The sequence below is a fragment of the Ambystoma mexicanum genome, chromosome 4q, assembly GCF_040938575.1.
Source record: "Ambystoma mexicanum isolate Mex_15411 chromosome 4q, UKY_AmexF1_1, whole genome shotgun sequence".
NCBI classification, from domain to species: domain Eukaryota; kingdom Metazoa; phylum Chordata; class Amphibia; order Caudata; family Ambystomatidae; genus Ambystoma; species Ambystoma mexicanum.
Window position 1 is genome coordinate 1,151,039,829 of NC_090928.1, and position 288,358 is coordinate 1,151,328,186.

Below are 288,358 nucleotides of genomic sequence, written 5' to 3' on the forward strand. Positions count from 1 at the left end.
CTTCTCCTTGAGCTAAGGTCAATATGTCACAGGATGTATAAGATACCTGACATTGTAGAATGTGACAAATGATTGCGAATGTGTGGCCACAAGGGCAAGTGTTAGAGCAGCCACCAATCATCAATACAAGTTATGTCCGGCCTTCAGCTCCACCTCGAAGAGCCCAGCTGACCCGTCAACCCCGCGTGGCACCGCATGGATGTCCACCAATCCTGGAACAGCAAAAGTATACATTGTATACCGCCTAGCCTTCACCACCCAATCCCAAAGGCTGTGTGGCCCCTATGGCTTTCCTCATGAATGACCTGTATTTGTAATATAACTGACTGCCATCTCTATTGTCCGAAAGAGCGCTCTCGAAGTTTGCAGAGTCCTTTGCATGCCCTATATTGATTATATAAAACCCTTTTGATCTCACCCGCACTTGATCCTGGTCTCATCCCCTCCTGGGGTGTGTCCTTTATTGCCTCTCACTAAGGGGGGTGTGTTTCTGGGGGACGCTCACATTCAGTGGTGACCACATAGACGTGATATATTTTAATAATTGTCCCCTTGTCCCGAGACGGCCCCGGTCGCGGTGGAGACACACGGCGCGCTCGCTCAACAGAGCCGCCCACCTACGGCAACTGGTACGCAGAGACATGCGCACGCAGTTAGTGCGAGAGTGTATGGGTCCCGTTTGAAAAAAACCCTTAGTACCGCTCAGGGCCATTGAGTGCGAGGCCGTGCCGCTTGGACGGACCAAGTCCGGAGAGTCTCGGATCAAGACGGGCACGTGAATATTAAGTGCGAGCGATACTAAAAGGAAAAAAATAAATAAATACAATTTTAAAAAATTGAGAGGACAAGGGGAAATAAGTCGGGGACATAGAGGGGACTTTTAACTTCTAATACTTTCTCTTTCTTTGCACATGGCCTTTAGGATACAAAAGTGAAAAAGGGAGAAGAGGATGGGACCCTAACTCTGCAAGGGGGTAGAAGGCGGCGCCGCGGCATAGTGCTATCTCGACTAGTGCTGGGAATAAGTAAAAACAGTGAAAAAATAAATTGAGGGTGTCTGAGCGAAGAGACACGGAAAATACGTTATATATTTATATATAAACAAAATAAGCTGAGTGAGGGTTAGAGGGGGTCACCGTAGAAGGCGAAGGGCCAGGCACGGAGGGTAAATGCTATGTGTGTATGCTGAGGTATGATGAATGTCTGTTGTGTGTTGTGCACATCGTGTGTTAATGGTTTTTTCTAATCAATTGTCTCTATATAATAATACTGATTTAAGTGATTTCCAGGTGGTAGGGTCAATGTAAGTGTGACCTGGTAAGATTTGACAAAGCAATGTCTTTTGTTGAGTAAAGGAATAAGTTGATTATTAGAACCTAATAGTGATTAGAGCCCCACGCACACAGTTACACACGCATAGTGATAGAAGAGATTGACTCAAGAGAATAGAGTAACACAGGTCTAAACATGGGGGCAGAGACACCCTTGGCACACATTTGTAAAAGTTTACCGGGACATGCAGAAAGAATAACTAAGTACCATGACCAGTGGGTCACGGAACTGAAGGGGGAGGGTCTCCCCCAGGTTTGGCCACAAGGAGGGTCCTTTGATAAAAGCGTTCTGGACATGGTAGCCACCTGCATATTCCTGAAATACAAAGGAAAACATTTTCATAACAGGAGAGAGATACTCAATCTGTGGCAATTATTCGAGGAAATACCTCCACCAAACAAAATAGACACCACACTCGATCAACCTGCCCTCACGGCTACCCCATCAGCAAGAGCAGAAGGTGCTAAGGAGGACGGGGGAAAGAGGGAGTGGTAGTGGTGACTCGATTGTACCCACTCCTGAATAAGCCCCCACCGGCTGAATGATATAGTGATCCCACATACATGCCCACCAGTACCCCTGCCCCCACCGCACGACCAACAGCACCACCACCATATGATTGCCCCAAACAAGTGGGGAAGTGAGTACGCCATCAGTAAATATATGTAAACTAACAGAAGACTTAGACACACAACTCACAATAGCTAGAGAAGAGCTATCCAGGATACAAAGCATATGTGAACAAAGTGAGCCAGGCACGACAAAATCAGAGCGATTGTCCCGATCACACGCCCTAGTCTAATGAGGAGGGGTGGAAAAAGGGGGAAATACTATTCAGGATACAGGAGGAGCCCACAAGGATAGCAGAATTGGGAGCACACAACCTTGGAGGGATTGCAGGGGAGGAAGGAGTGGCAGAGGAAGAGAGAGAAGAGTTATGGTGTGATATAGAAGAGGAAGAGCAAGAAGCTGGGAGGTTGGGGATGGCCACAGGAGGTGATTCAGTAGAGTTTGGGGAGACACCATTAGGAAGAACAATGGAACAAGAATGGACAGGGAGATTAAGGAACAGGATGGGAAGGATGGCCCTGGTGGGAACGAAAGGGGTGAAGGTGAGTAGTGGGAAAGGAAGCAGAGGACGCCTACAACTCCCACTGATACACCGGGGGCGGGAAGACCAAATTACATACCCTGGGCACAAATGGATACGACTAATTTACTAAAATTATTGGCCCCGTTATCTGGAGGAGCCAGTAAGTGGATATATGCCTTCGAGAAGCAAACCGCGGGAGTACCCCTGGCCATAGGAGATGTCAAGAGTTTACTTGTGTCAGCAGTAGGTGACCAATCAGACCGGGTATGGGCAAAAGCAGGCTTCCCGGGAATAACATTCGAGAGTGACAGACAGGATGTCAATGCTTTCAATGCAGTGCGAGCGCGAGTTTGGGATGCGTTGAGGGAAACATTCCGGACACGCCAGATTTACAGTTAGTGATGCAATGCACCATGAATGATGGCCAAGAGGCTATGGATTACATTTTCAGAGTGCAGGAGATGTGGAGAGCTGAAACGGGCATGCCATATGACCAATCAACATCCTTATTTTACTTCATAATAAAAAGGGGGCTCCCGAAAGAAGTTTAAAAAGCGCTTCATAAAATAGCGGGAATAGAGGCGAAGGGATGGCCAGAAATACAGAGCATAATAGTCCACCATTGCAAAAGAATCAAAGAAAGGGAGAAGGAGGTGATACAAAAAAGGCTGGCAGATGAAGCTAAACTAATACAAATGAAAATAGTGAAGGTCGCTGCAGCTGTAGCAGCACTCCCCACGATAGGGACGCAGAGAAGGAGGAGGGACTGGTAGTGATACAGGGGAGGATGGCTGCAAATTGGACAGACAACGGGCAAAGGCAGTGGAATTGACAGGAGGAATACGGAGGGCAGCAGTGGCAAGCGTGGCCCCCCAGCAACAGGAGAGGTGGGTAAAAGGGGCATTGGGGAGGTGGACAGGGATACAGAGGTAATGGCGGAAATGGGGGACCAGATCCCAGAGGAGGCCATGGAAACTGTTGGAATGTGGGAGGTGTGGACATTTCTCACGTGAGTGTAGAAGCAGAACTAACACAGCTTACCAAGATGATCAGTATTGCATGCACCCCCATCCAGGGAGCCCCTACGTACTGCCCCGGGATTGATGAAGAGAACAGCCTGAACACAGAGGGCAAGAGCAAAATAGGGAACGACCACATAATGTTCAACAATACCCACAAAGTAGCGAACACCTCCCATACACACAGAATAACCCCTTCACCACAACACCAAATGGCGCACATGGCCCAAATGGGAGAGTAGCAGTAGTGTCAGGTAATGTTTTCAGTCAAGGGGGAACAACGAGACACCCAGCATAGGACAGCCCACAGGGAGCACTTGCGTGTCCAATCCTATCGACAACCTTCAATGCAAATGAGGAACCATTGATAGGGGCAGAGATAGGGAATAAGCAGTTCATCTTTATGGTAGATTCCGGAACCGAGAAATCATGTATACGTGAAGGTCGGTTTCCGCTATCTAATCGTAAATTAGAGACGCAAGGGTTCTCTGGGGCGGTGGTCGAAGTTCCTTACACAGAATATTTGAATGTGACAGTGGGGGGAAAAAGAGTAAGAGCACCCCTATTGTATTATGAGCAATCCCCTGTCAACCTGCTCGGGAAGGATCTCCTCAGCAAGCTCAACATGACTATTTCTTTTTCTAGGAGAGGAGGGATTGTTTGCTCAACCCCAGGGATGTGCTCTATGTGTGGGATTCTAGTGATATATACGTGAGCAACATGCCCAGAGTTGCGCGGCATTCCAGTGGACCCAGATATGTTCATCAATGGGTTAAAAACATTGGCACGGGTGGTCCCAGATTTGAAAAAACTGGAGTGGAGGGTACCAGCAGAATTTGTTTTTCGTCCAATAGCCCGCCCCGAAATAATGCCAGGGACAGTCATGTCGCTAGACATACATGCAGTACAAATCTCAGCCAAAAGAATAGCTGTAATTGCAATGGACATACACGGTTGTGAGTGGTGTACAGTGTTATGCATAAATGCCGACATTTCACTACAAGATTTGTCAGATGAGGAACTTTTTTCAGATTCAGAGAGTGATGGAGAAATCATAATGGAGATAGCAATCCCTTGTGAAATAATGATACAACAAAGACAAGTGCCAGTACAGCTCATGGCGGTAGTGAGAGCCCCACCGTCATGATGACGGCATGCAATCAGTACCCTGGCAGTTATGGATATCAGGACCCCATGGCGTTGGGCCACTGCACGGGGTCACGCCAGTGAAAATTAACCTCAAGCCTGGAGCCATATTGCCCAGAGTAAAACAATACCCTCTATCCCGGGAAGCGGAAGAAGGGATAAAAGAAACGATCAACGCACTATTGGCACAGGGGATAATAGTACCTTCAAACTCCCCATCTAACACATGCATTTGCCCCATCAAAAAAGCAAAAGGAGGGGCATGGAGGATGATCCAAGATCTATGCCCCCTTAATGACGTTTTTCAGAAAGAGTTCCCTTTGGTCTCAAATCCTGCATCTATTTTATGCAGTATCCCAAAAGATGCATCTTACTTCACCGTGGTGGAATTGAAGAATGCCTTCTTTTCCATACCACTCGAAGAAGAGTGTAGATACCTGACAGCATTCACCCTAGGGGCAGGGGGTACGAACACTGCAGATTGCCCCAGGGTTATTGTGAGAGCCCCAGCATATTCAACAGAATATTTCATGAAGACCTCGGAAACATGACAGCAGACAGCACGATAATTCAGTACGTGGATGATCTACTGATCTGCAGTAAAAACAAAGTCGACTGTAGAAAAGACTCCATTGCCCTCTTGACATTGCTGGCTCAAAAGGGGTACAGAGAAAAATTGCAATATTGTCAACGTGAAGTACTGTACCTTGGGCAACTGATTTCGAAAGACGGCAAGAAAATAATACCAGACAGGGTGGCAGCCATTTCAGTTGTAGGAAGACCAAAAACAGTGAAGGATATGCAAAAATTCCTAGGCATGTGCAACTACTGTCGTGCATGGATATTAGACTATGCTGCATACACACGCCCATTGCTCCAGGCACTCAATGAAGCCCAGAAGGAAAATACAGAGATACAGTGGGACTCAGAATTGTGTGATGCATTCACCTCACTCAAAGAACTCATTTCAAGCGCACCAGTGCTCGCGAACCCAGATTATGAACGCAAGTTCTACCTGTTCTCGCACTGCAAGGGAACGCTCATGACAGCATTCCTAACACAAAAAACATCACTAGGTCACAAGCCTCTGGCATACTACAGCAGGACACTAGATGCAGTAATGCAGGGACACTTCGCGTGCAAACAGGCCCTCGCAGCCGCCACGTTCGCCATTGAGATAATGGCCACCATAGTAATGGGATGTTCAGTGACGCTACACGTGGAACATTCTTTGTTCGCCATACTAGAGCGATCAAAAAGCACACTGACCACACAGAGAGCCACTGCATACGAGGTAATTCTATCAAGCGCCAACATACATGTGGTAAGGTGTAAGGTAGTAAACACTGCAAGATTCATTTCAGAACCATGCACTTTGGAGGATGTACAATCACATGACTGTGCAACATATCAAGGAGAGGAACAGGGAGCAACAATAGTGAGTGAAAACATGCTAGCTGAAGGTGAAATATTTTTCATAGACGGATCAGCTTCCATAAACTCAGATCAGCTTCTATAAACTCAGAAACAGGATAAAAACATGTAGGGGTGGCTGTCGTGCGATTGGAGGAAGGTGAGTATGAATTGCTAATACAGCAGCGCCTGCCCTCCCATTTCTCAGCACAAGCGGCAGAGCTCATAGCATTGATTGAAGCACTGCATGCTGCAAGGGGGTGTGCAGTCACAATCTACTTGGACTCAGCATACATGACCACCACAGTACATGGTGGACTTGCAAGGTGGGGGAGAAGGGGATTTAACAGGGCTCATGGGTCCCCGGTGCAACATGCAGAACTCTTGAAGGAGCTCATAGAAGCCTTGAAAGACCCCACTGCATTAGCAATAGTCAAATGCCAGGTCCACACTACCAACACCGATTTCGTCTCTTTGGGAAAGAAGCATCCTATTTTGTAAAAGAAAGGACAGGTGAGTACTTAGTGAGGAAGGAAACAGTAGAGGACCTCCCAGACGGTTACAACACTATGCCCATATCACAAATATTAGAGCTACAAGACGGAGCAACAGAAGAGGAAAAAGAATTGTGGGAAAGGAGGGGATGCAGCCAGTCAGCAACAGATTTATTGTGGCGACAAAACAACACAGGGAAGGTGGTCATGACCACTAAATTGTTAGAAGTGGCCTTCCAACAATTGCATTTTCCCGCACAATGCAAAGCAACACATTGCTGCAGAAATACAAGAACACTGGTTCGTCCCTGGGGTGCAAGAACAACTTTCAAAATTGGAAATGGAATGTACAACGTGCCAGATATACAATTCAGGGAGGGCTCTAAGAACATTAAGAGGGACTATACCCAAGCCAATAGGCCCATTCAGAGAGTTGCATATTGACTATGCAGACATGGGGGAGAGGTGCAATGAAGCTAGGTACATGATAGTGGTAGTGTGCCCATTCTCAAGGTGGGTGGCGGCAGGACCATGTGCACGCCCTGATGCGAAGTGCGCTGCAAAGATTCTAGTGAGGAAGGAATTTGCGACGTAATTCGTTCAGACAACGGCACCCACTTTGTTAATGACCTCTTTAAAGAAGTGACATCTATGTTGGGCATTAAGCACAAACTGTGCTCAATTTATCACCCACAAAGCAACGGTAGGGTAGAAAAAATAAACGGCCTGTTCAAAGAAAGACTCTCCAAGCTTTGTTTCACCCTTAAAATAAACTGGGTGCACTGTCTCCCCTTGGCCCTATATGAGCTGAGAATCCAGCCCAGCAAGGACCACCATCTGTCACCCCATGAGATTGTAACAGGAAGACGAATGCACACAGCAAAATCACCCCTTTGCAGACACTCCGACGCCCACAGGAACGCAACGGTGCTGGGTGAGGAATTCAATGAGTATCTGACAAAACTCACTAAAGCATCCCGTATGATAGCAAGGCAGCTCGCACCACCATTCACAGGCGAAGGAGAAGCAGACATATCAAATACAGAAAAAGAAACCCCAGCAGCTAGAGCCCCGAGAAATGGTGTATGTCAGAAGCTTTGTACGTAGGTGGAATGCTCCAAGATTTCATGGTCCATATGAGGTAATTCATTGTACGCCGACGGCGGTAAAAGTGAAGGGCCTGAGATATTGGATACATTTAACAGACATAAGGAAAGCTTCTGACAGTGTGAACACGACTAACAGCACTGAAACAGATCAGGTTCAGGACACACAAGAATAGAAAGGCAAAGAGACAGCTGCACGAAAATTCACATACGAAAAGTACCAGTAAAAAAAATAAAAAAAACAATTGTTGAAAAGAAAATCATAAATAAATATAATATATACAGTTATTGCATGTGTGCCAGTCGTTAAGAAAAAGTGTAAATAAGTGAAATAATGTTCTCTCTCTCTCCCCCCTTACCTCACCTCTCACTCTCTCCCTCTATCTCTCTCTCTCTAGAAATGCAAGTTTTTTATGACAAAATGCTTAATACCCCTTTATGTTTCAATATGTAGGAGAATTCATGGCAATGAACAGGCAGCCTGCAACGACTAGAGATAGGGAGCTTAGGAATGGACATGTACAATTTAATCTGCGTAATTATTCACATGAATGTGGCTTGACTGTTTGTGCAATTATATTTTTCACACTAATGTTCAGACTTGTCATTTACTGGGCCGTTGCATTTATCTCCATTGAGATAAATGAGGGGGGAGGTAATGGAACCATTATGGAGAATGCAACAAAGCCGTTTAAGGAGGGTAATTATTTGATATGGGATGGTTTCCAGCTGGTATGGGGGTACGGCCCTCACCCCGACCAGGCTAAAAAGCTAAATGTTACCAGTAACAGCCCAACTATGCTCCCAAAACCCCAACTCAATGCAATTTTTTTTAGTGTATACGATTTAAATGATCGCAATCCCTCTGCTACATCATGGCTATATGACACCACTGCTAACTACCCTGCCCACTCCAGCAGCTAATCAACCAACAGAAAAGGTTTACGTCACAGATAGAACAAAAGAAAATGCAGAAATAACAAATACCTTCATAACCATGTACGATGAGTGGGAAAGGGGGGTGGGGAAAGGGATACACTACTACGAGCAGCCAGAAATGCAAAAAAATTACTTAAAAGCAATAGAAAGAGGAGAGAAGCAGGGAGGAAAAGGTATGATGAATACTCGGCCTGTGGCTAGATACAATAGAGGACCCCAGACACCCACACCAGTATAACAAATGGTATGCAGACATGAGCTCCACAGCAAAGCGAACAACAAATGAGAGTTGCTATGTGTGCTCATTGATCCCCCATGCCTCAGGTACACCTAAAGTCTAAAAGAATTGCCTCTCACAGATGCCCAATGTCTCCTTCATCTTAACCTGTGCATAATTAAGAACACTTTCCAAGCACACTCGGTATCTTTTGAAATGGTGCAAAATGAGAAAACATGCTACTCCAGAGCGAAAGGAGTAGTGTGCATGAAAGATCCTTTTTTTGTCATACAAGGAACATTGTTTTCTGAAAACGAATGGAAAGATGACGTGATACATGCAAGGCAGAAGCGCTGCGAGGATTGCCAGCAGAAAAATGACAGTGGATCGAGAGAACATGCACCACAGTCTGGGCCGAACATATCTCTAAGCTAACATGGGTGAGCGCAATCGAAAAACCATTCAAACTGCAAAAAGAATTAGACTACGAACTGTGCTTCCAGGGGGAAGGAAAAATGGACATGGGAAGAAACAAAAACTGCAGTTAAATGCTCACGATTCCTGATATGAGGAAGGGAACAGCAGCACTCATGGACACTTACTGGGTGTGCGGCAAACAAACATACCTGCACCTCCCGCCATCTTGGAGGGGCACATGCTCTCTTGCGATGATGCACTCTGCTCTAATGGTAATACCAGAGAGTCACATCGGAGAAGGGCGAACACCAGCAGCTCGAGACACGGAGAGTGTACGACCAACTGAAGAGCCACCACTGTATGCCCTGTCGAAGGACAATATCCAAGGGGTCATATCCAGGAAACGAAGGTTGTCTAACTACATATCCAAGGCTTCATCCGAGCTACTGGCACAGATCCCAGACCCGTACAGACTGTTCAGCTCTGCTGAAACTTTCTTTGCATCCATTGTCCCAAACATCCAGGCACGAGCAAATGCAAAGTGGCTCCAAATCACATGTTGGGAGCTGATCCAACTAGCCAAAGACACTGAAGAGGGTTCAATGTGATCAAGGTGGAATTAAGGGCTCTGAGGCTAATGACGATGCAGAACAGGTATGTCCTAGACCTGTTGACGGCGATGGATGGAGGTGTTTGCCGAAAAATCGGGAGCGCTAATGCACATTTGTGCCTTCTGAAGACGCAGATAATGGGACACTATTGCAGGTTATCACCGCAGTGCACAATTTAGATGAACGCATGAAGAAGGAAGGAGGCGCGGAGGCAAGCACCTGGTTCGACAACATCTTTTCATGGGTGCCTTCCTGGATGGGACTCGCCGTCGAAATGCTGATGCCCCATATCGTGTTTTTCCTCTTGATTTTTTGTGTGTGTGTGACTGCTGGGTATGCGCTGCTGCACAGGCGCAGTCCCCAATGGAACAATGATGATGGTGACAGTGGGCAATGCTAGAGGAGTGACACGACCACAACATGAGGCACACGTGCAGACTGGCGAGGACTCTGAGCCAAAGTATAGAATGGTCCCAATGTACTATGATGGGGATATAGTGGATAGGTTATATCACACTACGATAAAGGAGCCTTTGGAACTAGAATGGTACACAGAGGTATGGGTAGACCTCGAGGGAACGGGGGACTGTATATATATGATCTGCACACCAGATGAATACGCTAGAAGGGGGAAAAGCCTCCGGGGAGTATGCAGAGCCTGGATGCCTATAAAAGGAACACCAGCATGGGAGGAGGCAGTGTTAGAAGAGAAGGAACGTGAACAGTTGGGGGAGCTGCATTATTCGTTACTTAAGTAACGAAAGGGGGAGATGTAGGGGAGGATAGGTCATTAGGACCTCCCCTCACATACATCTCTGACCCAGGTGGAGACTCATGACTCGTCGTCGGCCCCCTCGCCCTAAGGGCCCAGGAGGCGGGGGCTGCGGATCGACACATGAGGCTGCTCGGCTACAGGATAAGACATAACATAGACTCCATTTTGTATTAAGACAACTCCATTTTGTGTAAAAAGGCGCTAAAATCTAGTCCTTGCAAAGTTGCTCACACACTCGCACACACAGAAAGATGCAGCCTGACCCCTGCTTGACTGCGCTCACAGGAGCATACGCTTCCCCCCAGCCTCCACCTCATGGTAGATCCGCTGAAGGCCTGTTCTCACGAGCGACCAGACACGAACAAACAACAAAATGAACACGGTATCATTTGGCCTTCCGCAGTACATCATTTGCCCCAGCCGTGACCAGGCTCGTTAGAAGGTAACTGAAACCAGCCCAATCCTGTATGCCCTGACCCTGTACCAAGCCCTCTAAGTTGGACAGTTGGACTGTGTGGCGCCCTCACCCCCACCAACCCCCGAGATATCTTGCATAACGGAATAAGCATTTGTGTAATACATGCCGGTCAAGTGGCACAGCGAGTAGAGCGCCCGCTTTGACACCCGTGCAGAGCCTGTTAACGCAGGTTCGAATCCCGGCGGGGCCAAACTCAGCCTTTCATCCTTCCGAGGTCGATAAATGAGCACCACACACCGTGGGTAATAATAAGCAGCGCTCAGATACCTGAGGGTTTGTAGCGCTATATAAAAGCCTAATTATTATTATTATTATTATGTTGTGTTGACTAACGTTTGCTGCTATTCTGGGGACATGTGATTTAAGAGTAAAATGTGATCACTCCTGTACACGATGTAACAAAGTGCATTTGTAATGCACGATGATCAGCCGAGGCAGTAGAGCCAGACTGTACTTTGATGTAAATATGCAGTGCTCTTTCATACACACAACCCAACCTAATGCTACCTCATGTTCGTATGTCAACTACTGATGCGAAATACTGTGCTAAATGGCAAAACCTTCTCCGGCCTGTGCTCAGATATTAATGTAAACATATGTTTATGTTTACATTAAAAGCTCCAAGTGTTGTCACCCACCCTTGCCATTAGTGCGGGAAGCTGCCCTGTGCAGGGAAACAGGCCCAGAGAAGCAAGGTTGTCTCCCCCACTTTCCCCTCCCAGGTCCGCCAGGGATAGCTGGTGTTCGAACAGCACAGCATTGCCTCCACTCCCAATCTTGCTGGACCCGCTTCCATCATTCACCTCCCCCATGCCAAAAGGCCGCCACAGCCTGCCTCTATGAATTACGAGCTACCTGGTCCTAAATCCCACCATCTCCCGGGCACCGGTTACATGCCCCCCCACGGCCCATTGGTATCCCCGTTCACCCCAAGTTAATGGCCCTCGAAGGGGGGCACCCACCTTGTACTAACAGATCATAATACCATCCTTCATTATAACCACCAGGACAGGGCGATCGAATAACCCTTCCCCTCTGTACCCCCGACCCTGCACATGGACTCTTGGGACTACCATACCTGAACCCAAATGTCACTATATCAGATGGATAGGGATACCCCCTATCACATATCCATGTCCCTGTCTTCTCGTTGAGCTAAGGTCAATGTGTCACAGGATGTATCAGATACCTGACATTGTAGAATGTGACAAATGATTGCGAATGTGTGGCCACAAGGGCAAGTGTTAGAGCAGCCACCAATCATCAATACAAGTTATGTCCGGCCGGCAGCTCCACCCCAAAGAGCCCAGCTGACCCATCAACCCCACGTGGCACCGCACGGACGTCCACCAATCCTGGAACAGCAAAAGTATACATTGTATACCGCCTAGCCTTCACCACCCAATCCCAAAGACTGTGTGGCCCCTATAGCTTACCTCATGAATGACGTGTATTTGTAATATAACTGACTGTCTTTGCTATTGTCAGACAGAGCACTCTCTGAGTTTGCAGAGTCCTTTGCATGCCCTATATTGATTATATAAAACCATTTTGATCTCACCGGCACTTGGTCCTGCTCTCATTCCCCTCCTGGGGTGTGTCCTTTTGTGCTTCTCACTAAGGGGGGTGCGTTTCTGGGGGACGCTCACATTCAAGTTCCATATTCTTGGATCCAGATTGAGAATATGTTTGTGTCCCCTTGTTTCAAACTTGGCTCTTGGATAGTATATCTCCAGATCTCATGCCCCCAATGAGTTGTAAGGATTACATTTCGTGTGCCCAGTAGCCTGATGTGCTGTGCAGACATATATTAAGATGATTACCTTAAGCTGTATGTGAGATGCAAAAGGCAGCAATATCAAGGGATGCTAAGATTAGCTGAACTAAATTAACTGTGGCCTGAGTAAACGTAAAAAAAGGGTAACAGCGCTTATTGTCCAGCACATAGGTTACTCTGTTACTCTGTTATTATTGTAATTCAATCAGTTTCAATGAACTATTCTATTTCTTTAAGTGTGAAAAACCCCACTCAATGGGCATTAACACACTCTGCAAGATAGACAAATAAAACCAAAATTACAATAGAAAAGTTAAGCAGAGGAAATATGGCAAATTGCGGTACCGTTATTAGCACCAAAGTCCCTTTGCGGGTCCTGTCCTTAACGCCTGGTAAAATAGGGTGGTAAGGGATTACCGGTACCAGTGCTCTTACCGGTACCGGTAATCCCTTACCGCCCGGGTCGTAATGAGGCCCAATGCCTTTGTGCTTCAGGAGTCGGGGAGCAACCACCCTTGCTCAGTTTTCAGTTTTTCCTTTCTAACTCAAATCTCTTTTTTCCATATGCATTTATTCCCACGCTTTTTTCAAAAATGAAATTTGTAAACTATTGCTAATGTGCCGATGCAAAGACCATCTTTGGTCTTGCACTGATGAAAAGCTATGTCACCACTGGCTGAGCGATAGCAGACAGCTATTTTCCCCCCACAATTTGGAACAAGTTCATTATCTCCATTGGTGATGTGAAGCAGAATGAAAAGGTGTGGGTTGGGTAAAGCTTGAGGCTTTGAGAGATTGTAGAATTCGATTCAATTTGGTCGTGAGCTAAACATGCCAGAAAACCCTCCTAGTAGGCAGGTAGTTCGGTGGCATAGTTGTTGTTAATTCGAAAAAATAAAAGTCATCCGTAGCATTTAGTCAAGAAACAGATTGGCTTTTAAGATGGGCAAAAGGACCACCCTTTGTTTTAAGTGATGAGTTTCCGTCAATAACTAGTTCTCAGAATTTAGCACTTGTCACCCAAGAAAAATTGCCTTCCCCGAGCCTCTGAGAAGGCGTAAAGGACAGATGTCGAGGGCTCCAGGCCATATTGTGCAGCCAGCACACAACACTAACTCTTGGTTCATGGTTCACCTCTAATGGAAAAGCATTGTGAGAGTGCCAGGTGCAGCTTGGGAGAAAGAGTGAACACATCTATTGGGTATAGTACCGACTCCTTCTTTTCTACTGAACTGGCAGCTGTATCAGTTTTAGATAGAGTTGTGCTCTCAATTTCAAAATGAGTTATGCCTCTCCTACTGCACCAGGAAAGTGAGATCAAAGTGTTATTGATAATAAATAGCTTTGCAGGAATCAGGACTGTTATAATGCATTTGTTACCTGACACAACTACAGGGCCAGGGGATGGGAATGAGCAGTGTCAAAGTAAGAAAGAAGGAGTTCTGCAGCGCTCTGCACAAAGTCAACAGTTCCAGCAGCTTGAAGAGTTATGAGAAGCAAAGCATGTTACTTGCGGCCCATAAATGGAAGCTTAACGCCTCCTTATTGAATTCCAGGTTTGAACAAACATTGTTAAATCGTTCATTGCTTCATTTAGTGGAAAATAGTATAAGAGCAACAAGTACTTTGGTGAATGCATGCCAGACGTTTTTCAAGCCGGTATGTTAATTAAAATGTATTTGCCTTACTGGGATACCAGGTAATTGCAGAGAGGCACATGATTTTTCCCAAGCAAAACACAAATTGCAGAGAGTGACTTTGGAACACAAATAATAAAATCAGAAGTTGCGTCCAGAAAGTGGTGTTCAAAGTATCTCGAGCAAACCAAAAGGTCTGCAGGGCGGGCAGCTATTTAATCCTTTTGATCTTTTTGTTGAGGTATGAACATTGGAGATTCCAGCCAGTTTGATTCTGCGCCTATGAAAGGCTACGGTTCAAGACCTGTGTAGGGAGTGTTTAGACAGGCAGGAGGTTGTGCTTGGTATTCAGGGATGTGGATTACTTTAGTAACGCAATTCAAAACTTACAAAATCACTTGTTGTCACGCGTGTTTTTTGTCCAGCCTGATCAGAAATGTGTACTCACTGATAGTTTTAGTGAAGGGCCATAAAGTTGTAGAGTTTACTAAATGAGAATTCTGATATAACGCCACAAATAGACTCAAGCAGTGGAATAAGTAGATACTATTTTTATATACTGCCTCTTTTGAGCGGAAAGTGGAGTGTTAAGTGTTCTGTGGTATCTGTGCTGCAGTGTTTCTACTGTTTCTACCAGTGGACGTGTGTCTTCTGATCCTGAACTGCCTGCTATCCCTGTTAAAACCTCCACTCTGCACGGAATGCGGAGCGGAAAGTGGAGTGTTCAGTGTTCTGCAGTGTTCTCGGGGGCTTGAGAGGGGCCGGAGCCATCTGCCAAAATCCCCTTCACAACTGTTTTGCAGACCATTTTGTCCTACGTAGTGGGACGTGGAAGGATCGTAATGCCTCTCGAAGTACTCCCTGAAGCACCAGTGAGTGATGACTCCGAAGGCCGCCAGCTGCATTGCCATTGGGCGCCCTCTAACACCACCTCCCTGGTGTGAGCACCCAAGCGGCCAACTGTAACCTCCAAAACAATTGGTGGGCCTGTGACACCCGGATGAATCCAACCAGAGGTGAACCAGAGTCTGGTAAGTGGTGTGGGATGTTTTGACCCACTTTTGCTCTGCCATGTGGCATCACTGTGTTCTGATGGTGCCAAAAATAGTAAAATGGCTGCAAAACCCTTGTGTGCGCCAAAACCTATGAGAATCGCGCTTTGCAAAGCACAAAAAGATGGCTGCCCAATCTGACATGCATGTTGTCAGTGGTGGAACAGAGATCTCACTCCTAAAACATGTCACTGGGCTCCACAACTTGTGAAAACGGAGTACAGATGGAAAAAAGCAGTGCTTTGCTAAAGCAAACCCCAAAATCTTACTTTAAATTATTTTTCTTTGTTGCTGAAACTGCAGAATGCGGTACGAAACACCCTCAAACATCCAAAATTCTTGCTGGGTGCTACAATTCACTTAGTGTAAGAAATCATTGTGAATTTACAATGTCCTGAAAAGCTGAAAGCATCAAGGTATTTCCACAGCAAAAGTGGCCTGTCTATGAATTTGTCAAAATCTGGTTGCAGTACCCTGGGTCACCTGAATGACAGCTGTCAGTAGCCTGCCTGATTAAACTTTAAACATGTATAAACTGAAATCAAATGTTTGCAATCTAAGAGGCCTGTTGTTGAGAGTAACCCATCTTGTAATTGTTTTGATTCCATGGTTTAAAATCTTGAATAAGTATTTAGCTGTGATCTGATCCCACAAGTTTGTTTTATGCTAAGGGAAAATTCAACAGAAGTAACAATTGAAGTAAGCTGGCTAAAGATACCAAACTGGAATAACAGCTTTCCTCACAGAGGCAAGGCCTCTCCTTCCACCAGGAAATCACACCAAAGCCATAATTATAAGGTTTGGGAAGAACCTGGTCTGCAGGAGGGAAGGAAACAATGGCAAACTCAAAGCAGGAAATGCTAGGTGTGAGGACAGTTGTAAAATGGCCTCTGCCAAGAGAACAGGGAGGAGACTGCTTCTGAACTAAAGGGAGACAAAAAGAGGCGGACCCGAACAGCCATCTGTGGCTGAACATTCACAAAGAACATTTTGTTTAAAGACTTCTAACTTACCACTTAAAATTGTCAAACATACAAAAGTAACAGAATTATAAATCTAAATTTTGGTTGCACATTTCAAGAGGCAGAATAGATCATGTGATAAGTTCTGGAAAGAAACGGCAGAAAATGTGATTTTACACCAAATGTATTTCTGGTAGAAGTATGAAACTTTATACACATATGGCCATGTTATACGCTCACACTTATAGAAATTTGATGATAAATTGGACATTGTGTTCCTGATGAAAAGGGTGAAATTCAGTGAAAAGCAGACACAAGATCCCACAGCGACAGGGTTTTGAGGAGTAGCTGCTGCACAAAATATGTAATCTGTATATGTGATTGTTATAGAGGTTACTCACGTGTAAATATGTCTTGTGTCAAAAGTAGATTTTGTGTTCAAGAGGCTAGGGTTGGCCTGTAAGCCTCATAAACCCACACCATAAAGGTGACACACTGTTTAACTCCTTCTATCAAGACAGAGAGGAGACTCTGACCAATCGCCTGTCAAAGGGTCGAGTTTAGGCTAAACCAGCACACACACACCCTTTATCAAAACATAAGTAGAGACAGCAGAGGGCAGATAAAGACAGATTCACTCACTATCCCAATGCTGGCGGAGAACCTTGCTGCAGGACTTTACATCTTCTTTGCTCCAGACTCCAGAAACTTGGCAAAACTGAAAGACCCATTGCATAGCTGAACCACTTTCAGCTAGGCCTCAAACTCCAGAACCAAAATCCCACAATTCTAAGGGGAGCCAAAAGACAGCCGGGCTGAGTTGTACTGCCTACCTGTTGAAAATAAATTCCATCATAATCAAGAAGGGCAGATCCAATCCAATCCTGTGCCGTGCAGTAACCAGAGCGCCTTGACGCTGCCCAATCCAATGTGCCCAGCAGTCTGTCCTAAAACAAGATCCAGTGCCCTGACCAGAATCCTGACGGTTCCGTTGAAAAACATATCTAGTGAGTATCTATAGAAAGAACTCTGTCACTAGCATATGTACTGTGCATAGTCAATCCCTACCTTAAACCCATCTTATCTTGTATTCCAAACATGTGTTGTTAGGAGTATTTTTGAATTGTCCGAACTCTCCATCCAAACCATCCTATCTTCCTCCTGTACTAGTATTGTTAAAACTATCTTTGTGCTGATATTTTTCATCTGAAGAAGGCGAGCTCCTCTGCAGACAGTCACCCTCTTCAAGTGGCTGTGTTCCTGTGTGGTATTCGTTTATTCATAGTCATCCTGTAGTGTAAGAAATCATTTTTGTCATTTTTAAAAGTGCATTCCTGTTTTCCATTCTTGCGCCTATATCAAAAAAACAACCTCCACTAAAACATCCACAACTTCCTCAGTTTTCGTGCTAGAAACAACATTCTAGCTCTTCTGCTTGGAGCTAACATCCACAGCTTTAAATCGCATCTAAAACCATATCCCAAATCCATACGGTTCTCCCGTTATTGGGATTATCGCACACTGAAAAGTTTGCCGCAAATTTTCATTTAGGGAAATTCTGACACATGTAAAACAGCTTTTGAGTGCTTCCAAATTCAATTTTCAGATTTTAAATTGTTTCTTGGTATTTAATCATTGCTAGTGTTTAGGTGCAACTATCCAAAGCGGCTCCCATAAGAATTATAACAATTTCAGCAATTTTGACCATATTTAGTGTTTTACCCAATCAATTCTCAAGATAACTTTAAAAGCCATTCAGACAGCTTGACAATCCATTCTGTTTTCTCTTGTGTTTGAAAGGGGGAAAGTGATATTGATATGTTGTGTGAATTCTGCCATTCCTGAATACCTGTTCTCTCCTCCTATCTCTTTACATTGCCTATTGGGGGTTGAGGGGTGGGCAGAGGGAACCTTTAACCACAGTGCTATCTGATCTGCACACACACACACACAAAAGTATTATTTCTGTGCTGAATTGTTTTGCTCACTATTACTCCTGGTGTATTAAAGCAATTATTCAATGTTACATCACCCAATTGGTGATTATTGTGTACCCATTAAAACATAGTGTTATTAAATTGTAAATGCATAAATACATATTTTAACTAGCCTGATTCCTGGTTCAGTATGACCGGGTGAGACAGGCACCCCCCAACCTCCCACCAGCCGCTTTACCTAACCCCGGTTGGAATTACAAAAAAAAATCCTTGCAACTCCTCTGCACAGCAATAAAACATACTTCGAACACCGCGCACTCCCAATGCGAAAGGAGCTGATGCATAGCTGTGTGAGTCTGGGCTGTCCAACACAGGATGACGAGCATATCCTACGCAAAGCATGCTCTGGCGACGCAACGTGTGAACGCGACGGTGGTTTCTTATACTGACAAGGGACCTGTCCAGGCCATCAATGAATGCCGTCCAAAGAAGGTCCTGGCTCAACCAAAGAAACGAAAGGGAGTGCTACAGCGGTTCTTCTGCCGCCCATCAAGAACATCTTGCTGTTGCAATGACCAATCAACCTCACCGACAGATTCCCCAACACTCTAGTCAGATGATCCAAGCTGTCATCCACCAGGCACCTGAGTTTTTGGACCCTAGTGATAACATGACATCACCAACCCAGGGCAATAGGACATCCGACTGTTGATACAAGGGTTTTCCAGAGAAGGATCCTGGTAATTTCGAGGAGCGTGATCCCTCGCCAAAACCGTGCAAAAGGGAGGCAAAGTCTGTGGTAGGGACGAGCAGCGGGAACTCAACCCAGTCATCAAAATGTCAACGCACAAAAAGGCAGCGAACAAAGGCCCTTGCCATTAGAAAGGCAAAAGAGGCAAAAGTAAAAGGACTGTGCCTGCTTCCAAGTAGCAAACAAGGAGCCCGCAAAGAACCGGAGGGGGACCTGACAGTAGCAGCCAAGAAAATCCTGCTGCCAAAGAAACTGGGGGCCTCCCGTTTGAAGGCTATGCCTATTCCGATGTTGTCGAATGCACTAAAGGATTTCTTTTTAAAACATGGCAAGAGAAAACTTGATTTATTTATCGAACTGTCCGATGCCGAAATTTTGGAGGCAGTGCAAATCTCACCGTCCAATAAAGCACGTAAGTTAGAGAAGCAGGAGAGGGACAAGGTTCTAGTTCAACTGCCTCAACAACCCATACTTCCTCATCCGACGACTTTGGAAGTATCCACCTGACCAATCACCATCTCCTGAACCCTAAGAGAAGAACTCGATGGACAAGACTCTGGTCAGTATGAAGAACGCACCTTGATAAGTCCCCGTCAAGGTGTTTCAGTCCCAGACTTCTCCTGCCCCGCGATCCCCCCCTCTAGGGACAAGGGACACATTGGAGAATGATCTGAAATCTGAAGATGCCAAAAGACAGGAAATTATCTAGCTATCTCCAAAATAATTGCACAATGCTATACTCCAGCCAACAGCGCCCCCACAAATTCAAACTTCTCCACCCGATGGTGAAGTACCAGTGAAAAATAGTCTGGTGAACCTTGGTGTTCAACAGCCACACTGTGCACCAAGAGAAAAAGATCCTTCACAACCGATGCCTATAGGTGGCAGACAAAAATACCGAGAGCCATCAACCTGAAGCCTCAGCCATACTCATCGTCGAATTTCGAACAACAGCCCAATGAGCAAATGGAGACTGAGTGATATTCCTGGACCTTTCTCGGTAGACACTCCAACAAAGAAGCTAGACCTTTTGACAATTATGTCAACGGTGACTATCGCTCTGGCTCCCTTCAGTAAACTATACGAGGCAGTGAATGATTCATTGAAAAATGAAATGACCATCATAGCGATGATGCACTCGAAAATCATCTTTCTCGAGTGTTACATTACGGCCATGGAGCAAAGAGTGTCCGACCATAAGGTACAGCTAGAGAAAAAGCTCCAATCTTTGCAACAAGACCTGAACTGTAAAAACTCAATCCAATACAACAAACCTAAGAGGGCTGACTGCGAAACACAGACCTTGGCAGTGCAGTTGGAGTTTAGGCCATCTCCACCTCAGCAGGGTTCGCCTATCAGTCCATCTCAATCCAGCTCGAGCTCAGGCGTGCAATTAGCTAACATGCCCCCAACAACCTCACCCCCTAAAGCTCAAAGGGTGCAGAGTACACAGCCAGTTATCAAGAAGCAGGTCACAATCTCGGCAAGCTCTATACAAACACGTGAAGACATCCTACCTCCGGACCCAAAGACTGGACCTAAAGCTATTGTGGATTTGACCTTAGGTTTTCCGATTTTTGAAAACCCGAAAACAAAGGCAAAAATGGTCAGAGCCGTCAAGAGACAAGTACTGCTATCTTTCGCTAAAGAAAGACCATCAGAGGCAGATGGAGCGAAACAAATTAAATGAAACACTAGACCTGATATTGAGATCTTGTGCAACCACACAGAACATGGGGCTATAATCCAACAAAGAAGGAAAAGTGGTGGACTTGGTGAAGTCTACGACTACTGTTAAGGACTTTTTAGCTGACCAAGCACTCATGGATCTATCAATACACATGGACCACGACTAAGACCCTCACGTACCGCCTGTGTTTCCCCAGACGGCGAGCGGTACAAACGCCGAGGCTGGGGCAGTAACAGTCTTTACCTCCAAACTGAACTGCTGGAAAAGATCAAACTATGAGTCCAGTCAGTCCTCTCCAACAGGGAAGCGTGACATTTAAACCAGCCATTCGAAACAGACACCAACCTCTGACACGAGACGACCCAGAAAGGATCAGAGACCTGCACACGCAAACAAGAAGACGATTGTAACTGTAAGAAAGTCCTATATCTTGAGAAATGTGATGGTTCTAAACTTAATCAAGAAATGAAAGTCAACTACAGGCCCTCTATTACAACATGAACTTTCAAAATAGAACAAACACTGACCTCGAAAGAGGATTTTGTTCTGTACCTCCTTTCGACTGTAAACAAATTGAAAGCTCTAAAAACCACAACTTCATATTGATTGGACCCTGTCACAGAGAACCGATGGCCAAGGCCTACCTGCACATCCGGGCAAGTGCGGTTCAGACCCTCTCGTCAGAAGTCTACAAAGATCTTTTGAAAAAGGGTTTCAGGCTCACTGAAATCGAACCATCCGACCAAATTCAATCTACTTTCCAGACTACAGGGAAGACCGAGCATAGACCCGGCATTACATCTCAAGAGCGGAAGAACTGTACAAAAATCTGAGAGGGGGTCCATTTTTGGACCAGGCGTCCGGCTCCTCTTATGGCAAGTCACAAGAGCGGGCCCATCGCTACCATTCAGACGTCTACGCAAGGAGGTCTAGTCTAAGGCGCCATCGCACTGGCCCCGTAATCAGAATTGGGAGTGAGTTGGATCGCATCGTCGAGGCTAAAATGATCCGAAGCTCGGTCCATGGACTCTAAAACACGCGCAAATGGCACTATCACCCAGGGGATTGACCTTACGAACATAGGAAAATCCACGAACGAGCGTAAGGGCCTCTGTGCTTGGCTGCCAAAGATCTTGCATCCAAAGACGGAGAAAGAGCAACCACAGATCAAAACACCTAAAATCACCATCCAGAATAGCCACTCCTCCGTGACAATGGGATCTTGGAACACCAGAGGCCACTTCCACCTTACTCAACTAGGTGGTGCAAACCTTGGAGACTTTGACATTCTCTGCCTTCAAGAGACGTGGCTGCAAGACCTACCGGCACTTGATGGCTACACAGTGATCATCTCTCGAGCAACTAAAGGCCTGTTTGACTGACCCTCATTAGGTCTTCTTCTGGCGGTTCGTGCCGACTCTGGCGTTAACCTAACCTAAAAAAAATAATATAAGAAGGTTACAGCCATCTGGTCGTCTCCTCACCTGGGAATACTGTAAATCCCCGAACTTGAAGCCAGAAAGGACTCAATTAGCTATCATGATGCTATAATGGAACCCTCAGAGAAACACGAATGATAGCTTCTGTACCTCTGTGGCAGAAGCTATCGATGAACTCCTTGTGGATTATCAGCTAGTGAATATAATTATCTTTGGGGACCTGAACGCCAAATTACCAACCCATATTACGTCTGCTGACCCAACCACCAAAAGATCTGCTGCCAAAGAGTGTGGAGTTGCATGGTTAGATATGATGGACTCGCAAAACCTGCACAATACTGCCACCACTTCTGAAAACGGATACCTCATTCCTACCTGGGAAAGAGATATTTCATTTGTGAAGTTGGACTACATATTTGTCTCCCACGCCATGCTACCCTTAATCTCGGATTTTTCTGTCCAAAGAACTGAAGCCAGCGATCACAACTTGCTATCGATGACTTGGAGTGCTTCCCGTACTCACAATCCATCTTGGACACTGAAAGTTGAGTCGAATCAACAACAAACCCAACTAAGACTCTCAGCTTTGAACATATTTGCTATATCCAGAGAGTATAGTCAGCAAGCATCTCCAACTGATCAACCTGGGCTCCTAGCCAGGCTCAACTACAAACCACTTCTGATCAAATACAGAGTAGTCCCGAGATCCAGACTTAAAGCAGACCTTTCAACTAAACATGGTTACAACAAAGTGCTAGTGGATAAAAGACGACAACTAGAGCCTTAACGAAACTAAACACAACGGAATGAAGATCAGCCCTAACGGCAGAGACCAGAATCTACAAATCATGGCTTAGAGGATACTGTGCGATGCTCTACCAGCTGGATACAGAAGCTATGCTCAAAACCTTGAGCAGTAAGAAAACGGGAGAGTTTTGGTCTCTTATTCGATCGCTTGCCATCCAGACGAATGAGGCACTTATAAACTCTGTAAGTGAAACTAAATGGGTAACCTACTTCTCGATGCTCTTTAAACTCCTGGGTGTTTCCGAGCAAAATGTGAATAAATTCAACACCATCGAGTGGGAAGACCTGACTGGCAGATAAGATATTTTAAGGACCATCAAGAAACTGAAGTCGTCCAAAGCACCTGGTCCGGACGGCCTGACAAACTTACCCGATGCAAAGATACAACATCAATTCCAACATCTTGGATACAGCAGTGGTTGTACCTATTTTCAAGAAGGGCGTCAGAGAACATCCGACTAACTATCGCCCAATAGCCCTCCTGGATATCATCGGAAAGACCTTTGCCTCCCTGTTCCTTGAAAGATTCCAAGCCTGGGCTAAGTGGTCGCCCTGATCAGATCCTCCTCAAACAGGGTTCCTGAAAAATGTCAACACCTCTATCAACATAATGCTTTTGAACATCATTAAGAGCAAGATAAAGGAGGATGCCCCAAAAGTATTCCTAGCCTTTATCGATCTCACCCAGGCTTTCGATTGAGTTGATCAGGAGAAATTGTGGAGGAAACTTTCAGAGTGGAAGTGTCCTGCATCCATCTTGGGTCCTCTCATCGCACTCCATTCAGACACTAAAATGAGAGTGAGAATCAGCCGGCAAGGCATCCTCTCAACAGAAATTCCATCATATCGAGGAGTCAAGCAGGGTTGCCCACTGGCTTCCGCCCTGTTTATTGCTTTTCTAGGTGATTATCAAGAATCAGTAACAACGGTCTGGGCTTGCACCCCCAAAATCGGGAATTCAGGAGTTCCTGGCTACTCTACGCCGACAGACTTTTTTTGGTGGACCAAACCCCAGTTGGATTGCAAAGACAATTGAACAAATTGGTCCACTACATCGAGCAAAACAACTTAGAAATAAACAAGAGTAAGAAAGAATTCTGGTCCTGGAGAAAGCACCAAAGACAGGCTCGAAGCCCATCTGGTTTGTAGATGGAACCAAAGTCGAACAAGTGGCCTTTTTCAAATACCTTGGTGTAACAATAGACTGCTCAACAGTTGAAGCCGCAATGCAAAATGTCCTTTGGAGTAAAATCCGTAATCTTGCGGCTCAAACGCGAGCAATTGACAGCAAGTACGGTCGGTTCTCATTGCTCCCTGCTCTCCAATTTTACAAATCCAAAGTGATTCCTGCTATCAACTACGGGATGGACCCTAGTCCGGCAATTCCTTCCGCACTATGGCCTAAATTAGAATGCTTCCTTTGGCACTCTCTCCTGAACTGGCCGAAGTCCACCCCTATTGCAGTAATTCAAAAAGAACTAGGTCTGCTGTCACTCTCGGCAACGATACACCATTTCAGCATGCAGCTGTATAGGAAGATCCTAATGCCAGACAGCCCTCCAGTCTATAGATTGCCGACAAAATCGCTAAAAATCGTACGTTAAACATCGGGGTGAAAAAGAAAAAATCCTTACTTGACTTGATAGCATGTACAGAGGAAATCTTGATCTCTAATCCACTGAGAGTAAAGCAGAAAATGGAAGATTTTGATTGGACAATTACCCAAGAACAAACAGCAACCAGTAAGTCTTTGTCTCACCTCCCATCGATGGCGCGTAAGCGTATAGACCTGTTGGAGTACATCATAAAATTTCCTGACAAAACGTTAAGAGGAACCTTTAAGAGAGCACAGCTTAATCTTCTCCCGACACGTGAAATCTTGGAGAGAAGATCTCAGTCCAACTCAAATGAATGAAGACACTGCGCAGAGAACCACCAACTTGAATCCATCAGACATTTGATGCTGTTCTGCCCAGCAACCATAGAAGCAAGGACAGCTTACCTCTGTCCTTTGATGAAAAACCAAATAGCGAATGAACGAGCAAGATTTGTTGAACAATAATTTTCATCCTTGAAAAAGCCGAAATGCGGCTAAACACAAGTAAAAAAATAAAAAAAAAAAAAAAATAAAATACTGCCTCTTTTTACCATTACCACCAAACTCATAATGAGGTCTTTTCTTTTAGAATAATGACTTTCCATGAATATATAAAAGTAACATTGCTCACGCATGTAGTGTGGGGGCCTGTGGATTTGCCAAAAAGGACACACGTGAAATAAAGCATGATTTGGACCTTACTATAGAAACACATTCATCTGTGTTTCATTTTTCTTTAACCTTTTATCGACATTGTTCTCAAATACCCTTAATGTTGTCTGACAGGTCACTACCTTCCTCACGATCACATCTCCTCCTTTTGATCACAGTCGCATCATTGCTCTGTAATGGTTCAGTTATGTTTCTGTCACTAGTCGATGAGATGTGAGCATCAACGCTCGTCTGATAAGCACCTCTCTGCTCATAAAATGCCTTTCCAGCAGTAACACTAGTCTGGCATTTTAGGGAATAGACTGCATGCTAGCCTAACCACGGATTAAGTTGGATTATTGTCCAGAAATTGTTTGCAGTGAGGAGCTGTGTTTTCTAAAATGTCCAACATCATTTCATTGCATTGACCTTGTTTGTTTCTGGATAAAGTACAGTGCTGTTGCTATTCAGAAAAGTAATGCACTTCTCAAAAACCTTTTTGGATTTATTGAAACAATCTGCAGAAAAGCAAAATGAGTGCAATTCAAAAGTGTATGATACTTTCTTATTATGGTATATGGTTTGAGCAATGCAACACAATATGAACGCATCTGTTGTGTAGTGAGTGAAGTGCTGCAGAAATAAGGTAAACGTTACTTTTGACATCATACATATGAGCAGTACTGATTTCTCCCTACAGCACTGTTTGAACAGCATTGTGGGTGAAACTAGCACATGACCGCCGGTATTCCCCCACTGTAATCTCAGCCTTGTGTGCGGTAACTTTGCAAACCCATTTGGAGTGGGAGCTGTAGTAACGCTCAAATCGCACTGAACCCATGGAATTCTGAATTTAGTGACAGCTGTGTAGGGCAGGTGTGGGGCCAGGACATTTCAGAGAGGGTCTTTGCCTCTTGGGCCCCGCTTCAGTGCCAAGGTGTTACCCCATGGCTCCCATTTAGCTGATTACAATATATTTAACTGACCAAGTTGATCAACCAGCAACTGGCATGCCCCTGAATGTTCAAGTGTTTCCAGGGTGAACTGGCACTTGGCGAATTCGTTCCCACCAGCAGCAGAGGGCCTGTGGCTGTGGTGCATGTTAGGGAGAAAGTCTAGTTGCCACACCTTAGCTGCACCACCGAAATCAATTTATCTCCAAATACGAAAAAATATAAATTTCCTTAATCCATGTTGTGGTTTTCAAGTGATACGTATTGCTTGATTATGCCCATAGATTGTTTACACGTGTTTCGGCCTCTCCAGGGCCTTTTTCAAAAAAGAGAATTTGGGCAAGTTTGTTCATATCCATATTCTTGTAAAAGATATACACACACGTCAGTCTAGGATATTACATAAATAAGAATAAATAATAATGAATAATACAATTTCTAATCGATTGTACAGAGTGGAGAGGAAAAAAAATAAGGTTAACAGGCACCATTAATTATTGGATCATATATCACACACATGACAATACAGAAGACAAAATAGGACAAGACAAATGAAGACATAAAAAGAAAACAAATAAATATATATGTACATATATATATACATATTATTTTGCATCCAAATTAAATCACAATTCCTTATGTTGATTTATATTTCACATTGTTTAGATCTATTCTACTAAAATGAGAGTCTGACATCTTACTCTCATCTGATACTTTGTGCCCCATATTTTAGCCCTTATAGGTTAGGAATGAACCTTGTTCCGTGTAGGTGACCCCTCAGCACACTGCAAATGGTACAAGTTAAATTATAGTATGCACTTTTTCTTTTTCATTTTAAGATTGATGTAAAAAAAGGAGCCTGCTTACCATTTTGAATTTAAGTCGGTCACGGGATAATCCCAGTAAAGGTAAACATATGGGTTCTTACATCTAAAATGCATTTCCCTCAAAGTATTCATGTCCAATTTACTATGTATAGCGTACATATCAAAATATTTATGAGTGAGCTTGTTAGCAGGGATGAACCGCTTGGTCGAGCATGTCCGTACAGATCGAATTTCTGTTACAGAGATGCGGCATTAGTCCTGTAATTGCTCAAATGGTGCATAACGTATAATCCATTATCAGTCTGTCTCACGCGTGTCCGTGCAGATGTTGACTCTGTTACGGAGACGCAGAGACAAAGCCCTTAGCATATGCTACTAGCGCATGTTGAATAATACGGGTTGCGAACAAAAATATACGTCACTCAGCCCCTTCTTACCTGTCTCGTGTACGGGCAAGTTTCCTACGCGTCGGCCTGCTACTGCTGAAGGCGCTGGCTGACGAGCTCCTCAATGTATAGTTGTTGCCTGGCTACAAACGTAGTCCCTCTTTAGTGTCTATCTTGTATTTACTTGGTCGCCATGTTAGAAGGGGTAAATATGGTAAATATACCATATAGTAAACAACTTCAACGCCCCCGAACGGCTGAATAATATAGTTTCTGTACAGTCAGTTGTTCACAACTACGGCTACTCAAATAAAGTATGCTAATATTCCTGTGGACCCACGAAATTCACAGTCGGTCGGGTTCCACAATTTCTTTAGTTCACTTTATCACCATTAATTAGATTTGAAAATAAGCACTCTGAGCTCCTCCTGATAGGAGAAATTCAATATTGATGTATAATCCTCTAATCGTAAGCATTTCTCATTTTTCTGATTATTGTATAGTGACAATATTTTATATTTGCGTACCACCAGTATGTAGGCTCGCGATGTGGAGTCACTTTAGCTATGATATCTCAAACATGAAGGCAATAGTCCCCTCTTCCCATTTTTTCACCCATAGTGAGAAAAATATATATATATGAGAAGGGTAAAAGTCGGAAATAAACAGTGGATGGGAAATAGGACAGATAAAGAGGATAACTGTAAATCACATTACCAGTTAATGTATTGTGATCCTGTAGTGTATCTGGATGGTCCCACTTGTTGGTTTTACCTATACATTCACACTTAATACATACACATAAGGATAGTATACATACTGTATTACAAAGAAAGAATTATTTTTTGATAGTGACGTCAGTTAACTAATATCAAGTACATAGACCACACATTAATAGATTGTTGGGTACTAGTCCTAATATATCAGCATCTTTTATATTCCACTTATATATCACAAAAAATGTATCATCTCATTATCTTGATTCAGACCAAAATCAATTGATCTTAATTTACATATAATTCTTGCTTCCATTAGGTTTCCTCCTCTTCTGCCTAGTTTGACTTTTTGTAGACCAATGAACTTTAAGTTCTTTTTATCATCCATCTGATGTTTAAGTTGCCAGTGCTGAGCCAGAGGCAGAGTTGGGTCCTGGCTGCCTACTGTTGCGAAATGTTCACGGATGCAGATTCTCACTTCTCTTATTGTGCTTCCAATATATATGTGTTTGCATACACATATGATAGCATAGACTATATATTTGTAAAGACAATTTATGTTTTATTTGATCTCCATGCGAGTTCCCCTTTCATCCATGAAACTCTTCATTGGTTCGTGGGCATAGAGACACATAGTACATGTCCCACATTTTCGAAAACCCTTTGCCTTCATTCCTAGCCAAGTACTATTACATCCTAGCCAGTCTACTTCAGTCTCCTGAAGCTGAAAACTAACAATTCCTTACTGTGCTCAACGAAGTTGCAGCTATTATACAGACTGAAACAATGTACATAATTACACATATTCTGTTTCCAAGGCATCACACAAAATACCACTGGCTAACCCTTATACAAAGACATCCACCCCCTCTACATTTTCTAACACCATTGGACACGTGAATGGTTTCTTTGTAATCAGTCATGACATCCTAAACATAATCACCTTATTATCTAACAACAATTCATCAGTTATCTTGGCCCATTCATCAGATAAACTTTAACGCAGTATGTGATGTGCAAGGCTTTTCATAAACACTGCAAACAAGTGGAGGGAGAAAAACAAACATCATTTCTATGAACCAGCAGTAAAATTCTTATCACACCAGATGCGCTGGCGTCTCATATTATTTATTCCTACATTCGTTCACGTTACATTATTGGCAACTACCATCACAAATCATACAGCCTTCAGCACACATTGTGTTTATCTCCCTGTGAGCCTATAAAACATTTGCCAAACTTTGCCCCCAAGGACCCCTCACATGTGTTTTATTAACTAACCTCCAATTCAACCCACCATGTAACCAGACTTCTCTGTTCGAACAACAACCCTACATGCTCTCAGGAAGATTGCCACTTGTATCTATAAACCCAATCTGGCCATAAAACCCAACCAAATGGACTTTCATTCCGTTCTCGCCTTTAGCCCTTTGTGATGATATCATCAGCCACCCAAATGTGATTTACTTCCTACCCCTTTGCATGACCTTAGTCATCCAACTCACCAAGCCAGACAAAAAACATTCCTGCAAACCAAACTCTGCAGCACACGCATACCCCAACTAAGTAAAAACCATACTCTGCAATGTCTCCATCCACCCACAATGAACCCCATGTTTCCCAATGTCCTAAAAGGTGCCCGCAATTTAAACCATTGTCATATTCCCACATGTACACTGTTCAATATTGCCACATCACCTCACACTGATTTCCCCTCAGTGAGCTTCATTCTCTTGTATGTGCAAAGCTCCCCTCCAAAGTCTTGGGAGGCTAGCTCAGGGGCAACATGCTCGCTTTGGAAGCAAGACGACTCGGAGTAACACTAATTCAATCCACGGTTAAAAGTGACTTGCCACTGCTGAAAAGTGACTTTGCACTGCCAACACAAACCATGATTCATGGAACTGTGCAGAGTCATTTTTGCAGTACAAAATGACTTTGCACTGATTTGGCGCTGTAAAAGAACAATTTGCCCAGCAGACAGAGGCTATAGTGAGCCCTTCGCTCTCGCTCACTGTCAGACTATTAATGCATGCAAAGGCACTGTCAGCAGAAGTTTCCAGAGAGATACATGCCATGGTTCCTGTTCTATACCTTCCCAGAGAGATAAAACACGTTTCAAAAAGGTCCAGCTGTGCACATATCACAGAAACATTGTTTCTAGACGTTCTTCTGCGTCCTCAGCATCTGACACCTCCAGCAGATTAAGGATTGCAATGTTTATTTTAGTGGGGTATGTGTTTAATTCCTGTTTACCTTTAATAGGGGTCCATTATGAGTTGGACAGTATGCAGGAATGGAATTACCTCCACTTTTACCACACAGCTGAATTAGGGGAACCTAGAACTGGGAAATGGGTGCTGATCTGCCAGCAGAATTACCGCCGGCATATGGTGGAATTAGCTCCGTCACTAACGCTGCTGCTGGAATTACCATCAAGATACCAAATGGTATTTCTTCCATATTACATGTAGAAATACCGCTGAATACCACTGGAAATGGGAGGTAAATCCACCAAAATCACAGTGTAGTAATAGGGGGAGGTAAATGCATACAGGGGATGAAAATCAAGTCACAGGTGCACACAATCCACTCAGAAAGGGTACATTAGGCCCACACAGACTACTCAAACAGACTTTCCAACCCAATGCTGCCACTAGCAGTTGCAAACTGGGATATGCAGCACCACCTGCTCTATAGAGGGGCAGAGGCAGGAACAACACCAAAGAGCACTTGGAGCAGAGAAAAGGAGGTGAGCGCCCGTTCCCCAGGTGGCAGGCCCTCATGCTGGGTATTAACTGATGTGCAGCTTATAATCCTGTACCGGCTGATCAGGGAGACCATTGCAGAGTTATTATCCCTGATCCATAATGACATCCATAGCAAGATGAACATCAGAACTGCCTTACCCCTGCTGCTGAAGATTGTGTTGATGTTTCATTTCCTAGCAAATGACAGATACCAGCACATTGTGGGCTTGCTGCATGGCAAGCCTCAGTCCACATTTTCAGTTTGTCCTTGGGCAGGTGCTGGAAGCACTCCTTCGCCATGCACCCCAGCACAACTCACTGCACATCACCCTGGCACAGATAAATGCCCCTAAGGCATGTATTTACACTGCAGCCCACCTGCCCGACCTAATTACTACTCTAGACTGCACCCATATAGCGCTGGTTGCCCCCTAGACAGCAGAAGAGGAATACCACAATAGGAAGCAGTATCAGTCTATGTATGCACAGCTGACCTGTGGTGCTGACCTCACGATCAAACACTGCTGCACCTGCTTTCCTGGTTCCTCCCACAATGCAGTATTCCTGCAGAACAGCAGACTGCCTGCAAACATGGAAATCCATAGAGGCCAACGGACATGGATACTTCGTACGTTTAAGGGCCATCACACATAATAATCTTGCAAAACAAGTGAAATGATAAGTAACCAATGCATGCCCTTTCAAGGCACTTAACATGCAGGACCTGCCCTTTTACTCCACACATGTGATCCACCAACCCACAATGCCAGAAACACATATTGCTCGTACAGGTAAAATATCCACATTCATGGGACTACAGGAACCACAGTGCATAGGGAGCACATACCTACACAGCCAATAGCACAATGAACACTGATAATCCAACACTAGCAGACAGTAATGGCATGCAAGCTACAAACCATGCATGTGAATTAATTACAGCAGGAACACAGAGACCTGAAACCTGCACAGCAACAAGCAAACACCCTCAGGGCACAGGAATGACAGTACTGCACAGGGCCAGCGCGGACAACATGGATATCACAAATCCTAGCAGAGGCCATGTGTGTAACAACTGGTGGGTGTGACCTGTGTGCACTGGGTTTCTCAAAGTGAAAATGCATATGTACCACCATATGATATAAAACTTACTTTAATTACTGGAAAAGAAAGGTGTGTTGCACAAAAATGCGCCATAACTTCGTCAAGAGAGTGTCCTTCAAAATGCCGTTAAAGATGCCATAATCCTCAATACACTGTGAGGTACACCTGTGACCTTTGCCCTTGCCGGTGACTCTGGATACCCCCAGCTCCCATGGCTGATGACACGTGTGTGCAATCCATGTATGCCGCAAGAGGTGGCCTGCAATGAGGCACATGTCAGGACTAGTGTCTTCGTCAAGCGGACCTTTGACCTACTGAGGGGACGTTTCCGGTGTCCCCACCAGACCAGAGGGGCCCTGATGTACAGGCCAGAAAGAGGTGTGCACATCGTTGTTGCCTGTGCCATTCTGCACAACATTTCCTCAGGCAACATGTCCCCCTGGCCCCTGATGACGACATGCCTCCCACATGGGACACCGATTCAATGTCTGCAGGTAAAGTACTGCCACGCAGTGAGCATGAATAAAGGAAAGACGGCTATCTTGTGCAGCAAGAACTAATAAAAAGAACCCATTTTCTAGACATCGTTTTTGTTCACCTGCTGCACACTTTTGCTCATTGCCACATATTCAATATTTAATGTTCACAGAAAATCATTTTCCTTGCATTTCTTCAAGTGTTTATTGACTACTGTGCCAAACACCCATTCACAGCCATCTCCTTCCATCCCAACACTCATTCCTACCCACCTCCCTTGTACCCGGTGAAATACTGTCAAGAATAATCAAGGTAATTTGCGTGGCCTCTTGCACTTGCCAGGCTGGTCCAGCTGTGGACAGGCCACATTTTGCATTGAGCAGTGCATTGGGATCCTAGCAAATGACCCTTCCATGGGGATGACTGAGGTGGATGGGTCAAACTCCTGAGCCCATATGTTCTGGAGGGTCAGGGATATGCTGGCATGCATTTATTCAGCAAATGCTGAGATGCCCTCTGTGAGCTACCTCACCCTCTGGCTCATAATAGTAAGGGCAGCAGTTGCTACAGACGATTGCCAATGCTCCCAGTCTAAGGACCTTGCAGTTCTTCGTGATGAGCCCTACACTAAGTAATGGATGGCCTTCAGATGCTGCACCTGTGTCTCCACAATGTTCTCAATATGGATTTGTCACTCCACTATTGCATCCAGCCACCTCCAGATTGCATCAATGGAATGCTGAGGCATCAAGTATGGGCTATGAAGAGGACTGGGGGCTTCAGTGTCACTCCCTGTATCCAGGTCAGGCTGCAGATGCGCTTGGTTGTCTGCCTCAGGTGACGAGAGGGCATCATGGGGCAGATGGGTTGGGGTGGGTATTGAGCCATGTGGCTGTGCAGTGGTGGTTGCAGCCGCTGATAGTTCTGAACCTGCATATGCATGTGGTGTGCTGCTATGACGTGCTCTACCAGCAGTGACATGTGCAATGCTGATGGATGGACCGCTTGGCACACTTGTGGGGTCTATGGCAGTGTCTCCACTTGACACAGCTGCTATGGTGCTGCGGGGCCCTGGCCCTGGTGTGCCGCACCTGCTCTTCTGCCTGTTTTTCTCTTGGCTGAGCAGTGCAGGGCTGGATGTTGATGTGGTTGCACTGGTGGACATGGATGCTTCCCATGGTTGCATGGGCTTACATGCACATTTCACCTATAGTGCATGTGTATGTGCACAGTTTCCCACCTTCCCGTGTCATGCATGTAGTAGCAGTGCCTTTGTACACATTTCCATGTGGTTGCCCATTTGCCTGTCCATTGGGCCCATCTATGCTGGGGTACACATGCATGGGATTAGCATTTGCCCAGTGCATTCTCATGGGAGAGTGAACATTCATACTCACCAGCATAACCTTGGCTGCTGGCTCTGACTTCTGCAGTCCCAACACCCTGAATCCCTTCCATATTGCTGGATGCTGCTGGCTTTCTTCTGACATGGGCTCTAATGTGCCGCCTCCTGTGGTAGATGTCTCACTCCAGTGTTTTGCCAGAAGCTGCAGATCCTGGCCTTCAGGTTGTTCCAGCGATTGCACTAGTCCTCACTGTTCTGTGGGACCTTGCCAACTGGAACAACTTGGTCCCTTTTGCGGGCCCAGATGGCAGCCTTCCTATGCCCAGATGCCCTCCTCTGCCTTGACCCATGTAGCTCATCGGCATGAGCCATGACTTTTTTTGGGAGGAGTTGCAGCTCAGCCTCACTGAACATCTGCTTTTGCAGCCTCATGTCCGGCACCTTGGCTTTGCCTTTCACCTATGACATCTTCTCAGGTATTCCTGTGTTCAGATGGTAACAGGAAGTGGGAGATTTAGGGCGGTTTGGATTTTTAAAGATTGCCACCACCTGATTTCTCATTTAGTCATGATGCTATTTCCGCCTGGCGCAAATTCTGCCGCCGGAATTAGCATTGAGCTAAACAGTGGCAAGGGTAATTCTGTCGATCCCGTGCAGAATTACAGCCCGGAGTTGAATTTCTGCTGTAATTCTGCCAGATGGAATTACTGTTACAGCCGATGGTCTGTGCATGCTCCCAAAACCAGCAGAATTACCACCAGACTCAACACTAAACTTGTAATGAGGGCCCATATTTCCTTGCAATACAGACATATATTACACATAAAGTGATCAGAAGGTTATCATTCCACAAAACTGCAGCAAACAGCCCTCAATCAATCCTGGTGAGCTCTTCCCAGGTCTTTACCTTTTTAAGTGCCATTTTGGTGGAATAAACTAGCACTGGCATTCAAGTTGAAGGTGGTCATTTTATTTATGGCGTCTGCTATGTGCTATATAAATGTTTTTATCACAGTTGTATATAGTGCCTCTTGCCAGATTCCTCACACTTCTCAGCACTGTAATGGTATATAGACCTCAGAACAATCAAGGATTGAGTAATTGCTGATGGGATTCCTACCTGTCCGTTTAACTTTCTATACAGTTCTTTTTTTTGCTTCTTTCCGGAGTGCAGTTGTTGGGCAAATGGGTGTAGGCAGAGTTTATTTTTTGACAGAGGTTCTGAGAAGAAAATAATGAGTCATACATTAAGTTAAGTAATATATAATGAAACATACATTGGTGATTATAATGGCCCATGAATTCTAATATCACTAATGAAATGGCAACTTTTACAAAATACAATTGTTTTCACATTCTGTTCTTACTAGATGTTTAGAGAAGGCCACGAGGGATGTTCGCTGCCAAATTTGGCCTAGGAGGGTACCAACCTCTGTAGCGTCGGATCACTTGGCCAAGCCCCATCGCCATATCTTCTGCTCCAGTCCCTGTTAGGGAGAATTCTCCAGAATGGCTAATTTCCCTTACCTGTTGAGTCCCTCAGCAGCTTTGTTGGATTTCTAGGATTTTATTTTTCACCTGGTAAGAGTGTGAGCCTTTTTTCCCACTCTTACATGTGTTTTTGCTTTGTGTTGTACATTTTGTGCTCATGGACTATGGAATCTCACCTACTCCATAGGCATCATATTTTTTACTGTGTGTCACACAGCACCTTTAGTGCAGTGACACAGGGTTGTCTTTTTAGACTTCCCACTCTAAACTCCATATTCTGGGACTGACTACTGTCTCCCAGAACATGTAAAGTTGCCTTTGACTTTACTAGTCTTTTTAAATTTACAGACCCAGTACAAACTATCTTCCATAGAGTACTGGAAGGTTTAATAGTTATTACGGTTTCTCATGGAACATTATTTTGTTTCCCCTTTCTCTAAGATTTGGCTGGTGGCAGTGGTATCTACCATTTTTATTCTATCGCGAGCTATGAAAATAGCATCGGTACTGTTAGAGGCTATGTTGGTAGCTTCAAACTCTAACCCGCTGGACCCCATTGAATTTTATTTGATTCGGTCGGGTTTATTCACCATTTCTTTTTGTAAAGGTCTTTCTCGTGTTTTACTCTGCGTGCCAAACCAGGTTTGGTTCCTTTGTTCGCCTTCCTTTGGCGGGCTTCTGCACAGAAGCCCCCTTTAGGCGCCTGAGTGTCTGGGTGGACAGGATGTGAGGGAGGGGATTAGGCCCCCTGCACAGGGTCTCCTTGGAGACCCAAGTTGCACTCTAGCTTGATTGGCTAGGTGACCTTACTGCCAGGACAGCCACCCTGCTGTGTGATTGACAGCCAGGCTGTGTGGAAGGGGTGAAAACTGCTTAAAAACAGGTCTCTGGGACTTGGAAGGCAGTGTCACCACTCGAACGAGAGAACCAATGATGAGCTGAAGGAATACAACTGCTGTTCTTACTGGATATCCTGATGAAGCCCTGCTGCAGGTCCGAATCACCCAAAACTCCGACAACAACGAAGGTCTGCAAGGAATCTTCTTTGCTTGACCTTGGTGGGACCATCCAGCTTGCCAAACACCAAATGCCGACCTTCCTCTCCTGGTCGAATTTGCTGTGCATTGAACCGGATAGCCAGGAGGAACGGAACCTGTTTGGGTTTCAAGGAACGCACCTTTTATTTGAAGCTTTGCTCTGCTGCTGGCTTCTTCATTGGGCAGTGCAGGACCCTCCAGTCTTCCTCCTTCTTGTCACCACGACAGTTGCTTCAGGAACCGTGAGCCTGCAGGAACTGCCAGGAACAACCGCCTCAGCTACAGCATTCTTCTTCATTTAAGGTACTGTTCCAATCCGGTCGCTCATTCCGTCTGACCGCGGTGAAAGTGTTTGACATCTTTCACCTCTCTGAAGGTTTGTCCTTCTCTTCTCTTTTGAATAACTGTTCCTCCGACCAACTTCATTTTGAACTTTTGGCAAAGACTTAACCGCGACCTACTCTGAACTGTGTGATCCTCTGCAAAGATTCTGAACTATTAACATTGGCCCAGGCCTTTTGATTTGAATCCTAGTTGTAGTAAGCATTTTCTAGATTGCCCTGCGTATCACTTGTTGGTGTTGTTGATTTTTGATAACCTTTCCTTTCCCTCCCTTTTAAATTGCGGGAGTGCAATTTTGCTCACACTTCATTTTTAGCTAAACTTGTCCAGAAGTGATTGGGTGTTGTGTAGTGTATTAAGATTGTGATTTTCTGTTGCTTTACATTAGTGAACTGTTTTATAACTGATGGTGTAAATAAATGTATATTCTTTTACTCAGAAACCTTGAATCAGTGTTTTTTGAACCATAGTAATTACTGTCCTTTGTGTTACTTCTGATACTGCTCACTTTACTCTTGAGATAAGTCTGACTGCTCAGCCATCGCTACCACTTTACTGTGTAGTACAGGCTTGTACCAAAGGTGAATTTGTACTTGCACTTGTCTTAATTGTGTGTGGTGTTCCCAAAGGGTACTGCACATGATTCTGCCTAACAGCCCCCGCCAAGGCCAAAGCCTACGATAGGACAAGTCCCACGGGGTGTTTAGCTCCCGCATTTGGCTCAGGAGGGCTACCATGCTCTGTAGCGCCAGAGTACTTGGCCACGCCCCATCACCATATCTTCTGCTCCAGGACCCATCAGGGCCGAAGCCCATGAGGGAACAAGGGTGTGGGGTGTTTCACGCCTGCATTTGGCCCAAGTCTCTGCCAGGGCCAAAGCCCACAAGGGAACAGGGGCATGGGATGTTTCCCTCTCGCAATTGACCCAGGAGGGCCACCATCCTCTGTAGCGCCGGAGTGCTTGGCCACACCCCTTCACCATATCTTCTGCTCCAATCTCTGCCAGGGTCAAAGCCCAGAAGGGAACATGAGCACGGGGTGTTTTGCTCCTGCAGGGGTATTCCATGACAGAGGGGTGCACAGTGAAGAGACTTCTATGAGCCCAAGTACTAGATTGCTTCTGAGGACTGCCGCAAGTAGTGCAAAATGAGGTGAGAGTGGAATGGATTGGGCTGTAGCCTGTAGTGGGTGAGTGTTTACTCCCCAATTCCTGTGTGTGGACAATACCCAAAATCTATTATGGTGATGCTGCAGTTTCCCCCACCCACATCTTCCGTATTCTCACTGTGCACAGCTGGCTGCTGAGCCAATCATGGAAAATAGTGCCGAGCCCATGTCCATGAGCAAGGTATTAGCCGTAAAATGAAGCTGGGAAAACTGTGAATTCACCCACCCCAACATGGAGGGGAGTCTGATATTTACAACAACTCTGACACCAACACTGATCCTGCCAAAAAAGGATGCAACCCTATGCAGAGGCCTACTTCCTGATAAGAGAAATTAAACCGTTTCTGGTTTCTAATCAGGGTGCATTGATGGGGGTGGGACTTAAAATCTAGGAGCTCATTTTCTAGGTGAGATAAAGGGCAGCCTGGGGGCTCCGACTGGTGAACTTCCTGAAGAAAACCCTATTCCCAATAATCAAGTTGAACTGGTCATAAAGGAGGGTCTGTTTATTTCCCTAGGATACACTGCTTGTTTTCTTAGCAATACGGACAAAGCTAAAGTTACTGGCAGCAGCCTGGCTAGTTATGGGATGGTGCTACAGTCAGGACCAGTGGTGGAAGATGTCAGATCTATCCCTGGCTTGACAACTGAACTTTTGCCCACATCCGTGTTTGGTCCAACGCAGGTGGTTCACTCTCAGCCATAGTTACAGAATTATCTGTCCCTGGGTTCTGCTGGCCAGAACGAAATTGGAGACTGATATTGCACCCAAAGAAAAGCTCTCCTTAACCTCTCCAACGAGTAGTGCCTCAAGAGTGAATACGTGCTCAGGGAATAGCTCCTTCCTCTGTCTAACTCCACTCAGAGGGCCTCATTACACGGTAGGCGGTGAACCATCGCGCCATTAGCGCCATGGTTCATGCCGGTAAAATACTGGCACCGCCTTGGTGGAAAGGGGAATTACCACCCCATTCCAAGGTTGACAGGGCGGTAATTCCCCCTTCCACCATTGCCCTTCCCCATTCCCATTTTTGCCCCATAGGGCTCTATGGGAATGGGCAAGGCGCTAATTACGGTACCGCAAATTGCGGTACCGTAATTAGCTCCACTGGTCCCTTTGCGGGTTGGTTTTTAACGCCTGTAAAAAGCAGGCGTTAAATTCCCCAACCCGCAAAGGGACCTCGTAGTAAGGCGGTAAGGATTTACCGGTACTGGTAAAATACCGGTACCGGTAAACCCTTACCGCCTACCATGTAATGAGGCCCAGAGTCTCCAAGAAAACAGGCGAATCTACTTGACTCAATTGCCCAGGGATGTAGCTGCAAATTAGTTCTTTCAGAACTTGTGGACTGCAAAAACTGCTATTTGCTTTGCTAGAAGCATATGGGAGGGGATGATGGGAGCCCCACACTGACTAACTGGACGCTAAGGGGTTTTATAATTCTTACACGAAATGCCTTAAAAAGCTAGTCAAACCGGGTGCATTTTCCACTGAAGAGATGCCCATTTCCCACAAAGCTGACACCATGAGCCAATCCCTGGTCACCACCCTTTGTGAGCCCAGAGTGTGTATCCAAATGCTGAATCCCCATGCTGAGCAAACCATCCAGCAATCCACTCAGCAGAACACATCCGTGGAAGCCATTCAGTCTCCTGCTGCACGGGAGGACAGGGATCCAAGCATGGTGGGAAATCAAGGCTGCACCACGGCGGAAAATAGAATATGTAGACCCTGCTCTAGAGCAGGCACAACCAATTGCCCAGTTAATGGTGGGTCACAAAGGGGCATAGCATTTCTTCGTGGGGTCCCCAAACTCTCTAACAACCAGCAAGAACCAAGGGATGCACTTACTAATAAGTACCTGCACTGGCTCCCCACTGTAAGGGGCTGCGTGTTCATGACCAGGGAAGTCATAGAAAGCTGCCACAGAGTGATCAACGAGGGAGACAACCCCAATGATTCTGTAAAGATGGCATTTTGGGACCACAGTGTGGCCAGAGGTATTTTGGACAGAGTCAGGAGTCCTAGCCAATCCCTAAATAGCCGGATCACAATCAGCCCCTATCCTTGCCCCGTAACTATTGACTCACCTGGAAATATTCCACTAAACTCATTTCTATCTGGGACAAATCTTACGCCATTAGGGAAAAGGGTAACCGGTAATCATGATGATTGCGGAACCATTTGTTTCGTTTTAATGAAAAAGGGGAATCTTTCAACTTTCTAACCACTGTGCCCCAGTGGCCTAGCAAGTCCTGTGGGCCATAATTTAATGTCACATTGATTCACTTTTTTCTTCACCTTTATTGTTCTTTTCTGGACAATATATTGCCAAATGTGAGTAATTGCTTTCTGTGGCAGGATGCACTTTGATGGCCTGAAGGCCGAATAAAGTTATTTGATGATGATGTTGATGATGATGAAGGTTTGTAATTGGAAATGTTAGATATCAGGATTTACCCGGAACTCTATGTTCTTCTGTTACTAGGCAAAAACAGGGCTTTAAATACACCTATTTGTAAAGAAAGAAGAACATCTTTGGATTCGCTATGGACAATCTGGCAGCATACATTGGCTTTGTGTTCCTAAGCTAGTTTAATTAACATTGGCGTACATGTCAACACGCCCCACACAATAGTCCAGTCATTTTGCCAACGCATTGTGGAATTTATAAGGGGAAATACATGATTATAAGACGCAGAAAGTAAAATAAAAATAGGACTGGATTAACATCTCCCTGATGGAATGGGCCTCATTACAAGTTTGGTGGTAGACTTGCAGGACAAAGGCCCTCATTACATCATTACAACTCAGGCGTTAAGGGTTTAACGGCGCCGTCGGCGCCGTTAACCCTTAACGCCTGATTACAAGTGTCCCTTTGCGGGTTGGTGTTTAACGCCTACTTTTAGCAGGCGTTAAAAATCCAACCAGCAAAGGGACTTTGGAGCTAATTACGGCACCGTGATTTACGGTGCCGTAATTAGCGCCTTCCCCATTCCCATTATGCCCTATGGGGGCAAAAATGGGAATGGGGAAGGGCAAATGGTGAATGGGGAATTACCGCCCCACTCACCTTGGAATGGGGCGGTAATTCCGCCATCCACCATGGCGGAATCGTAACCTTAGTGGCATGAACCATGGTGCTAATAGCACCATGGCCCTCCGCCAAGGTTGTAATGAGGGCCAAAGACTTTTAAAAATATTTTCTGGCGCCCGCGAATGGGCAATTACCGGGGCATTCCGGCTCCTCCCGACTCGATAATTGCCCATTCGCGGGTGCCGGAAAAAAGATGCTCCCCATTCCCATTCGGGCCCGTAGGGCTGAATGAGAATGGGTAGGTTGGATGCACAGGCACCGTTTATAATGGTGCCTGTGCATCAGACATGCTGTGCTCGCGGACCTGGCGGGCAGAAAGGCACCCGTGAGCACAACACGTAGTTTGCCGGTCCGGGAACTACGGTACCGGCAAGCTTACCGGTACCTTAGTTCACTGACCGGCAAACTCATAATGAGGCCCATTGTGTTACATGTTCATTGAGCAGTTGCATTTTCAGACACCTAAAACTTTCTTTCCTTAAACAATCTCACAATATGTTACACTATATGTATATGAATAATATGTACAGAAGAGATACATTTGGGGCTACCAGTCTAGTGGAAGTCCCTGTATCCTTTCCCTAGTCATTGAACTCTGTGCTGGCTCCCTACTCTCTATAAGCCTTATCACAGTGCATGTTCTCTATAGCTAGGTGGCCCCTACTGTCTAGTCTGTCCCTGTTCTAGGGGGACACTAAAGGCTGTGAACGTTTTTCTCCAACTCCCTTAGGCACTTCTTAAGAGACCTAAGTGAGGTAATTCTATCACCCAGGCATGCCTTACATTTAGATGACTGTCATCCAACTTCTAACCTTACTCTCCTCTCTCTACTCCTGTCTCCACACTATTAATCTTCCTCTTCATCCACCTTTCAACACTCCATTTCTTGACCTTATCCTGTCCCTCCCTTTTCCTATCTCTCCTCGGCACATTCTTCCTTATCCTATCCTCCTATCACTATTATTGTCTCTACTCCCCCCAACATCCTGTAGGGAAATGGTGCATAAGCTCCAGGGATGCAGTGCCCTGCTCACTGTACTCACCATGGGCATATAGTGTCCTGTTCACTAAAGTGACCCAACAATATAGTGCCCTATTCACTAAACTGGCCCCATTGATATCCTGCTGTGCTCACTAAACCACAGCCAGGTTTGCAGTGCCTTGCTCACTAAACCCTTTTCTCCCTCTATTCCTCCTTTCCACCTCTACTGCCCCTATCTCAGGTCTTACTTATCTCTCTCTCACACACCCACCTACACATAAGCATCCACAATTTATACCATCCTAACACTCACAATACCTTGCATTTACAGTGCCTAAACATGCCAAAATATGTCCTCTGAGTTCCCCTCCGCTAGATACACACTCCTCTTTTGTCTTCCTCCAAACCCACCAAAACATCTTGCTGAATCTGCTGCCTTTTTTAAGCCAAATCCTTCCTGCCTTGAAAGCTCCTTCTGCTCCCATTGGCTACCCAAGACAGCTGCTTCCCTTGGCCAGTGTCTAGCTAAATTACTTGTATCTCCTCCAATCACACCCCCTTGTCAACTGGAATTCGCCCAGGAAGTTTTCATAATGGTTTATAGCCCCACCCCTTACAATACTTCATTTCCTTCCAGCTTGTCATTATTATTATTATTATTATTATTATTATTATTATTATTATTATTATTATTATTATTATTATTATTATTATTATTATTATTATTATTATCATCATTAGGGTATTTATTAAGCATGGGCGTTGCTTTGGGAAACAACAGAACACTTTAAAATCATAGGGAGAAGGACAAAGTTATGGAAGCAGAAAAAAAGGAGCAGGGAGCTAACAGTGAAGGGTGGGCATATGGCAGCATTTGGGGGAAGACAATGGAGAGCAAATCACAGAGTCCCAGGTAGGGTGTGGAGTGAAGGGTGGGTGGACCTAGGTGTTAAGGAGGAGTAAATATTTGAAGAGTAAGATCTTGAGCTCTTTCCTGACCTATCGAAGTGATGGGGCAAGTCTGAGGTTGACGGGGAGGAGGTTACAGAGTCTTGGAGCATAGACAGAGATGACCTTTCTTCTGGTGCTTTCCTTCCTGCACTGTTGTAATTCAAGTCTGCACATTTCCTCCATTCTGATGAATCACAGGACTATGGAGATGCTGAGTGTCTCAGTGAGGTAGCTTGGGGACTTTGGGATGACAGCCTTGCAGATGATGCAACAGGATTTGAAGATGATACAGGATTGAAGTGGGAGCCAATGCAGTTCTTTGAGGGTCGGGGTGATGTGGTTGAATTTGCACAGTCCTTTAATGAGTCTTGCTGGAGCATTCAGGACACATTTCAGGGGTGCCAGGGTAGTAGACAGAAGACTTATCAAAAGGTCATTGCCATCCAGGTGGGAGAGGAACAAGGCTTGGACAGTGGATCTGAAGTTGTTTTCTGGGATGAAGGGCTTGATTTTCCTCAGGAGGGAAAGTTGTTACCAGGCCGTTTGTGTCTTCCTTGCTATGTGCTGTTTGAACGTGAAGTGGCTGTCAATGTTGAACCCAAGGGACTTGGAACAAGGGGACAACTGGGGTGTGAATCCCTCGAAGTTCATAGCAGAGAGACAGGTTTGGATATCAGGGTGTTCAGGGTTGTTGGTCAGAAGTAGGAATTCAGTCTTGGAGGGGTTGAACTTCAGGTAAGTACCAGACATTCCAGGACTGGATAAATGTGAGGCAGGCCTTGAGCCTGTGGATGTCTTCGAAGGAGGATGGCTTGAGGTAGATGTGTGTATCATCTACGTGCTGGTGAATCTGGATGTTGTGTGGAGGAAGGAGGTTTCTAAGAACTTCCATGTAAAGATTGAAGGCAGGATGGATCCTATGGGACTCCACAGGTGATGGGCACAGTTTTCATTTTTACAAATTGGTGTCAGTTCGCAAAGTAGGATTTGAACAAGCTGAGGACTGTCTTGCTGATCCCCATGCAGTGATGTAGATTGACAGTGGTCTACTGTCTCAAATGCTGAGAGTTCAAGGAGAACTAGGATTTTAAGGGCATCGTCGATCACCTTGATGGTAGCCATTTCATTTTCTGCATATGGGTTTAACGCCAGATTGGCAGTACTGAAGGAGGTTATTAGCTTCGATGTGTGGGAAGAGTTGTGTGGCTACTGCTTTCTCAAGTATTCTGTCATCTGCATTGTTTGTTCTCTCATCCCCTCATGGATCAAGTAAGTCAGTATCCAAATGGGTTTTTGATAGTGTTCCCTTGCCTTCCCTACTACTGTACATTTACCCGCTGGTTCGAGTTCTGCTGTCACTTCTCCACTCATCCCATTGAGTGATTCTGGGGACCCTGTGGTGGGGTTCTCTTTAGGATCCTAAATGGGGAAGAATAGCCATTTCGATCTGAGAAACCAGTCTAGCCCCCCCTGGCAGGTCTTTTTCACAGGGCATGTGGTATTTGTAGTCCAGGCTCTTGACATTGTAATGTTTCCCAGGAGCCATTCCAGGTTTCTAAGGAGTTCCAGTGCATGATGGTTGCTGTAGTCTGTGGGTTTGTTTTGTGTTGGAACATCAAGCTGCCCTGAACTCCATGACTAAAGTAAAAGACTTGAAAGATCAAATAAAAGATCTGGTCAGGACAGAGGTTGGTAGGCACTGGGTTACAGACAAAGCCATCAATGGACATATACAGCATCACAAATAATGTGGTGATGGGGATACAGATCCCCCATACCACTTCTTCCTTCCTTGACCTGTCTTGATAGGGTCCGGCGCACGACCCTGTCACATACACCAAACCTTTATTTTTGGTCCATGTCTTCCTTGTCTAACTTCCCCTATTGGCCATTTAGGACAGGTTCACCGCACCCTCTATGCTCTGGAAATGATTCTGTAATTGTTTGTATGACTGCCTTCTCTTGCCCCCTAGGTCATGTTGTTTATTGGGTATCGCTTTGCCTGCTGGTGTCAGGCTGTTGTCGGTTGACAGCTGGGTTTTCTTCAGGCTACCTGATATATTTTTATTTTCTTTGAATATTGTTCAGCTCTGGCCCTACTTAAACAGTCAAGGAGCCTTTGCATGGTTCAAATTTGGAAAAGGTGGGAATTGAAAAACAAAGTTACAAAATGTTTTCAGGAAAGGATAGGAAGATTTGGATATACAAGTGATTTCAGTGTAGGAGGGCAGGGTTATAGATAGGGAAACAGGTATGGCTCTTCTGGAGGTGGTGATGGAGAGTGCCGTGCATATGTGAATAGGTAGGGGGTTTCATGTCCTGAGTGCCTAGTGGGTTAATGATTGTATTTTGTGTGCATGTGAGTTTGTTGAGTGGAATGTGTATAAGGTGTTAACTGGCTTGTCAGGTGTTTGTGTGGGTGATGGATTTGAGTTTGTCATTAAGGTAATATGGAGTTTTGAGGTGTATATATTTGAATACAGTGCAGAGTCTTTGGAAGACGGGGTGATGTTTGAATGTTTGGATAGGTGGAGAATGAGTCTGTCTGCTGCATTTTGTATGGTTTGCAGGGGGCAAGGGTGTTGTTGCGGAGTCCAATGAAGAGAGCATTGCCATAGCCCAGCTTAGAGAGGACCAGTGCTTGTACCACAGTGTGGAAGTCATCAGGAGGAATTATATGTCTGATTATGTATTGGAGCTGTAGTTGTAGAGTGTATGCTTTGGTGACAGAGACTATTTGGTGTGTGAAGGAAAGGTGGTGGTTGATGGTTGTGCCTGGGAGGGTGCAGATGAAGAGGTAGTCTGATATGGAAGGGTTGAGTGGTGGTAGAGAGACAGGTTATGAGGGTGAGAAGTTGTACAGTGGGTGACATTTGGGAGTATATTTGTGTGTCATCTATGTATGGGTGGAATTTGATGCTGTGCTGGCTAAGGGGATTCATCATTTAGGTTGAAGAGGAGTGGTGATGAGAGGGGTGCGGTCTGCTCGATAAGCAGTCATGGAGACACGTTTTTCTGTCAGTGAGAAAGGAGATAAACCTGTCATGTCCTGAGCTAGAGAGATTTCCCCCGTGGATTAGGCTGTTAAGTAGGATGCTGTGGTTGAAGGTGTTGAAGGCTGAAGAGAGCTTGAGGAGTACGAGTAGGTTTGCGTGCCCTTCGTCTGTGCAGCTGTGTAGGTCTTCAAGGATCTGAAGAGTAGTGGGCGTACTGTTGTGTCCAGGTCAGAAGCCAGATTGGAAGGGAGTTAAGTAGGTTGTTTTTGGTGATGTGTTGTTGCAGTTGGACAGTGACAAAGTGTTCCATTATTCTGGCGATTTATGGTAGATTAGTAATGGGGCAGTAGATTTCAGGGAGCGTTGGGTTGAGATAAGGTTTTTTGAAGAGGGGTATGATTTGTCCAGTTTTAAGTGCAGTAGGGATAGTACCATGTGAGAGGCAGGAGCCAATGATAATGAGCCAGTGGTGAGCTAGGGTGGTGGTGCAATTGGATGCAGCTTGGGGTGGGTAAGCATCATCTAGGAAGTGTGCAAGTTTTGTTTTGGCAGTGAGAGCGATGAGGGTGTCAGTGTTGATGGGGTGAAATGCGTTCCATGTTTTGCAATGTTTGTGAGTGGGAGAGCTAAGGGGACGGCTACCCTGATGTGTATTTTGGAGTTGAAGTAGTCCATTTGGGAGTTGGATACTGTTGGACACTGCAGTGGGCGGGTTGTTGAATGTGTAAATAGTGGTCTATGACTTGATGATTTTTGGTATAGTTTTTGGGCATGATTGGTGGTGGATTGGAATTCTTGCTTCTTGTAGGTGGCCTCATGCAGATGGAATGTGTGCCCCTATGGTGTTATGATGATCTCGGTTTTGCTCTCAGACCCATTGAAGCTCTTTTTTTGAGGTGGGAATATCTTTCAAAAATGGCAGTTCAGGGTCAGAGGTCACATGAGCAGCCCTTAAATCGACCCTGAATGCTTCTTGTAGGCCACCTGACCTCTGCTAGGAGCCTCAGGCAGATAGAATGAGTACATGTGGTGTTGTTGTAAGGAGCTTCTTGTTGCTCCTAGCCCGTTGAAGTGTCTTTTGGACCACCTCCTCTTTGGTGGTATGGACAACTGCTCATTCTTTGATCAGGCTTACAACTTCCTGTTGAGGTTGGAATGTAGCTACCTTTCCAGGAAGGGATCCCACCATTCCATCATTCCTCCAGTCAGGGCCCGAGCTTCCTGGAGACTGGCTCCTCCGCTTCCTGATTGACCAGTTTGCCATGTTTTTTTTTAGTTATTATTTTGGTTCTGTTGCTTACCCATGCTTTAGCTTTCTCTCTGGATAGTCCTTGACCTAGTGTCATTTCAGGGCATTTATGAATTTTCCCATCTGCATCCTCAAATCCTGAGCTTCTGTATTTTTCTGGTGGGATTATTCCAGATAATGCATATTTTGGCTTCTCTTCAGTTCTTTCCTACACCTGCATATTGTTTGTCGCCTTTTGGTAGTACACTTATTTATGCATGTGGTCGGGTTAGGGTGAATGAGTTAGCATGTTCCATAATTGAATGTGGTGTTCAGTTTTTCCAGAGCCTTCCTTCAGTAACTGCCTGTCTCTGAATGAGCTTGGTAAGAAGACGCCCCAAGTTAACTTGTTATTTGTTTTTCATTGGGTTCAGGTTTGCTATCTTCTCAATCTTCTGTGGTGATTTCTCTCTTGTCTTGCAGCTCAAAGAATTTGATAGCCAAATATTTTTCCAGGAAATGCTCAAAAGATATCAGCAAAATTAACACTCATTCATTAAGTAAGTGTTCAGTGAGAACAATACATAAACAACCAAAAAGGTCCTGGAAACAAACAAATGTTGTTACAACAGAGTCTATTTGAGGCAGGCAGTACAAAACAAAATGAAAGTGTGCAGAATATCCAAACATTGTTTAGGAATGTTAGGAATGCACATTTCGCATATTATTGACACGCATAGTCAGTGTCTAGAGTAAATAGAATGATAGCACCAATTACACCACTGCAAATATTAATGCCATTGTGACCCTAAACAATTTGGTATACTCAGACATATCCAAAATATAGTGGGTGCCAGATAAAACATTTCACCTTTCCAAATGCCCACAGAGTTCCCTGTCAGATACATAGGAATATATAGAGCTTCAGGTGAGAGGCGGGGGATTGGCCCACTGAGTATGTCAGGAGTGGAATGATACTCCCAAACAGTGAATCTGAGGAGAAATATATAAACATGAGTTACGAGAACAATAATCACAATGTATGAATCACATTTAGCCCATCTGGATGACATTGATAAAGAAGAGAAGCAACCCAGAGACAGCACTCTAAAAATCAGTTTCTACACCAGGTACTCTGAGACAAACACTTATTTTGAGAAATGACAAGAATAAACACCACATTTTCCAATCCGTCAAAAAGGACGTGAGACCCACAACCCACAAAAGCAATGGAGAGAAGAGAAATGATAGGAGCTTGTGTACTATACACATAGGAAACTTCCTACAGTCATTATGGCACAGAGAGTAAGTATGTAGGCAAGGAAGCGTTTCAAGCAGTGGATCTGATGAGGGAATTTGGATTCAAGTAAGGAAAATCACAATCATATTTACGAAACACCCAAAGAGATGTATGCCATTACAAGCTTTATGACCATGGTCATAAAAATATAAAATATTCTGTTTGGATGGATTTGCAATTTTACCAGCAAATTATGGCAATGTTTCGATTGAAAATGATAAAAAAATATTGAATAGATAACATTCAATATTTCTCCAGAGTTTCTACTTTCTTTACTGGACTGGAAGACACAAATAATTACATGACCATTTTGCTAGGCAATAGTTTGTTGGGTGTTCTGACCCACGTTTGGACTATTATGCTACAACATTTGGTGCTGTGGGCTTAGGAAATCCAAGATGGCCGAAAAAGCCCACATGTGCGCCAGAATCTATGAAAACCGAGCAGTTTGTGCGCACACCAAAATGGTCGCCTGACTTGCCACCCCCCGGTGCGGGTGTGCTGGGTCAGAAGAGCCATGAGTGAAATGGGGTGCCAAAGAGAAAAACAGCAGTGCCTGTTCGCTAGAAAGCACTTTAAAAATCACCCTTTGTTTCTCTGAAGGCAAGCTCAGAATGCCCATTTCAAACATTGCAGAATATCCAACAATCTCACTGAACACCAGCAGACATTTGACAGAATAAAGTCTTGTGGGCATACAAAATCTGGAAAGAGGATGAGCCTAAAATAATGTTCATAGCAAAACTGGCTGAGCTGTGGATTTCAGCAGTTTAAGTAAATTTGGACTGAAAGACACTAAAAATCTAAATGTTTAAAAGAAATGAGTGACCTACTTTTGAGTGTCACATAGGTTTCAATTGTTTAAATGTCATAGTTTTAAACTTAGAATCAGCATTCTAGCTGCATGTGTAAAAATTGTTAGTGTATTTGAATGCAGAAAACTGGGTAACTAGAAGTGACATTAGCTGGGGCCTGGCTTAAGGAACTGAATTCTGCCTGACATCTACCCCCGACAGGAGTTGAGACTTGCACAACAGCTGTGTTCCCAGGCCTAGCTGCCTTTTGCTGTTCCCACCAAAAGGGATATGACACTTCTCTGATTGAATTACCTGGGCTCTGCAGGAAATTGAACAAAGCCCTGTCCTGACTCAGGAAAATGTTTTATTGGGGGGGGATCGTAAAAGTGGCTTCCTCCTGGAAGGAAAGGGGAGGAGCACTGCCTGTGAGAGCAAGCTGGCTTGGCAGAACTGGAAAAACCAGAAATTCAACCTTGTGCTGGGGGAAACCACACCCCTTTGGGACCAGTACATAAATCTAAAAAGATGGATCATTCATAGAGCGGACTTGTGAAAATTTTATAAGTGATATCATTATTCTTGTGATTTTTCTGTGCACATTTGAAGACGTGTTAGGACCCGGTGGTATGTTCAGGGGGGTTTTTAGCGGAAAAGAGGATATTACTCTAAATGTATGTATGTTAAAAATCTGACACTCCACCACCTAATGCCCACACACCATGGGCACATTTGTGTAAATGCGGGGACAAATCCAATATTGGTAACCCGACCAAAAAGTGAAATATGTTGCCATTTTTGAACCCAAGCTCCTAGAAACGACAGAATTGGAACAGGGGCTACCATCAGTAAATGCATGATGTGTGTATGCAATGCCAAACACCTGTCTATCGGGGAAGTATGTATTAGGATCAGATATAGATTGTGTGTAAAGTTGACAGGGGTGGGTCCTCTGTATCATAAACAGACCTCATCATGATGACACTTCATTTCATTCCCCCAATCAAGGGGAAGAGGAGGAAGTGGCCAATGACAAGTGGAGAGGGGTAGGGCCTAGAAAGCTAGCCTCTCCACCCACTTTCAAAACACCTAAAAGCAGACAGTCAGGACAGATAGGGACATTCTATTCCATCTGCTGCGGGACGCTCTGCCGGGAAAATCCATCCTCCATCAACCTCCAGAGAGCCAACACAGAGACTCCAATCTATCCACCTTCAGAGACCAAGACTTTACTTCAGAATTGGTAGCAGAGAGGTCAACTACAAGCTAAATCCCTCTTTTGCAGGCCTCAAATCATTGTAAACTATTCACAGCCAGGCGAGCTGTTTGAATTCTTTGCAAGAACTCTTGCCATTTGCCAGAAAGCAGTGTTGTATCCAGAGAAAGCTGTGCAGAAAGATCCAGAAGCAGTGCTGTACCCAGAGAAAGCAGAGCAGTATCCAGAACCAGAGGCTAGACCAGCAGAGCAGAGCTGACCCAGACCGCTGTTAGCAGAACCAGAGAGCTGACCCAGATCACTGTGAAGTGCCAAGACCAGACCGGAGTCCAGTCCAAAACCTGACCAGATCCGTGGCGAGGCCTATTTCTAAGTTATATTGTGAGTACCTAGCAGAACTGTGCAGAACCAATCTCTTAGTTAAAATAATATAATTCAATCTATTTTAATCTAACCAGAACTGCCTCCTAACTGTCACCTGTCATTTGCAAAGCTGTCACTTGTCATTTTCTAGCTGCAAGCTGTAACCTGTCGCTTTGAACTTTTAAAATTTCAAATCCGAAAAACTACCTTCATTTAATCGTCCGTATCTCTGGAACCGTTTGGGCTAGGAACTTGGTTTAACTTTCCTCTGAAAGCTTTGAATCTCAGCTTTTCATACTTCGCCGTAATCACGTTTCTCGCACTCGCAAATTTTACCGCGATTTGCGATTTGGTTAAAAATCCAGCCACGTGTGAAAACAGCAGCTTTCTTGCTTTCCTTGCTAAAAATTCGTTTGCCTCTTAAGAACCATTCCTGAATCATTGCTAGAGTGAGCCTGGACTAATATTAACTAGATACCACTCACCCTGAACCTCTAGAGGGAATTAAAAACATTTTAGCATATTTTTCACTTCATTCCCAGCACATATAAAAGCATGTTGGGCCTGTGTTTCAAACTTCTGTAGTCTAAGCTTGCTGGGGTGAACTGAATTACATTTGATTGCATTTCTGAGAACTGTGTGCTTTCCTTCCATTTCCTTGCATTGCATAACGGGGAGAGTGGATTGCCAGAGAAAAGTGATTACATTGTTTTGTTGAAATCATATTGAGTATTTCTGTACTGCAATTTTCATTCCACCTTGCATCCATTTGAAACCATAAAGGTATTGTTGCTATCTTATCCATCCTATAACCACTCATCATTGATTATAAAGAAGTGTGCTAGTGCCAGACTATCCATTATTGATTACTGCTCAGATTAAGTGTGATATTCAATTATTAATTTATTATAAAGTGTGATATATATATATTGTTTAAATTATCAAATAAACCGTTTAAACTTGCAAAACAGAACTACTTCTTGGCTCAGTGGGGTCAGGGGGATTCCAAGAGAGGGGTGTTATATAGGGGTAGTCATCCAGAACTCTTGAACTGGACGTAAAGATATATCAATAAGGGTTTCCATTCAGTATCCCAGACTAGGCATTGACTTAGCTGTAGTGTTGAATTGAATCCTCTTACAAATTGGGGGCTCGAGCCGGACGTTTGGGTTAGATCTATCACTTGTGCAGATTAATACAGTGTGCCAGCTGACCAGATACACATATCCGGTCGGATCACCACGCTGTGTTACGCTGTAAAGCACTCCTCAAAGGAACGCTCTAAGGAAAAGGTCTGTTTTGCAAAAATAAAATACAAACTTCTGTAAGTCAGGACAGAGACCAATCTCTAGAATGACGACCTTGGTAGATATGAAAATAGCCAGAGAACACTTCTTACATAAGCTATTTGTGAGAGGTGAGTGGACTCATCAGGACCAAACGGTCTGGTTGCAGGCAATCGCGCAACAGGTCACTGAAACAGGGTCAGATAAATGGGGAGATCAGGGTCCCCTACATGTGGCCCTGTGTGAACTATACATGGCCCCGAAGGCCAAGGATGAGCACCACAAGATTGCCAGGGTAGCGGCATATTTATATTTACATATGGGAGCCATGCACGACAAATGTGCTGAAGGCCAAGATCTGGCGAGTAGGCAACTGCTGGCATTACAGAAGGCCCAATCTGATCTGGACTCTTCTGAGCAGAGGCTGCTCAGGAGCCAGGAGTCAGAAAATGACAGCAGACGGTACATCACTAAAATAAAGGAGGATATGGATGTGCTGCAACAGGAAAAGGCGGACCTGGATACCAGATTTCTGGCCTTGCAGAAGGAGTACCAAGAAGGTTTGGACTCCCTACTGCAGAGCCAGAAAAAGCTGGAGCAACAGTTAGACTTCAATAGGGCATGTGCTGAGCAGGTAGTCACCCTGCAAAGCCACCTAGATAGGGAGAAGGCAGAGAGCAATAAACTGATTTTGAAAGACCTGGATACCCAGGCAGAGTTTGACCAGGAGCGCCAGAAAACTGGTGCCTTCCAAAGGCAAAGGGACAACCTGGCGGCACAGATGCAGGCTCTTAGTCAGGAAAGGGATACCTTAGGCCAGGAAGTCTGCCACTTAAAAAGGAAAATGGAAGAAAATAATCTGGCCCTCCAGGGACTGGGTGACCTCCAAAAAGAACACCAGAACTTGTTAGAGCACACCAGGAAGGTGGAGGATGCTCTGGCAAGAAAGGAGCAGGCCAATAGGGACACAGCTCAGGAGGTAACCCTCCTGCAGCAAAGACTGGCCCAGTGCTCCAGGACCAATCGGAAACGCAGAGAGAGAATGAGGCTCTCTGCCAGCACAATGATAGGCTCCAACAACAGGTAGCGATGCAGGAGAGACTGATAGAGTCTAGTAAGGCCTTAACTCAGGAACTGAAGGCGCAGGCTCTTGCATTGCAACAGGGAGCAGGGGCGGATAGAGACCAGGTTCGCTGGGAAAGGGAAACTCCTGAGCATAACCTCAGGAGCCCTAGTACCAGAGGCATTTATCTGTCTCAGTCCCTGGACTCTGCCACCCCCCTGTCCCCTGGCGCACATGAGCACCGGGCCACAGGGATGGCAGATTACTATCCAGCCAGAAGCATGGGGCTCATAGGCCAGTACCTCCCAGGAATGGATGGGCGGGCATCCGGGTATGGGCACCCAAGCACAGTGCAATTTAGTGGGGAACCCCAGGAGAATAGGCCCATTAAGGGCATCCTGAAAACTTCTGCCCAGTTAGGTCAGTGGGGGGGGGTACCCATCAAATCCTGGTAGCAAGGAGGAATCTGAAGACTCCTCTGAACGGCGAAGGACACAGGAGACCCGGTCCCCACATTCTGCCAGCCACTCCCAGGCTCGCAGAATCCGGGAAAACCTGGAAGAGCAGACAGGAACCTCTGGGAGCAGTGCCTCTGAGTCAGAGGATGAATGGACCAGGGTTACCCGAACCAAAAAGGCCAATAAGGCAAAAAGGGCCTTGCTTAAGGACCCATTGAAACAGATTAAGGCAATCAGGAGTGTCATCACGCCTTATCATAAGAACGCCAAGTACTCTGTTTGGGAACACTTGGAGCTCTATGAGCAAATGATGGAGACATTTCATTTGAAGGACAGCCAAAGCTGTATCCAATATGTAAAGTGGACCTTCTCACCAGAATACTCCAGTTTCTTTGTGGGGCTGGAGGACCAAAATCCTTTAAGATGGTCCACCTATAAGGCGGCCATCTTGAAACATTTTTCTGTTCACAGAAATCCTCAAGAGGCTCGCAAGGCAGCCTACAATTTGCAATGTGGGGAGGATCAGGCCCCACAAGAATTTGTGCAAGAACTGAAACGTGCCTTTGCGCAGACCACCAGAAGGGTGCGCACAGACAGCAGAGAATTTGTCAATACATTTTTCCATGCCTTGCCCAAATATATAATGACCCAGCTCGTGAGAGATTTTCATGAGGGCCTAAAAACCTACCTGCACCTAATAATTCACAGCCCAGAAGGCCCTCGGGCCAGTCACAGACAGGGAGCCAAGGAGGCAGCTCCACAAATGGGGTCCTTCGCTCTCCTGATTATGTAAGTCCCCGCTACAAGGGAAACCGACCAATCCTGGGTTATGTGTGGACTCCTCCAGCCCAAGGGGGGGGGTCCAGCCAAGCACCTGACCCGGGGAACTTCCCTCCTAACTCCCCCCAGGAGGGCAGAAAGTCTCCAAATCCTGGTAGGACTTTTTCCCCAGGTATCCGCCCAATTTCCAGCCCCAAAATCCTCCACCCTCCTTTCCCCAATTCCCTGAGCCCAGACAACCTAATCCGGGAGAGGGGAGGCCAAGGGTGGAGGGGTACCAAAATCTTCCCAACCAGGGGTACTACCAGAGAAGGGATAGCTACCCTTCCCGGGATCAGCCCAGGGGAGAAAATAGAGCCCTGTATCAGCCTGAGCGGGTTTCCCAGTTAGAGCACCAGGTCCAAAATATGGCACGGGATCTGGGTCACATACTGAGGGCTCAACAGAACCCTCAGATGAGCATGCCACCGCAGAATGCCCCAAACTCTGGACCTGGTGCTCCAGAACAATGACGGGGGCAGCACCCCCATAACACACCGATTCCCAAGGAGGAGGCACAAGGGGAAGGGGGGTGTAAAGCCTTGGAGGAAGCTTCCTTCCCAACTTGTAAACAGCCCCTGGAAAACCAGGAACCGGAAACAAAATCTCCTACCCCTGAAAGCCTGCCTCCCAAGGAGCAGAGGGGGGGTAGGAGAAACAAAGGACCCAAACAGACCCACTTTGTGGAGGAGGTACAGGTCTTCCAATTTGAGGGAGAGGGAGCCTCAGAGGATCCTGGGGAAAGGACCTTCTCCTTCAGAGATGGGGGAACTCCTCCCAAGGAAAAATGGGTCCCAAGGGATGTCAATTCAGACTGGGGAGATATGGAGACTGAGCTACCGCCGCCCATCATCTTATCCCAGAACCCACAATACCGAAATCCCCTGGTTCAAACCCATCCTGGTGACTGCCTCCAAGAAGGGGGGGACGGCCCAGAACCGGAACCAGGGGAACCCACAATGGCTCTGATCTCCAGTTGCCAACTTTTTCTTTCAGATTCCCAAGACTCTCCACAGAATTCTGCCCAAATCTCTTCTCTAGCAATGTCCAAAACCAGAAAGTTAGCCCACCAGTTGTCCAAAAATGTGCATTATCTGTGCCCCCTTGAGGAGAAGGAGGGAAGATATTATGCCCCCGTACAAGTACAGGGGCAGGGTACGATTTCAACGCTAGTGGATACGGGATCTCAAGCTACCCTTCTGTCCAGAAGGGCCTTTGATGAACTGAATGCAGGAAGGGGAGGGAATTACCAAATTCCTCTCACCTCACTTCCTGGACAACTCCAGAACTTTGACGGGAAGGAAATTCCCGTCGAGGGGACGGCAGATTTGGACATTAAAATTGGGCAACACAAGTTGAAACACCCAGTCATAGTTGTGACTCCAGAGGGCACCCCTTGTTTACTAGGGAATGACCTCCTGAGAAGGTTGTCACCCCTAATAGATTGCGTAAACAAGGTCCTCTGGACCCAGACTAGCCGACCCATAAAATTAAAACAGAGTGTCAACCATGTTAGTTTAAACGGCACCTGCCGCATGGTTGAACAAAAATCTGACCAAGTAGAATTTAACTTCCAGATCAACCAGATTCCAGACGTGACAGTAATAGCAGTAGGACAACAGACTGGTGATGGGGGGTCCTCTCTATTTCTGAAAATCAACCTTCCTTCCAGTTTAAGGTGGTATTCCACACTGGAAGGAAACACCCTGAAATTCTTTACCAATCCACAATCAGAAACTCCCACTCCTATAGTCCAGAAAGATGTGAAATCAGCTCAGAGCCTGGCTGATATTCAGCAAATTGGGGAGCAGTTGTTCATCCCTGTTCAGTTAAATGATGGAAAGGACTCTGTTCTCGCTCGAGTGTGTGTGAACAACGGTAAGAGCTTCATCAGCGAAGCCATGTTCCGCCAACTCCCAAAAGATCCAGCCATTCCCACATTCAAACTGATAGACAAATGGGAAATGGACCTGGAAGCACCTAATTCCAAACATCTCCTGCCAAGCAGGTGTATGCTCAAAATCTCCATTGGCAACAAGAGCATTGTCCATAATTGTTGGGTCGTGCGAGACGTCACTGCCGTCTTTTACTTAGGCAGTGACATTCTCAATCGCTTTGCCATTAGTTTGGACCTAATAAACTTCAAAGCTTGGTCCCGATTAGCGGATAATCCCATGGGCTTTGATGATCCAGAAAAAGCATTTAGGTCAGCTCAATTGCTACCTTATGCAGTTGAAATTCAGATTAAAGAGGAAGTCACCATCCCAGAAAGGACCCGACAATTCTCCCTAGAAGTGAAAGTTAAAAGAGGACAACATTTGAAAAACCCTGATGCTTACATACATCTAAACGGTTCTCTCCAACAGCAAGGTTTGGGGGTAAACCCAACTCCATTAGTCAACATAGAACATGACACCATTCTAATAGAGGTGGATAACAGCGACTTAAAGAGTATTACTCTAGCCGCAGGCACCATTATTGGAATGGCGGTTGATGACCGACATTTTTCCATTGATTTAGGAAATGAACTGTTAGGACCAATCCCCAAGGACTGTTTTGACAGTGACAGTGATGACAATACAACACCAGACAGGATTTTTTCCCGGCATGGGGGGAACTTCCTGGTGTACACTTCCTGCCCTTATGGTAAGGAAGATGTGACTTGTGACTTCAGGACGGATGAGGTGATTTTCCAGGTCCATGAGGGCTGCCTTTCCCACCTGAAGCCTCCAGTCCAAATCAGCACTCTGACCAGGGACTTCTCCACCCAGCTGGAGGAGGCTGCTGAAATAGCCAAACCAGAAGTCTTTCCAGGCTTCAGGCAGATGGTGGAAGAGAGAGTCAACCTAGGTGATGCCTGTGTGACTCTGGAACAAAAGCAAAAGTTGAAACAAGTTTTCTTGGATTTCCAAGATCTCTTTGCGGTAGACTCATATGACTGTGGTCGCACCGACATCCACACAACAACAATCCCCACGGACCCTGGCATGACTCCAGTGTTTGTGAAGCAATATCGTTTGCCTCTCGCATCAATGGAGTCCCTTACTGAAATAATTAAGAACCTTGAGTTCAGGGGAATAATCCGTCCCGTCCACAGCACCTTCAATTATCCGGTGCTGGGAATATTAAAGCCAAACGGCCAGTGGAGACTCTGTGCTGACCTTAGGGAGCTCAACAAACGGGTCCATACTTCCCGATGGCCTCTTTCCTACATTGACCAAGGGCTGGCCCAGATTCAGGGGTCACAGGTATTCACTGCAATAGACCTGACCAATGGATACTGGACCGTGCCGGTCAGTAGGGAGGACCAATACAAGCTGGCTTTTACCTTTGGGGGCCAGCAGTATACATGGACCCGGACTCCCTTCGGATACCTCAACTCCGGCAATGAATTCAACATTTTCCTACATAAGGCCATGCCCGACCTGGGTGCGAGGGGTAACCTGGCTTATGTAGATGATGTCCTCATCAAAAGTTCATCTGTGGAGGAACACATAGCGGAGATCCGTTATGTTCTGACCCAGTTGAGGGTCGCCGGACCAAAACTTTCCTTTCAGAAGGCACAGTGGTGTAGAACCCGTGTTATTTTCTTGGGGCATGAGATTACTCCTCAGGGTCTCTGTCCCCAGGAAAAGAAAGTGGAATCACTTCAGAAACTGAAAGACCCCGCAACTCTGCGGGAACTAAGGAGCCTCCTTGGACTGACTAATTACAGCAGAAAGTTCATGGAGGGATACGCAGAGATCACCAGACCCCTGATTCATCTCCTGAAGGGGGGGTCAAGTGGGAATGGGGTCCAGAACAAGCCGAGGCAGTAAAACAACTCAAGAGAAGCCTCTCACAAGCGCCTTGCCTAGCTTACCCTCTCAGAAACAAGGAGTTCTTCCTGGAGACAGGGTTCTCTAATACGTGCTTGACGGCAGTATTATACCAAAAGCATGACAAGGTCAATAAAGTAATCTCCTATGCGAGCAAAACTTTATCCTCTGTGGAGGAAAAATTCAACGATTGTGAAAAGGCACTTCTGGCAACGGTGTGGGCATTGAAGAATTACCGCCCGTTTATCCAGGGGGAACACATCATAGTAGAGACTCCACACCAGCCTCTGCAATATCTCCAAAGTGACAGAATCCGGGCCGGAAATGTGAGTAATTCCCGAATTACTTCCTGGATTCTGTCAATGCAAGGCTTTCCTGTGGAGGTCAGATATGGCCAAAACAAGAAGAGTCCCCTCGCGCAAGGTCTGGCTGACTTGCATGATTGTGCCAGAGAAAACTGTCTCGAGGACGAAAGTCTAAAAATCAAGGACAACACGGAGGCATACCTTAAATCCCCACACAAAGTCTTTGAAGAGGACAAGTGTGAGGGAATGCCCACTGTCTATGTGGATGGATGCTCGTACCATGTTGACAACGACGGGGAGAAAGAACTGGTGGCTGGCGTAGGGAATGCATGGGTGAAGGAGTTCCCAGAAACCAACGCTGGATACAAAATTGGTCCCCGAAGTAGTCAGGTGGCAGAATTGATGGCTGTGCATCAGGCCATCCTCACTGCTGTCCAGCATCAACTCCACGAACTGGTCATAATCACAGATTCGGATTATGTACGGAACGGGTTCGTGGAGCACCTGGTTAATTGGAAAACCAGAGGCATGTTATGTGCTAACATCAAACCCTTGAAACATGGGAAGTTGATCCAAAACATTGATGATCTGGTCACCTCGAATGAGATGACCATCTATTGGAAAAAGATCAAGGGTCATTCCAAAGTAGAGGGACCAGACAAAACTGGAAATGACTTAGCTGATCAGCTGGCCAAAACTGGGACCATCCAAGGGGATCTAATAGAAATAGAGTCCCTGTTGGGGGAAATCCAGGTCACTGCTATCACTAGGTCCCAGACAAATGCTCACAGTGATCTTTCAACTGCCCAATGGAGCAAGGAGACCCCTGATGCTGATTTGATTACAGCTCAGAAGGGGGATCCAATTATTGGTAAGTTTTACCAACACCTTGAGGACTCTGAGAACTTTCCCCTGACGGATACCGATTACATTGGGAAAGAGGACCTAAGAGTGTTGATGAAATGTCCAAAAATGTTCCGGATCCAAGACGGTTTGCTGGTAAGGAAATTTAAAAAGCTGGCTACGATCAGTGGGTGGTTCCTACCTCATTCCGAAGCCTGATGTTAAGTCACGCCCATGATGCGGCCACCGCCGGTCATAGGGGGTTTCACACAACACTGGAGATCTTAAGAGAGGTTGCCTACTGGCCACACATGGGCCAGGACCTCAACCAATATTTGAAGGGTTGTCTTGAGTGTGCACAATTTCAGCCAACATCCCTCACACACCGGGCGCCTCTCCAAAAGAGGGGAATGACACTCCCATGGTCAGATTTACAAATCGACTTTGTAGGCCCCGTGATTCGCTCCGCTAGAGGAAACAAGTACATGTTGACCGTTACATGCTTGTTTACCAAGTGGGTGCAATGTCTCCCAGCCCCAAATTGCAAGGCAGAAACAGCAGCTGCCCTGATGATTAACCACATCTTTTCCCGTTTCAGTCTACCTCAAAGGATTGAGTCAGACAGGGGTAGCCACTTCACCAGTGAAGTAATGACAAAGATGTGGGAGATACTGGGGGTTAAAAGGAAGCTACACATTGCTTATAGGCCAGCTTCTTCTGGAGCAGTGGAGAGATACAACCGAACCATTGTGAGCATATGAAAAAAGTTTGTGGCAGATTCTGGGCCAAGTTGGGATATCCGATTACCTCTGGTCCTAATGGCCATCAGATCTACCCCTTCATCTGCAACCAAAATGTCACCATTCGAGTTGATGACTGGACACAAGATGGTGCTTCCGCAGCATTTGCTCTACAGGACCCAAGAGCAGACACTGATAAATGCCTCCACAACTCATGAGTATGTGGAGAATTTAAGGAAACACCTTCAACATGCTTTTGCCTATGCTCAGCGGAATCTAGAAAGATCAGCTGAGAGTATGAAGACCCACTATGACCTGAAAACTTCCAGGAAGGAAAATCAGGTTGTGGACCGGGTCTATTTATACAATTTCCAAAGGAACCAGGCCAACAAGCGAAAATTTTTGCCTACATGGAAGGGACCCTTTGAGATTATAGACAAGATCTCCCCTGTGGCCTACAAGCTCCGCATCCCCAAAGGCGGTTTGGCAGAGGGGGAAGACAAGTGGGTACATATAAATCAGCTGAAGTGTTGCCATCCCAGGCACACTTTGCAGCAACTGGAGGAGTCCTCGGTAATCCCAGAGGGTACCGCTCCAGAGTAATTAAATTCCAACCCTAAAAGATCCTACATATAGCCTATCAAATTCTGTGTTTCTCAAGTTTTTGTGTTCCTGTCTCTTATTTAAAAAAAATGTGCATGTTCATATCTGTTGAGTTCTAAAATATATATGCCACCTCACTATATCAATGGTGGGGGAGAAATGTCCATGAATAGGTATTGCCGCTCTTCCTTTGTCGTCCTAGGAGAAAGAAAACCTAGAGACTGGCCAAGGAGGACGATCCGGAGACCGGGAGCAGAGACGCAAGGGGCCCAGTGTACCGCCCAATACTCCCATCAGGACCGGCGAGGAGAACCGACTGATCCACCCCTGATGGAGGAAAGGATGCTGAACTTTGTCATCTATGGAATTGGAAGAATATGATGCGGACCTCCCAGCACGTGGGTCAACATCCTTAGCACCCGAAATCCCTCGACTCAATCCAAGTGCAGTCGGGCGGGGGGGTTTGTTGGGTGTTCTGACCCACGTTTGGACTATTATGCTACAACATTTGGTGCTGTGGGCTTAGGAAATCCAAGATGGCCGAAAAAGCCCACATGTGCGCCAGAATCTATGAAAACCGAGCAGTTTGTGCGCACACCAAAATGGTCGCCTGACTTGCCACCCCCCGGTGCGGGTGTGCTGGGTCAGAAGAGCCATGAGTGAAATGGGGTGCCAAAGAGAAAAACAGCAGTGCCTGTTCGCTAGAAAGCACTTTAAAAATCACCCTTTGTTTCTCTGAAGGCAAGCTCAGAATGCCCATTTCAAACATTGCAGAATATCCAACAATCTCACTGAACACCAGCAGACATTTGACAGAATAAAGTCTTGTGGGCATACAAAATCTGGAAAGAGGATGAGCCTAAAATAATGTTCATAGCAAAACTGGCTGAGCTGTGGATTTCAGCAGTTTAAGTAAATTTGGACTGAAAGACACTAAAAATCTAAATGTTTAAAAGAAATGAGTGACCTACTTTTGAGTGTCACATAGGTTTCAATTGTTTAAATGTCATAGTTTTAAACTTAGAATCAGCATTCTAGCTGCATGTGTAAAAATTGTTAGTGTATTTGAATGCAGAAAACTGGGTAACTAGAAGTGACATTAGCTGGGGCCTGGCTTAAGGAACTGAATTCTGCCTGACATCTACCCCCGACAGGAGTTGAGACTTGCACAACAGCTGTGTTCCCAGGCCTAGCTGCCTTTTGCTGTTCCCACCAAAAGGGATATGACACTTCTCTGATTGAATTACCTGGGCTCTGCAGGAAATTGAACAAAGCCCTGTCCTGACTCAGGCAAATGTTTTATTGGGGGGGGATCGTAAAAGTGGCTTCCTCCTGGAAGGAAAGCGGAGGAGCACTGCCTGTGAGAGCAAGCTGGCTTGGCAGAACTGGAAAAACCAGAAATTCAACCTTGTGCTGGGGGAAACCACACCCCTTTGGGGCCAGAACATAAATCTAAAAAGATGGATCATTCATAGAGCGGACTTGTGAAAATTTTATAAGTGATATCATTATTCTTGTGATTTTTCTGTGCACATTTGAAGACGTGTTAGGACCCGTTGGTATGTTCAGGGGGGTTTTTAACGGAAAAGTGGATATTACTCTAAATGTATGTATGTAAAAAATCTGACACTCCACCACCTAATGCCCACACACCATGGGCACATTTGTGTAAAGGCGGGGACAAATCCAATATTGGTAACCCGACCAAAAAGTGAAATATGTTGCCATTTTTGAACCCAAGCTCCTAGAAACGACAGAATTGGACCAGGGGCTACCATCAGTAAATGCATGATGTGTGTATGCAATGCCAAACAACTGTCTATCGGGGAAGTATGTATTAGGATCAGATATAGATTGTGTGTAAAGTTGACAGGGGTGGGTTCTCTGTATCATAAACAGACCTCATCATGATGACACTTCATTTCATTCCCTCAATCAAGGGGAAGAGGAGGAAGTGGCCAATGACAAGTGGAGAGGGGTAGGGCCTAGAAAGCTAGCCTCTCCACCCACTTTCAAAACACATAAAAGCAGACAGTCAGGACAGATAGGGACATTCTATTCCATCTGCTGCAGGACGCTCTGCCGGGAAAATCCATCCTCCATCAACCTCCAGAGAGCCAACACAGAGACTCCAATCTATCACCTTCAGAGACCAAGACTTTACTTCAGAATTGGTAGCAGAGAGGTCAACTACAAGCTAAATCCCTCTTTTGCAGGCCTCAAATCATTGTAAACTATTCACAGCCAGGCGAGCTGTTTGAATTCTTTGCAATAACTCTTGCCATTTGCCAGAAAGCAGTGTTGTATCCAGAGAAAGCTGTGCAGAAAGATCCAGAAGCAGTGCTGTACCCAGAGAAAGCAGAGCAGTATCCAGAGCCAGAGGCTAGCCAGAGGCTAGACCAGCAGAGCAGAGCTGACCCAGACCGCTGTTAGCAGAACCAGAGAGCTGACCCAGATCACTGTGAAGTGCCGAGACCAGACCGGAGTCCAGTCCAAAACCTGACCAGATCCGCGGCGAGGCCTATTTCTAAATTATATTGTGAGTACCTAGCAGAACTGTGCAGAACCAATCTCTTAGTTAAAATAATATAATTCAATCTATTTTAATCTAACCAGAACTGCCTCCTAACTGTCACCTGTCATTTGCAAAGCTGTCACTTGTCATTTTCTAGCTGCAAGCTGTAACCTGTCACTTTGAACTTTTAAAATTTCAAATCCGAAAAACTACCTTCATTTAATCGTCCGTTACCTCTGAAAGCTTAGAATCTCAGAATCTCAGGAACCTACTTCCTACTCCTCATGCTTTTGCCGTAATCACGATTCTCGCACTCGCAAATTTTACCGCGATTTGCGATTTGGTTAAAAATCCAGCAACGTGTGAAAACAGCAGCTTTCTTGCTTTCCTTGCTAAAAATTCGTTTGCCTCTTAAGAACCATCCCTGAATCATTGCTAGAGTGAGCCTGGACTAATATTAACTAGATACCACTCACCCTGAACCTCTAGAGGGAATTAAAAACATTTTAGCATATTTTTCACTTCATTGCCAGCACATATAAAAGCATGTTGGGCCTGTGTTTCAAACTTCTGTAGTCTAAGCTTGCTGGGGTGAACTGAATTACATTTGATTGCATTTCTGAGAACTGTGTGCTTTCCTTCCATTTCCTTGCATTGCATAAAGGGGGGGGTGGATTGCCAGAGAAAAGTGATTACATTGTTTTGTTGAAATCATATTGAGTATTTCTGTACTGCAATTTTCATTCCACCTTGCATCCATTTGAAACCATAAAGGTATTGTTGCTATCTTATCCATCCTATAACCACTCATCATTGATTATAAAGAAGTGTGCTAGTGCCAGACTATCCATTATTGATTACTGCTCAGATTAAGTGTGATATTCAATTATTAATTTATTATAAAGTGTGATATATATATATATTGTTTAAATTATCAAATAAACCGTTTAAACTTGCAAAACAGAACTACTTATTGGCTCAGTGGGGTCACGGGGATTCCAAGAGAGGGGTGTTATATAGGGGTAGTCATCCAGAACTCTTGAACTGGATGTAAAGATATATCAATAAGGGTTTCCATTCAGTATCCCAGACTAGGCATTGACTTAGCTGTAGTGTTGAATTGAATCCTCTTACAAGTTTTAAAATATTTTTCAGCTCCCAAGATGCCTGCAAATCTGCCAGCCTATGATTTAATGTGTGCTGAGGATCAATATACCACAGGGTTTAGTCAAGAGCTTTGTTCATATTTCTCGACATGTTGATACCAAAATCCAGGAATTTAAAACGACTTTCTTCATTGCCTCTTCCTAAACTTAGTCTATGATTCTGATGATGTAATGGACTATTACTCAGGCTGCAATGATGTATTAATCAGCTTCCAAGATGCCTGCAAAGATTCCAGCCTATGATTTAATGTGTGCTGAGGATCAATATACCACAGGGTTTAGTCAAGAGCTTTGTTCAAATTTCTCGACATGTTGATTCCAAAATCCAGGAATTTAAAGCTACTTTCTTCATTGCCTCTTCCAAAACTTAGTCTATGATTCTGATGATGTAATGGACTATTACTCAGGCTGCAATGATGTATTAATTAAATAACCCAAAATCTCCCAAAACAACGAAAAGAACCTGTCTAAGCTTGGATGGCCACAAACCACCTTTGCCTCAATGACAACAAGACAGAGATTATGTTAGTAGGATCCCCAGCTATGTTAAAGAACATAGATGGTATCAACATCTGGGATTCACCATTGTAAGGAAGGCATGGTATCAAACAGTAAGACAGACACAAGTGATCACAGTTCAAGGGTGTTTATTGAACTTCAACTGGGTTTGAAAAACATCTGTCTGATCCAAATCTAAAGATGGGAGCAGGCTACGACCACCAATTAATTATAACGCAGTCCTAGTGGTGTCCTGTCAAAATAAAAGGGCCTATACTAATAAACCTATTGCCAATCCTTACTTCTAAATATTAATAGTGTCGGAAATAATGTTATGCAATAGAAAAGTGTTCAGGAAATGATATGTTAGGATATTCAAGACTTTGGCTTCCCTTCCCCACATTTTCAGCACGGGGTAAGGCAGCACATTTGAGATTAGCATAGTCTCTGACTTATCTAGCATGAGTGAGCAGTACAAAACCTCAACGTAATGGTCTTCTGTGCCAAAGTATCTTTGTCAATCAAAGTCTCTTTTTCAGAGGGCCTGATGCAACACGACAAACATCAAAGTTCCTTTCTTCTTAGGATTTCTTAGGTGATACTCCTGTGCTGGTCCACCCACAGGAACTAGACCCAAAAGTGATGGTTGTGTCCTGGCCACCTGGATGACAGATCCCCGGAGGCTATTGGGTGAGACACCTTCTTTTTTCTCACACCATCTGTCAAAACCCTAGTCTTCTATCTGTATGCCTCACTATCCTTCACCAGAAAGGTGAATGCAATCACCTCCTCTGCTGCATGCTCAGCTAAACTCATCAACGCAGCCATACAATTCCTCACACTGACAAGCTGCCTCACCATAGCCAGAGCAATCGCCAGAGCTAGACTAGCTTACTGCCACGTCCTACATGCAGGAATATCAAAGCAAAACATCAACAAAAGGCAGATAATTCAGGACAAAGTTCTCAGAGCAGCCCTCAACATACCAAAAAAAAAAAAAAAAAAGCAAATCTCAGCAGCAAGATAGGATGCACACTGGCTCCCTATCAGAGAAAGAATATTATTCAAGACACTCTCCATCATGCACAAATGCTTATCTAACAACGCCCCGGATTACTTATCACAAACAATCACCAAACCATCATCTTCTAGACCAGTGAGGTCCATCCACGCCCACTGTCTCGCCCTTCTTACTTTCACAAAATCTAGAAGAGGGGTATTGAGCTTTCTTGCACTTACAGCAAAGAACTGGAATGCCCTACCTTCCCGCCCCTCAGAGCAGAGAAATTCTACTGGCCTACTAATTGCATTCCAAGTGATATATCTGTAACTGGTTATCTGAACAGCACTCTGATGCCCCCAAGCTTGGGTGCTTTACAAATGTAAAAAAAAAATATCATAATAAACCGCAAACTGATGCCTGCAATGGCGATCATATATATATATTTAAAAAATCAGGATGAGAGATCCTATACACAGCTGTGTGGTTCTGAACATATACATTTATTTAGTGCCTCACTATGGATCACAACCGAAGCCTCACAGCAACCATGACATGCTTTGGACCCCGCTGTGACTTCTGCACCCTCTGACTTTTCGATCTGGGACCTACACAGGCTCTGTTTTCCAGCCCCCAGAACCCTGAGACAAATTGAATCATCAGGAACCCACGGCCAACTTTAAGTGCATCTCGCACCCACAATCCAGTAATCACTAAAGGATTGTCTACAGCACCCCACTGCTATTGGAGCAGCAGATATTACGGACAGCACCACATCCGGTGTCAATCCTGATGAAGGCCAACACACAGACAGGCTTCAATCAAGCCCTACATGGCCGAAACACCCCTGTGTCGATCCCCTGTGACACAACTGTACAAACACCCCTTTGTGTATGTTCTGTAGATATTGTTGTGTACATCCTGTTTTAACTACTCCCTGGACTACTTTCCGTCCCGGGTGCACTTCGTTCAACTGCATGTCCATCCTAGCATCATATATGATTGTGCCCTTATGTGGAGTCCTTACCTCTACAGTATAGATGTTGATACTTACCTTGTATTTCCAATGTATATAGTCACACTTTTCCGTTGTCACTTACTTTTGTGCTTATCGAAAGTTCTGTAAAATAACTGAGAATTCACCCTTGAAATAAATGTATATGTTCAGAACCACACAGCTGTGTACAGGATCTCTCATCATGATTTTTTTGATATATATATGTGTACCCACCTGGGTATATCAGGACCCCGCCAGGCACCCTAATATTTTCTTGCAATGGTGATCATTAAGGTAGATGCGTTGAAGAGTACTCACCTATTGGACAAAGAATGTTGGGAAAATGCATACTTCTTAGCTGTTAAAGATACTTAAAGGCAGAACAAAAACTCTGTTCAAGGACAACTGAATATTCCTCGATCTTACATGCAACATCCAAATCCAACCGAACCACAGACTAACATTAGTGCCTGGTACTTATGTTCTAGGCTGATCCTAGGTTACAACTATATTCCTCCACTGGAAAGAAATAATCACCAACCAATATCAGGTTCCCGGCGAAATCCAAACCAGAATTACTCTTGATAATCACTTCCTCTGACAACCAATTAACAAAGCAACTTTTCTCCTCCATCTAGTTTTCCGGATAATGGATCTGTCACAAGCTTCTCTTTTTCTCACCTGTCTTTCCTTTCTTGTGGTCTTCTTGGATGCGAGTTCCTTCTTCCTCACTGTCCGAGACTTGTAGAGGTTGGAGCGTGAGTCTTCGGGTTCCAGCGTGGGTAGCCGGCTCCCTAAACCGCATAGCGTTCAGAATCCAGGAAAGTTAGCCACGGATCCAGGAAGGAGGAGGAGCAAGAGCCTTACATTCGAGGGATGTTCGGACATAAGGCACCGAGCGCAAGACGGGATCCGGGAAGAGGAATACGGGCTTACGAGTAAGTTGGAAACTGGAGGGGGTTTCCAGGAAGGAAAAAAGAAAAGGTAGAAAACTGGAGATAGCACGGATAATGGACTGGAAACACATATCTAGCAACTCCATGCAGATGCGTTGAGACGCGCAGAACCGCCGGGGTGTGCCTGTTTTCTAGGAAGCTGAGCGTTGCGCGTAAAGTCTAGAGCACAGCATTTCTGGGCTGTGGCCATCTTGGAGGAATCACTGGGCTCATGCCGAGGTGCATCATGGACCAATAAGTCCAAAAGGGCTGAATTTGGTGGTTCATGACAGGATCTCAGTATTAGGATGAATGAAGACCAAAGTATACATCCAGCACAAATGATCAGAATTGTTAGAATTACCTCCATCGAAGTTAAGAGCATGTTCCAAAGAAAGAACCGAGATATGACCAAAGTCTACCCCTCAGTGAAGAGAGTGAAAATAAAGTACCAGATCGAGCAACAAGTAAAATAATTGATGGGGAGCATTGGTCAACTAATGAGATCCCAGCAGGGAAATCCTAAATCTAATGTTCCAGAGACATTGGCCAAACCAATTCAGCAGGTCAGAATAACAATGACAAAAGGAAAATATTCCAAAATAAAAATGTACATCTAAAAGAGGGAAAGGGGGATGTGGTAGGAAAGGGAGTTCAGTCAACAGACCAAGAAGTCAGTTAAAGCAGGAGCCTCTGCTGATGCACATATGCCCTTGGTGTTTCCTGCAAGCCTGGTTGCCTTTAAATTTTTTCCGCAACCTATGTGGCTACGGCACCCACTGAAACTACTCGGTGTCCTTCTGCTATTTCTACGCCACACGTCAACCGGAGGAGGTGGCGTCTGATCTCGCCTTTGTTGGAAATACCCTTCCTTGGTGCAAAGCCCTGTGATGGGCAAAAAGGCAAGTTAAGGCTGGAGCCTCTGCTGATGCGGATGTGCCCTTGGTGTTTCCTGCAAGCCTGGTTGCCTTTTTGTTTTTGCCGCTACCTATGTGGCTACAGCACCCACTGAAACTACTGGGAGTCCTTCTGCTGCTTCTACACTACACGTCGACTGGAGGAGGCGGCTTCTGATCTTGTCTTTGTTTGAAATACCCTTCTTTGGCATGACGTGTCACAAAGGGCTCAAAGGGCAGTTAAGACAAGAGCCTCTGCTGATGCGCATGTGCCCGTGGTGTTTCTTGCAAGCCGGGTTGCCTTTTTGTTTTTTCTGCTACCTATGTGGCTACAGAACCCACTGAAACTACTGGGTGTCCTTCTACTGTTTCTACACCACATGGCGACTGGAGGGGCCGGCGTCTGATCTTGCCTTTGTTTGAAATACCATTCCTTGGTGCGAAGCACCACAAAAGGCTAGAAGGGCAGATAAGGCATTTGAGGATGTTGCAGATGTAGCAGCCTCCTGCCTGAGAAGCCCTTATCCAGCCCTCCTGTTCAATTCCAGAAGTTCATTCCAGTCTAGATTTGAAGCTGTTAACTGAGTTCTTGAAAGGCAATAAAACCCCCCTACTCTTCTAGATGCCATGTCTCTTGGAAAATAATTATAAGGTTCTCTCCCTTGAAACCCAAGCAGTCACTAACCTCCATCTTCACATTGCATCTTTGCCTGCTCCGTGATTGCATGCTCTTGCTACCATCTGCGAGACCACAAGGTGGCATTTTGAAAGAAGACCTCCCAGCAACTCTAGGTGACAAGACAGATGATGCTGTCTGCACTCCCTAAAGTGTGGGAAAATTAGCCAAAAGAAGACCAGAAGTAATGCATATGATTCAGCATTGAAGGTCCTGTCTGTTGCTGTCAGTGCCGGGCTTCCATGCCCCACTTTCTTACCACTACAGCCAATGATGCCCCATCACATAGGATACTCCTTCCATGCACTCCTGGCTCCTGACATCCCCCTTTGGCCATCACGTGAGTACTGTCTGTTGCTTGGTGGCTGCTTTGCCTCTACATGATCCACTCCCTCTGCCTCCCCAGTACTTCATATTACAGATGTGCCCTGTCTATGGTGAAACATCACTCCACTTTTACTCCTTGAACTACATTTTCACTGATCCTATCTCTGTTATGTGGTGCTGAAATTCCTGTGTCTTCCTCCATAGCGCGTGCCTGTTAGTGTCAAAATGGAACTTAGGGGTGCCTTTATCCTCCATAGTTTGTGTCTGTTATTATAAGAATAGCATTTAGGTGTGCCTTTATCCTGCATAGTTTGTGCCTGTAAGTGTAAACATTGAACTTAGGTGTGCCTTTATACTCCATAATTTGTGTCTGTCATTGTAAAATTCGCATTTAGGTGTGCCATTATCCTGCATAGTTTGTGTGTGTAAGTGTAAAAATCGATTTTAGGTGTGCCTTTATCCTGCATTGTATGTGCCTGTAAGTGTAAACATTTAACGTGTGTTGTTTTCTACTCTTATCACCCACTTGGTCAATCATGTTTCAGGTTCCAAACTGTTCATTGCAGCATTCACTCCCCCACAAACACCTCACTTTCTCTCTGCCTCTCACCTCCTCCTCTTGACCCAAGATGGCACTCTCCATCTCCCCAATCTACACCAACTGCTACACCATCACCTGTCCTCCTTCTTCACTGACATCCTTTTCTCTGTCCCATCTCCTGACTGATGGACCTCTAACCTCACTGCCACTCTCCCACCTTACACTTCCACATCCATTAATGGCGGCACCAAGTGGGAAGTCCTCCTTGCAGGCTTCTTCTGATTGTGCTGTTGCATCAATTTCTACTGCATGGGCAGTCCTAGTTCAAACCTCCTTCTCTTTGACCAGATCCTGCCTTCTCTCATCAACTTCATTCCTTCCCCTGCCTCAACCCATTCCATCCCCTCTGTTTCTCCTCTTCTTACTGAAGCCCCACGCCAACACTCGACCTCAAAAAACCTTCAAAGCCAGCAATCGTCTCCACCTGTTGACCTTCAACGCACGCTCAGCCATCAAAATGCTCTGCTGACATCTGCCTTCTCCTTGAAGACACTGAACTGGACATACTTGCACTCACTTGCACTCCTCTTAAAGCGTTGCCAACCTCGTTCACGAAAATCCGTCTGATGAATCGAGTGCCAGCTGCTGCCTTCTCTTCCACCTTGATTCTCCTTTGCCCACACAACTCAGACTCTACCACTGATTCTGCCCTCAGCAACCACTATCTGTCCATCAACAACACCCTTGACATCCTTGCCCCAGTCATGAGGATCTGCCTGAAACCTGCCTCCAAGCGTAACACTGTGTATGACTCCATTCTTGCAGCCCAAAAACGTAAGTGCAGGGTTGCTGAATGGAAGTGTCACACTTCAGGCTCACCCTCTGACAAAGTGGCCTACCGACTGACCCAGAGACAATACAGACTCTCCATATGTGCCAAAAAATTGCCCACCTTCAGGCACGGGTGTCTAATGTGTCCAACACCACGGCTGAACTCTTCAAAATCTGCAGGGAACTTGCCAACCCATCTGCAGTATCTTCTGCCCCTACTCCTTCCGAGGCTCTTTGCAATGCTCTCGCCTCTCACTTCATTTCTAAAACCCAGGACATACTGTCATGCTCTCTTCTTACCCAACCATCCCCTTTGTGCCCCCCCTATCACTCACCCTCTTCCCTCCTCCTTCTCCTCCTTCGGTCCTGTCTCCCCTGAAGAAGTCACTAGAGTTGTCAACTAATAATAAGCACAATTGGTCAGGGCATCCAAACGAATTAACACAACCCTGTAACTCAAGGAATCCTATGATAAATATCACTCTCATAAAGTTTCACAAATGAATGTTAGTGATAAAAAACAAACATAGTCTGATGCATGAAATCTTGACAAATCAGAATCACACAGGACATGTCATAGCAACTGTACATGTGGTACATAATATTGAAGACATTTTTGTCAATACTTATTGTGCAAGACAATAAACCAAATGGATCCCACACAGTTTTATGAGACCATTCAATCTAATTCAAAACAGGTTGATCTAACAACTGGAAAGATAACAGTGTTGACATCAAACACTGAGGAAAGGGATGTCAACAGAGGTGTGTTTCGACCACTGGAAGGTGATCTAGTCTTCTTAGGATTGGGTGGCCTTCATCAGGATGGACGAAAGAATTTGGTGTTGAAGCATTGAATGCAGAATCCTTTGTTGCTCGTGTGTTCCTTGGTCAACACGGTGTGTGTGGGATTCCATGGGAATTAGTGGTGGCGTGTTCTGATCAAGGTTTGAGGGCAAAACCTCTTCATGGCTTGGTACATTTGGTCCTCGCTCGCTTTGTAACGTCGGGGGTATATCTGGATTTACATCAAACAAGTAATTCTTTATCAACAAGATCGAGGAGGATAACGCTAAGCGCGGACTGGGGATCGAACATGTGTTGCTCCACGTCGTCTTGCTTTTAAGATGAGCATGTTGTCCGGGAGTTATCCTCCCGATACTAGTTACGCATATTTTGACTTAGAAGCTGAGTTTCCCTCACAATCAGTTGCGTGTATTTTTACTTATAAGCTGAATTTCCCTCAATTTATCAGTCAGGTGTTGGGAGCGGTTAAGACTTTACATGTCCACCTGCTGTACCAGCTACCCTGGGGAACAGGTATTTTGATGCTGTTGGTAAAGCTGTTGGGGGCTCTTACTGGACCTCTGAGCCGCATTCAACACGGTTGATCATTCTACTCTGGTATCCCTATTTTCGGAAGCGGGGCTTGGGGGACAGGAGTTGAGCTGGTTTGCAGATTTCCTGACCGATCGGTCTCAATCTGTTTTCCTGCCTCCCTTCTGCTCGGAATCAGTCACACTATTCTTTAGAGTCCCACAGGGGTCTGCTCTATCTCCCATCCTTTTTAATATCGCTATCCGTCCTTTGCTCCTTCTTATTCTCTCTCACAGCTTTCGATTCTATTCTTATGCAAATGATACACAGATCCTGGTTCGCCTGGATCTCACACAGTCTGATACTGCAGCCCGACTGAGGAACTGCCTTGAGACTTAGGTGCCTGGATGACTACCAATTCTCTCAAGCTCAATGGCAGTAAAACAGAAGTCCTGGTGGTAGGGACTAACACACCCCTTAATTACTGTACCCCGGACTTCTGGCCCACTTCTCTTGGTCCCTTCCCCCTTCCATCTCCTAAGGTGAGAAATCTGGGAGTTAAGTTCTCATCTTCTTTGATGATGACTGAGCAAGTGGGCGCAATCTGCAAAGCCAGCCATTTCAAACTGCGGACTCTGAGAAAGGTTATCCCCTTCATCCTGAGCCATCTGCATGCCCCAGTGGTAGGATCACTGGTTCTTAGTACAGTCGATTATTGCAATTCGCTGTAATATGGCCAACCACACTATCTGCTCAATCGTATCTAAATGCTTTGAAACGCAGCAGCCCCTGCAATACTTCGCCCCCCAGCACGGTCGCACATGGCCCCTCTCCTGAGACAACTACACTTGCTCCCTATTGAACAACGGATCCTATTTAAGTCCATGTGCCTGGTTCACTGGGCCTTTTATAAGGTAGGAGCAGAGAACCTGCAGGAGAAATGTGTCCATGTTGTGCCTACTTGCTCCCTTCGCTCCCAGACTGCGCTACTTCTCTTGGTTCCTTGTTTTAAATGCACTCGTACTGGTGGCCGCGCCTTCTCGGTGCCAGCAGCCAAAGCTTGGAACCAACTTCCTCTGGCTCTACGTGCCACTGCAAATCACCTGGCCTTCAGATGTACTCTGAAGACTCTTCTCTTTTAGTTATTCTTTTTCACCTGATACTCTCTAGCACCAAGATGTCTTTGGCGTATGCTGCGCTTTATAAATGTATGTAACATATAACATAACATTACATCACATAATATAACAAAGCCATGGATTCTTTTGGAATCCACCTGATATTGCCACCCAGTGAGTAGGTGGTTCCATAGGAATCAAGTGGGATAATGTTCCCAAATTGCACGGGGGAGACTGGCTTAATATGCACTTCTGTGCAAAACGGTCACCTCCATGCAATTTTTCTCATTAATTGAAAACTGGAGAACAAAACCAAGGTGAAATGGAATTTACTATTCACTTTTGCCACTGTGTTAATGGAAAATTGTAAATGCCTTCCTCAATTAGTGATTGCGGGTGGAATTTACAGCAACTTCCTGCAGAATCTGACTGCTTTTACTAGTTGGTAATTTCAGCAGATTGCAAATGAATTCATTCCATTAACGTTGGCAAGAAAATACATGCTGGCGGTAATGTTGACATATGTGTCGGGTGGACCTCTGTAACAGATTTTAAGGCACGGCACACCCCAGCCAGAGACTTGTTCCCGTGACACTGAAGGTGGCACACAATGAAACACCCTTTCATTTTTTATTGTTTGAACCCTGGGTTCTTTTTCTGTATAGTTACCCAACCCATCTCACACCCACCTTAACAAACACCCTGTGTTGCAGTGGGCCATGAACCAGGCCAGTGTGAAACAAAGACATATTTATTTATGTTTAGAATTCAAATGAAAAATCAGAGCAAAACAAATATTAGGGCAGCAATCACCATTGTGGTGACAATATAATGCAAAATGTTATAATACAATTAACTCAACTTTCTGACTTCATCGATATAAAATTTACATAGAAATGAAAGCAAAATTACTTTTTTTTCACAATCATAGATGGCACCTGTGTTATGCACTCCCCCTGCAACACTCCCCCAAACACCTGCTAACTGAATTCTGTGTGGATGGAAATCAGTGACAAGGAGTCAGCAAGAAGAGGGAAAAACAGTTTTTAAATTCGACCCACCACACAGAATGGGAGGCCAAAAACGAAAAATGAAAACCTTCAATTGAGCATAATAGCATACTCGGATTGCACTTGTTACTAAGAGATCAGTTTACATTTGGGGTTGGAGAGATAGGACATACATGTGTGTGGCTGTATTAAAGAGACAAGGAAGCTTACAGGCTACCGAGCAGGGTACTAAAGCAAGAGCAGGGTACTAAAACAACATGAACACAGGTGAGAAAATTGATTTTGGGAGAACAACAATGCAGCAAAAATCACACGTGACAAAATTGCAATTTCTTATTTCACACAGGCTTTACATTGGGAAACAGCTAAGAAAATGGGCTTAGCAGACTCAATCGGTTTTGGGATGGGAAAAAAAGACACAGAAAAGATAGGATACTGAGGGGAAGGGATGACTCTTATGGGATGGTGATATGGGTTTTTTATGGGAAAAGCAAATCGGATTTTAAAAGCAAAGACATGGGAAAAATCGTTTTTGTTAACACAACGATTAGTTCCACTGAGACTATATTTTGAAGACTATATTTGTTAAAGAAAAGCACTTGTCATGAAGAGGTTGAGTTCGAATTACAACCAAATCACAGTGAATCTCTTTATAGGGGAAATAATTTGAGTTATTCCAAATGATACTAGGGACTTACACAGATAACTGAAGAAATAAAGAACAAATATTCTAACAGCTATGGACTAAACAGATTCTTCTAGGAAAAGGGTGAACAGAGGATACTGGCAATTTGAAAAATAGCTATGGTTTTTATGGGATTTTAATAGGGTTTTGAACAAGATGCAAGGTGAAATAGGGGGATATGCAGTTTTTGGGTACTGGGTGATGTGATACTTATAAGGCAAGCCTGGATTTGGTAATTTGGACAGCCAGCAGGGTCTCTAGGTGGTTCGGCCAAGGATCTGGTCACGGGCAGCAGAGTCATGTCATCTGGGTACTGGGTCCGCTGGGCTTTCCTTGTTGGGAACAGCTGGGCAAAGTCTGGTCACTGTGGACAGCGGGATGGATCATTAGGGCAAAAAGGTCTGGGCACTGGATTCTCCTAAAGGGATCAGCAGCCTTTCCTCCTTCATCCCTGAATTATTGAGATTAATGTGGTTCTGGATAGGTGGTTCAGGGTAGGTGGTTCTGGATAGGTGGTTCTGCCTGGATCGGGGTCAGCTACCTCTTGACCTGGTTCTGGAGTCTTGTAATCTTGCAGGGTGAATTTTGAATGTTGAATATCCCTGTGCCTCCCTGTCTACATCTTATATAGGCAGAGTGACAACATAGAATTTTACAAAATGGACAGAAGTACCCCAGACTTACCCCTTGCATGGGATAGGCCAGGCTACTGTGGTCGTCTCCCCACTATGGGCTGATTGGTCCAAGGAAGGGACAACAGTTTAAGTGTGTGCATTTTATGACTTGCTTTGTCTCACCAAAGTTACTGTTTTACCAAAATAGGTTATGGAACAAAAACCTCATATTTACAATAGTCACCATCATAAAAATCAGATAGGCAGATCCCATATTTTACAAGGAATATGCCGGTTTGAACGCCAAATCTGTGCGATGTTGCCTCGCCTTGGGCACAATTTCACTGTTTTCAGGAGAAACATATTATCAAAAAATCTGCAAATGGCTACACATAAGAATAATAATGTCTTATATATTTTCCCCAATTTTAATATCTGTGCCATTCATGCTTCCACCCGGATTTCAATTTTTTCTGCCATTTCATTTCTCCACATGCCAGAGAGATGCACATAGTCTTGCTATGCTTGTCCAAAAATCACATTAAAACTGTAATGATATCATATAACTGCTTATTCAGATTGCGGAGAAAAAATGTCTTAATATGAAAAGGTCTTTAAATCAAATGGGCTGGATTTGTCCACAAATGTGGGCGGTCTTTCCAACCCCCAAGGCCAAAATGTCTTCCTGGGGTCAGCTTGCACACGGGTTGCCATGACTCCCCCTTTGAAGTCCTCCATTGGATCCTGGGAATGAATGCAGAGGAAATCACACCTACAAGGCAAAGCGCAGGGCTATACCCATCCTTTGAGCTTGGGAGCAGTTCTGCCTGGCAGTCTGGGAGAACCTGTAATTATCACGCAGCCAGTGTCATGAGAACAGGGCACATGCCCTTGCAGCCTTAGTCACTAGTGGGTGTGAAATAACCTTTAAACCAAACTGTTTGTCAGGAATGCCTGGGCCCCAGCCAGGTTGCTGAAGTCCTTTTTGGGGGAAAAAGCATAATACATATCTTTGCAGCTCCTTTACAATTGTTTCTGTGCGAGCTATAGTATTATTTCCCATTTAGCTTTCCCAAGGTAATTTTCTGCTTTGCAACAACAGATTTCCACATGTCCATTTTGTTTCTCATGTTCATTTCACAAAATGCGTTTTTTTCCCTCACACAGCTTACCTTTGCATTTACTTTCTGAAAGGCCTTTCATAGATCTGGTCAGTTCCTAGAAACAGAGGTATGTTTGAAAATGGTTTCTTGGTAATTGACACAAAGCAAAAGAGAGCATCTTTCCTTTGAAGTACTTTGCGTGTGCTCGTTTATTTAAAAAAGGTAAATCCAAGTTGTGCAAACTTGAAGCAGAATTCCTTTGCTTTTCATGGACTTTACTGATGAAACAATGCCGTTCTGGGAAGGATGGCCTTATCTGATGGTGTTCAAAATGGAATACACAGCCAGGGCTGTGGTTTAATAGAACAAAACTGTGTGATGTTTGAAATGAAAGTAGGCACCAGTGCGATGCCGTTCGAAATGCAGGTAATTTTCTTGTGCAGCCTGGAATGTTTAAATGACAGAACAGCAAAGCACAGCCATTCTGAATTTGAGTTGTTTTCTCTGGATTCACATGCATGAAAAAAGAAATCAAGCTGTCCTTGGGGTGGTTGTGTCAACTCTCGCCCTATATGTGCTTGAGCAGACCAAAAGCACAGACTATTTTTTGTAACTGCTAAAATGCAGTTTTTGTTGTAGGGAGTTTCTGTGGGGCTGGTAAATGTATCCCACTGCTCGTCCACCAGGTGGGCATGTAAACTCTGTCCTGTTGCAAAACTTCAGTTGCAGGGACGTTAATGTGAGCAATAAAACAACTTGAAATTCACGAGTTACAACAAGAGGGTCCTTGAAGATTGCTCAGAAATCACACAACCTTTGACTAAATTACTGAAGCAAGTTGTACTTACTCCCCCTGACCAATTAAAGAAAATCCAGCACATGGGTAAAAATAGCAACAAAGGTGTATCACCATTTTCAGCAATCCGTGGAACTTCAAGTCGGTGCAAAACATGATTATTATTATCATGTTCTCTGCATTTTTAATTTTATAGAAATGTGCTGCACCCAAAACGACTTTCCCTTGATATTCCAAGAAATCCATTAATTGAAAAAGTACAAGAAATGCACCATATGTGCACAGCATTGAGATGCACTTGGTTCACTAAGGTTAACACAGCTGCACAGTCTTTGATTGCACACCATAACTAAGTACTGCAGTGATATAGCTCCTCGATGAGGGACGGAGACCATTTTAGACAGCAAGGCAGAATGCCTCTTGACATCTCCGCCACAAGGCCGACACTCTTAGCGTTTTGAATGAGGTTAGAATGGCGTCTTCATCCAGATTTGTAGGAATAGCTGAGCCATTTTATCCGCTGATACAACAGAAAGAAAATGGCACCTATCCACAGCTCCTATTTGTAATCTACAATTGCTTTGCTGACCTTCTAAATGTTTGCGAGACCCTTCTCTAATGTGTCCACAGCAACCCAGGTCTACGACAATATTTCTTTTGATATAGGAATATAATAGCTAATGCTGTTCACAGACTATTTCTATACCCTAAGGGAGAGGAAATAATGGGTTTTGTGAGCATATAGAAAGGCATTTGTGTTATTTAGGTGGGAACAACAAGTAACTTAAAGTGCTTTAGCTTTAACAACAGGAAATCAACAAAACAAAAATCATCTCCGGTGCGTCTGCTTTGGAAGTCGTTCAGAGCGAATCCATTCGGGCAAACTCTAAACAACCGGATTTTCATGCGGTTTGGGGTTTGTCGCTCTTCAAGCGTTTTCTGATGTTTAGGTGGGAACTTTGTCAGGGTTTGGAACTTAGACGTTGCCGCAGTTTCTCGTCAGCCTGAAGTACAGCGGAGATGTTCAGGAGAACTACTGTTAATGGTGTTGAGCTGACTGGTAACTCTTTTTCAAGGCTTGACTCTAAATTCCTCCTTGAAAAAGATGTAACTCTCGCCAGCAGAAAGTACATCTTTTCATGAAGAGGCATAAGACTGATTCGCATGTTGTATTGTTTTGTCCAGAATATAAGGCCATTAGAATTGCAACCATTTTACCTGTGCTTGGCATTTTAAATGTAGACAATGCCTCCCTGATTTCTTGTTTCTCCTCTTAGCAGATTCTCCTCATGTGGCTGCAGCTCATATGAGCTTTCTGAAAAGATCAGTGTGTTTAAGAAAGGCAGCCATGAAGGATCTTTGATTTTACACATTTGTTTTTTGTATTTTTATCAGCTCTGTTTATCCGAACTGACTGATGTTTATTTGTGCCTGCATAATGTGTCAGTTTGATGGATTTTTTTTTTATCCGAATAAAAGTATTGATTGATTCACAATGACACTTTTCTTTTGAGTGCGTATTATTTTATTTATTTATTGTGCATTTGTAAGGTGCTTATACATCAAGAAATTGGGTTTCAAAGCGCCCACAGTGCAAAGGGGAGGGAACATGGGAACAAAGGCAACAAGAAAAAACGGATGATCAGGGAAAAGAGGTGGCCCTACTAGGCCTAGAACGTGCATGTGCGGGGCGAGAGAGAGGGACAAGGGAACGGTGGTTAAAGTGCTAGGAGTTCCAGAAAGGGAAGTGCCAATGAGTCAGTTGTGTGCAACAGGAAGTTCCTGGCAGAGATCACTTAGTACAGAGTGAACACCTGCCATTAATACGTGCAGGCCTATGTAACAAAAGCCAAAGGGTGCCCGAAGGCAAGTGCTGCGATGGTGCGGAAGGCTGAAGGCGATTGGGCGGAAGGCCTGGGCCTGTTCAGTTTGTTCTGCCATGTCAAGAACACTGCGGATAGTCCCCTAATGCAAATGTGGTGTAACACATCTAGCATGCCAAGAGGTTTGTCCTTGATTTTGTGGGCATGTCAGTTAAAGTGCAACACAAAGGGTATTTACGAAATATTACTCAAGCTGCTAAAGGCTCTCTACTCTGCTCAGCCTGAGGAATGTCAACGTGGAAAGGAGTGCATGGGAACGTGTAGTCGGTGGTCCATCCAGTATGTGAAGAAACGGTGCCCGTATTGGACTTAGAAATGTCACGAATATCGCATTTCTGTTTTTACTGAATGAGGAGACCACCCCTGTCTCCTAGACTTTCCTGGCCCATTTTTAAAAATCATACTTATATTTGCATTGGTCCAGAATTGCTTTGTCATATGTTTTATCTTTTGCCTCTGGTCCCAGGGTAATAGACAATCCTAGAACGGTGCCAATATTTCCTGGCATAAAATATAAAACCCTTGGCTATTTAGGTTCCGCGAGATTTCACAAACATTCCACACATGTTGTGCAGCCCTTCGGACCTATGAGTCGCTGGATTTTTTACCTGCACTAGTGTTCATGACTACATTCAAATCCCCAGGGACAATCTACGGGGGGTGTAAACTGAGAGATAATATGGCTGATTCATGGAATTATTCGCGCCGAAAAAAACGGGGTTTTGTGCGCCATTCTGCCCGCAAATCCCCATTTGTTAAACACGGATTTGTAGGCAGAATGGTGCACAAATCCCCGCTTTTCGGTGCAAATAATTCCATGAATCAGCCCCATAATTTCAGCTCATGAAATAATTTTGGCCTCATTTGCAAAGAGGGGGCTCATTAACGGAAACCGTAAAAATGGGATCACCCCTTAATGTGCCGGGCTGCCGCCTCATTTTGCAGCACTGACGAGATGGCGCGGAGGTAAGATCTCCGCCGTGCTCACCACCTCTGTCTTGTGAGTGTGCCTCATTGCACACCCGCATGAAGTGTTCGTGCAGGAATACAATGAATGGATAACCACTGCCTCGGTTCTGCACCTGGTAAGGACCAGGCGGATCTCATATGAATCCATTGGAAACACTGCCTTCATTGCATGTTTGCAGGCATCGTTTATATTTCCAAGAAATGGTGTGCAAAAATTAAAGAGGAAAGGTTTTTATTCTTTACTTGTCCCACTCCGCAATGTGGGCATGTATAATTGCATGCAAAGGACGCTACAGCACAAAAGTGCTAACGCTGTTGATACCCTGCATGCCATCTATGATTTTAAGAAAATAAGTCTAAGTCATCATCATTTAGGTCGTATGCTCAGGCATATAAGCCCAGGCCAAACTTGGCTTTAGTGATTAGCCTTCTGCCTTTAGGATAGGACATCCAATTTCACAGTGCTGCTCTGCTACTATGGTAATGTATATTGAGAAAGCGCTTATACTCAAGGCAAGTGTTTCAAAACGCTCAAGGAGGGTGGGAACATGGAAAAAAAAAACAGCAGCTCTTGAAATTCTGAGATGATAAGAGTAAGTGCAAATAATACAATTAACAGTTGAGCCAGAGAAAATAGGCCTGACGGTGATTCTGCAGTTTTACCAAGTGTAATTAAAGGGGGGAGACAAAGGAAGGGAGAACAGACAGACGATCTTCAGGCATGGTGCATTCGAATTGTGCAAGTACATTTATAACTCTCTTAAACCCAGAGGTTTCTAAGCCAGGACCCAGGGATCCAACCTGTGCTGCTCCACATTGCCTTGTCTTTAAGGCGAGCGCGTTGCCCCTGAGCTATCCTCCCGAGATAGAGTTGTAGACTGAGAGAGGGTTCATTAGCGTGGCATAATGACTCGCCATCAGGTTACATCCTGAGGCGTAGCCAAGGGCCATACGTTGGGGAAGGGCCATTATCTCAAGCGACAACGACCCCTCCCAAGGTCTATAAGGCTATTGGCAGTAGCAATACATGATTTGGAGTTTTGAAAGTGAAGTAAAAAATCGTGCTTTAAGATTGAGTAAAGTAAATAAACAAACATAGTAAGCAAATTACATGCGCTATTATGTTGTAGCATTTAAACAATATGGCTGTCTTCATAAGTTAGGCATTTTATTTCATTTCATAACGCTTTAGTTTGACCAAGAACGTCATAAAAAACAATTGGCACAGCATATCAAGACAATGCACATAAAAGACTTACAAATATATCATTGCATGGCCAATACAGCTATTCAATAAAACAGTAAATTAGTCAATAAAAACAATTCATACAGTGTACAGTCCAGCATCGTTATCATTGCACCAATATCCTTCTTGCTCTATGTCTGCAGGCCCACACGAGATATGTGGAAGGGGCATACACTGCAGCAACACCACTAGCATTGTGGCAGACCCTCCTAGCCTCATCCGTTGACCGGCAACCGCGTGCCAGGAATAATGGCTTTAGAAAACGTTGCCTCTCTGGCTTTGTCACTGGACACATCAGCATAAAGTGAATCATATTCTCATTCGTGCTGCCACAAAACGGACACATCGCAGACACATTGTTGTTCCATTTGTGGTGGCGACTTGCAGTTGGCAAAATCGCTCTGCACCGTTTAATATACAGGGATCTTCCATGTTTCGGATTTACCTAATCCAAGTACTCTTCATAGGCCTCTATTATCTGTATGCTCCAGTACAGTGTCAAGGCCACAGAGCCTGCAGCCTTGAGCCTATTGTCATGCAAGACCTTGTCCCGGGCTGCTGGCTTGATTACGGCCTTGGATTCATTGGATATAATACTAGGATTAGACCAATGTTCCCAGAGACCCATATCTCCTACCATTTCCTTCACATGTCGGTGAAGATCAGCCCCCTGCTTGGCTGTTTACATCCATTAGGGAATCTTTATACTGTAATATTAAGCATTTTAATTGCAACTTGGTTTAATTGGAACAGATTTAACAGAAAGTGAACGCATTTTCCAATATTTTCTCTTACTCTTTCATGTGCAGAAAAAAATTTCCTCCCAGAGCGAGAGTGTTTTGTTGAAACAAAATCTTGTCTGGAAACTGTGTTGTTGTTTCCCTGTTGACTTATGTAGACTGAATGTTCAGAATGCAATCAATATCACTAGTTATGCCTGCACTCTAAACCTTCTGATTTTCTGAGAGGAGGTCAATATTGATTTCCATGGGCTAATACTGGCTATTAAGTTTGCCACCCATTGAGTGACCGATGGCTGTGCTTAATGTACTCCATGCTCAGTCCAGTCATTCTTTAGCAGCTTCTCAGCCTCCTGGAGGAAGATGATATGGCTAGTTCCTGAGTTGAATTATTTCTTTCAGATGCTACACCATTCACAAACCAAGAAAGGAGCTTAAACTATTCTCTGAAAATATTTTGATGTTTCAAAATAAAAGCATGTTCCGCATTCCAGATTTCATGTTCAGATGCTCCACCATGAGAGCATCACTTGATTGAAGTGTTTTCCCATTTTAGATTTTTTTGTGAAAGATTCCTGTAGCTCACGTATGACACCCTCAAGAAGTTTAGCTATTTTAGCACAGCAAGCAGATGCCTTGCTTTGACATCTGTGCTAGCCTGCTGACGCAGGTTCGAATCCCGGCAGGGCCAAACTCAGCCTTTCATCCTTCCGAGGTCGATAAATGAGAAGCACACCGTGGGTAATAATAAGCAGCACTCAGATACCTCAGGGTTTGTAATGCTAAATTATTATTATTTGATATTTCTATTCAACCTCGCAGGTTTACAGGAATCATGAAGCACTGGCTAGTGTTCCTCTGCTATTTTAAAGTTGAACAGGATGCCATTAGACGCTGATGTTAGTGCAGTCGCTGTGTCTACCCCACTACACTTTTCATACCTCTTTCTCATTTATTCTAATATATGTCATGCATGCACTATTACTACTAATACCACAGAAAAACCTCCTAATTAAGCATCGAAATATCACATAAGATATCTCCACCCAAGAGCTTAAGGTAAAAGTTGCAAGTTCTTCCCTTCAGTGCAGGAGAACAAATCCTGCATTAGGACATAACAAGGGGCTTAGAAGGTGGGGTCTCTGAGGCACCCGGTCTCACTACTTTTGCCTTACAATGCATAAAAGGGTTAGGAATAACCATTGTGTGGATTGACATTCTGTGAAGAATTGACTTCTGCTCTGCAGGAGTAAAAGCGTGAGTGGTGGCAAAAACACCTGTTCAGCCCACACACTTCTGCAATCCAACAGTGATTCCAATCATACGGGTATAACAGGAGCTACACCTTGTTCACCTTTTCTGATGACATAAGCAGAGGGAAGGTTAAACTCTGAGAATGGGTGTGGATCGGAGCCAGTAGCAGCCTAAACAGCAGTAGTATAGCAATTAAATGTCCATACAAGGTTCTATACAAATATATACTTTATTTACACAAATCAATCATACACTTAACTATTAACAACTCGATCAAAAACAAACCTCTGCAAAGAAAGACAGGGCAATGCAGAATATAAAGATGCAAGAACTCCAGATACTTAGACACGAGGAAAACTGTCAAGAAATGGCAAAAGTAGTTCAAAAGATTGTCTTTAGGGAAAACGGGGGAAAACGGTGCAAAAACAACTTCACCAGTCCATAGGGTGCCAACAGGTGGACCAGGGGTACAGGGTCAGTACAAAGTACCTGTTTCCAATGTTCAGCGGTTCAACAGTGTCAAACCAGTCTTCAAGGTGCTGCAGATGCGTGCCCAACTAGGTTTGGGTGCACTGTGTCCAAGCAGAAAAATGGCTTTGAGCCCTTTCCAAATGGGTTCTCTGTGAGGATCTAAGGCAGCGGTTGAGCGATACAGTTCGGGTGGCTCACCAGGATCGGTTCTAAGGTTGAGTCGGTTCGAGACATTGGCAACCACAGGTTGGGGTCGATGAGTGTCACGATGCTGCATCAGTTCAAGTCAAGTTCCAGTGGTTTCAGAGCTGTGACCCTTATGGACCAATGTGTTGAGCAAGTGGTGGAGGTTTGAAGTTATCTGCAGCAGCAAACTTTCATAAAGAGGCCCATCATCATATGAGGTTTTGGAAGCTCTGAAACCCAAGCTTGTAAAAACATGAAATGGTAGACATAAGACTGGCCCTCATTACAACCCAGGCGTTAAGGGTTTAACGGCACCGTAAAAGGTGGCGGCGCCTTTAAACCCTTAACGCCTGATTACGAGGTCCCTTTGCGGGTGGCACTTTAACGCCTGCTTTTAGCAGCCAAGTCAACCTCGGAATGGGGCGGTAATTCCCCATTCTGCCATGGCGGAGTTGGTAAGTTACCGGCATGGACCATGGTGCTGTTAGCACCGTGGTCCAATGCCTGGGTCGTAATGAGGGCCACTGTGTCTGTTTTAACTTTTAACCTAATTTAATGATAATGATGTGTTATTTATATAGCACTTTCACCTAAGCGCTTTACAGAGAACATATTTACATACAATTATCGACCAACCAAATTTGCTACTCATTTATCAACCTGCAGTTCACACACAGATCGCTTCAGCAAGCACTCAACCCACTGAGCTATTCTAAAAACTACCCTTTAACTCTAGACTTTGAACTCACTACACTCGAATCTCCACATTCTAAACTCTACACCTGCTACACTCTAAACTCTCTATACTCTATACATGCTAAGTTCTTCTGTCTAAACTTTACACTGTGTAAATGTTGGTCTTAGTTTAAAATCTAACCTGCATACTAAAATATGCATTAAAGTATACTGTACTAAAATATTATGTATACTATGTTGTATATCTGTTTCCTTTTCCCGGAAATCAGGAACCTCAGCAGGAATCGGCTTGCAGTGTGAGGAAGTTACTGCACCAAAGGGAGATTGTACGAGGGGTATTTATACCTTAAAAAGAAACATCATCCTGCTTTGACCCCCACCTAACTACTGGCACAGACACCAATGCCCCAACCCACTGCTGCCCCTGTCACAACCTCCAGAGACTGTAGAAGAAAATAAATGGGAAGTTCTGGGAAGGAGTTGGGCCATGATTGCCATGATTGGGCACTTTGTGTTATGCTAGGCAAGGACTTCCACCGGGGTGGCCATTCATTCATACATGCCATTTTACTTGTGAAATGATTTCTATTTTGTATGTGTAATTTGTATGTTATTTGTTTGTGGCAAGACAGAAGGACATCTGTTTTATCCTTTTGCTTTAACTTGTTTTAACTATAACCAGAATACCAGAATAACCAAGATTATTGAATTCATTTGCACCCCTTCTGTGAGCGTTGATCTTTCCAAAGCCTTCAGCTATTGAGGTAAAGAAGGAGTAGTCTAAGAAAGAGGCAAGCTCTGTTCCGTACCCACTACCATGGCTCATTGTGGGTGACTCTTTGTGAGAACAAGGACCTGTCATTCTGTAACAAACCTACCTAGACTGGAAGAATGGAACTGGAAAGCACTCATCCTGTCCTAGAAGCCATGCAGTAGGTCACACAAACAATACCTGGAGGATCAGATCAGCCCAAGCTCCCTGTTCTACCACATCAAACCGGTCTAAATGCTTTTGGACCATGTTCACTGCACTCAAACCAGAGGTACTCTGTACTGCTACTTTTGGCACGCCATCACACTTCAAACCACCTCCGATTGCCCCACTGAAGCGACTTGCCGCTGCATCCTGCCAAACAGAGCACATTACATGTTCAGGTTGGACAAGCTCTCACTGCTGCAGACCGAACTTGAACCACTGTCTCTTTGAACCCTGCATCATATCACCAACATCACTGCATCAGACCAACAGACCTCAACGCCAAACCAAACGAGCGGTTACTAATGTCTCGAAGTGACTCAATTCCTGATCCAACCCTGGTAAGCCATCCAAACTGCACGACCCAAACACTGCCCTTAAGATGCACCAATCTCTGACTTCGACTCAGCTAGATTGACCCAGCAGGACTCGCTGCACCCAAACTTGGATTGAACTACACCACAGTACAGCTCACAGCCTGGTTCAACCCTGTTAGACTGTATAAGAACCTTACAAAGGTATTATTGACTCAGTCCTGCCTTGTCTGATCCATCTTTAGCCACTAGGGATTGGTTTGGGCAATTTTGCACTGTTTGTTCACTGAATGACATGTCCTTTTAAATGTATTGTGCTTGCTTTTTGCCTTGTGCTGCTTCTTTCTATCTTTTACATGTGCTGTGTTCTCTCCACAGGACTGTGTTTTAAAAGTGTTTTTATAGTGATTTTTACATTGTTGTGCTTAATGAAAGTATACATTTTTATAGAACCTTGATTGAAATTGATTTTGGATTGTGGCATTTTGCTGTTGTGGTTACTACTGGATCACATTCACACCCATTCTGAGAGTATAGCCTTCCCTCGACCAATGTTACCACAAAGGGTGAAGCAGATATCGCTGAGCTGTGCCTGTTTTACTTTTATGATTAGTAACACTGTTGATTTGTAGAAGTGTGGGGTCTGAGTAGGATGTTTAGCCACTGCTCATCCTTAGACTCCTGTTATCTCACCCTCCTAACAGCATAAAACAACTAACTCTTCTTGTCATGGCATTCATTATCAAACCAAGAGTGCCTTTGCAGCCCATCTTGGTGATGAGGATTAACAGGAATAATGAAAGATCTCTAGTAACCATGAGACATGTGGACATTGCACTGATATAGGCCAGGATAGACTTCAATATCTGTAAAATAACTAAGTACATAGTCAAGAGGAATTTGGAAATATCTACCTTAGACCATCTTATACTACGCCCATTAGTTGCAGCAATGGTCCCATCCCTACTCTCAACCTCCAGTACTCTTTTCTGGTAACGGGAAAGAATAAAATGAATTTACCCTTGAACCAACCCAAAAGTCCCTAAAATACAAAGAGGGCTCGACTGTCGAAAAACAATATTTGATCGTGGAGGATCTCTGATGTGTGTAAAAGGTATTTTATGCTAGACTATCTCTTTGCAATCTTCAATTCAGGCCTCTCACATCCCTGCATGACCCCATTCTCACAACATATACTACACCATTTTGTTTTTTCCTTGAGGTCAAGACACAGCTGGGACTCCCCTCAGAGTGTTGAGGTCCATTTGGTGTTCATCATCACTTTCCCCAAACATCATCCAATTAAAATCTCAAACCACAACCACCGTCCCATTTAGGACTGTGACCAGACCTCCAGTAGGATTCATAATGGTTGAGCGATGGGACAGAACTGACTCATCATTAGAATATTCGGATCATATATATTTATAAGAGATCAATCCTACAATACCTTACCTGGCCCATTTGGTACATGGTGGAAAATATGTGGGTAGGCCACAACGAGCTGGAAAAAAAACGACTAAACTAGTGAACACAGAAACATGCAAACCCCCTTCTCGTGGATTTCCTCTCTTTCTGTACTGATTTTAGTTTTTGGTGAAGTTGCTATTCTTAAATCTCATGCAGATTCTTCTCATTCTCAACTATGTCATACTACTCATTCTCATAATCTTTCACTTCTTTATTGTCCTCCAAATCATATTAACAGTTGTGCCTTAAATCGTGTTTTAGTTTTTTTCTGAAATTACTAATCTTGACTCTTTATGTATCTTCAGAATTCCTTCACCTGATCAGGATCTATATTTTTCAAATGTTTCCTTCCCTAGCTCATTATCTCAATCGCACAGTAGACCTAATTGTTATATAAATGCCTAGCTGTGTCATGGCTGGGTGATGTGAGTTAATTCCAGAATGGCATGTAGGTGAGCAACCATTCTGGAATATAGAATCTGTCTAGTTGTTGTTTATCTAGAGTGTCAGTTGAACTTCTTACCTTGGATGTGTTGGGGGTCTTCTGCTGTGGTTCCTTCTATATTGGAATAAAACGCTAAGTAAACCTGACTGCCGTGTTTACTTCTATAATAATGGCGACGAGGATGGGATGGAGGACCTGTGAAGTCAATGCTGCTTCACCAGATGTTTGAATACAGCGAGACCCCCAACGCCAGCTGATCGGGAGTGAACGGTGAGCTGCCTGCGCCCTGCCGGCAAAGGGAAACAGCGCACCGGCTGAAGTGGCATTTCGGCTGCCTGCTCCACAGCTGTGCATGCTTACCGCTGTGGAGCGCATCGGGACGCCCAAGAGAGGCTGAAGGAACGTCAGAGTCGGAGTTTTGTTTGGACCAGCGGACACCGTCGCACCCTTTGTAAGGTACGGAGCGCAGAGCGCCCGCGAGCCCCTCCCACTCCTGGAGGAGTGTTGCTCCGGTGCCTGTACCGCTGGCTGCTCCCCCCTCTTTTACAGCATCCAGGGCACAGTGTGTGCACGGCTCAGCCCGCCCCAACTCTGTGACGAAGCCACAGTGCACGACTCAGCGCGCGCACAACCACGTGACTTGTCACGCACGCGAAGGTCAGGCGGAAGCAGCAGCAAACGCGCGCTGCAAGTGTGGTGGCTCATATCTACTCGCAGCGAGTCATCGGATCTACCCGCCTAGGGCCCTTTGGGAAGGCGGTTCCTGGATGCTATTGGTTGGTGATTTTTTTTTTCCAGGTGAGGTCGTGCAAGGGATGAGGCACTGTTTGTCACTAATCTTGGTCTGTATGATTCGTAAGGCCACACTGGAGAGGTGGCAGACCAAGTGACATCACTCAGGGGAAGAAGCACCATTGGTCAAAGGTACTGGTCTGTGGGAGTCACAAAGCCACCATGGAAGGTTGATCCCATTCGTGTGTGTGGCTGCTGGAAACCATTTTCGCAAAGAATCAGCTCTGGGCAGGGGATACCTGAAGAGATACCTGACATAATGATATTGATTGAGAAGTTATCTAACACATTGATACTGACTGAAATTTCCCCATTGAGAAGTGAAGTCCCAATATGGCACTTTCAGGAGTTCCTGGTCCCCAGGTGTTCATGCCCACTCCGGGACCACCAAAGATTAAGTGGGCACCTTGGAAAAAAGGGTTTTGCGCTATGTCAAAGCCACTTGTGGTAATGGAATGTCAGTGGAACGGAAAGTGTCAATGTTAATGCATTTTCTAGGGTATGAGGGACATAGGATATATGACACTCTCCCAGACATTTCTGAACTGGATTTGGAAGACGGGTCTAATGATTTTGATGAGGCTTTATATAAATTGGATAAACATTTTGAAGCCAAAACAATTATTGTTCTAGAGAGATATCATTTTGGCATGAGGTTTCAAAATGATGGTGAATCTGTTGAAGACTATATTACAGCTCTAAGACATTTGTCTCTTAATTGTAAATTTGGTGGTGGACTAGGTGAACATACAAGAGATTAGTTTATGTTACATTGTTCGAATAATAACATTCGTGAAGAGATTTGGTTAAAAGATGACCCCAATTTAGAGAAGGTTATAAGTATTGCGAAAAGGATTGAGCATACTTTACGATGTGTAGCTAAATTATCTGTTAAAGAGAATAAGCCAATGCAAGTTACTGAGGTCTTAAAGGTGGGTGATAAGAAAGGAGCATTTCTGAAAGAAAAAAAGAAACAGAGAACCAGGCCCAACACGCGTTATGAGGCTACCCAAAGTAAAGGTGGGGGAGGTGACCAGGGAAATAGACGCATTCAGCGTCAAGATAACATGCAGGTTAACTCAAAAAGGGAAGATAGGTTATGTTTTAGATGTGGCAGTGCACGCCATTTGTCTACATCTCCTATATGTCCGGGAAGGCGTGTGAATTGCAGCATATGTAAGAAATGGGGTCATTTTGATAATTGTTGTAAAAATTACCGCATTTGAGGTGCAAAAAAAGGAACTTTGCTTATTGAAGAATATGATGGTGCATCATCGGAGGAAGGTGATGTTTCAGAGAATGAAATTGTCACAGTGCACATGGTACAGTGCACTGGGCGTAATGAATGTGAACACCCCTCTGCCTGGATAGAAGTGAATGGTCACTTAGTTAAAATGCTGGCGGACTCATGTTCGAAAATAACATTAATGTCTAGAGTGGTGTTTGAGAATGTCATAGGAGGTTCTATGGAACATTTGTTTCCTTCCGACAAAGTCCCGGGTGGGTACAATGGAGACAGAATTGAAATTTTGGGATATTGTAATTCTGAGTTCAAGTTTAAAGGCAGAATGACGTATGGGAAGATATATGTCACAAAAAGGGGAGAAACATTGCTTGGATGGAGGGAACAGAGGGGGTTGTGCATTAAATTGGATCCTAATAGTGAAGAGCAAGTGCTCAATTTGGCCAATATGTCAGGGTCAGATAGAAACAATCCCAAAGATCATGAAATGATAGTAAAATACCCAGAGGTGTTCAGCAATAAGGTAGGGTGTCTCAAAGGAATGGTGCACAAGATTGTTGTGAAAGAGGGAAGCAAACCAGTTGCTGCCAATCTTAGACCATTACCCCTGTCTATGCGGAAGGCTGTGAGTGAGGAGCTAGCTAAGTTAGAGAAAGAAGGCATTATTGAGCCGGCTAAGGCAGTGGAGTGGATTTCTCCTGTTGTTGTGGTGAAGAAGAATAGTGGAGATTTTAGGGTGTGTATCGACTTGAGGGAACTCAATCAGTGTATTGTGGCTGATCGCCACCCACTTCCAAACATGGGAGAGTTGTTGAACAGACTAGGTAGTGCGAATTTCTTTGCAAATCTTGATATGGCAAGCGCCTATCATCAGATTAGTTTAGATGCAGAATCTCATAAATTGACTGCGTTCATTACGTATGAAGGAATATATCAGTTTCGGCGCATGCTTTTCGGATTAATATCGGCGTCTTCAGTATTTCAGAAGTTTATGGAAAAGTTGTTAAAGGACGTAAGTGGAGTGTGGTGTTTTCAGGACGATGTTCTCATATGTGGAAAGGATGAGGAAGAATTGAAAGGGAGACTTGGTGTGGTACTGGAAATATTCAAGGCGAGGGGTATAACACTGCGTGGTGAAAAATGTGTTTTTATGACTGGGGTTGTTGAATATCTAGGTCATGAGATATCCCAGCATGGTCTCAAGCCAAAAAGGAATTTAGTAGATTCCATTATGAAAACTCAACCGCCCAAAAATAAAGCGGATTTGAGGCCATTTCTGGGTACCATTGAATTTTATCATCGGTTTGTTGAGAATTATGCGGATTGTGTAACCAATTTAAGGGCACTGTTAAGGAAGGGTGTTGAATTTGATTGGACTAGAGAATGTGAGAGAGAATTTGAAGAGATCAAAAGAAAAATTGACATGGCGAAACCATTGTCGATGTTTGATACAAGGAAAAAGACCATTCTTTCAGTCGATGCCAGTGATACTGGCATAGGAGTGGTGATGTTACAGCCAGATGTTGATGGCATAGAAGTGGTTGTGATGCATGCATCCCGCATGTTGAAAGGTGCGGAACTTAATTATTCTGTCCTGGAAAAAGAAGCATTGGCGTGTCATTGGGGTATAGAAAAATGGAAGAATTTTGTGTGGGGTCAGGACTTCACGTTAAGAACTGATCACAAGCCTCTCAAGTCCATTTTTGAAAGTAAAGGTCTTGACAAAGTATCGAGGAGAGTTGCATGTTGGGTGACAAGACTGCAATGCCACAAATTTACTATTGAGGTAGTAGCAGGTAAAGAGAATGTGCGCGCTGTTCACGCCTCTAGGGTGAAAGTGGAAAGTTGTGCAAGTGAGGGAGGTGACAAAGTATGCGGTGAGAGTGAAATGGTTTTTGCAACGGTGGAAGGTATTATTCGAAAGCAAGAATGGATTCAAGTTTTGGATACTGATGAAATGTGGAAACGCATCATGACATTTGTGAAAGAAGGATGTCCCGAGAAGAGATTACTGTCTGGTGAGGAAAGGTCACTATGGGAAGTGAAAACCAAATTGTCAGTGAAAGAAGGGTTACTGTATCGGTGGGACAAATTGGTGGTTCCTGGATGTTTGAGGAAAAAGTTGATAAGAGCTGCTCATCAAGGACATATAGGTATGTGTAAAATGAAAGAAGTGATAAAGGCAGATTACTGGTGGCCTGTTATCGACCGTGAAATTGAGAGAGGGATTGGTGCATGTACCGATTGTCTCAAATCTGGGAAAAATTTGATGGCGGTGTCCCAACCCATGGGAAAGACAAGCACACCTGAGGGAGTGTGGCAAGATTTAGCGATAGATATTTTGGGTCCAGTAGACATGGGTGTGGGTAGAGGAAGGTTTGTCCTTGTTCTAGTTGACACTTTCTCAAGGTGGACTGAATTCAAGATTACAAGAGAAGTTACATGTCAAGGAATTATAGAATTCTGGGAAAATGTATTTGAGAGGGAGGGTCTACCTAGGAGTATTCTCACAGATGATGGTCCGCAATTTTTGGGAAAGTTGTTTCAAGAATATCTTGATAAATGTGGGATTGAGCACAAAAGGACTCCTTTATATTACCCTCAAGGAAATGGTATGGTTGAAAGAGTTAACCATTCCATCATGGAAGCTATCCGAGGAGCAATTGTGTGTGGTCTTGACAGCAGAGTGGCAGTGAGAGGTTGTATGCGTTGCGGATGGCTCCAGGTCTCGAGACAGGTGTGAGCCCTCTTGAACTCATGAGAGGCCGAAAAGCTAATACTTTGGTGACACCAGCCTGGTTGGGCAGAGCAAGACAAACGGATGTGGTTGTGGATGTGGTGAGAAGAAGGATGGATGCACGCAAAGAAAATCGGGTTAAAATAGTCAATGAAAAACACCCTAGAAAGAAAACAGTGGTTGAGGTTGGAGACTGGGTCCGGATAAGAAAAGCTGTGATCTCAAAGAAAGGAGAGTCTCTGTATACTGACCCTGTTAAAGTTGCGCGTGTCTTCAGAAATGCTGTGGGACAGGAGAGTGGTCAAATATTGAACATGTCCAGGGTGGCCAAGATTAAAAGATGATATACATTTCATGTGCGTGAAAGTTATGGGAAAAACCTGATCAAATGTTTTTTTTTTTTTATAAGGTAGGGGGGCTGTTATATAAATGCCTAGCTGTGTCATGGCTGGGTGATGTGAGTTAATTCCAGAATGGGCATGTAGATGAGCAACCATTCTGGAATATAGAATCTGTCTAGTTGTTGTTGTTTATCTAGAGTGTCAGTTGAACTTCTTACCTTGGATGTGTTGGGGGTCTTCTGCTGTGGTTCCTTCTGAATTGGAATAAAACGTTAAGGTAACCTGACAGCCTTGTTTACTTTTATAATACTAATACTTTTTTTTTAAAATAGAGACTCTTTGTCATTTATATACTGAGACTGAGTCTCAGTCAATAATATCTAATCTCCACTTAATTTCATTTGATTTTGATTACACTATTTTGTCTATTCCTGATTATTTGTGCCCTTCTTCTCCCTTTGTTACCAAAGGTAAGCCACCTTGTCTATGGTTTTCTATTTCTCTGCGACATTTTGGAGTCGTTTTATATAAGCTGAATGAAGAGAGAGAAAATTATGTATTTTTTATATTTTCATCTTTTTCCTTTGTTTATTTTTTCAGCTTCTTCTTTTAGAGTATCTAAACCTGAGACTGTGGGTCAGCTGAGGAAAGGTCTGAAAGTGGTTGTGGATTAGATGGCCTTCAAATGCCTTAAATTGTACAGGGTGAAAACAGAGGTGTTGATGGTGGGCACCACATCGCCCTCACTGTTCTGGATTCCTGAGTTCTGGCTTGAGGGCCTCGGCCCCTTTCCCCGGTACCCTCGGTGAAGGACTGTGATGCTGGAAATGCATCGGAGAGACAGGGCCTCCGTATCCTTGTCCTTTACTGCTTTTTATCGTATGTTCTGTTGTGTTTTCCACGCAGGAGTTCAGGTGGGACTCCTGGCGGTGCAGCTCTTTCTCTTTTGGTTTTGGTGAAACGACCCATGGGATACCCTTATGGCACCCATGAGTAGGGGTGCAACCCTGTGCCCCTAGTGTATGTTTTTGGACACCTGTGTCTGACCCACAGAGCAGGGTACGGGTTGGTGGCAGCTCCGTGCTGAAATGACTGGTGCCATGAGCGTCCTCCATTGTGGGATGCCCAGGCCCTGTCATTGGAATCAGTAGATTCCGGATGGAGACAAAATGGCCCCCATGGCCTCTTGCCTTCCATCACCTGTTACCTTGATCTTCCCGAAGTCCCGGGAAGCCCTCCCTCTGTCCCTTCCCCCTGACTGGCTGTTGGGTGGAAGTTCTGTATATGGTAGTGTGGGGAAGTGCCGACTAGACTGGCTGGAGCCTTCGCAATGACCGTATGTTGAGGGTACGCCTGTGGGTGGGACCTGGGTGAATGGAGTGTGGGACGAATATACATTCTATGTTGTGGCTATCTAGTATCTGGTGGTTGACACAATGGTTCAGACAGCCCTGCCTGAAACCGGTATGAATGCAGCTTAGAGTGTTGAATGGCTCGGTACTTGTCCCAATACACATAACGTGTTGTGAGTGGCTATAGATAAGTGAATGGCCTGAATGCCCTGTGTGCCTGATTGGCTGCCTGCCTGCATGAATGACTGTAGTCGTGATTGGATACTTGAGTGTGACCCAGTGGAATGAATGGGAGATCAACAGTATATCTGGAGACCTCTCACTGCTAGGAATCGTGTTCAGAAGCTGAGGTCCACTACGATGAGCAAGTGGAGTAACTGAAGCTTGATCTTGAAGCCCTGCTGGACGAGAAGAATTGCTGTTGCTCTCCTTCGCAATCTGAAAGCTGCTGTGCTTCAAGAACTGAACCAGAGAGAACCTGGTAAGGTGCCCTCTTCCCGAGCTATGAGGGACCATCGTGCACAGCTGATTTTTGCCTAAGCTCCTTGGTAGACAGACCTTCGACAGGCTGCCGACCCGATACGGGGATTGCTGCGGAACTCCAAGGAGAAGCGCCCGGACTGTTGTCCGCCAATGTCGACTGGAGCAGTCGACATTGAACTTCATTGATCCAAGGACGCTCTCGTCTGCATCGTCGCTGCTGTATCCTGCTGGAGAAGGCCCGACCGTAAACGCCAAGGAGCATCCACCGGTGGGTTTCCTGCCACCCAAAGACCACAGAGATGCCGATGTCTCGATGCCCTTGCTGAGCCACAGTTCCTCAACTCTTTGCGGTCCGGAACTATCGACACCGAGGTGCCACGCACGCCTCTTCCTGGCAGGATGTTTACGCTTCCCCGTCAACGAGCACCACTAGGAACGACACAGCCACTTCACCGTCGTAGCTCGACCTGTTCTCTGTCGGACGTTCGAAGACCCGTGACTCCTGCCTGAAAGGGAGGACACTCAAGAAGGTCCGTCGATTCCCTGACGCGGAACACTACAACGCCAAGGTACTTTGGGGTTGCAGAACTATTGGAAAGTATAGTGTGAACAATATATGGACTGGGCTTGTATCTTTCTTCTACAGGTTGCCCAGGTGGAGGGATCTCCACACAGAACTGTGTCTAGTGGTATGGGGCCAGCATTCTGCCAATTGTGCAACCATCTTGCTTTCCTTCCTCTCTCTACTGCTGGTTTCCTCTTTATTCAGATCTGTGTGTCATTCTGACCGTATGCAATTAAATGAGATCTAATAACGTTAGAGGTACCACTTTAGAAACTGTATATATTTACCATTGCTGATTTTCTAAGTACAAAGTGAGTTATCGTGATATGGTATATACCTTTGTACATTAATTATATAAAGACTGTGTTGTAACCGATACAGTGTGTGGACATTCCTTTGTGGGTGCTTGGGGACTACACTGTACTTAAGAACCAGCTCACATCACCTCCTGAGAAGCTAGGCCTTGATTGGCCGACCACAACTACCAATAATAGAGAATCTTGGCAGGGGCCTCTCTGCCTCCCCTCTACCATATAGAGAGTGGAATTGCAGACCCCCCCTCCGGTCTTTACAAGGACCTAAGGGTCAAAATATCGGCCTCTCTTTCTAAGGCCGAGCAGGTCTCTCTCGTCTGCTAGAAGGCACACTTTAAACTCTGGAATCTTCGGAAAGGACTTCCGTGTAGCCCTATGAAATTTCACTCTGCGGTTGTTTCTTCCCTAGTCATCAGTAATATTGATTACTGTAATGCCCACTATCTTGCTATTATGCATGCGGCATCTGCTCCAGTGTCTTCAGCTGCTGCAGAATATGGCAATGAGAGCAGGCCTGCATCCTATGTTTCATACCCACATGACCCTGTTCTTGCGCCAGCTCCATTGGCTCTCTGTTGAGCAGCAAATTAAATTCAAATCACTTTGTCTGGTTCACAAGGCTTTGCATAAAATTGGAGCTGATTTCCTTCAAGCCAAGTTCTGCATTTACATACCTGCCAGGCCTCTTCGTTCACAATCTTTAAAGACTATTCAGCCCCCTAGGGCTAGATTTGCGTGGGTGGGCGGTCGTGCCTTTTCGGTGGCGGCTGCTAAGGCTTCGAATCTTCTTCCCCTACGTCTTCGTATTAGCGAAGATCATCTCAACATCCGTCAGGCTTTGAAAACCTTTCTCTTTTAGCCTCTGTCCTTGGTTGACTTTACCTCAGTAGCTTCAGCGCAGTGATGCCTCTGGGCGTACGCTGCGCTTCATAAGTGCTGATAAGATAAAGCACGTCACTTTCAATCACTGATTACTTCCCAATCTACTTCTCCTTCATAGCCTTTTCCTTTATCAAATACATGTGTTACTGTTCCTTCTGTGGGTTCAGCTTTACATTAGTCTATAACTTCTGAATTTACTCCCAATAGATCTTCATTTAATCAATGTAGCTCAGTGCTTTCATTGTGTAAATAATCCGATATCTCCAAAGGCTGCGGATTGTAATGTTTTTCCTTAGTTTCTGTGCTTATTATTCTCCAACATATTGCCTGGTCCAATCTGATAATACAGCCCACTGAATACTGGATCCTTTTTTCTATTCCGTCTGTTTTTTCTTCTTGGGTGCTTTAGTTGCTTTTACTTTTCAATGCTTCACTCCAAAAGGCTATCTTCCGTGGTGCTTTTAAAAAAGTAATAATTATTCCAACACAGAAGCAATAGCCACTTTCTATCTTTCTAACTGTCAGCATGTTTCTCTTTTACCTTATTTATCTAAATTGCTGGAAAGATGTGTTAATTTGCATCTTTCTTCTTATTTCATGTATTGTTTTCTCTTTTTCTATCTGTTTTCTGGACTGCAGGATTCTACTGAGGCTTACATTCTACAGTACATATGTAAAACTGTCTTTTATTCTAGTTTTCTTAGATTTAAGTGCTGCTTTTGATATTGTTGATCATCATACCTTACATCCTACTCTTTCTTCCCTTGGAATATCTGGATGTTTTCTTCCTTGGTTTTCATCTTATATCTTTAATAGCATGTTTGTGGTGTGTTGAGAAAGTCATTTGAGTTTTTTGACTGAATTTCAAAGGTCTTGTTGCTATGTATTTTTCGTATCAAATCTGATCACCTTAGTTCTTTCTGAATTAAAGATTTGCTCACTGAATATCAAGAGTTTTGTAAAACTATTGTTTCTTTGGAGCCCACTTGCCATGGCCTTTGGCCATAGTCTGTGGCCACGACCTCCTGTCCTGGCCAATGCACATATTGCACCAGTAGCTTTCTATGGGGCCCACTAGCCTTTGGCCCTGTCGAGTGGGTTCGGGCAGTCTCAGACTGGTCTGCCCCTTTTGGGGTGGGACCAAGTCTGATTTGCATATTGTCTCTCACCTCTCTGTAGTGGCTGGGCAGGCTAAGGAATGATGGTTCGGTGAATTACCCAGAGCTGCGCCAGATGTTAATATTTCCAGCCATCACCTTTTCTTTTGCTTTAGTATTTCCAGGAAGCATTTTGGCCTAGATATGGGTATGTCACAATATGCCCCGAATACAGGGCTGAGAGGCACCCTTCTAACATTGATAAGAGAAATCAGAAAAGATCTCATATAGGAGCATGTAGGACCGCACAATAATTATACCATAAATGACAAGACAATGCAAAAATCGAACCTGCCCAGGCCATCTCAGAGAGTAATTTCACCACCATAACCAAAGAGGAGTGTCAAGAGTTCTGATAGGTGAGACACTTAAAATAAGTGACCTGAAGAAAGTTGAACTGCTGACAGCACTTTGAATGTAACAAGCGGCGATAGACATATTGTGCAGAAATAAAAAGAGAAGAGTTGGAAAGACAGGATGATGGAGACGTCGCCAAAGCATCAACTCAATCTTCTGTACTGATCATCTCAGCAACCAGCTTTCCAGAGAAAGAAACTTGAAAAAGAAATCCCCAAAACTCATCTGGCTCATTAGTAGCCTTCCTGAGTGCTGCATCGGAAGCATCTGAAGCTGGGCAAATGGAACTGCAAATCAGATCACACTAAGAAATAGAAGGACTGAACGGTTACATGTCTTAATATCAAGGTAATATATAACGATTGCCCATATAATGAATCTTTTATCTTGAAAACCTTCATAGTAAATGCATTTTTAGGGTGGGGGTCCCCCCAAAACCCCTGTTTACCACCCCTAAAACCCATCCAGACCGATCCCCAAAAAATGTAACCCTTTACCGCACCCTCAATACATTCACTATAAAGATTTGGAAGATAAAAGATTCTATTTATGGGGATTCTTTATATAGGATTCGATATAAACACTGTATACCGGACTGAGACGATCAGGTGGATTAGAAGAAATTGGGTTTAGTGCACTCTTCCCTAGACAAGTTCCAGATGTGTGTCCCAGTGTCCCAGTGACCTGCATCGGCATGTTGCTAACTGCAATGTGCTGTACTGTAAATGCATAGCTATGTTCAAGATCCGTGGGTTACTCACTGGGGCACGCAACGTCCCAGATGCAGGTGAAGCATAGTAAACAGTTGCCCACCTCAGTTCTCTCATCTCACTCCCTAAAATAGGGGAGGGTAAGGCAAGGGTCGGGTGGATTTAGTAAACCACAGATACAAGATGTAGGGTTTTATAATAAATGGCTGATGCTTTCTAGATGGTTAGTAGGGCTATTAGGAGCCTAGGCCAGGCACCAATGGCAGGAACCCAGCTGCAAGGCCAAAGCATTAGAGGTGATTACCAATCTGAAAAGGCTTCCCTTCAGAGATGGTCTTACTGCCCATGTGGATCATGGAACAACATCAGGATTCCTTGGACCAGATTCTGAGATACATTGCCTGAAGAGTATCTTTGTCACTGCCACAATACAGGTAGTAGTATGGTGAAGTGTCCTACAGTCAGGAAAAAGTGTGTGGAGGATGCCGAGGTCAACCATTTCCAGTGCCCACTCTCCACATGGGAATTTACAGACCACCAATTGATCACCTTCTTTAGCCTTGACATGAACCGCATCATGCAAATAATGCAATTCATTGAGGGGAACCTACCGAGTCACGTAAACATCTGCACAGACATAGCTCCTCTAGTCAAGGTAGTGTTCCTACTACATTTCGGTACCACTGGCACATTCCAGCACTTGGTCAACATGCTTCATGGCATGCCACAGTCCAGATTCACATGTGTACTTTTCCAGATAAAATGTGGCTTCCATCTACATGCTCCTGACCTCGTTGCATGACCAATCACCCATACTTCCATCAGTGGCATTCATTGGAGGTTTTATGACATCACCCACTTTTCCAAAATCATTAGTGACCTACACTGCACACATGACTCCTTTTTGCCAGCAAATGCAAGTGCATAGGTGCACTGACCTCAGAAGCAGAACCTCAAACTCAATGCCAAGATGACCTGTGATGTTGAACTTGCAATAACTCACTGTTATGCACAATTTAAAGAATACACTGATGGTGCCATGATTCTCCAGATCAACACTATGGCAGCCTACTGCACATGACCACCTACTAGTTAGGTATTCAAAGGGGGTGTGGGGAGGGGGAGTGAAGTGATGTCTTCATGAGGCAAGTCTGCATTGGAGAAGTGTGTGGAAATGGAGGCTGATGTCTGCATCAGGTACATGTATGCCTACGGGGGTGCCTGCATCAGAGGGGTTTGCTAATATGTTAGGGGACATGCCTGTGTAAAGCAATGTGAAAACTCACATTTTCATTAGAATGCAATAACTCCGCTGAACGCAGCCTTTCCTACTCGTAATTACATTTGAAGTAGTTGTTTTAAAAATGCTTTGTATGCCAGTGATTCCAGGCTAACAATTATCTCACCTCAAGGCGTACAAAAGGATGATATTCATCTTTCTAAATCACACCATGTGACCCTCTTCAGACAGACTCTATGCTTGATGCACATTAGGCAAAGGATCCTGTTTAAACTGCTCTGTATCGTGTTTAGGTGACTACATTGCCTGACGGCTTCTTACCTGACTATTCATGTCTGTCACCATTCTTGGAATCTCTGCTCTCAAAACTGGCTAAAGCCACATGTTCCAAAAACCAAAATGATGACCACGGTTGCTGCGATAGGCCCGCATTTATGGAATAAATTACCATTGTGAGTATATGACATCCCTGACAGTCCTTTGAATAGGGGTAATGCAATCTAATTTGTTTTGCATAGTGAGTAAAGAATAATATATTACCTTTTACGTTGCGCCTGCAGAATTCCATGTGGAGAGTAATTAAGGAATAACGAGCAGAAGCATAAACGTGGGTAGGGATTGATATTTTTATTGATAATCCGATCTTGGTAAGGTTTGTATGTGATAATTGTTCAAGTCCCTAATGTTACATTTACAAAAGGGGAAAATAGAGTTTGTACCAAGCTGGGTTCTTATGGTTTGGTACCCTTAGTGTTGTTTCCACAGTAAGGGGTGCTTCTTGTTGCTTGTATCCTTAGAGTCCTTATTATTGTTTCATTGTAAGGTCTTTACTGCCTGGTTCTCTCAGGGTCCATTATTGTCACATCATATCTATTGATATTGTTTCCAGTAAGGGCCTTTAGTACCTAATTCCCTCAACACGTGTTTCTCCAATATTATTGTATTGGTTCCTCAGGAGGGTTGTAAGTAACTTGTCCCATGTATTTTTTTGTGTTTTTGATTATATCCTGACTTGCTTTGTTTGTTGTCTCAACTATATGAAAATACAGTCCTTTGGATTGCTAATGGAAAAGAGAGGGAAGTAAAAAGAGAATCGAAAAAATTGTCAGTTGTAAAGTTGTCTATTTATTTATACGGCTGGGTGTGCTTTTGCTAAATGGTCATGTGCAGTTAAGAGATCGAGCTCAACATGGTTAAATGCCTAGCTAGCTAGATAGACTGAACAGAGACAATTTTGTGACTTATTTGGTGCTAAGTATGATAATACATAGTTGGAGACCAGCTTGAAATTCACAGTGGTAGATTGGTTTAAGTTTTGCAAAATGTACTCACATTGTAGCAAAACCTTAGGTATCACATTCATTGGTAGTTGTTGATTTCTAATGTTGCTTCTACATTAGGTTTTTGAAATTCGATATTAAGCATGCTCATTCTTTGGATCAAATCGTTCTGGTTAGGAAAAATTGGCAAGAAATATATCTATAAGTACAAGAGGATGCGTACCTAAACGTTAAATTGTATCAGGTGGCTAGAAAGTAACGCTTACCTTAGAGGTTACTAAGGTGGAGTTCCATGGTGAGAGACCGGTATATAGTTGCTTAATTTAGTATTAGTTCCACGCGGCTCTGTGAGTTTAATTACTGCGTTTGTGAGCACCTAATGGGAGAGTAATATATTGCAGACGGATAAGTGAAGTATGTTCCATCTGATTTGGAAGTATTACGACAGAGACCATTAGTGCATCGGCAAGTGCCATTTGAGTGACCCGGCTTACCTTAGTTCGAATGAGCGAAGTTGAGCGCCGGCATGCTAGCCAAACTCTATTCCAGTGTTTAGAACGCCATTGTGTTTACGCGCTGGGCTACATTAAATAGCGTGATGACGAATTGCGGGCCGTGATCACGTGCGTATAGTTTGACGGATAGTTAGTGATTGAAACGTTATTATCACCATTTTGTATAGGGTTAGGAGGAATATTTGGGAATTCATAAAGAATGGGTAAATTGACTTGCTTTAATATTAATATAGCCTAGTGAATCATTTGAGTCAAAAGTGATTCTACTTGGTAAAATTTGCAGCCAGATATGATTTTGTAAAGACGATATTCGAGCGACATTATTGCTCACGCTGGTCTAATTTTATTGCCAGAGTGTCATGTATACATCGTGATCACGTTGCGCAATGTCGGTTCGCGATTTTGCAGCATGAATGTAGCATTCACCATTTGGAATTGGGTCAAAGGACTACAATGCACTGTTTTGTGTCCAATGGAAAATATGTGGTACCTGCTGTGGTTGAGCTGATATTAAATTTCGTTTGGAATAATTTTGACATAAGGTGTGAGTATGCTTGGTGTGATATATGGAGTTTAAGAATTTTATTATTCAGGGCCTCATGTTGTGTTTTAAACTTGTCAGGGAATAGTTATGCACTGAAGAGATACTTAGAGTGAGGCTTTGAATTGATTGATTAGTTATAGGAAATGGATCATCACACTGTCTGAATTTAAGCTGGAATGGCAGCAATCCATAAGGCAGATCCATTTTGTTTTGTTGTCGAAGTAGTAGATCCCAATTACTCCCCCTCGGGGGTTTGTTGATTTTTTGTATTCCAAAAAATCTTATTGTCTCTAATAGTTCTGGTGGATGTGTGTTGAAAGAGTGGTATTCCAGTGGTAATGTCATATCTTGATTTCTTACATAGCGAATATGTTCTGATATTCTATGTTTAAGTTTCCTGATCATGCTGCCGATGTATATTTTCAGGCAAGGGCATATGATTCCATACACTGAAAAGTTAGTGTTGCAATTGATGAAGGAACAGATGGTATAGTCTTTACCATTTGGTAGTTTCATAGTTTTTTGTTGTCTAGTGCAAATTGGCAGATATTGCAGGTGCCACATTTGAAGTTTCCTTTTAGTTTTTCTTGATTCCACAGTTGTAGACCTAATTCCTTGTTGCGCTGTTGGAAATGAGAGGAGCAAAGTATGTTCGTCAGGTTTGGTGCTCTCCTGAATGTTAAGTTGGGCACGCAATTCGTCATCATGCTATTTAAATTAGCCCAGCGCGTAAACACAATGGTGTTCTAAACACGAGAATAGAGTTTGGCTAGCATACCGGAGCTCAACTTCGCTCTACTCTCATTCGAACTAAGGTAAGCCGGGTCACTCAAATGGCACTTTCCCAGGCACTAATAGTCTCTGTCGTAATACTTCCAAATCAGATGGAACGTACTTCACTTATCCATCTGCAATATATCACTCTCCCTTTAGGTGCTCACAAACGCAGTAATTGAACTAGCACAGCCACGTGGAACTAATACTAAAGTAAGCAACTATATACCGGTCTCGCACCACGGAACTCTGCTTAGTAACCTATAAGGTAAGTGTTACTTTCTAGCCACCTAATACAATTTAACGTTTAAGTATGCATCCTTTAGTACTTATAGATATATTTCTTGGCAATTTTTCCTAACCAGAACAATTTGATCCAAAGAATGAGCACGCTCAATATCGACTTTCAAAAATCTAATGTAAAACCAACATTAGAAATCGGCAACTACCAATGAATGTGACACCTAAGGTTTTTCTACAATGTGAGTACATGTCCCAAAAACTTAAACCAATCTACCACTGCAAATTTCAAACTGGTCTTCAACTATGTATTATCATACTTAGCACCAAATTAGTCACAAAATTGTCTCTGTTCAGTCTATCTAGCTAGCTAGGCATTCAACCATGTTCAGCTCGATCTCTTAACTGCACATGACCTTTTGGCAAAAGCACACCCAGCTGTATAAATCAATAGACAACTTTACAACTGACAATTGTTTTGATTCTCTTTTTACTTCCCTCTCTTTTCCATTAGCAATCCAAAGAACTGTATGTTCATATAGTTGAAACAACAAACAAAGCAAGTCAGGATATAATCAAAAACACAAAAAAATACATGGGACAAGTTACTTACAATAATATTGGAGAAACACGTGTTGAGGGAATTAGGTACTAAAGGCCCTTACTGGAAACAATATCAAGAGATATGATGTGACAATAATGGACCCTGAAAGAATGAGGCAGTAAATACCTTACTATGAACCAATAATAAGGACTCTAAGGATACAAGCAACAAGAAGCATCCCTTGCTGTGGAAACAGCACTAAGGGTAACAAACCATAAGAACCCAGCGAGGTACAAACTCTATTTCCCCCCTTTTGTGAATGTAACATTAGGGACTTGGACAATTATCACATGCAAACGTTACCAGGATCGATTATCAATAAAAATATCAATCCCGACCCACTTTGTGCTTCTGCTTGTTATTCCTTAATTACTCTCCACACAAAATTCTGCAGGCGCAACATAAAAGGTAATATATTATTCTTTACTCATTACTTTCAATCATTGGGCAACCTCAATGGCATTATTACCTTGCAGCCACAGATACCTCACCGCCAAATACTAATAGCTAACAATAGTGAGCTCACTTTTAAGATTGCGATTAAGTTTGCAAACTATACTTCCAGATGGTTTTGCATAGTGCCCTTCTTCCATTATTGTTGACCTGGCTGTAGGTGGCTCTTTAAGAAAAACGAGGAGTGGGGATTGTCATTGGTGGGACAGTGGGCGAGGCAAATAGGAAACCTGTGGTGTTGATGGGAGCTGGTTGAAAGTACTCAGTGTGCCAATCTTCTTTCTATGGAATTGCCACAGAAACCTGGGAGTATGTTATCCATAGGGAAGAGCCCAAGATGAGATGGACTAGAGAGCTTTGTGTCTGATTAGCCATTGAGGTGGGAAATGTGATAGGGCTAAACAGGAGAACTTAGTCGTGGTTCAGATTAAATTTGATGTGCTGGAATCTAACATCCAAACTCCACATGTGAAGGCTGCACACCCGTACCACCACCCTCCACCCACCCTCTCCCACACTGGTGGGATTTACTTTTACTCAGGGGTTTCAGCACATATATATATACACATCCATTCATACATACATGCATACATGCATACATACATACACACATACACGCATAAACACAAACACAAACATAAACACTTGCCTTTTATAAGCACCAGCATCTTCCGGGCCTCTACAAAGTTGGACCAGGCAGCCCCTACATGCACTTGTGTGTGTGCAATTAAACAGGACTCAGCCTCAGAGATACGCTAGCTTTTGTTTATGGTTTTCTGTGCCTGTGTTCTATAGACTGTAAATGGATGTGCTAATATCAAAGCCTCTGGCAGTCATCTGTGGGGGGTCTGTGTGTGTGTGTGTGTAGGAAAGATAGTAGATATTAGCGGTTAGTCAGAAAATTTGGGGAGTAAGCCTTACAAGGAAAAACAACCAGCAACCCTGCAATCCTACTCATGGCCATTTGCAGACAGGTTCATGTCTTTAGCTAACAATGCCATCTGTCAACCCCCATGGCTCTTGTTCTCTGTGTCTCTGTCTCTAAGAGATACATTGTATCCCATGATGAACAAAAGAAAAACAACTGTGAGTTGGCAGAAAGGGCAGTCGGAAACTCCAGAAATCACCATGAGCAACCTGCTCAAGGAGGCAATATGTTTTGCTTCAGAGTAGTGGCTGCTGAAAACCTGAGGGCCACAATAACCCATTTCACTTTCCTTAGTCTGTTGGTTGGCAGGCTGAGAGATGCCTGAAACCTCACACTGACATGGTCAGATGCTATGCTTAGAGGTCTGGTGGGACTTTTGCTCATTGAGGGCAGGTAAGGCATTTGTTAGGCATTTTATCAGACATTGGTCACAGCAGGGGCCAGAATCCCTCATAGTTTCTCCCAGAGGTCTACAATCTTTTCTCCCATAAGATCCAAACTCTTTACCCACAAATTCTTCTCACTCAGTCTAATTGAAAGTTCCATCCCACCCACAATGGGCAGAAATACATGTTACGTTGAATCAATGTCCATGTAAACATAAGCACACATTTCATCTGGTTAAGATCTGCACCCTGATGCAGTTCAGTCAGTTGTTTTTTCTACCTGAAAATTACTCACTATACATGTCCAAAGAAAATAAAATCATTCAGTACACCGGATGCCCTGCTTGCCATGTACATCTGTCAAATAAATGCATGTCACTTTTCATCATGATGCTGAAACCACTCACAACAATGTTTTTTTTATCAATACCAACAGGAGGAGCTGATTATCCCCTATTACTTTGGCTTCTGATACCATTCCATGATTCGGAGAGGGCAGAGGAATTGTGATACAACAAGGCCAGGGGTGTACCCATCTTACCATAAAATGGGTCTTTGGCGTACTGAAGATCAGATTACTCTGTCTATGACCTACCTTTGCCAAAACATGACAAAATCCCACCAGACTTTGATGAAGAGGAAGAAGGGGTGAATACAAGACAGCAACCACCTGATGGCTCTACAGGTTGTTGACTAATTCCTGTTTGGAATGGAAATGTAATTGTATTGTATGGTTTGATATGGAATATCATTTATTCAGCCCAAAGATGCACCATAACTAACATGACTGTGCTGAACAACAGGCGATAAACCGACCAGATCCTACTTGACAACGACCCCCCCATCGACCACCTAATCGACCCAGATGAAGGTGGAAATAGAAGAGGTGTCAGCTTTTGTCTGAAGTCTAAATGATTTTCAGTGCCAGCAGGAAGAGTGTTCCAGAGTTTTGCCGCCTGCACCATGAACACACGTCATCCACCCATTAATGAGAGCATAAGTGCCTTTTACAGGTCATCTTGACATGGAGGGTGGGGTGCAGCTTGCTATTTTGGGACACCTGCATCTACACATTTGGTGGATCCAATTAGATACATGTGTAGTCTGGTGGGTAACGTATGGTATGTAAGACCTGTCCAAGCAAAACGTTTAATGCGTGCAACATACAGTGGAGCATGTTGATTGACAGCATCAATGACCCTGGGTCACAGAAGTGATTGCGGACAACAACCTCAGTGTATGGGTTATGGTCACTCAGATTTTGATGTGTCTCTGTAGGTGCCCCTCTATGAGCTGCAATTTCTTCACAATGCTGCCCCTGTCAAGACAATAAAGGGTGAGTAATTGGTCGGTCTTGTCATGTAATTAATGACACCAATGGTGCATTAGGCAAATGTGACCAACTATGCCAATTCACCCCATTGTGTGCCAACTCTTCTCCATCGGCATCAGACTTTACCCCACGTTCCTACGATTCAGGAAATAACTCAAGACCCACCTCTTCAAGGAGTCTCTCCTCCTCAACAGCTGGGCCATCAGGTTGCCCCCTGCGACACTTGACTTGCTACACGCCGCCCGCACTCCTCCTCCCCTTCACCCCGTATATCTGCTCTGTTGTTACCTCTGAAATCGGTACTGTTTTACACCTCTGTGGGGAGCTCTGTTGCTTCTCAAAGCTAGGCCCATGCTATTATTAATAACAATAATAATAATAATAATAATAATAATAATAATAATAATAATAATAATAACTGTGATTTATTTCAAAATATTCCTTGTTGAACATGTAAAATAGTAAAATACATATCCTAAGCACCTACATGTCATTTTCTAAAGAATGAGCCAAAATAAAAGCACAACATTGACTCTAAATATAAGATTGCTGTTTAAAATATACCTGTGGTTCTAACCTCTATTCGAGACTGCTTTAGAGTTGAAGTGCCTTCATGTTGTTCATGCAAAGCACTATGTAATCACGTATCATTGAACAGTATAATGTACTGCATTAGTCTGCATCCGAAATGTAGTGCAGTTCTCTCCGTGATTGCCACTACTTAACCAAAACAATGATTTTCACATGCTGCTCTGCAAAAATGCTTCCCTGGAAAAAAGAGTGCTTTTTAATCTCTAAAGTAGTTTAAATGACGAAGGGCCACCTGCCACTAACTTAAAATTGTGAAATAAAAGTTTTAGAATAATAAGGAAAAATACTTCTGGAAATTCTTGATCGATTGATGTGTATTACAGAGAAGAGCTGGTTTAGCCCTTGAAGCTCATTTGCACATTTGTTCATTGGAAGGGGTCTCTGGAATCAATGATTTTGGTTATTGTCATGGAAATGATAACGCCGCATTTAAGCTTCATCCTTTACCTAACGTTGAAATAAATTATGCATGTATTTATTTATTTATTTATTAATTGCATTGGTATAGCGCCCAGAACCGGAGGTATCACCGTGCATGTGGTTGCTTCAATGCAAGGGAAAATGATGAAGCACCAATTGTGTTAATTAGGTCTATGCCAGACAGTGTTGAAATGCAGAGTTGATCATTGACTTAAAGCAACCAGTTGACTGTCACCGGGAAATCATGTATACAATGTGTGTTTGTTACTATTAAGATGTAATTAAGGGGGAACTTAATCGCTGCCTGGAGAGGGACAGAATCTTGAATGGAAAAAGCAGGGTAGGAGATGAGTCCAGCAGGAGTAGGGCAAGGGAACCTGCCCTGTTCGCAAATATGTAAACATTCTTTGGGCCTCATTACGACCCAGACGGTAAGTTACGGCCTGGGTCGTACCTTTACCGCCATGGCGTAATCTATGTTTACGCCATGGTGGTTGGCAGATTTACCACCCCATTCCAAGGTGAGTGGGGCGGTAAATCCCCATTTCCCATTTACCCTTCCACATTCCCATTTTTGCCCCATAGGGCATAATGGGAGTGGGGAAGGAGATAATTATGCCACCGTAAATTACGGTGCCGTAATTATCTCCAAGGTCCCTTAGCGCCATGGATTTTAACGCCTGCAAAAAGCAGGCGTTAAAATCACCATGGCGCTAAGGGACCTTGTAATCAGGCGTTAACGGTCGGCGCCGTTTACGGCGCCGTTAAACCCTTAACGCCTGACTCGTAATGAGGCCCTTTGACTATTAAATCTCTTGTGGCATTTAGTCAACCAACAAAGGATAATCTAGTGCTGAACATGTCTGAATGAATAATTGCCAGTAGACAACTAGCCACCTTCCTCAAGGGAAACCGTGACTATGAAGGAAAGTAGTCATACACATTCTCTTGCATGTGTCATTGATTTTGAAGATTGATAAGGCACCCTGCTGTGTGCTTATTGATTTTTAAACGTGTATCCTTGTTTACGTGTTTAGCATAGTGAATGCAAATGACACTAACATTTTTAGCATGAGCAAAATCTTAAACTTGTATAAAAAGCCTATTATTTAATATAGTTCTTCTTTTTATATATCTCCATTATTCATCTTTTTTCAACATTTTCATGTGTTTTAATATCTTTAAAAACAATATTACATGTTATGTTCTTTTGTAACTATCTAATGTTACATCATTGCTGTCATGTTTTTGTGGTACGAGGGATGGGCAGGTATGGAGTTTGGTGGGTCTGAGCTGTCTACAGGTCAGGTGACACCTGCTAAAGCTCATGAGAGTTGATAGGGTAGGTATTTATTGTTTTCTAAATCAGATGCATTCTTTGATCATTCATGTTTCATTTTTATTTAGTTTTAGAACTTCTTAAGTATCAAACAATGCCTTCCTGTATTGTTTTGAGCTTCCCGAATTTCAGCCATGCTAAGGCTCCTGCTACAGTACTGCACATTTTACCGAAAGACTTTGATATGATTATGGTTGCTCAATTGTGGCTTTCCAGATTCCGAGCTTGACAGCAGAGCCAAGGATGTCTTTATAGATGTGATAGTTAATTGATTCCTCGTGTGCAGCAATCCCTTCTCGGAATACATGCATGAAATATCAAAGTTCACTAAACAGGGTTGCTCCAGATTCACTCATAAGTTACTTCCCAATGCTGTTCCAATTGTGCTTCATCGCACATAGACTCAGGTAAGTAATAACCACCAATATTATTCTATATATATTACTCACTTATTGTGTGTAAAATATGTCCTGATTTATACTGCTATGGTGGCCTGCCCAATTCCTTTTGAACATGTATACAATAAGGGGCTGATTCATGGAATTTGTGTGCCGAAAAATGGGGATTTGTGTGCCATTCTGCCCGCAAATCCACATTTCTAAAACAGGGATTTGCGGGCATAATGGCGCACAAATCCCAGTTTTGCTGCGCACAAATTGCATGAATCAGCCCCTATGTCTTGTCATAACTTGAATTTGATCGAATATCCTCATTCATAATTTTGTATAAGAAATACAGTTCATAGGGTCCTAGGTTAAACTATCGGAAACAAAAGGATCGAATGCCTTTTTTTCGACAGTCAAAGGGTCGAAAAAAAAGGCTCAATTTTTTAATTTTTTTATGGGGGGTTCTTCCCCACCCCACATTTTCTTTATCAAAAAAACTTTTTTTACCAAACCAAACAAAAAAGTAGATAAATAAATACATTAAAAAAAATCGACCCTTTTTTTCGACCCTTTGACTTTCGAGAAAAGGTCATTCGATCCTTTATTTTCGAAACTTTGACTGGGCACCAGTTCATAGCTGTGTCACCCCTCCTGTTAGCAAGTAAGTATAATTATAATATGTGTTGTTCTGTTATTTTTAACTGTTTTAATTTCAAAGTCTTTCATTACATAGACACTGCAAATGAAAGTGCTGCCGAATACTTCAAAAGCAACGATTGACACTTGCATTACCCATATAGGGAGCCCTTATGACATGCACATAAAATCCAATATATTTCATTAAATTGGCCATGTTTTTAAATATAATGTATGTTTTCTATCTTCATTTGTGAAATTTGAATACATTTTCAAAAATGTATAATTTCGTCTTGTTTTCCATTTTAAATTATCTTGTCATCTCTTATTCTATTGCCATGTTTCTTTGTTCACATTATCATTATAAATAACTATATACAATGCAAAGGAGGATGCTAGTGTGTCAGTAACATACTCTTCTTCATTAGGAACTGCTCATGCAGGGAAGGTATGACATACTTCAATTACACATTTTCTTAATATATGTGTTTCAAATCAGCCTTTTTTTAAAATTGTATTACTTTTTCAAGATATTCATTTAATAATTCAACAGCTTGTTGAATGTGACTCTTTGTGCAATATTGTTTTTTTCACAAATGTACTATTGTAAAAATATAAAAACATTTAATCTTCACTGTTGTCATGCACCTTGCACTGTGTACCGTCATCAGTAATGAGTAAATCAATATATGAGTTTCAGTCAAACTCAAAGATTATTTTCTCCTCTACATAATCAATGTATGTCTCTCAATATTGGATAATCAGTCTGTAAGTAAACTACACAATCTCTCTACTACCTCATATATAATTTGTTCATAACATTTTTAAAATTCGATTTAAAGAAGGAGACTTTTGTGCAAACTTTTACATCTGTTCCCTATGACACCAGAGATGTTCAAAAGGTATCTAGTTTATTTATAAGTGTTTTACTCCTTAAATTCTACATTTGCTCAATTAATAAAAACAAAGTTATTGATTGAACAAATGTTGAATTTAAAGAGTAAAACACTTATTAACTAGATTTTTAAATAATTCCTTTATTTGCTTCTTCTCATCACTTGTATTCATAATTATTAATGCCAAAAAGGCCACTATTCTCTCTTAATGAATGATGGCATGCATGGTTAACGTTCTAATCGCTAATTATTTGGAATCAAAGTCCTTCATTACTAGATTTAAAAGTCAATGAAGTACATAGAGGCTGTATATGTAAGCACAAATTCAATAATAATGTTCACACAAAAAATATATTTTGTATGCTTATTTCATGTGTTTCTTTATACAAGCAGTCTACTACTGATGTGATGTAGATGGAAGAAAGACAAGTACAACAAGTATACATGTTAAAGTGAAAGTCTTGATTCAGTATACATTGTAGTTTTAATTGATCTTTCAATGTTCGAAGCAATCATTAAAGTGACATTGTGTGAGATGTAGAATGTACTTACTATGGCGTTAGTAACCAGTTCTGGGGGGTACCGGCCAGGCAGTCAGAGTTAAAGTTTACCGAGGGCAACAGGACGTTACCCCGGTACAGTCTGTGGAATCGGTCACTAACGCCATTAGCACCCGGGGTTGACAATCCGGTAACCCGGGATGCTGATAGCGGGGTCTTTTCTATGAATGCATGGGATGCCTTTCACGAGAAATACGGCTCCAAGATGGGCACCAATTTCGATAGTGGTTGGCAAAGGGAGATGGTGAGAAGCTGTGGGGGCGGCGAGCAACGCCACCACAACAATGATCAGGTAAATAGAGCTGGGCAGGGATGATGAGGATATAAAAAAAAGAAGGGAAGGAAGGGTGGGGTGAAGATGGTGAGGGGCGGTGGAAGCAGTCTGTGGGTTCCATGGAACGCAAGCTGAGCTAAGCAGATTCAGCCCGCGATCCACGCAACATGAATGGCTTCTTGTCCTGCATGCTAATACAGGTTTTTTACTAATGATTCCACTACATCCCATATGCTATACATGAAGCACATGCAAACAATAATATGTTTCAATTTCTGAATATATTTTGTGTTCTCACCTGTTTCCACCTACGATTGTCAAGAGGATGCATTGGTGCAAATGGTTAGCTCCATAACTTATAACACTACTGACGGACAATCAGTATTTCTGTTACATCTTTTAAAAATCTTTTTAATATATATAGCAAGACAGTTTTAATGTGAATCAGTAAGTATCTTTTCTATTATATCCCTTATCTGATGTTGGTTTATAGTAAGTCTTTATAACATTATGCCATCATATTTAATTTATTTTTAGTCTGTTCTCACTTCTTGTGCACTGCCAAATATCTGTCAAGTAAAATCATGTTTACATTTCAAGTTACGGCACACATGTGAAAACGGTTCCACAGCTAATTTGTGTGTGTGCATGTACATGATAAGTATATGCATTTAAAATGATGTCAATAATATCGCCACTTGGGATAATATAGCATATTCTTAAATAAATATGTTACACTTGAAATTAATGAGAAACAGACTATAACAAACATCAATAGTTTCACATACAATACATGTGGGCTTTGCAATGTACAAGGATTTAACTATTTATTCAGGTGACCATGAACAAACACATGGAGCACAGGTAGACAAGTTCAATTGACTGCCTCTTGCTATTTTGTAAATGCGTTATCCAGATCATTATGGGTATACATGGGGTTAGGTCCCTGTGTGAACCATTTGAGGCGGGTCATGTATACCCATACTGTTCGGGATAACGCATTTGCAGATTATTTGATAAGCTAATCAAACTAAGCAAACTAATCGGCATTACAATTCAAACTAAGATATATTCTTCCAAGGTGGGTTGCACACACTGATGTGATTTCACAAACCAAAGTCTGTTAAACCTATCAAGTTTCTCACATAGTTAGTGCAATGCCAGCCACCCATGGCAATCAATGTTCCTTTTGAGAAGCAGCCCCTTGAGGACGACCTGTGTGGTCGAAACACGTGTCGGCTATATACACCAGGAATAAAATTGAATAATTTAAGAAATACATGATCTAAATATTATTTTGCTTAAATTGTAACTCATGCGAGACAGTGCACACGTTTTTCCTTCCCAACTTGTAAGCGCTTTAAGGAGGTAACAATAGAACGGATATACAGAGGGGGTAGGATACAAAAGGGCACAAACGAGGTGTTTACCTGTACAGGGGAGGCGAGGAGAGAGGCAGATGACAACCAGTGAGTCATGTTGCGTGGGGGGTGACGTGATGGCCTATGTGTTGAGGAGGAGAGACTCCTTGAAGAGGTGGGTCTTGAATTCTTTTCTGAACTGTAGGAGTGTGGGGCGAGTCTGATGCTTATGGGAGGAGGTTCAATAGTCTTGGGGCATAGGTAGAGAAAGCTTGTTTTTGGGTCCTTTCCTTTATGCAGCAGCGGATTTCAAGTCTGCACATGTCCTGGCTTCTGGTGGTACGATATCTGCTGGATATGATGAGGTTCTCGGCAAGGAGCTGGATGACTTGAGGGTGTCTGCTTTATAGATGTTGCAGCAAGACTTGAAGGTGATTTGGCATGCAGTCGGAGCCAGTGATGGTCGATGAAGACCAGGGTGATATGGTCATATGTGTGTAGCCCCTTGTTGAGGTGTCCGCCCATGAGTAGGACCCATCTCAGGGGATCAAGGGAGGACAACAGGAGGCCTTTGAGGAGGGCATTGGCCCATCCAGTTGAGACAGGACCAGTGCTTGAACCGTGGATTGAAAGCTGTCTGGAGGGAAGAAGGGCTTGACTTTCCGCAGAAGGGAGAGCTGATACCAAGGTGTCTGAGTTAGCTATGTGTGTCTTGAAGGAAAGATGTTTTTCAATGTGGAACCTGAGGAGCTTGACACAGGAGTTGAGCTTAGGTGTGAAGCTCTCAGGGTTCATGGTTGATAGCCTGGTCTGTTTGTCTGAGTGTTTGGTGTTGTTGGTGAGGAGTAGGAATTCGGTCTTGGAGGAGTTGCACTGGACATCCAATACTGGATCAGCAAGAGGCATGTTTTGAGCATGTATTTGTCCTTGATGAAGTTGATCTTGAGATGTAGCTGCGTGTCATCAACGTTTTGGTGGATATGGATGTTGTGTGTGGCTAGGGGGGCTTCCAGCAGCTCCATGTGTAGATTGAAGATCACTTGGGAGAAGATGTAACCCTGCAGGACTACACAGGTGATAGATATCATTGGCGATCTAGAGGAGACAGCCTGTTCTTCTTCCAAGGCCTCTAATTGATTAAAAAGGAAATACATATTGCATTGTTCTTTTTAATCGATTAGAGGCCAGAATAACAGGATGATTCAGACCACATCACTGACAATTAATGTCGCTTGTCAAACTGATATGACTTGGGATGAAATTGTGTGTGAACTTTCAAATACTTGTCCCAAAGATAAGACTCACGATGCCCATGTGCAGTGGCCAGAGTTTAAGCTGAATATCACCAGTGAGCCATTCAGTCTAATGATGGATTATTGTTACACCATGCAATGTCCACATGAACTTGTGTATATATTGTCCACATCTACACTTGTGTATAGGTGCGCTACAAATGCCATATCATAACTGACAGACATCACAGCAGACATTTCATCATTATCATTATCATGAATATCAAGATCTCCTGTTCCCTGTTTCCCCAACAGAGTCTCAAAATAAGAACATTTCACAGTTTGATTTCACAGAGGTAAATTCTAAATTGATCGATGAAATGGACCCTGAATACACCATGGATAGCGAGGACGAATTCACCACTTCCGGTGACTCTGAATGCACCATTGCGCAGGACGGGTGGCTATTGCGGGAGCCAAAATACATTGGGGCTCATTACGAGTTTTGCGGTAACCATGCCGGTGCTACCGGGGGTTGCCACCAGACCCATATATATTTACTGGCACCTGATGTCCTGGTGCCAGCGGGAGATTACAACCCGGCGGGCCGGAAATTCAGGCACCGGTAAAATGTTGGTCCCTATAATGGTGCTGGTTCTTCTGTGATGCTCTGCCTACTGTGGCCGCTGTGCCCAGCAGGGTCAGACCTGTCAGGCACTGCGGCTCTGGCAGGTAGACTTTTAATATGCCAGCCCAGAAACAACAGTGTCAGTAAGCTTACCGGCATTGTTGTTTCCAGACCGGCATACTTGTGATGAGACTCCTTGTCTTTGACAGCTGCCTGTTTGAGATTTTAAAAACGATTAAATGCAACTATGGGAAATGTGCCAGGAGTTATGGGGAGTGAATTTTTAACTTTACTTAAGAAACCATTGGAAACAACCTGAATATCAAGGGGAGCTATGTACATGAACAGTCGATATTTTCATGGTCCGCTCAACCCATTATTGGCAAAGTACCTGCCGGACATTTGATCAGTTCTTATGCTCTATTATTCAGCAGATCAACATTGAGTAATATCTCAAGTTTCTGTACATATTTAAGACTTCAATTCATTTCTAAAACTGCACCCTATGAATATCAGAAACATCACTTGTTTCCTGCTATACGTCATAGCTGGAATCTCGAACAGGTAGCAATTGACCAGGCTCTTGCAGGCAAAATGCTCAGGCTTGCTAGTGATGGACAGTGTGACAATTCTGGATTTTTGGCAGAATATTGTACTTACCATTTCCAGGATATGGACAGGCAAAACACTGTGAGCTCTGTCATGGTGTCAGAGTGTACATCCTCTGTTGCCATGGATAAATACATATTCATTAAGTCAATTGAACTTCTGCTTTCAAGGTGATTGCAAATAAAATTGATAGCCACAGACAGGCATGTGGGCATTGCAAGGGTCAGGCAAGAACAGTTTCCAGACATAAAGCATCAATTTAATGTATGGCACATGTCCAAATCAATCGTCAAGAAGGTTAGTACTGCTGGGAAAAATCGAGATGTGAAGAAATTCTAATAAGATGTGAAAACATTCTGAAAAATAAAAAATTCAGTAGAGTTTCTATTGGAAAAGAGGCAGTCACTGCTACAACATTCTTCAAAAAACACTCATGGGTATTTAATGAGTATTATCACACATGTGTAGGAAAGAAATGTAGGTGTCATGCTCCCACATCCCTTCAAATGATAGTGTGCGAAAATTGCTAACCACAAATTTGACAGATTTTTGACACACTAGTGTTTTGCAGGTTTTCCATATTATGTGTCTAAATTACAGGTCCAAAAGGTTGCCCAAAAGGGTGCATTTCAGCATTGACAGTATGGAAACCCATACAACACTGGCGGTACTTGCTTAACATGAGAGCATTGGTAGGGAACATGGGAGAACTGCAGGTGCTTTTGTTATGCTGCATTACACATGGCTCTTCCCAAAAGAAAAAAGCAATGTTTGGCTAAGCCAGTATAAGAACAGATGCACTTTGGCCCTCATTACGATACTGGCGCTAAACCATGGCGCTATTAGCACCGGTATCGTAACGAGTCCACCAAAGTTCAATGGGGAATTACCATCCCATTCCAAGGTTGGCGGGGCGGTAATTCCCCATTGAACATTGGCCCTTCAATGGGACTGTGGAAGGCGGTAAGTACGGTACCGCAAATTGTGATTCCATACTTACCTCGTAGTAAGGGGCTAAGTGGTTAACGGTGCCTCAGCCTTTTACGGCGACGTCAACCACTTAGCGCCAGGGTCGTAATGAGGCCCTTTGACTTTGTGAAAGATCTGACTTTGACTATGTTAGCAATGGAAATGCATAGACTGCCAACTGAATATGTTTTCATGGCATCGTCTGTGCTAAAGGAAATTGCAAATGTAGAGCGTCCTCCAAAGTCTGACATTGTGCCAAAACTGAAAACTAGATTCAAGTGAAGTGGTGGTGTGTCATTGTACAAATGTTTATTCCTGAATCGTTTTTTTATATATTATTTATTATTAATACATCTAGTTGTTATCTTAAAAATGACATGCCTATTATTTCAATTGTATTCTGTCAATCCTTTAAAATATTACACAACGCATTACTATCTGTACATGTTTTTAAATATCAGTTGCCTTATCTGATTTTAATTGAAATGTATGTTTATGCTCCAATGTGTTCTCTCATTTTCTCTCTAGCTATCACGTGTGAATACCTGTGTCAACTTATCAGGTTTTCTGTTTTTATTCACGTAACTCAGGCAGTTGTTTTGATCAAACTTTCTTTAATATATCTATCTCTCTGTTTGTCTAAGAATGTATTTCTATATATTTCTGTCTATGTTTCATTATTTCGTAAAAGATATTGGGCCTCATTACGACCCTGGCGGAAATCGAAAAACGATGGCGGAAACGCAATAACGCCATAGAATAGCGCTCTGTGCGATTATGACCCGTCACCGCAAAGTACGATGCCATTAGCGACACCGTAGTGAACGCCAACGCTAACTGCACCAAGTACGCGCGCACGCGCCATGCCAAACCGTAATTACCACCATGGCGCAACGGTACGCGAATTCTGACCCTAGCGGACATGCACCTAACGCCATCAAGCACGGCGGAAAGTACCATTCCGCCATGGTGAGAAGTACGGCATCGCGAACCAACCGTAAACGGCCCCACTGAGTGCCTGTACACCGCTCCCTGGCCACATGGTACAACGCCCCGTAGGTGCAATGAAGTCACACAATGCAACCAGTGAAATGTACTAGTCATCCATGCCTGCCAATGAACAAATGAATCTCAAGAGGGGCCAATGGGAGCTGCAGGGCACAGATGGCACGAATACAGAAGCTATTCCAATGGACATGACCTCAGTCTCCCACCAAGAAACGCACGCAAACACAGGCACCTGTGACCAGCAATATTCCGAAAATCACATCATTCCACCAATCCACCTGGCTGACCGGCATCTGTTACACAAAAGCTAATCCCCCGCCCCTGAGCATGACATCATTAAAACAGTCATATTGGCAGCCCTTATCCCTGACCTCACTGGGCTTCGTAGGCAAACGCGCCCAGCACAGTACCACGCAACTATACTCCGAAGCTGGAACCCAATGCAGATCTCCTCACAATACATCGCTCCCCAAATAGGAATATGCCACATCACTTGCAAAGAAGAACGCTACACGGTCCATATCAGAATAGAAATTTAATGCACAACAAATTCACCAAGCCCATACAGCCATTAGGCCATGAACTCCAAAACACATTTCACCATTGTGGGCTGCATCCGCAATAAATGACCAGCTACTTCTTGTGTGACGCCCTGTTCCTTCATGGTACACAGGGGCTACATTCTCGTACGAAAAGGCAACATGGAAGCGCCTAGAACCGCAGGGCCGTCCCAATGGGGAGGCACTAGTCCAGCTGAAAGGCCGAAATGTTGCTCCTAGCCACTAGTACTGCGTAAGGGCATGTGGCCCATTGGCGATCGTCCCATAAGATCGTAATGCTGCTCCACTGATTAACACGAAGCAGCAGGTGTCGGGAGTAAAATCCATCTGCAGGAGTGGCATACAGATGGCAGTGGCAAAAGGGGAGGAGATACCTGTCAACCAAATGAAATGAAAAAGAATAGTATGGCCATCAGAACTACATTTGAATTACTCACTTCAATGATCACACCAAATCCACAGCCATATGCATGCTAGCCCACTCCAAAGGATCATCACCACCCAAAAACCACTTGCGAATCATAACTATCTATATCGAGGTGAAAACACCATCACAAACGAGTGTACCTGTGCATGCGTCTGTTAAAACAGAATCCATCAGATGGGATTGGTAACGTGCATAGACACAAGTGTCTGAAGGCGCGTCGAGACAGGGAGGGCTCAACAAGGCCAGATAGACGATGGTCCCACTATGGCAGCCCTGCATCACATAGCGCAGGGGAGGCGGACAGATTCCAAGAAGCCCTGTACATGGCAAACTCTGTATCAAATCATCTGTCCATGCATCCATTCATCATTCCCTCATCCCGTAATGAAAACGCCTGTTTCCATACTAACATAACATGTGAAATTTCCATTGAGTCTGTGCGTTATGCAGCCTGCAAAATCCACTGTGCCCCAGCCCGTAATTCCAGTGTTGTGAAGTAACATGTATTTGGGAACGTCCGGCCTCATCGTCCACTTCGCTATTGCGCATCCCAAACTATTCATATCAATCATTGCATCCTCGCCATGGCCCCTGTCCCAAGGACATTGAACAATAGAACGTTATATTTGCAGTCAGACCTGTGGGCATCTCCTCGCCGCTAGCTGAAAACCAAAAGCGCCGCCCTTCGAATTCCTCATTTGCAACATCACGTCGAAAAGGCATCTGTGGCCGCTTGAAATCACAAATTAATCCATCTAGTGCGGCTGTGTGTGAAAATGGCAACTGCCTTCACTCACAAATGGGACGCCCCACCCGTCGTTGAACCTCGGTACAGTGATGCATGAGGGTCCACCGTTACTCGAGTACTACGTTCCACTGACCCTTCACAAGTCTGTTCGCGACTGCAAAGATAGTATGTGAAACAATGGGACCATAGCCGAATGAACATATCAACCAATGTTACACTGCCATCGGGTACAAATACATGATTGTAATAGCAAGATGCCATTCGTCGAATTGCAGCGTTGTGTGCGGGACGTGCTCGCCCAAAGGGGAGAGCAGCTTGCACAGGTGGAATGAATCACCACAGGTGGAGGCCATACAGCCTGAAAACACATAAATTGCACACCCAGTCTCCTCCCACAACCACACCCACTCCGAAATGCTACCGGCAGGACTAGCTATGTTGGCCCTGGGGGACCTGATAGCACTGCAAGTACTCCAACTTCAAGAAGAAGACGAACACCAACTACAACCGGCCGCACGGAGGAGACGCAGGAGGAGGAGGAGGGCAAGGCAGGGCCAGCAAGGGCCGCCAGCACAGCCACTACCACCACGCAGGCAGCCCGCAATCCCACGCTTCCGAGCACATCCGTTCAACCTCACTGATGAGCAGATCCACACCCTCTACCGTTTGGACCGGGACACCATAGCCGCCATTGTGGACATGACACAGGCTGACCTTGTCAGCATGATAGATAGCCCAACCGCCATCCCACCCCTACTGAAGGTGATGTCTGTACTCCACTTCCTGGCCACAGGCACCTACCAGCACACAGTCGGACAGTTGCATGGCATTTCACAGCCACTGTTCTCACGGACACTATTGCAAGTGCTCGATGCCCTCCTGCAGCACGCAGACGACTACATCTCTCTACCACGCTCGGAGCAGGAAATTACCAACACAAAAGTGGGATTCCATGCACTTGCCGGCATACCGGGTTGCATTGGTGCCATCGACTGCACCCATGTGGAATTGGTCGTCCCACATGCCATGGAGGCCCAGTACCGCAACCGAAAACAATTTCATTCTCTGAATGTACAAATGGTGTGTGACTCCAACAGGATCATTACACATTGTTGTGCCCGATTCCCTGGATCAACCCATGATTCTATGGTCTTGAGGAACTCTACAATACCACGCTACATGGAGCGACACGCAGGGAACAGATCCTGGCTACTCGGTGAGTCTCATTTCATGCATGATGATGTGGGGTATGTGATGCGGCAATGACCTGGCAGGAAGGGGGGGGGTGCGTACGTAGCAATGGCATTCCACATAATTTGTTTATCGTCCAAATACAGGTGATGCCGGATATCCACTGAAGAGATGGCTCCTCACACCAGTCCGGAACCCACGGGACCAGCATGAGGAGGACTACAACCATGCCCACTCACGTACCGTGTAGTCATAGAACAGGCATTCGGCCTACTGAAGACTCGTTTCCGGTGCCTCAGCAGGTCTGGCGGGGCACTCCTGTACCGCCATGTGAAGGTTGCAAAGATGGTGATGGCATGTGTCATGCTACACAACATGTGCGTACGTAGAAATGTGCCCATGCCCCCTGACGCAGAACTGCAAGCACCGGAAGATGGTCATGATGAGGGTGGGGATGTGGCAGCACCTCATGGAGTCTGCGAGGCACAGGAGGGCCGTGACATTCGTCAGCATCTCATATATGCATGCTTCTAGCACTCACGCCTGGTGGCTGATACATGGACACGGGACTCGTGGCACTGTGTGTGTCTGGTACATGCACAATATGGACTGTACGCCTATAATGGCCTCGTACACAAAGATCAATGTCCACACATCTCATTGGTTGATCGTGCATTGTTTATGGCATATGTGATATCATGTTAAACACCCTATCGACCCGCCACCCAAGTGAGCCCAACACACCCCCTCCACCCTCCTACCTCCCCCCGAACACCAGTGTCCAAAGATGCTCATTGTCAGTGGGCAGTCGCTATTGCAAGCCCCCTCTGCGGGTATCAGGGGCACCCCTGCCTGTGGAGCGCAGGTTCCTCCCAGATCTACGTTGGGGGCTGCCCTGGACGGAACTTGCAACGGATGATGTCTCTGCCTGCTCACGTCCATGCATGTCCCTAAGGGTTTGTGAGAGCTCAGTGAGCACACGGCGCACTGCGGCAAGTTCGGCACATACGTCTTTGGACGTCGCATGCAGTTCCCCCCTCAGGCTCTCGGTGCTTCTCTCCATTTGTACTCTCAGGCTCTCGGTGCTACTCTCCATTTGGACTCTCAGGCTCTCGGTGCTACTCTCCATTTGTGCCCTTAGTGTCTCTGTACTTCTCTCCATTTCTGCCCTAAGTGTCTCAGTTGATGTTTCTATGTCTGCCTTAGTGCCCCCACATTCATCGGCATGGTCCTTGAGGAGCGTGGCCAGTTGCTGCTGTTGCACGATTAACTGGTCGAGGGACTGTTGCCTCTGCTGGGCCATGGCCATTTGCGGTGGTGTCACAGAGTGGCTGTTCGCCTCATGTTGCCCTGCCACAGGGCTTGTGGGGGATGGCCAGTCGTCGTCTTGTGGGTGCCCCTGCGTGGTATCCTCATGGTGTACGGGATGGAACAGACAGGGGGATTGGGACAGGTCATGGATGGATCTGACTTCGACATCCCCGTTTTCTGTGTCGGAGCATGCTGCCATTAATGCAGTGTCACCTATGGTGCTGCTGCCACCAGAAGCAGTGCCTACTGTGGCATCCATTGGGGGGACCTGTGGTGGTGGTGTTGTGGGCATGCTGGCTGCTGGGGTGCCTGTTGGAGTTCCCTCCTCTGTGCTGCCACTTGATTTGTGCTGCTGCCGTGTCTTGATGCGTGCAGCTGGAGGGTCTTTGGCCGTTGGTCTTGGCCCTCTTTGCAGGTGTGCTGGTAGGGGTGTCCTGGAGCTCGTCGTTTGGATCGGACCCTGTGGTGGAGTAAAGGAGGGCGAGCGTTATTAATGGGTCTGTGGGAATTGGAATGGCAATGTATCACATGCATTGGGGTGGTACCTGAGGGTGATTTGGGTCGGGGCCTTGGAGGTGGTTTCATTTGTGTGTGGAGTGAGGGTGCAGTTGTTTGGCAGCCTGCAGTTAGGGTGTGCCTGCTGCACGTGTAGAGGGTGTTTTTAGGATTTTTAATTATTTATGTATTTGATGTGAGTTTTGAAGTGTGCTATCAGGCCTATGTATGTGGACGTTCTCCTGGACATGTGTTACTGTTGCACTATGTGGGCACGTGGTACTTCACATGATTGGACATTGTGGTTTTGGCATTGTTTTATTTGGGCCACCTACCTGATTCTTCGGATGTCTGCACTCCTTTCTCCATCCCTCCGACTCCCTCTATGCTCTCCATTCCTATGGTGGAGGCACAGATTTCTTCCCAGGGGGTCAACTTGATGGGTGATTCCGATCCTCCCCCGGTGGCTGTGGCAATGTTGCGGTTGGCAGAAAGTATGCTACGGACGCGTATCCGCAGGTCGTCCCATCGCTTTCTGCATTGCTGTGGGTTGCGGGGTGCGGTCCCCACCGCACTTACCCGCTGTGCCACCAGGACCCATATGGCCTTCTTGTTCGCAAGTGCCGTCCTGGTCATTTGCGTGGAGAAGACGGCGGCAGCATTCTCCTGGAGGGTCTCTGTGAGCACGGTGAGTTCCTCACGGGAGAAGTGGACCTGCCGCTTGCGGTCGCACGCTTTCTTCGCTACTTTTCCCATTTTTCTTGGTTTCACTAGGGTGGATGATGGGTTGGGATGTGTCTCAGGGTAGTATTTTTAATGATTGTGTGGATTTTGTGGTTTTATAGGTGTACGGCGTGATGTTTCCCGTTCCGGGACCATGCTTTTACTTCCGTTTCCGTATATTTACGGTCACCGTACTTTCCGGTTGGCGCTCACTGCGGTGTCCGCTAAGATGGGTGGCGGTATTGCACCTAGGGCGCCGTACGGCGGCGGTGTGGGCCGTTTTGGGGTCATTTCCGCCATCGCGGACTTTGCACTTCCGCCATGGCGTGGTGCTCGTGCCCGATGGGTCGGAATGAGCCGCACTTTGCTCCATCGTGCAATGGCGGAAACGCTATTTACGCTGTGGCGGTCCGGTCAGTCACTTTCCGCCAGGGTCGTAATGAGGGCCATTGCTCATAATTGTACTCTTAATGAATATATGAAATTCTATCTCCCTTGGTATTACTCTGTCAATTGCTATATCTGTCTCTATAATTCTTCATCTTTTAAATAAATATGTGAAAAATGTTCTCTCTTCCCCCATTCTCTCCCCCTTCCCCTCTTTGTCTGACTGTATCACTCCCTGTTTGTAAAAATGGGCCTCTATCAGTGAAGACTCAAACATTATACCTACATGTGCTTGTCTTGCTCTATTGTTAGGCGTATCTCTTACTCACACCCTGCCTATGCCTATCTCATTCATACTCCCTCCCTCTGGCTTGCCCTTTCGGAGGATAACTCAGATGTCTTGGGAGGATAGCTCAGATGCAACATGCTCGCCTTGGAAGCAAGACGACATGGAGCATATCTCTCTTTTTTCTCAATCTCTCTCTTACTCTTTTGCCAACTCTCTCGTTCTCTCGCTCTTTCTCTCTCTCTCTCTCTCTCTCTCTCTCTCTTTCTCTCTCTCTCACTCTCTCTATCTCTCTCTCTCAGTTCAGTCCCTCCACCTCACCTGTTCTCTATCCAACTCTCTCTCTCCCCTCTTTCTGTCTTCCTGTAGTGACCTGTCTGACAGCATGACTCTCTGTTGGTTACAATGTACCTATGTCAGTCGAGACTCGAGGATTATAGAGGCACATGCATGTTATTTGAAGGTGCTGGTCTTACTCTATTGTTAGGCCTATCTCTAGCTCGCCTCCTGCCTATCGCCAACCTCATTCACTCGCAGTCAGTCACTATCCCAGCCTCTCCTTCCCTTTCATTTTCTCTCTCTCTACATTCTGTAGCACTCCCTTATTATACTGCTGCATCTTCATGCATTATTCCTAGCCTCACACTCCTCTCTCTCTCTCTCTCTCTCTCTCTCTCTCTCTCTCTCTCTCTCTCTTCCTCTTCCTTCCTTTATCCAACTCTCTCTCTCCTCTTCTTTCTGTCTGTAGTGACGTTTTTGACAGAATGTCTCAATGTTGGTTACAATGTAACTCTAAGGGTTATCGAACTGCATGCATGTAACCCACATGTGCTGGTCGTACTCTACTGTTAGGCCTATCTCTCACTCACATCTTGCATATCCCTAACCTGGTTCACTCGCACTCAGCGCCCCTCCCTCTACCCCCCTTTATTTTCCTCTCCCTTCCTCCCACACTCTCGAGCACTCCAATCCTCTACTGCCCCATCTTTATTCATTATTCCCATCCTCACTCCTCACACCCCTCTATCTCCTACTCTCTGTCCATCTCTCTCCAGCTCTCGATCTCTCTCTCTCTCTCTCTCTCTCTCTCTCTCTCTCTCTCTCTCGCTCTTTCCCTCTCTCTCTCTCTCTCTCTCACTATCTACCTCTCGATCTCGATCTCTCTCTCTCTCTCTCTCTCTCTCTCTCTCTCTCTCTCTCTCTCTCACTATCTACCTCTCGATTTCTCTATCCAAGTATCTCTCACCCGTGATCACCGTCTGGCTGCAGTGATGTATCTGACAGGACAGCATGTCTCTCTCTTGGTTCTATTGTACCTCTATCAGTTGAGACTTGAGGGTTATAGAGCCACATGCATGTTACCCAAAGGTGCTGGTCTTTTTCTATGGTTAGGCCTATCTCTCCCTCCCCCCCTGCCTGCCCCCACCTCCTTCACTTGCACCCACTAACCCTCCCTAACCATAACCCTGCACATGTCTCTGTCCCCAGTGGTGTGTCTCAACATATGCATCTGAGTTAGTAACAATGTACCCCTATCAGTGTATACCAGATGGTTTTATAACTATGTCTGCTACATAAAGGTGCATCTCTTAATGTACTGTTTGGCTCATCTCTAGCACTGCCTATCTCCACCTCGTTCACTCATACTTAATAATATCCCTTCCTCTCACCCTCCATCCCCCTGCCACTCTCTCAGTCTCAAAGGAGGCACAGCTCTCTTTTTAAAAAAAAAATAATCTAACTCTATAACTGCATATTTAAATACATCACACATTTCTCCAAAAATATGTATTTGAACAAAATTAATTTCTCAATGTTAGTGGGGTGACATGTCTTTGTTTTCTTTATAATCTTGGGTGTAGTTAATAGGATTCAAAACACGATGGGAACGATTTTTTACTAGGAAATTGTGTGATAAACACTGAGATATGCAGCAGTGTCCTACCACAATGAATAACAAAATAACACACTTACACTGCTGCATCTAATCTTGCTTATGTTAATACGGGCGTATCCTTTATTAATAGTCACACCTTAATTTACATAATTATTACTTGTTCAAAATGATTGTAAATTGTGTAATCGGAATAATAAACGTGTTACTAGTTCACATGATTTGCTATAACGAAAGGTAACATTTTGAATGTCATTTACTTTGCTTTGGCAAAGCACATTTTAAAAATGTTGCAACACAAGAAACGAAAGCAAATTTGACTTTGCCAAACTATGTTCACTCGTTTTTCTGGCCCTTGTTTTAGTGGGAGTACACATTTCGATGATGATATATTTTTATGAAAGTGACCAAACAATTGACAATGGGCCTCATTACCGGCACCGCCTTGATGGAAAGGGGAATTACCGCCCTATTCCAAGGTTGGTGGGGCGGTAATTCCCCCTTCCCCCATTGCCCTTCCCCATTCCCATTTTTGCCCCATAGGGCATAATGGGAATGGAAATGGGGAAGGTGCAAATTGCGGTACCGTAATTAGCTCCCTGGTCCCTCTGCGGGTTGGTTTTTAACACCTGCAAAAAGCAGGCATTAAATTCCCCAACCCGCAAAGGGACCTCGTAGTAGGGCAGTAAGGTTTTACCGGTACCGGTAAATCCTTACCGCTGTCCTTGTAATGAGGCCCAATGTATTACTATAGTACAACATACACTGAAATAGAATTGTCATTTCACACTTACTCTTGAAATAGAAACATCTCCATTAGAGATCCACAATGAACGCTTTGAGTTTTATGTACGTAGGGTGCCATTTGTGGTGTGCATGTATTGATGAGCATATGCACATAATGCACATGAAGACATCATGCACATAATGCACATGAAGACAGTTATTTTGACTTAAAAGTGCTGCATGTTAAAAGATATGACATTATAATAGCACAAACCCATTGAAAAGCACTCTGTGAATTAGGCACATGATGTCTATCTGCAGCATCGAAATAATATATAGTTTCAATGTAGGTAATAGTGTTACGTTTGTCAATACTCGTTTCAAACTAAACTTGCTTTGCTCTTGATCCCTCGTTACATCACAAAAATGTGTATGGGCCTCATTCCGAGTAGGGTGCAAAGGGATACCTGGCACCGTTAAGGACATTGGTGCCGGTAATCCCTTTGTGCCTATTCCGAGGTCCCTTAGCGGGTCCAGCTAAGGCTGCCTGGTTTTACCAGGCAGCCTTAGCGGGACCCGCAAAGGGTCCAGGGAGCAAATAACGGTACCGCAAATTCTGGTACCGTTATTTGCACCTTCCCCACTCCCATTGAGCCCTAAGGGGGCTCAAATGGCAATGGGGAATGGTATTTTCAATGGGGCCTTACCCGTCCCGCAAAAGGTCCGACTAGACCGGTAACTCTCCATTGAATGAGGGTGGACTCGGTACCGTTATTGGAGGCAGCCATGGCGCTATTAGCACCATGGTTACCTCCAATCTCGGAATGAGGCCCTATGTGTTGCAGAAGCATTGCTCCCATGGGTGGAATGTTTTCCAGCACTGGAGCAACCCATTACCAATGGATGACTAATCACTATATTATGGGATGATTGTGCCAATATTGTTTGCACATTTGCGGTATCCGTAATAAAAAACTAACATGACAGTTACAACCTTGTGACTAGTCCTGGCAAATGCAACATGTTAGCAGATGATGAATGAAGAATTTTTCTACACAAGGGAACGCCCTGTGCTTCATGAGAAAAGGTAGCCAAGTTGATTTAGATGACAGATGTTTTCCAATTATGGATTTTGATATGAACCAATGGAACTTCATTTCCGATTAAAGAACTGGGGATACAACAAGGACAAATAAATATTTCAAGTTGCAACTTTTTTTGGAAAGAATCTCAAATACAAATCGAAAAGTGCAACAATGATTCAAGTTGAAAAATCGGAATGTACAGTTGCTTAGAATATCCTTCCTGTTGCTTGGACAATCCTATTGATTGATTACCTGTCTTTTCAGTGGTTATGCATGTAAACAGTTTGAATAGCTTCGATCTACATAGTTAACATTTTCATCGTACTACAAAATATAACAATATACTAAATTCTTGAAAAGTAAAACATTGTATCTTCTTTTTGTGAGAAGTGACTAAACAGACAGCATGTGTGTACATTTACACAGTCTCTACCACATTTTGTGTTAGGAAACGTGATTGCGAAGATGCTGACAATGGAAGTTCGGTGCTGCTGTGCACTAACGTAATGAGAATGGGTACCGCATAGTGGTCTGACATGCAGATGTCACCTAGTGGGAAACGGGGTGCGATTTATTGCCCCCAGAGCATAAGGTGCTCAATCAACATGTAGGTTATCACAAGAGGAGGTTTTGGAGGCGTGCAGTTCGCATGTGTAAGTGTCTGGAGATCTAAGGTAAGCTGCATGGAAAGAAACAATGTAACCAATCGATATATATTCAAAAAACAAGTCTTATTGTTTGGTCGAATAAAACTCCTGACTGAACCTCTCCTTTAATGAAGCCCTAAATACTACCTAATTACATTACTATATAAAAATGCTCAGAGTCTATGTTATAACGTGTTATCGTGAGATGGGTTACGTGTAATATCATCACAACTACAAAACATCAGCAGAGCAATAATAGTTTTCTACCACTTTCCTCACATATTGTAGGACTGGAGATTATTTAAATAATTGCACTGCTTCTAGAATTTGTTCGAAGGTCTGTTAAGAGGAAGACAATTAACTTTGTTACCAGAAAGAAGATTTGTATTGCATCAAAATCACTTGGAACCGTAGAATGCACTGCACCTTTTAATGCGCTGTTTTTATAAAACATGCGCCAAATGATGCACGTCAATCAACTAAAACACACATCACTTCCAGAAGTAAGCATATCTAATTACATTACTCTTCAATCAATGTATTGCTTTAATATGTGAAAATTATTTATGTTGTCAAATTCTAACCAGCATTTGCCATTTTTTATACAATTAAACTAGGTGCACCCAGCATTTCAAATGCTGATCTCTCTCTCTCTCTCTCTCTCTCTCTCTCTCTCTCTCTCTCTCTCTCTCTCTCTCTCTCTTTCTCTCTCTTCCTCTCTCTCTCTCTCTCTCTCGGTATTGTCACTGCTCCCATGGGGGAGGTTGTAAAGCTCTGGGTTCCCAGTGATGACTCTGACATCTCTTGATGTTCCAGTTGTTCTTTTAATGAAGTTCCAGTACATATTTATGGTTTATCATGTCAAGTTCATCATAGCTCCAGGTAAACATGCACTGGCATCCTCCCAGGTAGGCTACATCACTCACAACTCTCAACCATCCAACAACATTCTCACCAGCAAGATTCTGTGTCACTCACTCAGCATTATACTAATTCTGCAAAGACAACATTGAAACCTAAATCACTATAGAAGCCCCTTCCAATGACGCCATGTAGGTGAAGCCGTCACCTGATAGTTCTCCTGGGGGTGGTACTCAGTGGGTGGTTCTCATGGAGAAGGACACGTTCTATGAGACCAGTGACAAATATCTTGGGAGAGCATCGTATGCACCCCATCCATCTATGTCCCTCTCACCCTACTCTGCCCTCTATAGTTCCACAACAAGGCTATGCATTTTTGTAGAGCAGGAGACCCCATCTACACAGACATGCGTTTCTGTAGAGCAGGAGACCTCATCTACACAGAACATAATGGGACAAGGAAGAGCGAAAATGTCCCAGATGGAGTGGCTTTACCTACTGACACAAAGAAGATTGGGCAAGGAAGAAAAATCCCACTGTGGAACCAACATATACAGTACAGTCAATCAGAGTCAAACTTAAGATAAAAAGAGAAGAAGGACTGTGTGCAAAGGCAGATCCTCCCCCAAGAGCTGGCTGCAGGCTCGCCACAGAGAACGGGAGGCTGACAGAGCCTCGCTGTACACGTGCAGTGTTCAAGGTTGGCCCAGCTGGAGAAATAGAGGTACGGGAGCAATTAGGAGCCAGACCCTGCAGTCGGTACAAGAGACATGATCTGAGAGGGACCAGACCTGGAAACACAATTAGCAAATTAGTACATGATGGTGCGCAGCAAGAATTATCCTGTGCCTCAAAGCCAGGGACTGTATCTCTCCAGCCTGAAATCTCACCACTGGCTACCGGTGGCTGCAAGGATCAAGTTCAAAACCCCTTGTATTGTCCCTAAGGCTTTCTAGGGCTGGGACCCACACTACATCCAACGCACTCTTCCTAAATACCGTCCTTCTTGAGCCCTTTGCTCGGCTACCTCCAACTTTCTACGGGTCAGCCACTTCTCCAGGCAGAGAGTGGAGGGTAGATCTCTCCCCTGCACAGGTGCCTCCCTCTGGAATGGCATCCATGCTTCTCTCTAACTTGAGCCAGACCACCTGAAGTTTCGGAAGCAGCTCAAAATGTTTCTTTTCTCCTCTGCTTTCTCTCTCTTCCTCCCCTGCTGACCTTCCTGACCTACCTGTCTGCTGCACTGACTGGTTGATTGTCTACCCTCAGAGAGCCTTTGGATACCAGGCTCTTTCTTGATCAGTCTCCCCTACACTGCCTCTGGGCCCACCATGCACGTGGGGGCTGTAACTGTAACCTCCATAGCAGTCCCTTGCCCCCTGGTACTTACCCAGAGCAATGCTGCCTTGTTTCCCCTTCACTCTCCTTTGCACCTCCCCCTTCTCCCCTTGTGCTTCACGTTCATGATCTGAATGACACAATGCCTAGTAAGATTGTTTGTCTTGTCCTCCATCTGTCTTCCCTCCCTTGTCTTGTCGCGCCTAGAAACACTTGTGTACAGGCACACTATAAATGCCTTATATCATACTATATCAGAAGCCCACAGCAAGCAGACGCAGTGATGAAAAGCCACCCGAGCAAGCCAGTAATGCCACAAAAGGTACCTGCTTTACTGTAGCGGTTGATAGTGATTATGGTGAATGAAGGAGGCAGTTGGGGAAAGTCAAAGAACCCCTTCTCACTTGCACCAGTACTTGGGGAAATATACACAGGGGAAATATGAGAAATAGTGCCTGGCAGGTTAGTGAACTAGGCCTTGATACAACATGGAATAATAAGAGAGGGGTCTGGGATCCGTATAAGACCGGGGAAGTCCTGCAAGTACAGTGCATCAGGGTATTGGAATTGTAATTGTTTATTTGTACAGCGCTTGTACACAAGTGAAGTGCTTCAAAGCTGGAAGGGAGCAAGGGGATAAAGTAGTCATTCAAGGAGCAAGGGGATACAGGCTGAGTAAGATTTCACATTCCTGTTGTTCATGGCCATATAGAATGTCTTTGTATTTTCCCTTGTTCCCTCCCATGCCATGAAGCACTTTGAAGCACATTGTGTATAGGCGCTATATAAATAAACTATCATACCATATCATATAGTATCTAGCCTTGAGGATTCTGAATGATCTAACAAAAAGGTAACTAGCATACTAGGCCTGACAACAAGTGACAGCAAGTGCATGAAGTGTTTCAGGCACAACCAAACTATGGAGGGGAGACAACCCTAACACCCTTAACACCAAACTGTCCTCGCTCACCCCCTACCCTACACCAACCCCTCTTGATCTCATTGCCCGGACACTACCAACCAACCTTGACCTACTATCAGCCAGTAGACCCTCTGCCTCGGTTCTGAAAGAAATATTCTCCTCTACCTGAGCAGGAGAACATTCAAGAGCCATACTAAATGACTCCCTCACCTCTGGCATCTTCCCTGAAGCCTTTAAAATTGTGCATGTCAATCCACTTCTAAAAAAGCATCCCTCGACCCCCCTCACGCATAGAATTACAAACCGATCTCAAACACCAGATTTTTCGCAAAACTCATTGACCGTACTTCTTACTACCAGCTCAACTGCTTTGTTGAATCCAACAAACTCCTCAATCCTGCACAATCTGGCTCCAGACCTTGACATGGAACAGAAACCATCCTGATCTCGATCTGGGATGATCTGAAGGTCACAGCAGACTCTGAGGGCTGCGCAGCACTGATTCTCCTTGATCTCTCTGCAGCTTTTGACACTTTTAACCATTCAATCCTCCTTGACTACCTCCACTCCCTAGGAATCTGTGCCTCGGCACTCAAATGGATTGCCTTCCCTCAGCGACAGGAATATAATCGCCTTTCGCTCCCCTTTTGTCTCATCTGCGTGCTCTGTGAACACTGGAGTACCCCAAGGCGCATGCCTCTGCTCTCCTCTTCAACCTCTATATGACCAATCTAACAGGAATCATCTGTGCGCGCAGAACCTCTCCTGTTAAAACTATGCCAACGATACCCAAATTATCCTAAAAATCCCTAAAACAAGCACCAACCAACGTCCCGACCTTGAAGCCTGTCTCCATGATTTTGACAGATGGATGACAAGTAACCACCTCCTTCTGAACACTGATAAAACTGAAATCATGATGTGCCGCAATGCTTCCTTCTCTCACAACCGCTCCTATGGCCCCCTTCCATTGTTCCCGCCCCCACTCCAATATAATCAAAAACCTTGGATGCACTATGGACTGAGGCCTAACCTTCTCCGGTCAGATCAATAATGTTTCAAAATGCTGTCACTACCACCTCAAGCTTCTAAGACACATTTTTCCTTACCTCTCCTACCCCAACAGACTTGCTGCTATGTCTATTGCTATGTCGAGACTGGACTATGCCAACTCCTTATACCTGGCACTACCGACTGTCAGGTGTATTCACCCATGTTCGAGTTGTTATGCTGCGACATTTGGTGCTGTGGGCTTAGAAAATCCAAGATGGCCGAAAAAGCCCACAGTTGCGCCAGAATCTAGGAAAACCGCGCAGTTTTGCGCACACCAAAATGGTCGCCTGACCTGCCACCCACCAGTGCGAGCATGATGGGCCAGAAGCGCCATGAGTGAAACGTAGTGCCAAAGGAAAAACAGCAGTGCCTGTTAGCTCAAAGAGCACTTTTAAATCACCTTTGTTTCTCTGAATGCAAGCTCAAAATGCATATTTCAAACATTGCAAGACAGTTAATACAGGAGATCATTGCCAGACCCTATCCAGTGCAAAGGAATATGGTGCTGTTCAAAATCCGTTTTAATTGATGTCAAAAATTGCTAAAATCATGGGCACAAAACCACCAAACAAAAATCCAACTTTTGGTTGGGTGTTCTACAGTACTCTACTGCAGAATCTACATCAATACAATGTTAGCAAGGATCATATGCCATCAAGTAAAATCCCCTTTTTGAAATGCATTAATTCATGACAGCTGCCAAAAAATGGGTGCAGAACCGGTGTTTGACACTGACCGGCGCTAGCGATCTAAACTCTGACAGGAGACCTGTATTTCAGGAGCTGAAAAGGAACCTGAGTCAGCTTGGACTTCAAAGCCTTGCTGGTCAATGAGAATTCTTCACACCTACTGTTCCCAGGCCCGATACCAGAAGGCAGTCTGATTTAATTAAAATGTCAAGAAGCCTCTGTCCATGGGAAGCTGTCACACCTCAGAACTCCACACCAGAAGGCAGGAAATCACAAGTTTCTGTTAATCAAATGAAGAGTGGCACCCTGGACTGATGCCCTGCTAGCAGGAAAAACCAGACAAAGGATGCCTTCAGCTGAATGGGGTATAGTGATTTTGGGTGTGAACTGTCAACAACAACTGCTTTGGGAGAGACAGGCCATGTGACATCTGACTCAGTTAGGGGCAGAGGCAAACCATTGTGGATTCAGAGAGCCCAGCAAATATATGTTTTATTAAATTGCTTATAAAATATTGTATCAAGCTCACAGAAATGTACGATTTGGAGATTCTTAATATGAAAAATATACCCACAATTTGAGACTAAGCTCAACTCTGTGTAATGTTCTGAGACCGAACCCCGCTATTAATAATATTACAGACACTGTGGTTATCTCAGAAAATTGAAAACTTATTGTAATGTGCCCAGATAGGGGGTGTACCTCCGGGGAAGATTTGATGCCGAACCGACCAGGGCAAAACCCACTAAAAGCGCAAAATGTTGTCGTTTCTGAACACAAGCTCACAGGAGCATGGGGCTTGAACAGAGACCTGTCTTAATTCATCTGTGATATGTATATGTATTATGAACCACGTGTGTATCTGGGAAACCTGTTTGCTATGAAAAATGTATTTTCTAAGTAAAAGCAAAGGGGTGTTTCTTCAATAGATTGTAAAAGGGTAGCATCACTCTGACTCACAACTCAGTTATCTAGTTAAAGGACAGAAAATCCCCTAACCTATCAGGATCCTTAGAGGGTTGGGCATAGAAAGTCAGCCTTCCCGCCCACTTTCAAAAGAACCACTGAAACCCAGAGAGGGACTGCTCTTTCCACTTTCTTGCGAAGCACTTTGCCGGACCACACAATATCCAGAAGGACCATATCGCGAACTTAGACTCCAGACTTCCAGAACTTTGAAGCAGAAGACCTACTACAAGCTAAAAGTATTCTCAGCTGGCCTTACAATCTTGCAAACTGGTTTTACCCGAGACTTTCAAGGGGCACATCAGAATAAAACAACCAGTCTGTGCTGTTTCTGCTTTTTTGCCAAGAACTTTGGCCAGAACCAGACCCAGACAGCAGTGCTGTATCCAGAACCGCAGACCAGACCGCTGTGCAGTGCCAAGAACTTTTGCCAGAACCAGAGATCCAGACCAGCAGAGCAGAGCTGACCCAGATAGCTGTGACTTCAGAACCACCCGCTAGAAGTCCAGTCTAAACCTGTTGACCAGATCTTGACGGCCTATTTCAAATTTATAGTGTGAGTATCCAGCCAGAACTGTGCAGAACCAATCTCTTAGTCTAAAATACTCTCATCCCATCCATTTCAACCTATTTAGAATGGCATAGAAATCGTGTGTCCATTCTGTGATTTCAAACCTGTGAAAGTGTCATTTGTCATTTAAATCTTACTTTATTTCTGAGAATCTACCTCCACTAAATCGTCTGTATCTTTTGAACCGCGATCGACGCACTCGGAAAAAGTGCCGCGAATTGCAATTTGGCTCAATTTCTCCACCTGTCAAAAATAGCTGTCTTTTGATTGCAACTTCTGAAATTCGTTTTCAATCTGATAATCATTCCTGATTAATTGCTAGTGTTGAACTGAACTAATTCAAAGTAGCTGTCACCTACCCCGAATCTCCTATAGGGAATAAACATAATTTTTAGCATATTTTTCACTTCATTGCAAATCACATTTAAAAGTATTTCTGCCTATTTTAAAGCATACCGGTTGCTCTAAGCTTGCTAGGGGGGTACTGGAATTTGTACTGCATTTGAGTGTATTCCTGAAAACTGTGTGCTCTCCTTCCATCTCCTTATATTGCATAAGGGGGGACTGAATTGTCAAAAGAAAAAGTGATCATACTATCTCTTGTTGAAACCATATCAGTTTATTTCTGTGCTGCATTCTTTCCATCATTGCTTTTCCTTGAAACCATAAAAGTATTCTCTGCTACCTTATCCTTTCTATACTAACTCCTCACTGATTGAAAAGAGTGTGCAATTGTAACACTACCCATTGTTGATCAACATTATATTCATAAGTGTGCTATCAAATATTAATGTATTCATAAAAGTGTAATATATATATATATATATATTGTTTAATTTTTTCTAATAAATCTTTTAATTTGCAAAACAAACGTACTTCTTGGCTCAGTGAGGTCAGGGGGATTCAAAGTGAGGGGCGTTATACAAGGGTTTATCATCCAGATCTATGAACTTGTCATAAAAATATATAAATAAGGGCTTCCCTTGGGCATCCCAGACTAGGCATTGACTTAGTTGGAGTGCTGAATTGAAGTCACTTAACACGGCATAAATGAACTCCAAAGAGCCCAAAACACTGTTGCTGAACCCCTCCTCGCCCAGGATCACAGAGACCACATCTCACCTGCTCTCTGCACACTCCACTGGCTCCCAGTCGGACAAAGGGCCACCTTCAAGACCCGATGCATTACCCACCGAGCAGTGCACAAGACCGGCCCAACGTGCCTAAAAGAGAAAATAAAACCCTACCTCCCATCTCACACCCTATGATCAAGCACTGCTCTCTTCCTAGTCATTCCAACCCCTAATTCTGTCAAGATTGGAGGATCTGCCTTGTCAACCATGACCACAATTCTGTGGAACTCACTCCCCCCACATATTCAACATACCAAAGATTACATGGCCTTCCGCAAAGCTCTAAAAACCTGGAACTTCCCGTAAATGCCAATTAAGACCATCTAAGTCTGCTGAAACCTTGCAACTTGTTGACAAAGTTCAAGAGATCCCGAACAATGACGCCTCTCAATGTGACTATTAAGTCACTAATAATTTTACTCTGAATGCAGCAATATCATCATGCTCACTCTCTACTCTACACCAACACACAATTAGAGCTCAGCTACACCCTTAATCAGTTTCAGCCTAGCTGCTCACAGGCCTAATGCAGCCAGAAACCAGTCTTGGTGAACAAGCTCCAGACTGCACACATTCAACTGATATCAAATACCACCACACCTAAAGCTCGGATGCAGCGACCATCTGACAATCGAATCAGCTCCGCACATAATCGGTGCACCCTAGCACCCTACGACACACTACAATCTCGACTGACCGGGACTACGGCCCTCGAGGGCTTTCAACCTACCAGTGCTTTGAGGTCACAGCAATGATATATAGAGTGCTATATAAATGCCAAATAACATAACATAACATAACATAACATAACATAACATAATACGCTTGTTCGCAGTAAGCATCATGGTGCTGAAGGGCATCAGGGGCGAGAGGATTTAAAACAGGTACATTTTCAGCAGCTGGCAAAAACTGAAATGGTCTTAATCTTGGCCGCCGAGAAAGCGCACCCACCTACACAGGCATGGCAAACCGAGAGATAATCAGCAGTCAGGCTTTTTCTGATCTTAGTTAGCGGCCCGGTAGGTAGTGTTGAAACCTCTGGCGAAATTCCGGTCCCACACCATAGAAGGCACGCTGGATAATACTGAGGGATTTAACCATAATCCTCTTCTGAATCGGTAGCCAGAGAAGTGACTGCAAAACTGGGGATATGTGCATACCATAAGTAGTGTTAGTGGCCACACATGCTGCTGAATTCTGTAGCAGCTGGAGCCAATGGATGATATATGCTGGCTGGGCCAAAAACCATGAGTTGCAATAGTCGAGCTTCCTTAGTACTAGTGAGGACACTACCAAGGGCCGGAGATTTGCCGGATGAAAGGGCAAAACCTTCTTCAGTACTCTGAGATGGAAGTATCCAGATTTGCATATCAAGCTGATTTGAGCTGTTGGAGACAGAGACTCAGCAAATAGGAACCCCAGGTTCCTAACTACAGGAACAGGTGTAGGGCAGAGCCAAGCTCAGAGGGCCAGAAGCAGTAGACCAGAGTGATAGAGGGGAGAAAATTGAAGAAGAGAGACACTGCAGGGAGGTGGAAGGGCCCACCACCAAAACCTCTGTTTTGTCACCGTTGAGCTTAAGCCAGTTGCTCCCCATCCAGTCACTCATCGTCACTAGGCGCACCCTTAGCTGAGATGCTGTGTCCGGCTTGGCTAGATGATTTGGGTGTCATCAGCATAGGAGTATGACCGGAAGCTGTGCAAATGGACGAGGAGCAAAAGTGGCCGTATATAGACATTAAAAAGAGCGGGGGACAAGGCAGAGCCCTGGGGCATGCCACAAGAAAGTTTATGACCAGAGGAGAGAAAGGACCCCAAGGACAGAACCTGGGACCTATCTGTCAGAAATAAGGAGAACCAGGCAAGCACTTGGCCAGTAAGGCCAGCCTGGGTGAGAAGGAGCTGCAGAGAGGGATGATCCACAGTATTGAATGCTGTTGAGAGGTCCAACAAAATTAAATCCCCCATACCCACTTGTTCAACCAGTCTGGTCAGGTCATCCATAACAGAGACCAGTGCACTTTCGTATGCTGGCCTGGACGAAATCCTGATTGAAATGGAAAAGCAGGCGTTAAGAACGAGGGCGCAAAGGGAACTCGGAATGTGGCGGTAAGGGATTACCGGCACTGGTCTCGTTAACGGTGACCGGTATCCCTTACCGCCATACTCGGAATGAGGCCCATTGACCTTAAAAACTATTTTTTTAATCTCAGTACCATTACACCGAGATTCACAAGATTTAACCAGCTTTATGTACCGCAACCAGAAATGGAATTCACTAGATTATCCCAAGGGTACTGTGAGTCACCATCCATCTTTAATAGAGTGATACCGATTTGGGGAACATTCAGACAGAAATCATTCTCTTGCAGTATGTAGATGATATCCTCATCTGCAGCCAAACAGAGGAAGAGCGCAGAAAATACTCAGTACACATGCTCACAGTACTAGCAGAAAAAGGGTACACGGTAGACAAGGCCAAATTCCAGTACTGTCCAAAGGAAGTGCTGTATATTGGACAGTTGATTTGCAAAAACAACAGGCACATTGCCCCAAAGAGAGCTCAGACAATCATTAACACTCCACAACCTAAAACAGTGAGAGAACTGAAGCAGTTCCTCTACTTTTACAACTATTGCAGAGCATGGGTTTTCGATTACAGTACCTACACATGTCCACTTCTTACCGCTCTGAAGGAAGCACAGAGAGAGGCAAAGCCACTAGTGTGGACAAGAGAAATGACTGAGACATTCAACGAGCTGAAAGAGGCAATAAACTCAGTTCCAGTGTTAGGGACCCCAGATTACAAAAAGGAATTCTTCCTGTTTTCACACGCCGATGGTGTAGTCATGAAAGCAGTACTGACCCAAAAACAACTATGGGCTATGAGCCAATTGCTTATTACAGTGGACAACTTGACCCAATAATGAGAGGCCATTATCATGCGAACAATCATTGGCTGCTGCAGCATTCACGGTGGAAAGGGCCTCAACAATAACAATGGGGTGCACAACCACCCTTTACGTAGAACATGCCCTCTTTGTGATACTGCATAAGCCAGAAAGCATGTTGATAACCCAGCGAGCATCTGTTATGAGATAATACTATCAAAAGCTGAGCTGAGGATAGTAAGATGCAAAAATGTAAACCCAGCAGTATTTATGGCAGATGTCTACCAGCCAGGTGAGTGGGCTCATGATTGTACCAAGATCATAGAATTCTTCACTGAGTCACGCAAGGCAGAGGAAGATGCACTTGAGCGGGGAGAGGTACTGTACATTGATGGGTCTTCAACTATTGATCAAAGTGAGGGGATCAGGAGAACTGGAGCTGCTTTAGTGAGATTAAAGCAAGATTGGACAAGCAAGGTAGTAGTGAGTGTGAGATTACCTCCTCATTATTCAGCACAAGCAGCAGAGTTGGTGGCACTAATATTAGCCCTGCAAAACAGTGTAAGAAAGAGCATGACAATATATTCAGACAGCACCTACGTCACCTCAACAGTGCATTCGGGATGGCCAGGTGGCTCAGGAGAGGGTTCAGGAGAGCAGATGGAACTCCAGTACAGCATGCCTTGTTGTTAGGAGAACTGATCGAAGTAATAACATACTCACAGGAGCTAGCATTAGTGAAGTGTCAAGCACACGCTAATGGGGAAGATGTAATCTCAAGGGAAATTAAGCAGCAGACTATGAGGCAAAATGTGCATCATACTTCAGAGAAATGTGTGACTTGAAGGAAAAGCAAAAGGAAAGGGGGGTTGAGACAGATGTTGTTGAAGGAAGGCTAACATTACCTACCAGAAACTCAGATAATGGAACTGCAGATAACTGCACTAAAAGAGGAGAATGAACTCTGGGCAAAGAGAGGGTGTACAATATCCCCTACAGATGGCCGATGGCAACAAGACAACACAGGGAAAGTGGTCATGCCACTTGCATTACTGAAAACAGCATTAACACAGTTGCATGACCCCACACACACAGGGAAAAAGATAATTGCAGCATGCATTGGAGAATTCTCGTTCTGTCCCAATCTAAATGAACATGTAGCTAACTTCATTAGTAATTGACATGCCAGCAGTATACCGCTGGGCACACCCTAAGAGTTGTGAAGGGAGCCATACCTAGACCAGAAGACCCATTCCTGCACCACCATGTTGACCACCTGGACATGACCCAAGTATGTCAGGGATACCGCTACATGATAGTGGTTTTCTGTCCTTTCTTGAGATGGATAGAGGCTGGACCATGCTCCCATGCCGACGCCCTCCAAGCTGCAATATTTCTGGTCCGGGAAGTATTCCCACGATGGGGTTTTTTTGAGGTCCTGTGGTCTGGTAATGGCCCTTACTTTGCCAATTAAATGTTCCAACACATAACCACTCAGCTAGGAATAAAACACAAATTTGCATGTGCGTGCAGCCCTCAAGGAAATGTGATGTGTGAACGCCTCAACGGCATCTTGAAGGGGCGCATAGCAAAGACTCAGCAAAGCACCAAAAAGAACTGGCTCCACTGATTGCCCTTGTCATTATTCGAGTTGTGCAATAAACCAGGTTCTGACCACCATTTAATGCCCCACGAGGTGGTGGCAGGAGGACAAATGCACCTCCCATTGGCTCCTCCCATTAGGGCCTTGATGGATTGTGAGAATGTGGCTGAAGTACTTGGTCAGGAAATGTATGAATATATAACTTCACTTGTGTCTAGCGTTTCTTTTATCTCTTGCCAGATATAGCGGACGCAGGGCAAGCAAGAAGGCAACCTATAAGAAGATACTAACGACCAAGAACAGGAACAACACAAAGAACCACCTGTGCAAATTGATGACCTTCTCCTCCTCCTCAAAAATGTTATCCGGCACTGGAATGCGCCCCGTTTCACTGGTTCTCACGTTGTTGAGGCGGTAACAGACTGTGCAGTCAAACTGCAAGACAAATTGGTTTGGAAGCACATCCAGGACATCAAGCCCTACATTGCACCAGCCCACCCCAAAGTGCAACTGCAGAGAGCAACAGGGCCAACGCTGCATAAACTAATTATTACGAGAAAGCACAATTGCCTCAAACACCCCTGAACTAGACAATACTGGCCATCCTATTGGCAGACGCTCCCCAGCCCTGAAATTCACACAGCAACATTGGTACAAATTGACCAATGAAGAACACTGCCCCTTGTCCCAATTGATTCCTGAAATATCCCCTTGCCTAAACAAGCTCCTCTGACAATAAACAATTCGGACAAGTGTACATTGGCAGCAGTAACAATATTTGGCACACATTTTCTCGTACACACAGGTCATACAACCGCCTATAGCAGGAACATTGTCTTAGCATTTCTCTTTCCTCACACATGCAGGCTGCTGCAACTGTGATATAAATGTTAGAGAGGATTGTCTGATGTTGCCTCCTATTGAAGCCTTTTCCAACCAGTTTGTCCATGCTATGAGGCACCCCCAACACTTTAGACCACGATCCCCTGAGATTTTCTTCCTGGCATTCATAGAGTATTTGGCCCAAGCATACCCACAACTTGAGAACAGTGCATACCATGTCCTGCCCACGTTACGAAACTCATCTATACACAAAATTTGGGAGGAGATATTTGCATGGGCTCTTAGTGATTATTTAGTTCGAAGAGCTTGAAATTACTCACAAATACAGAGGCAGACAACTTTATCATCTCATCAGCTGCTCAAAAGCGGCGTAAGTAATTATGGTAAATGTAATAAATACTGTTTGGTTACTGCTATCCACTGGGCTCTTAGCCGCTGCCCTCTGGCAGCTATATCCTGCTTTGCATGTCTCTGCTGTATCCCTCACTAATCCTTCCCCAATTGTAGCGGAGAGGACTACTGTGTCAGGTGGTACAGGAGACACTGCTGATAAGGTAAGGAGAGGTAAGCATAGTGTTAGCACTGACATTAAGGGATCTGACACGTATCTCACAGACACAGCACATGTAACGAACAACATGTGGTACATGATCATGTCTAAAATTGGTAGGGATACATCTGGGGAGAGCATTGCTCCATACATTTTTTTACATTTTGCATTTATTTACAGCGCACAATACCCGTAGGTATCTAGGCGCTAGTTTCATTGTGGAAGGGTAGGTTATTTATAACACACTTCTATTTATTTATTTTCCCAAGCGCGGTTCTGAGATTCGAACCTGTGTTTGCTCAGCGTGGTCTTGCTTTCAAGACCCGTGCGTTGCCAAAGAGCTATCCTCCCGTCCCGTCCTATGGCTTGAGTACTTCCAGAACCTTCGTAGCAACAGAAATACCGCAGCAACAGCACAATGCCTGATGATGTATTTTGCAATGTTCCAAACACAAGGAAGATTCCAATGGAGAACAGCCACCTTAAGGTAGTTGTCCAAGGCGACGTTTCCATACAAGGACAATTATATTAAGACCTTACCTATGATGTACAATTACTGGCAACTCAGTTAGGGGTTGCAGTACATAACAGAAGGACCTGAGAAAGGGGAAACAAAGATGATCACATTGCAATACATGCCATGCAAGTGGAGAGCAAGAGAAATAGGAGGAGATCCAGGGTGCCGGGAAAGGCCCCAGATATTGATCTATGGACAAGTATACACAGATGATGGCTGGGTAGACAGAGTGGTGGGAAGCAAAGCAATAACATTGGCAAAGGCAGCAGTGAATAAAGTGCAAGAAGAAAATGACAAGTGCCTCAGGGAGTGGGACAAAGGTGCACAATTAGTGACATGGGTAGACAACAAAGCTGGACCTATGCCAATAATACCTCTTACTGCACAAGCACTGTGTTATCAACACAACGGTGAAGAAGAAGTAGGAGAAAATGTCAGATGCAAGAGAATAGAAACAATACCGGAAATGGGAGCAGGAACAGTTGCACTGATGGACCACTATTGGGCATGAGGGTCTAACGCATATGAAAAGCTTCCACCAAGCTGGGGAGGTATATACTCCCTAGCACACGTGAACATGCCTTCTTTGGTGGTACCAAGAAAAGACATCAAGCTTGATGAGTTCCCAAAAAATGCAAGGAAGAAACGATCATTGGATATTGAAACCACTGTCCAACCGGACAACATTGACCAGCACAAGACACTCAGCAGGGTGAAGAGAGAGGGAAATTACTTATGGGGAAGATCAGCAACAGCACTGGATGAAGGACTGGTGTCTCACATATTGTTCAGCAGCACACAAATGTTCGTTGCATCCCTACTACCCGAAGTACAGACATATACAAATGACAAATGGTTGAAGTTCACCCGCTGGGAGTTGATGGTAACCATAAAGTCAACAGTAAACAGGTTTAACGCAATAAAAGAAGAGCTCAAACAGATGAGGTTGGTGGCGCTTCAGAATAAATATGTTCTGGACTGCCTCACAGCTATGGAAGGAGGAATTTGTGCAAAAACAGGGATTTCCTGTTGCACATTCATACCTACTATACATTAAGAGGAGATCCCAAAACCCATTCTTATATTTCTCCTCCTCAGAGAGACCAGCTACACTTGGAAATTCAGTTGCTCCTTTTTATAGCGAACTATAACCTCAAAAGAAGAAGACTCTCATTACTCTAATATTGTTAACAACTACTCCTGAAGAAAGTCCCATCAACACCTAGAGGACTGAAACATGTCGAGTTTACAGTCCAGGAATTATCCTAGACTGGTGATAAAAAATAATTAGAGATTGTGATTGATCTAATACCCCGACCTAATAGGACCTTTTCCTATAGGGTGTTTTACATATTAATGAATGTGTTTGAAAAAATCCTTTTAGAAACAATTTTTTGTTACTATTTTTGATTGTATCTTTAGAGTATTATGATGAATGTGTTTAACATAAAAAAATTATGAAGTTCTTATTCAGTAATTATTAAAAATAAATATAATTTGTAAAGAAAGTATGACATATTTTTGAAAGAGAGTACCTGTTGACAATTACCACAGTCCTACCTCCCTTTGTATCTAAAGCACATTCATACCTGCCAAAGATGAAGATAACGGAACACTCGCAGGTGCAGTAGCCCAGTTGGTCCAGATGCACACAAAGATGGAAGAAGAATCGAAGGGAACGGCAAAGGACAAGAGCTGGTTTGCATCATGGAGGCCCTCCTGGCTGGCTAACGGCTTGAAGGTGATAGTTAGGGGACTGGTACTGGAGCAGCATCTCTATGTAGAATAAAGGTATGTATTGGAAGGTGCCAGAAAACGGCAGAAGAGGTAGTTGGAATGCAAATTACTAATGGAACTAGAAAATGGAGGAGCGATGGATGACATTATGAAGGAGCAAGAGAGGCTAAGACAGAAGATAGCAAAATCTGGCATATTCCCACCTGGAATGGAGGAAGGAAACCCATGCAACCCAAAGAAGTGCGTAGGGAAGTGGGTATACTGCAAACCCAAAGCTGGGTGCGTCTACATGTACTGGTCAATCGAAGGTCACGTCAACTACTATTGCAGAAATAATGAAGGTATGGCGTTTGATAGAAGACAGAAGAGGTTGTGATGGTGTGGTCGACAAGTCGACCAGAGGGGGGACTGAAAAGGGAAGGTCAGAATACGCCTCCCATCCCAGAAGACCCTCCAACCGGAAGAAGCACAAAGACAATATGGCTGCCGATCGTATGAACTCTCACCATTTCCCACTGCTCCCCCACTGGATAATTACCACGAGAGATACCCTCTTAGCAGGCCCTTCAAAGCTGCCACAGAATGAACTCTACCCAGAGTGGATGAAGATGCTGCATAGGAGGGGGCTGGAGATAGCTACATGGATAGAATTGACTTAAGCATTGAGAAGTCGCTAGAGGCATCATGACGACATAGCTACCGCATACATGAAGCACATATGACATCCGCACATTCGGGACACTCACACACCCAAATACACGAAGAACACATGTGTACAGCTCTATGAGTAAGAGGACCGTGACATATACATACTGTCTGCACGTTTATTATTTTGCCATTAGGCTTGCTACCGCAAAGCATGAACGCAAGAAGCAAGGAGGGAGTGTGTAAATGCTTGCAGAAGAGTATATCAAATACAAGAATATGAAGACTATCCAACAGTATCCAAGAAATCAATCCAACCAAGCTACAATAAATCAATTAGGACAAGGAGGAGGAGGGGCAGGAGGGGCAGGGGCACCAATACAAATAACAGCTTCAATAAGCGGAGGCGTCAAAACGAGATCCAAAAACCAAAAACCACACAAGAAAACATATTGATCAATCTATCAAAATTTAAACCATCAACAGATCTCTTGAAAATACTGAACGAAGGCCTAACCTTCTGCCCACCTTCCAATTCAGACTATTTCTCACTAAATGTTGAGCTATATAGATTCTGCAGAAAGCTAACATTGAAAAAAACATTTCTCTCAAATTGAAACATAACAAAAGAAAAAACTAAATACTGAAAAGCCATCTGAACTATCAATTTCACATATGTAAAAAACGGCTACACTATTCAATCTAGCAGAAGAGGAAGATCCCTACACAGTGGAAAAAATAAAAGAAGAAATGAGCATTGAAATAGATATAAGCGAAGAAACCACACTGAGACCACGATCAACATTTATACCAGCACTAGCACAAGAAAATGTAACAGATATATTTCACAAAGCAACCATCAATGAATTGAGATCACAATACTTTGTAGGCAGACTACGAAACAAAAGGCAGAATCTAATGTGGCAAAAGGAAGAAAACTGCAATAGACCAGCTAAGAAATAACTCAGAAATAACAATTAAAAAAGCAGACAAGGGAGGAAATATAGTACTAATGAATACCACAGATTACATAACAGCAGCGGAAGAACACCTGAATCAAGATCAGTGCTATGAAAAACTTAAAACAAACCCGATAGAAGAACTAATATCGGAATGGAAACTAATGATAAAAAATTGGACAGAGCAAAACCTACTAACAGAAATGGAGAACGATTTTCTTACCAACAATTTCCCTATATTGGGTACTATATACTTTATGCCCAAAATACATAGGCCATATACACATTTTCCATCTTTTAGACCCATAATCAATGGCATAGGCTCAATAACAGAGCCAATATCAAAATACATTGATACCCACTTACAGCCCCTGGTACTTGGTCTCACTTCATTTATAAGAGATACCAAACATGTTATTCAGCAAATTGAAGAAATCAACTGGGAAGAAAGCTATCTATTGGTCACATTGGATGTTTCTTCTCTATAAACAAGCATACCACATGACAAAGGACTAGATACTATCAACTATTTTTTGAAAACAAGATAAGTCTCATACTACAAAAAAATGAAATGCTTCTTGAAATGCTTCACTTCACACTGAATAACAACATCTTTATGTTCAACAATCAAGTCTACAGACAGAAACAGGGGACGGCCATGGGAGCGTAATCCGCAACCCTCTATTCCAACCTTTACGTGGGCCATTTCGAATTAAAACACACCTGGTCCCATGAAGCTTTTACCAAATGCAACAACATAATATATTAGGGCCGGTACATAGATGATATTCTTTTAATCTGGAATAGAAATGTGAAACTCTAAAAGAATATGTCAACTACCTCAACACTAATCAATACAATTTGAAATTCACAACCAACCAAAGTAAAAATCAAATACAATGTTTAGACCTTGAAATATACATCCAAAATGGAAGAATCCTAACCACATTGTATGTCAAACCTACTGCTGGTAATACTATACTGTATGCAAAAAGCCATCACCCGCAACATATCATCAGAAATATACCGTATGGCGAAATACTAAGAATAAAAAGAAACTGTACTGACGCACAAGAATATGAAAAACTTGCAAAAAAGGCAATGGAAAAATTCTGAGAAAGAGGATATAAGCCAAAATATCTGAAAAAATCCTATGATAAAACAAAGGCAAAATCACGAACAGAACTGCTAGCAAACAAACAGGTGAAAACAACTGAAAACGAACAACAACAACTTTGATTCATAACTCAGTACAGCACTAATGCCAAGCAAATTCAAAAGATACTCCAAAAGAATTGGCATATCCTCAAACTGGACAAAGACATAGCACGACATGTTGAAGATGAAGTCCATATTAGTTTCAAAAAAACAAAAAGTCTAAAGGATACATTAAGCCATTCTCATTTTACACTCAAGAGAGAGGAAGAAGGACTAACACAATTATGGAACAGAACACCCCTCAAGGGTAACTACAAATGTGGAACATGTATTAGCTGTGCCTTTTCAAAAATGGGGAAAAAAATCTATTTGGAACTGAATATACAATTAAAATCTTCATCAATTGCAACACAAAAACAGTTGTCTATGGAATTTTTTGTATATGCAAAAATCATTACGTGGGAAGTACAATGAGAAAACTCAAAACAAGAATACAGAAACATTTAAGAGCAATAAAAAATAAGGACATGAGATACCCATTGGGATAGCACCATTTAACAGAACATACAAATGAACCGACAAAAGAAATAAAGTTCGTTGGAATCGAAAAAAATAACTAATCCAAAGAGAGGAGGAAATGTGGAGAAAATCCTCAGATCCAGAGAAGCATACTGGATCTGCAATTTGGACAGCTGCCATACGGGCCTAAACACGGACACAGAACTAATCCACCTTCTTTGATTGTTCAGCCTGAGAGGACATTCAAACTCCAACCACCAAATGTTTATGCAAATCATTACAGTGTATTAGCCAGCTAAAAATAAAAGCCAACTGATTTCGCAAGCACTTACTATGAGAGAAAACACCTATATACTATTTAGCAATCAACACAACTTAGAGATGGGGCAATACATACATAGCAATAATTTAATAGGGATACACAACATGTTCCCCACTGATATAGGCATTCATAATTTAAAATAATTAGTCATAATTGGCAACAAATTAAACGAAAGTCAATACATTAATCAAATTATAAGTATAGACAAAACCGAATGTAACCATTACTATCATTATAAAAATTAATGGGTAAAACCTTAATAAACAAAACAAATTGGTCCCAATCCAAGATGGAGGAATTGAGGTCGCATGGCAATTACCGTCACGTGACCGCACCTCCAACCAAATATTTTATATGGCAACACACAGAGCCGAACGCAAGCTATACGCACGACAATTTATCAATCCATTATTATTTCAGATAAAACCAAACGTAACTATTACCACCATCCTTCCAAAAAAAGAATGGGTAAAACCTCCACTAATGAAATGAATCGGCCCAATTGAAGATGGAGGAATAGCGGTCACGTGACAACTACAGTCACGTGACTCCGATTCTCCAGCAATCGCTTAATACGGCAAACAGCAGTGTCGAACGTAGGTTATCAGGCCGGCAGATCCCGTACCCCAAAGGCTCTACATTATGAAGCAGATCAGCACCGGTTCTGCAAATATAAAAGCTAAGCCCAACTAGAGGCATTCACAAAAACTTAAAACCACAATATTTAGAACCCAAATGTTAGTCACAAAATGATTGTTAAAACCAAAAGGGATCACAATATCATAGCGCTTTCTTTCCGCTCTGTTTCATTTTTTACAGTGTTTTTCAAATGAAAAAACCATAGAGAAAGCTGGGGAAAAGTACAAAATGCTTTAAAAAGCAATTCTTCAAAAAATATTCTGGTCACAGAACAACACAAAAGTGAGTGCTTTTTTACCATACCATACACCTAATGAATGAATTACGCTAGGAGTTATGTGCAAAAACGATTTGTTATGTCACACAACATCTTAAAATTAGAAGGCATTTAGAGCACTATTCTGCTCAAATCAAACGCACTGCTTACAAGAAAAACGTTTCAGAAAAGTATAAAGTAAGTGCCTGCAATACTAGTAAGCAATGCAACAATAACTGTTAACCTTTCTTTATTTTCAGATTTAATTGGACACTTTGTAAGCCAAAAGCAGGCTTTTTTGTTCTTGTTTGAGCCACTAAAAGGCTCTTTATTCCCGCCTGATGAAATGTCTGAATACTATAGACAGTGAAACACGTGTCGAGGGCATCTAAAAAAGGGCATATGACAACACTGAAAATTCATTAAAAAACCATGAACAAATAATACTATTTGGATTCCTCTTTTCAGTTATTGTCAACAAATCACTGTGCTGAGGGCGCAATTAGACAGGTTTTCGTCTTTTCACATGGAAAAAGACCATTTACCGAATACAGTATATAGTCTGATCAGCCTCAGACATAAGAAAACCAACTTGCAGCCCAGCAAACTACCACTTACCGGGAAAAAAATTGAAATTCAGAACAACAAGCCTCGCCGAAAAGAGTTGCTTTAAGGCTGAAAGAAGGACCACTTGGACCTGAACCCATAAATGCTTGCAGATGCTTACATGAAAAAAAACATGGTATGGCAGGAGCACTCGAGGGACCTGTCAGCCATGATGCACTAACCTATTGGTTCTATAGAGGACACACACAGCAAAAGCCAGACCATGGTTTAGGAAAATCTAGTAAGCCATGATCATCTTAGAGAAAGCGAAAGCCACACAGAATGCGGTGCAAGCAGAACCACTGTGGCAGGAACAAAGCCACTGCTGAGGTCTTAATGTTGCAAATGACATTCCGCACCCTGAACCGAAGTAACACCGGCATCAGGAGAGGCACGCTCTCCGACAAATACAGAATAATGCAGAGCTCCTGTGCTCACAAACGTAGTCTCCAAGCACGTGATCCGGTCGAGCTGATGAGGAGCCAAGATTTGGTGACTGAGAAGAGCAATTTGTCCCATGGGCCAGACAATGATCGCAACAAATTTGTTGGACTCAAGCTACAGTTCTGCATTGGGAAATGGAGCGCTCTCATGGTAGTAATGGTCCACACACAGCTATGGCACTGACACATAGTTGCACCTCACAAACACAGAACATGCACCATGAACAGGTGTCTAAATGGCTGGGAACTGAGTTTGTCCCAGGCTTGGGGGCCCGTGGCTTAACCAATCAGAAATCATGGGTGGGTAGCTGGGGTCACTGACCAATCAAGAGGACTGCATACTGTAACAAATAGTATCAGTTTTCGGGGATGGTCAAAAGCCTAACACCTGATGCAGCCTTGTCCAATAACATGACCTCTATATGGACTCCAACATGGGAACTACCACTCAGCAACCTAACCGGAGTAGAGTTAGGTTTTGGAGAAAGGCCTATAATGTGACGCAAATTGTGACATCACACTTCATCAAAACTGGCCTGTGAGCCAGAATGCGGTGAGATGTGCCTGCACTTCCCTCCGAGCATGTAATCCCTGTAATTTTTTGTCTGTAATAAACCCCAGTTGTACCTTGGTACTTGTGTCGATCTTGCGTTCGTTTGGAAAAGGAAGGAATTAGGACTTCCATGAGTTCGGAATCCGCAGCAAAGGATCTGCCTGCCTGGGTGTCCACAATAACAACCCCAGAAGATGAGTGAAGAAAACTGTGGATGCCCTTCCAGCTAGGAATGAGAACCACGGAGAAGAGACCTTCACAAGAACAGAGAAGAAGGTTGCGGTCAACTCTTTTACTCCAACTTTGTAACTTCACAGAGAGGTTCTGAGACAAAGGGGGCATGTTGAGAATTAAGGTATTTCAGCCAGAGGTCCCATAGGGCACTAGAAAGGCCTATCAATTTTCTTTTATTTGTGTTTACTATTCCTGATTGTTGCTCTGTTTTTGCTGTATTTAATTCCTCAAAGTAAACTAAATTGGTTTTACTGTATTTCTGTCTTGAGCTGGTCATGGATCATTTTATAACGTTTAAGATGACATTTGCATCAGTGTCAGTTAAATTTTACAGTGACAGACAGAAAATGACAGAGTGAAAATGTCTTGAGTGCAACATTGTAAATCTTTTAACCAAATTGGAATGATCGAGCAAACCTAGAGAATTTGCCTGGCCCAACCAATGGGGATTGTGAAACATTCTCCTCCAAGAATTAATTATGAACTCCCAAACTAGTGACCATAATATGTTAAGAGCTAGCTTTAGGGATTTTGGCAACGGAAGTGATAGGGGTCGAATCCCTGATGTAATAGTATCCCCGGGTCGAAACCTCTTAGTCTGGTTTTCACACTGTATTCATGAATTCAATAATGAAGTCACCTTGGTTTTTGACTCCACCACATTTATTTGAGTGGAAGAGTGAAACTTTTACTAGAAAGTGCTCTCTTACCTTCATTCGTAACATTATTGGCAATAGACTCTTACAAAAGGAACATTTCTTCTCGGCTGAACGTCTGCAATCCCAAGGTACAGTTTACAAAGAGACCTCAAATAGCCCTGGTTCACAACAGTCTTATTAATAGGGAATTAAAGTCTGAATCTGTTCGACTTAGTCACCAAAAATATAAAAATTCCTTAAACGCATTTAATAATAAGCTTCTCCAAAATGATGGTAAAAACCTGCTAGGCTGTATTCTTCGGAAACCTGATATACATTTTTGGAAGATGGTTATTTCGACACATTTCTACTTGTCCCCTATCCAAAAAAATCCAATCCTAGAATCTACTTGAATAGAGCACATAACGGAATAGTATTTAGCACCTGGGTGGGGGAAGGCAGATAATCAGGTGGCTAGGAATGCAGGCTTGAACTGCTGATGCAAACCCTTGTTCCAGCCAGCATTACATCCGGATCCCCCAGCCGCCACACCTCACCCTCCTCCCTCTTTTTTTTTAAACCCTCTCACACCCCACTCACCTTATTTCAGCTGTGGCGGCATTCGCCACTTCAGCCGCTCGTTCCGCCTGGCTCCAGCTGGCTGCCATGGAAAGGGAAGAGGGGCACCGAATGGAGACCCACTTTCCTTATCCATGGTGGACATTTTTGTAAAGGATTTTCCTTCATTCAACGGATGCACGCAGCATCCTTTTGAATGAAAGAAAATCCCTTTTTTTCTAGCACCCGGGTTGCCGCTTTGGCCTCCTGGGGTAATAATAGCTTCAAGCCCCCATTCCAAGCCGATAACTTGAGCTGCCAGGCCTTTAACATCCGTCCAGTCCTTGGAATGGGGGCTTACCACCATATTGGTTCCAGTCAGTAATGTCTTATGGCAGCCTAATGAGAACGGCTGGCTTCTATCCTATGACATGGGGAATGTTGTTAACATTTTCAGGAAAAGTTGAAATTCACAGGTAGTAGGGCCTATTTGCCTGTGTAATAGGATTTTTTTTAAAATAGACCAGAAGTCTGGGATAATCTTTTAAACATATATTTCCAACCATCTTGTATGTAGTTCCAATTTATGAAATGGATGCTAAAAAAGACCCTATGAACTACAGGTCAATTGCACTTTTAGATGCAGAAGCCAAAGAGTTTAAGACCTTGTTGTTGAGGGAATTTATACAGTGGGCAATGATCCAGTGAATCCTAAAAAAATAAAAAACAGGTTTCCGCAGTGATATTGGCACAAATTTGAACTGGTGCATTATTAACAAAATACAAACATCTGCCTTAAAAAAGAACGCAAAACCCATATTTATGGCCAGTGTTGACCTCTCCTTGGCTTTTGATGAAGTCAGCATAAATCATCTATGGTTAAAGTTGAAGAAATGGGGATTGCCAAACCATCTCTTAAACATCTTAGTCCGTATCCATAGAGATACTAACTTGGAAATCAGGCTCAATCAACATGGGGATATGCTGAGCAAAATCCTAACCCTTAGGTGCCTGAGACAAGGTTGTATACTAGCCCCATGCCTTTATAAATTTTTGTACATCTGATATGAGCATACACTTGGCCAAAGCGTTATTGTATCTCATACGCTAATGTTGTGATAGTACTGGAGTCCACCCAAAATGGGTTTAAAAAAATTATAAAATGATTTCCTTGACTATACTCAGAGTAATTAGTGATTAATACCAAAACAGCAAACATCATACAGTTTGTATCCAGTGAGAAAACACGAAGATTAAATTGGTGATTGAATAATAAGACATTGGAAAGTTGATTGTTTGAAACATTTAGGTTTTACAATTTCGGTTAGAGCTGACTAAAAGCTTTTAAAGGTCAACTTTAAGAAAGCTGCTCAATTAGCGGCACAATAAAAAACACTTTTATAATAAATATGGAACTTTTCTCTGCTGCCACTTATTAAGTTATTTCAGGGGAAATTAGTTCCTGCCTTCATTCATGGTTTGGAAATACACTGCTTGCTAGATTATTTAGCTCCATCTCTCTTAGAAGGAGTTGTATGGAAATAAAATTGCTGGCCCCTGTAATGAGTTTTTCTCCTCAATCATCCGGTTGGAATTTGACCTAGGTCATTGAAAATGTGACTCTCGTGGAAGAGACTCTTTGTATGCAACAATCTGGTTTGTTGTCCCCCAAATTCACTTTATGTAGATTTCTAAGATGAAATGAATGGAGGAAAACACCCATATGTGGCAAAATGTGAGGAATTCATGAGTGCTAAAGGCTTCTCATTATGTAAGATTATATTAAATCTGGAGAGCTTCAAAACACGTATTTGGCAAAAGGTCTGGTGTGAGACCTGCTCAAATAATATAACATATAAATTGTTTATTAATTTAAGTGTGGAGAAGAACAAACTTGCATCATTGCTCCCTGTTTGATACGGACCCCGTCATCTAATCTCATAAGCGCAATGATGAGATTCAGGCTCAACGAGGGAAATTACTCGTATCTGGGAAACATCACAGTCCTCGAATGCTCTTTGTAGATTTAGTGCGAATATGGTGGAAAATCTGGAGCACTTATTATTGGAATCTCAACCACTGCAGAATTTCCGTATTTTGTGCTTTGCTCAATGTTTACACAATTCTTCTTTTTAGCTGGTTGAGCCATTCTAGGAAGGACTGTACAGAGGGGCATCAACAGCTCTCACATGTGCTCTATTGCATATTTAGCACTGGATCAACTTAGTGTATTGTTACATTTGTCATACGTGTTCTGTGCATCAGGAATATGGTAAGATTTGAAAGTGTGTAGTACGTAAGGTGAATGATAGCTGTGTTTCTCTTTTTTTAAATCGATGAATTGATTCGTGATTTTATTGATTGTTCATAATGGTTCTTAACATTTAGTGAAAGTAATGGTTAGGGTTTATTATTGTTGTACTTAGCAAGATATTTCCAACATGTGCTTCTTTCTGTTGTGTAGGGTTTGTCGTTTCTTTGTATAAAGCATGCACACATTAAAAAAATGAAAAATTACTTTTGAAAAAAAATGAGTTGTAATTGTGCATTTTACAGCACAAAAAGCTGAACAACTGTCTAAAAATACAAACAGTTTGTATAGGTTGCACATGAAAAATAAATTGGTTCTAGGGTCACAGTTGTACAGTTGTACACAAGAGCATTTGTGATATCATTTTTGGTAGAATTGCCACTATAAACGGACCTTTATGATGCCTGTGCTCAAAATACATGCCAGCATTGTCACTGCAAAACACAATTTCATAATGCATGTGCCCACATTATGCCAACATTACCCTGTAAGCATGTTTATATGATGTCTGTACAATATTGGACAGAATTGACCTACATTATCATGCTGTAAGTGGCACAACAAGAGGTCATCATTACAGGTCCCTAAACACACACCATCTTTCCCTTACTTACTCGCCTCAGCCTAGTCCCACTGCTTAAGCTTCCTTTTGATGCCAAATGCTGCATCACCAGCAGAACTCCCTGTGAGACTCAAGCTCCACTGGATATACAGACATGGTACATGTCTGGGGCTCTGAAATGTGAATGGCCGAAGTGCTGCAATTGACAGCCCTGCAAGAAGACACAGGAGAATCCTATCCACATGAACTCATTCAGAATGGGTAATGGGACAATTATTGGTGGGGATGTGTATGCCACAATCAGGCATTAACCAGTGGGCATGCACAACAGCTCACAGTTTCTACATGGAGATTGTCCTCTCTTTTGTGTTTTTCTGCTTGCTTTGTTTGTGGCCCGCCTAATGGGTTAAAGGGTTAGCAGGGTATTGTCCATCGTCCGATTATGGATGATCTGTCCCTGATTTTGATTTGCAACAGTGTACATCTTGCTGTAATGAAAAACACATTTTGTTTCAATGTATTTTTTAGGCTGGTACACAGTATTGTGCAACGTTCTACTTCCATGGTACAACGTTTCTTTACTGTGGACCGTGACTTTGAGCAATTGTTCATTCTTAGCAGCACTTGAATGCGTGCGTTTTCTGCATTGTATTCATCTTTCATTCCTTTAATCACCTCCAAGCCCACAGGCATTACATTCTCTTCCTGCTGTTTCCTTCACTAGTGTGCCTTGCGTTTACCTTAGAAAGTGACCGTTTTTCAAGTTAATTCTGAAACTATTCCTTAGCATGTATGTTGATTTCCAATTCACTTCTCTGGCCGCTTCATGGTTCGCTTGTATTATATGGTACACACATTTCCCTTAAATCTGCCCATTATCCACCAAAGAATGAGCATTGCTGGAACCAGCAGGAAATTACAGTATTCGTTTGGCTTTCATCACATTGGCTGCTATTAAGGGTTATTATTTACAGAATGCATGAGCATCCCTGCCTCATGGGGTCCGCAGGCCTTAACATTCAGAATTGGGCATATATCTGGGTGGTAAGAACTCGTGAGGGTGCCTAATCTATCACAGCTTCTGGTAAATTACTGTGAACTGTTGAAAACAAAACACTTCTTATAAAATAGCATTTTAACGTTTGCATATTTTATGGAAACAGTTTTCTTGTATAGCGGTGTGCAGAGCTGTCTTCAGAACACTAAGCAGCACTGTGTCTTGTCATGAGAGAGCACCCAACAAGCAGGAGATGCATCTACATCAACAGATAGGCATTTTCCCTATGAGTCATATGCTTTATGCTATGTCACACACAGAAGTAGTTCATTATGTGTTGCAAGTGTGTGCCTCTTACAACTTTCAGTTCTTAGTGTAAACCCGCATTCCCTGTGGTTTTCCATGTATGCATGGGCTATGTGTCATGCTTTGTTTGACGGGCATATTTGTCTTTCTTTCCTTCCTTTTGTCAGTTTCACTTTACTGTGCGTTTCTGGCGTGCAGAGTGTGTCAATAGGACTTGGTAGGTTCCACCAGCAGGGGCAGCGGAGCTGTCTGTGAGGTGATTCCACCTCAGGACCAGAGCGAGCCCCCCTGCTGGCAGGAACAAGTGGAAAGTCCCCAGGGAGCTTAAGAGCCCGAGGGGCTCGAGAGAAGGAGAACGCCAGGAGAGACGTGAGAGAAGGGAGCTCCAGACTGTCGCAGAGGACATCCAGGCCCTCGGTTGTGTCAGGGACCTCCCTCTACCAGTAGGCTGTAAGGCTGTCTGGGCCGGCATTTCTCTCTCCCCCACTTGGGGTCAAGAGAGCGCGCCGGGTTACATTACCCGAAGGAGCTCTTGGCGAGTGCTACTCCTTGCCTGCCACTGCTTTAGAGAGAGAGAGAGCAGGATCGGGTTTCACACTGTGTCGTAGGAGCCAGGTAGGAAAGGGACAGAGTGAGAAAAGGGACACTGTTCCCTGCGTGTGCCAGTACTTGGCAATCACAAGGGCAGTGTATGATCTGCTGGAATAGTAATGTTCTCCACACCGGTCCCGGTGATGCTGAGAGACTATTAACGCTCGGTCGCTCCGTGGGGCTTGAGGATGAGGTAACGCGCTTAACAAAGAGGTGGATTTGGCCGCCTCAGGGTACACGGCTTGTAAGGACCAGTGGTGCCCTGAGAGGATTGGTTCATCCGAGTAGGGGAATCGTCCTGCTTATCTTCCAAAGGCCCCTCTTGGTCCGTGTGGTATGTTTGGTACTGTTCCAAGCCCCTAGGTTATATGGGCACTGGGGGCAGTGTTTTTCGCAGTCCTGAGCTGGACGCTTAGCCAGCTTGGTGGGGAATCTGAAGATGCCCGCTAGGACCTATCCGAAGGGGCTCGCCTAGCACAGTGTAGAGGTGGATTGTGGCCCGGTGTGTCTTGACTGGGTGATTGGTGGATTTTGGTGTTAACTCTTGTATGTCCCAGTGGCATCCTGCCACCAACCGTAGTGAGGAGACACTGGTCGAACCAAGATCATTATTTATTTACCAACTTTGAATCACTGGATCTAAAAGTGATCCCACTGATCTATTTAATTATTTATTTACCAACTGCAAAAGTACTAGTTCTCAGGTGATCCCACTGATTTATTTCGTAATTTATTTACCAACTGTGAATGCACTTGTTCTCAGGTGACCTCACTGATCTAGTTCATTATTAATTTACCAACTGTGAATGCATTCGTTCTCAGGTGACCCACTGAGCTATTTCATTATTTATTTAACCAATGTGAAGGCACTGGATCTAAATGTGATCCCACTGCTCTATTTCATTATATATTTACCTAAGGTGAATGTCCTGTTCTCAGGTGTTCTCATAAGACCTGCTTCAACATTATGGTAACTAAAGTGTAATTATTCATAACGAAGGCAAAGAAAGGAGAACTTTTAAGTTTTGTTTCTTGCAAGTACTTACAGAGAGTGCCTCCACTAAGAGCGCAGTGATGTAAAATTACTCAAGTGTACTGAGGATTGGTTTGACAGATTTCAATTACCTAAATAAAAGCGGTCCACACTTGTTATAAGAAATAAGGCTGTGTCTGTTTATTTAACCAGGGGTACTAGTATAGCTGTCAGTCATCTGGGCTGACCGACTCTGGGCCATGATGAGGGTCCATCATTCGCCCTCCTGGGTTTTGATTTTCTTATGCACATATGTGCAGTAAGGTGTTGTATCCCTATGCTTAGGTCTCCTAATGGTTGCTGCTCAATCATTTCTAAGACTAAAGGGGAGAAACACCTTACATAAGTAACTTAACCCATAGCTTCTGACAATAATTAAAGCTCTTTTTGAAAAAGTGTACGGCTGTCTGACAGTGCATCCCAGGCTTGCTTGACCAAAAACATTCAACCTTGTTACTAGTTTTGTGGTAAATTGGTGGTCAATCCACTGATTTACTGACAAACCTATTTGCTGTTACTCCCACTCAGTCCTCTGGCAGCATGTTGGTGTTAGTCCCCATTTCTGGAGCCTATAGGATTCCATGTGGATTGCTAGCACATCTGCCAAGGATGGAAATTCCTCAGGGTGAATCATCTGGTTTTGGAAAGTAAGGTGGAGGTAAATCCTTCACCTTACTGCCAAAACCCAAAGTACAGCGGTGCAGTAAGTGGTGGTAAGGTGGAGGTTTCACACCCAGAAGAAAGCTAAAGGTAGATAATCCACTTTACCTTCAATGATGAGTGGATTAACTGCATGCAATTACTGCTCACTGTAAATCTGTCAAAAAACCACAATGAGTCATAAATACTTCAAAAATAGGGATTTACACTGCTACACCACCAGTTATAATGCCTAGTTATGCCACGGGAGCAAGTGGCAGTAATGCAAAATGTTTCAGTGGAAGATTAGCAGATTTACTGTGATTTACAGGCAAACTCATAAGGAGGCCCATATGTTTTAAATGCACATCTCTCACAGGAGTGATTCTATAGCCAAAAAAAAACTTCTAGAATTCATTAAACCTTTTTTGTGTCCCTTAAAGTGCTGGACTACTGCATCAGGTGATTTGCTAAAGTATATCTCATTTACTGATGTGTTGCATTTGTCCGTCAATAGGTTCAGCAAACCTTTAGATAATGGATATAAAGCAACCACTATTAACTTAGAATGGACATCTTAAAAAACAAGTTTTCATCATAAATGACATATGCCACACTCTTCCCATTCATCTCGCCATCTATGCTGCATGTGTACATTGTCTATTCCTACTTGATTGCAGTGCATGTGTACGTAACCAGGTGCCAGGACTACAGAAGACTACAGAAGTGTTACATGTCTTCTAAGGAATGTGGATTATATCGTTACTCATGTTCTATCTACGCTGTATTTGTTGATGGTATTCCACAGCTGAAAATGTGCGACTTTTCTTGTAAGATGTTGGTCATAGTTTTTATGGTTTTTGCTGCATGGCAATATTAGCCCTAAATATTTCTGTCAAAACTGCTAACATTGAACTCATGCTTTATGCATCTCCTCCTGACTCCTTGTGCACTGGCTTGCAGTCAGAAACATATGTGGACACTCCAGAATATTAGCTAGTGGGGAATATTTTTGAATGAGTGGAGAGGTGGAGTTGGATTTACCAAGATGATTGCCATTTTTTCCTATCTTAGATGCATTCAATCCAGATGCCCAGATAAACCTTCCTTAAAATATCGGGCCTAGACTAGGTGTCCTTTTTTCCACTCTCTGGCATTCTCAAATTGTCTAGTATTGTGGTGGCTGGATAGCAGACAAATTACCCCATGTTGATTGGTGATCTTGGTTGTAAAAACACTGTTAGCAGAACTATGTTTTTCTCTCCAACTATCCCAGACTGTCCTCACATTTTCATAGACTGAGGTTTGTTTTATAATTATATCAGTCCAGGAATATGTTGGGAAGGCTGTTTCGTGGGTGAAAAACAACATTGTCAATCCAATATCATGAAAAAGAAAAGGTGATTGACTGACAGGTTAACATTCATCAAAAACTGTTATTACTGGTCATTTGGAATGATAAAAAAGGTCTGGAAAACAAACCCAAACCTCTGTGGTAAGGTGAAAAAGGGAGTTTCAACCTTGTGGATAAGCGTGGACCAAGCAAAGATGGAAACATGACATGAAGGTGTAGATAAGCTCGTGAGTTTCTGTCTAGGGAGTAGCTAAACATATAGGTTTCCCCAAAAAAAGCATTCACAGTTGGGAACAGTGTCTTGAATTAATGAGGCATCACAAGTGTTACCAGCTCAAACCCAAGTTATGAGCCTGAGGCTATGCCAAAGGTAAGGTACACATCTGATATAGCTCTCTGGCACACAGCAGGATTTTTAGCCAACTCAGAACACGGTTTAAATACAGGTTAGAAACTAATGAAAAGAGTGTGAGGAGGATATCAATACATTACAGTGAGTATTGCTCTAGAGGAATGTTGGCAAAAGGAGAAACTGAGTATTGAGGCAGAATGCTGCGAGTTAAACATTGTCAGGTATTTTTATGCCCAGAGTACAAATGAACTGGAGCTGGATATGTTAGGATCAAAGGTGCAGGAATGTGGAAAGTGCATTGTTTGTTGGCTGCCAGACAAAATCTATCATTTAACTCTAAACTGCCAAACATCTAAATATTGTCTTCAGAAAAATAAAAACAAAAATATTAAATGTGCCCTGTGTACGAATGTCAGGGCCGAAAGGCTACCAACCGACTTGCCACTACATTACTGAGGCATTGGAGTACAGTTTGCCAAAAGAGAGCTGTCATAAAGGAGTTTGTGGACTCTGCAGTTTTTATGGAACAATGAACACATAAAAGATCACTTGCAACAATGTCAGCATGTACAAAATGCATCAAAATCCGCAACGGGAAGGAAGATGGAGCAAAATGTACATTTTATATTGCGTGGTATTGGTGCAGGCTTCATGTGTAAAGAAAATGCAAAAAGTTAGAAGGCACAATTTCTGTTCATCAGAGATGACTCAAAAAATGTGTTTTAAGCAAAGAAAAACCTTCCCCTATTGAATTCAAAGGTCAAACACTTCTTCACCTTTCCATTTGGTCAACCTCTTTGAAGCTCAGCAGAGCCAAGAAGGGGATGGAGCTCTTGGCCGAGAGGAGGTGTATTGGGTGGAATGACGAACACTGAGTAAACAAAACTGCAGCCCATGGAGTTTGAACTTTCTAAAATACTCAAAATTTAATTTCTGTGTTGACTGACAGTTGAGATGTAACAGGAGAATGTGAAATGATTCAGGGGGTGGTGTTGTACCCCACTGCTCAAGGAGATAAGGAAGCATATGTGCAGCTGATTAGCCTTGAAAGAATGTTAAGTGGTTTTATTGCAGAGCAGGTAAACATACAGGTTTTGGGAACAGAAAGGATTTTTAAGTGAAAAAGTATGCATGGATTTAAAAGGGTCTCATAGGATTATATGGGAAATCATATTGTGCTCACAAACCTGGGGCACTGTAATAGATCCAGAGATGGTTCATATGTCTTTGGAAAACACATATTTGTTGATAGGAATCCCCTCAAAACCATGTCTACGGAAAAAAAAGAAAAAACATGTTTGTTGATAGGAATCCCCTCAAAATGTGACTTTGGAAGCATAGATATAAGTTAAAATGTTATTGTAGCTTCACAGAAAAAGTTACTGATCAGAGAGTCAGCAATATGACAGCTTATTGAATCAGACACCTGTCTGGAAAATGTCAAGATTATAACTGAAGTGCTTTCTGGGGAAATTGCACACATCTGTCTGTAAGAGGATTCAATTCAACACTACAGCTAAGTCAATGCCTAGTCTGGGATACTGAATGGAAACCCTTATTGATATATCTTTATGTCCAGTTCATGCGTTCTGGATGACTACCCCTATATAACACCCCTCTCTTGGAATCCCCCTGACCCCACTGAGCCAAGAAGTAGTTCTGTTTTGCAAGTTAAAAGGTTTATTTGATAATTTAAACAATTGATATATATATATCACACTTTATAATAATAATAATTGAATATCATACTTAATCTGAGCAGTAATCAATAATGGATAGTCTGGCACTAGCACACTTGTGAATAGGAACAGAAGAATAAGGTGGTAGAGAATACTTTATATAAGTTCAGATGGATGTAATGTTGAATGAAAAATGCAATACAGAAAATACTCAATATGATTTCAACAAAACAATGTAATCACTTTTCTCTGGCAATCCACCCCCCCTTTTATGCAATGCAAGTAAATGGAAGGAAAGCACACAGTTCTCAGAAATGCAATCAAATGTAATTCAGTTCACCCCAGCAAGCTTAGACTACAGAAGTTTGAAACACAGGCCCAAAATGCTTTTATATGTGCTGGCAATGAAGTGAAAAATATGCTAAAATGCTTTTAATTCCCTCTAGAGGTTCAGGGTGAGTGGTGTCAAGTTAATATTAGTCCAGGCTCACTCTAGCAATGATTCAGGGATGGTTCTTGAGAGGCAAACGAATTTTTAGCAAGGAAAGCAAGAAGCTGCTGTTTTCACACGTGGAGAAATTTGCAAATTGCGGTAAATTCGCGAGTGCGTTTTTCGCGATTGCGGCAAAAGTGTAGGGGATAGGAATGCGGTTCTGCAAGTCTCTAAGACAAACGGTCATGGAGATATGAGCGATTAAATAAAGGTAGTTTTTCGGATTTGGAATGTTAAAATTCAAAGTGACAAGTGACAGTTTTGCAAAATGACAAGGTACAACTTCTAGGAGACAGTTCTGGTTAGATTAAAATAGATTGAATTATATTATTTTAACTAAGAGATTGGTTCTGCACAGTTCTGCTAGGTACTCACAATATATTTAGAAATAGAATGGGCCTCGTCACGGATCTGGTCAGGTTTTCTTCACTCACCACGGACGGTCTCTGCGCACAGCGTCTGGGTCAGCTCTACTCTGCTGGTCTGGTCTGGGTCTCTGGTTCTGATCAGGTCTGTGGGTCCGGATACAGCGGTCTCCGGTTCAGCTGGTCTCTCTCTGGATACAACACTGCTCTCTGGCAAATGGCAAGGGTTCTTGCAAAGAATTCAAACAGCTCGCCTGGCTGTGATAGTGGCAATGATTTGAGGCCTGCTAAAGAGGGATTTAGCTTGTAGTTGACCTCTCTGCTACAAATTCTGAAGTAAAGTCTTGGTCTCTGAAGGTGGATAGATTGAAGTCTCTATGTTGGCTCTCTGGAGGTTGATGGAGGTAAAGTATGGATTTTCCCGGCAGAGCGTCCCGCAGCAGATGGAATAGAAATGTCCCTATCTGTCCTGTCTGTCTGCTTTTATGTGTTTTGAAAATGGGTGGAAAGGCTTGCTTCCTAGGCCCTGCCCCTCTCCACTTGTCATTGGCCACTTCATCCTCTTCCCCTTGATTGGGGGAATGAAATGAAGTGTCATTATGATGAGGTCTGTTTATGATACAGAGAACCCACCCCTGTCAAATTACACGCAATCTATATTTTGACCCAAAAGACATATTTGCACAGGTACACATTTGTTTAAAATTACATGCACCCATCACATATCACAGGAGGTATACCCTGTCCAAATCTGCTCTTCCTGGGAGCTTGCATTCAGAAATGGCAACATTTTCACTTTTTAACTGGTTTCGTAATATCGGACATTACCCCAAATTTATACACATGTGCGCAAGGAGTATGGACATTACTTGATGAAGTGTCAGATTTTTAACATGCATACATTTTAAGTAATACCCTCTTAACTGCTAGTTTGCCCCCAGATCATACCACCGGTTCTAAAAACCTCTTAAAATGTGGGCAGAAAAATCACAAGAATTATGGTATCATTTAAATAATTTTCACAAGTCCGCTCTATGAATGATCCATCTTTTTAGAGTTATGTTCTGGCCCCAAAGGGGTGTGGTTTCCCCGCAGCACAAGGTAGAATTTCTGGTTTTTCCAGTTCTGCCAAGCCAGCTTGCTCTCACAGGCAGTGCTCCTCCCCTTTCCTTCCAGGAGGAAGCCACTTTTACGGCCCCCATAATAAAACATTTACCTGAGTCAGGACAGGGCTTTGTTCAATTTCCTGTAGAGCCCAGGTAATTCAATCAGGGAAGTGTCATATCCCTTTTGGTGGGAGCAGCAAAAGGCAGATAGGCCTGGGAACACAGCTGTTGTGCAAGTCTCATCTCCTGTCGGGGGTAGCTGGTGGGCAGAATTCAGTTCCTTAAGCCAGCCCCCAGCTAATGTCACTTTTAGTTACCCAGTTTTCTGCATTCAAATAAAATTAACAATTTTTACATATGCAGCTAGAATGCTGATTCTAAGTTTAAAACTATGACATTTAAACAATTGCAACCTATGTGACACTCAAAAGTATGCAACCTATGTGACACTCAAAAGTAGGTCACTCATTTCTTTTAAACATTTAGATTTTTTTAGTGTCTTTCAGTCCAAATTTACTTAAACTGCTGAAATCCACAGCTCAGCCAGTCTTGTTATAAACCTTCAAGTCACTTCAGAATATAACTTTACATTGTATCCACCCCTCAGTAAGTCTTTCTTTGGCATGCTTTGGGTTCATTTATTCGGTTTTACACAAAAAAGAAAAAAAGTCTGGTGCTGTTTTAAAACGCCGGCTTTCTGATAGTTGTGAGTACTGGTAATGCACCCATTTTTGGGATTTAAGAAAATGAATTCCCCACAATTCTAGGTTGCTTTTGGCAATCAGCATTGCCATTCCCAATGGTTTCAGACTACTGTGTGGGTAGTCCAATGGTGATTTTAGGCAGTGCCCTTCTGTGCCCATAACTTCGGCAAAAAGAGCGGCAGCCTATTCTTCATGCATTTCCCTGTGCATTTTCTGGTAATCTCTGGCCATCATGATGTTTTCCATGTCAGTACTGCACAGTTTTGAGGTAGGGCTCGGATGCATGGATAAAAACATCCCACATGTCATTCATGCAGACATTCATCTGCTCACACCAGACATGGTTCAAGCGATCAGCACAATTGGACCAATTTAGAAATATATAGATTGTGACCCTTATTCTTAAATTGGAGAAAATTGTCATTTTGAAGTTTTTCAAATTCACATCTGAGATGTTCAGAAATGCAATTTCAGATAGGTGGAGAAAAACTCCCAGAAATGGGACCTGGGGATCCGAGAAACAATCAGAGGGAAGGGGCTAGATCTTGTTTAATGGAAGAAAAAGAGATGCACAATCAGGAATATCCACCAATGAGCCGGTACATTTTAATTTAGATATTTTTGGGTGTGGTTATGAGATTTTAAAACTCAGCACACAATGGAACAGGAGATGGACTAACATTTCCAGAAAGAAAGGAGGAACTAAAATCGGGAGGGAGGCAACAGAGCTGGGGTCTGGAGATCTGGAGAAAGACTGAGGCTGGAGTGGCTCCATAACAGAAACTAGGAGAGGCAGACAGCAGGATTGAGTCTGGAGTGCCCTCCCTAACTGAGTCACACTGCGTGGCAGTCTACCAAGGTCCTATTGCTTCCAAGAAGCTCACTCCCTGATGACAGCACATGTGCACAAACCCAGAGAGATTCAAAGTGAGCACATTTGTCTAACAGAACAAACTATTGGTGGGGTCTATTTGAATGAATGTCTTCCCCTTTACAGACATTCATGGTGTGAGCACCCAGGAGTAGATCCTTAGAATGTCCATACGAATTAACAATGTAATTAATTCCCACATAGTCAACAGACACTGGAGGGATTTTGGGGAAATTCAATATCTCCAAAATCTATCCAAGTGCTAATAAAGATACATGGCCTCATTATAAGTTTGCAGGACCAGAATTAAAGTAATAACATTTACCGTCACTATTCCGGCACTATGGGGTGTCCTAATTTAACTTCAGCTAAAATCTGGGGGTATATCAGGCGCCATAGAGTGGTATGGACTCCATTGAATGGGGAATTACTTACGGCTGCCGGCACCTGTAATCGGACGGTTATACCGGCAGATAAGGTGCCGGCAATGGCACTATCGTTTGCTGATATCCTGGCAGTACTACCACCAGGATACTCTCAAAGATGTAGTGAGGCCCACAGTCTTTTAAAGTAATTGTGTATCACCTACATTAATGCTGCCAACACCAACATTCCCCTAAAGGGGAGGGGTGAAATTAAAAACAAAAATCCCAACTATTCAACATTCCCGGTACCCAGCCTTAAAGCAGAGGGGTCCCAATGGTAAACTGAATCGCTGGATCTGTGATGTGCAGATAACTGTCTTCATGGTTAAGCAAAGTGAGCATAGCTGCTTTACAAGCACACTTTAGATATAGAGGGAACTACGAACACCAAAGAGAAGGGGAACATTCTCATCATTCAGCAACAAAGAAAAGACGTTCATTATATGCTGAAAATAGTGTTTTATTCAATGTCTGTAATGCTAGAATGCTGTTAGAAATGGAAAGTGCTCAGGAATGCTGGAGATGAAGAGCGCTGGCCAGGGCTATTCTTTTGCCCAATAGAAAGGTAATACATTTTATGCAAGTTAGACCACATACAAAGTATATTGTAGAGCATAATTGTACTGTCAGGTTCTACGGTGCTGCATTAATTATTTTTTCATTAGGGATATATATGTGTGAGTGGAACAAATATTTAAGAATTCTTTAGACCTAGGTTCATCTTTACATGTTGACAGAGAACAGAAAAGGAAACTACATAGTGCTGTGTTTTAGAGATTCTGTGATTTTTCATTTTGAGCGACCAACTGGTGTTTCCAACTTGTTGGTAGTTATGGAATTGCCAGGAAGAAAACACTTTGTGCCACGCAGTAAGGTAGCGTGCCTCTTGATAATCATTGTGTAAATATGACTATTGTCCATTCATTAAAAGAAAATAGATTCTATTCTTTCAACACAGCAGCCTGGTTTGTGGCGTACCTATTGCAAAAGGGGCGAGGGAGTACTGTGGTGTCATGTGTTCCAAAGGCAAAGTTAGTTAAGAATCAAAGTCATTCATCGATTGGTGTGGCACTCTTGATGGGGGGGGGGGTTGTAAGGCCCTGCATTAATTGTTGCCCCATAGATTTATCCTTCAACATGAACCCTAGTAACAGTTCTAAACACACTTTGTAAACCCACTGTTTACAGTGGCTGTCCAACATTCCAATGTTGTAAACAAACTTTATAGACCCTGTCTGAGGGCCGTTCAATAGTAAATGGCACATTATCAGCACAGAAGACATGCCTACATGGAGAGAAGGTTCTGATGAGGGAAGAGACGATTGCGTGGAGAAGTGCAAACACGGGCACAGCGGTACCCGGAAGTGAGCGGGCATTGAGGGAAAGAGCAACCGACTTGGTGCTGGATGAAGAAGGGTCAGACGAGCAAGGTGAGGGGAATGTTGGTGAGGGAGAGCGGCGGCAGCAGCAGGGAAGCTACTTGTGACTCACAAGCTGAACCATCTCGTATAGCCCATACATTGACCAATGATCCAGTGGATCTGATGCTGCTTAAAATCTGTGCTATACAAGGAAACCTCCTATTGAACCTTGACGGCTTGATACGATGAATGAGTAAAGTTGATGCAGACCCACTCCCAATGCAGACAATGTACAACAATGGATCGCCACACCTGCTTTCTCTTCTTAGACTCTTCTCTGCATATTGTCATTTATCGCTGCGAGAGACAAAAGAAAGCAGACAATCCAAACCAAACCCTTCTGTATCAATCACGTTTTACTGTGCGCCTTTTGCGGAGGTTTATTAGCCAATGTTTGCTGATAGATATACACACAAGTGTTGTAAATTGATAGAACCCTTCTATATCACTCACTTATTAATGTGTGCCTTTTGCATAAACTTATTGTCCATTGTTTACTGATACATATACGCAAGTGCTGCAAAATGACTTAACCCTTCTGTATCACTCACCGATTAAAGTGTGGCTTTTGCATAGATTTATTGACCATTGTGTTCTGATACATACATGCAAGTGCTGTAAAATGACTCAACTCTTCTGTATCACTCACGTATTAAAGTGTGGCTTTTGCATAGATGTATTGACCATTGTGTTCTGATACATATATGCAAGTGCTGTAAAATGACTCAACTCTTCTGTATCACTCACGTATTAATGTGTGGCTTTTGCATAGATGTATTGGCCATTGTTTACTAATCCATATACACACGTGCTGTAAAGTGACAGAACCCTTCTGTATCACTCACATATTACTGTGTGCCCTTTGCATAGACACTTGTCTATATTGGCCATTGTTTGCTGATACATATACACACCTGCTGTAAAGTGACAGAACCCTTCTGTGTCACTCACATATCAGTGTATGCTTTCTGCATAGACTTATTGCCATTGTTTACTGATACATATATGCAAGTGATGTAAAATGACTGAACTCTTCTGTATCACCCACTTATTAATGTGTGGCTTTTGCATAGATGTATTGTCCATTGTGTTCTGATACATACATGCAAGTGCTGTAAAATGACTGAACCCTTCTGTATCACTCACTTATTAATGTGTGCCTTTTGCATTGGCCATTATTCACCGATACATATACACATGTGCTGTAAAAGTGACAGAACCCTTCCGTACCACTCGCATATTAATGTGTGCCCTATGATTAGGCCATTGTCTATATTGGCCATTGCTTACTGATACATATACACACGTGCTGTAAAGGGACAGCACCCTTCTGTATCACTCACATAGTAATGTGTGTCATTTGCATATACCATTGTCTATATTGGCCATTGTTTACTGATACATATACAGACTTGCTGTAAGGTGACAGAACCCTTCCGTATCACTCACATATCAATGTATGCCTTTTTCACAGATTTATTGGCCATTGTGTTCTGATACATGTATGCAAGTGATGTAAAATGACTGAACTCTTATGTATCACTCACTTATTAATGTGTGCCTTTTGCATTGGCCATTATTTACTAATGCATATACACATGTGCTGTAAAGTGACAGAACCCTTCTGTATCACTCGCATATTAATGTGTGCCGTTTGCATAGACAATTGTTTATATTGGCCATTGTTTGCTGATACATATACACACCTGCTGTAAAGTGACAGAACCCTTCTGTATCACTCACATATCAGTGTATGCCTTCTGCATAGACGTATTGGCCATTGTTTACTGATACACATACGCAAGTGATGTAAAATGACTGAACCCTTCTGTATCACTCAGTTATTACTGTGTGCCTTTTGCATTGGCCATTGTTTACTAATACATATACACATGTGTTGTAAAGTGACAGAACCATTCTGTAGCACTCACTTATTAATGTGTGCCTTTTGCATTGGCTAATGTCTATATTGGCCAAGTTTTACTGATGCATATTTGTAAATGCTGTAAAGTGAGAGAACCCTTCTGTATCAATCACTAGTTAATGTGTACCTTGTGCATACACTTATTGGCCATTGTTTGCTGATGCATACACGCAAATGCTGAAACGTGAGAGAACCCTTCTGTATCACTCACTAGTTAATGTGTGCCTTTTGCATAGACTTATTTATTTACCATTGCTTACTGATGCATATACGCAAATGCTGTATAGTAAGAGAACCCTTCCGTATCACTCACTAGTTAATGTGTGCCTTTTGCAAGGACGTATTGGCCATTGCTTACTGATGCATATACGCAAATGCTGTAAAGTGAGAGAACCCTTCTGTATCACTCAATAGTCAATGGGCCTCATTACGAGGAAGGCAGTAAGGGGTAACGGCACTGGTAAAGGTACTGGAGCCGTTAACCCCATACCGCCCCATTACGAGGTCCGCTCGCGGGACCCACTCAGGCCGCCTGGTGTTAGCAAGACGTCCTTAGCGGGTCCCGCGAGCGGGCCAGCATTCAAACAATAGGCCCGTCATTAACGGGTCCGTTGTTAGCATGCTCCCTATTCCCATTGAGCCCTATGGGGGCTCAATGGCCCAGTATTTTCTCATTCAGGGAACTCGGACCCGGACCTGGGTTTGGGGGTAGCCATGCCCTTATTAAGGGCATGGCTACTTCCAAACTCGTAATGAGGCACAATGTGTGCCTTTTGCATAGACTTATTGCCCATTGTTTACTGATGCATATACGCAAACACTGTACAATGACAAAAAGGTGACATCTTTGGCACTAAAGGCAAATCATACATACATACATACATCTCCCTACACATCCTTCCTCTGCACCAGTAATTCTCACTAGAACACAATGGGCCTCACTACGAGTCTGGCGGCAACCAGCCGGTTTTTCCGGCTTGGTTACCACTGGACTCGTATTACCATTCCGCCTCTGTGACTCCCGAAATTACCAGGGCAGTACAACCCTGGTGTCCCGGGAATTCCGGAGGCGGAATTCGGTAAATCCCCATTCCCATGGAGTCCAATAGGACTCAATGGGAATGGGGAAGTGGAAACACCAGCACCATCTCGTGATGGTGTTGGTGTTTCCACGTCCGCCTGCAGGCGGGCGGTGTTAAGCCCGCCAGGTCAGAACGCCACCTCCTGCCTGCAGGACTCGAGATCGGGCGGACCGGGATTAACAGTGGCAGCGGTTTACTGCCACTGTTATTTCCGAACCGCCCGACCTGTAATGAGGACCAATGTTCATTTTAGGTGAATACAGTTCAAAATAAACCTTATATAAATGGGGGCCTCTGAGTGAATTCTAAACTGATATTAGTTAGGCCCCACCACCCCACACAAAAATTATCTACATTGCCTTAGTGAGCATAACAAAAGGCAATATTTACATGAACTGAACAAGAGGAATTAGTAGGAATACATCTGCAGAAATATGTTGTTTGTGCAGTTTAGTTTTAACTCGAAGGAGACCATCGTGGCCAAGAAAGCCATGTTTAATGAGCCATTGCCCGAATTTTCCTTGGAACAAGAATGGCCAAAACTTGGAGGGCCTCTGAGATATGCATTTAAGTATGCACTAAATGCTGCACGTTTCCTCTCCCGCTCACCAGCCTGGGGGTTCGTGTAAATATGATGGGAAACTTCTGAGCGACGGTGGCCGGATAGGAAGCCCGCAGGCCGCAGTAAACCAGCCTTTGTGGCTCAGATGGAACGGAATGAGTTTAGGCGCAGATTTACTTCCTTAATCCCATGGTTTCCGACGTCACGCCGTCGCGATTTGATGTAATTATCCGACGTGAGCAGAAAGTCAAGTCATTAAGCAGGGAGATTTGTATTTCTCTCCAGCAGATTTGTGCCTACAGTAAGTCGGTAAAATAAGAGGCAATTTGCTTCGAGTGCATTGTAAGGAAAATGGCGTCCTTTACATCACACAGCGAAGGACAGCGCCTGTAACTCTGCAGGGCATCAGCGCGCAGTTTTGCAAGGTCGACATTAAAGTTGCCTTAAACACAAATGAAATTAAATCTACAAAAGCGAGCTCCCTATTTAATAGACGTTGCACTCGCTGCAAGTGCCATTATGCGGCATGAAAGGCACTTGGCAGACGTTTCTACACGAGATTTCTAGAACAACAATGATTAAGCGAAATAGAAAGTTCGCTTCTTTCTTTTCCCTGAATTGGGGAATTTTACTGAATATAAACCTTGTGCACATTTAATTACTATAAACATAAATAAAGCAAATGCCTAAATACAATACATGCATAATATATTAAGACAGACGTTCTATATATGCAGTAAAATAAAATTCAATACAATAAAATCACGATGCACTATTAAACATATTAGAACACATTCAAATTCCCAATCACAGGAGGGCAACTTGTTGTATTACTACTTTTAAGTGGCTATTTGATATTCATGTGTGTAGGTGTTAACAATGTTCCTATGTAATAGAGAGATGGCATCATTAACACTGATTCTGCACCCATTATTGTACTCCAGAATTGATCTCCTTCCATTTGGAGAAGATTTACTGTAAACTGTGCCTTGTCCCTTCCATAGTACTTATACAGTTTTTGACACTGTGTTAGAACATGGCAGCCGGTCTCAATTTTCAGCCTGCATAGTCGACACAATCTCTTGTCACAAGAAATCTTTTTCCACTTCCCTGTGTGCTCCAATGTGGGTAAAACATTCATCTGAAGATGTGTAACAAATGTGCATATTACATTAGGGCAGTATTTAACCAGATAACTACTAGCATGGAGTCCCCTTAGTACCTGCATACAGTATTCAGAGTACACTGATTTGGTCACTAGTAACTCCAGGTTTTTACACAACTCTAGCCGCTTAGTTCTCTTCTTTACTATGATTACCCAATTTGGGAGGACCATCAGATCTTCAAGTTGCATAATAATGAGTGTCAAGTGCCCCATTGCAGAGTGCCTCAACCCTTTTTAGAATTCTTTTCTACAGTCTATACTGTGTTGAGGATTCTAATTGGGCATCACACACCGGACCAGGACACTTGCCCTTAGCCTAGGATGTAGCACTCAATTAGAATACTTTATCTTTATTCGGACTGAGCTGGCACCCACCCCGTCTCACACCCACTTTTACAAATATCCCGGGTCACAATGGACCATGCCGGTTGGTGAGAATACAATATTTATTTATTTTAAATTCAAAGAAAAACACACAATTTTAATATTGGGCAGCAATCACCAATGGGGTGATACTTACAATGTAAACTGATGAAATACACTTGGTTGACCTTCGTACTAGAACATTTCCAAAGCACAGATGAATAGGAGTAATTTTACTGTTCGGGTAGATAGCACCCGAGTTAAGATTTCCTCCTGCAATGCTCCCTCAATTGATAGAATTCAAATCTGACCTTCCCCATCTAAATGAGAGGCTTTCAAAACCTTTGCAATTACAGAAATAACACTCAGAATTTGTAACTAATTATTTGACATGTGCGGTTGAATAAATGTGGTAAATATGAGTTATGACACTATCAGGGATGTAATAAAACTAGCGCCTACAAGGCAAGGTACCACCAAAGGGCATACAATTCAAAAATCAACTTTGAAGTGACAACACAGTGCAGCCAGAATCAAACGCAGAGAATTTTCATTTGCTAAATTGCACAGGTTTAAATGTCAAAAACCGTTTGAAAAATGGGTGAAATAGAAAAAATCGGAATGCGTTTTTTAGGCTGGGTGATAGATGCACATCACAGGGATAAGAGGAAATTGAAAGAGTGACTCTAGCTGAAGAACTGGATGAGATTTTCAAGGTGAAAGAAAAATTGGTTTTAAAAATAAAAGCAGTTAAAAGAGAACATTGGTTTAAAAAGGAGAGTACAAGTCTTACAAAAACTATATTTAATGTCTAGAAAAGAGAGACACTGCCTGCAACACAGGTTACTTGGCAAGTGCAACCCCTTTGCGCCGTGTGGCTTTTTATGTGGAATTTAATTAGTTTAATCAAAAATAGGACTAAGGACTTACACAAGACAGAAATGAGTGGAAGAATTGCACTGACACTAGAAAATCAAGGAACAGAATACACAGAGTATGCAGACTATCTTAAACAAGTTATCAGGGTATGGATGGGATTACTTAGAAGGTGGAACAAAGACAAGGTATCAAGATGGGGTAGGCTATGTGTTGCTAAGGGATGGGGTAATACTCACAATCAGTGCTTGAGTTTGGGATTTTGGGACAGCCAATTAAGTTTCTGGACAGCGAGGCAGTATCTGGTCACTGGTCACAGCGGCGGGCTCTCCTAACAGAAAACAGCTGGGCAAAGGTCTGGTCACGGCACAGCGGCATGCAGGTAGTGGGGCAAAAAGATGGTCTGGTCACAGGATACTCTCAAAAAGGGTACCACAGCTGTTCCCCCTTTCTCCCTGAGGTAGTGGGATTTTGTTATGGGGTTTAGTTCGGAAGGGTGGTTCTGCCTGGAAAGGTTCAGCTATGCTCTGGCCTGGCAGTAGTATCTGGAATCTTGCAGAGTGAATGTGGACTGTCTGGATAGGCAGGCGCTGGAAAATTCAGAAGAGTGTGTGTCTCTGTGAGCCTCTACCTTTTATAAGGCGGGGGGTGAAATCACAGGCTTTATTGTTCAGCAGAACTAAGCTAGACCTACCCATAAAAATCGGATAGGTCAGCCTATGTTATATTGCCTCCTCCTTAGGGGCATATTGAACTGAAGGAGGGACTGAGTTTTAGGGGGTGTGCTTTTATGAGGTACAAAGCCACCCCCACTCATTTTTGCTAAAAATCAGTTCTGACATAAATTGCACATTTCTGCAGTTGTGGCACTTTCACAAATCATACAAGCAAATTGCATATTCCACACAGAGCATAATACTCCCACTCCCAATTTTATAGGACTTTGTTTTTTCCTTCAAATCATTTTACATCATTTTCAGTGAGAAATATTTTACCTAAAATTATACAACTTTATACATGTGTACATATTATCATAAGACATGTTAGTGTTGAAATTTAACGTGGCACCATATACACTTTCCTCAGAATATCCAATTTTGCATCATTTCTGTCCCCAAAATGCTAGTGAAGGCTACGACGTCTTAATTTGAAGCCACAAAAATTGCACTTGAACTGTAAAACTTTTACGTTCCTGCGTGATCCGGTTGCAGAGATAAAAGTCTTAGAGTTTATAAATAAAATAGTCTTTTGAGCCAAATGGCCAGCATTGTCTCCCATAACTTCCAAGGCTGCTCTGGAGTTGGCTTTTAAACCCCCCAGTTGAAGTTGAGGGGATGTGTTATTTGCAATTTCACACCTAAGTGCCCTGGAACCCTATTGTAACAGGCTCAAGCCCAGACGCAAAGTCTGACAACCGTGTGAGATGCTCCCTATTTGTCCATTCAGAGTTTTCAAGTGGCTGGCTCTTTTGGGGGAAGGCAAATCCTATTACGAGCACGCAAATGTCCTTTGAAGCCAAGCAGGAAAACCTGTGTTGCTGGTTCCCCAGTACAGCAAATGCATTTATTTTATTATTTATATTTTTTCTGAGCCAAAAGGCAAGGCTGTTGGAATAAAAAAATATATTAGATTTCAAACAAAACCCCCCTCACATTTTTATGCAAGTACAGGATCTTAACTCTAAATTTCCCTTTTAAACAGCATTTTCTTTGTTTGCAAAAAGCAACCATATTTTTACACATAGTTAATTTTCCTTTTGCTGTCAAATTGAAGCCCTAGTCAATTTCTCATGAACAGCAATCTGTTCAAGGCAAAGGTCCACTGACACTTACATAGCACAAATAAATAGGGCTTCTTGTTGAAGAGTTCAGCCATGAGATTTTGTTGCAAAGTTCAGCATCCTTACGTATGGCTGTGAGTAAAGTTCTTGGTGATTTCACAGATCTTGCCTGACACAGCCTGTCATTCAATGAGGAATGCCTCTTGTTCTTTGTTGGAGCACAACCTGAATATGGCTGGGCATAGCTGGGTCTCACTGGATCAGAAATGTGTATTGTTGAAGAGATGAAAAAGAGCATCACCGGGCCATCATTTTCAATGCCAAAACTGTCTTTTTTCAAAGACGGTGCAGCCATTATTTTGGTGATTGCAAAACACAGTTTTTAAGGCAAGGCAATAGTGCTCAACAGTGCCAGCGCAGCCATTTTGCTGGTAACTGCTGAAGTGCAGATTGGTGATGGAGGGGAATTCTGCTGGGTGGGTACATGTACCCCTCAACTGTCGAGTTGCGCTAGGTTGCAAAAAAGGGTATCCAGAGTCTCCACCAATTGTTTTATTGAAATATACAATTGGCACCGTTGTGTATTCAAATTCATTTTAATCTATCATACACCCAACTCGCATCTAAGTACTTATACCAGAACTGCATGAGGGACTTCTGTTAGTATATCCCCATTGAAAACCCTCTCATTTGTCTGTGTAAATCCTTAGTATTTTTGTAAGCCAATCAATGAATTCCCCCATTGAATTTCACAGGATCGGGATTGGTGGAATTTGAAACCAGCAAATCTTTTTTCGAGTGTTTTTGTTATTTGTTATAGTTATAAGGTGTTGCCCAAAATAATTATTCCCATTGTGATCTGGGAAACAAATGTGCCCCTGTGTTTAAATTGGGCCCACACAAACAAATGTCCATTTGCCTCTGTCATTCCTCTTTGCATTTGCTATCCTAACCCAAAACTGTTTTTCCTTTTGTGAGATAACCCCCTTCCCAGAGCCTACCTGTCATTTGCAGCTTCAGTAAAAACGAATTCCATTTGCATTTGCTTTTACCTTGAAATTGATCTTAACATCCCAAAAACTGATTTTCCTCTTTTGTTCCTCTTTCCCTATTGTGTGGTCAAAACGATGTTTCATTTGCATTCCCTCGCCATTGCCCAGGTGTTCTTTATTCTAAAAATCGATTTTCTCCTTCTGTGCTGACTAGTATTCCCTAAAAGCCCTGCCTGTCTTTCTAAACATAAGCAAGCAAATTCCCTGTTTCCCATTTCTTTCCTATAGCAGTTGTGGAATTAAAAATCCCATTCTTCCATTGGTGCTCCAAAAATAGAAGTTCCCCTGCTTTGCTGGCTCCCCATCTTGTTTCTGTGGGCAGCACACCAAAACGGATTTCCCCACTGTATTATTACTCCCTACCACTGCCTTCCATTCAAAGGAATCAAGTCCAATTGATGTTTGGGGTGGGGGTTGAGTGTTGCAGGAGGAGTGATTGATGCTAGTGCTATCACTGTGTGGTAAATTGTTCTTTTTCTGTTCCGCCATTAAAAAAAGGAAGTGACAGTATATCTTAACCTGGTTGTTTTGTTGAGAATATTGCATTTTGTGTTGCCTCAACATTGGTGGCTGCTGTAATTGGCTGATTTTCCTTTGATATTAAATAATAGATTCATAAATATCTTATTTATACACACCGGCATGGTTCCTAGTCCATTGGGTTTGTGGATGTTGGGTGCGAGGCAGCTTGGAGGCCTACTCAAAAAGAATCCGTAGCATACTAAAAAAATAAAAAGTGTTTTGTTGTGCGCCATGTTTATTGTAGGGGAAGGAGTTCCCTGGCTTGGTTGTGCCATGTAATAAACCATGACACTTCTAATATCGATCTAAGTATTCTCCCCTCTAATTTATCCAACCATGATATCATATCCTCCGGTAGGATAGCCAAACTGTATAGTGTAGCTTGCACTATACTCTTACTGTACAGAGCCACCTGGCCTTTGATATTATTCACACCCTTTAGGCGCATGATCTTTTCAAACACAAGCCATTTTTTTATGATCTTGGAGTGCACATTATTACAATAGGATTCCAGAGAAGGAGAATAACATATTTGAAAACCTAAGTAGATGTAATTATCTACCATTTCAAGGTGGCTGTCCTTCAAATAACATTTATAATTATTTGATTTATACATGTGCCCGTAATCATAATATAGTTTTTTTTCCAATATTAATCTTCAAGTTATTTTGCTGTGAATAATTTGCAAGCGCGCTAATTGAGCGTTGTAAAACTATTACGGTTTTGTCTAGGAGGATTGTGTCATCAGCGTATCTGAGCCATAGTATCTTAATTGCACCCAACTTAGGCGGAAAGATTCTTACAGGTGATATCGCCTCTCCCATATCACTCACGTAAAAGTTGTACAATAAAGGTGCCAATGTACATCTGTGTTTAACACCAAGATTACGAGGCATGTCTGAGGTCATCACTCCATCATGGCTCAGACCACACTATTCTCAGATTATAATAAAGTGATAAAATATACGAGAGAGCTATCCATGCCCCAGCCATGGAGCTTTGCCCAAAGTTTAGGGCGGGATACCATGTCAATTGCTTTACTATAATCTATAAAGCACATATATAGTTTGTCATTGCAATTTCTTTTGCACTCTGAAATTCTGTATTGCAGGACAATAATATTATATAAGGCATTAAAACCTTTTCTGAGTCCAGATTGAAAAGTGGATGTTCACCCAGCTTTTGTAGACCTTCCTGCTCGCATCAAGCCTTGCAAAAAGTCAAAAGTTATCTGGATATGCTCTCTCTCCCTCTTGAGATACCAATATCAAAATCGCCCTCCTCCATGAACGGGGTATGTCATCTTCTTTAAGATTTTCCAAAACTACTGTTCCAGTATGTGGGCCCATAAAGACGTGTTAGATTTAAATACCGCATTTGATAGTGAGTCATGTTCTGGCACACAATAATTTTTTAATAGAATGAATGAATATAAGGATATTCTCCCACCCAAAGCCCTCAATAAATTCAGGGGAGGATACGTATTTATAATATGTCTCAGTCTGTGGGGTTATATCATAAAACAATTCCCTAATTGCTAAGTGCCACACTGACTCATCAATGGGACTTAGTTCTATGAAAGAGGACTTATTTAGGAGCCCATGGATCATTCCCCAACATTTTTTGTCATCCCCTTTTTTGATAAGCGTATACAGGACAAGCCAATTTGCTGATTTGAGGGACGACTTGTGGTTTCTAACCCAATTTGTGTACCTGGTAGACTCAGTGGACTTTAGCTGCTTTTTTTCCTATTCGGTAGGGTAAATGTTCTTGTTGATATCTCTATGGAGCTTACGCAAGGTGCTTTTAGCAAATTTTATCTCATGGTCAAACACATTTTCATGTTGTTAAGAGGCTTAATAGTTTTAGGACAAGTGCATGCTTAGCGTCAAATTCAAAAATTATTCAAAAGCCATTGTTCCATTAATGCCATATTACTATCTATGTTATTACTGATTTTCTCAATATTCTTACCATTCCATTTAATATGATTACCTATGGAATTTACATGCACCTGGCAATTATGTTTTTTTAATCTTGTGTACGTTCTGCAACATATAAGTCCATGTCATGACTGCATGATTACTCAAAGTTGTAGAACAAATCCTAAACTTTTTACATTCCTCTTGTGTTTTTCTATCGACAAAGACATAATCAAGACATGACTTCCTGCTGCCGTTAGATCATGTTTGTTGCACAATGCCCTCTCCCTGTGCTAACCTATTGAGACATATCAGATAGTTCTCATAAAACTGTCTGGGCCACGCGCCCGCCATGCCTGTCCAATTGACTGGGGGTTCCCTACAAATTTCTCATTGATAAAATCACATTCATCAATGAAAAGGGGAGCATTTAAATCACTGGCTGCTATTACCCTCCTGGCAGGATGCCTCTCGTGCCGGTTGTTTAATACACTTTGCAATACAATAATGTACTCGTTATATGACTCTGTGCCTGAGACCGAATAAATATTGACAATAAATACCAGTAAGTTCAATGACCTCAAACCAACGATAGTGGCTGACACTGAATGGGAAGTTATCTCTGGCATAAAAGGTTCCCGATCAATAAAAGTATAAGCACTAATACTCATCCCCCCAAAGGGACACCCTTACTTCCTAACTGCATGTGTTGATATAATAGAATAACCATCAATAAAGATATCATCAAACGGAAAAGTCTCTATTAAAATAGGAATATATCACTGGAGCCCATGATCTCAATTCCCTGGGCTTCCGACAAGAAAAGCCTGTGCTCTCTTGTGTTCCAGCAGGTGATGGTAATCTCATCAATAGTGCGGATATATCAGTCATGTTCTGGGGACCCATGATAGCCCCCGCAGATACCTTGTGGATCCTTAGGTTTGTACGAAGGCATATTATATCGAGGTACACTTGTTCTACCACCAGCCTTCATTACAGAGCTCGTACAGACTTTCAATTTCAAGTCCATATCAGCCAGGGCATTAGAGCACATGTATAGTAGTGATGGAATTGCCAGAGTTTTACATTGTTCTAATGGCCCAATTCTTCTTCCGACTGTCCCACCTTGGAAGTTCAATACCATAGGTGTCGCTCGTTGTGATGGATGGCAGGCCCTGACCTTTCCCATATGTCCAGCAAGCTTGCCCTACTCAGAAATAGGGCTATCTGGCTGTCATGGCCACTAGTCAAGGGGCCAGTCCTTCCTCACCCCCAGGGCCCCATTGGACCCAATCCTGGCGCCAGCTCATGTAAAAGTGTGCGCTGCACATTCTATGCCAAGGGCGTGTGCAGCTGGGCCGGGCATGGCCATAGAACAGAACTGGAAGGCACATGCTACAGTCCGAAAGAAGGGCAAGGTAGAGCCAGTAGGCAGGGCTAAAGGGAGGTGCCTGAGCCAGCCTACATAAGGCCAACCCAGCCACGTGCCTTCGCTTCGCGTTATTCTGTTTTCAGCAGTGTAACGCTCTCTGCTGTGCTTACTGCACATCACTGGGTTCCTGCAGCCCCATCCTGAAGATATCGCTCCTTACCTGTAGTCTACTGCTACATCTCCGCGCACACCTTCCACCCCAACTACTCCATCGCTGAGGGCGCTCCTTACCTATTGCCAGCCGCTACAACGCTGGGTGCGCATCTTACCTGCTGCCAGCCGCTACATCACTCAGCGCGCTTCTTACCTGCTGCCAGCCGCTACATCACTGAGCGCACATCTTACTTGCTGCCAGCCGCTACATCTCTGAGAGCACTTCTTACCTACTACTCATCACGGCCGGAGTCGGACTCTTCCTCTTACTTGCATTCCATCACGGTCGTAGCCAAAGTCTTCTTTCTCACTGGCATTCCATCATGGTCAAAGTCCGAGTCTTCATTCTGCAACCGCGAATCTTCATCGAGAATCCAGACACCATTCTTCATAATCGGCCTGCACCTACGAGGAAATAAGAACACAACAGGTTAGAACTCATATGCATATCGAACGCACGGCCACATCATACAAAAGACTAGAGTTCCTTTGTAAAGACCAACTTACCTGTCACTGTTGAAACTCAACCAGCCTCTAAGGTCTTCCGGACTCTCTTCGGTCCCGGTTTACTTCTCTGTACCTGTGGCAATGGAATGAGACATTGCAAGAATAATTATTAGACGAAATACAGACAATCTAATCGAACAATAGTTATAACAAAAGACTTACCTTTAAAGTGGATTGGTCACAGCTGGTCCGGATTAACACTCCCACGGACCAGTGAAGCAACTTGGTCCATTCTACGTGCCCCTGCTAGGATAAGCAGGACGGATAGCTCAACATTACAAAACTACAAGTGAGCTTATATGGGAAAGCGCTTGCACAATGTATTTTGGCACGAAAGGGCTGGGGGAAGTCACGGTATCCCCACTCCATTTTCATTGCCTCTCCTCTTCACTCAGGGGCAACTCCCATCTCCCGAGCCGCAGGTCCAACCACTATCTGGAGGGGAAGGCGATTCCGAGGAGTCAAGTCATGGGAGGGCTCCAACCGCGCCCCAATGCCCCCGCGGAGACCAGGTGAGCGTAACACCGGCTTGGGTTGAGTTCTTCAATCTTGTCCAGGGTCTCGAAGCAAGCAAATGCATGCCTTGTTGCCTTGCTTAAAGTAAACCTCTGAGTAAAGTTCCCTCCATGCTCCAAGAACTTGCATTTCACCCAAACTACTGCATGTGATTACTCCATCATTGCCTTACTAACTGGAGCCCTCTGTGTGGAGCTCCCTCTGGGTTTCAAAAACATACGGTTCACCCTTATTGCTGTATAGGGTTGTTCGTCGAGGACCTGCTTTGAGCTTGAGTCTCCCTTCTGTTGCACATCCTTTTGGTAATCATTTGTGATGTTTGTGGTCACGTTGGTGCTTTACCCATTTATCCAGAGGATCCCTCAGTTCCACCCTTTTAAGAGTGCCATATCCCAGAGTTTTTGAGAAGGTGACAGTGTGTGGCCCCTTAACTCTGCTTAAGCAGTTAGTCATGCCAAATGTCTTATTTACTTCCGGGCTGCGTGTGGCTTCCTCCCGATAAAGATCAACCGAGGGGCGCTTTACTGGGCTCAGCTTTTTTTTTTTCTTCTGGTTCTTCGGAAAGCTATTCAGTAAGGACATTTCATTGCAGAGCGCCTAAAGTCCATCTTCCTCACTTTCTGCAGTGATCCGCCACAAAGCATTGTTCAGGGAGTCAATTGATGTCACTTATTGGATCAGGGAATCGGCATATTATGTATCCTCCAATTCTGAGTCTTGGAAGAAGGCAACGTTTCCCCACCATTGACACACATTCTGACAGGCTCAACACAGGTCTGGGTAACTTTCCTTGTGGCGTTTAATATACAGTTATTATCCAAGATGACTTCCACCACTTTGGAGACTATTTCCTTCAATCTAAGAGGGTCACGTGAAATGTTAGTGCACCAAACCGTAAGAGCATCTATCCTAATTACCAGAGAGGCCAGCATCAATAGTAGTTCATTCATGCTCATTGTCGAAGTCAGCTGTGATTTTTTTCTTTTTACTTCTGCCTCCTCATTGTCAGGCTCTATTATTTTCTCTGAGCACAATACCAATGCCTCCAAATTAGGCATGGCCGAAAGATTGAAACCTTATCATTTTCTGCAGAGGGAAGCGGTTGGCCTATCAAATTTCTTTTTATCTGCTAGCATAATTTGAGCTATGATCCATTATTGTCTAAAGCGTCAAAGTTGTCAAAAGTAGACAAATCAAGACTGATAACTTATTCAACCTCTGAAGCTGACGTCAGTGGTAAATCAATCATGACCGATGCCGTTGATACTTCTCCATGGATGGGGTGAAGTACTGGAGGGATGTTAAATAAGAAATAAGAGATTTTAGGATGAGTTGAGCCGTTGTTAAGGACACGATTATCTCTTACGCCCCCTTTTTTGCACAAGTGGATCCCTTAATGGTACCGTCCCTCCCGACAGGACTACAAGCCCATTTTCCTAACCCCATACCTGCACCGCGAGCCCGTTTACTCTGGGCTCGTGTCTTCATGGTCACCATGCATACCACAACCAGTCAGTAGCCAAATCCAAATGTGGTTTGTCTAGTGGGAAAAATTATATAACTCTACACACGACGCCAGGTGTGGCAGGCTGAATCCTCAAAAAAGGACCAACACTCCACAATAGTGCCAGTCTCAGTTACAGTGCGTAGCGTGTCTGTGGTACTGACAATATTATGGCAGACTCAACCTAGCTGAATCCCTGCAGTGGACCGTAAGAACCAGTGCACAGCTCACCACACCTGCTGCTGCTAAAAGAGCCCCTTATTGCTGTCAAGCCTCACCAGCTAAAAACAAAAAGAAAAACAACTGGTCGCTTTTGACATTCCTATACCGTCCACAAAATGTTTACAGACTCTTTATTCGTTCTTCCACTACACACTGCTCACCGTTCTCTCGCTGCAGCTCTCTCCACTCCTCAACGCAGCTGTAGAGGAAAGAATGACTGTAAGTTCGGAGTCAAACCGTAACTCCCTCAGGACCAATACCGATAGAGGCTGATTCATACACCATCAGATTATATTCAACGTTTTCTTCCATAACGCGCTCTGAAAAACTAATCGCTGATAGTTTATGAGTTAAAAACTATGCCCAGGGAAATATCAGTGGTTTAGGTGCAATCAAAACCTTACAGCCATCAATTATCAGTGGTGTGAGGGTCACACACACATGTACGGCTTCATTGTGAAGTGAACCTTTTCGAAAGTCGCATTGCTCCCAGCACGACGAGCCATTGGAGTCCTGAAAAGGATCTCTCTCTTGCTACCAGGCACCTTTGCTAACCCCCCCCTTTCCTCCGATTGCGACGTGTCATGATATTAGGGGCACTCCAGTAGACCCTACCACTCCCCATTTCCCCCAGTCCATGTACACCCCTCCTCGTGCCACCCTTCCCACTCCCAAAATACCACTCCTCCTCCAATTCCAATGTACCACTCCTCCTCCACTGACTTTCACTTTCTGGATTGTTTGTGCAATGGAGGCTTTACACTGGTTACGTATGCAGCATCAAATTTGTAATCAAAGGGAAAATAAAACAGTCACCAAGATTGGGACGGTTAAACCCAGATGTGGTCCTGAGCCTTCAGTGAATGGAGACCCAATTGACACCTCACTAATGACACTCGTGGATGCTGCAATATGTCTGGGGTTGCTGAAAGGGTCATGCAGAATGGATGTAGCCCCTTTTGTGGTGGTTGCAAGCCTGACTCTTTCCCTTTCTGTAATGGCATGGCATTATGAAAACGCAATGGTCTTTGGGGGATTACCATAGCATTGCAATTGATTACTATTCATTCAAAACCTTCCACCCATCAGTGCACTATGTTGTGATAGCCAGCCCGGTTGGTGGGGCATGCGTAGATGTGGTTCCTGAGTTTGATGTACTTAGAGACCCAAGCTAGACCTCACAGATAAGGCAAACTGACGAGATTTCTCTGGGGTTGCATATATATTCATGGGCTGAATGGATGTGACCAAGAGATTTGGGCTGTGCTTCCCTTTTGTGGTGGCACCAAGCCTTTTTTACACAACTTAAGTAACTTACCCGGATAATCTGGTCAATTGAAGTTGTAGAGGTGGAGCCAAGTACCGCCGCCCAAAGCTCCTCCCCATACTGCCTATGTGTTGGGAGCCAGAGCGTGAGACACGTGCAGTACCATTGAAAATAACTATACCAAAGATTAATCCTGGAAGTAAGATTCCCATTGAGAAAGCCATACGTGCGTTCATGACAACATGATGGCCATTTGAATGTATGAACCTTGAGAAAAAGAGAAAATTGGTGGTGGCATATGAAAGCAGAACTGATGCACCCAGAAGAGATGCTGAGACGAGAGAACATAAATATTCTATAGGCTCTAAAGAGGAGGTTTTAAAGATGTTTTTAAGAGGTTTTAAAGATGGGCAGGGCTGTCAGACAAGGTACAAAGACAGCTCAAGAAGCTGGTGGAAATAGAGGCAAAACCGTGGCCAGAAATAAAGCTGACAATTGGTCATCATTACCGATTGTTGTAGGAGAAAACTCAAAAGAAAGAAGAAGGTAGGAAACTTGAGGAGGCTAAGCTAGTGCAGAAAGAGCTATCAAAGTATGCTATAGAAGGGGCAATGTTAACTAGTGGAGAAGGTCCAGGATCACAGCAACTAGCAGGAATTCCACAGGTGAATAACTAACAGCAGTTTGATGAAAAAGGGAAAGGCTTTATACACCGAGGCAGAGGAAACTTCAGTGGAAGAGGTTTTCAGAAAAATCAAGGGAACTTCCAGAGTAACCAAGGTGGGTTTCAGCCTATGCAGAACGATAATCAGGGCATGCAGGGAGGGCACATTAGATGGCTCTCTCCTGTAAGTTTGTCATGTGGTATGACAGGGCATATAGCATGAACATGTGGGAGCCAAGGGTATGTACAGAATGGGCAGTTCTCAAGAGGGGGGACCTATCCGCCTGAATATAGCTCACAGGGTAACGAAGGATTTGCCCAAGATCAGACAGTGTATCAATCATAAATGCAGAGAATACAACAGGCTTTGCAATCACAGAAAGCACCATTGAAATCCCTCCCAAGGGCAGTCACAGCACGCACACCTGCAAATACAGCAGAGTGCAAACACAGGGCAGTTACTGACTCCTAGGGTAGGGGGTGTCACTATTGAGGGTGGGAATCCTTTCACAGGCACAGGGATAAGTATGTACCCACAATAGGACAGCTCAATGGGTGACATAATGTTTTCAGTACTATCACTAATGCCGAATCCTCAAGAGGAACCGAGGGTTGACGTTACAATGGGAAGCAGATCTTTTTCTGTTTGGTAGACACGGGTGAAACTCGCTCATGTATACAGGATGGAAAATGTTTGCTATCGGGTAATGGCATGAATGCTCAAGATTTTACAGGAGCTACAAGTAGAGTTCCATTTACTGAAGAATTGCCAGTCTCTATAGGATAATGTGATATGTCTGTTCCATTGCTGTATTCAAAGCAAACACCAGTTAATATACTGCGTCGAGATTTAATGACGAAGTTGAATATGACGATTTCTTTCACTGATGAAGGCATAATGTGTTTGACGCCATGAATACATTATTTAAATGTGAGCGAATTCATAATGGCATTTACGGGGCAAATAGCCATACGAGGGGTACCGTTAGAACCAGAAGTATTTCATTATGGGGTATGCCTTTTGTTAACATGGATGACTGGTTTAGTAGGTAAGACCATTAGAATACCTGATGAGATTCTCTTTAGAACAGAGATTCCCATGGAAGAAGGGGGGGGGGGGATTTTTCCCTTAGAGGGGTAAGCAGCTGTGGGGAGAGTGGTCTTAGCTATGCTTCTAGGATTTCATGATAAAGGCAGATCATGGAGTACAATAATTGCTATTGGAGAGAGGGGGTGTTCTTTATCCCCTTCCGAGGATTTGTGGTAACAGGAAGGCACTGGTAAACTGGTGATGCCTGTAGCCTTATTAAAGGTGGCATTGGAACAGCTACTCCTCCCTGTGCATGTCAGTAGGGAAAGCCTTGCAGCAAGTGTTGCGTAGGATTGGTTTGTACCAAATTTGTTAGAAAAAGTTGCTTTGTATGTAGTAAATTGCATTGTATGTCAAATGTTACTGCTGGGCACATGCTGCAAACAGTCAGAGGAGTTATACCTTGACCAAATGGTGCTTTTGAGCATTTACATATTGATTATGTTGACATGCTGCAAGTCTGTAATGGCTACAGGTATATGATAGTGGGGGTGTGCCCCATTTCTAGGTGGATTAAGGCTGGTCCATGCACACAGCCAGATGGCACTTGCGCTGCAAAGTTCTTAGTCCAAGAAGCATTTCCCAGTTGCAGAATATGTGAGTTATTGAGATCAGATAATGACCCACATTTTGTGAATGAAGTGTCCAAGCAAAATTAGATTATTGCTTAGTATAAAGCATACGTTTTCTTCAGCTTATCACCTGCTAGCAAATGGGTAATGGGAGAGACTCAACAGCATGCTCAAGGAAAGGATGGGCAGGTTTAAGTTAACATTGAACAAAGGATAGTTGCATTGCCTGCCTCTTGCATTATATGCATTGAGGAATCAACCAAGCTCTGACCATCATCTTGCGTCCCATGAACTAGTAACGGTGAGGCGAATTTGAACGCCTCTCACTCCTCCATCGAGAACTAGAAGTGATGCCCAGACAACAGCATAATTTCTAGGAGCTACGTGCATATTTAACATGTATGACTACAAGTATCTCTGTCATTTCAGACCAAGTCAAGCGGGAGGTGTGTCGGTCTCAGAACATAGATGAATACAATAAAGCAACTGGATCAAGTGAATTATTACTTTCTATGTTATTTCCTGGAGATCAAATTCTGATCAGGAACTTTGTCCACAAATGGCATCAACCCAGGTTTGACGGTCCTTTCATTGTGGAGGATGTTACACCATCAGCAGTCAAGGTACTAGGAAGACGCGCTTGGATATTCCTGGGAGACGTGAAGATCAACACTGGTCAGGCCACTTCACCCCGAACCCATTCGGAAGCAAGCAACATAAGAAGTTCAGCATGTGCAGACTAGATCAATGACGAGGAAGAAGGACACAGAGACTGTCCAGTAGACAGATAAAGAGTTCATTGGACTGTGGTTCTTCCGAGACACTCTATGTAGCTGCTAAGCAAGTAGTGAAAAAGCAATTGTTCTTGAGCCACCTGAGTTTGCTGATATTGGACTGAGACATATTGAAGTCCTGAAAGGAAAAGAAATGCGAGACCTAGAGTTTATCTTTGACGATTGGAAGAAGGTGCAGTTCCCAGATTCCTTTCTGACAGAGTTTCTGGTGGTGCCTAATGGAAACATTCTTTGGATCATTCTTACTGTTTTCCTCTTCATTCTTCGTGTTTATCCTTCATTGGTTGGGAGAACTATTGACGTTCACATGTTTTTGCAAGATCCTAAAAATGGTCCAAGGAGATTGCTTGCAGCTATCACAGAGCAAATCCTCCAAATACCTGTGTTCTGTACAGAAATTATAGATGGTTCTGTCTGACGAAGATACTTATAAACTGCTAGGAATGGTCTTTTATTTCCTGATTGAAGAGCACTCTTATCTTCTTGGACGACAAACCACCACACGTGTATTTTCAAGGAATCCTAGAAATTGACCTGTGATAAATTGGCTGATACATGAAATTCTCAGGCAGATTTGTTTATTGCCTGACACATCTCCTTGAACACATGGATTTGGCTTGTAAAGCGACGACATCCATAACCTACTGGCTTTGGTATATTATTATTTGCTGGAAACACAGTCTCATTCTGTTTGGTGAAAAGACGACTCTTTTGTATTCATCAGAAACCCTGTCAACCGTCCTGCTATTAGCCAGTTGCTTGTGGTGCTTGTGGAGCAAATACAACAATTACCACAATATTTTATGAGATAACCCAACGTTTGGTTTTTCCTTACTTAAAAGTAAAAATAGAAAATGGGCAACATTGATAGCAATAAGAATGTGGTAAACAACGAGAGAGCACATGATGTGCAAGACAATATTGCTGTATAAAATTGACATACTGGTATATAATCTATACATGCATTATGTTCATCATCCCCAAAAAACCACAAGAAGTATGTGGGGAAATGGATTTACTACAGCCCAAGTGGACAATGCATTTTTATGTCCTGGAATACGAATCAACTGTGAAATCAGCCGGATGCCCGAAAGGAGTCATAAAGATATGGGTCCCAAAGAAGCATTTCTTCAGACAAGGATGTCTAGATGTGAGGACTGATGAGAGAGTGGTCGATTAATCGCCCAGAGGGGAGAGTGTAGAGGTGGAGCCAAGTACACCCACCCAAAGCTCCTCCCCATGTTGCCTATATGTTGAGAGCTAGATTGTGAGACACGTGCAGTACCAGCGAAAATACCTATACCAAAGAGAATCCTGGAAGTAAGATTCCCATTGAGAAAGCCATACATGTGTTCACGACAATATGATGGCCATTTGAATTAAATCCTGGAGGGAGTGTGAAAACTGAGCAAAAGAGAAGTTTGGTGGCGGCACAAGAAAGGAGAACTGATGCACCCAGAATAGATGCAGAGATGAGAGAACATAAATATTCTATAGGCTCTGAAGAGGAGGTGTTAAAGATGAGCAACATTTCGGGCTCGAGATGAAGCTGTTCATGCTACAGAAGTAATGAAGAAGATATCAAGTCATTTTACAATTGTACAGATGCAAGTAACACAAGTAGACAAAGTTTTCTTAAAGGCTGGCTATGTAGTGAATAGATTGCAGCAATGGACAATATACATAGGACATGTAAGGACTATGGATGATTCCACAATGCACTTTAGCAGATCTGGATCCCGTGAACAGAAATATTTTTTCAGTGTGTCGCAGTTGGAAATTGAAAACTTAACCATGGAGGTGAATCAAAAAAATTCTTGGTTGGCCCAAGACCAGGAAGTCAAGGCCACCATGGGCCTGAATGTTCGAGCAATGGTTACAGAATGTTTGTAAAGAACAAAACTCATGTCTTAGGTGAGGAGTGAGAACATTGAAGACATCAGAGGTTCATCATTTAATAGTATGTTAAATGCAGCAAGACTCGAAAACATGGTCTAAAGTCACGTGGCTAGATGGAAATAGACAGTGGGACAAACTGTATCGAAACCAAGAAGACAGAGTATGCCTATACTCCCTCATAATCTCCAACAGAGAACATTTCCAAGGCCAAGGCAAAGCCTTAATTGACTAAGCAGGCTGCACGAGTGATGATAGATGACAGGCTAATTGGTGGGAAGCTATGGTTATGACCAGCCCACCAGCACCTGGGTGCCAGCCTGCGTGCTGCTTACATGTGTGGAATATTACAGAGGGGTACATGGGTGCCAACCAACTATAGAGGGCCGCTTAATAGAGAGCCCTATAGTTTGTATAACCAATGGAACATACTGTATTTGATGATGTTGGAAGTGACCTACACTAGAGGAGGGTTTAGTTGCCCACCTGATGTTAGAAACCCAATCACATTGGCTGACAAGTATGGAACTTATACCTAGATGTTCCCTGTAAGCCTATCACCTTCCCAAGTAGGTTTTTTGTAGTTTGCCACGAAGGTTGATGTCAATCATGTTGAGTTTTTAATATAAATGTTTTTTTACATAACATGCATTGAATGAGAAGATCGAGCGACTTTGTTGATGTTAGTTGTAACTCCCTGTTTTAGATAATTGATATTAAAACAGACGCACTTTGCCAACTTTCTGAATACATTTGATTATTGATGTTTCAGTATATTCTTCTTCTCATCTCTTCTTAAAGGGCTGAGTTGGACATCCCAGTTCAAATTCTAATCTGATATACCTTTCCTTCTAATGAACAATTGCACTGAAACCGATCAAGCATTCTAGGAACCTTCAAAGTGCCACACATTGTAGACATTTGCCAAGGATTTAGGAAAGCAAGTACTCCTTGGGCTGGGAAGATAGCTCAGAGACTACGTGTTTGTCGTGCAATCAAGACTAAGCCAAACTGCATTGGTTTGAATCCTGGTCCTGCGCTTAGAGGCTGGACTCTGTCATGAAGCGCACAATTTGAACCCACTACACTTTTTGTACAATGAACATCATGTTCTATTGTAAAGACATTTCTGATGGGATTGGCTCCATGTGTCTTTTCACTTCTTTAACAACCATAATTAGCCACACCAGAATAAGCACCAATTTCCATAATCATGTTTTACAAAGGTGCACCATAAACCTTTGCAAGAGCATACTAGCTCAGCACCAGACCAAGGAACATAAACATAATATTTTCAATTCAAAACAAAGTGGGCTTTTCTGTTCAAATGGCTGTGTTGCATGAAAAAAATAATATACATTCTTTTGTGTCAACATGCACCATGTCTTTTTCCCTGACATCGTTGTGTGAGCAGTGGTGCATTTTTCACATTTAAACTGCAAACACACATGCAAAGCTGTTATTATGTCAGTGTTTAAACATCCTGTTTTTCATGTGAAAGGGACCATTGATTTTCTTCTTGCTTTGTGGATTAAAATGTTGCTTTTCCTTTGGTAGTGACAGGGAGGCCTTTTGTACATGTCCCTTTAGTTTTAACTTGAATAATACACATGCAAAACCATTTCTGTGTCAGTGCTGAGAAATCCTGCTTCTCCGGTGAAAGGGACCTTTGATTTGGGGCCTTTCAATGCACCCCTGTAAGAGGATTCAATTCAACACTACAGCTAAGTAAATGCCTAGTCTGGGATACTGATTGGAAACCCTTATTGATATATCTTTACGTCCCGTTCATGCGTTCTGGATGACTACCCCTATATAACACCCCTCTCTTGGAATCCTCCTGACCCCACTGAGCCAAGAAGTAGTTCTGTTTTGCAAGTTTAAAAGGTTTATTTGATAATTTAAACAATAGATATATATATCACACTTTATAATAAATTAATAATTGGATATCACACTTAATCTGATATGATAAAGATTAACAACGGAGAATCTGGCACTAGCACACTTGTGAATAGGAACAGAAGAAGAAGGTGGTAGAGAATGCTTTATATAAATTCAGATGGATGTAATGTTGAATGAAAATGCAATACAGAAAATACTCAATATGATTTCAACAAAACAATGTAATCACTTTTCTCTGGCAATCCCCTCCCCCCTTTATGTAATGCAAGGAAATGGAAGGAAAGCACACAGTTCTCAGAAATGCAATCAAATGTAATTCAGTTCACCCCAGCAAGCTTAGACTACAGAAGTTGGAAACACAGGCCCAAAATGCTTTTATATGTGCTGGCAATGAAGTGAAAAATATGCTAAAATGCTTTTAATTCCCTCTAGAGGTTCAGGGTGAGTGGTGTCAAGTTAATATTAGTCCAGGCTCACTCTAGCAATGATACAGGGATGGTTCTTAAGAGGCAAAGGAATTTTTAGCAAGGAAAGCAAGAAACTTCTGTTTTCACACGTGGAGAAATTTGCAAATCGCGGCAAATTCGCGAGTGCGTTTTTCACGATTACAAAGGAACTACAAGGATTAGCCCTATCGTTTTGGGGTCCTAGGACAGCCTAGGATCTCAGCTTCCAGATGAAAGTTACTGCAAGTCTCTAGGACAAACGGTCACAGAGATATGAGCGATATGGTAAAGGTCGTTTTTCAGATTTGAAATTTTAAAGTTCAAAAAGACAAGTGACAGCTAGCAACTAGAAAATGACAGGTGACAGTTAGAAGGCAGTTCTACTTAGATTAAAATAGATTGAATTATATTATTTTAACTAAGAGATTGGTTCTACACAGTTCTGCTGGTTACTCACAATATATTTTTGAAATAAATGGGCCTCGCCACGGATCTGGTCAGGTTTTAGACTGGACTCTGGTCTGGTCTCGGCACTTCACAGTAATCTGGGTCAGCTCTCTGGTTCTGCTAACAGTGGTCTGGGTCAGCTCTGCTCTGCCTCTGGTTCTGGATATTGATAGATTTGAAGTCTGGATCTTTCTGCACAGCTTTCTCTAGAGATTGATGGAGGTAAAGTATGGATTTTCCCGGCAGAGAGTCCCGCAGCAAATGGATTTGAAGGTCCCTATCTGTCCTGACTGTCTGCTTTTATGTGTTTTGAAAATGGGTGTGTGTGCAGCATCACTAGGCTCTACCCCTCTCCACTTTTCATTGGCCACTTCATCCCCTTCCCCTTGATTGGGGGAATGAAATGAAGTGTCATCATGATGAGGTCTGTTTATGATACAGAGAACCCACCCCTGTCAAATTACACACAATCTATATTTTGACCCAAAAGACATATTTGCACAGGTACACATTTGTTTTAAATTACATGCACCCATCATGCATTACAGGATGTATACCCTGTCCAAATCTGCTCTTCCTGGGAGCTTGCATTCAGAAATGGCGACATTGGCACTTTTTAACTGGTTTCGCAATATCGGACATTACCCCAAATTTACACACATGTGCACAAGGAGTATGGACATTACTTGATGAAGTGTCAGATTTTTAACATGCATACATTTTAAGTAATACCCTCTTAACTGCTAGCTTGCCCCCAGATCATGCCACCGGTTCTAAAAACCTCTTAAAATGTGGGCAGAAAAATCACAAGAATTATGGTATCATTTAAATAATTTTCACAAGTCCGTACTATGAGTAATTCATCTTTTTATAGTTATGTTCTGGCCCCAAAGGGGTGTGGTTTCCCCCCAGCACAAGGTTGAATTTCCGGTTTTTCCAGTTCTGCCAAGCCAGCTTGCTCTCACAGGCAGTGCTCCTCCCCTTTCTTTCAGGAGGAAGCCACTTTTTACGGCCCCCGTAATAAAACATTTGCCTGAGTCAGGACAGGGCTTTGTTCAATTTCCTGCAGAGCCCAGGTAATTCAATCAGAGAAGTGTCATATCCCTTTTGGTGGGAGCAGCAAAAGGGCAGCTAGGCCTGGGAACACAGCAAAAACAAAGAGGTGATGGCGGGAAGGTTTAGAATGAATCTTAACCACTGGCAATGCTCTGGGCAACCCTCCAGACCACCGTTCTTCGCCTGCCAAGCCATTACAGAAGGGGAAAGACCATATGCAAATCAGGCCTGGCCCCACCCCAAAAGGGGCAGTCCAGCCCGAACTGCTAGGCCACATCCCTTCTGCCCTTCTGCACGAGACCACAAGCATCCCCAAACATGTTTCGCCCTTGTTGGGGCTCATCAGTGAGGAGTAGCTTGGGTCTCTAGGCCCACCAGGCACGGGACCCACGTCTGGGCATACCCGTCCCACTCGGGGTGACAAAGCAAAAACAAAGAGGTGATGGCGGGAAGGTTTAGAATGAATCTTAACCACTGGCAATGCTCTGGGCAACCCTCCAGACCACCGTTCTTCGCCTGCCAAGCCATTACAGAAGGGGAAAGACCATATGCAAATCAGGCCTGGCCCCACCCCAAAAGGGGCAGTCCAGCCCGAACTGCTAGGCCACATCCCTTCTGCACGAGACCACAAGCATCCCCAAACATGTTTCGCCCTTGTTGGGGCTCATCAGTGAGGAGTAGCTTGGGTCTCTAGGCCCACCAGGCACGGGACCCACGTCTGGGCATACCCGTCCCACTCGGGGTGACAAAGCAAAAACAAAGAGGTGATGGCGGGAAGGTTTAGAATGAATCTTAACCACTGGCAATGCTCTGGGCAACCCTCCAGACCACCGTTCTTCGCCTGCCAAGCCATTACAGAAGGGGAAAGACCATATGCAAATCAGGCCTGGCCCCACCCCAAAAGGGGCAGTCCAGCCCGAACTGCTAGGCCACATCCCTTCTGCACGAGACCACAAGCATCCCCAAACATGTTTCGCCCTTGTTGGGGCTCATCAGTGAGGAGTAGCTTGGGTCTCTAGGCCCACCAGGCACGGGACCCACGTCTGGGCATACCCGTCCCACTCGGGGTGACAAAGCAAAAACAAAGAGGTGATGGCGGGAAGGTTTAGAATGAATCTTAACCACTGGCAATGCTCTGGGCAACCCTCCAGACCACCGTTCTTCGCCTGCCAAGCCATTACAGAAGGGGAAAGACCATATGCAAATCAGGCCTGGCCCCACCCCAAAAGGGGCAGTCCAGCCCGAACTGCTAGGCCACATCCCTTCTGCACGAGACCACAAGCATCCCCAAACATGTTTCGCCCTTGTTGGGGCTCATCAGTGAGGAGTAGCTTGGGTCTCTAGGCCCACCAGGCACGGGACCCACGTCTGGGCATACCCGTCCCACTCGGGGTGACAAAGCAAAAACAAAGAGGTGATGGCGGGAAGGTTTAGAATGAATCTTAACCACTGGCAATGCTCTGGGCAACCCTCCAGACCACCGTTCTTCGCCTGCCAAGCCATTACAGAAGGGGGAAGACCATATGCAAATCAGGCCTGGCCCCACCCCAAAAGGGGCAGTCCAGCCCGAACTGCTAGGCCACATCCCTTCTGCACGAGACCACAAGCATCCCCAAACATGTTTCGCCCTTGTTGGGGCTCATCAGTGAGGAGTAGCTTGGGTCTCTAGACCCACCAGGCACGGGACCCACGTCTGGGCATACCCGTCCCACTCGGGGTGACAAAGCAAAAACAAAGAGGTGATGGCGGGAAGGTTTAGAATGAATCTTAACCACTGGCAATGCTCTGGGCAACCCTCCAGACCACCGTTCTTCGCCTGCCAAGCCATTACAGAAGGGGAAAGACCATATGCAAATCAGGCCTGGCCCCACCCCAAAAGGGGCAGTCCAGCCCGAACTGCTAGGCCACATCCCTTCTGCACGAGACCACAAGCATCCCCAAACATGTTTCGCCCTGTTGCTGTTGTGCAAGTCTCAACTCCTGTCGGGGGTAGCTGGTGGGCAGAATTCAGTTCCTTAAGCCAGGCCCCAGCTAATGTCACTTTTTGTTACCCAGTTTAAGTCAAGACAATGTTTACATATGCAGCTAGGATGCTGATTCTAAATTTAAACTATGACATTTAAACAATTGCAACCTATGTGACACTCAAAAGTAGGTCACTCATTTCTTTTAAACATTTAGATTTTTAGTGTCTTTCAGTCCAAATTTACTTAAACTGCTGAAATCCACAGCTCAGCCAGTCTTGTTATAAACCTTCAAGTCATTTCAGAATATAACTTTACATTGTATCCACCTCTCAGTAAGTCTTTCTTTGGCATGCTTTGGGTTCATCTATTCAGTTTTACACATATAAAAAAAATCTGGTGCTGTTTTAAAACGCCGGCTTTCTGATAGTGGTGAGTACTGGTACTGCACCCATTTTTAGGATTTAAGAAAATGAATTCCCCACAATTCTAGGTTGCTTTTGGCAATCAGCATTGCCATTCCCAATGGTTTCAGACTACTGTGTGGGTAGTCCAATTGTGGTTTTAGGCAGTGCCCTTCTGTGCCCATAACATCGGCAAAATGGGTGGCAGCCTATTCTTCATGCATTTCCCTGTGCATTTTCTGGGAAGCTCTGGCCATCATGATGTTTTCCATGTCAGTACTGCACAGTTTTTGAGGTAGGGCTCGGATGCATGGGTAAAAACATCCCACAAGCCCCCCTCTTGCGATGGCCATTCGGTTTCACTGATGCAACTCGCAAGATCTGGGATGTTTCCTCATCTTCTTCCAATAGATGGCACAGTTCAGCATCTTTTCCTCCATCCGGTACTAATCGATCGGTTCTCCTCGCCGGTCCTGATGGGAATATTGGGCGGTACCCTAGGCCCCTTGCGTTTCTGCTCCCAGTCTCCGGATCATCCTCCTTGGCCCGTCTCCAGGTTTTCTTTCTCCTAGGACGACAAATGAAGAGCGGCAATACCTATTCATAGACATTTTTCCCCCATCATTGATATAGTGGGGTGGCATATAAATTTATAGTCAAAACATATGAACATGCACATTTCTTTTTGCATTAAAAATGAAAACACCCACATTGAGAAACTCAGAATTTGATAGGCGATATGTAGGATATTTTAAGTTAGAACTGAATTAATCTGAGACAGCACCCTCTAGGATTCCAGAGGATTCCTCCAGTTGTTGCAGAGTGTGCCTGGGATGACAACACTTCAACTGGTTAATGTGGACCCACTTGTCTTCCCCCTCTGCCAAACCGCCTTTGGGGATGCGGATCTTGTAGGCCACAGGGGAGATTTTGTCTATAATCTCAAAGGGTCCTTTCCATATAGGCAAAAATTTTCGCTGTTTGGCCTGGTTCCTTTGGAAATTGTATAGATAGACCCGGTCCCCCACCTGATCTTCCTTCCTGGAAGTTTTCAGGTCATAGTGGGTCTTCATACTCTCAGCTGATCTTTCTAGATTCCGCTGAGCATAGGCAAAAGCATGTTGAAGGTGTTTCCTTAAATTCTCCACATACTCATGAGTTGTGGAGGCATTTATCAGTGTCTGCTCTTGGGTCCTGTAGAGCAAATGCTGAGGAAGCACCATCTTGCGCCCAGTCATCAACTCAAATGGTGACATTTTGGTTGCAGATGAAGGGGTAGATCTGATGGCCATTAGGACCAGAGGTAATCGGATATCCCAACTTGGCCCAGAATCTGCCACAAACTTCTTTAATATGCTCACAATGGTTCGGTTATATCTCTCTACTGCCTCAGAAGAAGCTGGCCTGTAAGCAATATGCAACTTCCTTTTGACCCCCAGTATCTCCCACATCTTTGTCATTACTTCACTGGTAAAGTGGCTACCCCTGTCTGACTCAATCCTTTGAGGTAGACCAAAACGGGAAAAGATGTGGTTAATCATCAAGACAGCTGCCGTTTCTGCCTTGCAATTTGGGGCTGGGAGACATTCCACCCACTTGGTAAACAAGCATGTCACAGTCAACATGTACTTATTCCCCCTAGCAGAGCGAATCACGGGGCCTACAAAGTCGATTTGTAAATCTGACCATGGCAGGGTCATCCCCCTCTTTTGGAGAGGCGCACGGTGCGTGAGGGATGATGGCTGAAATTGTGCACACACAAGACACCCCTTCAAGTATTGGTCGAGGTCCTGCCCCATGTGTGGCCAGTATGCAACCTCTCTTAAGATTTCCAATGTTGTGTGAAACCCCCTATGACCGGCGGTGGCCGCATCATGGGCGTGACTTAACATCAGGCTTCAGAATGAGGTAGGAACCACCCACTGATCGTGGCCAGCTTTGGATTTCCTTACCAGCAAACCGTCTTGGATCCGGAACATTTTTGGACATTTCATCAACACTCTTAGGTCCTCTTTCCCAATATAATCGGTATCCGTCAGGGGAAAGTTCTCAGGGTCCTCAAGGTGCTGGTAAAATTTACCAATTATTGGATCCCCCTTTTGAGCAGTAATCAAATCAGCATCAGGGGTCTCCTTACTCCATTGTGCAATTGAAAGGTCTTGTGAGCATTTGTCTGGGACCTAGTGATAGCAGTGACCTGGATTTCCCCCAACAGGGACTCAATCTCAATTAGATCCCCTTGGATGGCCCCGGTTTTGGCCAGCTGATCAGCTAAGTCATTTCCAGTTTTGTCTGGTCCCTCTACTTTGGAATGACCCTTGATCTTTTTCCAATAGATGGTCATCTCATTCGAGGTGACCAGATCATCAATGTTTTGGATCAACTTCCCATGTTTCAAGGGTTTGTTATTAGCACATAACATGCCTCTGGTTTTCCAATTAACCAGGTGCTCCACGAACCCGTTCCGTACATAATCCGAATCTGTGATTATGACCAGTTCGTGGAGTTGATGCTGGATAGCGGTGTGGATGGCTTGATGCACAGCCATAAACTCTGCCACCTGACTACTTCGGGGACCAATTTTGTATCCAGCTGAGGGTTCTGGGGACTCATTCACCCATGCATTCCCTACGCCGGCCACCAGTTCTTTCTCCCCGTTGATGTCAACATGGTAAGAGCATCCATCCACATAGACAGTGGGCATTCCCTCACACTTGTCCTCTTCAAAGACTTTGTGTGGGGAATTAAGGTATGCCTCCGTGTTGTCCTTGATTTTTAGACTTTCGTCCTCGAGACAGTTTTCTCTAGCACAATCATGCAAGTCAGCCAGACCTTGCGCGAGGGGACTCTTCTTGTTTTGGCCATATCTGACCTCCACAGGAAAGCCTTGCATTGACAGAATCCAGGAAGTAATTCGGGAATTACTCACATTTCCGGCCCGGATTCTATCACTTTGGAGATATTGCAGAGGCTGGTGTGGAGTCTCCACTATGATGTGTTCCCCCTGGATAAACGGGCGGTAATTCTTCAATGCCCACACCGTTGCCAGGAGTGCCTTCTCACAATCGTTGAATTTTTCCTCCACAGAGGATAAAGTTTTGCTCGCATAGGAGATTACTTTATTGACCTTGTCATGCTTTTGGTATAATACTGCCGTCAAGCACGTATTAGAGAACCCCGTCTCCAGGAAGAACTCCTTGTTTCTGACAGGGTAAGCTAGGCAAGGCGCTTGTGAGAGGCTTCTTTTGAGTTGTTTTACCGCCTCGGATTGTTCTGGACCTCATTCCCACTTGACCCCCCCCTTCAGGAGATGAATCAGGGGTCTGGTGATCTCTGCGTAGCCCTCAATGAACTTTCTGCTGTAATTAGTCAGTCCAAGGAGGCTCCTTAGTTCCCGCAGAGTTGTGGGGTCTTTCAGTTTCTGAAGTGCTTCCACTTTCTTTTCTTGGGGACAGAGACCCTGAGGAGTAATCTCATGCCCCAAGAAATTAACACGGGTTCGACACCACTGTGCTTTCTGAAAGGAAAGTTTTGCTCCGGCGGCCCTCAACTGGGTCAGAACATAATGGATCTCCGCTATGTGTTCCTCCACAGATGAACTTTTGATGAGGACATCATCTACATAAGCCAGGTTACCCCTCGCACCCAGGTCGGGCATGGCCTTATGTAGGAAAATGTTGAACTCATTACCGGAGTTGAGGTATCCGAAGGGAGTCCGGGTCCATGTGTACTGCTGGCCCCCAAAGGTAAAAGCCAGTTTGTATTGGTCCTCCCTAGTGACCGGCACGGTCCAGTATCCATTGGTCAGGTCTATTGCAGTGAATACCTGTGACCCCTGGATCTGGGCCAGCCCTTGGTCAATGTAGGGCAGAGGCCATCGGGAAGTATGGACCCGTTTGTTGAGCTCCCTAAGGTCAGCGCAGAGTCTCCACTGGCCATTTGGCTTCAATATTCCCAGCACCGGATTATTGAAGGTGCTGTGGACGGGACGGATTATTCCCCTGGACTCAAGGTTCTTAATTATTTCAGTAAGGGACTCCATGGATGCGAGAGGCAAACGATATTGCTTCACAAACACTGGAGTCATGCCAGGGTCCGTGGGGATTGTTGTTGTGTGGATGTTGGTGCGGCCACAGTCATATGAGTCTACCGCAAAGAGATCTTGGAAATCCAAGAAAACTTGTTTCAACTTTTGCTTTTGTTCCAGAGTCACATAGGCATCAGCTAGGTTGACTCTCTCTTCCACCATCTGCCTGAAGCCTGGAAAGACTTCTGGTTTGGCTATCTCAGCGGCCTCCTCCAGCTGGGTGGAGAAGTCCCTGGTCAGAGTGCTGATTTGGACTGGAGGCTTCAGGTGGGAAAGGCAGCCCTCATGGACCTGGAAAATCACCTCATCCCTCCTGAAGTCACAAGTCACATCTTCCTTACCATAAGGGCAAGAAGTGTACACCAGGAAGTTCCCCCCATGCCGGGTAAAAATCCTGTCTGGTGTTGTATTGTCATCACTGTCACTGTCAAAGCAGTCCTTGGGGATTGGCCCTAACAGTTCATTATCTAAATCTATGGAAAAATGTCGGTCATCAACCGCCATTCCAATAATGGTGCCTGCGGCTAGAGTAATACTCTTTAAGTCGCTGTTATCCACCTCTATTGGAATGGTGTCATGTTCTATGTTGACTAAAGGAGTTTGGTTTACCCCCAACCTTTGCTGTTGGAGAGAAGCGTTTAGATGTATGTAAGCATCAGGGTTTTGCAGATATTGTCCTCTTTTAACTTTCACTTCCAGGGAGAATTGTCGGGTCCTTTCTGGGATGTTGACTTCCTCATTGATCTGAATTTCAACTGCATAAGGTAGCAATTGAGCTGACCTAAATGCTTTTTCTGGATCATCAAAGCCCATGGGATTATCCGCTAATCGGGACCAAGCTTTGAAGTTTATTAGGTCCAAACTAATGGCAAAGCGATTGAGAATGTCACTGCCTAAGTAAAAGGCGGCAGGGATGTCTCGCACGACCCAACAATTATGGACTATGCTCTTGTTGCCAATGGAGATTTTGAGCATACACCTGCTTGGCAGGAGATGTTTGGAATTAGGTGCTTCCAGGTCCATTTCCCATTTGTCTATCAGTTTGAATATGGGAATGGCTGGGTCTTTTGGGAGTTGGAGGAACATGGCTTCGCTGATGAAGCTCTTACCGTTGTTCACACACACTCGAGCGAGAACAGAGTCCTTCCCATCATTTAATTGGACAGGGATGAACAACTGCTCTCCAATTTGCTGAATATCAGCCAGGCTCTGAGCTGATTTCACATCTTTCTGGACTATAGGAGTGGGAGTTTCTGATTGTGGATTAGTAAAGAATCTCAGAGTGTTTCCTTCCAGCGTGGAGTACCACTTTAGACTGGAAGGAAGGTTGATTTTCAGAAATAGAGAGGACCCTCCATCACCAGTCTGTTGTCCTACTGCTATTACTGTCACGTCTGGAATTTGGCTATTCTGGAAGTGAAATTCTACTTGGTCAGATTTTTGTTCAACCATGTGGCAGGTGCCGTTTAAACTAACATGGTTGAAACTCTGTTTTAATTTTATTGGTCGGCTAGTCTGGGTCCAGAGGACCTTGTTTACACAATCTATTAAGGGTGACAACCTCCTCAGGAGGTCATTCCCCAGTAAACAAGGGGTGCCCTCTGGAGTCACTACTATGACCGGGTGTTTCACCTTGTGTCGCCCGATCTTAATGTCCAAGACTGCAGTCCCCTCAACGGGAATTTCCTTCCCGTCAAAGTTCTGCAGTTGTCCAGGAAGAGAGGTGAGAGGAATTTGGTAATTCTCTCCCCTTCCTGCATTCAGTTCGTCAAAGGCCCTTCTGGACAGAAGGGTAGCTTGAGATCCAGTGTCCACCAGTGCCAAAATTGTACCCTCCCCCTGTACTTGTACCGGGGCATAGTATCTTCCCTCCTTCTCCTCAAGGGGGCACAGATAATGCACATTTTTGGACAACTGGTAGGCTAACTTTCTGGTTTTGGACATCGCTAGATAAGAGATTTGGGCAGAATTCTGTGGAGAGCCTTGGTAATCTGAAAGAAAAAGTTGGCAACTGGAGATCAGAGCCATTGTGGGTTCCCCTGGCTCCGGTTCTGGGCCGCCCCCCCCTTTTTGGAGGCAGTCATCAGGATGGGTTTGAACCAGGGGATTTTGGTATTGTTGGTTCTGGGATAAGATGGTGGGCGGCGGTAGCTCAGTCTCCACATCTCCCCAGTCTATATTGGAATCTTTTGGGACCCATTTTTCCTTGGGAGGAGTTCCCCCATCTCTGAAGGAGAAGATCCGTTTCCCAGGATCTACTGAGGATCCCTCTCCCTCAAATTGGAAGATCTGTACCTCCTCCTCAAACTGAGTCTGTTTGGGTCTTTTGTTTCTCCTACCCCCCCTCTGCTCCTTAGGAGGCAGACTTTCAGGGGCAAGAGATTTTGTTTCCGGTTCCTGGGTTTCCAGGGGCTGTTTACAAGTGAGGAAGGAAGCTTCCTCCAAGGCTTTACACCCCCCTTCCCCTTGTGCCTCCTCCCTGGGAACCAATGAGTTATCGGGGTGCTGCCCCCGTCATTGTTCTGGGGGACCAGGTCCAGAGTTGGGTGCGTTCTGCGCCGGCATGCCGATCTGAGGGTTCTGCTGAGCCATCAGTATGTGACCCAGATCCCGCGCCATGTTTTGAACCTGGCGCTCTAACTGGGAAACCCGCTCAGGCTGATACGGGGCCCTGTTTTCTCCCCTGGGCTGATCCCTGGAAGGGTAGCTATCCCTTCTCTGGTAGTACCCCGGGTTGGGAAGATTTGGGTACCCCTCCACCCTTGGCCTCCCCTCTCCCGGATTAGGTTGTCTGGGCTCAGGGAATTGGGGAAAGAAGGATGGATGATTTTTGGGTTGGAAGTTGGGTGGATACCTGGGGAAAAAGTTCTGTCCAGGATTTGGAGAATTTCTGCCCTCCTGTGGGAAGTTGGGAGGGAAGTTCCCTGGGTTAGGTGCTTGGCTGGACCCCCCCCCCTTGGGCTGGAGGAGTCCACACATAACCCAGGATGGCTCTGTTTCCCTTGTAACGGGGGCTTACATAATCAGGAGAGCGAGGGACCCCATTTGTGGGGCTGCCCCCCTGGCTCCCTGTCTGTGACTGGCCCGAGGACCTTCTGGGCCTAGCATTATTAGGTGCAGGTAGGTTTTTAGGCCCCCCATCTCCAAATCTAAAACGGGGGTGACCTTTACCTCTACCACCTTGGCAGCAGCAGGGGTGCTGTTGGCTTTGGGGTTTTTGGGCGCATTATTTTTATTTTCTATTGGCTTCTGCATCTCATAGATCCGGGTCGCCTGTTCAATGACCCAGTCTAAAGATCTTTTCTCGTGAAAATCCCTCACAAGCTGGGTCATTATGTATTTGGGCAACGCATGGAAAAACTTATTAATAAATTCTCTGCTATCCGTGCGCACCCTTCTTGTGGTCTGTGCAAAAGCACGCTTTAACTCCTGCACAAATTCTTGTGGGGCCTGATCCTCCCCACATTGTAAATTGTAGGCTGCCTTGCGAGCCTCTTGAGGATTTCTATGAGTAGAAAAATGTTTCAAGATGGCCGCCTTATAGGCGGACCATCTTAAATGATTTTGGTCCTCCAGCCCCGCAAAGAAACTGGAGTATTCCGGGGAGAAGGTCCACTTTACATATTGAATACAGCTTTGGCTGTCCTTCAAATGGAAAGTCTCCATCATTTGATCAAACAACTCTAAGTGCTCCCAAACAGAATACTTGGCGTTCTTATGATAAGGCGTGATGACGCTCCTGATTGCCTTAATCTGTTTCAATGGGTCCTTAATCAAGGCCCTTTTTGCCTTATTGGCCTTTTTGGTTCGGGTAACCCTTGTCCATTCATCTTCTGACTCAGAGGCACTGCTCCCAGAGGTTCCCGTCTGTTCTTCCAGGTTTTCCCGGATTCTGCGAGCCTGGGAATGGCTGGCAGAATGTGGGGACCTGGTCTCCTGTGTCCTGTACCGCTCAGAGGAGTCTTCAGATCCCTCCTTGCTGCCAGGATTTGATGGGTACCCCCCCCACTGACCTAACTGGGCAGAGGTTTTCAGGATGCCCTTAATGGGCCTACTCTCCTGGGGCTCCCCATCAAATTGCACTGTGCTTGGGTGCCCATACCCGGATGCCCGCCCATCCATTCCTGGGAGGTACTGGCCTATGAGCCCCATGCTTCTGGCTGGATAGTAATCTGCCATCCCTGTGGCCCGGTGCTCATGTGCGCCAGGGGACATGGGGGTGGCAGAGTCCAGGGACTGAGAGAGATAAAGGCCTCTGGTACTAGGGCTCCTGAGGTTATGCTCATGAGTTTCCCTCTCCCAGCGAACCTGGTCTCTATCCGCCCCTGCTCCCTGTAGCAATGCAAGAGCCTGCGCTTTCAGTTCCTCAGTTAAGGCCTTACTCGACTCTATCAGTCTCTCCTGCATCGCTACCTGTTGCTGGAGCCTATCATTATGCTGGCAGAGGGCCTCATTCTCTCTCTGCGTTTCCTGATTGGTCCTGGAGCACTGGGCCAGTCTTTGCTGCAGGAGGGTTACCTCCTGAGTCCCATCCCTACTGGCCTGCTCCTGTCTTGCCAGAGCCTCCTCCACCCTCCTGGTGTGCTCTAGCAAGTCCTGGTGTTCTTTTTGGAGGTCACCTAGTCCCTGGTGGGCCAGGTGATTTTCTTCCATTTTTCTTCTTAAGTGGCAGACTTCCTGGCCTAAGGTGTCCCTTTTCTGACCAAGAGCTTGAATTTGTGATGCCAGGTTGTCCCTTTGCCTTTGGAAAGCACCAGCTTTCTGGCGCTCCTGATCAAACTCTGCCTGGGTATCCAGGTCTTTCAGGATCAGTTTATTGCTCTCCTCTTTCTGTCTGTCTAGTTGGATTTGCAGGGTGGCTACCTGCTCTGTGCATGCCCTGTTGAAATTGATCTGTTGCTCCAGCTTTTTCTGGCTCTGCAGTAGGGAGTCCAAACTGTCTTGGCGTTCCTTCTGCAAAGCCAGAATTCTGGCATCCTGGTCTGTCTTTTCCTGTTGCAGGATGTCCATATCCTTCTTTATTTTAATGATGTGCTGTCTACTCTCATTTTCTGACTCCTGGCTCCCCTGCAGCCTCTGCTCAGAAGAGACCAGGTCAGATTGGACCTTCTCTAACGCCATCTGTCGCTTATTCGCCAGATCTTGGCTTTCAGTACATTTATCCTGCATGTCTCCCATATATAGGTACAGGTATGCCGCTATCCTAACCATCTTGTCTTGTTCATCCTTAGCTTTAGGAGCCATGTATAGTTCACTCAGGGCCACATGTAAGGGACCCTGACCTCTCCATATATCTGACCCTGTTTCCGTGACCTGTTGCGTGGCGGCCTGCAACCAGACCATGGGGTCCTGGTGAGTCCACTCACCTCTCACAAATAACTTATGTAAGAAGTGCTCTCTGGCTATTTTCATGTCTACTAAGGTCGTCATTCTAGAGATTGAGTTCCTTCCTGACTTACAGAAGTTTGTATTTTATTTTTGCAAAACAGACCTTTTCCTTAGAGCGTTCCTTTGAGGAGTGCTTTACAGCATAACACAGCGTGGTGATCCGACCGGATATGTGTATCTGGTCAGCTGGCACACTGTATTAATCTGCACAAGTGATAGATCTAATCCAAACGTCCGGCACGAGCCCCCAATTCGTAAGAGGATTCAATTCAACACTACAGCTAAGTCAATGCCTAGTCTGGGATACTGAATGGAAACCCTTATTGATATATCTTTATGTCCCGTTCATGCGTTCTGGATGACTACCCCTATATAACACCCCTCTCTTGGAATCCTCCTGACCCCACTGAGCCAAGAAGTAGTTCTGTTTTGCAAGTTTAAAAGGTTTATTTGATAATTTAAACAATAGATATATATATCACACTTTATAATAAATTAATAATTGGATATCACATTTAATCTGATATGATAAAGATTAACAACGGAGAATCTGGCACTAGCACACTTGTGAATAGGAACAGAAGAAGAAGGTGGTAGAGAATGCTTTATATAAGTTCAGATGGATGTAATGTTGAATGAAAATGCAATACAGAAAATACTCAATATGATTTCAACAAAACAATGTAATCACTTTTCTCTGGCAATCCCCTCCCCCCTTTATGCAATGCAAGGAAATGGAAGGAAAGCACACAGTTCTCAGAAATGCAATCAAATGTAATTCAGTTCACCCCAGCAATGCTTTTATATGTGCTGGCAATGAAGTGAAAAATATGCTAAAATGCTTTTAATTCCCTCTAGAGGTTCAGGGTGAGTGGTGTCAAGTTAATATTAGTCCAGGCTCACTCTAGCAATGATACAGGGATGGTTCTTAAGAGGCAAACGAATTTTTAGCAAGGAAAGCAAGAAACTTCTGTTTTCACACGTGGAGAAATTTGCAAATCGCGGCAAATTCGTGAGTGCATTTTTTGCGATTACAAAGAAACTACAAGGATTAGCCCTATCGTTTTGGGGTCCTAGGACAGCCTAGGATCTCAGCTTCCAGATGAAAGTTACTGCAAGTCTCTAGGACAAACGGTGATGGAGATATGAGCGATATGGTAAAGGTCGTTTTTCAGATTTGAAATTTTAAAGTTCAAAAAGACAAGTGACAGCTAGCAACTAGAAAATGACAGGTGACAGTTAGAAGGCAGTTCTACTTAGATTAAAATAGATTGAATTATATTATTTTAACTAAGAGATTGGTTCTACACAGTTCTGCTGGTTACTCACAATATATTTTTGAAATAAATGGGCCTCGCCACGGATCTGGTCAGGTTTTAGACTGGACTCTGGTCTGGTCTCGGCACTTCACAGTAATCTGGGTCAGCTCTCTGGTTCTGCTAACAGTGGTCTGGGTCAGCTCTGCTCTGCCTCTGGTTCTGGATATTGATAGATTTGAAGTCTGGATCTTTCTGCACAGCTTTCTCTAGAGATTGATGGAGGTAAAGTATGGATTTTCCCGGCAGAGCGTCCCGCAGCAAATGGATTTGAAGGTCCCTATCTGTCCTGACTGTCTGCTTTTATGTGTTTTGAAAATGGGTGTGTGTGCAGCATCACTAGGCTCCACCCCTCTCCACTTTTCATTGGCCACTTCATCCCCTTCCCCTTGATTGGGGGAATGAAATGAAGTGTCATCATGATGAGGTCTGTTTATGATACAGAGAACCCACCTCTGTCAAATTACACACAATCTATATTTTGACCCAAAAGACATATTTGCACAGGTACACATTTGTTTTAAATTACATGCACCCATCATGCATTACAGGAGGTATACCCTGTCCAAATCTGCTCTTCCTGGGAGCTTGCATTCAGAAATGGCGACATTGGCACTTTTTAACTGGTTTCGCAATATCGGACATTACCCCAAATTTACACACATGTGCACAAGGAGTATGGACATTACTTGATGAAGTGTCAGATTTTTAATATGCATACATTTTAAGTAATACCCTCTTAACTGCTAGCTTGCCCCCAGATCATGCCACCGGTTCTAAAAACCTCTTAAAATGTGGGCAGAAAAATCACAAGAATTATGGTATCATTTAAATAATTTTCACAAGTCCGTACTATGAGTTATTCATCTTTTCAGAGTTATGTTCTGGCCCCAAAGGGGTGTGGTTTCCCCCCAGCACAAGGTTGAATTTCTGGTTTTTCCAGTTCTGCCAAGCCAGCTTGCTCTCACAGGCAGTGCTCCTCCCCTTTCCTTCAGGAGGAAGCCACTTTTTACGGCCCCCGTAAAAAAACATTTGCCTGAGTCAGGACAGGGCTTTGTTCAATTTCCTGCAGAGCCCAGGTAATTCAATCAGAGAAGTGTCATATCCCTTTTGGTGGGAGCAGCAAAAAGGCAGCTAGGCCTGGGAACACAGCTGTTGTGTAAGTCTCAACTCCTGTCGGGGGTAGCTGGTGGGCAGAATTCAGTTCCTTAAGCCAGGCCACAGCTAATGTCACTTTTTGTTACCCAGTTTAAGTCAAGACAATGTTTACATATGCAGCTAGGATGCTGATTCTAAATTTAAACTATGACATTTAAACAATTGCAACCTATGTGACACTCAAAAGTAGGTCACTCATTTCTTTTAAACATTTAGATTTTTAGTGTCTTTCAGTCCAAATTTACTTAAACTGCTGAAATCCACAGCTCAGCCAGTCTTGTTATAAACCTTCAAGTCACTTCAGAATATAACTTTACATTGTATCCACCTCTCAGTAAGTCTTTCTTTGGCATGCTTTGGGTTCATCTATTCAGTTTTACACATATAAAAAAAATCTGGTGCTGTTTTAAAACGCCGGCTTTCTGATAGTGGTGAGTACTGGTACTGCACCCATTTTTAGGATTTAAGAAAATGAATTCCCCACAATTCTAGGTTGCTTTTGGCAATCAGCATTGCCATTCCCAATGGTTTCAGACTACTGTGTGGGTAGTCCAATGGTGGTTTTAGGCAGTGCCCTTCTGTGCCCATAACATCGGCAAAATGGGTGGCAGCCTATTCTTCATGCATTTCCCTGTGCATTTTCTGGGAAGCTCTGGCCATCATGATGTTTTCCATGTCAGTACTGCACAGTTTTTGAGGTAGGGCTCGGATGCATGGGTAAAAACATCCCACACCCCACACTTAGCAACTTTATAGCCCAAATAAAATGGTGGCTTAGAATGACCATTACATACTCCATTTACTATAAATAATCCTCATTCTCTTTGTTCTCAAACACACAATTGTTGTGATGCCAGCCCTGATAGTTTCCTACCTGTATTGAAATGGTTGTCAGCTAAATCTCACTAGTCTATTGACTAACTCCAATAAGTATTGAACACAATGGCCAGAATGATCTATTATCAACCTTGGATCATGTGTTCCCTGCCCTGTGGAATATAACATAGCTAGCCGCAGATCTTGAGATCTCACAAAAAAGCCACTTGTGTAAACCAGAAACCCTTTTGGGCTCTGAGAAAAGTTACCATATCAAGTTAAACACTACATTTCCTGCAGAATCTCCAGGCCAATGTGGGCCAAACAGATGCACCTGAAGATAAATAAGAGACTGAGGGAGGACTCATTATTTCGGAATATTAAACCACCCCCAGGTTATTGCATGATATAAATCCAAAGGTCACAATTTGGGAAAGGGTTACTATCCCAAGTGATAATGATCCCACTTGAGGTCTTTAAGTTTATTAGCATATAGTGTTAATAGATATGCATGTGTTTGTCATGATGCCTACCCCCGGAGCACCAGGCCAGGCCCAGCACCCCCGGGAGCAGGCATCATGCCCCCGGTTAAAAGCCCAGCGGCCCCTTATAGGGGCTCTTTGGACTCTGTCCTGGCGCCTTTGGCGCCAGGCTCATGTTGGACATCAGTCCTGGCGCCATAGGCTCCAGGCTCATAAAGGAAAGTGTTTGGTGCACTTACCTGATGCAGACCATGCTGCATACTCACCTGATGCAGACCATGCTGCATGAAGACCGAAGCCAAATGAGGCTTAGGAGGGACTATTTTACTGAAGGGACTATTTTGTTACTTGGGTGGGGCTGTGGAAGAATACTTACCTGGGACTTCTTCCAAGGCTATTTAAGCCACGCCCGGACAGCCACACGTGCTTCGCGTTGTCCTGCATCCCAGCAGCTGAACGCTCACCGTGTCTGCTCCTGCACCTGGACTCCAGCCACACCCGCCTCGAACCTGGAACACCTGTAAGGAAAGAAGAGAAGAGAAAGGTGAAGACCAAGAACTTATTCAAACTTCTTACCTGCATCCGGAATCTTCACGCAATCATTCTTGAAGAAAGACTTCCATTTAAAAGCATCGCGTTGCTCGCTGCAGCGCCGCGCTTCACTCACCTGTCCTCGAGACATCTCCCGGCTCCATCGCGGCTGTCAGCACCGGTCGCCACATCTCTGCACCTAGGGGAGAGAAGAAGAGACAAAAGGTGAGCAGAGGGAACACAGGAGGAAAGCCGAATTTTCAGCCATAATACTTACCAGCTTTTCTTGGTGAACCATTCCACATTTCGGGTCGGCGCCGATTCGTTGGCAGGTACCGCACCCCGGCCCCTATGGGGAAAGGACAAAAGACATTACTGGGGAATTGTAAAGACATTTAGAGGGGTCGCCCTCATCACTAACTCACCTGATTTTACCATCGGCAATTTAACCCCTCAACGCATCGCCTTCGTTCTGCACCTGAAATAAAGGACAGATCACAGGTTAGGAAGACAACATAAAAAGAGACTTACACTTGAACTTTTGAATCTTCATACTTACTGCGTATCGCTCCGAAAAGTCAAGTGGATTTTGCCAGCGCCATTCTGAAAACCAGTGAAGTAACTGGACGAACGCGCACCCCTGCACCAGAAGCAGGATGGAGAGTTCATCCTTCCAAACCATAAGGTGAGCTTAAACCGGGGGTTTTGGAGGAAGTCAGAGAAGAACGAAGGGGGAAAGGGGGGAGCAAGCACACTATTCTGCACACAGTTAATCCCCTTTCTCATCTGTAGAAGGATATTCCTACGGGCCAGACAAGCAAGATTTGGGGGTCCTGTTCAATCGGTGGTCCGAGTTCTGCGCATCACGCTTGAAGAGGCCACAGCAACCCAGACTAGACCAGCACCTCCGTGGGAGCCAGGTGAGCGTAACAGTGTTTGAGGTCAAGTAAAACATGTCAGCTTAATTGTGAGGTAACAAAATAGACAAAATGGGTTAGTAAACTAAATGTGCTTTTATTTTGTAGTATTAACATACTTCATAAATTCAGCATTTTAATTTCAAAACTGGTTGACCTGTAAAAAGATTAACATAAGTATCAGCTTGTTGCATTAAATGTTTCTCCTACAGACAGAGGCCCTGATTCATGGAATAATTGACAGGTAAAACAGGGATTTGCATAATATTCTGCCTGGAAATCCCTGTTTGACGAATGGGGAATTGCAGGCAGAATGGGATGCACATCCCTATTTTACACGCACATAATTCCACGAAAAGAAATATTCCATCAGAATTGAATTTATGTTTCCCCTTCTGCATTTGAAATCTAAATATTCAGAAAGCAGACAATGCCAGTAGTTGTTCACCGCAATGCATATATACAGATTGGCTGATAGAAGGTCAGCAATTAGCTCCATGCTCTAATTAAGTTTTATAAACTTAGCCTGAGGGCCTTACTATGGGCCTCGATACTGAGTTAAAGGCCAGAGTGCATTAATGGCATTTAAGAGGTATATGGCTCCTTAACTTCCTGTTCTACCCAAGGGATATGTCTATAAAGTCATTAGTGAACCCTTTGTTCAAATGTTTGTCCCCGACAAATAACAATGAAAAAATAACTTAGGAAAATCATAGTAATGTAAAACAAAAACAATTTATTTAAGGTATAATCAAAGATTTGCAGAAGGTGTTTGACTTACAGGTGGAGATATGTCAATATATGTTGGCCCCTCATTGATGTCTTCGTATTCTAACTACTCCACTATGTTTTAGTTTTCCAAAATACCCCAGTGAGCATGTATGTGCTGAGGGAAGAGGAAACAGCTTGGCCATCTTTTCCAGATATGGCCTGACAAAGTAACAAAGTGCTGGTAAGAATTCCATAAAAAAATAAATATGTGAACTGTATTCTGTGCAAAGCATTTTAAAGAAACACATTCAAGGAAATGTTGTGATATTAGCAGATCAGCTACAACAAAAATATATTTGTCCATGGTACATGACAGGGCATAAAAAGAAATAGTTTCAGTTACATGAATATATGCAGACATCTGTATTAAATGCAGAACATTCAATCTGGGAAGAAAAAGCATAGCATTTTATAGAAAAGTGAAAATTGAATTTAAGCCTATTATTACATCAGCTGTCTTCTTTAATGATCAAGAACCAACTCTGTATATCTAAAATTTAAATTGTTATTGACAGGCGCCTGATTGCAAAAATTGTATAATGCTCCTGTTTAAACAACAACATCTGATGTGGAAAAGAAAGTGACATCATATGTTCCATTTGTACATGAAACTAGCCACATTTGTTAAACAAAATAGCATTTTCTCTCACCCAAAAGCAGTGCTGAGGAGGAATTTTCCCACAAGAAATTAAAGCAAGGCTTTGAGACTGAGCCATACATTTTATGATAATATCCTTGCACCTATGGATCAAATGCTCTCTTTGTTCTAAAACAGTAAGCCTTGGCATTACAAATAATGACGCCCATTAGTAGTTTCCATGTGTTACTGGGTCTATCCAAGGATTCCATAAAAATATTGAAATATATTTTGAAACCTGGTTTGCTGTGGCCTGGTCCACAGATTAAGGATGTCATTCATATTTCAGAGACTGAGAGTCTGGCATTTGTGAAGCCATTTTATACAATCACTTAAAAGGCAGAGGACTATGTCAACATTTGGGCCAGAAACAGCCTAGTTTTAAAGAACCTTCTGACAATAGTGCCATAGAAACCAGGCTTCTTTAGGGGTCACAAATGGCACAGCTCTAAGCTTGAAAGGACTGACAACATATGGCTTTTACCAGTCCAACTACTATTTAATATTTTGTTAAATATGGAACATAAGTGCATCTTTAAATCTCACATGTGGGATCATAGTTTGCTGAATATCTTCAAGTGTCATAGCAACTTACTATTTTTCTGCAATGTCAGAATGAAAAGCTCTAACAGCTTAGAGTAAAACAGTATTTTGATGGTATTCTTTTAATTATGCAAATTATAAGAATTCAGATTTGTGCACATAAATGTCACATGCCAGTGATATATATATTCTTGTGTCTCTGCCGGGTAGGTGGATTTTCTGAGATGGACATTGAATATTGATATAAAAGAATCAGAGAATGAACGGCAGAAATCTGTCACATGCACATCACATATCGTGCCGAGTTGAGACTTGATTAATGTGAGTGAGAGCAATTTGTCAAACTAGTAACTTAATTACAGGTGTGGAATCAAATGTTTTAGTAAATAACAATTGTTCAATGAATAGTGTAATATCCAAAAGGCCATCACATCACGTGGGAGGTAAGTAAACTGGGTTTGAATGTTATTCCCATTTCATCACCCTCTGCATTAATATGAAACATTAGTCCAAAGGGGATGGTGTAGTGTGATGTCACATTTGAACACTGTCCAATCACATAGGCTGCCAATTAAAAGATAGAAATGACACACACCTCAAAGAGGTGGGTTTCTAATCTATAAAAGTCCAAATAAATAGACTGACTGAAAGAACCAACCTTACTGGAAGAAGTATATAGGAGAACACATTGACAAAAACAGAAAGGGGAATCGTATAGCTTGCTTTCCTTTGGATGTATTTTGGATTGCTGGCAGACCACTGTGGGAGAGGTTTATATGGACTGTAACTCCAAGCCTTCTTAAGTGGAAAATTAAGCAGATAGGCCCAATGCAGAAGGACACAACCGAATGGTGGGGGGAAGCTGAACCATCTTCTGATTGATGCCCACCTGTTGACTAGAAGGGGAGAATTGACCACCATACAATTATGAGTGGAGGTATATGTTCCAAAGGTGAATAGATTAAATGTCAGCCCCTATTATTGGTGAAAGTACTGAGGTGCTCATATATTAATTGGCTGCACATCTCTTCAAGCTTAGATGCCATTAAATAATGATTTACATACCACAGTTTTCCCTTTGCCTTCTCTTGCAATGGTTTTATGACCAGCTGCACCCTTTATTTAGGATTTGTGTGGACCCTATACCCACGTGGAAGTTCTACCTCTTCACCATAGACTGCTGGATTTTTACTCACAGCCAATAGAGCTATATATGTTTTAACTCACCATTTACCCTCTTCATCCCATGCACAGACGTATCAGTGTAAATGTATTTAGGTAGGAATTAGCTAAATTATGAATACAGACTCTGATCATGATGCATGTACTTAGGCACTTTCTGCGCTTTGCTCTCTTCTTAGGGGAACTAGCCTTTGTTGGTACTTACTCAGCTACTCATAGGAAGGAGACATTTTTTGATAGAGAGGGGCATGTGACCAAGTAGGTTGAACATCCACGAGAAAGACAGGGATCAGCGTTTCCTACTCCACTACTGATAGTTTGCTAGACTAATAACAAGAACTCAACATATTTGGTCAGATATTGCATGCCCATGTGAAATCCTCCTCATGACATAGTGATTACACCACTACTACGCACCTCAATGATCTTTCCCTCACCACAAGACCATGATTGCATAGCCCTGGAGGATAAAATTCTACTTCTCTATCTCCAAGCTTCCCTTGCATGTACGTGCATCAATCTTTTTCACATCCAACTATTAGCTTTATCACCTATGATTATGCAGCCTAACTGACCCCAGATCCTATATCCGGGGAAGATTATGCACATAATGATGCCTGCTTGGCCAATATACTAGCAGTGAATGACTGAGCACTTCATGGGTCCATCATGCAATCCATTGCAACTAATAGTGCTTCCTCACTGCTGCTTTAGCGAGAACATTCCCTGAATATATCATACATTGAGAACTAAACACATAGCTACACATAGTCACTCAACCATTGCCTCTCTCCCCCTGGTGTATCACCCGCTGTCCAAATCATTACTCTCACTGTTGTCTCACCTGCCCTCTAGTCCTGTTTTCTCAACTCTGTGTTCTACAATACTCTCTTTGCTCAAAGCTATTTTCAGGAAGTCCTTCCCCTAAAACACACCTAATTGGACAAGACATTAATATCGTAAATTGACTACAGTGGTAATTGGTGCAGTATAAAAGTGGATCAACATGTCATAAAACTGGTGTTGGATTCTATAATACTGTGGCAAACTCAAGAGGAGCGAAAACGTGTGAAGAAGATCTGAAATTGTATTAGGCCTAATCCTTGTTACTAGATTTGTTTGGTTTATTGGACACTCATACAACATGAATTCTACCCCACAGGAGTGCAAGGGTGAGTAGTGGATAAACCACCTACTCAGTTCTCAATCTGCTGCCAAACAAGAGTGATCCCAATCATAAATCTAAAATAGGCACAGTTAAGAGATATAGCAACTTCAGCTTTTGTGATAATGTGGGACAAGTAAAGGCTATATTCTGAAGAGAGGTGTGAATGCAATCCAATAGCAACCCAGGCAGCAATAGTACAACAATCCAATATAAAGTGAATGTACAATGAAGGCTCACTTTAAATAAACACACCATCTGCAAAAATAACTAAATAGAAAAACACTACAAAAAACCCACCCAAGAGGAAAAAACAAAGAATAAGAAAAGGTAGCAAAATGCTGCATTATGAGTAACCAATCAGGGTAAAAGGCATGTCAAATGATATGTTCATGTGTGTGAAAGGGGATTAAAGGTCTATAGGGCTCCAAGGTGAACCAAAGTGTCAGTCAGCAATCAATAATTGTTTTATGCGTTTCTTGAAACAGATTTCCTTTGTTCCGTGTGTGCAGCTCCAATCAGGCTTGAAGTAATTGGTTTCATCATTTGAGATCGAGAGAAGGTGCTGAGATGGCGTTGTAGTTAGACCGGAGTTTGTTCAACAAGTGTTTCAACAGCAAAGATACTGGTGACTGAAAGTGCAGTCCAAAACGAGCAGTCTTATGCAGTGTTGAGGATTGCAGTTCATTGAGGCCACCCAGATCAGTTTTACTGGTGATTAAGATATGCAGCACAGATGCTGGCAGTTGAAAGGTGGCTTGAAGATGTGTTTACCAAAGCACAGATCGTGAAGGCTACCAGGGTCAGTTACTTGATAAAGATCCTGGTGACTGTATGCACAGTTTATGTCAGGTTGCTCTGAGGCAGCCTTAAACATTTGCAGTTCAAAGGATCCCCCAGGGTCTGGTCAACTGTCGATGAAGACTGGCAATGAAGATGCTGGTCGTTCAAATAGGTGGTTTAAAGGCAGAGGGTGCAGCAATGAGCTTCAGGTTTGAGCTGGGGAAACAACATGCTCAACTGGTGCAATGTGTAAGAAAACTGCTTCGAGGAGCATAATAGCGGTTCAAAGAGTGGTCAAGTGTCAACGGGAGCACCAGAGGGACCTACTAGTTTGCCTTTGTCGAAAAGGTTTGAATAACAGTTCACGTTTGTTTAATTGCAAAAACACAGGGGTTCTGTTGGCCTTAGCAATGAGGTTGATTCAAGGAGCAAATTAGTCCTTGTTTTCTGGCCCTCAACCATGGAGGAGGTTAGCACACAACATCAGGCATCCTTCTACACAGTGAGGTCCTCAGTATTATTGTAGCTTGGAGAATCAGATCTTTTCCACATGGTTATAGGACAGAGCTTCCCTCTGCCTTAGACATTCAGTATTCACCTCAAAGGTGGAGGACTTTGGAAAGATCAACTCTCCCGATAGAGGTCCAATTAAATATTGCTTAGGTGTTTGTCCAAAAGGGAATCAAAGAAGCAGTGAGAGAAATCTTCTTAAAAAAGGAAAAATTCTACAGGTGATTGGAGAAACCCAAGCCAGCTTTAAGGTTCCAATGGCTGTTCTTAAAACAAGTAGACTTTTCCTCCTGACATTAAACCAATATTCTTTGTGCTACAGGAAATGTAGAAGATATGAAAGAAAGATAGAGGCTACGAGAGGCAAGATGGTGGAACCTTTCTCCACCTGTAAAGATCTCCCTTTGTCTACACTAACCCAAACCCTTCACAATAAAACCAAAGGCCTTTTTGGGGTGCAGAACCTGGGTGTGAAGGTATTCCTTTTGTGAATGGGTGTGCCCCTTGATTCCTGGACCCAGGAAAGTTTACTGTGGATGGCTGTCTCTGGGAGAGAGTGTTATCTATCCTCACAAAAGAACAAAGAGAGGCAACCCCCAGGGCAACAGTCTTGTTGGTAGAAGAAAACACAGCCTGGCTGGGAGGAATAGCAATACACCTTTCACAGCAGCGATGGGCTCACAAGGCCGACACATGCGTGATATTAAATTGGTTTGGCTTGGATAATTATGAGACATGCCAGCCACTGTACATCAACTCAGGTGTGGCTTATATTGCATGTTTAATGTTCTACCAGGATAGCATTCTCATAGGTATGTGGTTTTTTAAACAGGGATTTATATCTTAAGGGCAGAACCTGCTCTGCAGAGACTTGGCTTTCACTGCAGCTGTCAAATGGACACGTGTGACCTCTGAACCTGCTCCGTGCCACTTAAGTGCCAGCACTGCAGATATATGATACGATATGATAAGTCATTTATAATGTGCCTGTACACAAGTGTTTCTAGGCACAACATTATGCTTTTGGCATGGAGTTTATGAAATGGAGATTTGATTAGCAGAATTACCTTTCAGAGTTGGAATTACATGCATAATTGTATTAGTTAAAACCAATAAAAAAACAGGACTTCTACTCCCTTGCCAGAGGGCAATTCCTCACAGTTGGAACATATAACATTGGTCCATCAATGCCGTTCCACATAGACAGTTATTTTTGCAGTGCCAATTCTGTCTGGTGGAATGAAAGGTGTTACATCTTTTTTTGCAGTTTGTGAAGTCTTAGCCCCACTGCCAGCTGCAGCATACATCTTTAATTACATTTTATATTACACCTGCTTCTCTGTTTCAGATTGTACGCTGTCGCAGTGAATGGCATGTTGCTGCTATTAAAACTCTTTTGTACTCATGATAAAGCACTCAAAATACAAACCAGATACATTTTGCACGTTTTTGCTTCTTTTTCTTCCACATGTATTACATAACATATTGGTCTCGGCACATTCAAAAACCTCTTTGTATTGCTTTAGAAGTTTGAAATGATTCACTGCATCTGGCTTTAGCAGACGGGAGAGACTAGACAAAGCAAGAAGTGCCAGGAACGAAATAAAGGAAACCGGTAAGACAACCCTACTTTTCAGAGTATTGTTTTTATCTTTCTTTGTAAGTGAAGGGGATCATAGAAAGAGCACGAGTTAACAAGTTTGGATTTCTATATTTGCTAATGAGTGAGCAAATGCTTTGATACTATTGAATGGAGCAAACAGGTGTTGGCACAATCCGTATAATTTAAAAACATTTGTACTGGGGCAAAAATAAATCAAACTTTTTTGTACTAAGTTTGCTGCATAAAATAAAACGAAATCTGTTTGCTACATTTCTTTTCATATTACTCATCAAACATAGTACATGAAATAGTCTGTTTTCTTTATAGCCTTGTGAAACCATTTGTAGATGATATAAATTGTGACTACATCTGTTTGCTCCAATACGAATTATCTAAGCAGAAAAATCAGTACTAAATTAATTAGCTTCACTTTTTTGCAACAGTGCAAATCTTTAATAATCAGGCACCAGAGAGGGTACTTGTATCACCCTCTACCAGTAGCTCTGTGTCTCGGGAGGATAGCTTAGTGACAACATGCTCGCCTTGGAAACAAGTCGATGCAGAGCAACACAGGTTCGATTCCCGGGTCTGTGTTTAGAAACCTTTGGGTGTTAAGCGCATTATAAATAATCATTTACAATATTACGTAAGTGAGAAATAGGGCAGACATTATATACAGAAAATAACAACTATGCAATACTCAGTACTACCACGGAGTCATGTGATCGAGAACCTTTTAATTCTGCTGTTAATTATTAGCTTTGCTTTCAAACAGCTTTTGTTAAGAGACATTTGTATAGCACATATCCTTCTCTGGTGTACCCTCAAAAGCTCTATAGGTATGTTGTAGGGCAGGGGTTTGCAAACCTTGGCTACAACTCCCATGAGCAAATATAGTGCAAAAACAGCCTGATTAGTGTTTGCCCTTTTAGATAATCTGGGTGTGACAAAATCTGTTTGCTCCATTTTGCATTATCAAAGCATTTGCTCACTTTGGATCAAATTAATTCAGCACCATGGACCAGATTACAGACACTTTGCACCGGTGCAAGTGAAAGGTTTCACGGTATTGGCACTAGGGCAAAGTTTGTCCTATTTCAACAAATAAAATGGGACATATTATAAAATCATTGCATCTTGGCAAGTGCAGTTTGACATGTTACAAGCACTAGGGCAAAAATTGCCTTAGTGGAAAAAAGAAACTTATATTTTCACTGCATTTTTGCGCCAGGGCAAAATTAGCCCTTAGCCCTTGTGCTAATACGGAATGGTGTTAGCACTAGGGTGAACTTTGTCCTGGTACAAACGTGCATCAAAAATATATTTTTTTTGCACTCGGCAACATTTGTCCTGGTGATTGTTATAAAATGCTAAACTACACGTGTCATGGTGCAATGGTTAAAATATGTCTAGTGTTTTTAAAAATAGGGTAAACTTTGCTCTAGTGAAGGCATGCCCCAGAATGCTCACACCAGAGAGAATACAACCCACTAGGGAAGAAAGGCCCAAGTCGATTCTGTAAGGATAACAAGTTTAATCTCACACACAGAGGAGAGCAACAGCAAAGAACTCTGCTCATGAGAAGGTTCTGCCGAAAAGTAGTACAAGCAAAATCTTATAAAGGAAAAGATCATCATACATGACGCAATACATATAGTAAAAACCCACGTGGCTGATTGGATGGACCCTATACAGATATCACCTTTATCCATAAGGAATGGTAATCGGTCCCAGCCCAGTCCGCCTGTCTTCCATCACATGGGTGCTGCAGGGCTCATGCTCTTCTCATGTTGAAGGCCAGAAAACAAATTAATGACATTCCTACTATACAGCTTTTGTTATCACTCTTACTGTGCACTTGGCATGCCTTAAGATGGACACATAGGAGGTTCTGGGCACTCTAACCTTCACACACTTTTCACTCACACCCTTCGTGCTATCAGGCTCCAAGGTCTCTGCCCTCATTTTGAAATATAATTTATCCCTCCCTGCACCTCACAATACAAATCACACGATTGGCTCTTCAACGATATGCCCTGCCCATCCTCTTTGAACATATCAAGTCTTGTTACTTTGGGGTTGGTGGTCAGAGGGCACCTAGTGCGATGGAATTCGGGGATCTTAGGGTGTAGTAAGTTATATGAGCTATAACTCTTAGTCACCCAGGCCTGATCTTGCTTTGGCCAGTGTGAGATAACATGCGCACCAGGCGCTTGTCTCTGATCAAGGCCTTGCAGGGCACATTCCTCTTGGGTGAAAAACTCATCTTTGCAACACTTTCAGGAACAATCAATAGACGGTGTGCCGGGTGGGGGTGCAAACTGTCCTCATGGGAGCTCAGCCATGACTGGGGATTTCTGTGGCCTCATGGATTTGGGCATAGTGCATGCAATGCCTCATTTACCGTGAAAGCCTTCCCTACTACCTAGGATTAAAAATATCTTTGCAAAATGGCAATGCCGCCGGTGCCTTGGGCCACTGCATGTAATTAAACTTTAATTCGTTACATTGACATGGGGTCCTGCTGGACGGAAATGCATCTCTCTCACTATTCAACCACTTCCACCTTGCTCATCATAGTGCCTCAAATGCATCTCACCTTACCTTAAAGTGCCTGGGAGGGTGGGGCATCCTCCTTCCCAACATTCCCCCTTTTATTACTTCTACTGTAACAAATTCTGGAATAGCTCTGTGCTCCCACTCCACAGTTTCTACACCCAGATATGACTTATTCCTCTTTACTGGCACCCACACCCTGCACACTGATCGCAAACTCTCCCCCCTGAATGCATACTCTTCAACTGAACAGGTCATGTAAATGCACCCCCTGGCCTGCCGGGTCCACCCAAACGTATGTGTACATTTTTGGATTGGGGGGAAATGATAGTGTGGTATAGAGGAACAACGCTGCTCTACTATTACTGCTTATTACCATGTACTGTGCCTTGTAACTTGTACTAAGCACCCTTATCCTCCTGGGTCCGGAGCGCTATAGAAATAAAATAAACAAACAAACAAACTTAATTTTCATATGGGATGGGGACCATTTCATACTTCGGCCGCCCTGTGGGACATCGGTTTGTAACTCAATGTTTTTTTGTTTCCTGAGGTGCTTTTGAACCCCCAACCAATTGATATCATTGTCCCTGCTCTATCAGTTGCCATAGTGGCACAGCATTGAAGAACCAACTGACAAGTGAAGAAAATGACCAGGATGAACACAACGATGGGCATTAACATCTTCACGATTGCTCCTAGCCAGGGAGGGCCCAGCTGAATATCATAGTTAGCAAATCACTGTCCTGAAATTCTCCCTCCTCCTTAATATGAACATCCAAGCCGCGGGCAGCTGCAATGATGAGGGTTAATGATGCATTCTCGGAGTCCTCTGGAGGTGCAAATGTACAACAGGAATCATCAGATTTCTTGCAACCCTCACCTCCATTGCTGTTAACATGTTCAGCACATAGCAAATTTGCATTGTCATATGTCTTAACGCCAACACCTCGACCTTGATCACGTTGAACCCATTATCTGTGTCGTTCGCAAGCTGGACCAGTTCCTACTTCACTTTCTGCATCCATTTGGCATTGGCTGCCGTCTGCACTCCCAGCATCAGTAAAGAGGTGAAACATTATTCTGCTGAACTAAAAAGTCTTTAGTCTTCTGGTATTCCAGCAAGCAATGTGGAATACTCTTTAGAAATGTAATACAGTCTTTTCATCCTCAGTGGTTGCTGGAACAGTCCTTTCCCTAGCCGGATGTGGCGCTCTTGTGTGGGCACCAAACTCTTATCTTCATTTTCCACTGTGGGCAACTCGTTGGTCTCTCTGCAGGCAGTACTCCCCTTCCGGTGTTCTTCTGGGATTACTAATAGCACTGAATGCAATGTGGCCAGCGTACAACAGCCGCTTTATGATGCTGGGAGGTGCAAGTAAGCTTGTCGGCCAAAGGTCCAGTAGTAATACATCAGTGCTGCCGTTGCTTTCTTCATGTTTGTGATCAAGAGAGTTTTATTACAATGCTAATTTGTGCCGACAAAGACTGTACCTTTGCTATGGAAAAATAGTTTATATTCTTCTTCCTTGTGCTCTCGCACCAGCTTTTCCATCGTTGCAATCCACGTCAGCTTTGTGATATGCTCTGTCCAGATTTGCGCAGAGAAGTTGACCACTTGTGCTATCTTTTCCTTGCTATATGTTACCAGTCGTTCTGCCAAGCAAGGTAGTGGGATGTCCTGCAAGTTATTATTGACTTATTTCTGCCCTTCACCATCAGATAGGGTAACTCCACACACTTGATGTTTCTCTGGTCTTCTGTGCATTTTACAAAATCTGGGCCCCCCCATTTGTAGTTGCACACTGTGTGCCTGGAACGTTCCTTGTAATATGCATAGTGCAAGATGTACAAGGCATTGTGCCCCTTTAATTGGGACTACTTGTGGTACTAACACCTTGGGACCACCTGACGAGTTCGGAATGAGTGAACACACATAACAGCTCCCATTCATAGCGTTTCTCCCCACACCACTCATATCAGAGTACCATGAATTAGTGAACTCGGGGTGATGAATATCCTCAATAGCATCAAAACCCAGCCCTTGATACAGGTGATACTTTTGTCCTACTTCTCTTTCCATTCTTCTATACACATTCTCAAGGATAGCCACTTTAGGAGTGCTGTCAGAGATAACATTATACATTTTCATAGTGGTAGACAATCCCCTACTTATTGAAAACAACCTATTCTCTGCTTCCTTCACAGATGTAACCTGCATATTGGAGTCATTAAATCAATTTCCATTATTATTATTAGTATTCACATTAGTTTTATTAACATGTATATGTATTGTTCCATTTGGATAATATACAATCCTATTTCTCCCAATTTCCCCCCCACAGTAGTACTAGCAATACCACACACAATCCTCTAGCAATTACTGACCCACAATAATAAGTATATGTCCACAATCTCTCATTCATGTCTCTACGCCTCAGGTCCCTACTTAACAAACTATGTACATTAGTTGTGTACATCTTCTTCTTTCCTGAAATAGAAGCACAGACACACAAGACAATGAGAAAAAAAGGGAGCAACGTACAATACGTACTCTGTACAAAAAGGAAAAAGAAACTATAGGGGGCAAGAGAGAGAGAGAGAGAGAGAGAGAGGAGGTACAGAGGTAGATAGAGAGAGAGAGAGAGAGAGAGAGAGAGAGAGAGAGAGAGAGAGAGAGCGAGAAGGAGATGGCGAGAAAGAGAGAGAGAGAGAGAAAAGGAGAGGAAGAGAAAGAAAAGGCACTCCCAGAAAAAAACGAATGCATAGCTAGCAGCTGAGCTTTTGCCGGCCAATTGGACGTGCCACCACACCCGTATCTCCTCTGGACAGGCCAGTGAGATAATTGGGTATGAGTACTCTTGCCTTTTATTTAAGACAATTGATGCACCACTGTGCTCTCTGGAGGTGCCCTACAAATGTCAGAGGGGTAGACCCAGTAGCATCATTCTTTTAATTTGACCGCGAGTGGAGTACAAAACACCACCTTGTACGGTCCTTGGAACCGAGGATTGTTCCACCTGCGCCCAAAATTGCAAACATAGATATAGGGCCTCATTACAAATCACCCGGTATGGAAACAACGGTGGTGGTAAACCCGCCGCCACCGTTGTTTCCATGCCGGGCGATCACAACTCCTGCAGGCTAGAGGTGATGTTCCCGCCAGGTCTGACCTGGCGGGTTTAACACCACCCGCCTGCAGGCGGACGAGGAACCACTGGCAGCATTACGAGATGCTGCCGGTGTTCCCATGATCCCCATTCCCATCGAGTCCAATAGGACTCGATGGGAATGGGGATTAACACCATTCTGCCTCCGTGATTCCCGGAAAACCAGGGTTGTAATGCCCCGGTAATTCCGGGAATCACGGAGGCGGAATGGTAATATGAGTCTGGCGGTAACCAGGTGGTTTTACCGCCGCGGTTACCGCCGGACTCGTAATGAGGCCCATAGTCTCCTGGCAACAGTGGTTATATGCTCAGTGTCTGTTCCATCGTCTGTGCAGCATTGAGCATCTCTGTTGTCACAATCCTGGGAGGTGCAATATGTCGAGAGACACATTTAATGGCCTGAGTTAGTGTTGTCAAATATTCCCTGAATTCCTTTCCTAACACCTCTGCAGCCCTGTGTGTTTCGGAAGCCCTTCTTACAAGGGATACTGGGGTATGCATTTGCCAGCCAGTGACCACCTTGTGAGCGACAGATGATGATCGTTACTTGGCTGTGTGCATAAATTGAAAAGGCCCTGGACCAAACAGTGCACACAGTTTTGCTTCAACGTGGTACACAACTTAGATAACTTGCTCTTGTAGAGGCTATTTATTCTCTCACCAAAGCCATTGGCCTGTGGGCGATAAATTGAACACATCCGATGCTTGATGCCAAGAAGTGCTGTAATATGTTGGAATAACGCATTGAAGAAATGTGTGCCATTGCCTGACCTTAAAACCTTGCACACACCCCAGCGCGGGAAAACTTCCTGCTCCAGAAACATTGCAACACACTTGGCATCTGGGTGCGCACATGGCTCTGCTTCCACCTACCTTGAGAAAGGACCACCACAATGAGGTACCTGGATCCATTACAACATTCACCCATATGAGCGTATTCTATGTGCAATTCATGGAACAGTCCAGTAGTGCAGGGCAAGGTGCCTCATAATGGCCATAGTGTCATGCATGTGCTAAAACTTTGACATGTGGAGCAATGTATGACCATTTCTGTAATAATTTCCTGGATGTTTGGTATAAACCAGTCCTCCTGTATGTCTGCGGTTATGTGTTGTTTCAAACTGTGAGACGGGTAGTGTAATTGTTCAAATGCTGTTAGCAGTTCCTTGAGTCTTCCCAGAGGTCTCTTGCCACCATAACAGATCCATAACAGATCTGTCGGAGATTGCTTACACCCTCCATAATCACAGCTACATTTCCCTCTCAGGTGCCCTTCCTTGTAGTTTGATAATCTGGGAGATGGGCAATGCTGTGTAACGGTCTGGATGTTTGTCCATCAGTGGGGCAGTCACAACGTACTCAGTTGAAATTTAATTTGCCAGACACGCTGCCATTCTGGCTGCCGCATCGGTGGCTATGTTCCCCCTCAATATTTCAATAGCGCACTTAACGACCGCCACAACATATGGCTGTGACAAGGCTGCAGGCTGTGCTGGTTATCGATCCGCCATCCAAAATCCCTTCCTCTTCCAGCGGGAGAGGCCAGCGTGTATTGTTTTTGTAACATACACCAAGTCCGAATATATTGTGACATGACACCCTTGGTATGCTCTCAGTGCTTCGATGAGTGCCACAAGTTCTGCCACTTGTGCAGAGTAATGCGCAGGCAACCTTTTCATGACCATCGTCTTGTACTCCCCTGCCTCAATTCGTATCGTACCACTACTGTCCCGTCCGTCTCTTCCCATCCTCCTGATCAATTATGGATGACCCAGCAACAAAAAGTACCGAACCTTCCTGCCAATGCTCAGTCCCTTGCTTTAGGAATATCATCCTTCTCCCCTCGTATTTTGCATAGGCGTGCGGCATCAGGACCTCTGTAGTAGGCATGTCTTTTAAAAAGGTGGCAGGATTCACCGTCTTACACATAACAACATGAATATGGGGTTTAGAGATGATGATCTCATATGCCTATGACCTTTGCATAGTCAGGGTAGATTTTGACCTTTCTAGAATAGCAAAGAGAGAATGATCCACATACAATATTACTGAACACCCCATTACGAGCGTAGAACCTTTCGCTATGGCAAAGGCAGCAACTGCTAATGCTTGTTCACACGCAAACCGCCCTTGCATCACTGCATCCAAAGTACCACTGTAATAGGCCAATGGCTGAATGAAGCTGTCCATCAGAATGTGAAAATAAATAGAATTACTGCGTATAAAATGGGGTCACCAGTACAGGTGCCAATCTAATCACCTCTTTTAAGTCATCAAACTGTCTGATCATTTCAGCCGTCCACAGTAATGTGTGGTCCTTTGTCTTTTGAACTTCCCTGAGGGCCTGTAGAAGTGGTCTCCTATACGCCACATAGTCTAGAACCCAGGCCCTATAGTCATTACATAAGACCAGAAACTTCTGCCTCTCTTTAGCTGAGGTGGGTCTGAGATTGGTGCGTACAGACACTGCCCTGTCAGGTAGTATCCTCTTCCCATTTAACGATATAATCTGCCCCAAATAGATCACTTCCTGCTGGCAATGTTGTAATTTAGCCTTATCCACATTGTACCCCTTATGGGCCAGCAATTGTAGGAGGGCAATGGAGTCCCTTCGGTCACTACATCGTCCACGTACTGGAAAATCATGCTAGGCACCTGAATATTCCCTAGATTGGCATGCAGTTTTCTATTAAATATGTTTGGGCTCCCACAGTATACCTGAGGTAATCTAGTATGTTTGAACTGCATCTGGCCCTTGTGGGATGTTTTTACCCATGCATACAAGCCCTATCATAAAACTGTGCAGTACTGGCATGGAAAACATCATGATGGCCAGAACTCCCCAGAGAGTGCACAGGGAAAACATGAAGAATAGGCTGCCACCCATTTTTGCCTATGTTGTGAGCACAGGAGGGCACTGCCTAAAACCACCATTGGGCTACACACACAGTAGCCTGAAACCATTGGAATGGCAATGCTGATTGCCAAAAAAGCAACTCAGAACTGTGGGGAATTCTTTTTCTTAATCCCAAAAATGGTTGCATTACCAGTACTCAACACTATCAGAAAGCCGGCGTTTTAAAACCACCAGACTTTTGTGTAAAACTGCACAAATGAAACAAAACCAGACCAAGGAAAGACTTGCTAAGAGGTGGAAGAATGTAAAACCATATTCTGAAATGACTTGAAGGAAGTAAATATTTAATGTATAGGTACAAATTGTCAGTTTGATTTGAATGTAGAAAACTGGGAACAAAAAGTGACATTTAGCTGAAACCTGGCTTAGTGAAACTGGATTCTGCCTGACAACTACCCCGACAGGAGAAACCTGTTCAGCCACTCTTCCCAGGCCTAGCTGCATCCTGCTTCCCCTTGCCAAAAGGAGTTGTCACCTCTCTGATTAGATTAGGGGTGGAGCACCTGGGAACTGGAAGGAACAGAACAATGCAACTCCCTTGACTCAGGCAAATGTTATATTGGGGGCGTCGTAAAGTGGCTTCCTCTTAGGGGAAACTGGGAGGGGCAGTGCCTCTGCAAGCCAGCTGAGCTTGGGGGAAGTGGCTAAACCAGTTATTCCACCCTGTGATGTGGGAAGCCACACCCCTTTTTGACCAGGGCATGATTTTAAAAAGATAGATAACTCATAGTGCGGACTTGTCAGAATTATATAAGTAATATCATTATTTTTGTGATTTTTCTGTGAACATTTTGAGAGGCGTTAGGACCCTGTGGTGTATTCTGGGGGGTTGCTAGTGGAAAATAGGGCCTCACTCCAAATGTCTGCATGTTAAAAATCTGACACTTCATCAATTAATGTCCATACTCCTTGCGCACATGTGTGTAATTTTGGGTAAATGTCCGATATTGCAAAACAAGTTAAAAAGCGCAAAATGTTGTCATTTTTGAATGCAAGCCCCCAGGAAGATCAGAGGCGGACAAGCATGGACCATAAGGAATATATAATGTGCACATGTAATTTCAACAAATTGTATATCTGGGAAAGATGTATTTGAATCAAATATAGATTTGTGGGCAAACTGACCAGGGGAGGATCCTCTGACCCATAAACAGACCTCATCATGATGACAATCCATTTCCTTCCCCCAATCATGGGAGAGGGGAGAATTGGGCCAATGACAAGTAGAGAGGGGCAGGCTTAGCTAGGCCCAGGCACACAACCATTTTCAAAACACATAAAAAGAGACTGCTGGGACAGGTAGAGACATTCAATTCCATTTGCTGCGGAGCATGCTGACCGACGACTTCACATCCAGAGATCCAACACTTAGACTTCCAAGCTAAACAGAGACTACAGAACTTTGAACCAAGAAGGCCCACTGCAAGCAAAAGTAATTGTCAGCAGGCCTCAACATCATTTGCAAACTATTCCACAGCCGGGCGAGCTGTCTGAATTCTTTTGCCAAGAACTCTTGACAGTACCCAGAAAGCAGTGTTACATCCAGAATTCACTTGATCCGGACCGGAAAGCAGAGCAGTATCCAGAACCAGAGGCCGCTGAATCCAGAGAGGCTAGACCAGCAGAGCAGAGCTGACCCAGATCGCTGTGAGCAGAACCGGTGCCTGATTGACCCGCCGAGCAGACACATCCGCAGCCGGACGTGTTGACCAGATCCGTGACGAGGCCTAGTTCAAATTTATATTGTGAGTACCTAGCAGAACTGTGCAGAACCAATCTCTTAGTTAAAATAATCTAATCCAAACTAGTTTAAGCTAAGTAACCTAAGTAGAACTGCCTCCTAGAAATCGTGTCATCTGTCATTTGTAAAGCTGCATAACTGTCACCTGTCAATTCTGCAGCTGCAAGCTGTCACCTGTCATTTTGAGTTTACTTTAAATCTGAAAATCTACCTTTATTTAATCGTCCGTATCTCTGGAACCGTTTGGGCTAGGAACGAGATTTAACTTTCCTCTGAAAGCTTAGAATCTAAGCTTTCCAACAGGCCTTATACCTTTGCCGCTATCACGATTCACGCACTCGCGAATTTACCGCGATTTGCGATTTTGGCTCAATTTCTCCACTTGTCAAAATAGCAGCTCCATTCTTTCCTTTGTTAAAATCCGTTTGCAACTTGGTAATAACTCATAGAGCATTGCTAAAGTGAGCCTGAACTAATACCAACACGCATCTCCCACTCACCCTGAATCTCTAGAGGGAATTAAAATCAGTTGGCACATTTTCCCATCCATTGCCATCACATTAAAAAGCATTTTGGGCCTGTTTTTCAAACTCCTACATGTTTCCTCTAAGCTTGCTGGGGGGGAACTGAATTTCGTATTGTATTTGATTGCATTCCTGAGAACTGCGTGCTCCTCTTTCCATTTCTTACATTGCATAGGGGAGGGGGGTGAATTGCCAGTGAAAAAGTGATTATCTTATCTTTTGCTAAAATCCTATCAAGTGTTTCTGTACTGCATTTTATTCCTCATTGCTTTTCCCTTGAAACCATAAAAGTATTTTTGCTACTTTATCCATCCTATACTAACTCCTCATTGATTGTAAAGAAGTGTGCTAGTGCCAGATTACCCATTGTTGATCAACATTATATGTCTAAGTGTACTATCAGATATTAATTTATTATAAAAGTGTGATATATATATATTGTTTCATTTTTCAAATAAACCTTTTAATTTGCAAAACAAACCTACTTCTTGGCTCAGTGGGGTCAGGGGGATTCTAAGAGGGGGTGTTATACAAGGGTTGTCATCCAGAGTACTGAACTAGATATAAAAATACATCAATAAGGGTTTTCCTCAGCATCCCAGACTAGGCATTGACTTAGCTGTAGTGTTGATTGAATATCGCTTACAAAAGTGGGGGCTCGGAGCCGGGAAATTCTGGGTTAGAGTTACCACTTGTGCAGATTAATACAGTGTGCCAACTGACCAGATACACATATCCGGTTAGATCACCACGCTGTTTTACACTGTGAAAGCATCCCTCAAAGGAACGCTCTAAGGAAACGGTGTGTTTTGCAAAATAAAATACAAACTTCTGTAAGTCAGGAAGGAACTAAAATTCCAGAATGACGACCTTGGTAGATATGAAAATAGCCAGAGAGCACTTCTTACATATGCTATTTGTGAGAGGTGAGTGGACTCATCAGGACCAAACGGTCTAGTTGCAGGCAATCGCGCAACAGGTCACTGAAACAGGGTCAGATAAATGGGGAGATCAGGGTCCCCTACATGTGGCCCTGAGTGAACTATATATGGCCCCTAAAGCCAAAGATTAACATAATAAGATTGCCAGGATAGCGGCATATTTGTATCTATATATGGGAGCCATGCGGGACAAATGTGCTGAAGGCCAAGATCTGGCAAATAGGCAACAGATGGCGTTAGAGAAGGCCCAATCTGATCTGGACTCTTCTGAGCAGAGGCTGCTCAGGAGCCAAGAGTCAGAAAAGGACAGCAGACAGTACATCACTAAAATAAAGGAGGATATGGATGTGCTGCAACAGGAAAAGGCGGACCAGGATACCAGATTTCTGGCCTTGCAGAAGGAGTACCAAGAAGGTTTGGACTCCCTACTGCAGAGCCAGAAAAAGCTGGAGCAACAATTAGATTTCAATAGGGCATGTGCCGAGCAGGTAGTCACCCTGCAAAGCCACCTAGATAGGGAGAAGGCAGAGAGCAATAAACTGATTTTGAAAGACCTGGATACCCAGGCAGAGTTTGACCAGGAGCGCCAGAAAGCTGGTGCCTTCCAAAGGCAAGGGGACGACCTGGCGGCACAGATGCAGGCTCTTAGTCAGGAAAGGGATACCTTAGGCCAGGAAGTCTGCCACTTAAAAAGGAAAATGTAAGAAAATCACATGGCCCTCCAGGGACTGGATGACCTCCAAAAAGAACACCAGAACTTGTTAGAGCACACCAGGAGGGTGGAGGAGGCTCTGGCAAGAAAGGAGCAGGCCAGTAGGGATGGGACTGAGGAGGTAACCCTCCTGCAGCAGAGACTGGCCCAGTACTCCAGGACCAATCAGGAGGCACAGAGAGAAAATGAGGCTCTCTGTCAGCACAATGATAGGCTCCAGCAACAGGTAGCCATGCAGGAGAGACTGATAGAGTCTAGTAAGGCCTTAACTGAGGAACTGAAAGCGCAGGCTATTGCATTGCAACAGGAAGCAGGGCCGGATAGAGATGAGGTGCGCTGGGAAAGGGAAACGCCTGAGCATGACCTCAGGAGCCCTGGTACCAGAGGCCTTCATCTCTCCAAGTCCCTGGACTCTGCCACCCCCATGTCCCCTCGCTCACATGAGCCCAGGGCCACGGAGATGGCAGATTACTATCCAGCTAGAAGTATGGGGCTCATAGGCCAGTACCTCCCAGGAATGGATGGGCGGGCATCCGGGTATGGGCACCCAAGCACAGCACAATTTAGTGGGGAACCCCAGGGGAGTAGGCCCATTAAGGGCATCCTGAAAACCTCTGCCCAGTTAGGTCAGTGGGGGGGTACCCATCAAATCCTGGCAGCAAGGAGGGGTCTGAAGACTCCTCTGAGCATTACAGGATACAGGAGACCAGGTCCCCACATTGTGCCAGCCATTCGCAGGCTCACAGAATCCGGGAAAACCTGGAAGATCAGACGGGCACCTCTGGGAGCAGCGCTTCTGAGTCGGAGGATGAATGGACCAGGGTTACCCGAACCAAAAAGGCCAATAAGGCAAAAAGGGCCTTGCTTAAGGACCCATTGAAACAAATAAAGGCAATAAGGAGTGTCATCACGCCTTATCATAAGAACGCCAAGTATTCTGTTTGGGAACACTTGGAGCTCTATGAGCAAATGATGGAGACTTTCCATTTGAAGGACAGCCAAAGCTGTATTCAATATGTAAAGTGGACCTTCTCACCAGAATACTCCAGTTTCTTTGCGGGGCTGGAGGATCAAAACCATTCAAGGCGGTCCACATACAGGGCGGCCATCTTGAAACATTTTTCTGTGCACAGAAATCCTCAAGAGGCTCGCAAGGCAGCCTACAATTTGCAATGTGGGGAGGATCAGGCCCCACAAGAGTTTGTGCAAGAATTAAAGCGTGCTTTTGCGCAGACCACCAGAAGGGTGCGCACGGATAGCAGAGAATTTATCAATACGTTTTTCCATGCCTTACCCAAATACATAATGACCCAGCTCGTGAGAGATTTTCATGAGAAAAGATCTTTAGACTGGGTCATTGAACAGGCTACCCGGATCTATGAGGTGCAGAAGCCCATCGAAAATAAAAATAATGCGCCGAAAAAACCCCAAAACCAACAGCAGCCCTGCTGCTGCCAAGGTGGCAGAGGTAAAGATTGCCCCCGTTTTATATTTGGAGATGGGGGGGCCTAAAAACCTGCCTGCACCAAATAATTCACAGCCCAGAAGGCCCTCGGGCCAGTCACAGACAGGGAGTCGAGGAGGTAGTCCCACAAATGGGGTCCCCCGCACCCCTGACTATGTGAGTCCCCGCTACAAGGGAAACCGACCAATCCTGGGTTATGTGTGGACTCCTCCAGCCCAAGGGGGGGGGGATCCAGCCAAGCACCTGACCCGGGGAACTTCCCTCCTAACTTCCCCCAGGAGGGCAGAAATTCACCAAATCCTGGGCAGAACTTTTTCCCCAGGTATCCACCCAATTTCCAGCCCCAAAATCATCCATCCTTCTTTCCCCAATTCCCTGAGCCGAGACAACTTAATCCGGGAGAGGGGAGGCCAAGGGTGGAGGGGTACCAAAATCTTCCCAACCAGGGGTACTACCAGAGAAGGGATAGCTACCCTTCCCGGGATCAGCCCAGGGGAGAAAATAGAGCCCCGTATCAGCCTGAGCGGGTTTCACAACTTGAGCGCCAGCTCCAAAATATGGCACGGGATCTGGGTCACATACTGAGGGCTCAACAGAACCCTCAGATGAGCATGCCACCGCAGAATGCCCCAAACTCTGGACCTGGTGCTCCAGAACAATGATGGGGGCAGCACCCCGATAACCCACCGGTTCCCAGGGAGGAGGCACAAGGGGAAGGGGGGTGTAAAGCCTTAGAGGAAGCTTCCTTCCCAACTTGTAAACAGCCCCTGGAAAACCAACAACCGGAAACAAAATCTCCTGCCCCTGAAAGCCTGCCTCCCAAGGAGCAGAGGGGGGGTAGGAGAAACAAAGGACCCAAACAGACCCACTTTGTGGAGGAGGTACAGGTCTTCCAATTTGAGGGAGAGGGATCCTCAGAAGATCCTGGGAAAATGATCTTCTCCTTCAGAGATGGGGGAACTCCTCCCAAGGAAAAATGGGTCCCAAGGGATGCCAATTCAGACTGGGGAGACATGGAGACTGAGCTACCGCCGCCCATCATCTCATCCCAGAACCCACAATACCGAAATCCCCTGGGTCAAACCCATCCTGATGACTGCCTCCAAAAAGGGGGGGGCCCAGAACCGGAACCAGGGGAACCCACAATGGCTCTGATCTCCAGTTGCCAACTTTTTCTTTCAGATTCCCAAGACGCTCCACAGAATTCTGCCCAAATCCCTTTGCTAGCAATGTCCAAAACCAGTAAGTTAGCCCACCAGTTGTCCAAAAATGTGCATTATCTGTGCCCCCTTGAGGAGAAGGAGGGAAGATATTATGCCCCATTACAAGTACAGGGGCAGGAAACAATTGCGGCACTGGTGCCACTGGATCTCAAGCTACCCTTCTGTCCAGAAGGACCTTTGATGAACTGAATGTGCAGGGAGGGGAGAGCATTACCGTATTCCTCTCACCTCTCTTCCTGGACAACTGCAGAACTTTGACGGGAAGGAAATTCCTGTCGAGGGGACTGCAGATTTGGACATCAAAATTGGGCGACACAAGGTGAAACACCCGGTCATAGTAGTGACTCCAGAGGGCACCCCTTGTTTACTAGGGAATGACCTCCTGAGAAGGTTGTCACCCCTAATAGATTGTGTAAACAAGGTCCTCTGGACCCAGACTAGCCGACCAATAAAATTAAAACAGAGTGTCAACCATGTCAGTTTAAACGGCAACTGCCACATGGTTGAACAAAAATCTGACCAAGTAGAATTTCACTTCCAGAACAAACCAAACTCCAGACGTGACAGTAATAGCAGTAGGACAACAGACTGGTGATGGGGGGTCCTCTCTATTTCTGAAAATCAACCTTCCTTCCAGTTTAAGGAGGTATTCCACACTGGAAGGAAACACCCTGAAATTCTTTATTAATCCACAATCAGAAACTCCCACTCCTATAGTCCAGAAAGATGTGAAATCAGCTCAGAGCCTGGCTGATATCCAGCAAATTGGAGAGCAGTTGTTCATCCCTGTTCAGTTAAATGATGGGAAGGACTCTGTTCTCGCTCGAGTGTGTGTGAACAACGGTAAGAGCTTCATCAGCGAAGCTATGTTCCGCCAACTCCCAAAAGATCCAGCCATTCCCACATTCAAACTGATAGACAAATGGGAAATGGACCTGGAAGCACCTAATTCCAAACATCTCCTGCCAAGCAGGTGTATGCTCAAAATCTCCATTGGCAACAAGAGCATAGTCCATAATTGTTGGGTCGTGCGAGACGTCACTGCCGCCTTTTACTTAGGCAGTGACATTCTCAATCGCTTTGCCATTAGTTTGGACCTAATAAACTTCAAAGCTTGGTCCCGATTAGCGGATAATCCCATGGGCTTTGATGATTCAGAAAAAGCATTTAGGTCAGCTCAATTGCTACCTTATGCAGTTGAAATTCAGCTCAAAGAGGAAGTCACCAACCCAGAAAGGACCCAACAATTCTCCCTGGAAGTGAAAGTTAAAAGAGGACAAAAATTGAAAAACCCTGATGCTTATATCCATCTAAATGCTTCTCTCCAACAGCAAGGGTTAGGGGTAAACCCAACACCATTAGTCAACATAGAACATGACACCATTCCAATAGAGGTGGATAACAGCGACTTAAAGAGTATTACTCTAGCCGCAGGCACCATTATTGGAATGGCGATTGATGACTGACATTTCTCCATTGATTTAGGAAATGAACTGTTAGGACCAATCCCCAAGGACTGTTTTGACAGTGACAGTGAGGACAATACAACACCAGACAGGATTTTCACCCGGCATGGGGGGAACTTCCTGGTGTACACTTCTTGCCCTTATGGTAAGGAAGATGTGACTTGTGACTTCAGGAGGGATGAGGTGATTTTCCAGGTCCATGAGGGAGGCCTTTCCCACCTGAGCCTCCAGTCCAAATCAGCACTCTGACCAGGGACTTCTCCACCCAGCTGGAGGAGGCCGCTGAGATAGCCAAACCAGAAGTCTTTCCAGGCTTCAGGCAGATGGTGGAAGAGAGAGTCAACCTAGCTGATGCCTGTGTGACTCTGGAACAGAAGCAAAAGTTGAAACAAGTTTTCTTGGATTTCCAAGATCTCTTTGCGGTAGACTCATATGACTGTGGTCGCACCGACATCCACACCACAACAATTCCCACGGACTCTGGAATGACTCCAGTGTTTGTGAAGCAATATCGCTTGCCTCTCGCATCCATGGAGTCCCTTACTGAAATAATTAAGAACCTTGAGTCCCGGGGAATAATCCGTCCAGTCCACAGCACTTTCAATAATCCGGTGCTGGGAATATTGAAGCCAAACGGCCAGTGGAGACTCTGCGCCGACCTTAGGGAGCTCAACAAACGGGTTCATACTTCCCGATGGCCTCTGCCCTACATTGACCAAGGGCTGGCCCAGATTCAGGGGTCACAGGTATTCACAGCAATAGACCTGACCAATGGAAACTGGACCATGCCTGTCAGTAGGGAGGACCAATACAAACTGGCTGTTACCTTTGGGGGCCAGCAGTACACGTGGACCCGGACTCCCTTCGGATACCTCAATTCCGGCAATGAATTCAACATTTTCCTACATAAGACCATGCCCGACCTGGGTGCGAGGGGTAACCTGGCTTATGTAGATGATGTCCTCATCAAAAGTTCATCTGTGGAGGAACACATAGCGGAGATCCGTTATGTTCTGACACAGTTGAGGGCCGCCGGAGCAAAACTTTCTTTTTAGAAAGCACAGTGGTGTAGAACCCGTGTTAATTTCTTGGGGCATGAGATTACTCCTCAGGGTCTCTGTCCCCAAGAAAAGAAAGTGGAAGCACTCCAGAAACTGAAAGACCCCACAACTCTGCGGGAACTTAGGAGCCTCCTTGGACTGACTAATTACAGCAGAAAGTTCATTGAAGGCTACGCAGAGATCACTAGACCCCTGATTCATCTCTTGAAGGGGGGGTCAAGTGGGAATGGGGTCCAGAACAATCTGAGGCAGTAAGACAACTCAAAAGAAGCCTCTCACAAGCGCCTTGCCTAGCTTAGCCTGTCAGAAACAAGGAGTTCTTCTTGGACACAGGGTTCTCTAATACGTGCTTGACGGCAGTATTATACCAAAAGCATGACAAGGTCAATAAAGTAATCTCCTATGCGAGCAAAACTTTATCCTCTGTGGAGGAAAAATTCAACGATTGTGAGAAGGCACTCCTGGCAACGGTGTGGGCATTGAAGAATTACCGCCCGTTTATCCAGGGGGAACACATCATAGTGGAGACTCCACACCAGCCTCTGCAATATCTCCAAAGTGACAGAATCCGGGCAGGAAATGTGAGTAATTCCCGAATTACTTCCTGAATTCTGTCAATGCAAGGCTTTCCTGTGGAGGTCAGATATGGCCAAAACAAGAAGACTCCCCTCGCGCAAGGTCTGGCTGACTTGCATGATTGTGCCAGAGAAAACTGTCTCGAGGACGAAAGTCTAAAAATCAAGGACAACATGGAGGCATACCTTAATTCCCCACACAAAGTCTTTGAAGAAGACAAGTGTGAGGGAATGCCCACTGTCTATGAGGATGGATGCTCGTACCATGTTGACGACAACGGGGAGAAAGAACTGGTGGCCGGCGTAGGGAATGCATGGGTGAATGAGTCCCTAGAACCCTCTGCTGGATACAAAATTGGTCCCCGAAGTAGTCAGGTGGCAGAGTTGATGGCTGTGCATCAGGCCATCCTCACCGCTGTCCAACATCAACTCCATGAACTGATCATAATCACAGATTCGGATTATGTACGGAACGGGTTCGTGGAGCACCTGGTCAACTGGAAAACCAGAGGCATGTTATGTGCTAATAACAAACCCCTGAAACATGGAAAGTTAATTCAAAACATTGATGATCTGGTCACATCGAATGGGATGACCATCTACTGGAAAAATATCAAGGGTCATTCCAAAGCTGAGGGACCAGACAAAACTGGAAATTACTTAGCTGATCAGCTGGCCAAAACCGGGGCCATCCAAGGGGATCTAATAGAAATAGAGTCCCTGTTGGGGGAAATCCAGGTCACTGCTATCACTAGGTCCCAGACAAATGCTCACAATGATCTTTCAACTGCACAATGGAGTAAGGAGACCCCTGATGCTGATTTAATTACAGCTCAGAAGGGGGATCCAATTATTGGTAAGTTTTACCAACACCTTGAGGACCCTGAGAACTTTCCCCTGACGGATACCGATTACATTGGGAAAGAGGACCTAAGAGTGTTGATGAAATGTCCAAAAATGTTCTGAATCCAAGACGGTTTGTTGGTAAGGAAATCCCAAGCTGGCCATGATCAGTGGGTGGTTCCTACCTCATTCCGAAGCCTGATGTTAAGTCACGCCCATGATGCGGCCACGGCTGGTCATAGGGGGTTTCACACAACACTGGAAATCTTAAGAGAGGTTGCATACTGGCCACACATGGGGCAGGACCTCGACCAATACTTGAAGGGGTGTCTTGTGTGTGTACAATTTCAGCCATCATCCCTCACACACCGTGCGCCTCTCCAAAAGAGGGGGATGACACTGCCATGGTCATATTTGCAAATCGACTTTATAGGCCCTGTAATCCGCTCGTCGAGAGGAAACAAGTACATGTTGACCGTTACATGCTTGTTTACCAAGTGGGTGGAATGTCTCCCAGCCCCAAACTGCAAGGCAGAAACAGCAGCTGCCCTGATGATTAACCACATCTTTTCCCGTTTTGGTCTATCTCAAAGGATTGAGTCAGACAGAGGTAGCCACTTCACCAGTGAAGTAATGACAAAGATGTGGGAGATACTGGGGGTCAAAAGAAAGCTACATATTGCTTACAGGCCTGCTTCTTCTGGAGCAGTGGAGAGATATAACCGAACCATTGTGAGCATCTTAAAAAAGTTTGTGGCAGATTCTGGGCCAACTTGGGATATCCGATTACCTCTGGTCCTAATGGCCATCAGATCTACCCCTTCATCTGCAACCAAAATGTCACCATTTGAGTTGATGACTGGACGCAAGATGGTGCTTCCCCAGCATTTGCTCTACAGAACCCAAGAGCAAACATTGATAAATGCCTCCACAACTCATGAGTATGTGGAGAATTTAAGGAAACACCTTCAGCATGCTTTTGCCTATGCTCAGCGGAATCTAGAAAGATCAGCCGAGAGCATGAAGACCCACTATGATTTAAAAACTACCCGAAAGGAATATAAGGTGGGTGATCGGGTCTATCTATACAATTTCCAAAGGAACCAGGCCAAACAGCGAAAATTCTTGCCTACATGGAAGGGACCGTTTGAAATTATAGACAAGATCTCCCCTGTTGCATACAAGATACGCATCCCCAAAGGCAGTTTGGCGGAAGGGGAAGACAAGTGGGTACATATAAATCAGCTAAAGTGTTGCCATCCCAGGAACACGCTGCAGCAACTGGAGGAGTCCTCTGCAATACCAGAGGGGGCCGCTCCAGAGTAAGTCAGTTCAAACTCTAAAATGTTCCACATATCAAAAATATAGTAACGTAATGCAAATGTGCCCTGTTATATATTGTTTTAAAATCAGACTGCAAAATGCATTTGGATGTATAAAATGTACATGTTCGCCACACCATTAATAGTGGTGGAAAAATGTCTAGGAATGTGTATTGCCGCTTTGCTTTATCATCCTAGGAGAGATGAAACCATGGAGACTGACCAAGGAGGACGACCGGGGACCGGGAGCAGAGACCCGAGGGGCCCGGGGTACCGCCCAATCCTCCCATCAGGACCAGCAAGGAGAACTGATTGATCGACTGGAGGGAGGAAAAGATGCTGAACTGTGCCATCCATGGAATTGGAAGAAGAGGAGGCGAACATCCCAGATCTTGCGAGTTCCATCAGCGAAAGCACAGAATGGCCATCGCAAGAGGGGGGGCTTGTGGAATGTTTTTACCCATGCATACAAGCCCTACCATAAAACTGTGCAGTACTGGCATGGAAAACATCATGATGGCCAGAACTCCCCAGAGAATGCACAGGGAAAACATGAAGAATAGGCTGCCACCCATTTTTGCCTATGTTGTGAGCACAGGAGGGCACTGCCTAAAACCACCATTGGGCTACACACACAGTAGCCTGAAACCATTGGGAATGGCAATGCTGATTGCCAAAAAAGCAACTCAGAACTGTGGGGAATTCATTTTCTTAATCCCAAAAATGGTTGCATTACCAGTACTCACCACTATCAGAAACCCAGCGTTTTAAAACCACCAGACTTTTGTGTAAAACTGCACAAATGAAACAAAACCAGACCAAGGAAAGACTTGCTAAGAGGTGGAAGAATGTAAAACCATATTCTGAAATGACTTGAAGGAAGTAATTATTTAATGTATAGGTACAAATTCTCAGTTTGATTTGAATGTAGAAAACTGGGAACAAAAAGTGACATTTAGCTGAAACCTGGCTTAGTGAAACTGGATTCTGCCTGACAACTACCCCCGACAGGAGAAACCTGTTCAGCCACTCTTCCCAGGCCTAGCTGCATCCTGCTGCCCCTTGCCAAAAGGAGTTGTCACCTCTCTGATTAGATTAGGGGTGGCGCACCTGGGAACTGGAAGGAACAGAACAATGCAACTCCCTTGACTCAGGCAAATGTTATATTGGGGGCGTTGTAAAGTGGCTTCCTCTTAGGGGAAACTGGGAGGGGCAGTGCCTCTGCAAGCCAGCTGAGCTTGGGGGAAGTGGATAAACCAGTTATTCCACCCTGTGATGTGGGAAGCCACACCCCTTTTTGACCAGGGCATAATTTTAAAAAGATAGATAACTCATAGTGCGGACTTGTCAGAATTATATAAGTAATATCATTATTTGTGTGATTTTTCTGTGAACATTTTGAGAGGCGTTAGGACCCTGTTATGTATTCTGGGGGGTTGCTAGCGGAAAATAGGGTCTCACTCCAAATGTCTGCATGTTAAAAATCTGACACTTCATCAATTAATGTCCATACTCCTTGCGCACATGTGTGTAATTTTGGGTAAATGTCCGATATTGCAAAACCAGTTAAAAAGTGCAAAACGTTGTCATTTTTGAATGCAAGCCCCCAGGAAGATCAGAGGCGGACAAGCATGGACCATAAGGAATATATAATGTGCACATGTAATTTCAACAAATTGTATATCTGGGAAAGAGGTATTTGAATCAAATATAGATTTGTGGGCAAACTGACCAGGGGAGGATCCTCTGACACATAAACAGACCTCATCATGATGACAATCCATTTCCTTCCCCCAATCATGGGAGAGGGGAGAATTTGGCCAATGACAAGTAGAGAGGGGCAGGCTTAGCTAGGCCCAGGCACACACCCATTTTCAAAACACATAAAAAGAGACTGCTGGGACAGGTAGAGACATTCAATTCCATTTGCTGCGGAGCATGCTGACCGACGACTTCACATCCAGAGATCCAACACTTAGACTTCCAAGCTAAACAGAGACTACAGAACTTTGAACCAAGAAGCCCACTGCAAGCAAAAGTAATTGTTAGCAGGCCTCAAAATCATTTGCAAACTATTCCACAGCCGGGCGAGCTGTCTGAATTCTTTTGCCAAGAACTCTTGCCAGTACCCAGAAAGCAGTGTTACATCCAGAATCCACTTGATCCGGACCGGAAAGCAGAGCAGTATCCAGAACCAGAGGCCGCTGAATCCAGAGAGGCTAGACCAGCAGAGCAGAGCTGACCCAGATCGCTGTGAGCAGAACCGGTGCCTGATTGACCCGCCGAGCAGACAGAACCGCAGCCGGACGTGTTGACCAGATCCGTGACGAGGCCTAGTTCAAATTTATATTGTGAGTACCTAGCAGAACTGTGCAGAACCAATCTCTTAGTTAAAATAATCTAATCCAAACTATTTTAACCTAAGTAGAACTGCCTCCTAGAAATTGTGTCATCTGTCATTTTTAAAGCTGCACAACTGTCACCTGTCAATTCTGCAGCTGCAAGCTGTCACCTGTCATTTTGAGTTTACTTTAAATCCGAAAATCTACCTTTATTTAATCGTCCGTATCTCTGGAACCGTTTGGGCTTTGAACGAGATTTAACTTTCCACTGAAAGCCTAGAACCGACTTGTACTTTTGCCGCAATCACGATTCACACACTCGCAAATTTACCACGATTTGCGATTTTGGCTCAATTTCTCCACTTGTCAAAATAGCAGCTCCATTCTTTCCTTTGTTAAAATCCGTTTGCAACTTGGTAATAACTCATAGAGCATTGCTAAAGTGAGCCTGAACTATTACCAACACGCATCTCCCACTCACCCTGAATCTCTAGAGGGAATTAAAATCAATTGGCACATTTTCCCATCCATTGCCATCACATTTAAAAAGCATTTTGGGCCTGTGTTTCAAACTCCTACCTGTTTCCTCTAAGCTTGCTGGGGGGGAACTGAATTTCGTATTGTATTTGATTGCATTCCTGAGAACTGTGTGCTCCTCTTTCCATCTCCTTCCATTTCTTACATTGCATAGGGGAGGGAGGAATAATTGCCAGAGAAAAAGTGATTATCTTATCTTTTGCTAAAAGCCTATCAAGTATTTCTGTACTGCATTTTATTCCTCATTGCTTTTCCCTTGAAACCATAAAAGTATTTTTGCTACTTTATCCATCCTATACTAACTCCTCATTGATTGTAAAGAAGTGTGCTAGTGCCAGATTACCCATTTTTGATCAACATCATATGTCTAAGTGTACTATCAGATATTAATTTATTATAAAAGTGTGATATATATATATTGTTTAATTTTTCAAATAAACCTTTTAATTTGCAAAACAAACCTACTTCTTGGCTCAGTGGGGTCAGGGGGATTCTAAGAGGGGGTTGTTATACAAGGGTTGTCATCCAGAGTACTGAACTGGATATAAAAATACATCAATAAGGGTTTTCCTCAGCATCCCAGACTAGGCATTGACTTAGCTGTAGTGTTGATTGAATATCGCTTACACCCTGCATAAATGCCATGAGGTACCTCGATTCCAGATGGAGTTGAATCGAGAAGAATGCATTTTCCAAATCCACCACAGTAAAGTATGTGGCTTCTTTGGGGATGCTACATAAAATTGTCATAGGATACGGGACTACTGGAAACTCTTTCTGCACCACATCATTTAGGGGGTGCAAGTCCTGGATCATTCTCCAATTGTCCCGCATTGATTTTTTAACTGGATATATTGCCATGTTGCACAGGGACGTAGATGTTTTTCTAATGCCCTCCTCCTCCTGCTTTTGACAGTGGATATTGTCTCACCCTGGGCAACACCGCTCCTTGCTTCAGGGTTATACACACAAGTGTTACATCTTTCAATAACCCTACATCATGTGGATTTGTAGTGCACCACTGTGAACAGTTGCGGAACACAAAATGTGGGGGCCCCCCTGCAAGCCATGCCGAGGGGGCCCCCCCAACTCAGCAACAAAAACTGGGTCATGCCACACTCTGGGTCGGCCTAGATTATCACATTTGCACAATATTCTGCTGAAGGGATATGCCACACACTGTACTAAGAGAAAGATATAAAAAGTGTTTTCATGCAATATGCAGCACACTTACTGAGAATAATTGGCTAAAAAGCCAGAGTGTTTGCAATTGTTTTGTAGGGTAACACCAATCCAATACATGCAAGTCACCAACACTGCACAGGAACATGAATGTTTTGCTATTAAAAATGCCATGCCACATTGAAAACATGTCCCACTGTCTGTACAGCGTAGACCAGTGTAGACACGTAATAACATTACAGTAAAGCATGCCAGGTCACATTTAGACATACCTAGACTGGCTGCACCAAAATGCCAGTCAAAGCAATAACACTCATCAAGAAGAGAGCACACATTGAAGCCTGCGTCTCCGCGGCCTCTGCCAACCCTGCCAAACTCTTTAAAATCTGCAAGGAACTGGTCAATCCTGTTGCAGTCTCTACCTCTCCTGTGCCCTACCAGGCTCTATATATGGCTTTGCCACTCACTTCTCTGCTAAAACAGAGGACATACTGTCCTCTATCTCCTCTTCCTCTTCCTCTCCCTCTCTCACCCCCCCTTTGGCCATCTATACCTCTCCTCCTCTTTTCTCCTCTTTCGCTCTGACAACACTTGACCAGGTGTCTATGAAAGTGTTGTCCAAACAGGTGCTCCCCTGCTCCTCCAGAACCATCAAGTACCATATTGACAACCTCGCTCCAGCCTTAGCCGATTTCTGTAATCACTCTTTCACCATTGGAATGTTCCCCTCTCTCCTTATGTGGCCACTCTTCAAGAAGCCATCTGCCGATCCTACCTGCCCGGCAAACTATCGCCCAATCTCCATCACCCCTTTCCTGGGCAAACTCTGAAAAAGCTGACCATCTCCCAGCTTAATCTGCACACTGAATCTGTTGTCTCCATGACCATCAGTCTGGCTCCAGAGCTGCCAGAGGCATGGAAACTGCTCTCCTGAACACCCGTGAAGATCTGCTCTCTAACCTTGATTCCAGCATTCCTTCTGGCCTCCCTGCCCTTCTCAAACTTGAGCGGACCACCTGAAGTTTCAGAAGCAGCTCAAAACTTTCCTCTTCTCCTCTGCTTTCTCTCTCTCCCTCCCCTGCTGACCTACCTGACCTACCTGTCTGCTGTACTGACTGGTTGCTTGGCTACCCACAGAGGCTCACTGAATCCAGACTCTTTCTTGATCTGAGCCTACCATGCACTTAGGGTCTTTGACTGTAACCCTGCAGTCCCTTGTTCTCCTTGCACTACCCAGAGCCGCGCTGCCCTGGCTGCACTTACTCAGAGAATGACTGCCCTGATTTCCCCTCCCCTCTTCCTTGCATGCCCCCCTCCCTCTCCCCTTGCATTTCTCGTTCTCGCACTTACACGATCTGAATGACACAAGGCATAGTCAGATTGTTTGTCTTATCCTCCCTCTATCCCCCCCTTGTCTTGCTGTGCCTAGTAACACTTGTGTACAGTCATTTTATAAATGACTTATATCATATCATTTTATCCCGGATGCACAGAAAAATATACAATGCAGCAGTAAGAAGCGGCTAGACTGGCAGCACCCAATTACCAGTCTAGCAAAATAATTACACTTAGCAGGACGGCTTTATGAGAAATGCGCAGTTAAAAAAAAGTTATACTAAACTGAGGAATGACTAGACTGGCTGCACCAAAATGCCTCTCTAGCCACTAATGCCACATATCATGCCTGCTTAGCCTGGATTCGGACAATCATTATGGTTTATCACACAATCCCACCCCCCTCTCCCTCCTACCAACTACCCCAAACTCCAAAATCAGCTCTTTGGCCCATAATTACCTTCACATCTCTCTTCCTTGTCCTAGAGCTTACGTATTATATCATATGATAATATATGATATGACAGGTTATTTATAACACGCTTAATACACAGAGGTTTCAAAGCGCAGACCCGGGGATCAAACCCGTATTGCTCTGTGTCATCTTGCTTCCAAGGAAAGCATGTTGCCCCTGAGCTAGCCTCCCAAGATTCCTACATGACTACACGACAAGAGGTAAGCAACCCATTAGTTTACAGTACCTTTGATTAGAATAAAGTGGTTCCAGCTCGCTTCTGCTCCTGTGTAGGTCTGCAGGTCCTGTTGTTTCTGGGCCTCAGTCGTGGGGACAAGAGGGAGGACATCTGGGGGCTCCTGCCCTATGAATGGAAGGTCAGCAGCAGCAATGGGCAAACTTCAGATCAGTGGCACTTTGCGGTTTCAGCTCCTCGTTTCTCTCGCAAATAGCACCACCGCGGTTCTCGGATACCACTCTGGACTTTCCTCGCCTCTGGGGTCCAGCACTCTGTTGAGGTGGCTAAGGTTTGGTCAGTCCTGCTTCCTGGGAGTGTGCAGGATTTTCCTGGAACTCTGGTCCAACTTAAAGACACTCATTCAATTCCAATGTTCCTCTCCCTGGCACTCGGTTCGACAGCTCCGAGAGGATGTGCAGATGAGCAGGTCTTGGGGTCGATTGGTCCCACCAACCCAAGGGGAGGAGTCATCCTTTTCAGGTCTTCTCTAGTCGAGGTGAATTTGGAGCTTCAGCACAGCAGCAGGGCTTCACCGGGCAAACCAATTGTCCAGGAGGTTCCTTGTCTCGTAGATAAGTACTGGCATGAGGAAGCGTGCAACTAGGAGTAATGATGATTACAGGTAACTAAGTCAGGCATTACCTCCATGTACCTCTATCTCATCCCAGTACTTGTGTATGAGGCAGAGTGCCTCATACACAAGTGCTGCCTCTTACACAAGTACAGGGACGAGGAGGAATAGGTCTCGGAGTAATGACGATTACCATTAAGTAATCAAGGCATTAAACACAAGTAGTGGCATAACATCATAGAATTGACAGGGCTTCAGCACTCCCCTGAGCCCCCCCTGAAATTTTGGGCTATGTTGACTCATCCTGGCTGACCTTCAGAGCAGTTGCCGGACAGAACAGGACACAGATGTTAAACGGCACCTGGGTTTTGCAGTTAACAAGGGCCCAGCAATTATTAACTTAAAACATTTCACTGTTAGTACCTGCATTCAAATGCCAAATGTTTTAGGCTATTTAAATTGTGATGTGGGTTTAGTACTTGCATGCCAGGGAAGTGAGTGGAAGGGTAGAGAGGGAACAGGAGACAGCTCATTCTCACAGCAGTCCATAAGTGGGTGCTTTCAGACCTACAGGAGAGAGTTAACTGCTTGTAACATTGATGCTGCACTAGAATAGTCTCATTACAATGCGTAAAGAAGTTAATTGCCCCCACACAAATAAGTTTGCCCCTCCCCCTCCGCCCATGAAGTTAGCGCCTCTCCCAACATTTCAAGGATTAGCCCCCGAAATGTAGGTTTTGCTGCACCCCTGAACACAAGCACACACATCATTCACCATATACACACATGAACACCCAGAATCCATACATTTAAGTGTGTACTCTTTCACCCCAAAGGCACACCCATGCAGCCATCCATACATTTAGGTGTGTACCCTTTTTTCCATACAGGCTCGCCCAAGCAGCCATCCATACATTTAAGTGTGCACCCTTTCACCATAGAGGCACACCCACCCAGGCACCCACCCATACATTGAAGTGTGCACCCTTTCATCGTACACGCACAAACGCACACCCAGCCACCCATACATTTGTGTGCACCATTTCTCCATACACTCACACAGGCAGCCATCTACACATGTAAGTGTACACCCTTTCAAAATGCACTCACACATGTCATGCGGTTGAGGGGAGCCCTATTACTTCAAAACGAAATTGGGCCTCATTCCGAGTACAGCAGTAACCCGGCCGGCGCTACCAGTGGGTTGCCACCAGACTCGGAATGATTTACCGGCGCCTGATTTCCTGGTTCCCCCGGAAAGTCAGGTGCCGGTAAATTGTAGTTTCCCATTCCCATAAAATCCCATAGGACTCTATGGGAATTGGGAACACAGAAGCACTAGCACTGTTGTAAACAGTGCCGGTGCTTCTGTGAAGGTCTGCCTACCGTGGCCGCTGTGCCCGGCAGGGTCCGACCTGTGGGGCACAGCAGCTCCGGCAGGCAGACCTGTAGTATGCCGGTCTGGAAACAACGGTGCCTGTAAGCTTACCGGCACTGTTGTTTCCGGACCACCATACTTATAATGAAGCCCATTGTTTCTTTTTGAAATCACTCTGACTTCATAAAGAAATGATTTCCTTCCGTTAAGGAACAAACCATAACGGAAATAATCTCTTTATGAAGGCACACTGACTTCAAAAACAAACAATTTCTTTTTGAAGTCAAAGGGTTCTCCCACGCCATGACATAGAGGCCTCCAGCCACGATGCTTCCATATCATGGGGTGGGGGGAGCCCTTGGAATCAAAAAGATTCTTTTTGAATTCACTCTGCCTTCATGAAGAAATTATTTCTGTTACAGAAATAATTTCTTTATGAAGGCAGAGTGAATTCAAAAAGACTTTTTTTATATGAAAAAAAATCTTTTTTTTTACAAAGTGGGGCCCCCTCCAGGACATGTGCTAGCGGGGCTCCCCCGCAGCGTGGCAGTTGCAGGGGCCCCCATTACGCCAGTGACTGTGAAGGCACGTACTGTAAATCTTCATCGAAAATGGGGATGGAATTACTGCTGCCATTAAGGAAGACTGCACTCTTTGATACTGTATCATTATATCACATGAAATACAAATCTTTAGTATTATTTCCCCCTCTTTGTCGTTGATCCCAAACAGTTTGTCATCCATCATCTCCTTAGCTGCACTGTTGGTTCTACATAGAACACTGTGCACCAATCACATTGATCCTTATCCATACCCAATAGGACAATACTTTTGTCCAAAACTAACAACCCCTGTAGGTCCAGCGATAATATTGTTCCTGCCACCACCTCGGGCGACATAGCTGGGTGAAAAATAAAATCAGTGGGCACACGGCAGCATTGCTTGGCAAACTGGGGCACCGCCTTCACAAGCACTGTAATACCATAAATAAAGATGTCTGAGTCTATGGGAATCCTGCGTACTACCACCTCACTTGTCATTGTGTGAATTATCAAGCAAAATGACTGGGGAACTCTCGGAATATCGTAAGGGCACCCGTACTACCTTCCCTCCCACATTTACGTCCAACTCCTTAGTGTACGGAACCTTGGTAATAGCCCCAGAGAATCCCTCCGCATCAAGATATTTTCCTGATAGTGGAAAGTTTCCTTTCATGATACATGATTTAGTTGCACCAGAATCCACCATGAATATGAATTGCTTATTTCCTATCTCCGCCCCCACCAACGATTCCTCTTCAGGGTGGATATTTGTCGACAAGACCAGACATGTGAGTGCTCTCTGTGGGCTGCCCTAATTAGGGTACATGCTCATTCCAGGGAACGAGAAGGGGCTACCTCCTACTACTGCTGCTCCCCCAGAGGGAGCGGCATTCCCACCTGGCACCCTAATTACTGGGGCAGAACTGCCCTGCTGTTGCTGCAGTGGGCGCCGCACTTGTGCATCCAGTGCTTGGGGCTAATGATTATCAGTTTGTTATTGTCTCTGGGATACTCCAGATTCTGGAACCCTAGACCCTGTTGCTCGTACCCTAGTCCTTGTGTTCCTTGGGACTGTTGCCCATGTTGCTGTGGCACATTATTATATCCCACTGCAGAACTGCTCCTGCATTCCCTTGCGAAATGCCCCCACCTTAAACAATTCCAACATTGAGATTGTCCAAACCCATTTCCCCTGGGTTCAAACTGTCCTCCTCTTGCTCCTGAAAATCACCCTCTTCCTCACTACAGCCCCCCCATTGCTGCCACTGTGGGCTGGGGTACTGTTGTCCCCTGCTCCACTGTCCTTGTCCTAATTCGTCCCAGACACTGCAATTGTGGCACTCACAACTTGCTGGGTACTCTCTGTTCCTTCTACCTGTACTGGCGTCGGTACAGACACCTTAACTGCTACCTTTGCCAATTTGTTCTCCACCAATTTCGCTTAGTCCCCCTGATGCCTTTGCACTGTTTCCCTCTCCCACTCCTTAATCCTTTTACAATGATGCACTATTATACTGTGTATTTCAGCCATCCCTTCACCTCATTACCCACAATCTTGTATAGTGCCTTCTGCACGTCCTTCGTCAAACCCCTCTTTATGATAAAATAGAACAATGGTATTGATTTATCCCACTGCCCTCTCATCTCCGCTCTTCATTTCTCTTGCATCTTAAGAATAAATCTAGCTGGGTCCTCATCATCCCCCATGGTATACTGCATTAAAGACTGCAAATCGGGTGTATCCGGGAAGACCCTCTGTAGTGCATCCCATATCATTGCCCTAACTCGATTAAATGATGCTCCATTATTTGTGACATCCCCCAGGGTTACTACTGGGTACCTGGCCTTACCCCACACATCCCCAGCCTGATCCCCAATTATGGCAACCAACAGGCTATTAAAATCCCCTATTGCCAGGGGCACCCCTGCTGTGTGTTTTTCAAACTTATATATGCACTTGCTTACCCCTGTTGTGAGCTGTGGGAGAGCCTTTATTTAAATATTCTTATCCATTTGGGGCCAGGGCAAATACGGTGTCCTCCCTTCTCCCTTATGTATGAGGGGCATCTGCATTTTCTCTCCACTTCCCACACCCTTCTTCACAACTCCTCTTATTTTTACTAATGCTATCCGACCAGTTCCTCAACCTGCCCCCTGACCGTAGACCTTCTACTTGGGGGGTATTTTCAGCTGCCTCTGGACCCCTCCCTTCTCCTAAACTCTGATCCTCAGTTAACGATTCAGCATCTCCTTCCTCCACATCCTCTCCCAACACTGTATTCTCATCTCCTAGAAAAATCCACCCTCCTGGGCTCCTTTCTTTCTCAACACCTACATGTCTTCAGTACCCATCTTGAGCAGTACTTCCTGTGACTTCCACCCTCCCAATCCTTCTCTCAATGTACTTATGATCCTCACTGTTTCTGGTGATATCTGTAAAATTTTCAGTTCCGCTAGTAATACTGTCAACCTATCCTCGAACTCCCTGGACTTGTAACCCGCTGATGCAGGTACTTCGGATGAGTGGGCATATGGAGGTGGGGGGAGCAGTAGCATGTGGTGATACTGACACCACAGGAGACCATACCACAGCAGAAAGGGGTCCCTTTCACAGCAGGTACATATCTTGGATTGGTGTACCCTGCTGCGGGATATTTTGTCAGGGGTTATAATCGCTTGCCCCCCACTGGCGCCCGCCTCCGCCTTCACCCTTTCTGCACTTCCCATGTTTCTGTCTCTGCACCTCCCTTCCATTCCCTTGATCCTCTGCATCTTGAAACATTTGCCAAAGATTGAGAATATCTTTTCTGTTCTGTATCTGCTTCCCCTTGTATTTTCCTACTAGAAATGTAGACATGTGTTCCAAAATGCTCTTGTTGTGTGAGACCTGCCCTAGCCTTGGGCAGGGCACCCCCCCCTCCTCCTGTCTCTGCGATACACTGCTTATGATATTTCTACACTCTGTCACAATACAGTGCCAAGGCCTTGTACATGTGCTCTATTGGTGTTCCTCCCCCCATGCTAGTGATGCCTATTTCTTACTTACCCCCAAAACTACCTCGCAAGCGTATCGCATGCTGCTTCTTGCTTGGTTTATAGGTCAAAGGTTCGAATCAAAGGGTTTGAATTACAATAGGTTTGAATCAAAAGGACCGAAAACAAAAGTTTTGATTTTTCTTTTGGGGGGGGTCCCCCCAACCCCTGTTTTTGTAGTAAAAAACACTTTTTTTACCTACACGGAAACCCAAAAAAAAGATATAATAAAAAAAGAAATTGGAACCTTTGGTTTTCGATCCTATTGACTCTCACCTTTTGCATTTGAACCTTTTGTAATTGATCCTTTGACTGGACACCACTTGCTTGTAACAACAAAAAGAAGAGAATGAACCCCCACCCTTCTCTCTCACCCTTCTATATGCACAAACGCCCCTCCAGGAAATCGGGCAGCACCACACCGCGACACAATTATTACTGCCCCTTCTTTGGCCTGCTTTTCACCCAAGAAACACAAGCACCATAAATTAAACCAACACTCTAAACTACCAACCACTACATGTTCCAGGCCTACTGCTTATACAAGACCACTACTTTTTATTTCCATATACCACCTTTAAATATAATACTGCCTTGTGGTACTACCTTCCCTCTTCTTCCGAGGGGTGGATACTTCCCTTACCTTTCCCTTACCTTATAAAGCCTTTCCTTATAATACTTTACCGAACCACTCAATGAATAAAAAAAAAATAGGAACAAATAACCCTAACCTCATCCACGTTGCATCCCGATCCTCAGAGGGAGCAGGAGCTCTCTCTGCCTCTGCAGCAGCTGTCCTCTTCTGCACTCGATCCTGCTCCTACCCGAATCCTAGCAGGTCGAGCCACAATGAAGAACCGTTCAGTCCTGATGGGCTGCTGTAGCTTGTAGGTAAGATACCCAAGCGTGCCCACACAGCATTTCTTTTTTGGATTTCGGCACGAAGGAATGCTCGATCCTTCGCCTGCTCCTAAGATGGCCGCTTGCGCTCCCGGCACCAGAAGCATCACGTTGCCCAGCAACGCATCGGGGATTTAAATCCCTCCTTCCCGCCGGCAGGCGGAAGCCGGCCCGCATCCGGCAAGGCCCGCGACGATAAGGCCCTGTTGTACGCCTGTTATGCGCCGGATTGTGCTCTCATGACTCGATTGAAATCATCATAAGGTACGATTCTTCTGCACCTGAGCCTGCCCCTGCCTGGGACCCTATTCACGCCAGAACTCGAGGTGATCTCACCACTCCCCCATTTCATTTGCTCTCCACTGGAGGGGCAAAGCAATCCACACCCTGCCACCCACCCTAACCCACCTATCCACTTCGGGACAACCCATTCTCACAACGCTGCAAGCCCCGCATACTGCCGCCCAGAAAGAGCCTGTCACCCGAAACTACATTTTGCTCCCATATTGCCGGGATCTTGCTGCCCACATTGCCTTTGAACCTATTGTGCTGCGATTTTGCTGCCCCATTGTATGAGCCCACTGCCTTACCTGGGAACCCTGCACTTGGGTGACCCTTTTGGTCTTCTGTACCTGTTTGCACATGCCACGTTAGCCTTACCTCTGAATCCTGCATCTAGGTGAACCCTTTTGATCTACTGTACCTGTTTGCACACGCCACGTTAGCCTTACTTGTGAATCCTGCATTTGGGTGAACCCTTTTGGTCTACTGTACCTGTTTGCACATGCCACGTTAGCCTCACCTGTGAATCCTGCATCTAAGTGAACCCTTTTGATCTACTGTACCTGTTTGCACACGCCACGTTAGCCTTACTTGTGAATCCTGCATTTAGGTGAACCCTTTTGGTCTACTGTACCTGTTTGCACATGCCACGTTAGCCATACCTGTGAATCTTGCATCTAGGTGAACCCTTTTGGTCTACTGTACCTGTTTGCACATGCCACGTTAGCATTACTTGTGAATCCTGCATTTAGGTGAACCCTTTTGGTCTACTGTACCTGTCTGCACATGCCACGTTAGCCTTATCTGTACACACTTTTTGTTTCTAGCCCTAGTGTCTTTACTGCCTCACTGCATTTTAGTCAGTTCACTATCCTGAATCCAGGACCATTGCATTTCAGTTAATATACTACTCTGATTCTAGGTGCTCCCCATTGCATTTTAGTTAATGCATCTAGGTGCCCTCTGATGTATGCACTTTAGTCAATGTTAGGAATTGTCACATCTAGGTGCCCCTGATGAATGCCAACTAACCACCGACTATCATAGTCTGGCCTGCTCCCCACCAGCGCCACCAGAATCCACCCGTATCTACAGACCTTGATCTTCTGGCTCGCCCTAATCATGTTCCCTTTCTGCTTAATACAGGACAACGTACCCTGTAGCAACAATAGCTACATAGCCCACCAGGACGGCCTGGCTAAACTAGGGTGCCCCAGACACCACCCCATCCCATGCCCCACTCCGTTCCTACCCTCCGCATCCCCCTTCCCCTCCACTAACCACCCTCCCACCTCCACCTCCATTGCCATCCATGGCCCACCTACCAACAGCCACCCAAGCCCCATTGCTAAGTCTAACCAAATTGAACTGACCACCAAACCTCCCGCCTGCTTCAAGCCGCCCGGCCCAATCACCCCATCCCTTACCCCCAACCTCACAGCCCGCAATGACAGATTAGGCTCCAGGCTCCCCACCACAATTTCCAGACCCAGCTCCAAACCTTACACCAAAACTAATACAAAGCACATGCCTCGAACAAGCCCACACCTCCCCCACTAAAAGGCACCCTACTCAACGTCAGATCCTTGGCTGCCCACCCCACAGAAATTGCAGACATTATCCTTACCAACGACCTTGACTTTCTAGCCCTAACAGAAACCTGGCTTCATGAGGCGTCCGGACCCCATTTATCGCTAGCCATCCCAGACAAATACTCTATTCTCAGAGCGGACAGACCAAATGCCAGAGGTGGAGGTGTAGCGATCATTTCCAAATCTGCCCTAGGCCTTAGACCAACCGACACAGTCGCACTCACATCCTGTGAGTTACTCACAGCCAAGCTACAAACATCCCCCACAACCACGATCGCCATCCACCTCATATATAGACCCTGAGGCCCCCCTGGGACCTTTGAAGAAGAAATCACATCCCTCATCACCGAAAATTCCAAACCATCAGCACAAATCGTGATCCTCGTCGACTTCAATCTCGGCTACCAAGACCCAAACGATGCACATGCTGCATCCCTAGCCAATGTCCTAACCGATCATGGTCTTACTCAACTCATTGTACTCCCTACCCACCAAAAAGGTAGAACCCTTGATTGGGTAGCAACTCACAATTGCAATACAACCTGCAAAGACCCCCAACCTCTGGCATGGACCGATCACCACATGATCCCTCTTGAGGTCAACACCAATCAGACACTGTCCAATAAGCACCCCATGGCACCAGCATGTCCCACCAGGAATAAATGCAACATTACTGCTGAATCCCTACTACCACTGGTCTTACCTACCCTCAATGCTCTCCCAGCCACCGCTGACCTAAACCTGCTGATCGACACCTTCAATAATTCCATGGCTAGAGCAATGGACACTGTTGCCTCTTTAAAAATACGCAAAGTTAAACCCAAAGCTCATCTGAACTCGTGGTATACCCCTGAGCTCAAAATACTCAGGAAAGAGAAAGCTAAGGCTCATCACACCTGGAAGACCAACCCCACCGCGGAAAACAAATCCAACCTCACTAACTTATCCTCACTTTACAAAAGCGAGATAATCCGGACCAAAAGAGATGCTTACAACACCAGGATCACTCAGGCAGGATCCTCCACTAAAGAATTATTTAAAATTCTGAAGGAACTAGAAAACCCTATTTCACCTCCAGAAACCTGCCTGAAAGACAAATCCTGGTGCACCAACATCCAGAACGCCCTCAACAATAACATTTTAGGACTCCAAACTAAAATTGAAGACAAACGGCAACAACTCTTCAACAATAAGGTCACCAACCTTAGCCTACCCACACCCAACAACACTAGCACAGGCTTCTCGTTTAAGAAAGTCACCATCCCGGAAGTTCAAAAAATCATCACCTCCCTAAAACGCTCTAACTGTAAAGGAGACAGCTGTCCGGCACAGATCATAAAAGATGCAGCCAGAGAGCTCTCCCCCTTTATTACCAAACTCATCAACTTACCTGAATCCAGATGTCTTCTTACCATCCCCGATACTACACTATCCTTCACCAATAACTCTATCCCCAGCAACTTAAAACAATCATGGGTTCTCCCACTCCTGAAAAAACAATCCCTCGACCCAGCCATACCCACCAACTACAGGCCCATCACCACAGTCCCCTTCCTACTGAAAATCCTAGACAGAGTTGCCTACATCCAAATTCAGGAATACCTGGAATCCAACCAACTGCTAGGAATACGTCAATCTGGCTTCAGACCTCAACACGGAACTGAAACCGCCCTTGTTGATCTCAAAAGCCAGATTGATGAAATTAAAGACAAAGGCAATGCCGCAATCCTACTCCTACTAGACCTCGCAGCGGCCTTTGACCTGGTCAGCCACGAAGTCCTCTGTAATCACCTTGCCACCGCAGCCCACTTCTCCTCCTCTGCCATCACATGGATACAATCCTTCCTGGCTAACAGAACCATGCAAGTCTTTTCCACTACAGCTGCAGCAGACCCCATCCCCATCACATGCGGGGTCCCACAAGGATCCTGCGTATCCCCCACTTTGTACAACATATTTACAAAGCCTCTATTTGACCAACTGGACCGTCTGGGTGTCACCTACACAAACTACGCAGATGACTCCCAGATACTCCTCACCATCTCTGGTAATTACCAAGAAGACTCCGCCCGGATCAACAAAATATTCTCCATCATTCAGGCATGGATGGCCTCCCATGGCCTCTGCCTGAATGATGAGAAGACAGAGCTCCTAATCGTCGGCTCCCCCAACATTCTAACTAAACTCGACCCTAGCTATAACAACATCACCATAGATGGCCACGCCATCCCCGTAGCCAAAAGCGTAAAAACCCTTGGTTTCTATCTAGATGCCAAGACCAACCTTAGCAAACACACCAATATGACCGCCTCAGCTGCTGCCTATACCGGCAAGCTCATTAGGGCCAGCAGACCTTTCCTATCACCCAACAGCTGCCTCACCCTTGCCAGGGCCCTAATACAATCCAAACTTGATTACTGTAACAGCCTATACCTAGGTGCCAATCAATCCGTACTCAACAAGCTGCATGTAATACAAAACAACGCCTTGCGTGCAGCCCTTAACATTCCCAGCAAATGGCTATCCATACGACAAAAAATTGATCTAAAAACCATTTGCCTCACGTACAAATCCCTCAATCACCTAGCACCACCATATCTAGCCAATAAATTCCCCCTGAAACCTGCCACCAGATCCACCAGATCCTCCAACACTCTTTGCTTATCAGTGCCCAGGTTCACCTAAAAAGAGCTGGAGGGGTAAGCGTCACAGTGCTTGTCCCCCAACTCTGGAACTCCCTACTGCTTAACATCAAAATGGGCGAATCCTTCCAGATCTTTAGGAAGCAGGTCATCAGCTGGCTTCTAAACAAAGAATAACGCCACCAACACCAGACCCGTGCAGTATCTGGCTTAGACACTGTATTTATATTGAAACTGTATATTGTATGCATTTGCTCTTGTTTACTGATCACTGTATATATATGTATATATTATAAACTTGTACGAAGTATGCAAAACTAAGATACTTCTCAGCGCTGTAACCAAATTCTTAAGCGCCCTTCTACCTCTGGGTTTGGAGCGCCATACAAATAAAATAAACAAACAAACAAACAAATCAATGACCTTGCTCTGCACACACATCTTTCACACTTCTCCATGTTTCTGTCCCCTACTTTTTATCTCTTACAAGAATCTACTCACATGTACGTGCACACCTGAACTCCTCTGTCATGGGGTTCCAACACTCTCCACAGAGCCGCGCTCGCATTCAAAAAGCAGACTGGACTTTTCTTAAAATGGTTCTTGTTAAACCACTCGTTTCAAGTGTTTTATAGGGGCCGGTACCTGTAGGTGGGTGTGGCTCCTTCTGGAGATGCGGCCTGGAAGCCTCTACAGGTACGGGGGATGTTGGGATCACGGTGGGGTCCCCAATTGAAGGCTTGCCTCTTAACGCTCACACCAGAGAGAATACAACCCGCTAGGGAAGAAAGACCCACCACAATCTTGTAAGCATTACAGGTTTAATCTCACACGCAGATGAGAGCTATAGCAATTTATTTATTTATTTAATTTGTTTTCTTTATTTATTTATTCGCATTTGTTTAGCGCACAGTCAGCCCAGAGGGCATCGTGGCGCTTGTTACAGATATGAAAATAACTTGTTGTACATACAGTGAAGTCATTACTTAGTTGCAAGAGAAGAATAGTAGTTAGAGGAGAGGAGGAGAAGAGAGGAGAGGAGGAGGAGAGAGTAAACGACACGAAGGAAGAGGAATTAGTTAAACAAGGTGGTTTTCAGTTTTTTCGGAAGGCAGTGAGAGAGGTTTCTGCTCTGAGCATGCTAGGTAGTGTGTTCCATAGCTTAGGGGCAATGTAGGGGAAGCTTATTCCACCTGCTCTAGCTCGTTTGATGCGTGGGACCCTAAGTTGGTTGGTGTGGCATTGCCTAGTTGGTCTGGTGGAGTGAGATCTGGCCAGCGTATCAGACAGGTATGAGGGTGCAGACAGGTTGATACATTTGTGTGCGGTGGTAAGTATTTTGAATGTAATGCGCTCTTTGACAGGTAGCCAGTGTGCTGCCTTTCTGGCTTGCGCGCTGTGGTCCCTTTTTGGTATATTGAGAGCTGCTCTTAGTGCATTATTCTGTGTTGTTTGGAGTTTATTGAGATTGGAGTTGGAGGTGCCAGCCAATAGCACATTACAATAATCTAGTTTGGCTCCAATGGTGGCTCTGGCAATAGAAAGCCAATTATCTTTGGTTAGGAAAGGTTTGATGGCATTAATGAGCTTAGTGCTCAGGGCGGAGGCAGAAACAATGGAGTTGACTTGCTTGTCCATGGAGAGTGAGGCGTCAATGTGGACTCCTAGTGTTTTAACAGAAGGTAGAACTGGGATGACACAATTGTCTATGCAGAAGTTGGTGTAGAGTGGGTCGAGGTTCGTGAGAGTGGATTTTTGACCAAGGATGAGAATTTCAGTCTTATCTCCGTTAAGACATAGGCCGTTCGTGTCCATCCATGCTTGGATGGTGGCGTATATATTCTGGAGGGTGGCTGCGTCCTGATGGTAGAGTCCTGTGAGCGGGAGGAGTACTTGGGTATCGTCAGCGTAGTTGGTGTATGTGATCCCAAGTGAGTCCAGTTTATCAAAGAGAGGTTTGGTAAAAAGATTATAGAGGGTAGGAGCCGTACATGAGCCCTGAGGGACTCCATAGCTAATGGTAGTAGGCTCTGCGTTAGCTATATTGGAAAACACTTTCATCACTCTTCCTTCGAGGAAGGAGGTGATCCAGTTTGTGGCTTGTTTGTAGAAATGTGCGGCCTGAGTGAGATGGTTCGTGAGGATGGCATGATCGCAATGAACTCTTCTGTTAAGAATGTTCTGCCGAAAAGTAGTACAAGCAGAATCTTATAAAACAAAACATTGTCATACATGAAGCAATATGGCATGGCTGATTGGATGGACCGTATACAGATACCACCTTTATCCATAAGGGATGGTAGTTTATTGGTTTCATCCCAGTCTGTCCGTCTTCCATCACGTTGGTGCTGCAGGGCTCATCTTCTTCTCAAGTTGAAGGTCAGAAAACAAATTAATTACACTCCGACTATACAGCTTATTGTGCACTTGGCAGGCCTTAAGATGGACAAACAGGAGGTTCAGGGGCACTCTAACCTTCACACACACATTTCACTCACCCCCTCTGTGCCATCCAGCACCAAGGTCTCTGCCCTCATTTATACCTCCCTGTACCTCGCAATAAAAATGTGATTGTCACTTCAATGATTTGCCCTGTCCATCCTCTTTGAACATTTCAAGACTTGTGGTTGGTGGTCAAAGGGCATGGTCACCCGAAGTGGGGCGGGTCATGCTTCAGCCAGTGTGCGATAACATGCACACCAGGCACTGGTCTCTGATCGCGCCCTTGCAGGGCACATTCCTCTTGAGTGAAAAACACATCTTTGTAAAACTGTCAGGAACAATGAATAAACATTGTGGCGGGTGGGGGTGCGAACTGTCCTCATGGGAGCTCGGGCATGAGTGGAGATTTCTGTGGCCTCACAGATTTTAGCCAAGTGCATGCAATGCCACATTTACAGCGCACACCTTCCCTTCTACCTAGGATTATAAATATCAACACAAAATGGCAATGCCGCCTGCGCCTTGGGCCTCGCTCTCATCCCGATCCCAGCACATATGTGCAGGATCACGCGCCCGCTTAAGGCAAGCCCGTCTGTGTCCGTCCATGCCGGGAAGGGATGGAAGGGACACTTAGATAGAAGCTTTCTGCTGTCTCTGGCCCCCTCTGTCACCAGGTGGCCAGCCGGCTGGAGCCACTTTACACCCATTACAGCTCCACCTCCCACCATAAGTGTCTATAGTACAGAGCCCACGATGGATGCCCCTACTTTATGCCTACTTAACACCAGGTCTGTCCCGGCCCATACTGGCGAGATCTGGGACCTGCTAACCAGTAGGCAACCAGATTTTCTGTGTTTGACAGAAACTTGGCTTACGCCGAGTTCGGCACCCGCTATAGTTCAAGCCATTCCCCCGACTCACCTCATTATTCACCATGACCGCCCACTCCCCAAATGAGGTGGAGGGGTTGCAGTTATTTTTAGAGATAAGTATACGGTTACCCAGCTACCATGCCCCCATACAATAAGTATGTAAGTCCTCTTTTTTTGGGTGTGTAATTACGCCTTCTCACATCATTCTCTTCCTGCTCCTATACCGCTCTCCGGGCCCTATAGGATCCTTCTGGAAAGGCTTAGCTGATCTCATAGCTGATCTGAACTTGCATTATACTAACCTTGTCATACTAGGTGATTTTAATCTGCATTTCAACTTGCCAAGACCTGACAAATTGAATTCCTTCTCTGACAGCCTCTCTGATCTACATCTTCACCAATTGATCCAAGCTCCCACCCACTCACATGGAAACACTCTTGACCTAGTATTTGCCAAAGACTCCCTGCTTTTCCCTGGCCCGATTGAGCCAGTGGTATGGTTTGATCACCACCTGGTCTCATGCTCATTTATGCCAGTCACTTCCCCTTGTACATTTCTCCCCCCTAAAACGCTACTTCGCTCCTGGCGCTCAGTCGATCCCAAGGCACTTAGTGCCCATATACCATCCAACTGTGCCTCTCTGAGACCTTTATCTTTAACTTCACTCTCCCAATCTCTGGTGACTGCTGCTGATCTCTATGCTCCACTTAAACTGACTCAAGGTCGTAGACTACCTTCTCAACCTTGGTTCATGGATCAGCTTAAAACTGCTTGTCTGCAACTCAGACAAGCTGAGCGCAAATGGTGGATTAGTTACAATCCTGCGCTTAGAGATTTATACAAACTTAGTCTCTCTACTTATTTAGCCAGCATTAAACTGGCTAAATATACCTTTTTCGCTGAGAAAATTGAAAATGTCTTATGCAAACCTAAAACTTTGTTTTCTATTGTGCACTCACAAGCCTCCTCTGAGTCTCTTAACTCTATGGTTAAGCCCTCACAAAAGTTGTGCAATGACCTTGCATCCTTCTTTATCACCAAAAATGATGTGATCCGATCGAATATCGCAAAATCTTCTGTGATACTGTCCCCAGGCACCGTTGGTTCTGTGCCTACCCCCTCCATTGACCCCTCTGTTAGCTGGTCCACTTTCCCCCTGTTCACCGAGGCAGAAGTCCTAGTGGCTATCTTAAAGATTAAATCTTCCTCCTTTGAGGATGCCATTCCTGCAACTATTATGAAGACGATTGCCCCTGACATTCTGGCTGACATCACAGCGGCTATTAATAACTGCTGCCAGTCTGGACTGATGCCTCCGGAGCTGAAATCTGCGAGGGTCATCCCCCTTCTTAAGAAGCCCTCAGTTGATCCTACTGTCCCCGCTAATTTTCGTCCTATCTCTCTGCTCCCTTTTCTGTCTAAACTTTTGGAATCTTTGGTCACACCCCTTCTGTCCTCTTTTCTGGAATCCTCAAAAAAATTGAATCCGACCCAGGCTGGTTTTAGGCCAGGGAGAGGTACGGAATGTGTGCTTGTCTCTGTACAAGATGAAATGTCCAGATTAGTTGATGCGGGTGGAGTTGGGGCTCTGATTCTGTTATATCTGTCTGCCGCATTTGACACGGTTGACCATCCTATTCTCCTTTCACGTCTAGCACAGATTTCTGGTTCTGTTCTTAATTGGTTTACTTCCTTTCTTTCGGATCGTCCTCAGACCCTTGTTATGCCCCCTTTTCTTTCTTCCTCTTGCCTCTCACCTGCGGTGTCCCCCAGGGATCCACTCTCTCCCCGATTCTGTTTAATATTTATAGCTGGGCTTTGGTCTGCCTCATTCGTTCCTACGGACTCAATTGTTATTCCTATGCTGATGACACTCAAATCCTGTTCCCTCTAGATCAGGATCAAACTGAGGTCTCAGCACGTCTTAATGACTGCCTAAAGGCAGTCTGTGTCTGGATGGACCAGAACTGGCTCAAGCTTAATGGCGATAAAACAGAGGTGATGTTGGTGGGCTTCCCCCCCAATCCCTCACTGTGGACCCCTGCTTTTTGGCCCACCTCGTTAGGTCCTTTGCCTAGTCAAGTCACAAAGTGAAGAACCTGGGGGTTATTCTCTCTGCCTCCTTATCTATGTCCAACCAGGTTACGGCTGTCTGTCAGTTCGCCCATCATCATATCAGGGTCCTTAAGAGGGTCCTGCCTATGATTCCGGAAGTCATTCGCCCTCCCGTGGTGGCTGCGCTAATACTTTCACGTTTGGACTATTGCAGCTCTTTGTATTTGTCGCAACCGATCTGCCTCCTTCAACGGCTTCAGCATATGCAGAACCTGGCAGCCAGGTTAGCCACTGGCTCTCCCTATGGTGCCCACATCTCGCCAGTGCTCCGTCAACTCCATTGGCTCCCAGTGGCTCAGCGAGTCAATTTTAAGTCACTGTGCATTGTCCATCGGGCAATCCATGGCCTAGGAGCTGAGTTCCTGCAGTCTAAATTCTCTCGATACATTCCGGAACGCAATCTTCGCTCCTCTGCCACCAATCTACTTACTGTCCCAAGGTTTAACCGGGAAAGGCTTGGCGGCAGAGCTTTTTCCATTGCTGCTGCCAAACTTTGGAACAACCTCCCACTGCCACTCAAAACTACTTCCAATCATTTGGTTTTCAGAAGAGCCTTGAAAACCACTCTATTCTAGTCGTTGGCTCTTTCACTGGATTTCCTTTTAGTTAGCAGCTTCCTCTCTAGCGCCATGATGCCTTTGGGTGACTGTGCCCTTTACAAGTATAGTTAACATAATATAACATAACACCCTATGTAGTTAAACTATAATTGGTTACATTAACATGGGTCCTGCTGGACGGGAAGGCATTCCTCTCACTATTCCTCCTCCCCCCTGGCTCATCATAGTGCCTCAAATGCATCTCGCCTTACCTTAAAGCAACTGGGCGGGGGGAGCTGCCCCTTCCCAGTACTAGTGCTAATACTGTGCAACTTTGCACTTGCGCCGTTCTAAGGTTTTAGCTCCAATCGGTATTATCAAAACAAAAAGTTCAGTAGGGCAAAGTTCAAGCAGGTTTCTTTATTTATTATGTTTTCTGCATGACAGGAAAAGGAATGTATTAAACAGTGTTTGCGTTATGTTGTGCCACACACATAGTACAAAAAGAGTCGAACTCATGTGTGCCCTAGTGCAAATGTTTTTAGCTTGTTTGATCCATTTTGTGTTTTCAAAGCATTTGCTCATTTTCTTTGCACTGATGCACATGTTAGATAATCTGGCACCGGGAGAGGGCCACAGGTTGCAGACCCCTGTGGCTAAAAGGGCATATTTGTCAAGATGGGGTTGTCCCACTCAACCATCGGAGAACTGCAAAACACAACCCAATTTAATTTCCAAGTGGCAAATCCCAACCGGTCGCACAGGCGGTATTGTAGCATTGCGTGCGTGGAACTCAGCGGAGATGATATCTGAAAAGAAAATATCACTTCCAAACGGTTTCATTTTTGGAGGCACGCGCAAATGTACTTGTTTTCCGTTTAATGTAAAATGTAATAAACAGTTTGAATGTGGTAATTTCCATCACTGAAGGCACCGGGGGCACAGTCACTGACGCCTCTTCTCACACTGCTATGCGAACATTTGAACATTTAAGGAAAACTACTTGCTGCTCCATTTCACATTCTCAATCATGATTAATTTCCACTTATTTTAAGTGTTCGCAATGTTGTGTCATTAAAGTGCTGAGGTTCCTCTTTATATGGAAAATGTAATTTGCCTAAACTATATTTTATTTCCCAGTGTTCTTTTGATAATGTCTTCTGTGATCATAACTGCAATATAATCAGGGCCCTCGGGAAGCCCATATTGAATACAACACCCATGTCACTGTTTAATGATGACCTCAAAGTAATTGCATGTGTTTTTTATACTTTTGTGCCTGATTATTTTACTACATGAGTTAGTCATTTTAACGAAAATGTGTCAAATGTTACCACTAGCCCTCTAAAAACAAAAACAAGTCGATATATGGATAATATACCATGATACTAAATTTAAGAGTAACGGAAACTGCATGATATGATATGTTATTTATAATGGGCCTATACACAAAGTGTTGCAAGGTGCAACCAGGCAAGGGATGGGGAACAAGGGAGGGCAAGACAAACGATCTTGCTAGGCCTAGTATCATTTAGATTGTGCAAGTGCGCAGACATGAAGTGCAGGGGAGAGGGTACAGGGAGAGGTGCACCACGAGCAGCAGTGCTCTGAGTTAAGTGCCAGGAAGGCTGGGACTCCAAGGTGAATCACAATCCGGAAGTGCAAGGGCGGCCTGGAGGCAATGCAGGAAGGCCAGCAGGGAAGTGCAGGGGGACTAGACAGGGGGCTGGTGTCCTGTAAGGCTCAGAGGAACAACAAGCAGCCATTCAGCAGTGCAGAGCAAGGGAAGGTTAGCCGGGAGAGGAAGAGAAAAATAGGAGGAGAAAAGGAAGGTCTTGAGGTGCTTCCGGAACTTAAGGAGATCCGGCTCAAGGTGGAGAAACGCAGGGAGGACGTTCCAGAGTGAGGCACCTACAGAGGAACGAGATCTACCCCCAATCTCTGCTTAGGTAAGTGACTCACCCACAGAGAAAAAGTAGTAGACGAGCAGAGGGCTTGAGTAGGAAGGTACTTAGGAAGAGAGAGTTGGAGATAGTGAGGGCATTGGCCCCAGAAAGCCTTGTGGACAATGCAGAGGGTCTTGAACTTGATCCCCACAGCCACCAAGAGCCAGTGGAGGGATTTCAGGGCTGAAAAGATGTGGTTCCTGGCCTTGAGGCCAAGGATAAGTCTTGCTTTCCTGTACTGGATGAGTTGTAGAGGGTTGAAGCGCAGAGTTGGGGAGATTGAGAAAGTGGCTGTTGCAGTTGTCCAGCCTAGAGAGAACCAGGGCTCTGGGGACAGTTAGCATCTGGGGGCAGGTGAGAAAAGTCAGCATACCTCTAAGGAGGGGCAGCTGGAAATGGGCATTTCTGGCAATGTCCATGATGTGTGGAGGGAAGGAGAGAGTGGAGTCGAAGATGACCGCAAGGCTTTTTGCTTCACGAGAGGGTGAGGGCAGAGGTCCCAGGGAGGCCAGCAAGAGTGAGAGGGGAAAAGCAGGAGCAGGGGTCCCAATAGAAGGATCTCAGTGTTATTGGCATTAAGGCAGAGATCATTAGAGTTGCACCATGCCTGAATAGCGGATAGACAGTCAGGGATGAGGGAGGAGGAGGAGGAGGAGGCCAATGGTAGCCTGAAAGAGAACTGAGTGTCATCAGCATAACACTGAAAGTTAGAGGAAAGGGTAGAGATCAAGATGGCCAAAGGGTCCAGGTAAACATTGAAAAGCCACGGGGAGAGGATAGAGCCCTTGGAAACATCACATGTTGAGAGAGAGGTGGTGGGGAGGAAGTACTCAAGTTGACCTGGGAAGATCGGTCCAAGATGAAAGAGGACAGCCACGCCAGAGCCTGATCTGTGATGCCCAGGGTATTGCAGAGTTGAGTGATCAGGATTTAATGTTTTACCATGCCAAAACAGAGGATGAGTGAGAGATAGAGTCAAGGTTAGAGAGCAGAACTTCACAGGTGTTCAGAAATGCAGTTTCCATGCCTCTGGCTGCTCTGAAGACAGACTGATGTTCATGGAAACAACAAACAGCTTCGGTGTGGAGGGTTAGTCTGGAGATAGCCAACTTCTCCAGGAGTTTGACCAGGAAAGGAGTGGTAGAGATCAGTGATAGTTTGCCAGAATGGAGGAATCGGCAGGAGAGAGGAGAGGTGGGGAGTAGCCAAGGAGAGCCTGCGAGAGGTAGAGGACGCAAAAGGAGAAGAGGTGGAGAGTACAGACAAGATGTCCTGGTTTTTAGTGGTGACATTAGAGACCGGGGCCGTGCAGAGGGCTTGGGCAAGTGTAGAAGAGGAAGATACTGCAATAGGATTGTCCAGCACCTGGAAGATTTTGAATAGTTGGGTGTGTTGTTATAGGCAGCAGAGATGCAGGCATTAATATGGACCCTCTTTTTAGAGACAATGGAGAGTCTGTATTGCCTTTAGAGTAGGAGGCAGGCCAGTTTGTCAAAGGGTTCAGCCAAAGCTCCCCATTTCCGTTCAGCTGCTTTGCACTTGCGTTGCAGAGAGGCCAGATCTGAGTCATACCAAGAAATGCACTTTGGGGCAGGCTTCAAGCGTATCCTCAAGACAGGGGCAAGGATGTCCACAGTGTTAGAGATAGAAAGGTGAAGGTTGTAAAGGGCTGTGTAAGGATGAGAGTCAGCCGCAGGAGTCGGTGGTGGAGAGAAATTGGAAGGTTACCACTGACAACCGCTTCATAGGTCGAATGACCGCGAAGGAAGGTGGCAGTGCTGGGTGGGCCTTTGCCAAGAGGAGAGGAAGCTTCAAGTGAGAAGAAAGAAGAGAGCGGTCAGTGCAGGCGAGAGGAGGTGAGAAGATTTGAGAGGGAGGATGTCTGAAGAGATAAGAACATCCAAGGAGTGCTCGGCAGAGTGTGTCAGACCAGAGGATTGAATGGAAAGGGACAGTTGTATAGGTTGCAGAGAGTCCAGGTGGATGTTGAGATCCCCAAGGAGGAGAAGCTGGGAGGTAGAGGAAAGGAGAGAAGAAGTGAGGTCAGCCCATTCAGAGAGGAAGAAGGTAACCTGAACAGGTGGCCTGTAGAAGGTGACCATGGTCATACAGAAGCCAGGAGAGACAGAGAACCTGCAGACCAGGCATTCAAAGGAGGAAAAGGTTTGAGTGGGGATGATGGAGGCAGGAATCCACTCAGGAAATATCAAGGCCATACCGTCTATGGGCCTGTTGAGCCTGGGCTCGGAGAGGATCTTGTAGCCCTCAGGTAGGAATGTGTCAAAACTTGTGACAAAGCTGGTCTTAAACCATGTCTCGGTAAGAGAGAGTACATCTATGTTTAGGGGTTCAAGAAGGTGGCAGATGTCAGAGGAATGTTTGACTATATTACCTACTCAGGAAGTACCATTGAGCCCATACACTGGCAGGGATATTGAACTAAAAACCCATACTCTGTAGTGTACAATGAACTTCTGCATGCTGCTAAAGTAGTTATTATCTCAATGCCTCTAGTGTGGTCAGTATGGCCTATGTTATGGCTTTATGTGACCTGTCCACTGCTATGTGTGTATCTTTATCCGCTAATGAAAAAATGCATTACCAAATAAAAAAAAATAAGGTACAATCTATATAAATAAAAATGTAAATGTTTGTTCAAAATCTTAAATCTCCGAAAATTGTTCACAGATTGCTTTGAAATTGTGACACAACGCTGCATTCAAATAGGCGCGTCTTTTATATACCTACTATACATAGATGTCACACTGTGACAGGTAAAAACATACTTTTTCTGAAAAACAGCGTCATCTGTTGGACGTAAAAGCAACACACCCTATACTGAACATTTTACTGCAAAACAGCGCCATCTGTTGGACGTAAAAGCTACACACGCTATACTAAATATTTTACGATTCCATTTCAATGTTTCCATGGCTCAAATACGTGCCAAGGAAGCAGCAGAGAGACGTGCGGCTAGACTTCCGGATGCACGGTTGCGAGCATGGCGATCGCGTTCTGCAGCTTCAGACGTGCTTCGTTCTCAACAGAATGAACGCGACAGGCTAAGAGTTGCTAAAAGACGTCAATGAGAAACAGCAGATCAGTGTCACACATGACTCTGTGCTCAGCAATCACGTGATTACAATCAACTTGCATTCCGGTACAACCCAGCTGATGATTATAGTTTGAGCTGGCATGTTCTCATCAGCACTATGACTGAAGTGTGTCCTTATTGCAAGGCTCTGAAATTTAATGGAGAAACAAAAGGAATGTGTTGCGCCGCCGGGAAAATTAAACTGGCTCAACTTGGAGAACCGCCAGAGCCATTGTGAAATTAAACATATTAGAAACGTGCACTTCCTCTTTTCTTTCTTTTCCATTTAACCAGACTGAGCTACAGCAATGCGTGGCTGTGGCACAGCTAGTATATATTCATAAAGAATGTTTTATTGCAATAATATTGAGTTACAAACTATATATATATATATATATATTACACAGCCACAATAGTGGCTGTGTAGTTATGGTTAAGTTGCTGTTTCAATAGGAAGAGCTCTTTTTGGGCGGCTTTTAACTCTGCTCCCCCGGACGGATCATGACCAAACTTTGCAAAAAAAAGTATATGGGCCACTCTGAATTTGTTTGCAAAGTTTGGTGATGTTTGGTCCGGGGGGGGAAAGTTATAGGAGGGGTCCCAAAACATCTTTTTTTCCCCATAGACTGAATGAGGGAAAAATTTGCGCACGCCCACAGACCAAACCGCTGGACGGATTTTCACCAAATTGCGGCAGGAGGAGGAGCTTGCTCCTGAAAGCGTGCTTTTGAAAATTTGGTGACAATCCGTCCAGTAGTTTTCTTTAAAACGACCAAAAAGTATGTCTCAAAAAATGTGTGATATCTATGTCCGCTCCGCGGTCACACTTCCCTGTTCGCTCCACGGACAAGATAACGATTGGCTAATGGGCTCACGTCATGACCGCGGACACGCAACGTGTCCGCCGATTGGCTGGAGTGAGGCGTGATGTGCATCAGATTGTTTGGATGCGCCCGCCATCTTGGATCCGCCGACAGCGCGGCGGCGAACAGAGGCAAAATGCAGTTTTGGGGAGTGTTTTGGTATGTCAGAGTGCTTGGAGAGGTTTAGAGAGTAAGAGATGGGTGAAATACTGTATTTGCTTAGGTGGCAGGTGCTAATGATGTATTCACTATGCCCGCGCTGTCCGGGATGTTTATAATTACTGAAAATGAGGGGTCTCATAAGGATAGCATTTCCGCCCGTGCTGTGCGCAGGGAAGTTGAAACTGTTCTAAGGACACGTGTGGTGTCAGCGAACATTAAAATTGAGTACATGCAGCAGTTAAACATTTTGATTCTATGGGTGTGGTACTAACTTATAAGCCGCCATCAGTGTGATATGCTGTGGTGGCTGTGGCCAGGGCCTAGAGGTTTGGGTGCATGGCCGTATGCCATAGGCTGTAGGCCATACATCCAAGACTCTAGGCCCTGGCCACAACCACCACAGCATATCACAGCAATAGATACACCTGTGGTATTGAATATTTAGTAGGTGGTTGTGGGGAGGGCTTAGAGTCTTGGGTGCATGGCCAAAAGGCCATGCACTCAAGACCAAATTTATAATTAGTGAAGTTATAAGCCACAATGGGTGTGATATGCTGCAGTGGTTGTGGCTAGGACCTAGAGTCTTGAGTGCATGGCCAAACGGCATGCACCCAAGAACAAAGTTATAAGCATTGAAATTATAAGCCAACATGGGTTTCATATACTGCAGTGGTTGTGGCCAGGGCCTAGAGTCTTGGGTGCATGGCCGCTGGCCGTAGTTATATCACACACATACATCACACCCATAGAATCAAATATCTATGAGGTGGTTGTGGGCAGGGCCTAGAGTCTTGGGTGCATGGCCAAAGACCATGCACCCAAGACTGAAGTTATAAGCAGTGAAGGTATAAGTCACCATGGGTTTGATATGCTACGGTGGTTGTGGGTAGGACCTACAGTCTTGGTTGCATGGCTGCAGGCCGTAGGCCGTAGGTTATACATCCAAGACTCTAGGCCCTGGCCACAGCCACTGCACCATATTACAGCCATAGATCACACGTATAGATTCGAATATGTGTGAAATGTGTGAAATTATACTTACTGTTTCATTTGTTGAGATTTGATATATTTTTTACATGACTTTAGTACTTGGAGGAAATATTCTTTTTCAATTTCTGTGATAAAAGAAAAGAACATGTTAGTGTTTGTATTTTATAAAGACTTATTACATTGCATAACAGACATTTTACCTTTTTTTTACCCTCATATATAGTTTACAAACCAGTGTAATGTGCATTTTGCTCAGTTTCTGTGTTTGTTGTTCAAATCATTGGGTCTGGGGGAAAAAAAATCCTTGTCGGATTAAAAAAAACCTTTCTTTGCTATGCTACAAACTATTTCTTTGTTCCCTTTGAGTGTTCACTTGTTGTTTCTGGTTAATGTTCTATATGTTGGATTGTTGCAGATTTTTTAAACAGTTAGATACCTGTTGGCGTATTCTAACTGTTTATAGTGTTTTCATTGCATTTTTGTTAATGTTGGAGTACAGATTAGTTATTAAATTTTGGCTTTAAGAAGATTAAATAAGCGTTTGTAAGATTTGCTGGTAATCTCTGCTTTAGAGTAATGGTACTATCATTACATTAAAACCATCCACATTTCATTTTAATATATGCAGTGTATTGACCTGCATTGGTTGTGTCTCCTGCGTGGTAGATTATACCTAATGTTGTGAAGGTTTACTTAACAAGTGTCACTTGACCGTGTCTGAATCCAGTCAGCTTGCAGTTGTTTTTGATACCATCTGCATTGTAACGTAGAAGCATTAGTATTACGTAGTTACTATGGCCCTCATTACGACCCTGGCGGAAAGTGACTGACCTGACCGCCATAGCGTAAATAGCGTTTCCGCCATTGCACGACGGAGCAAAGTGCGGCTAATTCCGACCCATCGGGCACGAGCACTACGCCATGGCGGAAGTGCAAAGTCCGCGATGGCGGAAATGTCCCCAAAACGCCCCTCACCGCCGTCGTACGGCGCCCTAGGTGCAATTCCGCCACCCATCTTAGCGGTCACCGTAATGAGCGGCAATCGGAAAGTACGGTGACCGTAAATATACGGAAACGGAAGTAAAAACATGGTCCCGGAACGGGAAACAGCACGCGGTACACCTATAAAATCAGAATTCCCACACAACCATAAAAAATACTACCCTGAGACACATCCCAACCCGTCATCGACCCTAGTGAAAGCAATAAAAATGGGAAAAGTAGCGAAAAAAGCGTGCGACCGCAAGCGGCAGGTCCACTTCTCCCGTGAGGAACTCACCGTGCTCACAGAGACCCTCCAGGAGAATGCTGCCGTCGTCTTCTCGACGCAAATGACCAGGACGGCACTTGCGAACAAGAAGGCCATATGGGCCCTGGTGGCACATCGGGTAAGTGCGGTGGGGACCGCACCCCGCAACCCACAGCAATGCAGAAAGCGATGGGACGACTTGCGGATACGCGTACGGAGCATACTATCCGCCAACCGTAACATTGCCACAGCTACCGGGGGAGGATCGGAATCACCCATCAAGTTGACCCCCTGGGAAGAAATCTGTGCCTCCACCATTGGAATGGAGAGTATAGAGGGAGTCGGAGGGATGGAGAAAGGAGTGCAGACATCCGAAGAATCAGGTAGGTGGGCCAAATAAAACAATGCTAAATCCACAATGTCCAATCATGTGAAGTACCATGTATCCACATAGTGCAACAGTAACACATGTCCAGGAGAACGTCCACATACATTGGCCTGATAGCGCACTTTAAAAGTCACATTAAATACATAAATAATTAAAAATCCTAAAAACACCCTCTACACGTGCAGCAGGCACACCCTAACTGCAGGCTGCAAAACAACTGCATCCTCAATCCACACAAAAATGAAACCACCTCCAAGGCCCTGACCCAAATCACCCTCAGGTACCACCCCAATGCATGTGATACATTGCCATTCCAATTTCCACAGACCCATTAATAACGCTCGCCCTCCTTTACTCCACCACAGGGTCCGATTCAAACGACGAGCTCCAGGACACCCCTACCAGCACACCTGCAAAGAGGGCCAAGACCAACGGCCAAAGACCCTCCACCTCAGCTGCACGGATCAAGACACGGCAGCAGCACAAATCAAGTGGCAGCACACAGGAGGGAACTTCAACAGGCACCCCAGCAGCCAGCATGCCCACAACAGCACCACCACAGGTCCCCCCAATGGATGCCACAGAAGGCACTGCTTCTGGTGGCAGCAGCACCATAGGTGACACTGCATTAATGGCAGCATGCTCCGACACAGAAAACGGGGATGTCGATGTAGGATCCATCCATGACCTGTCTCAATCCCCCTGTTTGTTTCATCCCGTACACCATGAGGATACCACGCAGGGGCACCCACAAGACGACGACTGGCCATCCCCCACAAGCCCTGTGGCAAGGCAACATGAGGTGACCAGCCCCTCTGTGACACCACCGCAAATGGCCATGGCACAGCAGAGGCAACAGTCCCTCGACCAGGTGATCGTGCAACAGCAGCAACTGGCCACGCTCCTCAAGGACCATGCTGATGAATGTGGGGGTACTAAGGCAGCCATAGAAACATCAACTGAGACACTTAGGGCAGAAATGGAGAGAAGTACAGAGACACTAAGGGCACAAATGGAGAGAAGCACCGAGAGCCTGAGAGTACAAATGGAGAGAAGCACCGAGAGCCTGAGGGGGGAACTGCATGCGACATCCAAAGACGTATGTGCTGAACTTGCCGCTGTGCGCCGTGTGCTCACTGAGCTCTCACAAACCCTTAGGGACATGCATGGACGTGAGCAGGCAGAGACATCATCCGTTGCAAGTTCCGTCCAGGGCAGCCCCCAACGTAGATCTGGGAGGAACCTGCGCTCCACAGGCAGGGGTGCCCCTGATACCCGGAGAGGGGGCTTGCAATAGCGTCTGCCCACTGACAATGAGCATCTTTGGACACTGGTGTTCGGGGGGGAGGTAGGAGGGTGGAGGGGGTGTGTTGGGCTCACTTGGGTGGCGGGTCGATGGGGTGTGTAACATAATTTCACATATGCTATAAACAATGCACGATCATCCAATGAGATGTGTGGACATTGATCTTTGTGTACGAGGCCTTTATAGGCGTACAGTCCATATTGTGCATGTTCCAGACACACACAGTGCCACAAGTCCCGTGTCCATGTATCAGCCACCAGGCGTGAGTGCTAGAAGCATGAATCTATGAGAATCTGACGAATGTCACGGCCCTCCTGTGCCTCGCGGACTCCTTGAGGTGCTGCCACATCCCCACCCTCATCATGACCATCTTCAGGTGCTTGCAGTTCTGCGTCAGGGGGCATGGGCACATTTCTACGTACGCACATGTTGTGTAGCATGACACATGCCATGACCATCTTTGCAACCTTCTCATGGCGGTACAGGAGTGCCCCGCCAGACCTGCTGAGGCAGCGGAAACGAGTCTTCAGTAGGCCGAATGCCTGTGACTGTAGGTGAGTGGGCATGGTTGTAGTCCTCCTCATGCTGGTTCTGTGGGTTCCGGAGTGGTGTAAGGAGCCATCTCTTCAGTGGATACCCGGCATCACCTGTATGTGGACAATAAAGGATGTTTGTGGAATGACATTGCTACGTACGCACCCCCCCCTTCCTGCCAGGTCATTGCCGCATCACATACCCCATATTATCATGCATGAAATGAGACTCACCGAGTAGCCAGGATCTGTTCCCTGCGTGTCGCTCCATGTAGCGTGGTATTGTAGAGTTCCTCAAGACCATAGAATCATGGGTTGATCCAGGAAATCGGGCACAACAATGTGTAATGATCCTGTTGGAGTCACACACCATTTGTACATTAAGAGAATGAAATTGTTTTCGGTTGCGGTACTGGGCCTCCATGGCATGTGGGACGACCAATTCCACATGGGTGCAGTCGATGGCACCAATGCAACCCGGTATGCCGCCAAGTGCATGGAATCCCACTTTTGTGTTCGTAATTTCCTGCTCCGAGCGTGATAGAGAGATGTAGTCGTCTGCGTGCTTCAGGAGGGCATCGAGCACTTGCAATAGTATCCGTGAGAACACTGGCTGTGAAATGCCATGCAACTGTCCGACTGTGTGCTGGTAGGTGCCTGTGGCCAGGAAGTGGAGTACAGACACCACCTTCAGTAGGGGTGGGATGGCGGTTGGGCTATCTATCATGCTGACAAGGTCAGCCTGTGTCATGTCCACAATGGCGGTTATGGTGTCCCGGTCCAAACGGTAGAGGGTGTGGATCTGCTCATCCGTGAGGTTGAACGGATGTGCTCGGAGGCGTGGGATTGCGGGCTGCCTGCGTGGTGGTTGTGGCTGTGCTGGCGGGCCTTGCTGGCTATGCCTTGCCCTCCTCCTCTTCCTGCGTCTCCTCTGTGCGGCTGGTTGTTGTAGTAGTTGGTGTTCGTCTTCTTCTTGAAGTTGGAGTACTTGCAGTGCTATCAGGTCCCCCAGGGCCAACATCGCTAGTCCTGCCGGTAGCATTTTGGAGTGGGTGTGGTTGTGGGAGGGGGTTGGGTGTGCAATTTATGTGTTTTCAGGCTGTATAGCCTCCACCTGTGGTGATTCATTCCACCTGTGCAAGCTGCAATCCCCTTTGGGCGAGCACGTCCCGCACACAACGCTGCAATTCAACGCATGGCATCTTGCTATTACAATCATGTATTTGATCCCGATGGCAGTGAAATATTGGTTCATATGTTCATTCTGCTATGGTCCCATTGTTTCACATACTATCTTTGCAGTCGCGAACAAACTTGTGAAGGGTCAGTGGAATGTAGTACTCGATTAACGGTGGACCCTCATGCAGCACTGTACCGAGGTTCACCGACGGGTGGGGCGTCCCATTTGTGAGTGAAGCCAGTTGCCATTTTCACACACTGCCGCACTACATGGATGAATTTGTGATTTCAAGCGGTCACAGATGCCTTTTCGACGTGATGTTGCAAATGAGGAATTCGAAGGACGGCGCTTTCGGTTTTCAGCTAGCGGCGAGGAGACGCCCACAGGTCTGACTGCAAATATAACGTTCTATTGTTTAATGTCCTTGGGACAGGGGCCATGGCGAGAATGCAATGATTGATATGAATAGTATGGGATGCGCAATAGCGTAGTGGACGATAAGGCAGGACGTTCCCAAATACATGTTACTTCACAACACTGGAATTCCGGCCTGGAGCACAGTGGATTTTGCAGACTGCATTACGCACAGACTCAATGGAAATTTCACATGTTATGTGAGTAAATAATCAGGCGTTTTCATTCCGGGATGAGGGAATGATGTATGGATGCATGGACAGATGATTTAATGGAGAGTTTGCCATGTACAGGGCTTTTTGGAATCTATCCACCTCCCCTGCGCTATGTGATGCAGAGCTGCCATAGTGGGACCATCGTCTATCTGCCCTTGTTGAACCCTCCCTGTCTCGACGCGCCTTCAAACACTTGTGTCTATGCACGTTACTAATCCCATTTAATGGATTCTGTTTTGACAGACGGATGCACACAAACACTCGTTTGTAATAGTGTTTTCACCTCGATTTTTATAGTTATGATTCGCAAGTGATTTTTGGGTGGGAATAATCCTTTTGAGTGGGCTAGCATGCATATGGCTGTGGATTTAGTGTGATCATTGAAGTGAGTAATTCAAATAAAGTTCTGATGCCCATACTATTCTTTTTCATTTCATTTGGGTGACAGGTATCTCCTCCCCTTTTGCCGCTGCCATCTGTATGCCACTCCTGCAGATGGCTTTTACTCCCGACACCTGCTGCTTCGTGTTAATCAGTGGAGCACCATTACGATCTTATGGGACGATCGCCAATGGGCCACATGCCCTTACGCAGTACTAGTGGCTAGGAGCAACAAATCGACCTTTCAGCTGGACTAGTGCCTACCTAATGGGACGGCCCTGCGGTTCTAGGCGCTTCCATGTTGCCTTTTTGAACGTGAATGTAGCCCCTGTGTACCATGAAGGAACAGGGCGTCACACAAGAAGAAGCTGGTCATTTATTGCGGATGCAGCCCACAATAATGAAATATATTTTGGAGTTCATGACCTAATAGCTGTATGGGCTTGGTGATTTTGTTGTGCATTAAATTTCTATTCTGATATTAACCGTGTAGCGTTCTTCTTTGCAAGTAATGTAGCATATTCCTTTTTGTGGAGCGATGTATTGTGAGAAGATCTGCATTGGGTTCCGGCTTCTGAGTATAGTTGCGTGGTACTGTACTGGCCGCGTTTGCCTACGAAGCCCAGTGTGGTCAGGGATAGGGGCTACCATTATGACTGTTTTAATGATGTCATGCTCAGGGGCGGGGGATTAGCTTTTGTGTAACAGATGCCGGTCAGCTAGGTGGATTGGTGGAATGATGTGATTATCAGAATATGGCTGGTCACAGGTGCCTGTGTTTGCGTGCGTTTCTTGGAGGGAGACTGAGGTCATGTCCATTGGAATAGCTTCTGTATTCGTGCCATCTGTGCCCTGCAGCTCCCATTGGCCCCTCTTGAGATGAACCTGGCTGCTCAGTCACTCTGCCAACTTGTGTGGTACATGCTTATGCTGATGGTTGGTTTGTTTACTGGCAGGAGTACAGGGCTGGTGCAGTCTCACTCAGGATACTGCTTTGAATGTTGCCTTACACTGGTGTCAGTCGATGGGGGGGCCTGTTTTTGTTTGTCTCATATTTCAGTTCATGTTGCTGGACTTGAACCTTCACATGCCTGTGCTGCATCAGTGCGGCAATGGTGCCATGGCAAATATGGATGGCCACTCACAAGGCACTTGGAGCCCCTAGATTCATTTGTTCGTTGGCATGCATGGGTGACTTGTACATTTCACTGGTTGCATTGTGTGACTTCATTGCACCTACGAGGAGTTGTGCAATGTGGCCAGGGAGTGGTGTACAGGCACTCAGTAGGGCCGTTTACGGTTGGTTCGCGATGCCGTACTTCTCACCATGGCGGAATGGTACTTTCCGCCATGCTTGATGGCGTTAGGTACATGTCCGCTAGGGTCAGAATTCGCGTACCGTTGCGCCATGGTGGTAATTACGGTTTGGCATGGCGCGCATGCGCGTACTTGGTGCAGTTAGCGTTGGCGTTCACTACGGTGTCGCTAATGGCATCGTACTTTACGGTGACGGGTCATAATCGCACCGAGCGCTATTCGATGGCGGTATTGCATTTCCGCCATCGTTTTTCGATTTCCGCCAGGGTCTAATGAGGGCCTATGTGTTTGTATTAGTAAGGTGGAGAAATTATCTGAATTGCAGATAGTACATAATCTGCCATGGTTTGCATTTTGTACAAGTTGTTGAAATGGAATGGATTCACAATTAGGTATGGATACATACACAAGGCGTTCATTAGGGATTTGTTCCTGTATCACATTGTTGCAGACAGTGCATGTATGTTTCCACATGTATGAAATCTGGAAGATTTCATTTATAGGTATGTTTTTGTTTTCCTGTACTTGTAGTAAGTACATTAGAAATTCTTGTGGCTCTTCTTGTGAGTTTATAGTGAATCTCACGATTCCAGCACAGTAGTCCAATTCTTGTCTCATTCCGCGAACACTACACGTGTTGTCAGGATTGTTTGTTGCGTTTCTATGAAGGACTAACATTTGCAAACACAATTGGTCTGTACTGAGTAAGTGAATGTTGTTAACAATTGGTGGCAATTGAAATAGAATATTCATTGCTACATTTGCTTAGCAACTTACACCAGTTACATTTGAAGATTTGAATGGACCAGATAGTTCTGTGTCCAAGTAATTTTTTCAGAGTTTGTGTTGCTTCTTTGAAGAAGTACCTGAGTTACTTTCAATAATAGGTTCTTCTTTGGTTGTGGTAATAGATGAAGTATTAGCTTCTTTTACTCTCTTTGAAGGATTTGCAGTGAGATACTGTTGCATTTCTGTTTGAATTTGTTTTCTTTTACAATGTTTCCTTTTTGTGGAACAGGATATGATTTGAGATTGGGGGGTGTACAGTGAACGTAGTCTATTGTATTCTAAAATGCAGGGAATATCAGCGTTTACTTTACTTGCATCAAAGTTGATAAGAAATAGACTGTCAAGTGTACGTAAGTGTGATAGTGCTACGTAGCTCATGCCTTCTTTAAAGACACTGTTCCCAATATCTATCAATGCCTTGTCTAGGGTAAGACCTTGGGATTTATGAATGGTGACTGCATATGCAAGAGTTAGAGAAAATTGTGTTTGTTTGGTTTTGTTTGTATGCTTCTTTATTAAAATATGGTTCTGTGGTTGTTGTTTGACTCCATTCACCTCCACAGATATTTAAGAAGTTATTTTTGTTGACATTTCGTTTATTGAGAAGTTTCTTTTGTAGTTTAGTACTTACTTCTGTTAGTGGTTTCATCCTGTTTAAAACTAAAATAAATAAATTCCTATTGAGAAGGATTGCACTGTCTACGAGAGCTTCTAGGATTACCTTTCTACGGTAGGTATTAAGGGTTGTGGATGATTTCGCTCCTCTTCTTATTAGATTCTGGAGGGCTCTGTGGCAGAACATTTTCGCTAAAATACTTTTTTTACTATGGTTTCTTGCTACTATATGAGGATTTATAGGAGCAGTGTTAGCAGTAGTGGTAGCCGAATTCTTGTTAAGCATTTTCTGTTTCGTGCCACATTTTGATAGAGGAGGCAACGTTTTTGTAGTTGAAGCTTCTTTTGTTTCTCGAAATGACTGCATTACTTGTTTTGTTTGAACATTTTGTATAAACCCTGGTAGAGATGGATGCTTACTTTGGACACTTTTATTTTCATTTGCTCTATTTCTGCTTTGCTTCCTACAGACTTGCTTTTTGGTAGGCATTCTTTGGGGTCTGTTGAAAAAAAAAGAAGGTATGGGTTGGTCTGTTTTACAATGTATGTGTGCTGTGTACATGAGTGTATGAGTTTGATGGGGAAGATGTTTGTGGTGGTGTGTGAATGTGCATTGGGTAGTTACAATGAGTTGGGAAGGCTATTTTCCTGTTTGTATGTTACTACACTGTTCTTCAGATGAGAGTAGAAAGTGAGCTAGTGGCGAGGAGAAGCATAAATAGTAAACCTAATGGTATAAAATTAAAACAGTTATTTGTTTTGTAATACTAACATTCTAAGGCTTGAGTATGTTATTTCTGTTCCAAAAAAACAGGTATTTGTGTGCCATTCTGCCTGTTAATCTATGTTTAATAAATGGGGCTTTGTGGGCAGAATGATTCAGAAATCAATGTTTTTTTTAGGTGTGCAAATTACATGAATGAACCACACAGTCTCTTTGAGGAACAGTAAGAATATAAAAGTAGTAATGTCCTTACTTTTTGTGTGGAATGAGCAGGTTTCTTCGGATATGTTGTTTGCAGTTTAGATGCTGTAGATTTTCAGGAGAGTGGTCTTCACTGCAATTGTAAAAGGAAGAAGTTAGTAATTTTGTTTGTTTATAGCACTGATGTTAATGTACACGTTGATTTGTATGCGTTTGTGGTAGTATTCTCATTTTGTATCTGAACACAGTGTATGCATGCATTTCATTTGACTATGTGCAGCCTCTATATGTTATTTGCAGTATGTTAGTTCAACCTGCTTCGCAAATGAGTAGAATTTTAACCTTTTAACTGCCATGGGCCCCCCCCCCAGTGCCAAGGACTTTTTTGGTGATTTCGGGATTTCACCATTCGAAAATGTGCTCCTACATCAACCCCTTAAGTGCCAAAGACGAACTATTTCATCCTTGGCACTGGGGAGGTAATCCCAAGGACGAGCTATCTCGCCCTTGGCACTTAAAAGGTTAAGTTCATGCAATTCCCTTGTTGTTTTGCAGCTGTGTGGTAGATAGCAGAGAGGTTTGGAAGTGATAAATTTAAATAATTTCATAATATAACTAGACATTCGAACAATCGGGAGCACCTGAGAGGGAGATTTCACCACAGCAATTGGGAACATTTATTTTTCTCATACGCTCGCATTGGGATTAGCATTCATTTAGGCGGGAGACAGTAAAAAAATGGTGACATTTTTAATTAAAAATCGAGTTTCACGCGTAAAATGGGAGGGTTGGCATGTATGTATAGGTTATGGGGGTGATAGTAAAAAATAGTGTATTTTCTGATTAAAATATCGGGAGTCTCATGCTTAAAGCGGGAGCGTTGGCATGTATGTATTGGCTATGCAGAGTTAGTGGCATTACTTTGTTTATATGGAATCATAAGAGTTGTACATGTACTCTGAATAAAATATGCATACCTGTACTTTGTAATCATGCATGTGGATATGCATGGAGCTGTACGTAGAAATCTTCGAGACTTGCACAGTCGTTTTTGTAGTAGGTGCTTTCCAATGATATGACACTTGTATTTAGAGTGATCAATAGTACTTTTGAAGTGCGGAACTCTGATGATGGAGGTAAATGTAGATGTCTTGGCTGTGATTGGTGGATGGTTGTGTGACTGCTTAGCTCTGTCCAATGAGGGAATGGATTGGCGAGTGATGTGGAAAGGGTAGAAGGGCTGGCTAAGAGTCACGTGGTGCGTGGACACCGTGCCTGACCGCGGGTAGGACGTGCCACATACGGGGTTATACAGCAAATCCAGCATGGAAAGGGGACTGTAGGGATCAGCCAATCAGATGTTGACGTTGATTTGTGTAGAAAGATAGTGTGTGTAGTGAAGATGGCAGAGGTGGAGACAGTCAGGGTGTTGGTGCTCGGAGATATGTTTGTCCATGGTTTACAGCACTATTCTCAATGCAGGCATGTGGCAAACCATTTCGATGTTAGAGGAGTGGAGGTGGTGTGGAGCGCTGCGACTGACTGCAATGTAGAGGCAATTCTGCAAGTTTGCAGAGATATGCGTAGGATGAACAGTCCCCATGTGGTTGTTTTCCACTATGGTGCTTTCCATTTGGGCTATGTGAGTTCCCCTACTTTGTTGGGAAATTTGGAACAGTTGGTTCAAGCAGTAATCAACATCTTTCCAACTGCAAAAGTAATTTTTTCTGCATTACTACCTAGAGCAAAATGGGACAACAGTTCTGTTTTTTGTCCTGATCAAAGCATTGCTAGGTGTGCAATCAATCGCGGCATGCCTGCTTTCATGCTAAGAACGGGTATGTTTTTCTGTAGCCACGAGAATATTGTTTTGAGTAATGTGCCTTATTTTGAAGCAGATGGTGTTTCTTTATCTTTTTTGGGAAATGCCATGTTTTTCTGGGATGTAAGGGTTGCTTTGGAACAGGTTATGTGAAGATTTTAGGAGTAAACTAAGAAGAAAAAAAACCAAAAAATTCAAAATAACAGGTGTCTGTCATGCATCTGCAAAAAAAACAAAAAAAGGCTCTTTTCAGAGCCCATCTTAAAGGGGAAATGGAGAACACTATTTAAATGTACATTCGCCACGCTCAGATCTTCTACATATCCGCAGACTTGGCTGTAGTCTGCGGACAGCGTGTATTACAACCGGTGATTCTGGGGTGGAGAGGCATGCAAATGAGAATGAGCGGAGCTAAGGAATGGGCAGTAAAGTTCAGTGGGTGTGTTGTGTGCGGAGTGATTTAGTGAGAACGTCTTTTTCCTGAGAGGAGAACAGACAGCTATGGCTATGTGTGCTCGAAAAACAGATTATCTGGATTTTGGGATACTCATGGATACATTGGTTGAAGGTGCATGCAGAACGTTGCGGTATATCTGCAGATCTTGGATTCCCTAATGTGGAAGTGCACTTGCATAGAGTGCGTGGAATGAAGGGGCTGGATTTAGTACCTCTCTGTGCTACTTTACAGACAGAGCGCCATCCTGACATAATTATAATTCATTTTGGAGGGAATAGTTTCGGACAAAACGGTTGTTTTACATATTTTTTTTGTGGCTTTTCCTACACCCGACACGATAGGAGAGGAGGGGAAAGGAGGGTAAGGAAGGGACACCAACCATGGGGATAAGAAAGGGCAGGTGGAGAGAGGAAGATGTAGGGTGGACCTTATTCAGGTAGGTAGCAGCTCTTCTGGTGCTCCTTGACCGTAGTCTCGAAACCACTTCGAAGACTCTCCCCCCTGCAGAGTATTGCGTCGCAGTACATACACAATATTGTGACCCCAAAGGTAAGGGTCAACAGCATCGCAAGTGGCCTGTGAAGCAGCAGGAGGGATGCGCTCTCCCACAGGAGTGTCTCTTGTGGTGAGAGGATCGGAAACGGAGGATGCTGCAAAGGAACTCAACCTACTACGTTATTTACATGGTACAACCTTGTGAATGCCCGCACCGTGGAGTGAAGTTAGGTGTCGCTTCATGGACATCGTACCAAAGCTGTACGAACCACATCTCCCAAGACTCAGCACCAAATTGCACTGGTTATAGGTGCCCTTGTTCGCACGTGCTTTCGGTACGTTACCATGAATGGTAAACAACCGCCACACCCACGACTCCCAGCGAGTGTTGGTAGTAGGGTGTTCCTCGACCTCATTCTCTTCATCCTCTTCATCCTTTTTCTCTACATCCTCACGTGTATTCCTTTCTACAGGCCCTTGGGGAGGTGGTGGTGGAGGAGGGTTTGGGGGTGGTGCTGAGGCTGATGTAGCAACAGCAGTCATGGATACCATTAGGGTTGGTGAGGTAATCTCCGCTAGAGCACTAAAGGCAGCAAAAATCAATCTCCAATAGCCAGAAGTACAATGAAGATTAGCTCTGGGGTGGGCCTTTTATAGGGGTTGAGCGGTGCGCCTCGTGACCATATCGATTACTCAACAGCGATGAAAAATTTCGAAAAAACATGTGGAAAGCTAGGGCCATTGTCTGGGACATGTGAAATCGTGATTTTTTATTGTACAATAATCTGGATTGTCTGCATAAGTTCTTTTAAAATGTTGGGGAAGCGGACAAAGTGCGCAAATTAGGTCGCAGGCTCAGCGTGGTGCGGTCACATGATGACGTCGTGAACATGCCCGCCAAGGGAATGGGTGTCCGCAGGACACCAAATGCACAGGAACGGTCGTGCGTATGCACGTGGGTGTTCTACGGACAGTGTTCGGGTCCTGGAACTAATTAAGACAGACAGTTACGGACAGGCGCGATGTTTGCAGGATTTACAGGTATGGTATGCATGTGCGTAGCTGTTCTGCAGACTGTACGGCCAGGTATAGTGTCCTTAAGACACCTCCATTTTGTTTCACTACGAACATCGCGGCCACTGCGCCTGTTCTACGGACAGTTCCATCTTGGTTGCGAACGGTACGGACAGGTATAGTGTCCTTAGGACAACCCCATTTTGTTATTTTGTGGACATCCCGGACACCTGGTGTGTTCTAAGAACAGTTTCATCTTGGTTGCGAATGCTACAGAGAGGTATAGGGCCTCATTATGACCCTGGCGGAACGGGTTAAACGGCGCCGTAAAAGGCTGCGGCGCCGTCCTACCCGTTCCGCCACATTACGAGGTCCCCTCGCGGGACACGTTAAGCACGCCTGGGAAAACCAGGCGTGCATACCAGGTCCCGCGAGGGGAAGAGGGAGCAAACAATGGGCCATCTCGTAATGGCCCGTTGTTTACTCCCTCTCCCATTCCCATTCAGCCCTATGGGAGCTGAAATGGGAATGGGGATGAACCGTGTCCGTGTCCTCGAGTGAGGAATTACCGGGCCATCCTAACTCGGAATGGTCCGGTAAGTCCTCATTCCGAGGACACGGACACGGATGCGGTTTTGCCGGCAGCCATGCCGCCAATAGTGGCATGGCTACCGGCATACCTCGTAATGAGGCCCATAGTGTCCTTAGGACACCCCCATTTTGTTGATTTACGGACATCCCGGACATTGGTGTGTTCTAAAAACAGTTTAATCTTGGTTGGGAATGGTACGGATAGGTGTAGTGTCTTTAGGACATCCATATTTTGTTAATTATGGACAAACCAGACAGGCACGTTGTCCGCGGACATTTGAACTGTTTTAAAAAAAAAATAGACACAAACAATTTCATTAAAACTAACATAACATTTATCTTATTACACACATATACAGCAATTAAGAAAGAGAGGGGGAAGCAGAAACTGAAACAAATATAGGGGAATTAGGGTTTTGCACAGGAATTTTGTGAAGGGATGAAGGGATGGAAGTTTTGTTGAAATGTTTATGTTCCTCATGAGGGTTTCGGGATACTTCACTGTGACATGGAGAGGTGGGACAGGTACAGGTAGGACAGTGGTATCTAATTATTCCTTTGGCATACTGCTCCACAAATTGCCTTAAACCATTAAAATTGTCTTTATGCATGTCCACTTTCTGTTCTATGCATTGCAAGGTGTCTTGCATTGTCTTTCTGGGTGGAATTTCTTCAATCTTTGCATGGTCTGTTAAAAATAAATATACATATATATATATATGTATATTTATTTTTAACAGACCATGCAAGGATTGAAGAAATTCCACCCAGAAAGACAATGCAAGACACCTTGCAATGCATAGAACAGAAAGTGGACATGCATAAAGACAATTTTAATGGTTTAAGGCAATTTGTATATATATATATATATGTTACGTACACATAAAGCACTGACTATTAATTTGCTTATGCAGAGAAGTGTGTACCATTATTATCGCTATCTTCCGACATTTCATCACGCGGAAAATTCTCCTTGAGCCACTCCAAAGTACTGCACATTTCTGTGTGAAACACACCAATACATTAATTGTTCTGTAGCTCATACAAAAAGTCTAAAAATAAATAAGACAAATGAAGTTTACTTACTAGTTTCTGGAAATTTGTATTCGTTGTGTTGAGTTTGTGTACTGTCGCTCCTAGCTCTGCAGTTTCTGTGAGGTAATTATGTTGGAGGCATTTCTATTTTGTTATGGTATAATCCATTTCATTATATATGGTATTTAAATGGATGATTGATGTGTTAGACGTGTAGGTTCCACTGCTTATTTATTATTACTTATAATGTGTTTATGTGCTACTTTGTAAACGTATACAATTTTTATATGGTATGATAGAACAATTTCAAATACCCCCTGAGTGTTCGGGTAGTGTTGATGTCGTCCACGTGCCAAAACATCCACTGATAGGGAAAAATGCAGAGAAATTAAAGAGAAATTCAAAGATAACAGTTCAGAGATGCAGAAAAACTTAGTGTGGATACCCGAGAGTGAGATAGCCTAATGGATGCATGGAGACAGTGGAGGGTAAGAATCGCTTTGAAAAGGAAGTACCCGTGAGGTAGGACAGTTTAGTAGGATGAAGAAATGGCTGCGCACCCCACCCGCAACATTCTTACCTTGCAGTAGTTGCTGGTTGCCAGCTGTGCTGATTGCTCACACCCTACATTGTGACCCCTTTGTGTCCAGTGCACCTGCACCGCTCAACACCACAGCATTGTCCTGCTATGTATCGTTCGGCAGCATCTCCTGTGCCTCTGCGTCGCTTAACACTGCAGCCTTATCCTGTGAGGGCTTTGACACAGGGGGTCCAATCTTCGATCTTAGAGGCTCGGAAGCGTGGAGGTAGTGATGCGTGCTGCGTATCATCAGGCATCATCTTCTGCGCACCTGCGTTGCTCAACACTGCAGCCTTGTCCTGCGAGGGCTTTGCTGCAGACGGTCCAGTCCTCAGTTCATAAAGGCTCTGAAGAGTGGATTTAGCAATGCATGGAACCTATTGTTGGGCACAGTCTCCTGCACACATCTGTCGCTCTACACCCTGGACTTGTCCTGCAAGTGCAAATATACTATTATACATTAGATGCAGGTATATCTCAAAGATGATCTATAAGCAGGATTATGGCTCCATGGCATTTTTTAGAAAAGCATTCAAGATGAGTTACTGAAATTCCTATATGGAAGTCTATACGTGACAGGAACAAGAGCCTTTTAAGCAAATGCCCATGGGAACAGAAAATAATTAGCAGGACACATTCATATATGCATGCTGTCGCTACAACTTCAGTATGCACCCATACAAATATGTTTTGTATATGTTGCAAGTGTATGTTAAGTTTCCTGCATAATGATATTGTGAAGTTGTCCATTTTATGTTGGTGTGTGTGGGATGTCTTAACCCACTCTTGCTCTGCCATGCGGCATCCCTGTGTTATGATGGTGCCAGAAATCCTAAAATGGCTGCAAAACCCCTGTGCGTGCCAAAATCACTGAAAATCGCGCTTTGCAACACAAAAAGATGGCGGTCAAACCTGCCATGAATATTGTTAGTGGTGGAACAGAGATCTCACTCCTGAAACATGTCACTGGGCTTCACAACAAGTAAAAATGGAGCACAGAGGGAAAAGCAGTGCTTTGCTTTCTTGGTTGCTGAAACTGCAGAATGCCGATACAAGACACCCTCAAACATCTAATATTCCTGCTGGGTGCTACAATTCATTTAGTTCAAGAAATCATTGTGATATTACAATGTCCTGGAAAGCTGAATTTGTCATAAAAACATCCACAGCAAAAGTTGCCTGCCTGTGGAATATGTCAAAATCTGGACGCAGTACCCTCGGCTGCCCGAATGACAACTGTCAGAAGCCTGCCTGATTAACCTTAAAAATGTATAGGCTGAAAGCAAATGTTTCCAATGTAAATGGCCTGTTACTGAGAGTAACCTATATTATAATTGTTAATCCCATCGGAAATAAGTTTTCTAGCTGCTAGTTTGAAATCACAAGTAGTTTTTAAACCAAGAAAAATGCAACAGAAATAACATTTAATTTAAGCCTGACCAAAGCCACCTAAACCAGTATAACAGCTTCCCCCAGAGAGGCTAGGCCTCTCCCTTCTGATTCCCTCCACCAGGAAATCACACCTAAGTGATGATTATGCAGGGGGAAGGTGGCAATGGACTTCCTCCAGGTCAAAGGAGTGCCAATTGTGAAGGGTCGTAAATGGCCTGGGCCCAGGAGGAACTGGGAGGAAACTGCTTCTGAACTGCAGAGAGACAGAAGGAGGCGGAGACAAACAACCATTTGTTGCTTAACAAGAACAAAAGACAATTTTTAACAAGACTGATAACTTACTGTGTAAAATTGTTATAAACACAAAAACAACAGCATTGTTAATGTAAATACTGGCTGAACATTTTGAAAGGCGCCAGAACTCTGTCACATGTTCTAGGAAGAAACAGCGGAAAATGTGATATTGCACAAAATGTATTTTTGATAGAAGCATGAAACTTCATACACTTATGCCCAGGGGAGTTGCTAGGTCTGGAAAAGACCCGGGGCTAAGCTGATGTCGGAACTGTTGGGACTGGGGGCTAGCTAGTCTTTTGGCTGTAGCTCCTGAGATTCTATCTGGGGCTACAACCAAAAGATCAGGGGCTATAGCCCCCTTAGCCCCCCCCTAGCAACGCCCCTGCTTATGCCCATGTTCAACATGCACATTTTCTGATAAACTGGACATTGTGTTCCTGATAAAAAGTGAGAAATTTGGTGGAAAGCAGACACAAGATCCTACAGCGACAGGGTTTTGTGGAGTAGCTGCTACTCAAAATATGTGATCTATATAGGTGATTGTAATAGAGGTTTTATATGTGTAAATATGTATCTTGGCAAAAGTAGATTTTGTGTTCAAGAGGCTAGGGGTGGACTCTAGGCCTCATAAACTCACACCATTGTAAGTGATTTCAATCCGGCACTTCACCTAAGTCAATGCCTAGCGTGTAATGCATAACTGAAAACCTTATTTATTTTGTGTCTAAAAGTTATTTTATTCTGAACAATGTACCACTTATATCACGCCCCTCTCTTGGAACCCACCCTGGACACACTGAACCAGGAATCAGGCTGGTTTGCAAAGTTAAAATATTTATTTATATATTCACAATATAATCACACTATTCTTAATGGGGATACAATAATCAACAATGGGGTGATGTCACACTAAGCAATCTCTTTAATCACAACGAGTAATGATGAGCAAAAACAATGCAGCACAGAAATAATACTTCTGTGGGTTGTGTTCAAATCAAATAGCAATGTGGTTACTCTTTCCCCCTACACGCCCCTCAACCTCCTAATATGCAATGTAGAGAGATAGGAGGAGAGAGAACAGGTTTCAGGAATGCAGAATTCAATATACAAGTGTCAATCACAATTTCCCCCCAGCAAACACAAGAGAGAAACAGAATTGATTGGCAAACTGTCAAACTGGTTTTTAAAGTTGTCTGAGAATGGATTGGGTAAAACACTAACGGGCCGATTCATGGAACAAACGTGGGCCGAAAAAAGTGGCAGAAGCTGACGCAAGCAGGCGCTAGCGTGAAAAATGAAGCACACGCGCATGCATGCGATTCATGGAAGTCCCTGCGCGTGTTTTTCCCGAAATGTGCGCCAAACCCATGCGTGGCGCACATGGGTGCACACGTCATTGCAACATCCCGAACGCCGTGCGCGACGCGCACAGGGAAAGCGCACAACATCCGCACACACACCAAAAAGGGGGCGGGACACGGGGCGTAACACGCAGAATGGGGAACAACACATGAAAAAGAAGGCATAACTGGGGAAGTACTGCAGGGAACTACACGGAACGCCCACATGCACGCGAACAACCCGTATTCATGGATTCGAATATGGGAAACCCACGCACGGCAAAAGACACGCATAGGCGTCAACGCGTCCGCCACACGAAGGCAGGTGGAAGCGTCCCCGCGCACAGAATAAAAGTGCGCGCAAACAACAAACACGTGTATACAGCTACGATGAATGCTCCATATGTCGCAGCACTGATCGTGGGACACCACAGGAGGAGGAGAATAGCCAGGGCCCGCATTTTTTCACCCCGGACAAGCCTTTTTGGGATGCCTGACGACCAGGTCTATGGCAGGTATAGGTTTCCACCTCGTATCATCCTAGACCTGGTTAGGGAGTGGGAAGATGACCTTACATCCCCAACCCTCTGCTCCCAAGCATTGAGCCCCTTGGAGAAGGTGCTCAATGTCCTGCATTTTTTGGCCACTGGGTCATTTTAGCAGACTACTGCCATAGTGGGGGGGGGTCTCACAGGCCACGCAGTCACGCTGCCTACACCAGGTCTTGGCAATCATGACAGAGCGTCCCTCAGTCCGCAGGCACATATACATGCCCAGAACACCCACAGAAAGGCAGGCTGTTGTCCAGGACTTTTACAGGGTGGCACACTTCCCCAAAATGCTTGGTGCCATAGATTGCACCCATGTGGCCCTACGTCCACCTAGGGCCACTGAGCACATCTACCGAAACCGCAAACACTGGCGTACATCAACGTACAGGTGGTATGCGATGCAAAGGGAATCATCACCTCTGTCTATGCAAACTACCCTGGCTCCACCCATGACAGTTTCATATACAGAATGTCCACCCTGAGCCGGGCCCTTGAAGCTGGGCAGCATGGTGACACATAGCTCCTAGGTGAGTACAAATGCATGTGCACATGCATGCATGTCACACACACACAAATACACAAATCCCAATAATCACAACCATTATCACCTCACCAGTGGACAGTGCCTACCCTCTGAGCAACCACATGATGACGCCAATCTAGAACCCCACCACACCACCCCAGGTAAGATACAATGCGGCCCATATTGCAACCAGGGCCATAGTGGAGCGCACATTTGGAGTGCTCAAGTCACGCTTCCACTCCCTTGACCGTTCTGACGGGCAGCTACTCTATGCACCCCCAGTAGTGTGCAGGATCATTGTGGCAGCATGTGTCCTGCACAATGTTGCAACATGGCAGGGCGTACCGGTGGACATGGTGGTGCCCCCACATCCCCAACCACAGGCTCAGGCGCTGCCCATGGGAGGGGATAGGGCACGTGGCGAGGCAGCCCGGACCCAGCTTGTGGCCACATTTTTCACCTAAACTCCCACCCCTGCGGAGTGCACACAGGCCTGGCACATACCAGGTGACAATCGATGATGACAAAGAGACAGTCAACTGTCACAACCTTACCACCCTAAGAATGTGTGCATCCCTAGCGACTTAAACATAAGCAATCCTGTGTGACCAAAAGACACACATGCAAGGTGTGAATCACACAGACCTGCAAAACAGGCCATGACTATCACTGGTATGTCACCCAAACCCTCCAAGGCCACATCATGACATGGCAAGCAATAGCAAAACACCAACACAGTACCAATAAGGTACACATTGACATGTGAACAATTTAAAGTGGCATCAGACAATGATGCCTGACATGGAATCAGATGAAATGACTGACCAACAACCTCCCACCCAAAAGAAGTCATACCCAAATGCATTCCAACAGTTGTAGTTGTAACATAGCAATGGA